Source organism: Chlamydotis macqueenii, chromosome 7 (assembly GCF_036417535.1).
Source record: "Chlamydotis macqueenii isolate bChlMac1 chromosome 7, bChlMac1.mat, whole genome shotgun sequence".
Classification (NCBI taxonomy): domain Eukaryota; kingdom Metazoa; phylum Chordata; class Aves; order Otidiformes; family Otididae; genus Chlamydotis; species Chlamydotis macqueenii.
The window spans coordinates 35983691-36227483 of NC_141562.1; the positions used below are offsets into that span (position 1 = coordinate 35983691).

Here is a 243793-nt window from a genome sequence, read left to right on the forward strand (position 1 = left end):
TGGATTTTATCTTTGATGGGCCCATGGGGCTCTCAAATGTCAGATCTGTAACCGTGTGGAAGAGATCCTCATCACTCTATTGTTTTCCACCAGATGAAGATCTTCCATAGAAGCTACATAAATAGCCCATTCATAAAAGTATAAAAACATATTGTACCAAGACAATAGCCCTGCAGCATCCCTGGTGAAGTTAGCAGAGTTAAACATGCAAAGAATTTGCCTGTCTCCTCAGGCTCCAGTGTAGAATCCCAGTAACTATCATCTCTGTCTCATCTCCATTTCTACCACCGTATCTCAAAGACTGGGAAATAAAAACGAAAAGCAAAGGCTTCAGCTACCTGGAGAGCTCTTGTCTTCATGGTGCAAAATGTACTATGATAATGTACAGTAAAATAGAGACTATTATCTAGTTCTTTTTAAGAGGACTTCTTAAGAGATTTCTTTAATGTTTCAGCTTTGGACAAGTTATTGATTTCACTATTCATGTTCCCATTTCATTTTTTTTCCTTAATCAAAGCTGGCTGCTTTCCCTCTATGCTGTGCATGTACAGAAGGGAAGCAAATGGAGCAGTGATATTAACAGGTGCTGAGACCTTGACGCATGATTTGCTGAGAGCGGTTCCTTGGTCTTGGTTTACGGCAGCATGATAGCACCAGGACAGTACTAAGGGATTAATGGATTTAAGCCAAGTTTCCTTATAGTATCGCATGCGTGGGAACTAACATTCATGTTTGCTTTGCCTTCCCTCTTCTGATGTCCTAGTTGTATTCTGCTCTGCTTAAAAATTGAGGAGACGTTGAATTGTTCATCACAAGATGTATTTTCAGCCAACAGGTGGTCACAACAGGAGTTGGCTTTGGTCCTTACTTGAAAAGAAAGGAAATATAATGAGGATGTGGACCTAATTAACACATATTTACATATCTCCTGGTCTTCTGCCTCTTTCTTGGAGATATACTGTAGCATTTATCATGGCACTGTGCATTTGTGTCACATCACTTAGAGCATCGTGATGGCCCACACGATGGGTTGACTTATTGACAGGCCACTTCTTAAGATCAACATCAACTTTTTTTACACGAAGCAAAAATGCTCCTTCTACCTGATTAGGCACCACTGCAAGTGAGCAGTGGGAGGCCAAGCGTTCTGTAGTAAAAAGGCTGATTAGCCTGTCTTAAAATAAACTTAAATTGAACCAAGGGTGAATGATCCAGAAAATACAAAGTGCATCTAATTAGAGTGGAGATGGAACAAACTGCGCTCTGCCTTTTTGGTTTCATTTTCTATGTTAATGAAAAGCGATAAGCACTATACCTGATATTGTTAAAGAACTTGAGTGGATGAGCCTCTTTTCTTTGGCCAGATGTTGTTTATGTTTACACCAACATAAACATGAAGAGTCTTCCTTGGTATGACTCCAATGAGCTGAAGCCTGTCTTACATCACATCAGCCCTAGTACAAACCTTGAAAAGCCTGGGATTTTTTCAATCCTTCACATTACAACCAGAACATTTTGACCTCTCTGCTTAACCTTAAATTAAATTTGCCTTTGGTTTTCCTGGGCTGTAGGGTCAATTTACAGAACATTTGGAGCTACTCAGTTCCCACCATTACAAATTTCAGAGAATGTCAGCTCACAGCAGTACCATAGATCCCAGCTTCGTACATCTGCCCGTCATTGTACGTGTACGCTGTACATCGGCTGTGTTAAGTGCGTTACTCGCATGGTTTAAGTTGTGGCAGCTTCTTATGCTCCAAGAATGCTGAGGCTGGAAGAGAACGCACAGAAAGTTTTACAGAAGTCTCTGGGGGAGACCTGGAGTGGAAAAGCACTGCCAGATGAAAAAAAGGAGGCATTGAAATGTGCTGCTGTAATAGGAATGTAATGAAAGCTGTAATATCAACACAGGGTGCTGGTGAAATTATCCAGTTATTCCAATATCATGCTGTAGATTTCTCTAGTGTCCTGTAACCCCATATTCTGGGTGGAATAGCTTAAAAGAAATAAAGGTGCTGCACCAGCGATGCTTGTGATTTGATAAACATCAGCCTCTCCTGCATCGATATCCCTTAACTGTGCAGCTGGGGACAATATATTAATTTCCAGGTCTAAACTGAAACAGAGTAGGAAGTTCTTTCATGGTTTTAATCCTAAAATTCTTTCCTATAGATGCTGTATATACTACTTACTGCCCTCGAGGGCTTGGTGTTTCAATAAGAACGTACTTGACCGTACCTCCGAGGCTCTCCGAGGGCTGGGCTGTCCCCTCACCAAGTACACAGCTGTGTAACATCCTAGACAGGGCAAGAACTAGGATCTGACTCCTGATTTGATTTCTTGGTCCAAAGAGGAGTTACTCTGAGCCAGCTCCCTTGCCTTGATGTATCTTATGAAGCTGACCAGTACTTTGGGGAACAAAGCCAAGACTTTGTCCCACTTAATCTGCCCACTTTAATCTGCAAAGTAGTAATGCCAGGTATGGGGTCTAGCAAAGGACTGGGCAATCCTTAGAAAGGTGCTATTTGTGTTCTTCAGCGCAGTAAGATTTTCAGGCTGAAGGTGCTGGGGATAGGCCTATTATTAGTTCTTAATTTTATTTTTTTCCTGAGGTGATTTGACCTCCTGACTGCAGAGGTTTGTGGGCTGTGCAGCTGTACATGGCTGGGATGTCAACACTGGCACACACCGCTGCCAACATTGCTCAGAGGTCAAGCTCCCGAAATTATGAGAGAGTCCAAGAGGAGAAGGAAAAAACCTAAAGCATGGAAACAGAAAGGGAAAAAAGAAAGTCTGAAACTTAAATATTTGTGGCAGATCCTAAATTATGGTGAGAGGTGCTAGTCTCTCCGTAGTTGAGATCAAAGTCAGAGTTTGACCACGAACCAGGCATCAATCCCAGCTCCACCCTCAGCTTCAGCCAGGCTAAACTGATTCTCCTAACACTTGACAAAGCAGACCTATCCCAGGGTAGAGATTTTCCAGCATGCTGGGGAAAAAATCTGGCAACTTCTCTGGACAGCTTCGGTGATCAAAACACTCAGAGACCTCTCATATATTTGTAAGATTTTCCTATGATTCCTTGTTTGGTTTTCTTTTTTTAGATTTTGTCTTGCCTTTCAAATGACAAACTCTAAATGTGTTTGCTTTATTTCTCTCTTTTTGAAACAGTTCTCAGCTGCGGTAGCAAAGAGATTCAAGAAGGATGGAAGAGGCTGTGTGGAGGTCAAGCTGAACAGCCATGCTGGGTATCCGATGGCCGTGTACCAGCCTACAGCTCACGTTTGGCTCCGTCATTCCTGACACGGGTGAAAAGTTTTTGGAGGCTAAGGGATATCAGCCTGTCCCCTTCCTGCTTCCTCCATCCCAGTTTATGTTATCCCAGCTCCAGTTAATAGCTTAAAGCAGGAATGGCCATCTCCTACAAGGTTAGGAGAGCCTCCCAGGACATCACTTAGCAATCCAGCTCCAGGGTGTGTAAAGGCTTTGAACAGTTTATGAGCTAGTGGTATTTTCATCTGTATGGAAATATTCAGACCTTGAAATACAGACTGTATTTCTGCACTAACTCAAAGTGAATGATATCATACCCTTGAATTAAATCACTGGGGACGACGATGGTAAATCTGGCTTTGTATTAATAGTGTCACCTTATTGTCCCTGCTCTATATCTCCTTCACCACAACAGCGTGGCAGTGAAACTCCAGCCACCAATGTTCCAGCATCCATGTCATTTAATGCAACCATCTCTGGTCTTATAGAATAGATGACTCAATCCTAAACAGATTAACTCCCTCTGAGAAGCTATACAAAGACGACTTATTTTCCCCCGGATACTCATGCAAATACACAGCCGCACAAAGAGCTGACTTGCATGCACATCAAGGAGAATATACATCCAAAGACCTGCAGAGAGGAACGGCGGGAGTCACAGTGGGAAACTGATCCCAGCCTGCAGGGATTTCATTAGGATAAATTTCTCTACGTTCATTTATCTAGAGCCCAGTTCCAGCTTGATGTGGAATGAGACACAGGTGACTTGCTCAATGGGATTTGCCTGTGTCTCAAACACTATTAAACTTCTGGAAAGTTTACAGAATTAAACTCTTACTAATGTTTCTTTTTTTATATGTACAAATTTACAACAGCAAACAGCAAAATTTTGAAGACAGAGGCCTGTCCCTAGAATATAGAATGTTATCACATGAATTTCTGTCTTTCAGCTCCATTTAATAACAACTTATTTTTCTAAGCCAATGTCAACATAGTCTTTCCAAACCGCTAGTAAGTTTATTCTCTCCTTGTAAAAACCAAGATGTCTTCATCAAGGGTTTGATGCAAAACTGAAGGAAACCTATCACAATATTTCCACTGCTCTCAATGAATTTGGATAGAGCCCCTGAAATAAAAGTTAATGTGTGTCAGGAGAAATAGTGGCCTGGAAGTGAAGCATCATAGATAAGTCTATTACCTAAAATTGCTGCAGGAATAGTAATTGTCTGGTGTTTCGGTATGGTTACATTTTAAAATACATTCTCTGCATGGTTAGAGCAACCATTTTCCTTAAATGAAAAAAAAAATGGAGCCGGTCAGACTTCTCTGTTTGAATGCTGATGGCATTTTTCATTTTTATGCCCTTCTCAAGAGCTTGTCCGGAAAAACATGAGATTTTGCTGAAGTGATAAGGGAATTTATACATTCAGAGCAGAGCTGTACCATTATGACTTCAACATGTAATGCTGAGGCAATAAAATTTATGACTCTTTTCTACAGTGCTTTAATGAGGCATTGCCAGGCTCGCTGTATATTTGCAAATGTCTTAACAGATAATGATTTTTAAAAGTACTGGAGTACAGCTGCCAGCTCAAATGGCCATAACACCAATTATCTTTGCAGGATTTAGTCATTATGTTGAATCAAAGGCAAAACTGAATCATCGGCCAGTTTTCTCTTCCAGTTTATGAGGGAAGTCAAGGGAACACATTTCTTCTGGACACATCTCCTGTTAGCTTTTCTCCCCTTACATTTCCATTGCTGGCACAATCCCAGCAATTAAACTGAGCCGCCTGATATGACTTATTATTTTTAATCCAGTCTGTTAAAGGGCATAAGTGTCTTCACTAATCCGTCTTTGGCATGCTTGCTTTTCCAAGCATAGTCCTTCTTCTGAAGGGAGCAAGGGTGCTTTGATAGTGCCTGGGACAGAGCTTCCCGATGGTTGCGTGGCTGACTGACACCTTGCTTGTTGAAGTGATCTGTAAATTGACTGATCAGTTTAGGGTCATGTGGGACCAGGTGGAGATGCTAAGGGTGAGTGGACTGACAAAATCAATAATGGAAATGTCAACTTGCACTCCATTTTCCTGCATATCCTCACAGAAGACTGTCCATACTCAATTATCTATGGGGCCAGAAAGTGCAAGAAGAATGGGTGGGATCTCCTGTGTTGCCTATCTCCCAGCTCCCCAAACTCTTCCAGGTTGTTCAGCCTTCATGGGGGGGGGGCGGGGGGCGGTGCGGGGAATAGATGGAAAACCATTGAAACCTTCTGTCCCTTCTGTCTCACTGCCAAGAGGCATGCCAAACCCAGTGGTTACCTTAAGGTTAGACCAGCTAAATGTATGGGGTTTTGAAGTATTCCAGAAAGGTGAAATGACTGATGCTAATTTTATTTCCCCTAAATTCTGAATCAAATAATAAGAAGTAGCAACTTCTCTGTTTCCCTTGAGAAGAAGGGCAGTTGTGCCCCATTGACCTCTTCAGCTTCCCCCATCTCCTGTCCGGAGCAAAGGGAGAACCAGCTGAGTTTAATTTTTCCCACAGAAACTCAACCAGTCGAGGGAGTGTTGGTTCCTGTGGAGAGGCAGGAGGAGGAAGGTAACACACAAGCACACAAGCTTCTCTGTGTGCTGTCTTAGCACCATGCATCTCCGGCCCTCATGGCCTCTAGGAGTGGCCTTTGGCAGACGATTGAATCAATAGATGAAGCTGCTTCTGGTTTTCAAAGCACAAGATCCTCGGCAGAGCCTGCTGGCTTCTAGGAGGTCTCTATTTCAGCAGCTATGCATTTGTAAGATATCAAGGACTGGTCTGCTAACCATTGATTCAGCTGCCCCAACAGGAAGGTCAGATGCTTATTCATAGGTCATGGTGAAGTCATTAGTTAAGAATTTCCCTCACGCTGGACTGCAGCTAACCCAGCTCCCATGACCCCGCTATTTATCTGAGCAATTCCTCTTGGCTCATCCTGAGCTGAAGCCACGGAGCGATGCCGGGGCACTGGTCTCCCGCGGCTCTGCACTCTCTGAAGGCATCCCTCAAGCGGTCACAGTTTGCTGACCAGGTCTCCAGAAGTAACTTTTAGCATGCTTTCTTGCCTGCTCCCACACCTGACCAGCCAGCTAAGGCAGAAAACTGTTTATTAATTTAGCTTCTTGGTCAAATATGAAAGGGTGTGATGAGCTCACTGGCTTAATATCCTTAGCTGCGTGGTCTGGTCGAAGGTACCTGTTTTGGTAAGGTCCAGAGACCAATTTTTCCTGTCTAGTAAAGCAGATAAGTGAAAGGGAAACATTTTCCTTAAAAACTTTTATGCATATATCCATGGTTTTTCCCTCTGAAATAAATTAGATTTTTATTTCAGTCTTATACACTTGGGTGCATATGATGTAAAGACTTTGTCAGCCGCACCTTCCTTTTGAGTGAACAAGTGCAATGTCCTTGGGTTGCTTGATTCCTTTTCTGTCAAGGGGTAGCAGCTACATGTGAGGCTCTAAACAGTAGGACTTTACTGATTTACTTTAGCTGGACGATCCTGAAGGGAAAAAATCAGTACTGTGGGTTACACTCAGTAGTTTCACTCCAGTCCCATACTTTACAATTTCTTTTTAATCTTAATACTTCATAAACACATTCACTTTAGTATGTGGTGTCACTGCAGGATGAAGGTTGTCTTGAAGCAGGTGCTGTAAAAAACATGGAAGGCAGAGAAATTCCCAATCCAACCATAAAACACAACATGAAATAGGGACAAAATAGCTAGGTAGCTGCCTGCCCAAGCCTGAGACCCAACAACACTTCTGGAAGAGAAGGTCTCTCAGAAACACACATTTTGGAGCAGCAACCCACTAACAGGTAGAATGTGAGCACTAATTTGTGGATTGCGACATCCACTGAGGTTAGAGTGAAGACTCAGCTCTTTTATGCACTCATGTTGCTAAGAGCAAGTGTTGCTTTCATTTGCAAAGCCACAAATCCCATGTGAAGTATTATTTCCCTGTTTTTCAGGGCTAAGAAATGTGTCTGTATAAAAGCTCTCAGAAATATAGCTCTAAGGATTCTATAATTCATTGTAAATCTCAGCCCTAATAACTACAAGGTGATTTTTCATAGATTTCTAAAAGTGGCAAGCTAATATTTCTTGAATCACTCAGAAAATAAATGCTACTCTATCCTTTGCTTATCCTTTCCTCATCAACAAGTACAATTACAAAAACATATTTCCCCAGCCCAGGATTTTAGGACTCCCTGTCAGAGTCATTTTCCAATCCTCCAGGAGTAAATCTGAATGCTATTACACCAGGGAGACGTTAACTGATTCATCTTCCACCGCTGATGGCCATAACTTCCGTATCTACCTATCAAATGTATGTCACAGCTGGAATGGATGAAAAACAAAGATATTCTTACAAGCCTAAAACTAGAAAGGCATTCATACCAAGGAGAAAAAATAGTGACACAGCGGGTTGCACTCTCCTGAGGGAACAGAGCATCAGCTCCAGAAACGATCACCCTTATCCTTATCAGGAGATCCATCTGGGTACCATTTACTGCTGTTGTTTAATCAACTCAGAGCTGGGAAACAGCCACGTGAGAGCGGAGGCCCTATGTATAGAAGTCATGAACGTGCTGTGGAAGAAAAATGGTATTCTTCAGCCGAAAAGAGTAAGCCCTTTCCACACAAAGGTTATGGATGCTTTTAATTCCAGAGCCCTATGTGCCAACGCAGCAATAATTGATGCTACAGCTTGACAAGCCAGATCAATAATTAATGGTGAGTTTGCTAGTTTTGAACCAAACAACCGCAGCGGAAGTTAAATCCATTTGTACCCTGTCGTAGGACCGGTGCACTTTTAAAAAGATGAGCAGAAATTGGCAGGATGCTTTACAAGTCTGGTAGAGAGCTGGATGTTTTGAAGCCTTTAATGACAGCTTAATTTCATTTCAGGCATACCACGTAATCAGGTTACTACAAATACAGTGTGGCTCATCTGACGAGCAGTGTGTGATGGATCTCCTGTATGTTAAACACACGCTCCACTCCATTTAGGGATGGCTGTATTTTAAAGCAATGACAGGGGCTGTCCCATCAAACAGGAGGCAACTGTCAGGCGTTTGCATTTTTACCATGTGAATCCAAGGCCAGGGCAATAAAAGCACAGTGCAGACTTTTTATGGTCTGCATGGGAATGTATGCCTGTTGCTAAAATGTTTTTCAACGTAGCCAAGGGTTAATGTATGCATTGCCATGCATGTAGTTAACACTTCTCTTGCAGCACTTCACCTTTTAATCTCAACATCATTCTTGTCCATTTGTTGCAGTAGCTGGCATTTCCCTTATTTTTTTACATCTTCCCAAACGTACAGCACTGCTTCTCCGTCCTCCACCTGCGTATCTGCAAACCTGTGCCCAAAGCTTGTTTCTGCAATGGAGCTGATTTCTCCCTTCAAGCTTCCTCCCAGTACATGCCTGCGATCTGAGACCCAGCAGCTCCTCTCGGCCAGTTCGGTAGCTTGCCAAAGGCCTTCTCCATTCTTAGTTGCTTTAACCCACCCTGTTTCTCCGTCCCAGCTACCATTTCTGTTCCTCACCAGAACCACTTTTGACATTTTGACATTTCTGGTCCATCTGCTGAGGCTTCTTCTGACCGTGGCCTATGTCCGTGCTCCCAAGGGATGTCGGTCAACAGCTTTGCTGCAGTTTCAGCTTCTGTGATGATCAGGGCTTTCCTAGTCCCTCACCAGGAACTGAATCAATTCAGAGTTTGATTGAAACATTCAGTCCATTTAATGTTTTAATGCTCAGTATTGGAAGGGATGCAATCACTAGACAGATGCTGACTGCAAGTGTCTAACTGTCCTGGATCACATTTCTTCTCAGTTTTCTTGAATTCACACACTCCATAAGAATTAAGGACAGGATCATGTTTTCTGTATTAGGTCTTTATCTTTTGAATGGATTTTTGAGCAGGATTTCAGATGTTTCCACGCCGAATGGCAGCAAGTTGTCCCTCCAGCATGGGCTCCAGGAGGGAGAGCTGCCATTTGCTCACCCACTTCCACTGCTCTTTAAAAAAAACGCTGAGAGCATGCTGTCACTGGCAAACAAAAAAGCTGGAGCATTGCTAAATATTACCTCAAACTACCTCAGAGTACATGCATACAATATGTGATTAGTAAGAGGGATTTCTTTAATGGATACTCATTTCTTGACCAGTTGTCAAAGTCCTCCTTTTCCCCTTCCACACTTTTCCGTAAAGCTAAGTTCAGTGTTTTTCATGAATCTACTGTGCCAAAAAGGCACTGCACTGTGATGTAGATCGGTCACCTTGCAAGGATCACATGTTTTGCCAGCAGGACCGGTTGCCGGTCAAAATTAATTGGCAGGGTGAATAATCTAAATTTCAGACACTTAAGCAAGGCGGGGGCTTGGCTGGTACAATCGCCCTACTTCTCCCATGCAAACACTCCAGGCCCAGGAGGTTTTAACTGCCTTCCTGTGGCATGGTGGTAGAGGTACAAATGAAACTTGAAACGCTGTTAGGACAAGAAGGACACCATAAAACCCTACATCCTCCTGCTATTCCTATTAAATCACCACCTTTCGTAAGAGGGGCGGTGAGGCCTGTGGAATGTGAGGGCCTTCACTGCAGCCCATCACATGCTGCGCTGCTCCCCTCCAAGGCGGAGAGGAGTTTCAAAGTCAAAATACTGGGAGAGCGAGAGAAAAAAGGGTCCTTTTCTGCTGCAGTTTTCTGAATTATTCTTTCACCATCATAAAAAAATACAAGGGAGGAGAAGGCTTTTAAAAGACTCAAAGGAAATAAACATCAACTGAACTCGCTTGACTCTGGTTCCCAGACTTGGAATTTTTAATAATTCTACCATATCAGAAATGCCTGTAATTCTCCGGAAACCCAAAGGCCTTGTTTTTGTCCTTCCTTTTAGCCTGATGAAAGATGAGCGAAAAGCCCGTATTTTTCTTTTTCCAGCCTGAGACAAAACTTCTCTAAACAAGGAGGAATATCCAGGTCAATAAAGCAGGGACAGGCTGCACCATGGAAAAAACACCATAAGCTCATTTTCCAGAGAGGTGAAGAATCAAAGGCCTTGTCCCTGCCAGGAATTCCCGTCTCCCAGAGAAACTCGAATTATTTGAAAAGATCAGCAGAAAACTCTCTAAAATGGGGGTTTTTTTCTCCCTATGGGAAAACAGGCTGTTACATTCTCTGCCTCTTACAAAAACCTTACATTTTCTTAACTGAAGGCCGGATATATTTTCAGCGTGTTTTCAGTGCCTTGCAAATCATTTTGCGTTTTACTCTCTCTTGCTGTTCCCTAGCCACTGGAAGGGCTGATTTTTTTGATTTATATTTCATAGGAGTAGGTGATGATACTTTACTCATCTTGGAAAGTCATTAGCAGAAGGAGTCCCGCTGGAACACAACTGTCTGCAAAACTGCCTGTTCATGAAAGGTATTTGCAGGCTGGCTCCCCTAGACATGGCTGGGCCAAATCATAGTCACTGGTAAAATATGATCCTTTGGTCTGTTGTTTCCCTAAACTGCCTATCTTAAAATAAAAATCCTTCAGCAGATATTTTAGCCAGGCATTAATGAGATTTTATCCCATTTTAGCAATCCCACTCCCAGTCATAAAAGTCCAAGTTATCTCAAAAGCAGCTCTCTGGATTTAACCGTGCCTAGTCAGCCAAGCCCAGACTATTTATTTTTGTTCTTCTCCTGAAATTATTCAATATAGTCAAACACGGTATGACAATTGCACCAAACTGAAAAAGTAAAATAAAATCATAATAACAAAGGGTATGTGAGGGGGTTCCAAGAATTCCTTAGGAAAATTGTTTCAAATTCATGGCATTAAAAATAGCACTTTTTGTTCTAGGCAAGACTGACAAAAAATGTTAGGAGCTAGAACTAGGAAAAATATTTTGGATTTTGTAAATGATGGCAGCTTTTTAATTATTTTTTTTTCTTGGACCAGCTCAGTAAAAACCAACTTGTAAAAATTGTTTTCATCAAATCCAGAAGAACTCTGACTGGATTACAGCAACAAACCAGGTAAAACAGAGCCTTCCTCAGGAACCTGCAGTGAAAATAATGTTAGGATAGTTCAACAAACACATTTATTTAAGCTCCAGATATTTTTCTAAATTTTATCAGTGGGCAAGGTGAGCATATTTATTTGAGGAGTTGATTCTGCCACCTTTCTTTGTCCAGCATCTAAAAATTGCACATAATTACTGGAAAAATACAAGGTGGCAATAGACTCTTTAACAACTGATTGAAAATTAGTTCATAACAATTTATTTTTATGCCGCATATTCTGGTTCCTACCCTCATGCTGCTTGCCACAAAAGGAGTTTATCACTTAGCTCATGGCATGTCCTTCTCCATGTGAAGTCAACCAGATTCATCTTGCATTTCGGCTCCTGAAGGATCAAGTATCCAGAAATTCTGGCAGGGCGAGTGTTGACAATTTGTGCTGGGGTAAATGGCCCCAGCACGAGGTTCAGCAAGAAGGGGTGCAGCCCCCTCACACCCACCGGCCCCTGGCACTGGCAGCCATTTCACAGGGAGGCAGATATGAACAGCATTGGGATGCAAGGAGCAAACTGAAACAACAAATAATTCTGCAGGGTTCAAACATTGATCACTGTGAAGGAGTCTATGTAAACAAGTGGCTCCAAAAAATGTGTTTTTTCCCTTTTTTGCTCCATTTCAGATGCCCATGTCCTTCAGCAGCTCTATGTCCTGCCGCATCTCTCTGTAGGAACCGCAGCCTTTGCCAGGCATCAGGCATGGAGAGTACCCACAGCCACGAGAGGTGTCCCAGCAGAAGAGCCTCCCAGACATGCCCTCTGTTGTTTTTTCTCCATTTTATTTTAGCTTTCCTATTGCGCAGGCAGCTGCAATAAAATATGTGAAGTCATGAAAGTCTCGGGGGGCCAACTGAGTTCAAGTGGCAAATCTCCTGTGGAAAATCCCACCAGGCATTACTGAGGACCAGAGGATGAGGACATCCCCACTTGTGGATAATGGACAGCTCAGAGCAGAAAGATTGTAAAGGATGGAAACACGCAGGAGATGGGAAAACTCCAGACTCTTTTAAGTGATCTTTAAAAATAAATTCATAAATAAAAAGTCAACTCAGGATTACCTCGGTGGCCATGCTTTTTCCCCCAGGCACTGCAAATTAGGAATAAGGAGACACTTCAGTAAATTGGTGTGTTCACTGAAATGGAAAGAAGAGTGAAAATGGGTTTAAGTGAAACATTGTTATTTTTGTCAAGTGTTTACCAAAATACAAGTCGGAAGATTATTTAGAAAATTCAGCCAACTCTAACATTACCCAAGGCTCAGTGAGAGCAAGTGGAATATGGAATAGTTTTGGTGTAGATGTGATTTACTCTATATTAGAAATGGATGTAGACTGTCTGACTTTATTGGGATAATTAACTAAATGCTAGCCCAAGTCAGATTAGGTAACTGCATTTTCAATTGTTTGACATTCTTACCAGAAGATGGACGTCAGCCAGATATTTTAGAATATCCCCACTAATCCATTTGCTTCCAAATAGAGGTTTTCACTTGGAATTTGAAGTAGGAGTAGCTCAAAACAAAGCAACAAACCAGCTTCTTAGCATGGTGATACCATATTTTATGTTAGCAGTCAAAGAGGCTCGTCACTCTAGGGTAATTATAGATATAAGCCCTGAACGTTAGGTACTTGCCATGACTGATTCACATTTGAGAGTGTTGGTTTTTTTTTTAACAACATGCCACTTGGAGCAACATCTCCCATTGCAGTATGGAAAGGAGCTGTCATGTAAGCATCTCCTTATGGTACCTTGAAGGATCTGCAGTGCCGTCAGAGCAGCTTGGTTAACGTCAGCATGTCCTGCTCATGTATATGTGTTCACCAACATTAAATTTGTTCTGCTCCTTTCTCTTATCTGCTCTCTGCTTTTGCTCTACCTAGAAGAGAATGACTCTAGGTTAGGATCTTCTACCTTACAGTTGTATGGGCTCAAAAACTGCCTGGCAGCCGATGTGGGAAGTTCAAGAAACCAGCTGTAGCGACACCACTTGCTAAATGCTGCAAGAAGATCACTGGAATTCATTGCTATTTTCATACCACTGTGACAGGAGGAATTAATTCAAGACACTTGGAGAATCTAGCTGATGTGTTGTGAAGGCTGAAACAATACGGGCTGAGAGCAAAGGCCAAGAGCAAATTCTTTCTGAGGAAGCTGAGCACGCTGAGCATGTGTTAGATAGGCAGGGCCTTTCTAAATCAGTGGGTAACATAACTGCTGCAGCAAATGCCCCTTGCACAAGCTCTTTTCTTTCTAGGTTTCAGAAATTATTGCAGCCGTCTTTTGCCAATCTTGCAGTTCTCCTCCACTCTGTCTCAGCTGCTCAGGCTGGCAAGAAAAATGAAAGAATTAAATCTTTTGAAAAAAAAAACACTGCCAGAAACCAAGGAGATTATCAACTCAGATAGAGAGCAGTCCCTTTTTAAAGTATTTCTCTTTGATATGTATCCTCCAAGGTATATTTAGGGCAGCTCCTATTGAAATTGGTGGCAATTAGGCACTTAGATACCTCTGTGGTGTCTAAGCCTTCCGACTGCACCAACAGCCCTAACAAAAGCTTTGGAGTGTGATCCCCCGCAGGAAGAATTAGTTTGGAGAAGAGGAAATGGGTTTACAAGTTGTGAACTCAGACAAGAACATTCAGACAACAAAAACCTGGCTGACTGCTTTGTTCGGCCACAAAAGCCAACCACCATTTGGCCAAAACTTGCGCTTTTCCACTACATCTGCTTCAATAAGCCTTTGGAAGCCCCTTGTAGGAAGCAGATAAAACCAGCTACCAGTGAGGAAATGACATCTCATACTGGATAAAGTAGGTGCTGGGAAGTGGGTGCAGATGCTGCGCTTTGCGGAGTCGAAAAACGTCGGCACCAGCAAGTGGGAGCCAAGGGCATGAAGCTCCTGCAGCAACAGTTCCGCAGGGAAACCTGCCCGAGCTGGGATGTCACAAGAGCACTACAAAACTGAGAAATTCTTTTCCAAGACCAGAAGCTTTTACTACGGAAATAGCACAGACTAGTTCTTGCTGGTTGCCTTCCTCTACTTCTCCTCCTTTCCCCAAACAGGCACACTGCCTGCGCTCTCTTTTTGTTGCACAGCTTCTCCCTCAGACTTTCCTCCTAAAGACCAAAGATGGGACTTGCAGAAGCTTTTGAAGGAAGTTTAAAAGAAACTTCTGAATAGCCCAGCTGGATGAATGCTGAGAGGAATGTGAATATCAGTCTGCCTGTGCCTGAAAATAGAAAGGATGGAAAAGAATTATTCAAGGTGTTTCAAGAGGTTATAAATAAAAATGATGATACGAGATTTCAGAGAGAAATGTAAAGGCTGGATATCAAGGGGAATTTCCTCACACTGAGTGCTTTAGGCCTTTCCTAGTGGTTTCTTAAGAGAAGTGATGGAAAAGTTACCACTGAAGGCACGAAGTGGAGAAGATGCTGGGAAACGCATCTCAGGCAACCCTACGTCACTAGGCAGAGGTGGGCAGACACTGGAGAGATGGATCCTCCCCAACAGCCTACTCCTGACCTAGCAGGAGACCTTAAATATTGCCAATCTGTGCATTAAAATGGATATAATAATTTGTTTTCCTTTTTAAAGTATTTAAGCATCTGTCCCTCAAAGCTGTGATGCAGAAGCTGGATGTTAAGAAAATAAATAAATAAAATTGGTAATAGATTTGATTAAGCATAAAACAAGTCCCATGTTAAATTTAAGCCCAGGTTCCTGGATCAGGCAGAGACCTGTCATGAATGTTCAGAACCTTTTTCCTATGAACCTGAAATCGTATTTTGACTCAGTAATACTCTTTGTATAATCTCCTGCCTTTCTTCCTGTTATCAGGAGGGAAGCCAGAGAGATGCAACTGTGCCCTCAGCCTCTGGTACCATAGCTGGGACCTCGTATTTGTCCCGCATTGTGCTATAGGATTAGAGAAGAAGGAAGGTAGTTAAGCTTTTCTCTCCTAGAAAGACACAGAGATGCCTAAAAGCATCTCCGATAGTTCTTTGAATGTTGAAATAGGTGACCAGGAAAAACATCAGTTTCCAAATCGATAACATTCAATTTGTACAGAGAAAAATGGGTGCAGAGACAGAGTTGTATGATAAAGATGTGTTATATTGGCTCTGAAAAAGCCAAAGTCTTTTTTTTCAAAGCCTGTTATAATTGTTCTGGGTGTCGGATCTAATCCTGAAAGATCCCAGTGATGAAACATACAAATATCAAAGCAGGCTTACATTTACTGTAGCTTCAGAGTCTTTTTCCTGCTCCCTTCAGGTGGATTTAGAAATGCTTGTTTAGTTTTCATTCACTGTAAGGTTTAATCGCACCATACAATAGGAACGCATTATTTAAAAATTACTGAAACAGTGAAAATATTTCTCCTCCACTCACCACCAGTGAAATTCCTGATATAAAAAAAAAAACCCAAAGATGTAACAGGGCACTTAAGTAACTTTTCAGAAAAAAAAAATACAACTCTAATTAACCATATATTATCCTTTTCTTCAACTACTTCTAAAAGACTGTATAAAAATTGCACTGCTGTACAAGGGACTGTTGGGTATTGTAATATGCTGGAATAGCTTAGCTGTACACAGAGAGTGTAAAGACTTGTCTGATGCCAAAGACCAAATCAAAATTACCCTCGGGAAAAGGATGTAGGTATTCAAAGGTGTAACTGTGTGCCCTTGCCCAGGAGAGTGGTAGGTGACGATGAAAAAGCAAATTCCTGTACACTGTACTACTTCTCTCTAAAAGTATCCTGAAGATGTAATGCATCACTAGTTAGCACTTGTTTTATTAGTAAATATGAATGTTAATGAAATGTTAATGTGACATTTTACCACAATCAGGACACTAATTTAATTATGTAAAGATCCTCATTAATTAGATTCTCTGATTGCTATGTTATTTGCTTCCTATGCTCTTTCTGCAATAGTTTCCACTCCAATATCTACGTAAAGCCCCCGGACCCACAGCGTTCTCCATGACCCACTTAATAAACTGCATTACTTTCACCGGCATTAGCGACAGAAGTGTTTAGTCTTTCTCGTTATTGTACCTCCTGCTTTTGCTAAAAAACCCACATCTTCAACAGGTAGCTTGAACAAAGGCTCTTCCTTGCTTTTGCAGAACATCTCCATAAAGAGGAAATAATCTGACAAGGGCATATGTGATTCAGTGATTTGGTTGTATTTTACGGTTCAGTTCAGGTTACGGCTCATGACCTCTGTCAAACACAACGTGGAAGTTCCTCCCAACATGACTGGAATCAAAACCAAAGACAAAGCAGTAAGCAGAATATGTGCAAGCATATATCAAAAATCGGCAGTGTCTCTGCTTCTAATTAGTCCTACTTTGCCACCCATTGCACTAAGTCTAGTTCCAGTGTTTCTTTGCAGATAGTCATGATAGTCTCTATTCCACCATCACCCTGGAAAGCTAGATATGTGTTCCTGAACTCAAACTGCTATTTTTCTTGTAAACACTTTCATTGATTCTTTTGAAGTCAACCAACAGGGAAAGTTGGAAGGAATGATCCAAAAACTGAAATTCTGCTCAGTTTTCAAGCTCACCCAGTGGCCACTGTGCGGGCTAATCACGCCTTCCCTGTGCTAACAGTTGTCTAATAGCACAGGATGCTTGATTTATATACTGACAACTAGCATTTCTGTCTCTGTCTTGCCCCAAAACTGCTTTGAAGATGGGGAAGAAGACTTTGCCAGCTTGTTTGTAGTAAACATGTTGAAAAGAAGTAGATGCTGAAAAGATTTTCAAGCTTGATAGAGCCTCATATATTTTTGCACTGGCCACAGCTTCAAATTCAGTAGCATAGGGATGTTTTTCTGTATATTAAACAGTAGTCTGGCATATATTCCACACCTGAAGTTTAGCATCAGAAGTTTAATAGAATCATAGAATGGTTTGGGTTGGACAAAAATCTTTCAAGGCCATCCAGCCCAACACCCCCCTGCAAGAAGCAGGGACATCTCCAACAAGAACAGGTTGCTCACAGCCCAGTCCAACCTGGCCTGGAATATTTCCAGGGATGGGGCATCAACCACACCTCTGGGCAACCTGGGCCAGTGTTCCACCACTGCCATCAGTAGCACACACTACTACAAGGCTGCCTGTTCTCATAAATTCCAGGTGTTCTTTACAATGGCCAAGCACTGAGCTCAAGAGCAGCATCCCAAGAATAAAATATATTTCTTTCCCTTTAGCAAACAGATATTCAGGAGGACGGAGGATTGGCTTCCTTGGTTGCCAGAACAACTTATTTCCAGCTGTTGATCACAGAAAACAGAGACTTATGTTGCAATGAACCACCAATTCTCCTTACTTAGGAGGAGCTCAGCACCATGATAATCTAAGGACAACTCAGCAGCAATTGAGGGTTTGAGTTGGGTGGAGGGTTGCATGCCCATAGGGTAATTAGCCACACCGGTCCTCTAATACACAGCTCGTTTTCAATTGTATGCTCCGACACGTAAATTAACACTCATAGAGGGAACCTCAGTCAGAAACAGCTGATTTTGTCCAATCTGTCCTCTGCAGATGCTGCATGGGGATGGCAGGGGGGCTGTCCACTCCAACCGCGGAGCTGCAGGAGGTGGGTCATGCCTGTCCTTTCCACATGGCTCGGAAGAGACCACACAGTCCCACAGGCAAGCGGCTCTGGGCCCACAACCTTGTTTTCATTTGTTTTCGCATTTTGTTTTTGCTCTTTCAAGTGGAAGTGACTAATTTGTTCCAAAGGACACTGGTGGAGAACAACTTATTTATGTCCCTTCCACAGCTGGCCAGAGCTTGCGCAGGAAATGCAGGTGATTTATCTGCGGCCGTGTACCAGCACAGAAGATGGGCTTCCTGCACAGCAGACGTTGCTTTTTCCTTCTTTTCTTTCCTCTTCTTTTCTGCTTTTTCCTTTTCAGGAGGGTTTCCAAATTCCTGTCAAAGGGCAATCGTGTTTCCGTAAAATCACTGATTCCTCTGATTCCTAAGAAAGCACTCTGCCCCTTTCAACGCAAAATATTTTCTGGATGTCTGTGTTTTCTTACAACATCTTTCCTGGTTAACAGTCTGCATACTTGATTAGTCACAACCGCAGCTTCTGAGCTAAATGTGGTAGAAAACCACATTAACGTAATCTCTGTTGTGATGAAATGGACTCAATACACACCATACACCTTAAAAATAGTCCTAAAAGCATGAACTCATTATGTATTGCATACATCCATTGTCATGAACTTAAAGGTTTTCTTCGTGCATGCGAAACTGGGCAAATATTTTCTCTCTGCTCATGCCGATGTATTTGCAGATCGGCACACGGGCAGCCCCAGCGCTTAGCAGAGGATGTCCCGGTTGGACCCGCGGCTGGTGTCTCACAGCCCTCACGCAGCAGCACAAACTGGGGCACAAATGGGACAGCTCATACCCAGTAGCTATGGCCCTCCTCGGCAAACCTCACCCTTTCCTTGCAACCAGCCTTTCTCCTCTCACTCCTTCCTCCTTCCATGCTTTTCCTCCTCAGCAGCGCCTTATACTTTCTGAAATGAGCTTACACCCACCTTCATTTTAGCATGCCCTTCACCTGCCAAGAGACGTCCTTCAAAAGTCTTATTTTTTGTGTCTCCAGAGATTGTCCTAGTACAGTTTAACATTTCCAAGTGCCAGGTGTTATCACAGAAAGGTTGGAAAAGGCCTTTATAGAATCATAGAATGGTTTGCGTTGGAAGGGACCTTCAAAGGTCACCTAGTCCAACCCCCCGGCAAGAAGCAGGGACATTAAGATCATCGAGTCCAATCATTAACCTACCACTGCCAAGTCCACCACTAAACCATGTCCCTAAGCACCGTGTCAATATATCTTTTAAATACCTCCAAGGATGGTGACTCCACCACCTCCCTGGGCAGCCCGTTCCAATGCTTGACAACCTTTTCGGTGAAGAAATTTTAATGTTTGTTTGGAAATAACTAACTTCTCTCTTGCAGCACAGATTTATACAACACAAGTAGTGCTACCTGCTATTAACATATTTTCTGGCATCCTAATACGAAGGATGTTCGGGTTTCAGTGAGACTACTGCTGTCAAAATAATTCCCACATGGTCTGTAGAGGCTACGGCTGTTCTGGAAGCATCAAAACACTGGTGGTCGAGAGGAAAGTGTCACGTAATTTCAGGAGAAGAGGGAGTGCAAGCACAATTGGAAATCTTTACCTTATTAATATTTGATGCATTGTTTTCTTTCATCTGCACTAGAGAAATCAGAGGAGTTAAAAGAAGCAAAATGATTTAAACCCTCACTTTCCTGTCCTGAGGGACTATAAACACCATTTTTCTTCCTTGATGCACCAAGTGAAGTCATTGACAGGTACTGCATTAGGGAGCAGAAACGCTCTGTGCTTTTCAGTCTGTTATAAAAAGAGGAAATGAGAGCTCGGTCGCAGCTTGCAGCTGGATCATCACTCCCCTGTCCGCTGGGCGACAGCTCGCGTGCGAGTGAGGAAACAGCTGCACAGGAACAGAGCGGTGACATTTGTCAGGGTGCTGGTGACGCTAACCGTTGGGTCCACCTGCCTTAGTATTCAGCTCTACTGTGATTGTCTTTTATATTCTTCCTTCTGGAGGCATTTGTTGTTTTTTTCCAGCCTATAGCTCAGTAAATCTCTATGGAACTCCACCGTGGACACAACCACCTTCTATCTCACTCCTCCGGGCCCCTGCAATTGTCCTGCTGCAATTTCATATTGGAAGGGATCCAGTGACAAACCTGGGGTCCCCCTGGCCCCTTCCATCCATCACACCAGGCATCTTGCTGCCGCTGAACTAATGGAGGGCATCACTAGAAATGCACGTCCTCTTTACACTGACATTTGTAGAAGTCATCTTTCTCTCCTTTGAAAACCTGCTCAGAAAACAGGCTACACACATGCCAAGCTGTTGCTTGTTTGAAATTCTGAGGAGCGAACCGAATTTTTAGTGGGCCTGTCACTGTACATTTTGAGTTTTAATTGCACTGGATAAGTCTTTCAGCTTGTCTTGGCACTAGCTTAGTCACAAAGAAGATATCTAAGTAACTCTGTCAGATAGTGCTGGCTTAAGTACTTTGAAATGATCATAAAAGTCTCCAATGACTGGCAATTTACAGAATATTATTTTATTCTTAGAAAAAAAAAAGGAAGCTTCAAGCAAAATCAACAGATAGTGCTTTGAATCTCAGATTAATACGTGTTTACTGCTAGAAGGTGGGAGAGAAACACTTCAGAGATATGTTCGTACTGCTTCTCTTCTTGCTTGATATCACCTTTGTAGCTCTCTTTCTGACAGGGAATTGCAGAGCAGGTGAAAATTCAGAGCTTGTGAGCTGCTCCTCGCTGGAGGCATCTCCTGGATAGAGACCCAGGATGGACCCGCAGGAGAGGTCGTGGAGCCCCGGGCTCGCTGACCTGCTGACCGCCTCCGCCGGACGGTGCTCCTCATAGGAAGCTTGCTCTGCAGCGCCAACCCTACACTAAATTAGGTGAAAAATTGATTAGTGCAGCTAATGAAATCACTGCGCAGGAAACTACCATGAAGGGCCATGAGGCTTTCTGGTTAACAGTGGCAATGGGATTGCTGGGACTGGCATCAGGGCTGACTGAGAAGCACAGAATACACGCTTCATTTCTAGCAGCAACTCTTTTAATCCAGGTAAATATTTCATAAAATGAAGGAGAGAGAATTTTCTTTCCCTGAATGCATCTATACAGATTCCCTTATACGGGAAAAAAAAAAAATTAGGGAGATTAAAAGGCCATGTACCTAATGCTAATTTTCCAGTACATGTTTCAGTTTATCTGTGCCAAAAACAGTCTTTCAGGGTGGGAAAGCACAGCAAAAGGCAGGAAATAGCCAGTGCAAACAAGACACCAAACGTCTCCAATTTACATCCTTAGCTGGTTTCCAGTCAGTTTTGTGGACATAGATCAACTGTGGAAAAATTATATCAATAAGAGAACTGTCTCACTCCTTACTTTTTCCTACCTGTGGGTGCCTTCATAATTCTGGGTTTCCAGCAAACGCTGTTGAATTTTACAGCTGAAGAAACCCAGGATCCCCGTTAAAGAATCAACCTTTCCTGGGCTCAGAGGAATTCTGCTGCGGTGGGCACCATGGTCCCGGACCATTTCCTGTCCCAGTGATTCCCATCCTCCTTCTCCCGCTCTCCAGCTGGAGGTGGAAACTCCAAGGATTCATCTCTCTTCTAGCCACAAAAAAAAAAAAAAAAACCAAAACACCAAAACAGTGTGCTTTGATCACCAAACCTGGCTAAAAGTCATCCAGGGACGAGGCCCCAGGCTGGGAAGATTCATAGGCTGTTTGATTACGTTGGACACGTCTTCTCATTCCTGCCTTTAGTTCGTATTTGTTCGTGGGAGAGAAGCCTATGATCTTTTTATAGATTTTAGATAGCCAGCCCCATGGTGCTGGTGTGCCGCAAAGCTGGATGCAGCCGGCAATCCACGCTGGATTCCATCCCAGGCCACGGCAGGTGCTTTGCACACATTGTCCTGCTACAGTTCTCCCAGTAGGAGCAGAGGACTTGCCAGTACGAAGTCTCCATGCCAGGCTTTTTGTCCCTTTGGGGACTGAAAGAACAGATTTAGCTGTTTTCGCATCAATGCAGGCTGGCAATTAAAAATGTGTGACCCACTTGTGACTATAAAAACAATGAGAACAGTGCTAAGGTTTTATAATTTATGACAGCAAAAATCCTCCACTGAAGCACAGGCGTACGTACGCTACTGCAAAGCTGTGATTTAACCGGGGAAGTCTTTAAATTCAGATGCGATGAGCTAGCAGGATTTTTTTTAGATGAGTCGTCTCCTGGCTGCCCAAAGTGATGCTGGCGGGGGTGGCTGTCTGTCCATGTTCAGAGCTCAAGTTCTGCTGCCAGACAGACGGACACAGCCTGTGTCCCCCTCTGGGCTCAGCTTGTCCATCCCAAGCCTCCCAGGCTCTCACCCGCAAAGGTAACAGAATCACTGCAAATCCTTGGGTTTTGCTTCAAACAAGTTTTCCTTTTGCATAGGAGAAGCCATCGAAGTTTTGGGTTGCATTGCTCTTTTATTTAAAAAATGCAAGCAGGCAGGAACATATATGATTGCGTAAAAAAGGCTCTCCAGCATCTTCAGAAAATAAGCTCTTTGAAACCTCAGACCTTCTTTGGGAATATATATATTTTTTAAAAGAGCTAATTATAGTCTTATCTCAGAAAATGGGGGATTCACACTTGACCTTCTCATGGCAGCTAGAGCACACATGTGAATCTCTCTGAAGATTTAAGATAAAGAGTTGGTTTGCTCAGGTGTAGCCCAATTTGCTGTTTAAACTCCGCTGAGCTTTGAATGGCAGAGCTTTCCTGCCTGGTATACCCGTCCTCCCCGTGGAAAAGCAAGCCTTGGGTGTCTGCATGCACCCAGACAAGAAAAGTGGGACTCTTCTAGGAAATGCTGTGTCTTCATACCTCAAAAAAAAAAAAAAATTGCTTTCAACTGGTCTTTGTTCCTCACATCATGCCTCCTGGGTGCCACCATACACAGGTGCCCACCAGTCATGGTGACCCATTACACACCACTGCAGCCCCATGAATGTCAAACCTTGCACTGGGGTTGCTACCCAAGCACCCAAACGCGTCAGTCTGGCTGGGAATTACATGAACAAGCATTTAAATGTGATTTCCCCTGCGCAAAAGCTGTTCTGCCTTTTTCCTTTGGCACGCTCCTTTCCATAAAAGAGCGCTCGTGCCTTTTTTTAAGCCCAACTCTCTTCGTACACAATTGCTTTCTGGATCCTGTGGTGCTACTTCCCACATGCGAATTTTTTCCATTGTCCTTGGCAATTACAGGAGTCAAATGCCAAGTGGTGGAAGATATTTCCTCTTGCCACGGCATCTGGCTTCCTGGCCGTCAGTTGTGCTGTTGACGGAGGAGCTACCTCTCTTCCTGTTATGTGTTTAAATTCACGGAGTTACTTCTTCCACATATGCTGTTTTCCTTTCTCACCTTTCATCTGCTTTGAACACTTTTCCAAGAATTAATACTTCTTGTGTAATTTCCATATGAGTTCAAGATAAAAAATTTCCCTGCAATGGCTTTTCTTCTCATGTTAGGAAGGTTCTGGATTAATTCTCCAAATTCATCCATGGACACATTTATGACACAGCTGAGTGTTTCCCCATGGCTTTATGAGAGACGGTATTTGCTCTAAAAGCAGCCTATCTTCTGTTAATTCTGTGCTGCTCTGTACCGCTGATTGCCTCCTTTGGAAAAAGACGTGCCTTAGACCCCAAATCACCTTTTTTTCTAAGACATTTGGAGTGTTATCTTGTAGGAAATGTATTAATTTGGTTTGTTTTGATTACCAGGGGATACAATAGACTGGTCCTCAGAGAAAGATAATTGAAAGGCAGAGCTGTTCACAAAATTGCAGGACACATTTTAGACAGGAGAGACGCATAAAGCTATAGGCAAAAAAAACCGCTGTCTTGGTTCACTGAAACAATTAAGGATTAGTAGGATCAGACTCAAAGGTTTTGAGGGGGTTTATGTTTTTAATAAATTTGATATAAAACCAGATTCTCAGCTGCTGCAAATCAACATATCTTTATTGACTCAACTGTGAAAGCTCAACCAGCTGAGAATCCAGCCCGTTGCTTTTGCATCTATTTGAGGAATACTTGCAGGCAGTGCTGAAAAGCAAGAAAAGAGGAAAAAAATCTTTCAGTAACATTAAAGTTCTGCTAGCTGCCAAGCCATTCAAAGGTTGGCATTTTTTACCCGTAAAGGAAAGCTGTCCTGCTGCTGCTGAGCTCAGCGCTGTGGAGTGCGCCCAGGGAAAGTCACTTCTCACTCATTCCTGATGCAAATGGGCATTTCTGTTCCTCTGCCACCACCAGCTAAAAAGCGGCTGTACTCATGACACCGGCAGCACGGGAGTCCAGTGTAGGGCTGCCAAGCCAAAACACTTGGTCAACAGGGGAAAAATCCCTTTGCTGGGTATTTCCATAAACACCAGCTGACCCGTTTCTCAGATGATGCATTCATTGATGGTCCTGCCGGCATTGCAGCGAGATGGAGAATTATAAAATGACTGAGGAGCTCCTGTTCCTTACTGGGAGGGTGCACAAATGGAGGACAAGTAATACACCCAATAAGTGCTGCCTGATTCATCTCAAACTGTCCTCATCGGGACTTGACATAAGCCTTGGGAGAGCATTAACCATGTCTTCCACAAGAGGGAAGGGGGCAATGAGGGGACATCGGTGTTCAGACCACCTCAGAAGGGGAAGGAGACTCATTCAAAAATTATGCACCAGTCTTGAGTTGTGTTGCTAAATACTCTCACTCCCACCTCCAGTTTAAAGCCCTACAGCTGTATAATTGGTTTTTCTAATGACAGCAACTGAAACGCTGATTCATACAGGAACTCATGCAGAATACACCTAATAAAGCAAACAAAGCTGAGCCAGGAAAGCCAGATTAGCCCCAGAGCAGGCAGACAATAGGCCTTGGATGGTCATATTCCTCCCCGGTCATATCACCCCTAAGTGCCACACCAGCCTAGAAGGGCCTTGCTCATGGTGGGGTGACTGCCGAGCCCCTTTCTGATGGCCATTGGGTGATGGGATGTGCCTACTCATCCCCTCTGAGTCTGCACAACCTGAAAGAAATGAATCGGTAGCCTTTAGACATCACAGTTCTTCGGCAGCCAGGATTAAGCCAGAGCATGTGTGAACTGAGGAGCTAGATTAATAAAAAGCTCAGCATCTTGTTAATTATACCCTAAGCCATGTATGCTCCATGAGTCAGTAGGTTTACAAACCCACACAACTGTTCAGCATTGCAATCTTTTCTGTACTACTACTATTACAGGAGGGAAACTGATTTTTTGTTGGTTTTTTTTTTTACATTATGCGGCTAAGTGTTACAATACCCTGGAAATTACGGTTTATGCTACAATGTCAATGTTACCTTAACTATATAGGAGAAGATTATACAATCTCAGAAGACCATCTGGCAAGAAATCGTTTTTGAAAGACATAAGAGCCAACAGATAGCACTGCTCATCAGCTTCGCACCATCAGAAACCATTGGTTTCCTCTTCGCACAGAGATCATCCGTGTCATCAGTCACATAATTTAGAGTAAGAAATAGATAAAGATTCTGTTCGGTGGCAATTACAGTTATAAAGACCAATAGAGAAATCATTTGCCGTGCTGCCAGCTCAGGGCTTACAGGTTTGATGTGTGGTTTCAGTGACCTCAGGGCATTAAAAGTGATATCCCCCTCAGCAGAGCAGATTGAAAAGTATTGATGAGAGAGTCAAGATCAGAGAGCAGCAGCTTGCTCAGACATTCCTCTGCCTCTGCCCATTTACTGTTACATTAATCTTTCCTTGATCTATTAAATTCCATTTTCTTGGACTTTTTTTTTTCCAGGAACGTGTAGGAAATGAGCTGAAACTATATCAGCACATCAGCCAGCACCCTAAAAGGATTCCGAAGCCATGAATCCGAACGGATAAGATAGGAAATATGTCACTTGACGATGCAAGATATGAGCTTTTCACAAAATGTGAGTGAGCCTGTCACTTCCTTTTCACCTCACGGTATTGATATCAAGGCTTTTTACTGAAACTGAAACTATTTCCATTTTGCCAAGTTACAGAACCACTCCATAGCCTCTGTTATCTTCCCAGTAAAAATGATCCTGCGTGGGCTGACCTCTTCAAAGTTGGTGGGTATACTGCTGTTGACTTCACTGGGGTCAGGAGTGCACCTGCTTGTAGCCATCCTGTATCACGTTTACCCATTGAATAATCTGATCAAGAAATTCAAAAAGCTGATCAAGACATTCAAAACCATCTTCGCCTAGGAATGCTTTTCCCATTAAGGACTCAAATAAGACTGGGCTTTCTAAACTCTGGCATTGTGTGCCCAGAACTATTGCCTACTCTCTACACCCCTCATAAAATGGGATTCTCTCCCTCAAAGACCTTCAGACAGATAGTAAAGGGAAAAAAAAAAGTCAGATAGACTATAATCAGTACTTTAAAAACACCAGACCAAAGGAGCAGTGCCAACACCGCTTGTCACATGCAGAGCAACAGACTTTCTGGAGAAGTCATCGCTCTAATGCAGATGGTAAGGTTTAAGCAGAAGTAGAGCGTAGTGTGGGTTTCCCTTGCACAGTATCTCTGATGCAAAATTAAGTTTTTTATAATTTTCAAATTGCAGCTTCAATATTAGTTCTTAGGAGCCTTGAAGGGCTTCAGCCTGCTTCAGTGCCCAGAAGCTTTAGCCCTTAATGTCCCCCAAAATATGCTCCACAAAGCAGTGAGTGAGCCTTGCTGAGATGATGAGCTGTGACTACATGTGGTCCCAGCAGGCCTCAGAGATGTTCCTTTCTGCACGGCCTTGGGGAAGGCTTTATCATATCCCAGTCTGGAGGAACAGAAACTCTTCTTCTGTTCCTCATTACAGCCCACAAACTCGTGTGTACGCTGCCCAGCCCGCACAGCTGCACTTCAGAGCACATTGCACCGTGAGAAGACAAACTAAGATTTGCCTGAATCACCAAAATATTCATGCTGAAGCATCGGCACACAGAGGAGCGAGCAGTCCCTGGCACACACATTTTCAGCCTTATTTCTGGTTGTGCACTGTGCTTGCAGAAGTACACAGCAGTACTGTTACCTGCCCCTGCATTCATGGGATGCAAAGGAGTTCCTGTAATCGCTGAAATTCAGTTGCTAATGGGAACAAGTCATCTACTGAAGTAAATGTTTTGAAAACAAAACAAACAGGTTTTCATCTGGTTAGATTCCCAGGAAGTTCATATTTACCAAAATGAAAACTTTATTTAATCTCTCCCTTAAGAGGTGGTCGACATGTAGAATCATTCATAACTTTGTTACTCACAATCTCAGAAAATTTCAGCATTTAGAGGGGTTTTCAGTGTAAAACTCAACTCAGAATGCTCCTGGAGAGTTACATCATGTAACCTTGTCCTGGTTCTGGCCAGGATGGAGTTAATTTTCACCTGAGCTGGGAGAGGAGCTGGAGCTGGTGGCCCCTGTGGCTGGGGACACAGCTGGGACAGGTTACTCATTACCCAATAGCTGGGGTGTTTCCCCCAAATTGGCCCAGGGGCTGTTCCATCCCATGGGGCTCCTGCTCAGGGTATAAAGTGGGGATGGGGCTGGGGGGCAGGTTTGGCTGCTGGGGAGGGAGCTGGGCCTCAGGATCCCCTGGGAGCTGTGGCACTGTAAGTTATGTGCTTGAGTATTTTCTGTTATTGGTTTTGTTTTCCACCTCTGTTTTCTTTTCTTCTGTTGTTCTGTTAAACTGTTTTTATCCCAACCCATGAGCTTTGCCTTCTTTTCTTCTCTGATTCTCCTCCCCATCCCACTGGGCAGTGAGGGGGTGAGTGAGTGACTGTGTGGTACTTTAGCTGCTAAGTGGGGCTAAACCATGACAAACCCACATCCCACTGACAGAAGATGGCTATTTCCAGCTTATTCAGGAGCCCCCTCTGCTATTTCTCTATCAGCACCTAGCAGTACGTATGCATCCTTCAGCTAAGCAATTGCATGTCTAATCAGTTTGGATAGGAATGAATGAAAGGTGAGAGGTACAAGTGTGTCCTCTAAAGGATGGTGTTCTGGAACAACCTTTTTTAAGATTAGTTGTTGCATGTCGTTCCATATACGTGCAATATCACTACAGATTTAAACACCCTGAGTGTTCTGAGTTACAGCCCCCACCTCGAACCACAGGTGTACATGGAATGGGGTGCAGAAACACAGCATTTTGGGAGCAACACATCTGTACAAGCAGCACTTGTACTTGGTTCAGCAGTAACCAAACTTATTTGGCTATGCATCTAACTTATTTTTCTTCCTCTGTGCTATCTAATTTGCATTCCCCAGAACTAGTCACAATTTAAGATTTAGAAAATAAACTACATGTTCTGGAAAAAAATCAAACTTTCATCTCATTGTCTTTCTTGCTGTCAAAATTTTATTTTATGCCTTTCCCTTGCAATCCATCTTAATGGTGGCAATGGCATGGGTAATATATCTCTGTGCTCAGTGAACTGAGGGAGATTTACTCGTGTTACTGAGAGACAATGCTTACATCTAAGTCTTCGTGAAGGACTTGAGAGCATAAGGTGAAAATACTGTATCCAAGCAGCATCGCACTCATTCTCACATAAAGAAACTAGCGCTCCAAACCAAAATGTCCTATCTACATTCAAAGTTAAAATAAAAATGAGTGAACGCCCCAACATATTGAGTCTGGCCAGCCCCGTTTACCTCATCCAAGGTCATCATCCCTCCAATTAATGTTGTACTAGATTTTCTTTATTCCAGTTAGGAAAGAAAAAAAATGGCTTCTCACCTGTGTGGTATTTCATTAATGGATGTCTAGAAGCCCCCGGCTGTGATTCCTCCTGATCTTTCACAGCATTTTTTGTGTAACGCTAGTTTCTGTGCCAGAAGTAATGGGTCTAGCTGGTAGAATACAATTCAAAAAGGAAATGTAGCTTTTCACAATATGACATATATTAAAAAATCATTAAACCAAGCAACAGAAACAGCACATGACCTCAATACATCTTCCATTATTTCCATACACAATTATGTTTATCCTAAGAAACCAGCTTGTACAATGTACCTAGCTGAAAGAAAAGCAGAGCAGTGTCTATGCTATGTCACAAATTGAGGGGTTTTTATATTGTTATAATTTTGACTTACAAGTCTTGACTGTAGGTATTTCAGCTCGTAACGGAGTGAGGTTTTCAGCAGATTTCAGCACTGGAACTAGCTGTGATGCAGAGAAAGTTCAAGGGAAAGGATACGCGTAACCAGCCTGCTTTTGTCACAATCCACTGCATTTTTGTAAGAGCCTGAGAAGGGGGAGAGATTTCAGGAATATTCTTGTGCACTGAAATTACAGGCTAGTCCTTATTAAGGGTAGTGATGGCAATGGTGAATAAGCATTGATTGTTGTTACCTCTAACAGTTACATTTTAAAAGTCATTGCAGGAGAATAATATATAAGACTGAAATAGCTTCTCAAGGTACTTGAAGCCCTTAGCTGAGATGCACAGCACAGGCATATTGCTTAGATTGCCTTTGGAGTGTTCTGCTTTATTGTTCTGAAACGCTGCATAACAATTTACCTTAAAACATCAGTTTGTATAAATCATACCTACCAAAAGTGTTGATTTGTATGAACGGAGCTCCTACAGTTCCTGTGCCTTGCAAATGCCTTATGCCCAGGTTGGCCATTGCCAACTGTCATCACCAGTAAAAAGAATTTGATATTTTTGGACAGAAATTATGTTCCTGCATCACCACAAAGGCTGCTACATGCCCTCTGCTCGTTTTCAAAAGTTAATGGTTTATTGATCATCGCTGATAAGGCAAACATGCCTTCTGAAAAATATGCAGACACAAAATCCTGAGTATCACAAACCTTCCTACACGGCTGGATGTTTCACTCCAATTTTCTATAAATAGCTCCCTTTGCAGTCTAAATTTAAATTCATTTAATACTCTGAGCAACATCCAACAAGTCACCTCAAAAGATGTCCCTTAAATGCCACGCCAGCCTTGAAGCTTTGCTTTGCGCTCTTCTTGCCAGATCCCTTCTCAAATGGAAACGTCACGGTGAGCCTGGATGATGCCTTATTGCAAGGGCTTGGGAAATTCAGCATCCCCCAGTCTTCCTGAATGCAAACCTTTGCAGAACAGAAAATACATAGTGAGTAGTTCTCAGAAATTTAACTTTTTGGCTCTGCTTCACTTTTATTCGGAAACTCTCTGCAGAAAAGTTAAAAATTAATTAAAGCTGCTGAATGAAATGCATAATCCTGAGTCCAAAAGAATCGAAGTTAACTTCACTCCACAGCACTCAGTGTCTCAGCATACTCATTAAATACAGTCTTTAATTACCCAGTTGCAGGGTAAACAGTTTATTGCTGTACAGTGAGTACGGCAGCAGAGTAGGGCTCAACACAAATACAGAACAACTCTGCTTGTGGGCAAGCGCCATCCATCATGCAAAAAGAGGAAAGGGCATGCAGTGGAAAACCTGGTAGGTTATTAGAGACTGTAGAAATCAGTGGCGATGTGCCAGCTTATGCCAGGAGAGGACCTAGCCCTGAATTATTCATACAAGGAGGAAAAATCAAGGGATCATCTTATTCTATTTTTAAGCTTCTGGTTGTGTAAATGCTTCTCTTGACAACTTCTACCACTTTTTCCCAGAGTTCCTTAATAAGGGCCAGCACTTTCACAGCTCACAGCAGTAGCACTGATGCCGTGGCTTAGTCCTGTGCACTCCTGGAACCACAGCAGCCCCAAAACTTCCCATCCAACTCAGTGTACAGACCCCAGCAAGGACCAGTTGGGAAACTCAGGCAGCCTTACGCTCAGTATTTTATATTAACAACCCTATAGTTTTTAATTGATTGCAGTCCTGTTAGCTAGGCATACAAAGTGAGTTTTGGTAACCTAAACATTAGAAAAAACCTTGAGCACACACATGTGTACTCCATATCCCACATAGCACAGGATTCTTCTCTCCTAGTGTTAGTTAATTAAATGCTGCAAACCTGCTCTAAGAGTTGACTGAGAAAACCAGGAGCACCCAGAGAGCAATCCACCCTGCCTCTCTAAAGACGAGATGACTCTTCCTCAAGGTGTGCAGAGCAAGAGATCACCAGGCAAAAAAGAAAAATCTCATAAATCATAGAATCATAGAATGGTTAGAGTTGCAAGGGACCTTCAAAGATCATCTAGTTCAACCCCCCTGCAAGGAGCAGGGACATCTCCAACCACAGCAGGTTGCTCAGAGCCTCATCCAACCTGGCCTGGAATGTTTCCAGGGATGGGGCATCCACCGCCTCTCTGGGCAACCTGGGCCAGTGTTCCACCACCCTCAGTGTAAAAAATTTTTTCCTTATATCCAATCTAAATCTACCTCCCTCTATTTTAAAACCATTACCCCTTGTCCTGTCACAACAGGCCCTGCTGAACGGCCTCTCCCCATCTTTCCTGTAGGCCCCCTTGAGGTACTGGAAGACCACCCTAAGGTCTCTCTGGAGCCTCCCCTTCTCCAGGCTGAACAACCCCAACTCTCTCAGCCTGTCCTCATAGGAGAGGTGCTCCAGCCCTCTGATCATCTTTGTGGGCTCCTTTGGACTGAAATGTGCTGAAAGGTGTAATCACTTTTGGAAAAGTTGAAAAACTCCAATTAAAATAATAAAATGCCAGCAAGGTTCAAGGAGAAACTTTCACTGCACTACTGTACTACTAAAATGTTACCCTCTAGCTTATTCAACACACAGGAAAATTTGGATAAAGAGGATTTCTGTTGGTGTCCCAGTTATGAAATGTAAAGCCAGGCAACGCTAAAAGCAGTTTCACAGCTGTTTCAGCCTAACAATTTCTTTGTAAATAAAGTGAATGTTATGTCAAAACAGCTGTGAAAGTGGTTTTATTTGAGTCACAGCTCAAATATCATGTAATGTATCCTTTAATTATTCAGTGATTTTGTAGATTTCACTCACAAATAACATGTGGCAGGAGGATATTTAGATTCCTACAGATTGCTGTGTAATTACACTTAGAGAGATTTGTGATGGATGTACTATGGAACTGCTATGTCTTTATTTTGGTACGTTGCACTCAAATCTTGAAGGCATCCCCTTGTTCACCACTGTGTTTGGCAGCCGCTTTGCATTCATTTCAATGGGGGCTGTCAGGGAGCAAACAAATCCTAATGCTAGTCTTCCTTAAAAAATTTGACTTCTGCTGTTTTTCTTGTTACTCTTTTCTCTGAAGAGTAATAGGAGTCTTTTAGATTGAAAATAACGTTGTTGTACCGTGTGTGGGAAAAGCAGAGCTGGCTTCAAAAGTGACTTTAATGCAACTTGTGCTTCTGTTCAGGTGACAACAGTAGAGCGATAGCCTCCTCATAAGCTCTGTACAGGGGGGGACTAGGAATAAGAGTCCTATTTTCACAGCAGTTAAATTTGCTTTGTGCCAATCTTGGTTCAAAACAAGTAGAAATTGAGGTTGCCAATAGTAGAGAGCTTTTGGTGGGAGGATTTAATGGCTTCAGGTTTCTCCAACTGGAAGATGCTCAAGGCTTCTCAGCAACATTGGTAAATGCAGTCTTGCTGCCCGCAGACCAAGGACAAATTCCCATGGTTTTGGCAATGGTATTTGGCAGGGCACCAGGGGCAAGTTGGGAAAGTCGTAGAATCATGGAATGGTTTGAGTTGGAAGGGACCTTAAAGACCATCCAGTTCCAACCCCCTTGTCATGGGCCGTCTTCCACTAGACTAGGTTGCTCAAAGCCCCATCTAATTTGGCCTTGAAGTCCAGGAGGTTTTGCTGGGAAGGTCCCAGGGAGAGTGGGTGACATGTAAAGACCTTGCTGTTTGGTGGGTACCTGGGCCCTGCTTTGGGGATGGGGCACATGCACATGTGGGGTATGTGTGCCACCTCCAGGTGCTTTCAGCTGAGGGAGGAGACCTCAGCTTCTCCGTCCCATGCACACACACCCTCCCCTCTCACCAGAATAGGTTAGGAGAGATCCATCTCATGATGAGCAAGTGGTACAAGGGGTCCCATGGACTGTGCAGGTCAGTAGCACTGCTCCTGTTTCTAAAGAATAGCTATGCAGCATTTTTGCCCCCTGATGTGAAGGGTGGTGAGATTTATGTCTCATTTGCATCTGTGTCATTTTGATGTTAAAGGTTTGGAAGTGGCTGCTATCAGCTATCCTGACAAAATGGAAAATACAAGGCCCTGGAGAAAATCTAGATGGGAAATTATAAATAAACTTGTGAGAAGATTGCACTGTGAAATATGTCACGTTGTTCTTGAATGACCTGGGAACTGAATTTGCTCATCAAGAACTTTCTGTGACTAATTCTTCAGTAGTATTTCAAAAATAAGCTCTTTTGTTCTTGTTTCTTGCTTAATATTAGTTTATAGTTCTTTTTTTTACTGCATATTTTCAAAGTGGCCTGGGTTCTGATTGGAATATCTTCCACTAGAAATTTAGTACTGGTTTAGTGTGGATATTCTTCAATGGTTCCTAATAAAATATCCATTCACTAAGCTTTCATGGAACCAAGCATCACGTATTCAGCTAAAAAGAGTTCTGTGAAGCCACACCAGTATTACTGGGGACAGTGGAGTGTTGGTAATTGCCCAGTTTCATTGAGTAAACCACACTGTGTAAACACAATGTCCAATAATAACAAAAACATTATTCAGTCAAGATAGAGAAATACAGCTCCGTGTATAGGACAGCTTTGCCAGTCTCACCTGTTTTTTGGCTGGCTTCATGTTTCCTAGAAGCCTTAAGGAAATTAGTTTTATGCTGTGTTAATTTTCCTGTTTATTCCCAAGAGCCTGGTAAAACCAGTGAGGTGAAAAGTGATTTCCAAAAGCAGAGGTCTGGGTAGGACAAGTGCTTCATTAATTCAGCAGTACTCAGCATCATCCCCTCAACCCACCCATAAAAGCATTAAGTGTAATCTTGACTCTTTAGAATTAAAGTCAAACACATCAGTGTTTCGAAGCGTTTTCTCATTAAAATAACCAGCTGAATGACTCTGCCTCCATAGGCAAGTTTGGGAAGGATCACGCACAAAAAAGGGTATTTTGAATTGTTATTCATCAGCAGTTGAAGGCTGTGTCATCATCTTAACCATGAACCTGTTATCTCACGCCTGGAGGTGACAGGAAAAAAAAATCCTGGGCCAGTCTTTTCAAGTAGATTGGTAAGTCAAGGTGATAAAACTTGTGGAAATAAGTGTGGGTTTTCTCAGAAAAAAAAAAACCATGATTTTCTGGTAATGTGTCTTCCACTCAGCTACGAAACGCTTAGCACTCACCACAGTGCCAAGGTCTTCATGGCCACCAAGCAACCTGGCTCTGCACCACAGATGAATCTGCTCTTACTGAAACTGCAAACCTCAGAATTTATCATTGATTTTCCTTTCAAGACTTTGAGAGATACAGGGGCCACGCAAGTAAGAGTTCGTATTGCCATTAGTTTAGGGCCAAACATTAAATAATTAGAATGAAAAGGAGTTGAGAAGCTATGTGACACTGTAAAGCTGTGGTGATTCACATAAAACATCTTGGACTGGGAATTCCAATCTCTTCTCTTCCAGCATCTGACTGGTCAACACTCTTCTCATTTTCATAGCTATTTTCATATGGGATTTCAAAAATTGTGTCACTGGTCTAAAACTGTTCCCATCATCTGTAAGGTCACTGGGAGCAAAGACCAAACAGCTTTTTTTTTTTTTTTTTTAAAGCCTATCTTCTCTTGACTGCTCATTTTCAACGGCCCTCTTTGCCCAAGAGCAGCGTTTCCATTTGCAACCTGATTATGTGCCAGCCCTGAGCAGAATGGGAGTGGTTTTTGACGAGATCAAGCAACAACTGATAGATCGAGGCTGGGAATAAGCCCTCTTTTATCTAGAAAAACTAAAATGAAGATGATTGGAACAATGTTTTTTTTATAACTTCCCCAGAGGAGACAGGGAATCTGAAAGCAAAGGCTCGTATATTGGATGAATTCTTTGAATTTTAACTGAAAATCCTGAGGCTCAAATGACAGACTGTTTTAGACAACAGGAGCATTTTGCCCATTTTTTTTAAACCATTTTTATTATTTGTAGTAAATACATTTGCATAACTCATACATCCAAAGTTTCCCAACTGGGACTCATTATCCACTGTGTTAGATAACATACAAACACACAGCAGAGCCAACCTCTGATCTGGAAGATTCACAATCCAGTGCTCAGTTTCAGCAAGTAACACTTGATAGGCCAAAGTGTTCATTCTTTTTTCTCTTCCCTCCCCCTTCCCCCCCTGTTTATTAAAAAGGGCTCTTATCCAAGCTGTCAGTGACCCTTTCAGAAGCGAGCAGAACAAGGCAATACTGTGCCCTGCTTAGTGTGGAGGGCTGGGCTTTGCAAATCAAAGCTGAGTCTCCTTACTCTGGAGTAGACTTTACGTCTGACATCAAGCAAGTCGGTTCCTCCGTGCCCTCGTTACCCGTTTGTACAATGGTATCGGCACTCCCATTCCTCTTAGGGACAGGCTGAGGGCATTAAGAAATGAGCTATGTAAAGAAAATCCTGTAAGTATTTAAGAGAAAAACAATATAGTTGTTTAGGTTGGAAGGGACCTTCAAAGCCCACCCAGTTCAACCCCCCTGCAAGGAGCAGGGACATCTCCAACCAGATCAGGTTGCTCAGAGCCTCATCCAACCTGGCCTGGAATGTTTCCAGGAATGGGGCATCCACCACCTCTCTGGGCAACCTGGACCAGTGTGCCACCACCCTCAGTGTAAAAATTTTTTTTCTAATATCCAATTTAAATCTACCTCCCTCTATTTTGAAACCGTTACCCTTTGTCCTGTCACAACAGGCCCTGCTGAAGAGTCTCTCCCCGTCTTTCCTGCAGCCCCCTTGAGGTACTGGAAGACCACTCTAAGGTCTCCCTGGAGCCTCCTCTTCTCCAGGCTGAACAGCCCCAACTCTCTCAGCCTGTCCTCCAGGAGAGGTGCTCCAGACCTATTTACAGTCTTTTATGACCACTCGGTAATAAAACTCAATCCCTGGGACTGGATGGACTGGTCATTTGGTGCAGTTGTGTTTCCTCATGGTTCATGGTTTCCAGCACTAAAACTCAGCACTTGCAAGGTCAAATGTGTTTCTCTGGCCGACTGCTGCTCCTGATAACATCGCTGTTTATAAACACGTGTTCCTGCCTCGCTGTCAGGTGCGCAGAGTAACTTCACTGCACTTAACCCGATGCACGCCCATAAAACCAGGGCTGATGTTCAAATCCAATTCTACATCATAAGCCGAACCATCAAGAGTAAAATGCCGGCTATAAAACTTGTTGAGATCCAGCTACTGGGAGGTTGTAATGTGCAATAATCCAACTGCTCGTGGCGGTCAGTAACAGAAAAATGAACAGATGAGGCTTTTTATCAGATGCACCACAAATCCTTTAGGCTGGGTTTGTCCTTTTTATTTGCAGAGGGCAAAGCCCTGCTGCAGGAGGGGAGTGATCAGTGATGAGAGCTGACTCTGAGATGGGAACCAGGGCAGAAAACCGGAAGGCGAAATTATTTTTTTGTTTTTCCCACTGCCCTTTTGTTCAGTAAAAGGCAGCCTCCTGAGTGGCTGCTGCCCCATGAGACGCAGATCAGGGCTGACTTTGGCAGGACATTGAGGGGTCCTGGATGCCTGGCAGCACCTATGGATTACATCATGGCAGCTTGTCACCAGCCCATCAATCTTTTGGCACCATGTGATGCTCTGGCAAGCTGATGTGAAATATGCAGGGACTAGGAATGAAGATTTGGTCTTTTTTCTGTTTCTTGCCTGTATGTGGCAGCGAGGGGGCGGGGGAAGTAGCTTCACTTGAAATACGTTATTCCAGTATCTTGATTGTTTTTTTCTCTCACCTTGTGCTCAGACTTGGTTATGCACATCTAAGTGCCATTAATCACAGAATCTTTAAGGTTGGAAGAGACCTCCAAGATCATCAAGTACAACTGTCAACCTAACACCACCATGTCCACTAAACCATGTCCTGAAGTGCCACGTCTACACGTTCTTTGAACACCTCCAGGGAGGGTGACTCCACCACTTCCCTGGGCAGCCTGTTCCGGTGCCTGACCACTCTTTGAGTAAAGAAATTTTTCCTAATACCCAACCTAAACCCCCCCTGCTGCGAACTTGTTGTCGGGTTAATAAGCCTAGCTGGCACTTGACTCTGTTTTGAGTCTTTATTCTGTTCCCGAGAATATCCAGCCTCTAGCTCTAGTCTGAAGGTGAATCCTTGGGCATTTGTGGAGACGCCCTTGCATCAGCCTGCGTCTCAAGTACCAAGCACTCATACCCCTGACACAGCCTCCTGTTTTCTCCCAAAGGAACTGAAAAGGAGTTATTTCCTCGCTGAAATGCACAGCCTAAGCCTCTCTGAAGCCCCTTGTGAATTTTATTCCCCCTGTGCTCAAGCAGAACTTTTCCTATCGTTGTTGTCAGGAAAATACTCCAGATTATCACATGGCAAAATGAACACTAACTTAAGACTTCTCATGAGTCTTGCTCCTGAATTCAAGTAGAAAAGGGTCGTTAATGTGGGGATATGACCCCCACAGTGAATCTACACAACCTGGCCCGTGCCACGTGAGCGGATCGTACAGCCGTGGTCAGGATTTTACAAGTACTGCTGTGTTAGGTGCTCACGTGGGCTAAGAGAGGGAGCACAGGGGAAATGAGACCGCATCGAGGAAGGGGTTTCTCCTTGCGGTGGCCAAGATAAATACCTAGGAAGAAAAATACATGAGAGGCAAGAGTAGCTACTGAGTCCAGGACAAAAGTGGCATTTCAAAAACGGTTCCTAAGCATGGAAAATACGACTTGTGGGTAACTGCCGAGAGCGCAGAAAGTGGTATGGGTCCTCTGGGTGTATCACGTACATTAACGTCGCCTGGATGCATCAGTGGTTCTGGTTACCTTGGGCCAGCTCGCTTGCGCTTTCCAAACTCTCCAGTCCGTCTCCTGGCTTTTGGATGGGCTCTGGGGTCCAAGTGTCTACTAACTTTGGTTTGATATGGATCTTCAAGCAGTTTCCTCCAGCTGAGGATCATAGACCACAAGAGTGGTAGAAAAAAAGAAGCAGCAGCATCTTTCTGCTGGGAGATTCAGAGCACACCACCACCTAAACACAAAATATTCGCAGTGAGATGTCCCGTTAGGCAACTTCCAGCTGGTTACACTCAAACTTCTACGGCTTCTCCAGAAACTTATTCTGAAGTCAGGTGGCTAATAAAGGCAACGCAGAAGGGAAACACTAAGCCGGAGGTAAGCTAGCATGGAGGAAATCTAGGCATGCAATAAGCATAAATAATTGCTGTAAACAACAAAAATATTCGGTGCCCATTTCGAACAGTACAGCAGAAGGCTATCTAGAGGAAAGACCTGTTATTTCCAGACCTAGCCAGACTCCTACACACAGTTTGGTTAGGACCTGTCTAATTACAGGAGCATGGAAAAGTACTGCCAGCAATACCAGATTGACGACTATTTGACCTTGTATTCGTTGTTGGTTGAACAGTAACGAGCTCCGGAATAGCGTATTTATATCTAGCAAGGTGCTAAATTGTGTAATGAGATGCAGAGATGATGTAAATGACCGAGGGTTGTTTGGGTAGTAACGGTGTGTGATCGCAGGATAAACAAGGAGCTGCATTTGCAGAGCACCTAGCAAAAGAAGCTCAATGCCAGCACTGGAGAGCTGCATGGTGAATCACCACCACCCAAGAATTTTTAAGTGTTCACCTCTTTAAAAGAGCAGCCTGGATGTCTGCTGACTGTAGGAATTCAGGTGGGGATTGACTCTCCAAGAAGGACATGGGTGAGTTTAAGCAAGTGCAGAGGAGGCCACAAAGATGCTCAGAGGGTTGGAGCACCTCTCCTGTGAGGACAGGCTGAGAGAGTTGGGGCTGTTCAGCCTGGAGAAGAGGAGGCTCTGGGGAGACCTTAGAGCGGCCTGCCAGTACCTAAACGGGGCCTGCAGGGAAAATGGGGAGAAACTCTTCAGCAGGGCCTGTTGTGACAGGACAAGGGCTAATGGTTTTACAATAGAGGAAGCAGATTCAAACTGGATATAAGGAAAATAATTTTTCACACTGAGGGTGGTGGCACACTGGTCCAGGTTGCCCACAGAGGTGGTGGATGCCCCATCTGTGGAAACATTCCAGGCCAGGTTGGATGAGGCTCTGAGCAACCTGATCTGGTTGGAGATGTCCCTGCTCCTTGCAGGGGGGTTGGACTGGATGGCCCTTAAAGGTCCTTTCCAACCCAAACCATTCTGTGGTTCTTTGGTGTCCAAGGCAGAAACCATGCTGAGCAGCGAGCAGGGAGGCTGTCACTGGGGCACCCAGCCCTGGAAGTGGAGGTGGCCATGGCATTATCCACCTCCAGCCTGTTCCCTGTGGCTCAGTGTCACCGTGGGGACTTGGAGCCAGCGAGGTTGTTCATTTGGAGGGACCCATTTGTGGGTGTCCCTTGCACCCACCTGGCAGGAGCCACCTTTGTCAGGACTGTAGCATCCACTGGGGATGGCAACAGGACAGTTTACCCTTCCAAAAACATGTGGTGGTCGCCCCACACAGTTGTACCCCGTAGCTGGTCAGTACCAATGACTCTGGAAGCAAAGCATCCCTTTGCCAGCCCACTGCAGCCCTCCAGCTCCTGTCCACCTCAACACCCTGAGAGCAGAAGGAGCTCCAGGGACTCAGACCAGGAGACGCCAAACAGTAACTGTGACCGTGAAATGCTAAGCTGGGGAAAGCCAGCCTGCTGGGCAAGCTCACTTCCTTTCTTTAAACCTTATTAAGCTTCTGAATCTGAGGGAAAACTTAATTAAAGTGAATAAAGGTAATAAAGGCTTAGGAGTGGGGGGAAATAGAGCAGCAAGCCTCAAACAGAGAGACGGAGACAAGAGGGGAAAAAAAAAGAGCAGGAAGGAGTAAAACACTTGGTTTTCAGACTCCGTTCAGCTAGCCTTATATAAAAAAAAAACTGTATCTTGGATTGCCTGATGGATAAAAAGGAGCTTTTCCTAATACCAGTGTTTTTGTGTCCCACCAAGAGAGTCTGAGCTTCTCAATGGGTGCGTGAGTGTGAGCAGTACCAACTGACCCCTTCGCTGGATGTGCAAGGGTCTGGGTTCTCCAGCTGGTGGCCTCAGGGTGACAGCTTGGCACAGTTACCTTCATCTTCCTGCCAGCTGTCGAGGCCATCATCAACAAGCCAGGGTTTTAATGGGGAAGGGAAAGGAAGAACTGGCCCTTGCTGTGACTGCATGTTTTTCAGTCTGGAGACTGCATCCCCATATCTTAAAAAGTGTTTGTAAGGCCACCCTGCTACTCCCATGATGGACTGCTGCACCACAGAGATGGTTTAATGGACAGCCATCTTCAGGGTGAAGATACAGTCCTGAAACCCTCCCAGCATTGGCCATCTCACCCTGCATGCCCCTCGTGCCCTGCAGCTGTGAAATCGAGCTGTTGAGGAGGATACTCAAATCTTCATGGCACAACTTCCTTCAGAGATGTTCTTCTGTGTTCATTTGACCCTTCTCATAGCAGAAAGAAGGCAGCTCTGCAGTGCAGATCTAGTAATGGTAACCCCATCCCCATCTGCTGTTATTTGGTAGTGGACTTTCCTAGACCATTCATGGTCTGAAAACTGCAACTGGGTTGAGTTACGCATAACTCTTAAAATGCCTGGGAGAAGCGTAGGTCCCTGGAGGCAAAGACACAGACATAACAGGCAATAAAAGGATGGCCAGTTTTTAATGACTGTCTCGGTATCCATCATTCGCCTCCACCCCGTAGCAGAGGTTTTCCTTCACACGGGTTTGAATCCCTGCAAGCTTTGTTCATCCCGTTTCCCTGCCTGACAAGATACCATCTGCTTTATGTAGTGCCTCTTGCTTTCTTTGGGATTTGTAAAGGAGAACCAGCTAACTTTAAATTGCAATTAATTTATCACTGGACACATCATCTTCAGCTTGCTTCACTGTTGCTTCACTATAATTTGCTCCCTGTCTTGGTGGAGGCAGGGTTGACGTGAACTCATCAATCTCCTCTTATTTGCCCTCTAGGTCTGTAAATACCCACCGCTCCCAGGCACCTCGTGAGAAAGTGGTTGCACGGCCGTGAAGCTGTGTTGAGTCAAAACCTGCAAGCCCGGGCGTTCATCAGGAATGTTATGAACGTGTGCCATCTATTGAGTTATGTATGCTAATTTAATGGTGGGGGGGGCACGGCTGGTTAGCTGGGGCTGGGGCTGCTGGGTTAGTCCAACTGGTCTCACTGGGAGGGAGGATGGAGCATGACTCTGGCCAAGGCAACTTCAGCAGGGAAGTTCTTTCTTAAGAGAAATTCACAGGTTAGACCGGATTGTGGGAGAGTGCCAAGGAGACTGTGGGGCACAGTAGGTCAATACCCATAACAGGTCCTTTTACAAAAGCTTCCTTCCAGATTATACAAGTGTAGGCAGGGAAAATAGGACATACCAAACCCTGACAACTCCACTGTGCCAGCCATTTGTAAGAGGTTGACTTGTGCCAGCTCGCTGAGCTGGTTGTCAGTAGTTTTCCAGGCTTCCTCTAGGATTTGTTGAAATATGTATGAAGCTCATCATCACCAGTACCTCTGCCAGGTGCTCAGTGCATGAGGAGGAATGCTACAGCTGGTGACATGCTTTAAAGATTGAAGTTTAAAAAGACAGTTTTATCATAGGATCATAGAATGGTTTGGGTTGGAAGGGACCTTTAAAGGCCACCCAGTCCAACCCCCCTGCAAGGAGCAGGGACATCTCCAACCACAGCAGGTTGCTCAGGGCCTCATCCAACCTGGCCTGGAATGTTTCCAGGGATGGGGCATCCACCACCTCTCTGGGCAACCTGGGACAGTGTTCCACCACCCTCAGTGTAAAAAGTTTTTTCCTAATGTCTAATCTGATCTACCTCCCTCTGTTTTGAAACCATTTCCCTTTGTCCTGTCACACCAGGCCCTGCTGAAGAGTCTCTCCCCACCTTTCCTGCAGCCCCCTTTAGGCACTGGAAGGCCGCTCTAAGGTCTCCCCAGAGCCTCCTCTTCTCCAGGCTGAACAGCCCCAGCTCTCTCAGCCTGTCCTCACAGGAGAGGTGCTCCAGCCCTCTCATCGTCTTCGTGGCCTCCTCTGGACCCCCTCCAACTGGTCCATGTCCTTATGTTTTACACCATGAGCAAGCCAGCAGTGAGGCCGCTCACTGTTGCTGTCACCGCAAAGGCTTGGGCTAGTTGGAGGCCGACGGTAGCAGTGGTCCCACGACTGCAGTGACCCCATGGATGTCACCCACATCTCAGTAGTCCCCTGCAAGCTGGGGATGGGGGAACCAACTGGGCAGCAAAACTCTCTCAATGGGAATGGGAAGCTGTCAAGCACTTGTGGGGAGAAGAATATGGAAAAAAAAAATGTCAGGATATCTAGGAAGAGCAGAATTCACCATCAGGTAGTCGTGGATTTTGCTGCTTATTTCGTTATTTTTGTAACACACACTGCTCAAGATAATTAATTTGGATCAGAAGGGCTCCCCCAGCAAGGGAAACCAGCACACAGGAGAGCTGGGACACGGGGGAAACCGTAACACAGGGTGCAGTCAGAGCTCATACTCGGCCTGAAAGGATGCTGGGCTGAGTAATCTGTATATATCCAGGAAAAGGTCCTTTTCAGGGGTGATTTGCTTGGGGAAAAATGTTTTACAAGAAGTAGAAATAAACAGTCTTTGCAAATCACTGGAGTTGATACAAACCAGCTGGGGCGAGATGAATCTGGGCAAAAAGCAGACTTTTCTATACAGCCCCAAAAACCATAAAAACCTCCTTGCCATCCTGTCCTGACACTGTGATTCACACACCTCCAGCTCAGAAAAAAAAAAAAAAGAAAATCTGTTGGTTTTTATCAGTCTACATTAAAGGCCACGTTTCTCCTACGCTCAAGAAAAAAATTTATTTCAAAACCTTTAGCCTTAAACTTTCCACAGGGTCAATAATTTTAATTATATTTGGAATAAATTTGATTTAAAAGAACAGAACCTTGAGTCTGGGAGAGTGTCAGGCACTAGGATAAGAGTCAGTTTAATGGACCGCTGCTTATTTCCTCTGTTTGGCTTAGCAAAACCGAGTACAGCAGTTTATTGCTTAATTAAATGTCATCAGGCAGCATCGAACAGATTAAGTTCCTAACTTAATGAACAAGCCTGGAATATTCCTTCACCCCATGCCTTCCATGAATTTGGAAGGAAAGTTGCCGAGTGGAATGGCATTCTGCGGAGAAAACCCAGCATTGCTGGGTCTGAAGGTAGGAAACGCAACACCGGGCACGTTGACTTGGTATTTTGGGGTTTCCCAGGCAGAACTGCACCAGCTCTGCCGCATCTGGACCAAAATCTGCCTTCAATTCATCTTTAAAAGCAAATCCCTGGAAGACACCTAGGGCATAGGAAACACACCCAAACCTCCCAGATGTCCTCAAGGATGGCTGAGATGTCCTGCAGGTAACATCATAAGTAAGGAGATGGGTGAAAAAGGATGGAGAAGCGGGCTGTCAGTGAGGACGGCTTATATTCCGACGCGGAAATGGAAACAGTGAGGGAAATAAAGGAGCTGGAAGCCCTGCGGACCACTTGTTCCCTAATCAAGGCAGCGTGTGCACTGATTTATGTGATCTAAACACAGTTGTTGAACATGAACGTTATCTGATGAAGCCAAGCTTGTACAAGTTAAAAAAAAAAATACTTCAGGTATCAAAAATGCGAGGCATGTGTTTTGGCGTGTGGAATGAAATGAGTCATTGTTTCGGAGAGCGGCTTTCAGTATCTGCGAGCGCTAAGTGAATGATGTTTGATTACAGTTCCTCTCCTGAGGTATTTATGGGTATAATTAGACAGACCTTTTAGAAATTAAAGGTGATGAAGTTATAATGAATGAAATTTTCATTCAAGTGAGGCTTAAAGAACATAATGAATAAGGCACAGGAAGAGTTGCAGGAAAAAAAAACCATCCTGAGAAAGTCCACTTGTCCTGGAGAAAGAATAAACATAAGTGAACAGCAGAATATCTACTCCAAATTTTCAAATCTCTTTACAAAATTTGCCGTTGCCGTTTGCTGCACAGCAAAATGTACATCGCTTTCATTTCTGATCTGCATTTTCTAAAGGAAAATATTGGGAATCGCACTGCATCTCGTTGGGAAGAATGATGTAATTGGACACAACGGGAAAGATCACTGTTCCCATTGCTTTTACATATGACTTAACTATTTAATCATGCCCATTACATCGTCTGTGCTGATGATGGGCTCTCTAAGGAACGCAGATTTTAAAACAATCCCTGCCAACTGCTTGTTAGCCCTCCGTATTTCTTTTTTCCAGTTGTGAAACTGTGTCAGACATACTCAAAACACATTTTTTTATAAGTTTGAGCTAGAAAAATGCTGGTTGCATCCAAACCCGGGTGCGCGCTGCCGGAGCTGTGAAGGCATGGTCACAAAGTGGGACATCAATCAACTTCTCCGCATGGGTAACCCCTTCTTTCAGCAGACCAGTAAATAGGTCAGCACCAGTAAACAGGTCACGGCCTCGGGCTTTGAGGAAAAAATGAGATTATACAGCAAAGAAAGGAGGCTTATCTTCATGGTATGGGTATTGCAAAAAAAAAAAACCAAGGTTTGAATCTTCCTAGTTCTACATGAAAGGGAGATTTCACAGTGGGGTAGGGAGGGGGAAAAATCATAGAATCACAGAATCTTAAGGTTGGAAGAGACCTCCAAGATCATCAAGTACAACCATCAACCCAACACCACCATGCCTGCTAAACCATGTCCTGGAGTGCCATGTCTACACGTTCTTTGAACACCTCCAGAGATGGTGACTCCACTACTTCACTGGGCAGCCTGTTCCCGTGCCTGACCACTCTTTCAGTCAAAAAGCGTTTCCTACTTGTGCCTCCCATGGCACAACTTGAGGCCATTTCCTCTTGTCCTGGGTTTTCATGTGTATTTCTCATGTGTCAGAGGTGCATTTAATAGTATTACCCCTTCGCATGGGTAAATCTCATGTTTTACTTAGAATAAAAACTTTGGCCAGGGCGTAGGTGCCATCCAGGGACGTGGCTGCAGCTTCCCCGGCACATCCCAGCTCCCCATCAAGGGAAGGCAGCTGCCGCCTTCAGTAGGTGGATGATCAAAGACGGATCTGGAAAAGTTTGATGAATGTCTGTGGATACACTGTCTCCTGCCACAAGCCAGAAACCCCCCCAGGAAGAGGGGTTGGTGGCAGCAGCACGTGTTTATTAGAGTGGTGTTTATGAACAAGCAACCTTCGTCCTGCCAGAGGTGGCGGTGGGGAACCCTTGGTTCCGTGCCCGGAGCAGCAGGAACATGCTGCGTTCAGGCGATGGGGTTGACCTCGAACTACTCAGGACAACACTGAGGAGTTCATGTTTTAGGCGCCTTTCCAGTAACACATCCCAAAAGACCTCCAGTGATGTCCATCCAGAGGAGGCTTTGGGAGGCTGGAGCAGTCAGACAAGCAGCAACGTCTTTCCGCGAACAGGGCTATGAACTCCAACCGGAGATTAAACGCTCATCGTGTGAGGAGAGACAAAGCTCCTGAAATAGCACCCTGCTAAGAAGGTGTGAAGTGGGGAGAGGTGGTCACGGAGCAGGGGGTGCTGCAAATAGCAGCTATAGTCAGCTGCTGAGTATGCTCCACCGATGACAGGGGCATTTCGGATGAGGGACAGGCCCAGGTCTCTGGTTTGTGAGGACAAGAGACTCCTTCAGAGTGGTTAAGTTATCATACCAAAAAAAATTACACATCACATACTCAGCCTCAAAGAACACGTAGGAAAGTGGTAAATCTAGCCCAGACTGTGGTTTATGTTGAATATTACATTTTCTTTTGAGCCTTCTCTCTAGCCTTGATAAATACACCTTCACTTGTGCTATGGAGCGTGGGGGACACAAGCCCACAGGCCGGGGGTTACCCACGTTGGTTTGATGTGTTCTTAATATTAAATATCTACTTGGAGCTTGGTAACGAGGGATCATCTTCTATTAATAGTCTTCATTCTTTCTCAGTGACTAATCTACATCCTGAATTTCAAAGCTTCCCAGCCACCAGATGGGCCGAACTTAATGGTCAAGTTTCTGGTTGCTTTGCTATTTTGTTTTTTTTTAATTGCCTATTCAAATCCACCAGGACACTTCGCATCCCACTGACAAAACTCACCCGCTCGCAGGAGGATATGATTAGCAGACATGATGGATTTATCAGGAAAATACCATGGAAATCAATTTTAGTCCTTTCTGTAACAGATCGAGAGTATTTGTGAACGAGGGAAAAGCAGCAGCCATCCTGTATCCTCACATTGGGAAGGTTCTTGATGCTTGCTTTTATTCTCTGGGAATGAGATCTGCACGAAACTGTGGTAGGATCGTGTGGAAATAAACGTCTTGGAGCTACCAAAGGCTCCCTGGGAAGCAGTTAGCAAAAGTCTGTCGTGGGCCTGGTTTGAGTCGGTGCCGTCACGGCCCCCCAGAGCAGGCTAGGCCGGGCAGAGCTGGGAAGGGCAGCAGGCACAAGGCTGTCAGGGATAAAATTCAGCAAGATCTTGAGAAACTGGAGAAAGGGGCAGCAGCAGGGACAAGTGCCGAGGGTGAGACCTGGGGAGGAATAACCAATGGCATTGACAGATGATGGGAAACCAGCCACGTGCGCTTGTCAGAGGTTACCAGCGAGAGGCGAGTCGTGCTGTTGTAAAAAAAAATGTTAAAAAAAAAAAAAAAAAAGAATGCAAATACCCTGCTTAGATGTCAAAATAAGGAGAACGGCCGTCTTGAAGGTATGCTGCTGCTCCATGTAAGCCCTGGAAAATCTTAATTTGAAGGCTGCAGCCGGTTTTGGGTGCACAGCAAGGGGAGCAAGCACCACAGCGAGCAACAGCAGCGCCGAGCGGGCCTGAAGACACAACATTGACGGGAACGGCCGAGCATCTGGATTGTTTGGCCTCAAGCAAAGAGTGAGGGGGCATGTGCTAAATCTTTAAGAGAACAAAGTGTTCTCCAAGGCCTGGGTGATAAGAGCAAGGAATCAAGGTGGGAGATGATGGCCCAGAGCTCCTTGGGCAAAGGAGGATAATTTTTTGGAGGCTTCCCAGATTTGGGGAGAGAGCACCAGCCTGAGAAGCGTGGCTGAAAGCAGCCCCGTGACCTGGTGCCACTGCCAGCACTCTGCTCTTACAAGCTGCTTCATCGCTCTTGTGCAACCTCAGCTAGCAGTGCTTCCTCCCACCAAACTATTTCACATTTCCACATCCACATGACTTTGTTTTTCTTTAGATAAACATTGATAACATTCTAAGTTTCTCTTAAATTGTGAAAGCACATTCTCCAGAGACAGAAAATTTCATCTCTGCCAAGAGAAGAGACCCTCAAGAGTCTCTCACGAGGCAAGGCAGGCACCAGTCCTTCCCTGAAAGTGCTGGTTTTCACCCCAGACCTCCTTCCCCCTCTGCTCAGTAGTTTTACCTTCATTTCTGGATTGAGATGTCGGTGGCTCTAGTCACAGAGAAACTCCAGCGCGGTCCTACGGGCACAGTCTGCCCAGCCATAATGAGACAGAAAAGCCATGCCGCGTGGGGAAGCAGGTTCCAGGCACCACCGTGGTTGCCAGCACTTCTTTCTGGGTTTAATTTACTTGTTACTGGTTTAGCATGTGACCACCCACTAGCCTGCAGAAGAATAGTGTGGGCAGATTAAACCAAAATGTTCCTGCTCGAACTCATGTCATGTGAATGGCAAACTGCTGACTTTCAGCTTGGATAAAGCCATCCTCATCCATCTCGGAGCACCCCATGCTCCCCAGCCCCACCACCGCCTCAGTGTCCCCCCCTCACCATGAGGGGTCTGGGCCGCAGTAAATGTCGCTTTGCAGGACCATCAGGAACGCTTTATGACTCTCCTGGAAAAATCCGACGACTGAATTCCTCGCCCACAAAATAAAAGCACCCACAAAGCCGAAAGCACCCATGCGTGCTCAGGGGACCCTCCCTCCCAAGGATGAAGTTCATCCAGGTTTCCTAACGACGAGCTGTGCATCCCTGCGCCCTCACGCCTGTGGACATAAGCAGGGGTACTGGAGCTTAGAAAGCCCAGTTATATGATCCCAGTTCATCCCCACAAAGAGCAGGGACTTTCAAAATTACATTCTTTCATTAGCTCCTCCATCAGCAGGAAGCAGCTCCGCTTGGAGAGGCCACTCGGCACCCACCTAATGTCTTTAACGATGCTGGTGTCGGCCGCTACAAGCGCAGAGGCTGCACAGGAATGCCTGCCTGATTTGGCTTTAATCTTGTTTTCATTTTTGTGCTCTTGAAGGTTAACTCCAGAGCTGGGAGCTCCAACCCGAGCTCTTTTGCTCAGAGCCCATACTGCGTGCAAACACCAGTCCCTTTCTCACGCCGCCTTTAACCTTGACGTGAAGGGACTGTTCCTGCAGATGAGAGACGCGGAGGTCAGGGAGTCTATCAGCAAGGCCACGGCTCCATGTTTGTACTCCAACCGCCTGACATTTAGGGCAGTCTAGACAACACAAAATGTCCTGATTACGTGGCTCTGGTCCACGTGTTCGCAAAGCCTTCCCCAGGGACAGTCAGCAGGGACACGAGGAGGCATGCCATACAACAGCATTGCTTTCCCTGTCCTTTCTTTTTTTTTTTTTTTTTTTTTTCCCCTTTATAATAGCCTGCTTTGTACAGTGCAAGTTTGCAACCCTGCACGTGTATCGGCATCCTTCACGTGGGGATTACTCACATGAAGGTTTTGCTTAGATGCCAGAGGACACATCCCCATCCTGCCACGCCAGGCACAGGGCACCTTCAGAGATGCCCACTGATGTCTCAGGAGCCTGTGGTCAGTCACATGTGGTGTCAGTATGGAGAGGTGGAGGTGTTTTCCCACATCCATACGGCACGTCACGGGAATACCTTCCTCCTGCTCCCACCTGTGATGGCAGAGCCCGCAGGACTCACCCTTTTTTGTTCAAAAGAGGAGCTTTTATCACCAGAGGAGGTAGGAGCTGCCACATAACTGGTGGCAGCAGGTGTGGTTTGCTGGAGGACAGGATAATAGCGGAAGCTTTCGTATGCTTTGGGATTTCCTCAGCTGTGCTGCCTCCATCGCAGTGGAAATGAATGAAGGTCCTTTTTGGAGAAGCTCCGCCACTCACACATTATTCAAAATCACTTCCAAAATACCAAATAATTCATATTTAATGATGTCTGATTGTTGTCAAGGCTAAAAGACGAAAAACTGTAGATGAATACTGGACAATAAATGCTCTTGCCACAACAGGGAGACCCGTAGGTGCAGTCGGAAGCACTCCTGGGCCTCTTCTCACCCAATGGTCTCAGGCCGATTTCGGAAGGTTGAGGAAACTCCCACAGCATCCTTGTTGAGGCTGTTTCATTTCTCACATAAAACTACACTCCAGCACGACTCACCTAAGACAGGGCAGCCCCAGTGCCTGCTGGAAACAACTAGGGCAGAGAGGGAATCAAGTGCCTCTTACGTACGGTTCCTTCTGTTATTTCAAGTTGAGGTGTATAATTGGGTCAGCTTTTCCCCTTTCTCATTTCGCAGCTACTCCAAATGACTGTGTTAGCTTGAGGATTAGGTCTCCCATGTGTCAGACCCCGGGGAAGGGCTGGGAGTTCATCCAAGGTCCAGGCTTTTGTTTGGTTTATGTGTTGTGCAAAGGGTCAATACTCTGGAGGGGCTTTCTACGCAGCCTAAATCACAGCTAATAGGATTTTGTACAGGAACGAGTAGGAGTTCTTTCTACCCTTATTTATTTGGACTAGCGCCGATAACAGCCTGGGGATTTTCCAGACAGCACGGCCTCTGCTCAGATTTCTCCAAACAAGCCTAAGGAGATGAACAGAGAGTGTCGAGGAGAGAAACAGCCACGGAACAGGATTCCTTGTAGTCACCTCTTATCTCTGCCACCTTCGCATTCAGCACGCTGGGCTGCGGGTGAAAACAAGCTGCCTCAAGGGTGAAAAACAAAAGCACATTAACTTTCATTGGAAAGAAAAAAAAAAACAAAACAACAAAGGAGCATTTTAACCAGTGGCCCAAGTCAGCTCTTCGCTGGCCCCGTGAGCAATCTGCACGGGGCTGAGAGCCCCCTCCAGCTTCCTCACTGTTTCACAGACGAAGCCGTATGAGAAGGGGCTGCTCTCGTTCTTGGTCCAGCTGCCAGGACCCCTTCCACGCGGTGGTCACACAGCCGCTCTGTGAGGTTTCTACCAGGGCTGTTCCTCAGTTTAAATATTTAAAACTTTATCTCAAACCTCCACCTTCTGATTTGCTCTACTTCAGTGCTGTGAGAAGGAAAGCCTCTTTTTTTTTCCTTCTCAGCTGTCCCTACATCCCTATCAGTCACACGCCGACAGCGAGGAATTACAGGGCGTTTGCCACGCTAGGGATACGGGAATGCTTTTGACAATCCCCTTCATACAAGATGAGCTACAAGGGTGCACACTGAGATAGCGCCCAGAGGTGACACTGAAGTTTGTGTCACGTTTTTGTATTCGTAAAGACCGAAAGCAAGCGCCCAGAAGTCACAAACTCCAAAAACTCCTACACCCAGCAGTAAGTTCTTAGCTTAAAGCTGAACTTCTGGCTCCATCTGCTGCCAGAAGGATGGAAAAGAGGAGATAGAAGAAGAAGCAGCCGCAGCTGGGGGGTGGGGGCGGAGAAAGGGAAAAAAAAAAAAAAAAAACAGACACACACAACTAAGGCCTGTTTTTTTCTACTTAACGAATCCACTGACATTGCTGCTAAAAGACAAATGAAGCAGAGGTTGCTTCATCATGGAAACTTCTAACAGGTTCAAGATGTGCAGGCAGCTCTTTACCAGGTCGTGACCGATAAGCATTTGGGTCCTATTAAGCAAGGAATCTATTTTGGTAGTTTTTAACTTCAGAAACTGTGCTTGATGACTTGAATTCATGGGTTTGCAGCTGAAAAGGAGCCCAGATAAAGAACAATGTCATAAGCAGAGTACCCAAGGTTGCCAGCAGGAAAAGAAAAAGGAAAAACCTACATCATATGTTTTCCTATCTCCCCAGTGTTCACCATGTTGTCTTTAAATTTTGATTTATGTTTATCCATAAACAGAGTAATATTTTTTTTTAATGCCAGCATATGTATTCCATGATTCCATGCCAAAAAAAATCACACGTACTTCTCTTACAAAGCCCAGGGCACTCAGCACAATTGGGCATTATTTCTGCAAACAAAGCCTCCAGTGAAGCCAAGGGCTGCCCTGGGTGCTGGGGGACGCCGGTTTGGCTCTCGGGCGTTTCGGTTACCTCCCTGTGTTTGCACAGCGCTGAACGCAGAGTCGCTATTCATTTAGAAAAGCATTTCATATACCTGCTGCAAAGAAACATCAGGAGCCACTTCACAAAAATCCGCGCAGGCAATATAACGGAGACAGATGAAGCCTTTTCAGCCAAATGCTAAAAGCAACGTTTTGTAGATACGTACGTCTACATTTAGAAAATTTTATTGCCTTATAGCTCTTGTTAAAGAAACCTAAACCCTCTGGGTGGGCAATACCGATCTCTTTCAAGCACCATTTTAAAAATAAATTTCAATTACACCAGCAAAGAGCATCACCAAAGAAAAGCCATTCCCACACTCTCATCTCTGACGAGTACAAAGTAAGAAAAGCACTTCAGAAACACGGGAAGGTACCGAAAGGGTTTGTCTCACTTCTTCAGTTTCAATAAAGCTATGATGCAAAAAACAAACTCCTAGTATTTTATGAAATATCTTAGATATTTTCTTTGCACGTTTCAGTGTATACATTACACTGTTTTGCAAGTTATTTTCAGTTTGGCCTCCTTCAAATTAAACTTTGCTCAGGACCAGCATTTGGCAGAGCTATGTAAGGTTTCTGAGCTACACTTGAGCAGTAAGTGGAACAAGTACAAACCCAAAAGCTCTGAATTTCTGGCACTAAGTTTAGTTGTCTAGATTTTTTGCTAATAAAAGCCCTGAATAAAATTTCTGAGGCTAATTAAAATCTCAGACAACAAAACCAGAGACAGATTTACCAGCACACTAGTTATACGAGCAGCTATATCTGAGTTTGAGAGGTTTAAGTGGTGTTACTGAAAAGAAAGAAAGAAGAGCTGAGAGCAACTCTGAGAATTTCCAAGTTAAAACAGAAGACTCATAAATTACTCTGTCATTAAACCATGGCAATTTAGGATGACAATTTTTGACTGGATTTTCATAAGCTTGTCAAGGGAACTGGGTTCATGGAGCAACCACAGGATGAATAAAAAGCCCAGAATTCAGTCAGCAATGCTCTGCTGTAGAAAGAGAAAAAATTCTCAAGTTCTGAGCAGTCTTCGCCTAGCAGAGCTGCGAGAGAATGGGTTGGACAAGATTAGAGCTCAACTTGACCACCAAAAGCCAGAGAAATATTCTCAGTAATAGAGGATGAAATGCAGTACACCAGAGCACAGAATTTTACAGGCATGTAATTCTTACTTAAATTAAAAATGGGGGGAAACAGCTTCAAAGCTGTTCCTCAAAAGTTTGCACAAAAGGGAGTCTGGGAGCACAGGCTGAGGGATAAAAATATCATAACTACCGCAGGGGAACCCAAACCACTTGGGCACAAACTACAGCACAGCAGGCACTTTAGAAAACGTTTCCTGTCAGGAAAGAAACAGAATTTTGGCTAGAGAAGGAGCAATGACTGAAAGAGGAGCTGCCAAGGATTTTGGGGGTTTACCTTTTGGTCTCTGAAAGGACTCCAGTAAACACAGTTTACATTATGGTTTCTTTCAGTGACTTCACTCCTTTCCAATTAGCTTACACAAGCACAGCTTTCAGAAATGCCCAACTTCCTGGGCAACACCTTTCTGCGTTTTTTTTTTCTTTTCTTATTCCTAAGACTAACAGTCGCAGTGACACATGACCCCTTGCAACAACGGAGCCTTTCCAAACTGAGATCAGTCTTACTTCATCCACAGCAGATGACTACTCACTTTGCCTCACCCAAAACGGGGTAAGAGAAACAGTTTTGTGACCCTACCCAGCGGACTGGTTCACTTCCATAAACTTAAGTTGCCTTTAAAATACCAGGGGATTATTTACCACTTCCAATTAGGAACATGTGACTGCATTTAACCCCTGTTTGGCAAAGGGAACATGCTGCATTAACAGCGATTAATCAGGGTTTAGTCTCCGCTAAAACCAGCTCAGTTAAGAAATATGAAAAAAAAAAACCAACCTGGTAGAATAGCAGCCAACTCTGCAACTTCATCCAGAATAGCAGATTGGCAGCATCCAAAGGCACGAAAATGCAGAAGCATTCACCCTGTAAAAAAGCACAGAAGCTTCCACAGAGATGGAGAGAAATACATAGATTGCAAAGGCAGCCCTTGCTGTGCCTCTGGACAGATGCAACTGCAAGTTTCTGTGGGGCTTGCTCTTTTTGAGTACATCATATATCTTAGTCACACACTATTTTTAATGCAAGGCATGTTTTAATATAAACATCCAGACTATAGAAAGCAGATCTATATGCTTAGATCTATTTTACAAGATTGCAAAGCCAAACACTGAGACCAGGCTTGAAAACAGCACCTCTTGTCATACAATCAAAATATTTTACGCACAGAACACAGCTCGATGCTTGTCAAGTTCACCAGCATAGCACCCAGTTTGTCAAACATTCAGCATTATAAGGTTTTCTTGAGCCACAAATGAGATACAGAAATTCATCCATAATGACAAGTGCTTCCACCCTACAGACATCTCACCAAGGGGCAAAAATCCTAAATGTGATGTTTTCGAGAGTCATATGAGAGTGCAAGACCACCTTTACTAAAATATATATAGATTACACTTGAAACTTTGGCCAAGACTTTTAACAATTAAATAGATTTCTACAGATAGCTTCCCTCAAACATTTCGCTTAATTGTTCAATAGGTACATGGTTAGATGAACAGAACCTCACAATTTTATTTCCAAGTATTCCAAGACTGGAAGCCCTTTAAAATCATTATTTATTTTCTTCAGAGCCATTATAATTTAAAGACATAGCTATGTTTTCAGAGTTAAGTCCTCTTTGGTAGAAGGGATGAGAGATGCTTGCTTCAAGAGGAGGCCTTCATCGCACATATTTCAACACACCGCCTTGGGTCAGTCAGCAGATAGACTTTAAAAGCTACGTGTTCAGAAAGACAAAATGGTCTTATGAATTATTTCGATGCACTCTCTGATTTCATCCTCCTTAATCACAAGCGGTGGTGCCAGCCGAATGATATCACCGTGCGTAGGTTTGGCAAGAAGTCCGTTATCACGAAGCCGCAAACACACCTTCCAGGCATCACAGTCTACAAGGAAAGGAAAAAGAAAAAGAAGACACTTAGACTACAGCAGAAAAAGTGGCACGATTGCAGCACACGGTATGTGGGGCCAGACTGTAAATTGTTTGCCATCTGGCAGTGAAAAGATGAAGTGTGTTCACAAATGAAGTGGTCATGAGTGGTCTGCTCTGGCTTCTAAGCAGTTTTCTGATATAATTCAAGGTGTCAATCCCTAGAAATTTTTCTCAGTCATTAGCTTTTTCCTTCCCTGTACCCTCCTGCATTCATTGTACTCTTCCAATTATCCTGGAACAACCAGCCTTGGCCAATCCTTCCATAATCTGACAGAAAGTAGCTTTGCAGATCTGGCCAGCTTTCTTCAGGTGAGGAGACAAAAAGGTATTTGTTGGGAGCTAGATTCACCATCAGGTTTGGACATTAGCAAATCATCAAATAATTCTAATAATAATAATTTAAAAATTGTTCAGACTTGCTTAGTAAAAAAAAAAAAAAAAGAAAAAAGGTGGTTTTACTAGCACACAGTCACTTGAATAAGTTTTCAGTAGGTACTACAGTACTACAGCCAAGATCAAAACTTAAACATGATGCCTATAAGCCTTCTCCCATAATCCATTAAGATACTGTCAATTTAAATTAAAAATGTTTTTTTTTCATGCTATGACTGTGCAGTTGATGATATTTCCTTACCTTTGGTTTCCCGAATGACAATTGCATTTAATAGTCCTTTTCCTCTTACACAAGTGACAATATCAGATGGTGTCTTCATGAGCTCATTTCTTAGTATGTTACCCATTATTTCTGCGTTTTTAGCCAAGTCTTCATCTTCAATTACCTAAAGGGAAGTCAGATCTACGGTCAACCGAAGGGCACTGCATTCGTTTTATGTACCATGCTGGACTCACGACACTACAGATAGAAAAGCATCCAAAAGTGCATCCGAAGTGTCACTGCAAGGGCTGCACAGCCAAACAGATTATTGTTTCTTGTAAACAGGAATGAATAAAGGCTTAATACTAATCTCTCTGAAATTTTATTCTAAACTAACTGCTTTTCATTTGCCGTTATTTACAAGTAAACAGTAAACCTCTGGAGACTCAATCTGTCCCGCTCTATGTATTGGGTAATGATGAGGCTTTCTGAGTGACTTGTATCAAATACGGCCAATTATGCAGTCACAGAATAATTAAAATACGGACTCTGGAGGACAAGACATTTGACTAGCTTCTGTTTGAGCTCCAGTAGCATATACACATTATCAAGCTCACAGAGCAGCAGCCTTTGCAATATGGTATAGTAACATAAGTAATATAAGTAAAATTTAAAAATGGCTTTGTGAAATTAGTGAAACTATTTTACTAAGTTTAAACAAGTGCCTTGAAACTTCTCCTACATAAATTTTATTTTGTCATTAAAGACAGTAAAACGATAAAATACACAGAAATTAGGACACATTTCCAGTAAAGACTTAGAAGTTGCTAACCACTATCAATTTTCCATTCTTACTTAAAGCCAGATTTCTGCTTGTAGCATAACAAATTGTATCATTTCTTTAAGCAAAGGTCACGTCAATGTAACATCCTTTTTTCTTTGGAATCCAAATCTCTATTGCACCACACAAACCTCCAGCGCTGCTATTGCGATGCGGCAAGCTAACGGATTTCCTCCGTATGTAGATCCGTGTTCGCCAGGCTTAATGGTCAGCATAACTTCATCATCACATAGTACCGCTGAGACCTAAAATGGGAAGGTCAACCAGTTCACTTACATATATATTTAGAACAGTAAACTTAAATATCTCTGAAGCAAACTTTTACTCGCAGCTCAGGAAAGGATAATTTTCCACGTATGGTGATAAATTACTTTTATATTCCCAGCTGTGTATAGAGGAGAGTGTATCTGAATCTCATAACAGCTTAATCCCTTAAATACACTTAGCTGTGCTGGTAACATGTAACATCTACTACAGTCGAGGGGCATTTCTCCAAACTGAATATTATTTCAAGACTTTAAGCTTCAACACTCTATCTAACAACTCAGAAATAGCTGAAATTGGCCAAAATAGTTCCACACAGGTTGTAACTTCCAGCCTAGTCAGCAGGAATTTTAAGTCACCCAAAGAGGATAAAATCAGTCACGTGGGCAGGCCAAACAAGTGAAATAACGCCAGCTGTTCAGAAAGAACTTTATAATGTATGTTTCAACACACATCGGTATTTTTTTCCCTTTACAAAAATCATCTGGAAATTCATCACAGCAAGACGGCGATAAACCTCTACCCAGCAATTCCAGAACGAAAGGCTGACCACTGGACACCTATTTTCCTGACAGGATATTATCAAACTGATGAAAACAGAGATATGGCAAATTTATGCAATTAGTTGACAAGAGCCAAAACACTTAGAAATCACCAGGTAAAGAGGACAGTATCTAAAAACCTGCCACCCTAACATGGAGCTATCAACACAGCAATTTCAGGATACCATTTCAGCCATAAATGTAACATTATATATTCTACTGGGTTTTTATGTATCCCTCACAGGTTGGACTATCTGTGTCAAAAATCATAGTTAATCTCGTAAACACCAATTTCCAAGGACTATAAGCCTCAGATTTGTTTGCCTTCCAACTAGTAGACTTTCAGTGTTAACTATTTAAAAAGCATTATTCAACAAACAGATATTTCTTTGTTACTCACAGGATATAATCCACCAGAAAGGGCCTTTCCAAGAAGAATTAGATCAGGTCTCACGTTTTCATGGTCAACAGCTAGCATCTTCCCTGTTCTGGCTAAACCAGTCTGTATCTCATCAGCAATAAACAGAACCTTTATAGAGAGAAAAAGAAGAAAAAACCCACATGTAACAGAGAATGACTTTCACTCCTACTCCTAACTCAATTCAAACAATACAGCAGAGTTGTACACAGTAAGTGAAAGACTTTCCAGCTGGAGTACGTGAAGTACACCTCCTCTAAATCTCCTGGAGACACACATATTCTATGAAATGTGAAACTACTAACAAGTGAACGTACTGCCCTTGCTGACATCTTTAGCATAGCCTTTTCTACCCAAGACATACTCCATGTGGGGTTGGACACTCTCCAACCAATATTTTTTTTTTGCAATATAACAATGAGCGAGACTTCCAAAAAATCTGTCTATTCCCAGTGCACTGTTTGTGCACTGGCCTTTGGAGGTTTCTGAAAGATGCCACTTTAGCAACTCTGCAGGTCTTGTAGTCTGATGTCTATGTGTCTCAGTAACTCTGAGAGCCCAAATCCAAGTTTTTGGTCTTGTTTTCCTAAGCTGCATTATTGCCATGTACTACTATTTGTAAAGTAGCTCTTATTTTTTCTGAGAGGTAAGTATTGCAGCAATAGTGAAGACAGCTGTGTTAATTGTATGTCAATACTTTCCTCTGAAGGTATAGAAGGATTTATGGGTAGCACTTGCAAATTAAGAATCAGAACTCTATTGGAACAGAGACCACAGATTTTTAAATCAGACAGGCAACAAACACCAAAGCAATAAAAAGCTGTAAATGAGCAGACCTTTTTTTTTGTCGTTTTCCTTACACTTACAAAGGACGTGGCCTGGGCCTTTGGGAGAGGCTGACCAAATTGGTCCCGGAATAGGAAGGCATAGCAGCCTGCTGGTGAGAAGTAGCACCACCCAACAAATACATCTTCCCACCCTTCCAGAGACACTGAAGGCAAGTGTAATTCAGTATGTTTTCACCAGCAGAAAACAGAAGTTATGTATCCAGCACTCTGTTTTCAAAACTAAACATTTCTTAGTAGAATTCAGACAGGACATAATACTCAGAGGAAGAGTCAGGAATGTGGCATTAAAGAGAATCCGAGAAAATGCCAAACAAAAGAACAAAATTATAAGACCTATGCTCTTCAGAGATCTTAAAAGAACATTCATAAGCACATAACCGTTTTCTTTAGTGTTTCATTCTGTGACTCGTTACTGTTACTAACTCTCGGTAGCACTTACATGCTCCAGAAACAAGGTCCCTTGATAGCCGTGGTAGAACCACCGCAGTAATTGGCTTTTGGCCCAAGAAACTTACAATGTGAAAAAGAAATTAAGAGTTAAATTAATTTAAAATAAATGCAGTTTCAAGAACATTCATTAGAAACTTAAAACAGTGACAGCAGTAAGAAACAGTGAAAAATGTGCACTGCTAAGAAGTACTTCCCGGTAAGGTACTGCCAGGAAATACAAGAAGAAGCCCTACTCTGTTCCACTGAGAGAAAAGGAAATCATTAAATAGTATATCAAGTCCTGTATCTTGCATACAAGGGTGACCCTAAAAGACACGTAAACACAGTGTGTAATGTTTAAGCCACCTGGTTACAGAGAATTCCTTACATTGTGTTTTGTGCAGAGGTCCCGCACTCCCGTGAGATAACCTTTGTCAGGAACAACCACACCTGCTTCACCTTGAATCGGTTCAACCATGAACGCTGCGACGTTGGGATCTTGAAGGGCCCGCTGTAAAAATGGACATATGGATTGGAAAGACAAGAAGAAAAAATCTTTTTACTCAGGTCAAATTTAGAAAATACGGAGATGAATATATGTAGTAGAACCTAGCTTTAACGCTGGTGTTCTACCTCAAATGATGACAACAGTATTCCTGTCAGGCTGTTGTCCCTGAGTGCCACTTCCGTTCCAACACAAAAGCCTGTGTCACTATTTGCCTTGACAAATCAGCTGGTGCACTTGCTTGGAAAATTACAAATCTTAAAAATTGCAAACAAAGACAAACAGATTATTGGATCAGTTCATAAATTACCTCAGATATACACTCAGTTTTGCATCACTGCATACAAGTCAAACAGTTGCTCAATGCTTCCCCAGTACACCTCAAACAAAAAAGCATGGAGCCTCTCCAGAACAATTTTGTCATCTTAAAGCAAAGTCCACAGCTACATTCTTGCACCATCAAGTTCTACAAGCTTTAGAAGTCCACGAGCCTCAAGAGATATAATGATTCCCAGAACAAACTTACTACAGCTTTTCTCAGTATTGCCCCACAAATAGGACAAAGTCAGTTATCAGTCTGATGGACGTGGATCTAAGTTTCAGGTCTCCAGGGAGCATTCAAAGCCCTAGGGAAGTGTCTCTATCCCATAAACCCTCCAACCTCCACAGACGATTCACTTGTACTAAGCAGACCCAAAAGGCACAGAGGACTAATCAGCTTGTCACTCAAGGAGACGATGCACTCAGATGATGGAGAAGTGGTGTGGCCAAGGTTCCTAGTGCTTCAGGACTTCTCTGCGTTTGGCTGGAACCCTCTTGCCACCCAGGTCCCAAGTCCAGCACCCTATGGCTGCCATCAAGCACCATCTACCCTTTAATACCTAAGCCCACATTATGAGGGTGGGAGATTTTAGACTGATCAAGGTCAGCCTTCCCCAACAGCTTCACAGGACGCATCTCAAAACCCAGGGAAATGCAGAATCACTAGCGTTTCAGTAGCTTAAGTGAAACGGCAGCCTAGCATGGTTTTAAGGGTGCTTGTGAAACTGGAAAGACTTCTTTGCGACTGCAGTAAACCCTAGTCATTTGGTTACTGAAGAACCCACAGCATTTCTGAGAAAAAGTGGGTAAAGATATTTTTTTCAGAATCCAAGCCCTGACTTTGCAATGTATGCTACTAATCTGAACTTATGGTTTATCTGCTGTTCTTCTTTTGTACCTTGAACATCTTAGTGACATGGGAGATGAAACTGATCATGTGGTTTGCCTTTTACATCCTAAAGCAAAACTGAAAATCAAAACCAAAGCAGAATTTACATGTATTTCCTACAGGTAATTATGAAATATATATTTCTTATATATGTCTATATACATATATCTTCACATCAAAGCACATATTTCAAAGGATAAAGTTCTGATTTTTCTGCTTTGCTATTTACCAAGGAGACACTGTAAAATGATTTCTTACGAGACAACAAAAATTGTCAAATACCTCAAGGGCTGGGAGGTCATTGTATGGGATCAGTTCGAAGCCTGGCATAAAGGGTCCGAATCCATCATAGCTGGATGGGTCGGTAGAACTAGAGATAGCAGACATGGTTCTGCCCCAGAAGTTGCCAGCTTAAAAAAAAATAAAAACAAAAAAAAAGAGAGAGAGATTGTTACAAAACTGACTAAGAGCCAGAACAGTTTATAGGACATCACACTTTCCATTTGATAATGCAGTTTAAGAGTTGTCTAACATTAGAATATTAGCATCCTTCTGCTAATTGTTAGCATGTTACACTGATGCCATAAATACAGTGTTGCTATAGCAAAAGCACATATCAAAAATAAAAGAAAACTATAAGACCTGGCAGTACACAAAATAATTTCCATGGATGTACAGCTTTTACATATATATTACTCATTAAATGCAGAGGAAAAAAGTAACCACCACACAGAATTTAGGTCCTAAAAATAAAGCTGCCAGTAAGCCTAAATGAAAAAATACATTTCTGTACATTTCAAAGTTCCAGGAGAATCCATTTATACTTGTAAAAATATTGTGACATGGCACAATTTCATATAGAAACACCAGTTAAAATGTCTGGGAACTATCACCAGAACTATGATATATTCATTTTAATATTTCAGTTAAATCAACACACTCTCAGCTAATCAGTAATAAGGCGCTTAATACGACAAAGAAAGATTAAGGGTTCAACGCCTTGACAGCATTACAAGTCTTTTCTTTCCCCCACCCATTTCTTTGTGTAACGGTGATCCTAGGGGCAGAGGATGCTCTCAGTCTGCAGGAAATCCTGAAGTCGATTATTGCTGACGTAGCCAGCTCTAGGCATCCCTTCTTTCTAATCGCCAACGCAAACAGCATGACGCTGTTCGCCACAGCGATGTCTCCCAGCAGAACAATCCCCGCCATGCTTTGCCAAGTCACACGCTTGTCACCTCAAGGTTACGTTGGTGCAATCCTCTGTATCCTGAAACAAAGCCCTGATGACAGAACTACACGAAGCAGAGCAGTTTATCTGCTGACGGTTTAAAGCCATTTTTTTGTTCTGACCCTAGCTCCCCAAGAGAGCATTTTTCTGCCAAAATGCTGGCTTCTGATAATTAGGATTATTATTTTGTTCCAACTACTTGGCACATAATTAAATATTGTTGTTAAGGAGATGGGATTATAATAATGGAAAGCATATCTCAAGAAGAGAAAGCACTTACTAAAAGTTAATTGAACAAAATAAAATATATACGGAAGAGAAGGAGGGATAAACACATTTGTTTAAAGAATCCCCAGAAAAAAAGCGGGGGGGGGAAATGCAATAGTTTCTCAAGGAGCAGGGAACTTCTCCCTGTACAGAGCCAAGCAGAGCAGGCAGATGTAGGGAGGAAGCATACCATGTGTATAATCAGGAAGTTGCAGGGCTCCATATTTACTTTAACAATATTGTTTTTGCCTTTGTTATATCATCAAGAGTACAGTATGGCTTTACTGGGTTAATGTCAACTTCTGGAAGACCTTAAGAATGCAGAAGAAAACCACTGGTAGGGAAAGCCTAAGAGGGAAGCTGGTTTAACCCAAACGTGGAATCTATGAGAGAGGTGTCAGTAATTTCAGGAACAAATTCAAGAGAAAAGTATATAAAAATCAGCCAATTTGGAATAAAAAGATGCTGCCCTTTGACACCCAAGCAGTGGTTAAAAGAGCATGGAGGACTGAATGCACCTTCCAGGTGACTTCAGGCAGCCACTCATCTATTTTTGACAATGAAAAAGGTTAAGTAGTACAAATTGTCTCCACTTTATAGATTCAATTTCTGTTTACAAAGCTTTATAAACCATCTTACTAACTACGGTTTCCTTCCTGGATTTAAGTCCATTGTTGCACTTCCCTTACAAAACCAGACATGACCAGCAGCTCCTGACAAAGCACAGGTATCCTCATTGCCTCCAGACGCATACACCTCCACAAGGGAGAGGATCTGAAATCGATTTGTCAGAGGAATTATATTGATATCTCTCGCTTTTACAATCACTTCTGTTAAGATCATGTGTGTTTCTTAAAGGATATTACATTTAAAAAAACATTTATAATTCATCACAGCTATTTAAGGTTAAAATTAAATCGCCAGAAGCATACACAGAGTGTTTTGTCAACAGAATATAGTTAAGAGTGAACTTCACAATTTAGAAGGAGGCATTTAAAGACCCTTAAGGTCCTGCAAAGACTGTTGTAGCCGCAACAGTAGGTTTTTTATCAGAACACCAACTACAGATATGCAAGTGCAACATAACCTGTTAATAGGTTGAGATCTTAGCTTACAGTATCAACATGTCAACGGTTACAGAGACCTTCAACAGACTTGCTTCAGTGAAAAAATGGAAGCATTAAGAATACTGCAAAGTAGTCACTACAGCTATAGGAGAAGAGAGTGCTACATCCAGGGACTAGAACTCCCTCCTCAGTACTTCAACTCCTAACATGTGCTTTACCTACCTGCAAAAATAATTTTTGCTTTGTACTTTGGAATTCCTTTCACAGTGTATGCCCACTTCCGAGCCAGTTTACAGGCAGTTTCTCCAGCTTCCACTCCTAAAACACAAAGCAGCACCTTGATCACACTTGTACATGAGACAGGCCATTGATGCAGTACCAAATGTTACAAAACTGTTGACTCTCACAGACAAGAAATAAAATGCAAATAATTTTTTTTTTTTACCTGTGTTCATTGGAAGAACTTTGTTGTAATTGAACATTCTGGTGACAAACTCCTCATATTCACCGAGTACATCATTGTAGAATGCTCTCGATGTAAGGGTCAGTTTTTCAGACTGAGCTTTCAGAGCACTGACAATCTTTGGGTGACAGTGGCCTTGATTAACAGCACTGTAAGCACTCAGGAAGTCAAAATACTTTCTGCCTTCAACATCCCACACATAAACACCTAGGAAAACAAAGGTATGGTAAATACACAACATAAAAGAAAACGTGAGATAATACCAAACGGTATAAGCTAAGAGCTACAAGACAACCCGGTCAAATATAAATGGCATTCTCACTGTTCCTTACAGCACACCTGAAAGGCCCCCTAATTAGAGAATAATCAGCTGAAAAGGAGAGCAGGAGCAACAAACCAGTATGGTACAAACACGTGCCCAATGAGGAATCAAGAAAAGAAGCATTTCCCATCTAAAGCTGCCATTCCACTAAGTTAGTAAGTAATATGAGAATATTACGTCCTCTCTAAGTCCCTGGTTTGGGTTCTAAAAAGTAGATAAGAGAATAATACTTTTGGAAGAGAATTAATAAGAATTGGAGGTCATGAAAGAAAGAATGAAACCAACAGAATCCAAATGGTCTCAAAACTTAAGAGACCAACAGCTCCGAGCTGTCAAAACACATACTGATAAAGAAAAACTGTTGGACCACTGTGCTGCTGGCCTTCAATATAAACTCATAGAATTTAACCTGCAGCGCACAAAAGCCCCTAAAACATCAAGACCAGAGTAAATTTAAATTAAGCTATAACACTGGACCAGTACACAAGAACTCAGATAGGGTTCCAATGCACCTTTTCATGTTCTCATTAAATCTCTCCACACAAGGTAAGAGAAGAAACAAAGTTACCTGAAACATTCTTGCTGAGTTATTCTGAATTATAATATTTAGATAAACCATTTTAGAGAGACTATAACGTTATCAGGCAGCCTTATATACAACGATCCAGTTCTCTAACCAGTAATTAGCTGGTTTTACTTCATCAATCATCTCAATCCCACCCGCCTCATCTCCCCAAAAAACCCCAAAGGTTCAGAAATTGATTAGGCCAAAATCACTGTGCCATGATCCCATCCTATCTACACACACGCATCCCATCTATAACACCCAGGGAAACATAGATAAAATACCTTTTCCTTTTTCCAGAGCAACAGGTAGTGGGTGATAATTGTGAGCACCATATTTAGCTTCACGCTCAAATATGTACTCAGAGGATGGAGGTCCCTGAATGGTTTTTTTAGTAGCAACTGAGGTAGCAGAACTCAGCGAAGCATGAACACCTCGGCAGAGAACAGCAACGCTCTGAGCACGAGTTAGCTTGGAAAACATTATTGACTTCAAGTATCTGGAGGGGGGAAAAAAAAAAAAAGAAAGTTAATAATTAGCAATAAGAGTACCTCAGAGAAATGTATGATGTGATTGAAGTGTTTTTACTGCCAGGACTACAGGTTTCTCAACACTTTTGCAATCAAGAAATCTCATAGGAAGTATAAATGAATGCAGTACTAACTTCAAATAAGTATTTTTTTTCTATTTTGACATACACTTACAGAAACAGAACAAAAACTAAAATGCATGACTCACAAAGTCTATGAATTAGTCACGTATTTTTTTCTGTAACAATGTTCCTTTTTCATTCTGCCTTAAATTGTGACTAGCTTTATTAATATAAACTACAGTAAGAAAGTTAAGTTTATCAAACTTCTTTGTGCTATAAAATGCCTTCCATCTGACAAAGATTTCTACAAGGCAAATCTTGTCACAAAACCAGAAAGTAAGCAATAAAATACTGGAAAGAAGCACCTGACCCAAATAATGTTTAGCTGATCATATTATCAAATTTGATGAAGGACTGGTTGGTTTTAACTGCAGTCAGCTTTAAGAAGCAAAATTTGTGAATTTATATATAAATTTTAAAATGTTGCTACCTACAGATAAAGCAGTCACTGTTAGCAGCATTTTAAGACCATCATAAAATAGGTGGAATGTAATAGCATGTCAGATCATTATAGCACTCTGTATTTTCTCAGTAAAACTCAGCAACTGCCCCTGAATACACAACCTTGTACTGTTAACAACCGAGGACAATCCGAGGGTAGCATTTCAGGAGGCAAAGGCACTTGCGTTTCCTCCCTGTGCCTTCGCCTCCATCAACGTAAAGATACACCCCAGAGAAGGGAAACCGAGCTGGCATTTCAAAGCTGTTCAAGCAAGCTCTCCTCACAGCACACAGCCACCAAACGCTGCCTCCTTTGTAACGTACTCCACAGCAAACCGAAGAGCTAAGTAACCTTGACGCTGCTGCGCTACCTAACAACAAAAGTACACTGCAAAACTTAACCAAAATATACTTATTAAATGTCAACAGGAGAATGCAGGGATGGTTTACAGAAGGGTGGTGTTGTTTCAGGCTGCTTGCAGAGACAGAAATGTTAAGTCACAGACTTATTCAAAATTTACTTTGGAAAAGGTCTGCGCACTGGATGTGTCACCTTAAACAGAGAGGCATTTCTTTCAGCAGACTCCTCAGACACTACGTGGCTGCTCCTCACTTCTAAGCAAAGCCAGACTATTTTCTGCCTCTACTGAAATCAGCTAGGCCATCCAAGTCTTTCGGAAGAGTCAACAGTCTCCATTCCAGGACGAGATGATCGGCAGCATCTCAGCTCTGGGCGTTTTACCAGCCATCCTCAACGCCGTTAAATATTAGCCGTTGGTGTTAATACTTTGCAAGACTGTTATTCAAAGATTTTGTAAATAAAAAAAAAAGCCAAAAACTTCTCCATGCAAAATTTTTTGACAGAAACTCAGCTCAGCTGCACCACTTGAAATTACAACTTGCTTAACTCCTAAAATTTAATTGGTCTATGGCATTCTGGCCCCTGGCACACCTCCATGGCAAAGCAGCTAATTCTGTCACAAGCTTTTGTATTTTTGCAAATTTCCCAGACATTCCTGAAATGAAAGCTGCAAAAAAATGAAACTCTCACCTGCCCTGTATCAGAGAGCTACCCTTCTGCATGGAGAACTACAGACCACCAATCTGAGGTTCTTCTTTTACTTCTTTCACATTGGAAAATCTTAATCAGAATTTTTTTTAAAAGGGCTTTCCCCTCCATGAAGGGAAATGCCCTGCAAACTAGGCTGGCAAGGCTACAACATTTTAGCCGAGGCGTGGGAGATTATACAGAGTAGGGCTGAGTGAAGCTGAGAATTATGGATGGATATGGAGTTTAAAAAGGCAAAGAAAAAATTGGTTTTGATGATCAGCAAGAAAAAATGGACAGAAAATTCAGGAAAGAGGAGAGGCATAATGGAAAAAAATGAAAAAAAATGGAAAAAACTCGCAGTTATTAGCAACTGTGGAGAAAAAAAGAAATATGATCATGCCCTGCAGCATGCAGTACCGAAACGAGAAGCCAGGGCATTTCACCAAGTGGAAAAGGTCTTGCATCAGAATAGAAGAGCTACTCAAAGCACAGCTGTAAAATATACTTGAACAGCTCTGCTCAATTGTTGAGCAAGAATTTCCAGGCAAGAACCTCGTAAATTCAGTGGCTGTGTGTTCCCAGTGCCTGACATAGCTTGGAAAACACCCCAAGCTCAGTGGCATTTATTACCAAATACACGAAAAACACTCAGACGCGTGATGATACGGCACAGAAGAATCCGTGCCACGCTGCAACCAACCGCATAGGAAGGGGGTGAACGCTCAAGAGGACGCGCTGCAGCGGGAGCGGTACCGGTCCGGACGTGCCAAACCACCGCTGATGGTTCTGCCGGAGGGGAACCGGGCCGCCAGCAGGCGCTGAGCGGAAAGGGGACACCCGGGGTGCGGCTGTCACGTCCCCCGCTCCCCGCACAGCCCGACAGCCTGGGGCGGTGCGGTGCGGGGGCCAAGCGCTCCCGGCCCCGCCGCCCTGCCCCGGGAGGACGGCCCGACCCCGCCCGTTCTCTTGGCGACCGGGCCCGCTGCGGCCTGGCCCGCGCAGCCGCTGTCCCCCCGCCGCCGCCGCCGCGGGCCGGAACCCCGGGCGAGGTGGCCCCGCGGGAGGCAGGAATCGATCCCGCGGGCCGGGATGAGCCGGGCCGGGCCGCCCCCGCCGCGCTGTACCTGCCGGCTGCCGCCCCGCTGCTGCTGCTTCTCGGCCCAGAGCCCGCGGCGAAGAGGCGGAGGCGGCCGGCGGCAACTGTCACCGCTCCTCGCCACGCCCCCGCCCGCCGGCGTCACGCCGCCATCTCCGCCGCCGATTGGCTATCGCCGCTGATTGACCGCCTCCACCCCCGCGCACCCCTCCACTCCCCCCCCAGCTGCCACCTCCCATTGGCCGAGCCTCTCCTGATTGGCGGGTGCGGCCCGCTCTCAGCCAATCACAATGGGCCACAGACACACCCGCGGGGAGAGGCCCCGCCCAGGCGGCCGGTGGCTGCCTGGCCTCCCGCCGGGTGTCAGTGCCCAGCCGGCCCCTCCGCGGTGCCGCTCCGGCCTTGGCCTCGCTTGCCCCCGTTCTGGGAAAATGCTGTAGAAAATGGGGGAAGAAGGGGAAAAATTGGGGAGAGACTGGGAAGGAATTGGTGGAAATTGAAGGTTTGTAGGATGATTTCATTGATGAGTATTGGTGAGTGTCGGTGCCTAAAGGGGGCTGATAGGAAAGATGGGGAGAGACTCTTCAGCAGGGCCTGGTGTGACAGGATGAGGGGAAATGGTTTTAAACTAAAAGAGGGGAGATTTAGACTGCAGATAAGGAAGAAATTCTTTACACTGAGGGTGGTGGCACACGGGCCCAGGTTGCCCAGAGAGGTGGTGGATGCCCCATCCCTGGAAACATTCCAGGCCAGGTTGGCCGGGGCTCTGAGCAACCTGATCTGGTTGGAGATGTCCCTGCTCCTTGCAGGGGGGTTGGACTGGGTGGGCTTTAACGGTCCCTTCCCACCCAAACCATCCCATGATTCTGGTAATTCCTGGTTGGTGCTGGCTGCTGCTAGCCGTTCTGTGGCCGGCCTGCATGGGTAGTGGTGTCTGCAGGTCTCACTTTATGAGGAGTGCTGCTGTGAGGATGGTTGAAGCCAGATCTGTTCTTCCTCTTTGCAAAAGCTGTGCATGAGCTTATTCCTTATCTTTTTATACTTCACAGTCTGCAGATTACAAAAAAATTACAGTCAAGGATTCACTAAGTTTGCTAATGGATTCCTTCTGTAGCTCCTGTGCCAACTGTTTGCTGCCTACATGTAGAACACACAAATTTCAGCCACAGCTCCTCCAGCGTGGTGCCGTGCCAGGAGCAGGCTGCTGCTCTCCACAGGTAGCATGGCATTGCCGGACCCCCGGTCTTCACACTCTGCTGCCTTTGGACAGAGGGAGGTGTGCAGGGCCTGGCATGTTCTTCTGCAGACCTTTCAGCTGGGAGCCAGCAGGTGAGCAGGGCAGGCTGTAACTGGCCAGCGCAACCCTGACCTTTCTCCAGGGCTAAACTACACCTACATTTTTTAACTAGCAAATCTGGACGTTCACAAGGTGAACTGTGAGGTAGTTTGACACATACATGCTAGTTTTAATGCAAAAGAAAAACAGATTATTTCGCTTTTTATCTTACCCCCTTCACTAGGCGGAAAAAAAAAAAAAACAACAAAAAACCCTCAGTCTTAGCAGCAATGACTTCTGGGTGCCTCTTGCTTTCTGTTCCTAAATTGTCCTGACAAGTTTATCAACACTGGAAAAGAGTTTATTTTTTTCTACAAAGAAAACATGGTATCCTAGGTTGACGGTACAGAGAATTTGCATATCTTCCCTGCACTGAAGCAGCCCTGCGTTTGAAAATATTCCTGAATCTTGTCGTATCTTCTAACCAAATTGCTCAAGCCTTGGATGTCAGGGAGCAGCATTGCTTATGCGTTTGGAGAACACTGCCCTCGGAGAAAATTTTCCCAGCGTGCAGTCAGCTTGATGCAGCGAGGGTTGGGAGTAGATCAGATGATACTGCGCTCTTTATAAATACACATACAGTTAGGCTCAATTTGCTAATGTATTTATGTCTCTTACTAGCCTAATTCTGGCAGCAGATAGTGCCTTACATCTGCTGCCAAAGCTGAATGTATAAAGCGCCAAAAGGTTGTGCCTTAGGTGCTAAATTGCAAAACACATTTCAGAGTCATGTCTGTTGTGGTTGTACTGTGCCAAGTTTCTTAAGCCCAGAAGCAGTTAGGAGTTATTGAAACCTTTTTGCTTCTAGTTAAAGGTATGATTTTTTTTGTGGAATGCCTCAAATTTTAAGGCTGAAAATAAGCAATGACCCACTTGTTTTGAGTATTATACTTGATCCCAGTTCATCTTTGTAAGGAAAAAACACATTATTTTGTTTGTCTTACACTTAAATGTATTAAATAGCCTAGTTAAACATGGGTCAGGATTTGCTGTCCATGAGATTGATGGGATTTTCCTGAGTATGAAATGCAAATTTAAGCGTCCTTTTTTTTTAAAAAAAAAAACTTTGGTATTTCATTTGCGTGGTAGATGGCTTATCAGTTCGCTGAAGTCATGCTAATGATACTTTCTGCCTCTTTAGCCACAAAAATAAGATACTGGGAGCTACTTTCTTTTCATCTTTCATAGACTGAATTCTTACTCAAGAGCAGCCTTTTTCCTGCCTCTAAATGCTGTTTTCTCAAGGACACTTCCAATTGTCTTAGATTCATCAAGCCATCATTTTTCAGAGGAAGCAGAAAAATGTATATTCTGCTTTTATGGCAATGTAGAAAGGACTGAAGTCATCCAAAGGATTAACTAGCACATATCATATACAGAAAATACACATTTGAAAAAGAATGCAAGCCAAAGGCAAGCAAGATCAATTGCTGAAGTGCTGAATCTTGGGTTGAGGCTCTGCCAGGCAGAGCTGGAGCCGTACTGCCCTGAGAAGCCATTTCAGAAGCCAGGCATCCAGCCTCGCTCCCAGGAAAAAAAAAAAACATTGTGTGCCCAAGTAAACACTGCAGATTCATGTCTGAAATGCAGAGTTTCAAAAACAAACAAAGAAACAGCCCTCAAGCAAGAAATGGCTTGCTTTCTTTTGGATTCCGCGAGGCCTGAAAAAAGAAAAAAAAAAAGGTGTATGTGCTCAAATACAGACACGACATGGAACGTATAGATACTACATGTAAATGTATTTTTTAAAGCAGATATGGACTGTTGCTGAGATTTACAAGTATGAAATAACTCTCAACTGAAATGCAGTTGTTTAACACTCGAGAGAGAGTGACTTCAAATCCCCGCTTAATGTAAGCTTGATCACAGTTTTATATAGGATCAGTGTAGTCCTGTTGTGGCTTAATTTCCTTCCTCCTTTGCTTTTGGCACTTATATTCAAGACACAGAAAATATCCACTTTTCTTCTTTAAATGTTCTCAAGCTGGAATTTTAAATTGTTCACGTTGTGCGCAGTGGCAGCTCTTACCGTAGATCTTGAGGCAGTTGCTGTCAGCGAGATGTAGTGTTTCCTGAGACTTAAAAAAGGAAAGCAGATGCTTAATGTGTATTATTTAGTTACCTGTAGCTACCTAGAAGACTCCACGTGACAGTAACCAAAACATGAAAGACAGAAGACATGAAATTTTCACATTTTACCATAATTTGCCCCGCAGAAAAGAAGAAAATTTTGACCTACTTGAGGAAAGAGGGTTATTACATTCATTCTACTTATCCAGAAAATACAGTGTGACATGTAAGTAAACCATGAAGTTATAAGAAGGAACAAGTTAAGTCATGCCAGTTGTTAGCAGTAATTCTGCAGCTCTGTCTCTGGCAGAAATGCTCATTGAAGTCGTTGGGAATTAGGCATGTGAAGAGACTGAGGAATTGCATCCTAGTTATTGTGGTTATTTAGAGGTAGGGCCAATACAAGGGAATTACAGTCCTGGCCTTATAAATCAGAACGGTTGCACAAGCTCCGTGTGTGCCAGGGATTAACGTGCTGCTCGTGGGAGCTGCTGAAGGCACAACTGGCAGGGTTGCAGTGCCTTTTTTGAGTTTAACACTGTCTTAGATCTGCTTCAGTAAGTGTCTAAAGTGCCTTGATAGCCGATGTTCAGGCAGATTTTAAGGAAAACCTAGCAGTAACCATATTGCCCTGGAGAACTCAACCCACAGTCCCAGCCTGACAGCCGCCCAGGTACTTCACACCAAACGGCTTTCTGAGAAGAGCGTGATGGTGTCACATACTCTACAGGCCAACCTTGCAGACGTTCGTGCCATCTGAACACGGGTTGGCAAGACAACAGCATGGAGTGATGGGACACGTGTACGTGGGGATGCAGGCCATTTAACACTGCTTATTTTGCCTGCTGTTAGAAAGCGTCTGGTGTAACACTAAACCTACACTGGGGTAAGACTTTTCTATGATAGATGTCTCCTATTTGAAAACATATGTCTGGAGAAGACCCGAGAAGAAGGTGAAAGTGCTTTATTGCTGTGGTGATAAGGTACTGATGGATAGGTGGGTGATTTCAAGAATTTTCTACTTGTAGGCTTCAATCTTTCATTTTCTTCAATAAGAGCTGAAGTTCATGCTGATTTTTTGTAGTGCCTCATGTAGAAAAATGGCTTTCCATGGCCCATGTTTGTGTTATTCTGGTTATTCACTGACAGCAGACTTCTACATTAGGACATTTCTTGCAGGACAAGAAACTTTATTTTTTTCTGCAGCACAGCTAGTATATTTTACAGTAGCGTGTGTCAGAACATAGGAGCAACAAATTGCAATGCATGCAAACATATCTACCTTTCAAGTTCAGTTAGAGATTTCTTTTTTAGTTCGTATCTTTCGAGATAGTTTTGCAAAGCATAGCATGAGCCTCTCAAAATAGTGCTGTGTTATTGGATAGATGCCAGTTAGCCCAGCGTAAAGCACCACGAACAACCCTTACAGCTGATATTCCCGTTGCAATATAAACCTTGAGCTATAGTTAATACTCATCCTCCCCGATTTGTATGTTGGCTTATTTTACAAAGATTTCAATGATTCCCTGTTTGCTAGACGACAGTGTGGATAACTGAATTACAGAATCAAAATAGTTTAAGGTATTGTCTTCTGTTAAGCATTGTTTTCAATGTTTGAACTTACCTTCAGTTATTTTCCTTTGCAGCTTATCGATGACTACGCTCAGAGCCTTCCACAAATGAGATCAGACGTTCTATTTGTATGTGAAACCTAGATTTAAAGGTAAATGATAAGCTCTTCTATTTCTTGAACTTGTAGTTAATTAAATGAAAGAGTCTTTCTATATACATTTCTGGTGACCATCACATTCCATGGGCATCACACTACCGAGAAGACACAAATTGGGAAGAGTTTGAGAAAAACAGCTTTCAGATTTACAGATGGAAAGAGCTGTGTATCTTCACCTCACTAGTGACTAGTTTTAGATTTTTACCTAGTTCTGACATGCAACTCTGACAGTAGCGTACCTGCAATTTCAGCAGCAGCACGATCCAGGTGTGAGATCCATGACAGCAGAACATGGGCAGGAGTCTGAAAATCCACAGGACTCAGATAAATGGCATTTTCTAGCATAAAAATCAGGAATAGTAAAATAAAATCCAAAGAAAGTTGGAGGGAGACCAAGTCAGTTTGAATTTCAGGCTTTCAAGTGCTTCATATGTGAGCTTGCTTCTCCCTTGTACAAATGTATTTTGATCCTGAAGACCTTCTGCTTCCTTACTTCCATCAGCTTCATTCTTGGAATTTATCAGGACAGCGATTTCTGAAAAAGACAACTGCTTTACCTGCTCTCCAGACTTTCAAAATCTGACCCAGATGGCAGCTATAACTGTCATGAGAGCACACAGAAAATGAACATAAATACATCTACCTGTGTAATCAGAATAAATATCTTGTCAATTTGGTTAATCTCAGGACTGAGCGCTGAACATCTGGATACACTTTATCTCAGGAGCTGGGAAACTCTTCTCAAAACTCTGCCACAGCACATCCCTGCCGACCCTACCGTTCAAGTGTTTGACATTGCTGCAACAAAGATTGCTAATCTCGTTTAATGGTGAGCACTCATCTGTTCAGGGCTACTGTAGTCTGAAACTGAAGAGCTTACGTAACGCCTCGACCAAGTCAGACTTTAACTTGGCACCATTGCAGTGAAAGATTAGTGAGGTAACCTATTGCATCAGCCGCCCCTTGCCATTACCTTGGGATGACATGCTGTCACTTCCTGAACTTCCCCACTCAGGACTTTAAACTAGCCTTAGATTTTCTAGAATACCAGATAATTGAGAAAATTACAGGCTTGCTTGATACATGTGGAAACAAAAGACTTTGCTTTAAAGTCCATTGTTTTAAAACAATTTCTTTCGTAATAATTGTTTTCAAAAGTCACACAACTTGAGATATCAGAAATACGGCAAGCATATTGCCAAAAGGAAGGAAGATCTTCAGAAAGCAAAAAGATCTTGATGGAAATGACCTACTCTTAAACTATCATACGGCTGTTCCTTAGAAGGCACAAATGAACTCATAAAACATTTAATCCGTTCTGTGCTCTCTGCAGTTCATCTCTCCAAACTAATGCTTTCCTGTAGCAATTTCTGTGAGATGCAGCATTTCTCAAATTCACTGGTACCTGTGACTTTCTGTGTAATCCAATGGAAAGGACTGAATGATAAGAAAAGCTGTCAGTCTAACGGCTCTCCACCAAACATCAAACAAGAGGTGTCAGCACAGGTATTGGATGTTGGGACATCATCATAGAACTGACCTAACCTACGAGGGCAAGGTTTCAACTCAGCTGACTCTCGGTTTGCTATGGAAGGTCCTTAACGATCCACAGATACAAAACCTGACATCTTTTAAGGTTCCCATTTTGTAAAGTCTATGTATCTCTGTATGTTCTCTCCTTTTAAAAAAAAAATAATGTTCAAGGCTTCTTTTTTTAAACAATAGCAGTCAAATAACTTCCTTGATTAAAGCTACTGTAACAAATCAGCATGTGTAGAAAGGAGTAAAGTATTTTATTTGTATTGATCTTGTACGTAGATCTGATGTCTTTGAAAGTATTTCAGTATGTCAGAGGCTACTTGGGGGAAAAGCCTGAATCTTGAATACTACTTGAAATCCCTCTGCCGTGCTACAGCGTGCCTAACCCCCACGGAATGCCACATTTTTAATTACATTTTTCATGTGGCATTACACAGAATATAGAAAACCAAGATGATCGACCTGAGGAAAAAAAGCTAGCTTGGGAACTCCTCAGTGTTTGAAGGGGAAAATCTAAGAGAAACTGAGTTTAATTTGTGCTACAGTAGTAAGCAAAGGGAGTGTTGCTACAGGCTACATGAATCACAGCAGCCACAAAACAGCTCCTGTGAATATAACGGCCAAGATGCCAACTAAGACTAAAGCAAACCTGTAACAGGCAGCTCATAAATTAGGTGCTGCATCATTATCTTCCCAGAAACTTTTATTGAATAGACTACAAGAAAGAGGGTCCAGAACATGAGTTTTCCATGTCAAGAAAGTGCCGTAAAGATCTGTTCAAGGTGACTTTCAGCTTATACGAGGTCATACTGGAAAACAAAAAATGTGTTCAGGTCTAGTGATGCAAGAACCCTACTATCAATTTTTCTGCAGGAGGATCTCACCCACCAAATATTTTGCTAGACGTCTAGTCTGCCTGTGAGTTGTAAAGCTGCTGAAAATCAGACTTTGATCTCATTCCTGACCGGGATCTGGGACCAAAGCCACGCTTTTCAATCATTTCTGAATCACCTGACCACTTAGCAGGCTGATGAGGCATTTAATAGATCAGCTGTTATATTTTGTGAGGCCTTTGATAAACACATGGGTTCCTTGACTTTCATTGCTTTTCTGAACATGGTACAGAGCTGGCAGATGGCCAAAGGTAGTATCTGGGGTGTTTTATGAAATGAGGTAAACAAGAAAAAGGGTCTAGCTGTATGGGCAAGACTGGGTTTGCACATACCTGTTGTTGTAATGTGACGTAGGATTAGATAATCCACAGCTTTGGAAGGGACTCAACCTGCTTCATGCATATTCTACAGAAAAAAAACCAAACCCTGGTTGGAATCCGGCCTGCAGTAACCAATTTTGAAACATCTGGTACGTTTCCTACTGCAGATCTTCCCAGTCAACACCCTCAGCAGTAAGAGCAAGGAGTTCGTTTAGTCCAGCGACGGCTTTCTGGAGCCTGCTGGGCAGCTGATAAAGGGAACGGCCACAGCACACCTCCGTGTTTGCACCTCCTGTGCACCCGCCATCCCACACAACACAGGTGTGTCTTTGGGGGTGTGAATGGCCAAGAGGAACTCTGCCGGAAGACGCTGCTCAACATAAATGCAACCTGTGCTGCCACCAGGAGGTGGGACTTACATGTTCCACAGGGACAAGAAAAATCAGTGGTCATGTTTCTCCTGAAGGAACTGTTCTGACAAGAAGCACGGAGCAGTAGGCGGCCTCTGAGCTCTCTGTCTGCCAGCTCTTTGCCTTGGGCCATCACTGCCTCTCTCTAAATGGTCCTACTTGAGCTCAGTAAGAAAAAAGTCCACAGGTGGAAAGCAGGGGATTCTGTCCTCTGCTCATGAACTTGTGTGTGGACAGCACATAGCTTATTATAGATGTTCTAGCAAATAGTAAGGGGGGGGAGTAGGGAGGGAGGGAGGGAGGAAATAGACTTTAGTTTAATTTTCCAGTCATGTATTACACAACAAATCATATTGGTTTTCTTCATGAAAAATGCTTGGTCACTGACATTTCAATAAATATATCTTATTTTTGTTCCTCGGTGTATTTAATTGTTCAGTGCAACCTTCAGACTTTGCAAACCCAGCTGTATAAAGTTTTGGGGTTTTTTTTTAAACACACATCTGAAAGTCTAGTTAAATTGGCATTTCTAACATTTCCCTAACTGTGATGTCCTGGCGTTCCCCCATGTACTTCTTTCATTGTCAGGTTAAATGATTTCCTAAGTGGTTTTGTGGTTCTTGGACCACTAATACTGCCTTTGCAGAGAGAAGGTACAAAACAAGGCTTCAGTTTTTAGTCCAGAGGTGAACACTACATGAGTCAAAAGTCATGTTGAGGGACAGCGTATGCTTTCTTGCTGTCCTCTGAAGCGCCAAGTACTTGCCATTGCTGGAGGTGAGATTTCAGGCCAGGTGCCCTAGCTGCCATGTTACCTTCTGGAATAGAAACGACAAGAGTATAAGCAAAGCTTTACCTGGGGTTGCGTGACCCAGAAGTTACCAGTAGTTTGGGCAGCCTGAAACCCAGCTGTCGATGCCTGCTCACTGCAGACACTTATTACAGACGATATGGTGGGAATGAGGGAGGCTACTAACTTTACTGTTCTCTCTGGAGCATTTGAATTCAAAGCTCTTTGAATTTAATATAGATGCCTTTTTTTCTTTTTACACAAGACTTACTTGTGATTCCCTTTAGCATCTATATTCAGCTGTGAGTAACGTCAATTTTTGTCTATGCTTGAAAATCTGAATACAAATCTGTATTCAGAATTGTTAGAGATAATGGATACTCAGTGGGACCTTTCCACAAGTGTTAGCAGTGCAAATAGCATAATCTGGGCGATGCGGAGTTTGACGGCAATTGCTATTTCCAGGACTGCTTTGAATTACAGCTGTAATCAGCGGCCAGTCGCCACATCCCTAAGTAGAAGCTTAAGAGATCGCTCACCCGAGCAGCCGCCCCCTCGACAAAGCAGGAGGGGAAGGGTCTGTCCGAAGGGCTTTTTGCCAGAAAAGCTTTGGTGGCCTGAGATCAGTGCTGCGAAATCTGCAGTCCCATTGCTATGGATCACCCTTCCAGTGCTGCACAGAGGTACAAGTCAGGCAGAGTGGGAACTGTGACCGGTACCTTCTCCGAAATAAACTGTAAAACATTTTTGTGAATCTGAGCCTATGGGAGTGAGTAAACAGATTAGTGGGAAAAACAGGGCTGGCATTTTTTTCACAGGAATCAAGTATTCAGATTTACTATAAAGCCAGGTAGGTTTGCCACCGGCGAAATTGCTGACAAACCACAAAGCCTGGAAAAGGTTTATGAAGAGCAAAACCACATCTCAAAGAGGAGACAATTTATACTATTTGCATTACTTTCATTTGTAACATTCCCCAGGCTTTGCTACGATTTACACTTACGGCAGAGAACTAATCATATGCCAACTGACAGGGCACCAATCTTCTTTTCCATCAGAGATTTCAGGACACTGCAGGTGACCAACCGTTTCCCATGCTCTGGGAACGTCTCAGAGTGCCAGCCAAATGAAATCAAGAACCAGTTTTCGCACGTGCAGTGATGACAATCACAAGTAGAAGGCCGCAAATAGGTCGAGAGGATTTAGGTCTGGTTAGTCCTAGCTTGAGGCAAGAAAAAGGGACCAGACGAGCCTGTTAGAACACCTTTCTGTTCTGCAGAGCCTGGGCTCTCCGTGCCTTCAGACAGCCAGAACGGGACAGCTGGTTTGTTAGCACTGCATCCCGACAGCTCACACACCCGGGACTGCTGATTCAGTGGCCAGCAAACACGGCAGCTCTGGATGTAATGACCCCTGTCTTTTGTAACTCTAACTCGAGTCAAATTAGAGTTAAAAAGTTACTTTAATTAACCTGCAAGTACATACATTCAGGCAGTAGTTATGACTTCCAAAGTCATGACCTGAGGCGAACCTCCTGTTTTGTTAATAGCTATGGAAGTAACTGAGGAGACACCGAATGCCGCCTCCCCGGTGTGGCAATTAAAAACAATTCAACATGGAATAATTTAAAAAACCTTTTTATTTAGACAAACACAAGAAGAGCTAGATCGGATTTATGAGCTAGGCTTTTGGGCTGGAGAGCCAATGTGTACTTTAAAGCATCGTAAGAGACTGAGGGGATACAGTCTTGAACAGCGCGTTGTAATAATTTGCGAAACTGCATGAGACAGATTTTTTTTTTAAACCAATTACTTCCCGTCCGTTCAGGGACGGAGAAGCCCCCAGCTAAAATTCCTTTTCATTCCGGTGCTTGTAACGATGAAGATGAAATGTGATTTTCCATTCTAACAAATGCTCCAAAAAACAAAAAACCAAAAAGCATGTGTTTCTCTGTTATGGAAAATAGGTCTCGGCATGCTGGAAATTCAGAGTTTTACTTATTTTCTACCACAAATGCCCCATTTTTAAAGAAATGAATAATGTAATCATTTTCTCAGATTTATGTTTTCTTCTCTGCCTCATTTGGCACTAATGCTGTGTTATTACGAGAACAACTGTTCTCTGCAAAAAGAATGATCTTTAGACATGTCATCCAAAACCTTTGAAGTCACTGGGAATGAACCGAAAAGGAAGGCAGCGAGGCCGTGTACATTAGCAGCAATGAATACTTTCCCACTGACCGGGCAGATTTTCTACTCGTCGCCTGATGAGACGGAGCTGCAGTTTTCTACACCTTCTCAGAGAAAAAGAGAAAAACTCTTTCAGGTAGGGTACCAAGTTCACGGCTTGCAGCTTTCAGAAGTCAGAAACGGTAACAAAAGGTGGGTCAGACAGGGAACAACCGAGTCCCACGAGCAAATTCAGAGCCTGGGGGTGTCTTCACTGGCGAGCATCCCTGGGATTTGAAACGGCCGCAAGCATCAGCACCAGGATAACGGCAGGAGTAAGGACTGCCACAGCTCCCGAGCTCTCGAGGTCTGAGACGTGTGCTGGCAAGCCAAACGGCGATGGGAAGCGCTTTAGAAGAGGAACTTGGAGAAGAATCTGGAGGGAATTAGTGTCAGGCATGTGTAAAGAGGGTTACTTTTCCCATCTCCCGACGCCTATAATTACATCTCAAACGTGCTAATGAAATCCAGTGGTTACTGTGAGGTTTTTTTTCCGCTTTGTCCAAGTAGGTACCTTAAACATGCTGCTGTGACGACTAGGGAAAAAAAAATCAACTTGCTTACACTTCATATCGCCATGCAACCACCTGAGGCGAAGAAGACGTTGCGCCCCGTTTGGGCTGGAGGGCCGGAGCCCGGCTCCCGGTGGGAGGGCTCGTGCCCTCCGCCCCCCTGCCCCGCTCCAGGCCGCTCTGCCCCTTCTCAGAGGTGCGGGGCGTAGAAAGGGCCGAGGTACGCGGGGCCGAGGAAGGGAGCGAAGGGGCCGCTGCCCAGCGGGAAGGGGGCGGCCGGCGGGAGCAGGACGTTGGCGGCCCCGTAGGAAGGAAAAGTCTGGAAGGGCAGAGCGCCGGGGCCGGGGGGGCTGGGGCTCCCACCGCCCCCCGCCGCCGAGGGGGACGAGGCCGGGGCCGCCCCGTCGGTTGTCGGGTGCTGTTTCTTCCACTTGGTGCGGCGGTTCTGGAACCAAATCTTCACCTGAGTCTCGGTGAGGCTGAGGGAAAGCGCCAGGCTGAGGCGCTCGCAGACCGACAGGTACCGGGTGGCCCGAAATTTGTTCTCCAGGGCCACCAGCTGCTCGTAGGTGAAAGCCGTCCGCGCCCGACGCGGTTTGCCGCACCCCGCCTCGGTCCTTCTCCTCCTGGGGCCCCGCGGTGAGGCCGGTTCCTCCGGGCGACCGGTGGGTTGGGTCCCGGGCCCGGTACCGGTCCCGGTCGCGGGGGACGGGCCCTCCTCGTCGCGCTCCTGCCCCGCTGCCTCGGCGCCGCTCTCCGGAGGGGAGCGCGGATCTGAGGGGAGATGGCGGGGGTCGTCAAGGGGATGGAGGGGGGTGGGGACACACACACACGCACCCTCCTGCCGCCCCTCACCCAGCACCGAGCCGCCTGCCACCCCCGAGAACCCGGCTCTGCTTCTCCATCGCCTTCTCCCCCGCAACGCGATAAAATAAAATAAAAGGGAGGAAAAAACCAAAAAATAAACAGAAAAAAAAAAGCGCTACCCTCCGCATCTGCGACGGGGAGGAGGGCAGGCGTCGATATGGATTTCTTACCAATTAAAAAAAAAAAAAAGAAGTTATTAAAGTCCCCTTTCTGAAGCGAAATAAATCCCCTCCCTCCTCCCCATCCCCGCGCTAATGGAGTTTCAGATTTGCGAGGGCCGGATCGATAGATGTCATCTATTAAAGGTAAGTTTTAATCGAACAATATTAGGATCAGGCCGGGGGAAGGAGGTTTGAAGTGGGCAACCCGCAAGCTGCGGGCGGGAGATAGGCGGGAGTCGGTAATGGGATATCGATCACGGGCAGCTCAGGCATCCTCCGGTGGGGAGGTCAGGTCCCGCTGCCGGTCGCGATTTGGGGGGGAAAACCCCCCGTGCGGTGCCCAGCCCCGTCCCTCGCGGGCGGCGGAGGATGCCCCGCACGCCGGGACCCCGCAGGTGCGTGGGGTACCACCACCCCGAGAACTTTTTCCCCTTTGCATCTTCGAGATTTAAAACAGTGCTCCAGCCCCTCTCTGCCCCCCCCCTCCATCCCCCGCCCCTCCCGCTGCATCTTCCTGCGGGAGCCCCGCACGGGCTCGGGGGGGCCGGGGGGGGGTCCCCGCACGCCGGCTCCTCCACCTGCTCGCCCCGCCAGCGCCGGCCGGAGAAACTCGAGCGCGTTCCTACCATGTGCCTCTAGTTTATTCCTCCCGCTGCCGGCAGCAGCGGCGTCCTTGCCTACTTCATCAACTCTTCCCAAACTTTTCTCCCGCTCCCCCGAGGGGGAGCCGCTGCCCCAGCTCCCCGCGGCCGGTTCTCGTCTCCTGCTGAATTTCTGGGGATCCAGGATGTCTAAGATGGAGAAGGAGATTTTATGATGGATGGGGGCCGCCTTGGCCCCTCGTTCCGGGCATTCCGGCATCCCCCTCCCTCCCAACCCTCCGCGCTTCCCGGAGACCTGGCGGGATCTCAGCGCGGAGCCGGGGGAGCGGAGCCGGGGCCGCCTCCCCAGCCGCCTCCCGAACCGCACCGCACCGCACGCCCGGGCGCTGGCAGCGCGGAGTGAAGCGGCGGGGGAGGAGGGGGCGGGCGGGGAGGGCGGAGGGGCCAGCGGCGGGGTGGGGGCAGAGGAGGGGGCAGCGCAGCCATTGGCACAGACACCCCCCCCCCGCGCCCCCTCTCCGCCGCGAGGGCTCTGCGGGCGCCTCCCTCCATCCCTCCATCCTTACATCCCTCCGTCCCTCCATCTCTCCATCCCCCTGTCCCTTCATCCCTCCCTCCCTGCATCCCTGTCCCTCCATCTCTCCATCCCTTCATCCCTCCATCCTTCCATCTCTCCATCCCCCTATCCCTCCATCCCTTCGTCCCTCCATCCCTTCGTCCCTGTCCCTCCATCTCTCCATTCCTCCATTCCTCCCTCCCTCTGTCCCTCCATCCCTACGTTCCCTCCGTCCCTTTTCTCCATCCTTCCCTCCCTCCATCCCTCCTTCCCTCCCTCCATCCCTTTTTCCCTCTATCCCTCCCTCCCTCTGTCCTCCCATCCCTCTGTCTCTCCATCCCTCCCTTTCTCTATCCCTCTCTCCCTCCCTCTATCCCTCCATCTCTCCATCCCTACATCCCTATATCCCTACATCCCTCCATCCCAACCTCCTTGCAGGGCTTCCCTGTTACCCTGCCTGGATTAGGGGAGGCAAGGGGATGCTCAGCAGGGAAGCCCGGAGCCCTGGCACCAGCCCCAGGTCCTCCACCAGTGCCGGGATGTGGCAGCACATGGCAGCCCAGCGGCCGCTGCTGCCCCCCGGGGTCCAGAGAGCCCCTGGCTGCCTCTGCCAACCCCCCCTGCAGCTCCCCAGGGCCAGTGGTGGTCCGGCCTCATGTCTCAGAGGGACCCAGAGAGGAAGGACGGCTCCTGCATCCCTCAACTACGCCGAGCGGGCTCCCGGCTTGAAGCACTCGGCCACTGTTTCAGGTGTTCAGTTCATAGGCAGGGAAACTGAGGCACGCCTGCGCTGAGGGAGTACCACCCCCACCGAGCAGCCCCCTGCCTCGCCCTCCTTGCCCAGAGTGGAAACACTCTGTGGTCTGTTCACACCTGGAACTGGGACGGGGCAGGCGACAGCATGTCAACCCTCCCCACCCTGCACCGGTCCCATGACCAGCCCTGCTTACTAAAAACTTGCCAGCAACGGGTTTCCGTACGCCTGTATCTGTTCATGGGGATGCTTTCCCCTCTTTTCGGTGTTTCTGCATTTTGTTGGCTACGCGGATCGGGCCGAGGCGCAGATGGAGGGGCACCCTAGGTGGGAATCTGCTACTCCATCTGCTTTTATTCCCAGGAAGAGGTGCAGACCCCAGCTCTCCTCGTCTTTACAGGTGTCGGCCTCAGCAGAGCTGGGCTTTCTCTTTGCCCTTGCAAAGGCGTAGGCCTTAAGATAACGTCAGCAAGAAGATGAGATGAAGATGCGCAGGGAGATGTGATTACAAGTAATTGTGATTGTTAATTACGTGGTGGTGGCACCCAATAGCCCGTTTGGCACTGGCCTCTTGTACGGGATGCCACACGCGTAGCAGAGAAGAGAGCTCTGTCCTAAGCTGTTCACACAGTAAAGCTACAGACTGATAAATCTCAGTTTTGGGAATGCACTCTGCGTGAAAATGAAGGTGGTGAGCTGGAAAACACTGCTGGGTGCTAGTTAAGTATTGCTTATGTATTTAAAGTTCCTTGAGGGGCAGAAGAAGGAGAGGGAAGGGGAGAGGAGGAGTTGCAGGTGCTGGACGGCACGCTTCAGAAGTGAGATCAAATAAAGAAAATGGATACGAAGTCTTAGTGCAGATCCTAATACTGATTTTGAAACAAGGTTGTTTTTGTGGCACAACATTAGTTCCAAACTACACAGAGAAATCACAGGTATTTTCCTATGGTAAATAAGTGTATGGCTCACTATTTTAAGAATGCTCACAAGCAGTGGAAGTGCCGGAGATTTTTTACATTTGGAAGAAAAAAAAAATCTTACCTGATACAAGTGAGAGCGCAAATACTTCAGTGTGAGTTGTTGTGTCTGCAGGAGCTGAGAAGGTGAATTGTAGCATTGAGATTAATTTGTGAGCTAGCAGACATCTTCAGGTATCACCGGTTTAACGCGCGCATGCACACCGACCTGCAAACATACATGCACGTAGAAAGGCACACGCGAGGAAGCACACCTTCACGGATTAGTTTTAGCAGTCTGTTTGAAGTTGGTCCGTTTCCCAGCTCGAGCATTAAAATTCAGCCCGAGTGCCGCCTTTAAATTGCTTTGATGCTAGGTGGGTTTCAACCCTGACCTGTCCTGACGGCAAGTGATGGCTGTAACAAGCTGCGGATCAATATTCATGGCGGGTGTCCTGGACTGATAACACTATCCAAGACAATGTTCACTATCGGTGGAGACAGCTGAGATATTGCACCATTAGTGATGTTGTTTTAAATAACCTGATCCGTTTCTGGGTCTATTTAATGAATTTCACAGTTTAGTTATTATCTTTAAGGAGAAGCCAGAGGCTATTCCAGAAATGGTGATGCAAATCAGAGCTGCCGAGGCTCCTCTGCTTTTCTTAAAACAAAGTGGACTATGATTCCGCCACAGCTCCTTATGCGTTCTGAGAGTTGTGGCACGCTATGGATAGTATTAGCAGTAAGAAAATATTTGGACTTTATCGAGGGAGACAACAATATTATCTGTAAAGCTGGAACACAGTTGATAAAATCTTATCCGTGGTTGTAAAACGAGGGGATTGGTTCAGTTCTTTACATGACAAGCCAGTGGTTTTTTTTTTGTTGTCTGTATGAAGCACTGAGCACGTATGAGAAGATACCATCGAGGCAGGGCACAGCCCTGTCAGCGTTCCGGCTGAGCTAATGCGGGTCTCGTCAGGCTTCCACTGATGTGTGGATCAGCGCGTTGTCCCCGAGGGCCGAATCCTGTCCTACCTCAGTTCCTACAGACCCGTCGAGGCATCCAGGGTGGTACAGGCTGCGATACGGGGTGGATGGCAAACCGGAGCCACGCAGCGGCTGGGGGAGCGGTGCTGGAATCCTCCCTCACCATCCCACCGCGCTCCTGCTCCTGAGGGAAACTGCAGGATAGAAACACGCCAAGCTTCTCATCGCTTCGGAAAAGTCTGGCCCAGATCAGGACTCAGGGTGATGATATCGCTGGGGGTCTGGAGTCCTACCAGGAATGACAAAAGCAGTATAAATTTTTAAGAAAACATGTATGTTGCCTTTACTTTCAACAGCATGTGACTCTTGTGACATGCGTATTTCAGAGGATGGAGGTGTTTTTTTCCCAGGGATGTGACGTCTGAGGGATTTTATTGGGAAACAGGGAAGGAGCCCTGGCACTTGCAGACTTGCTGGGCTGCTCTTTTATTGCCGGTGCTGTTTGCCGTCCCACTCGCTGGGCTGTTGGCAGCGGACAGCCCAGATGCAGATGCTGCTCGCCGTATCTCTGGAGAGGAATCAGGGAATGGTTTGGGTTGGAAGGGACCTTTAAAGCCCATCCAGTCCAACCCCCCCTGCAAGGAGCAGGGACATCTCCAACCAGATCAGGTTGCTCAGAGCCCCAGCCAACCTGGCCTGGAATGTTTCCAGGAATGCGGCATCCACAGCTTCTCTGGGCAACTTGTTCCATGTTATTACCTTGTATTTCCAGTCTACTAGGTAAGAAGAAACAAAAATATTTCCATCCTGGTGTGCTAGTTCCTGCTCAGCCACGGAGTGGACAGAAGAGACACCACACCACCTGCATGACGAGACTTCCAGTGCCCTGGTGTTAAAGCTTTTGCCGAGATGTCCAGATGCTGTTGTCGAAGATCTCCTGGGAAAATCAAACCTAGTCTGTCACCTGCCTCAGGTGTTTAAAAAAAAAAAAAATTAATAAATCAGGTGAGAGGCGGAAGGCCTCACGGGGTGGCCCCGCCCCCCTCCCCGGACTACATTTCCCAGCAGCCCCCGCGGCACGGCTCGGCCTGGCGGGGCGGGTGCGAAATGGCGGCCTGGGCTCGGGCGGTGCGGGGGCTGCTGCTGGATGTCAGCGGGGTGCTCTACGACAGCGGTGGCGAGGGCGGCGGGGTGCCCATCGCCGGCTCGGTGGAGGCGGTGCGCAGGTGGGTGACGGAGGGGCTCGGCCCGGGCCCACCCCGCCGGGGAGGAGGAGGAGGAGGAGGAGGAGGCCGAGGCGGGGTCTGCGGCCTGAGCGGCCTCCCGGGGTGGGGGCACCCCGGAACGTGGTAGTGCGGGCTTGGCACCCCAAAACATGCAATGTGGGCCTGACCCTGGGCTTTGGGGCAGCACCCAAAGGCGAGCGAGGGTTGGGGTTTAAAACCACCCCATCTGTGCAGTCCTCCAGGCTGGCTGTGTAAAGTTGAGTGGGACAGGACAGCAAACGTGGACATTTTGGTTCACCTTGGTATTTTTTAGGGTAATTTAAGGTGTGAGGGAGTCTGCTGAGTCTGCAGATCTGTTGTGCTTGGGCTGATGAGGAACGGAGCCCGGAGCAGCATGCACAGATCACATCCTGCTTGGTTTTGTATTTACTGTCGTTGCTGCACACGGAGCAGGAGTGGGCAATATATAAGAGGTCTGCCACATTCCTCCAGTAATAATTTTTAAAATATTGCCCTCACTGGCCTGGTAATTCTGTAAATTGATTAGCTTAGCTGTTAGACTAGCTGGGGCTTCTTGCAGAGAACTTGCAACCCAGCAGAAATGGAGAATTTCCGTGCTGCAGTTAATGATTGCCCAGCTTATAAGTGACACAAAAGCAAAGTATTGTGGCAAATTACTTGCCAGTGCCCACAGGTGGTGAACTCCCTCGCTTTTAGCTGAGTAATGTAATCTAGTTACCACAGGCTAAGTAAGTGCTGCTAAACAGACAGTGATTTCATTTATTTAACTCACTTTAATTACCTGGGTTGACTTGCCAGTGTGTCTGCGTTGGCCCTACTTGAGCTGGGGAGCAGGATGGGGCCAAAGCAGAGCAATGGCCGCAGGGCCATCTTTTTTTTAAAGATGGATATTGATTTGTAGGTCTGCCCCACTGGAGGAGGTGCTGGGTTTCCAGAGGAGCCTTCTGGCTCTGCGTGATGTTTCGCTAACCCATCGTAGAAGATCCAGATCCGTTTCACTTGTCAAGTGCTGCTCCATGTAACCCACTTGAAATGTTTTAAATGTTGAAATATTGAGCCAGTGTGAAGCGTTAACAGCCTACTTGGCGAGCAGCTCTGCGGCTTCTGTCCTCTGGGGCCACCCGGCATGGACACACTTGTGGCAGGTGCTTTATCGAGCAGGGAAATACAGAATCATAGAGTGCTTAGGGTTGGAAGGGACCTGTAAAGCCCATCCAGTCCAACCCCCCTGCAAGGAGCAGGGACATCTCCAACCAGATCAGGTTGCTCAGAGCCCCGTCCGTTGAAATCACTGAAATGATCATATGAGTTTAGTTAGAAACGTACCTAAATGTTGGTGGAACGGCCATGGAAAAGGCAGAGTTGAAGAAGATCCAAATGTACCAGTAATAAAAGAAGTCTTTGCTACTTTTTTCTTGGTTGTTTTTTTTTTTTTGTTTTTTTTTTAATTATTATCTCTTTGTTCATATTTCTTGAAATACGCGTAGTGGGCACATAAAACGTCACCAGATGAATCTTCTGTTTTAATCTACAGGATCAGAGTTTCCAGCACTGTCAGAAAGCGGCATCTGAGGCAAATTTAAGGCTTGTTGAGGCTCTTGGCTCCTTTCTGGTGCTCAGATGGCCGGAGGGAGCTGCAGGTGCCAGAATGGCCAACAGGAGAGCAGCGCTCCAAGGGAATTTGGTGAAATTAGGCAGAGGGGAAAGTCGCTGGTATAAAGACATCATACTGAAATCCCATGGCACGTGGCTTTTCCAAGGGATTGTTTATGATTTATGTTCCTGTCCCTCCGTGTCCCCTTTATTCTTCTGCCTTTCTGTAGCTGTGCTGCAGGCTCAGGGTTTGAGAGAGACCCTAAGAGAAAAGGCTCGTAGCAAAACCAACACGTTAGTTTTCCTGTGGGTGTGCAGACCAGCCTGTTTGCTGACTGCCGGGGCAGACACTGCTGGGACGGCCTCTGCCGGGATTAAACTTCCTTAACTTTCCTTCTTGTCTCGCTCAAACCCTCCTGCTACTATTGCTTCCCGCTGAGGCTGATGCCTGTGCCAGCTGATCTGTTGGCAAAGGAGAATCTTCTCCTGCTCTCCATCTTCCAGGAGAATGCGTCTTACCACCTCCTCTCATTTCTTGCCAACTGACACTTTCTGCTGGGACCACCGCATACGCCGAGTTTGTGTAGCGTGGGGCTGCCTGGATTGTAGCTGAGGCCTCCAGGCACGGCCCAAACAAACATAAATAGCAACAACTACATGATTACTGTCGGAGATCAGATAATTCTTTTAACAACCAGGACATATTCAGTAATATCTGCATTGCAGTTCGCTTTTGACATAGTGTTTTTTTTTTCTCCTAGGTTTTTAAATTTTGTTTTCTGTTTGATTGCAGGCTGCCGTTTAATAACTTTTGTCACTGCATTTACTGAAACCTCCTGCATGGAGGAAATGTAAACTGCAATTTAACTTATGGCAATGTCAGAAATATGCGATGAAATAACAGTAAAACTCTGGCCTTGGGCTAAATGGGCTTTCTCTTGAAATAGTGGAAATGTCCATACGGTTTCTCTGCAGCTCCATGCACAAGGCTTGATTCCTAGGAAGCGTACTGGGAACATGCTGGGTTTTTTTGGCATATGTGGGCTCTGAGGAGTTTCATATCAGTAAGCAATGGAGAAGCAGTGACCATAGCTATGGAAACTGGGAACAGCAGAAGTGAGTTTGGAGAAGGGCCAGGAAGGAAAAAATTCAAAACAAAACCTTTTGTTCAGGTCATTCAGTGTAAGTGCTTAAGAATAATCATTTTCCTTGGGTAAAGTCAAGTAGCTTTATTTATCTGCCTATTAGGTTGGTAATTGTTCTAGCTCACAGCATTTAAAATCTTTATTGACTCATTATCCTATTGCCAGTTGGTCATTAATATTTGTGTCTGCGTCATAGTACAGCTCAGTGGTTTCAAGCTGATGGATTAAAGCTAAAAGTGGCTCCTTTTTTAATTAATTCATTTTCGTATCAATTAAAAATTCATAATTGCAGATAGCTAGGAACTTTGTAACTAACTCAAATTGATATGGTCGTTTGCTAAAAGAGATGTCTAAAATCTTTCACGTCTGATTGGAGTCTTAAATACCAGTGTGGTAATTCCTACTGCAGATCCGAACTTGTAATACGACGGCTGACCCGTTCTCTTCAGCTTGTCTTGCGCCATCATCTCCCACGCCATTACAGCAATTAACTTCGTGTAACAACACATAGTACACACCAATAAAAATCAGAAGTAAACATTTTCATTTGCTGTTGGTTTCGTATGACTGAAGCCATTTCGACTCCTCTAAAACTACATTTACTGCATTGTTTTTCTTTTTTTTTTTTTTTTTCAGCCAAATTCTGCCATGCGGTTACTTCAGTTAGTATTTGAGAGAGTAGCAATGTAATTTCTGCCAGCAGAATTTGGCCCGTTGTACAGAGCAGACCTACTTCTGCGCTGAAGTAGTGCTAAGGTGGATTTGGATCCTTTCGGTTACTGGGCTGGACTACGGCAGCCGGGCACCCGTGTGCCGAAGGGCGTGGGCACCCCTGGTTTAACCCAGAAGCCAGGGTGCCAGGAATGTTGTTAAATCTCCTGGGGACTGTTATTGTTAACTCTAGGTGGGGATATTGGGGTGACTGGGTGGGATGACTAGAAAATCCAAAAGCATCTTGATCAGACAATTTGTCCCTTTAAAACTTTTAAGCCATAACGTTTCTTGATTGTTTAATTCGCTGTGGCATATGTCTGTTGTTGTTTTAAAAAAATCCTTATAACAGGGTTCAATGAAACACATCTCTTCCCAGCGTGTGCAGCTAACTGGCAGGCTGTGAGGGAGATCAGAAAGCCCACGGACAAGATCAGAAAGCCCATCGGTGACTTAAAGGCTTCTTCTGGAGCCAGTTTAACGGTGCCTCTGTACTGTGCTGCTGTTGTCTTAATTGATTTACACGGCATTGACACGAGGTGAGCTATTCACTTTTTATCTTACAAATAGCAGGGAGCTGGTCTCTTACAAGCCAGAAGGTGGTTAAACATCCATAGAAGATGCCCTGTTATTTGCATTTACAGCTGTGTGCTGATAGCGTGCCCATTAGCATATCCATATGAAAAGCACGCAGCGGTTGGACATTTACAACATCCTGTTGTTTGGCCGGTATAGTGCATCTGTTAGCACAACTTTCTACAGAGTCCTTTAAAAGAGCAACGGAAATCTGGGGAGCAGGGAGGCTGTGGAGCAGCTGGACAGTCGTGTGGAAATAAAATACCTGGAGAGTCTAACAAGGCGAAGATTGCAAGGAGAACAAGCGGAACTGGAACCGTAAAGCAATTCAGCGTGCAGGGGTTTGGGTGGGACAGTCGTGAGTTTACAAAGAGCCACCTGAAGGCATGTGTGCAACAAGGAGTGGAAAATCTTTGTTGTAGGAGAAGATAAGCATGGCTTAGCACAGTCTGTGCAGATGTTCAGAGTTTGAAGACTTGCTGTGCCTTCAGGACATGCGTTCGCAAAGGAGTTGCTCTTCCCAGAAAGAGAGACTTTCAAATAAACTGTACAAACTCTTATGTAAATATTCATTCATTTGTCTTTGCGCTTAACTCTCTTTGCACTTTCTGTCCATGGATCCTAAAGAAAGGTAGGTGTCACCTGCTCTTTCTGAAGTGACAGAGACACAAAAAGATGAAGCAGTTCTGTATACACCTGTATCTGTTCAGTGGCAGAGGCATAGATCCAGGAATCGATCCTCAGTGGGTGCAGAGTTGTCACAGCTCCACTCTAGTCTGTAACATTAGCTGCTGCCTCAGTTTTCTGAGAGCAGTGGACCTTCCTAACCCATGTTTGCTTTCCTAATCAGCAGTGTTCATTATTATTTTAAAGATCTATGTCCCTGAAGTTGTGGGTACTCCGAGTGCTGTCTACAGAAATTGCATGAGTGAGTGCTTACACTTCTGGAATTTAAACATCGTTAACCTTTGGGGTCTTGCGCTGCTTACTGTCCATCAGCACAATTACGTGCTGTACAAATATTTACTAATAAAGAATATCAGAGGATCCTACAGTGATACCTACTACCTGAGGGTACTTTTTGGTCCACTGCCTTGTATAAATGCTGATTAACCCCTAATCTGAATGAGCAGCACTCTATCTCATTCTGTACTTTAGAACTTAAAACTTGTCTCAGTTTTCCACTGTGGTAGTAATTTTTCCTTCCCCCCCACCCCGTCTTTCATGTTTGCTGAACTCAAACTGGAATCTTAGAATCGAGCCTGCGTGTCATCAGCGGTATCGGCGTTCGGATCGCACGCTGTCTCCGCAAGTGATGCGCTGGAATTAGTTGTTGATTGCTTCCAGATTAGAATCACACTGAGTTTGTTGGAACGCGGCTTGGTCTTTGAGCAATTGCAGTGAAATAGTATGGTACTTTCTAAAGTAAGTAAGCAAAGCAGGTGAGAGTGAATTCTTTCTCTATAAAATAGGCTAAATGAAACCTTTTGGTGATTTACTTTATTTTTCTGAGAAAGGGAATTTTATTATTTATTATTATCTTTGTATACAAAGAAAGAATTTGACAGTGACAAAGATAACAGCATGATTTTGACTGAATTCTAACAGAATAATTGGTAGCTTCAGAGGCAAAAATCTCCCAACTGGTTTTAGCACAGAATGAAAGCTATTGGAGTGTGATTTATTATATTGTCCCTAAAAGTTCTTTGCTTAATGCAAATAAATATATTCCAGACCCGTTCATGCGAACTGAATCCTCAAAATTCAAATTTTTTTTCTTGTCAGTATTTCTTGACAATACTTGTCAAGTATTTCAAGTCTACTAGAGTTTACTTTTGTTATAAAATGCACCCGTATGTTTGAATCGTACTTGGTATTGTGTCACTGCCATGTAACAATCAGCCAGCTGCTACAAGAGGCGGTGAGAAGCCCCGATTCGGTTCCTGGAGTGTGGTTAAGGTCTGGAACTACTGGGTGTCATACTTTAAGCTAATTTGGTCGTCTGCAGCGATTAAATGCATCTTGTTACTGAATGTCATGGACCAGAAAGATTTTTCTTATATTCTGCTTTGTGCTTCCTTTCTGCAGATTCACTTCAAAAGCATGTATTATTTTTCTTAAATACTTACCTCTAGATTTCACTGTTGTGGCATATTGTTGTCTACAAATCTGTAGACAAGTGTGTTGTCTACCCTTCTATTCAGGCAGGTGGAATATGATTTATGTTACCAGGTAATTTGTTCAGTATTTCTGGTATCCAGCTGTATTCAGTGCATTAGAGAGAGGCAGCCTTTGTAAAGCACTCAGGACAAGAAGGACTTTGTCTTTGTTTTGATGTACACCTTCTAGTATTTATTTCTACCTCAGAAAAATTCTGAATGATTGAAATACTGAAATAAAGGCATTGGTAGGTTTTTAAATTTTACTTTGAACTAAAATTTAGTATTTTTCCAGTTTTGCTGTCAAACAGTGTCTCAAAGTGGTGTTTCCAGCGTCTTTAGTTTTGTAACGGTACCATTTTTTGTTTCACCCTTGCCCACCCTTAAATAACACTGGACTCTTTTCTTGTGGCTTCTTCATACGTGTCTATTGATCTGCCTCCGTTCCTGTTCAAAGGTAGTGTCCTCCTATTTTTTTTTTTTTAATCCCCTTTGCAATCCCTCCTTTGGATTCACTCCAGATTACCCACTTCTATATATAGAGGCGAGCCACGTGGGTCTGGAGAGGAAATTGTGCTCGTGAGGTAGCAGATGTAGAGATGAGTTTCAGACACAAGAATGCAAGGGAGAGTGGGGGCCAAAAAGTGCCGTACGTAAGGATTTGTCAGGGCAGCCTTGCTATATGGAGCAGAAAGCTGGACCTCCAGAGACTGGGAGTTTTAGCGAGCTCGGCTGTGCTCGGCACCAGTGACAAGACATCAGTGAATGGAAACACCAGATCGGGGAAATTAAAGATGAAAAATAGGTGCTACTGAAATAGCCACCGAAATAACATGGTTCACAGAGAAACTAGAATACGTTATTGCCACAAGTAAGCTTTTTAAGCAGAGGACACATAAAGCAGAGCGAATGTACTCCCACCGCACAGGCGTTTCCACAGCTGGATCCCAGAAGGGGTCAGTGCTTTCAGCCAGCTGTTGTGCTGTTGTTCTCCATCAAGCAGACTAAAGAAGTGATAAAAAATTGTGCTCTATTCAAACTTTTTCTTCTGTACTGACCTTGAAACGAAGCCAGTCATTTCTACTTTTGACCATTATGCTCGGTATCATCTCCTCTTGACAGGAGATGTTTTACTGGCAGCACCAGCACCCCGGCCCTTGCAGAGGGCCATAAGCAAACATAAGCTCTGCCCACGTGGGAGGATGGCATTGCTGCACAAGTCCTGGTTTTACCTTATGGTTTGGTTGCAGGTAGATAACTCTCTGGTTATTCCCTGTGTTTCAGAGGTGATATTAGACTGCTGACAAGTCTACACTGAAGCACACTGGCATTTGTCCGCTGATGTGAAAGAATCAAATAGCGTAAGTGCTTAGCACGCTTTCTTTTATTTTGAATTTAAAAAAAACCAAACAAAACAATAACAGTCTGAAAAACCAAAATCAGGATAAAAAGCCAGTTCTGGAAATCTCATAACCAGTGCTCTTCCAAACCCCTTTGAAGTTGGCGTTGGACAGTCGCCAAACTCAGGCTTATTGCCTCTTTCAGGGTTTTGCCTTCTGCCCCCCCGCCTGTCTGCGCAGGACCTGCCAGCTGTGGGCAGGACTCTCCTGCTCCCGTGTTAGGAAAAACCTTCACTGCAAAAGAAGGTGGTCAGATACGGGGAGTCTGAGGTTTAGCCTTACACTTTGTCCTTAGTTGCTTCTGCCACGTGCAGGGTGATGTGAGTTTAAGAAGGAGCTTCCAGCCTAAATTCTGGGGCTTTTTCTTTTCCTATTGGTGTTGCAACCTTTATATCATCTGAAAGAACAGGGTTTTTTTGTGTTTTAGATGCCAAAGGCTGCCCATAAAGGTTGGCAAGGGCAGTTGGTTAAGTCTGCACAAGGTCAGTCAGGATGTCTAATAATTGTCCTAACACTTTACCTGTTATGGAACAATAATGAGAGTTTTTTCATTATTTTCGGGTGAGTGAACCTGGCAGATGCTGACAGCCAGCAGATGTGTAAAGTTCGAGGTGATTTGTAAGGGACCGGCTCATCTGACGCACGGTAATTGCATTGTGGGACATTGTCACTCAGCGTCGTGTCCCGCTCCGGCAGAACGAGGTAAAGGTCAGTTCAAAGAGCTGGCGTAGCATGAGGGGCAGCTCGGGGCTGAAATTAAAAACCTGATTTCCATCTCCCCTGTATGTGTGCCCATGGCGTGCCTGGAGGCGAGTGGGTGCCCCAGTTCTAGACTTAGGAATTGTTTGGGCGACGGTTGTTTTGGTCTGGAGTGGACTTAAATCCCTCCTCTGGTAAGGCTCAGAAAAAGTCTCCTCACCCACCTGTTGGTGTGTTAGTTCAGTGCTCATCTCTCCACTTACAATTTTGGGCTTGGAAGTTTTTGTGACTTGTTCCTTTACTTCAGCGCCTGTGTGCTGCGGCAGCTCCCCGGGGAAGCTGACGCCTGCTCTGCCAGCATGGCTGGTGCGGCGGCAGAGCCTGTGCGGCGCGAGCTTGAGGGCTGCAATTTGATTTTTCTTCTGCTCCCTGCTGCCCTGCACTCTCTGCCATCCCCTGCAAGAGCGATTCTGACAAATTTCTTTTGCCACAGCCGAGTTTGCCGTTTGTGACACCCCGAAAGGTTGAAGCTGTTCTCCCTTCACAGGTAGCTCGCCACACACAGGTGAAGTTCAAGTTTTCCCTTTCCTGCTCATGGGACATCAGGAGTGCTGCGAGCAGCCATGTTGGAAACGGAGCGGATTCATCTGACGGTGAGCCTGTTGACAGCCCTGAACCAGGAGTGAGAGGCGGCCTTGGCATGTCCGCAGCTACCTGGACCGTGCAGAGTCCCTGCAGCGTGGAGCACAGTGCTGCCTGTCCGTCTGCTCGGCTTGCGCTCTAATCAGGATTGATTTCTGGGGCTCCTGGATCTTTATCATGGCCGCGATGTATGGAGGTCAGCTGAAGCCCTGATTGACTAGGCTTCCTGGGTGCGCCTGCGCTTCTGTAACGCAGATGCTGATAAATCCGTAATACGCTGGAGATCTTGATAAAATGTGTGTTATATATTTCATCTGCTGTTGCCTCATTCTTCTGTCCTTGCAGGTATCTAATCCCTTGCTCTTTATCTTACAAGGCATCACATTGCAGATTTTGTTCTTTATTCTTCTCCTAACGTCTCTGCACTAGGAGTTGCAGTAACGTGCTCTGCGCCTACCTCTTAAAATATGAACGCTGGTGGCTCAGTCAGCTGGGTAGCTCAAGGTTTCCTGTGAAGCTGGCCAGTTTAGCAACACTGCCTCCACTGTTGATTCACTGTGCAAAGCATCTTGCCTCCATTAGACAGAGGCCTTCAAGGCGTCTCTTAGTTCCTCCTGGTGCAAAACCCGACTGTGAAAACTGAAGGAGAGCTTCGCTGTAAACACGAGCGGAGCCAGGGTTTCCCCGTGTAGAGCTGTTGTTAAAAGCTCTCCCTAATTATTTAAGCTCTGAGGTAATAGTTTGCTGATGCGTGCTGGCCTGCAGGCTCTGCTCACGGTCTGCGTGCTGAGCATTGAGGGATGGTCCTGGTGTGTGTATAATCGCGCTCATACCAGTGAGTGTGACTGTATCGTGCAAGGATTTGGCAGAGAGCTAGCAGGCTGTCTTTTTAGAGATGCTAACTTTGAAGGAAAAGGTGGCTTTTAATGGAAAAGGTGTTGTAGTAGAAATAAGTATTTTCTGGAGTTCTTGATGATTTTTCTTTGTTTAGTGTCCTAGAATTGTTTTGAGAGTTTCATGAGAACTCCCATTTTCTGACCGGCTTGGCCTAACTCTTTGTAGACCTCACCTGATCCTAAGCGTTCGCTGAGCTCGTTTGTCGAGGAGGTAATTGCTGGTGGCCATGAAGGCGTGAGGCAGTCCAGGATATGTTCTGCTTCCGCCTTGGTCAGGCCTTTCAGAAGTGTAATGCTGTTTTTAATCCAAAGTTCTGAGAAGGAAGTTGCATTTGTAGCGTAGGAAAACAGAGTTTTTCCTTTCACCAAGCTGACCAGTGAGGGTGCTTGTCTGTCTGTGCAAGCCGGTGGTTAGTGTTGTTCCTAGATTCATGCCATTGACCTTTAGAAAGAGAAAGAATAGATTTTTATTCAACAAATGTCTGCTTCCAGGCAGTCGTGAATCACGGGATTTTTTTCCCTAAGAATGTGTAGATAGGCTTTGCATTTAGAATAAGGTTTTTTTTGTTTTTTTTTCTAATCATGGCACACTCTGTTAAAGTTTGTTGTGCATCCAAATTAACACCGCCTTGCTTTTTAGCTACAGCTGAAGCCGTGTTTTGAATAACAGATGTGGAATACTGTCATCCCACTGTCACACCAATTGTTCATTGTTCTGAGAAGGTCACATCATAATTCATTAACAATAATTATTCCCTGGGTACACCCTGCACTTCTTCACTCAATTGCTTCATTAACTCGTGAGGGAATCTCACATTCGCTGCTCCAATCAATGAAGATATATTTATAATGTACAAGTGGATGCTATTAGTTACAATATATTAACTGTCTAATTTAAAATAGAAAAGCTACCTTTATGAAGGGCAATTAACCACTAAGTGTAATTGATAATTCACATACCTATGATTAGGAAAGACAAATAATGAAAAAGAAATGAATCACCGGCGTTATTGAAGAAGACACTGGCATGCAGTTTTAGCGAGCGGAAGGGGCTCTCTGGGTCATGACCGGATTTCTAAGAATCCTTTGATGGAAAGTTCGTCATCAGATGCGTTACCTTGAGGTGGTTTCGGTGTTTACACCAGCCAGTTGGGATCATCTTCCCTAGAAAAGGAACCCACCACGTTTTGTTTTTTTTTTGTCTTGGGAATCAACGCAAGGGCTTTTCTAATAGAAAAGTCCTTTTTCATTCTAGCACAAAGAAATGTAATAATATTTTAATATGAATTTATAAACCTAGCCACAAACTGACCTAGATATCTAAACCTATATTAGCTTAGGTCCTCAAAGGTAATGATGTACAAATTCACACTTAAACTGACAAAATTAGGCATTTTAATGTATTTAAGGAGCTGGGTGACAGTCCTTTTGGCAAATTTTTTTTTTTTTTTAAATTGCAATACCTTTTCCAGTGCTTCTGATTTGCCGTGTCCACTTTGAAATGCGTTGGTTCTGCAGATAGCGGACAGCTCATTCTTGGAGAAGAGGCCTTTTTGTGACATCCCCAGTAGGTCCCACAGCTTGGGTTGGGAAACAGCTGCTCAGGGGCAGAGGACTTGCATGAGACTGCAGAGTACCGATCCACAGGGACCGTGTCCTTGCTCTCGGCACCTGGGGCCATGTTTTCTTCCCTTGAGGAGCCGTTTACCTGTAAACGTTTATTGGTGAATTGGTTGAAGTGCCATGTTTTTCAGGATTACCTGCCAGGTAACAGCACAGGGGTTTTATGAGAGATTAAGTGATAAATGTAACTGAAGCCAGCCCAGTGTGGATATAAACATCGTTACAACTAGCTGGAATCCTGTTCCGGAATATCATCTTTGTGTTTTTATTGTAATTACCCAGCTTAAGTGTGGGACAGCAGAACTGATGCTCTTAGCTCGTTTTCTATATCTAATTAACACCTTCACTGCTTTTTACTCAACAGGATCAAAGCGTCTGGTCTGAAGCTGCGGTTCTGCACTAACGAAACCCAAGCGACCCGTGAGCAGTTCGTGAAGAAGCTCCAGGGCTTGGGCTTTGACATCTCCGTGGCCGAAGTCACTGCCCCAGCACCAGCAGCCTGCCGCGTTTTGAAGGAGCGCAACCTGAGGCCACACTTGCTCGTGCACAATGGTGGGACAACGCTGCAGCAGATGCTGGGACACGTAGAGGGACAGCCCAGAGAGATGTGGGTGTTTGCGACAGAGCAGTGAATTCCCATAGCTCATGTGGGGAAATACTGCCAGCTAGGGAAAAGCTTTTTCCTTAGTCGTGGGACTGTGGAATAAACCTTAATGGTCTGGTCTGAGTGAGATCTCCATGATGGCAGTGGAACAGTGAAGGCACGGAGTTGTGCTGCAGGTCAGCAAGTGCACAGAGGAGTCTGCTGCTTAACCAGAGAGACTAGGAGATAGGTGAGGTCTTGCACAGGACGTTACGTGTTACCGTGACAGAAGGTTTAAGTCTAAAGTGTTTTCTTCTGTAGAATGTGGGTGTGGAGAAAGGAGGTGGATCCTGCCCTCGCTGTTATACATTGGCATTCAGCTACCCAGGAGTTTGCCTTGGGTCTAGGTGCTTGGCTATAATGAGCCACTGAGATGCAAGTAGTTGGGAGCTAAGGCAAGGGTGGGAAATGGTTTATTTTGCCCTTTGTTGTAGGACAGATGAATAGCAGGATCCAGTCAGGAATAGAGGGGTCTGAAGAACACTTGATTCAGACTTGAACTGCTCTTTTAATTTTTTTTCATGTATTGTGTAATAAATCAAGGGAAACAAAAAAATGGGGGAAAATCATCAGATCCAATGGAATCTGAAACAGTAAGGGATTTGTGGACTTTTTTTTTTCCTCCTTCTGTAGATCTTGTCCCTGAGTTTGCTGAGATTGATAAAACAAACCCAAACTGTGTGGTTATTGGAGATGCAGCAGAAAACTTCAGCTATGCAAACCTTAATGAAGCTTTCCGACTTCTGATTGGGATGGAGAAGCCTGTTTTGATCTCCCTTGGAAGAGGGTGAGTTAAGCACTGTCTCTTTCTCAGGTAGTCCCTACATTTTTAAATTTACCCCGCTGTCTTTGTACTTAATGAAGGCCAGATATCGGTGTGGATATTCACAGTACCAACTTTTAAGCAGTTAATCTATGTGTCTGGACTAGGAGGCTGATCTGCTCAGGTCTCCATCAGCGAAGAGTCCTCAGTGGGTAATTCAGTCACCTCACTTGGCCTCCAGTCCTGAGTCACTTACTTGTAGTCTTTCCAGGGGTGTAAGGGAAAATGGAGGTGATTACACTGAAATAGGTCTCTAAAACAAGGTGGTATGGATGCTCCCCATGAGCCACAGTTCAGCCCAGTGCGGATGTGGGATTGCAAAGGACGCTGGAAGTCACTGGAGATGGGGGTAGATGTTTCTCTGGCTGTGAGTAAAGTGTGGTGGCCCAGAAGACCTTAGGGGAGAGCCCAAGGATATACTGAGAAGGGACTGGGTTCATGTGTATGGTGAAAACCTGCAAACACAGCTGTGCTTTTGAAGTGACAGATGAATTGTTTTGATGGTTTGAATATCAAAAGACATTTTTAATTATTCTCTGAACACTAACGGTAAATTTCGACCTGCTGCTTTCACATGCAGGAAAAATCCAGTCAGGGAATTTGAATACTTTCCTGAAAACAGTTGTTAGGTGTATTCTGAGATTTTTAAACAGGTTTTTAATACCAGTGCTGAATAATGACAAATCCCAAGGGCCTTGAAGGAGTTATTCTTATCTGTTGTGCCATGTGTAGGCTTAAAAAAGACTGTGCATGTTTAGCTTGAGGACACTGTAGTGACAACTTTGTTCAGTGATTCAATAGACTGTAACGGGCGTGAAAACCCTTCGTAGTTTGTCTATTATTGATCCAGCCGGGTAGGACTCAGCAGTGGGAAGGAGCGGTTAAATCCATTGTGTTGCCTTACCTCACGCTCACGCTCTGATCCTACAACATGGGCGAAAAATCTGTACTGTTTCTCATTTAGAAGGATAAGGAGGAGATGTTGAGCCAACAGTAGAATGGCTAATGTACATAAAATAAGAGTGATGTGTTATGTAATACCATCTTTCAAAATGAAATATAGAATCAACCTTTGTTTAGGATTTGCAATGTGATCGATGCAAAAATGCCTTTGTACCCTGTGCATATGGAAGTATTTATTTAGCCATTCACTGATGTAGACAGCTCTCAAACAGACCCCCTTATATTTTTTTAAATGTTATTTTTTAATTTAAAAAGACAGATTTTTTTTTTTTATTTTCTGAGCTTAGTTTTCACCATGAGCATGATTTTTTTTTTTTTTTTTTTTTTTTTTAAATGATTGATCATTTAGGTAATGTGAGTTCTGAGTGAGTTACCCTGGGAAGTAAATTCTCTGACTCGAAGAAGGGAGATTATAATTTGGATTACTTGCTCACCTAACTAGAGAAGCATCCTTGACACAAAGGGCCATATGCAAAAACCAGCCACGAGCCAGCTTCATTTTGAACATGGGGAATCAGTATAATTGGGTGGACCTGGAGAAGGTGCCTACCTTGGGCAAGCAGTTTGATTTTTGGCTGAAGTTTGAGATCATTCCATAGAAAACGAAAGTGTCAGAGTCACTGAAGCAGAATGCCCTCCTCCTGAAAATGGAGTGATTTACATTTAGCATCTGTTTTGGGCTGAGAGTGGGAATTGGCTTTGTAATTTCTTCTGTCATGCCACTGTCAGAAAATTAAGCTGTTTACGCTAGACTATAGAAGGTTAATGGCTGTTCTCGCAAAGGTCAAGTGGTCATTTTAAAGGGAGGCTGTGCTGAATAATCGAAAATGGCAGAAGGATAAGGCATAAAATCTTAACTGACTGCTCATCCTACTTTTTTTCCTGTCATATAGAAACCTGTCTTTGCTCTGGTCGGGAGAGCCTGGAAGACCTGCATTAATGTGAATTGCTATTCCAGAAAAACACCGTAAAGATATAAGTAATTTTATGAGCTTCATGGCTATAGGAACATTTTTAGGAGGAGCAAAACTTAGCTTGGAGGGCTTTTTTAGTCCCGATGAGTCCCCCTGGCTTTCCTCATGTGGGAGGCTGATGACAGGCACTGATGGTCAACTGTTTGGGTTCCCTTCCAGATATACCGCAGAAGGTGTTACCACAGCCGGTGGTGCCAACCCTCATCTTGTGTCTGCCGAGGGATCTCTGTCACTGATTAAAGGAAGAGCAACGTAACTGCTGTCCTTTGTGAGCAGCTGGTACTGTGTGCCGTAAAACACAGGCCGAGTTAATCCTTGATAGACGCTAGCTGAAATCCCTTTGAACCAGGGGAGTTGCGTCCCAGATGCCATATGGGCATCTGGTTGGAGATCTTTTCCCCAAGCGTTGCACGGTGCTGAGCCTGTCCTTTACTTAACTCCTGGTGTTAAATTAAGGCTCCAGAGTTTCTGATGACTTGACTTTTTGTTGCAGCCATATGGACATCTGTATAGGCACAGAAACAATAAAATGTGGTTTCTTTGTATTTAACTGCCAACATTTTCATTTCATTGGAACTTTATCACTTTCATTTCCAGACGCTACTATAAAGAAACCGATGGTCTGAAACTTGATGTTGGAGCTTATATGAAGGCATTAGAGGTATTTTATAGCTTGCATTATGCTTACTCGCTCCGTGCACCTTGTTAAAAGAGTAACTGATATAAATATGGGTCATCTTCTGTAATTGCTCACCTTGGTGGAGGAAGTTTCCACAGATTGAAACTCATTTGCTGCATTCTAAAGATGGGTGGATTCATTTGTTTTCTGACTTAGTTCATTTAAAAAAATTTATTTAAAATGTGAACTTTTGCCACTGTGGTACCTTTTTTAGAAGTGAGGCCCTTGGAAGATGGAGTCAGGAAAGAAAAACACGGACTATTGTCTGCAAAATACCCAAGAAAAAACGAAGGTCCATTTTATGTTTGGTGTAGCGTTGTTAACACAACCCTTGCCTTTAACAGTTTACAGCAAGAGGCCTTTATTCAGCAAGATACTTAAGTGCAATCCTGTTTTTAAGCCTGATTAAGTCTGTGCAGAACCAGAACCCAACAGATAACCCAACATAAGGATGAGAGAAGGAGAGAATCATTATTCCCCCTTTTATAGGCTTGCAGAAAGATTAAAAAAAACCATAGTGACTGCAGAGAATAAAGTAAAGCAGGGTAGTACACAAGCACAGAAGATGGTGGATATAATGTATGCTTGCAGCACGTTCATTTGTATCTGCATGAGCTTGGGGGAGATTTTTGGCCTCTCAAGTACATTCAAGCTTCTAGTTGTCTAGGAACAAGCTACAAACATAGTACTGATATTTAGTTGCAGGAAAAGAAAACTTTTAAAATCCGGCTGATCACTTGAATGACTAAAAGTGTGTCAAGTGGTTGAGGAAACCCTTTACATCTTTTTAAGGCCCTTTGGGACTTTTGTTCATTTCCTATGAAGGTTATTTGCTATTTCTTTAAGAGTGATGCTCTTACAAAAATGAGCGATACTGGAACTGAGTCTGAAGACTGCACTTGTGATGGAGAATGTAAAAGTCTATAACTCTAGATGTTTTGGGAGGACTTTCTCTACTTTCTCTCCTGCCACAGAACATTAAATGTTTCAGTTGTCCAAATTCTCCAATATTCACCTTCACCCACTAATCCATTGTGGTATTTAAGGGCAAAAATCAATGATAAGATACTTTTTATACAATTAACTTGACTTATGGGGTTGAACAAATCCTCCTCTGATCAGCATTTTCGTGTGTCTCCTTTTTTTCCAGTATGCTTGTGATATTCAAGCTGAGGTAGTGGGAAAACCAGCAAAAATGTTTTTTGAGTCAGCCTTAGCAGAAATGGGAGTTCCACCACAACAGGTAAGGTTTCTGGTGCCGTGACTACTGGCTGGGCCATGTAGTTATGCCCACTGATGCATCTTTTTTTTTCATTTGCTGTCTTTCATGGAAAGTTACAGAAGAGGTTGAAGGGAGTGTGGCCAGGATGACATGGTAAACTCTGGGTGGATGGGCAAATATTTTTTCCCAGACCTAGTGTGCAGATACATATTTATGTTCAAGATCTCCATATTGATTTAAAAAAAAAATGTTGAATAAATGTTGGAAAAAACCCTATATTTGCCCATTGCAAAGTAGACAAAAGAGGACTGACAGCCAAGAGGGTAAATGCTACCAAGTGGGGAGCTGTTGAATTTCTCCTGCCTTATGCATACTTGAAAGGCATGACATTATTTTCTCTGCATTTTGATGGTTCTTTTTGACCGCCTGCTATTTCTCTTTTCATTCCTGTCTCTCTTTGCTCTGACTTTTACCATCCATATACCTCTACGCAATTTAGAGTCTTCCTTCCATCCGTCCCTCTGTTCTCTACTGCATTTTCTCCTTGACTGTACTGCTGTTTTGTGCTTTCTTATTCACCTTCCTCTCAAACCATATAGTTCAAAAAAGCATGCACTTCTGTTGTGAAATTCCTTTATTTGTAGGCTAAATAAAGTAATATAAAATAATAAAAGTTAGTTTTCCCAAGGAACTGTGGAAGATGTTGTGTCTTGCAAGATGAGAGGTACCCCAATGCATGGCATTTTTTAATTTTTTTTTTTAGTAAAAGGGAAAGGCAGAAGTAAAATATTTTCTAATTTAGGTGAACAGGAAGCACTGACTGACTTAAAAACTCCTCTCGTGTTATTGGATTCGTCACGCTTTCCAGAAACTCGCTGAATGTGTGATGCTTACTTAGTACAGCCCGTTTTTTCCTCTCTCAGTAGTTGTGCCCGGATCACTTTTGTCGATTTGTTGTTCTGTCACACAGGACATAAGGATGAGTATGAGATGACTCACGGACAGCAGTGAATTACAACGTAATAATTCCATCAGGGGCTTTTGGTGACATTATAAACAACAGGAGTGAAGTTTGGGTGGCTTGTAGGTCCCTGGAGCCTGGAGATGAAATTACAGCCCTGTAATTCAGCATATGCTTGGGTTTTACTTTATTATAGAGTGGGGAGATGGAAAAGACCTAGTAGGCCATCTAATCCATCTCCTTCCCTGTGCAGGAGTGTTCCCTGCGTCACATTTATTAATGTTTTGTCCAGAGTAGTTTTCAGTGGGCCAAACAACTGGGCTTCTCTCAGTGCCCTAGGGACAGTGTTCATGGTCAAGTAGGTCTTGTGGGCAGGCAGCTTTTTTGGAAATTCATTGGGATGCTTCCCTTTTAAACTGCATCTCCTTATTTCTACTTTTACTCCAGGTAACAACCAAAATACCTGCTTGCCTTCCTGGATGTTTTCTCCCTCCAATTACTTCCGGATTTGTTACCATTACAGTAGTTTTCTCTTACTAAAAGTGTGTGTTTAGCTCTCAGAGCTTTTCTTGTGATTCAGTCCCTCTGCACCCTAACCCGCTGCGATGCTCTTTTCTGTACTCCCTTCAGTTTGTCGATGTCTTCCCAGTAACAAGATAGCTCAGCCTGAACACAATATCCCAGGTTCAGCCATGGCAATTATTCAATCCATTCATCCAACCAGCAAACCCAAAAATCCATTTGAAACACAGAATGGCATCTGAAGAAAAAATAGGTGGAAAAAAGAACAAAGAAAAAAAAAAACAACACAGAGCTCAGCCTTTGGATACTGTTTGTCTAAGTCAGATACATGAAGGTTTATGTTTCCTTTCTGCTTATATCAGAAATGATTGGTGCACAGGAGTAGGAAGGAAGAGGGGTTTGGGGGGTTTTTTGTCCTTGTGGCCCTACGTAGTGGCATTGCTTGCCCTTTTCTGTAGGCAGGATGATGTGGTTCTCCTCAGATGCTGTTTTGCCCAGCTCGTGGTGTGCTGAGACCGTGTCAGCCCCTGGCACCAAGGGAGGGTATCGTTACAGGGATGCCACAGAACACCAGAACTACTGTCTCGAAAACTTTGCTCCAGGGAACAAAATTTGATGTAATGCATCACCAAGCTGGCAAAAGTGGTCCCACAGGGTGATGAGCCTCGGTGAATGGTTCCCACCAACTTCAGAAGGATTTGTTTTGGGTACAGAAAAGCAGTAATAGTCGCCAGCAAAGACTGCTGTTTATTCACTTTGTGCTGTTTGCCAGATACTCACAATGCTACTAGTGACTAAATATATTTTGACACAGATTTTTTTTTTTTCATGTAGTTTTCAGCATTAGATGCCATCAATTTGTTGTAGTCATATGTCTAGTCTGTAGGTGTAATTTTGTGTATTTAGAGAGACTAGAGATGAAAGGAGTACGTGCCTAAGCAAGGAGGAGTGGAGTAGACACCACTGCGTAAAGGCACCAGTCACTCTGTGCTTTGGCTGTGGAGAAAATAGTCCGTGATGCTGGAGTTAAAACCTGTATCATAATGCACATGCATAGGAGGAACAAATTACAGCAGAGCAAACTACCTTAATTCTGACATATTTTCCTAACTTTTGAGTTCTTGACCTTGCACCTTTACTGTTCTTTTGAGAAGGATTTGTAGGCGGTTTTAGTTCATCATTCGTAATAATAAAAACTCAGTATATGCAGTTCAGCGAGTTCCTTAGTAATGCCCTGTATTACATTTTATTCTGTCTCCTGAATGAGCTATACCTCTCTGCATTTGTAATGACATGACAAGGGCTGGTTTTACTTGCCTTTACTTTTATAAAACGTTTGCCAATAATTTATTCCACCTGAGGAATGCATTTAATCCATACCATCATTAAACCATTTTCGATGAGCTGCGCTTTTGAAAACATATTGCAATTTTCGTTCACCTACCTTTTAATGAAAAATACCTTTTTAATAAAGCTGTCTCACCACAGTAATTCTAGACAGTGGCCAATCTTAAATTTCTCAAGCTGCTTTAATCAATAAAGTTATCACCAGTCATTTCCCTTGATAACAGCTTCTTACCGAGACCCTGACTTTGCCTTCTCCTGCTGAGATGTTTTCAACCTGCACTTGGAATAAGAGGAACTCCCCAAAGTCCAATTTTCATTTTAACCTTTCCTCAATGGCCTAGAAATAACAGATTGCTGGTATTACTTTAATAGATTGGAAATTTAAACCTCTTAGAAGTAACCAGACCTGTCTTATGATTCAGTAATATGACAAAGAATAACACATCTTAAAGGTTACTGAAATGCCTAATTCATGTGTTTTAAGGCAGCTGTAACAGAGGATGATTTTTACAGCTTTACAATAAAACCTAAGTAATGTTAAGGTTCCGGTAGTTTTATGTAATCGTAAAAAGTTCTCTCTGTAGCAAATTGTCCTGCTTTAATGGGAGTGATAGCAGGTCATCCTGGAGTGCATAAACTACTGGTAGTTAACCAGTTCCCATTTCTGCCACCTGCAAGTCTCAGGTGGGAGTTAGTGGTGCGTGAGAGCAGAGAGAGGTCACCCCGAGAGGGGCACGGAGGACCTGCCGCCGTGCCGCCATCCCTTCCTCGCTCACCGGCCACCACCGGGAAAGATTTTCCATCTCAGAGAGAAGAGTGAAGTGACTGAGTGACGTTTCAAGCTTCATGTTTTGCTGCAAGCTTCTTGAAACCTGGCTGGCCCTGCAGTTTGGAAATCTGCCCTGGGGGTTTAGTGTGTTTCTTTGGTTCACCTGGCTTGCTGTACAGTTTCGCCCAGGTCAGAGGCCACATGCGACGCCCTTTGCGTGTTTGATGTTTGCACAGCTCGTAGTTCCAAGATACAAACGTAATTAACAGTAATACGGGATGCTGAAGCCTAAGAGGTTATCGGTTGGGCCAAGGAAAATAGGGAGAAAAGGAAATGCGTTGTATTTCTTGTGTAAAGGGGTTAGAATCGTAGAACAGAATAGGGTTAATACATTCATCAAGATTCTGTGTGTAAGCTTTGTTTCCTTACGTCCCTGGCACATTTAGCTTAAGGTTATTAAGCCTACAGCAAAAATCTGCTTAGGCATAAATGTGTGACTCTAGAAACATTCACTGGGTTAAATATTCTGTTGAAGTTTGCACGCTTCCTTCTGTGCATCTCTGCATTTGCATCCTCCGTAGACTTCAGCCTCCAGAGTATCCCACAATCTTGTCCTGGTGAACACTGCATTGGAACGCGAGCACAACTGGGTAGTACAGAGTATTGTTGTCTTTCTGCCTCATTCATTTGCTTACTCCATAATTTATTTTCTGATCGAACATTTTTCTGTGCTTTTAGTGAATACCAAGACCTAAGGTTCCCATTCACCACCTTACCGACATCTCTGAAGGCTTTTTAGTCTTGGCTACTTTTGTGGGCAAGAGAAGTCAGTCACCACCTCCATTCAGCTCTGGGTCCGTGGCCCAGACACCACCAGTAAGATTGCTGACCGTGATGGTGGTCTCTGTGGCGCGTTTGTCCAGTGGGGATCATATTGTGCCTTCCCACCCCCAAAATTTTTGGAGGTTGTGTTTGTTTCCTCCGTTATCACTGCAGATCTGGGTTGAGTTTGATGGGGACTCTTCAAGAGCAGAGGCTTTGCTCAGCTTTGGCACACGTGTGCTTTATTGACTGCATGTCTACAACCACATGCACCGTCTCGCATCAGCTATATGGTTTAAGAAAATAAAAACTGCACCTGTCTTCGTTCTTTGATGATTTGTCTTAAAACCAGAGGGACTGTCTCACTACATTTTTGCCCTTCTTTTTAGTAAATTTTTAACCCATCTGAAAACATAACTTCCGCAGAATAATTGAACGGATTAATGGTGCGATCCCTGTGTAAAATGTGAACATGAATGGGGATCTTTTAATTCTTGCTTTCGGTGGCTATGTGACCTTTCAGTTTTATATCTTTCTCTCTGTTCTTACCATATTGCAGTCAGAGAGGAAGTTAAACCCAGGTTTGACAGGTGGGGTTTTTTTTTATTTCCCTTGACAGTGCGCCTTTTGACCTCTATCTTCTTGCCAATGATTTTTTAAATCCTAAATGATTTGGGAATAATTGCTCCTCCTTTAGTGATTATTGCCCTTCACTGATAGTAAATCTGTGAACTCCCCGGGGGCCGGAGTACATTTTTGTATGCGTATGCCACAAGCTGGCCTGGACAGGCATCGCTGCTCATCTGCAGCTGCACTTGCAGAGCTGCCGGGCGTCTTGTAGGAAAACTTCCCTGGATGGGGTAAAATACAGCCCTGGCAAGCCCTTCTCCATTTTCAGATGAAATTTATTTTTGGGGTTTTGAGAACCCAGGACTGAAATTGTCTTCACTTCAGAAACCTCATCCTGAATTTTTGGGGTCAGACTGAGCAGGGGCGTGCGGTGGCACAGGGCAGGTCCACTCATGGGGTCCCACTGCAGCCATTCCCTGTCCATCTTGGAGAGGTGTGGAAAGGAATTTTATAAGAAAAGGGGATTAGAAACTATTCAAGCCAGTGGTTGAGAATGATTAAATGTCTCAGAGCAGCTTGTGGGGAAATCAGTAGTGGTGGATGGCTGCGAGTGGTGTTGCCAGGTTCTTTGCAGTTCTGCATGTAACAGTGGGATTATTCTGATGCGTGCTTTATTTACATATTATTTAACAATAGCTTATCCTTTTCTCCCCATTTCACCTGGATTGTTTGTTTGGAGGAGTGGTAAGGAAAGATGAAACATCTACAGGGGAAGGCGTCTTATTAGGAATACACGTTTCCCTGAGGAGAGTGGATAAGGAAAATGGTCTAATAACGGAAGGATGAAAAAGACTGAGCCCTCCACCATCTGGTGGCTTTGAAGCAGTTTGCGAGCAGAGAGCTGGAAAGGCAGAGCTACCTGTCCCAAAGCCTGCCGCTCCTTCCCTATGGGTACGTTTTCCCCAGCTCTGATCCCTTGGCCACAAGTCCTCATGTCTCTCTGCTCCTTAAAGGAGCTCTCAAAGCCTGGCCGCAGTGGTGACTCTTCTGGGCAGAATGAAACGGAGTGGGTATGTATGAACAGTTTCAAAATAAACTACTTCAGCGTGGAGCCAGACAAATGAGCCTTGACTTGAGAGGGCATCCTGTTGCATCCCATCACCTGAGGGGTGATGATCATCCCTCATGTGAACAATATTTTGAAATAACATGGAAGATGGGCTGAGCTGGTAACTACTATATGTAACCTTGCACACCGCACTTGGTACATTTCTCAAAAGAGGATTTAGTTTTTATCAGCTGAAGCTGTTCCACGTACATGTGTTCGTAGCTCAGTTTGGCTCAGTTCGTGGCTCAGTTTGGTCTGAGTGCTCTCAGAAAGTCTGTTCAGCTGGGGCTTTAGGTGTATCCTGAGATTTCCTTTACATGCTGTGTAATAAGTGGGAGAAGATTCTGTTGTAATTAGGTGATTAATAAAAGCAGTTCTGGGGCTTTAGTATTTTTAGACTTCTTCGATATGTATGATTTAGTCCTGCTCAGCAGACTGCTTACAGAGCGGGTGACACAGAAGATGAACTGACTCTGGGATGGTTGCATGCTAATGTTAAGAAGAGGTGCTTCCATGAGAAGGCAAAAGAAAAAGAGGATTTTCTATGGGGCAGAACTGGTAACCGGAATGGCGCCCGCAACACGGCCTTTCTGTATGTTTTTCTCCTTAATGCTTGAAAATGAAAATAATTTGAAGTACGCGGTAGGGATGGGGGTTCAGGCAGGAAGGATACAGAAGATGCGAAAGCACACTTTAAAATCAGATAGATAAACTCTCTGTTCTTTTCAGAGTAATCCAGAATGCCTTTGGGAGGTTGAAAGCTGATTTTTTTTGTTTATTAATTGAAGATTATTGTTTTGTGTATATGCTGTTTTTTATTGAAACTATAGAATGACCCCCTCCCAACCAAATTTAAATTTGAAGAGTAAGACAAATGTAATTATTCTTAATGCAGGATGATAATAAGCGCTTGAAATTTTGTAGACGTGATTGTCAATGAAAAAGACCCTTTGGCTGATACACTTCACTTTAACAAAGATCTTTTAAAAAGGCAGGAAGGCAGCATGCGCGCTGCATGTTTTTGTCAGACATTTCGATAAATCTTACCACCACCAGAAGGTCTTTTCTCAGTTACACTTTTTTATAATCTACTCAATTGAGTTTATTAGTATTTGCATAGATTTAAGCTGACCGTAAGCTGACCAGTGCTAGAGCCTGTACATCTTGTGTCACATTATGCAAAAACAAATAAATTAGATTTTCTTTTGTAGTGATTTCCCAAATTTCTGTATCAACCTGAGAATGAATTGGGATCAAGCTCTGCGAAGTTACACATGTCAGTGATCACAAGCTTAAGCTTGACTAGCTTTTAGAATACCAATTTGAAGAAAGTATGTTAAAAGTTAAGCTTAATTTAAACTGCTTGGAGCATAACATAAATGCATGGTTAGGAACAGAATAGGACCAACTTAATGAAAGTCAATGTTTTCTTTGAACTGTGTGCCAAATCACTTTGATTTTTGTGATTGATTACAAATTGTACTGATGTGTATTGCACTAGTACATCGCTCGAGGAGAGATAGCATGAATTATATTCAAGGTAGGATGACTTTTAATCAATACGATGACAATATTATCTTGTTTAATTTGTCTGATGTCAGTATTAAACATCAAATCAAGCTGTTTGTTATGTCAGAGGAGCGTGACGTATGGCAGAAATAAAATTCGCTTGATGCCGGTTTTCCTGTATTTCATTGCTTTGACAGGCCATCATGATTGGAGATGATATTGTGAATGATGTAGGAGGTGCCCAGTGCTGCGGTATGAGAGCTCTGCAGGTGCGGACAGGGAAATACAGGTCAGTGCACACCCTACACTCTGTGCTCCATGGGGGCAATCGTGGAAAAGGGGGAAATAAATGTAAGTAATGACTTTTTGTGTTTACCGTTCTGCCAAATGACACTGTGCTCTCATTTCCTCGTAACACATTAATTTCTGAAAGAAAAGGAATTGTGGTTTGAACCTGGCACACATTCAAAGCAAATGTGCAAGAGCAGATTTTTTCCACGCCTTTTCCAGACTTTTTTTCCCGTTGGTGGCACAAGTTTGCCATCAAGGTACGCTTCCACTTGTTGTCTGAACAAACACCTCCTTGTGCAGCAGTCAGGCTTGAGTGGGTGATGACACTTTCATTCGCAAAATGCATTTTGGGAAAACACTGTGTGTGTGAAAGCGGCAGGAAGGGGAAGGCATACTGTCTTTGATCTTTTAAAGAAATATTTTCTGTTAAATTACTGCGATATTTTTTTTTTGTCACAGTGCATAGAACTGGTGTGTTTCTTGGGTTGTGCGTATTTTATTTTTTTTGCTGCTATGTGAAAGTATTGTACACTTGATGTAAGACACGTCTGAAACTTCTAGCAGGGTTAAGATTACAAAATTAGGCTGTCGACTCGGTGATCTCTGTGGGTCATATCTCACAGCTTTATGAAGGACTCCATATGTCTGTTATTTCCTCCAGACATGTATTCAGCACCGAGATGTCTGGAATGCAAGAGCTGTTTCTCCACTTCCCATCTTACCAGAGTGCAGGCTTCCGCGGGCTCACTCACCTCTTTCAAATGACCCTTCAAGCCCTTCTCCATGCAGGTGTCTCCATGATCTTGTGCTTTCATTCCCCCAGGGGCTGCCTCCCTGCAGCTGCTGGTAGGAGACCTGAGTGCAGGGCATGGTCCAGGGCTGCCTGGTCGAAAATGAAGCCGTTGTCTGATGCTCAGGCCAGGTTAGGTTTGAAGTCAGCTCAAGGTGACTCTCCAAATGCAGCGCAGGCAGTGGTCCCTACATGTAATATTTGGATTCCATAACACTCAAAATCTCCTCTTAACCATGTCCTCTTAACCATAACCATGCCTTTTTATAGCAGGCATGGTTCAGCAACACCATCTGTTGGTTGACATAATTTATATTTTTACAATTTTTCATGAGTTTCAAATAAAAGAAGGATACTCGTTTTGGGAGGGATGCGGCAAGTGAGAATGGTGCTTGCCATAGGCTATCTGAAAAATTATTTTGTTAGTTTTCAAGTCAATCTGTTTCTCAGTTTTCCTTTTCATTTGTGTCAGGTGATAAAATAATACCCAGTGCCTTCTTTCTAGTGGACAAGTAAGTGATGATTTCTGAGGAAAAAAAAAAAAAAGACAGATACAGGTGTATTGTATTTTGTGTATTTTTGCATCTTTAAGAGTCCATCTCAAAATCAGCTATCTGAATAAAGCTCAAAAAATCCCCAGGATTAAAAAAGTAAGTATATGCTTTGTGCTGTTGGGATTATTTGTCTGTAATCTGTGTAATCCCATTCATTTCCTAAAGGAGAAAATAAGGATTCAACAGTTGGTTTTACTCTGGTATTAACAGGATGACTTTGTGAATCCATATCGTGACGTCACCCAGATGTGGGTGTCGGAGAGGGAGGTGTCTCTGCACCTTTGCTGCTGAGCAGGTATCTCCTCTGACTTTCCCCATCGTAAAATCCGCCACAGGTGATGCTGCATCCAAACCGTTCAGACAACTGACATAACCTCTATCTACACACATAAATAAATATGTATAATCGTATGCTGGAAAAACTTTTTCTTGTATCAAGTTTGAGTCCTGATTTCACAAGTGAAAGGGAGTCTTCAGCTGTTGTAGATGGGGGAAAAAAGATTGTTTTCCACTGTTAGCTTCCTGTTTCGGCGTGTGGTTGCTGTTATCTGCAATCATATCCTTTTGTATGGCGCTAAAATACAGATGAGTGTCTCTCTAAATTGAGCACGTGGTGCCAGTCCGGTTGTTGGCAATTGTGAGTAGAATGAAATAGCTCTGGTTTGCCAAGAGGGGTCAGAGATGTCTGTGTTTTTAAGAACGACTGGTTTAGTATACATGGAAAATGAAAACACACAATAAGTATTGAGAGAGATGGAAAAAAACCAAGTGAATGAAAGCTGATGGGCAAAAGAAATGAAAAATCACTGAAAATATAATTATTTCCTAGCTGGTTTAAAGTCTGATATATATAAGATGATGCATAGGTCCTCTCTTTCACTTGTGTGATAGTTCTTATTGGCACGGAGCTGTGTGCTTCACCCGAGCACCTCTGGATGGCACCCTCAATACGTTCACTGCAGCATTAGCCACAGCGTCGGGCTCTCCCTAGAAAACTATGCCTGTTGTTGCCAAAGAAGTGCAAAGCGCAAAGGCGTCAGGGTTTTGTTGTCGACGCTGAGTGACGGTGCAGTGGGATTTCCAGCGATTCCAGTTACAAGAGTCTTGCACCTTGGGAGATGGGTTATCACCTTGAGTTGTCTCTGTGTTTCTGCAGCCATGAGTAGTTTTTTCCGTTTCCACCACAGCGATGTTGCCTCGCTTCAGCAGAGCGGATGCAGAGCTAATTTGAGAATAAAATAAAAAATAACAGAGGAACTATCCTGAGGAATTGTCGCAGGTGCATTTCACAGCGTACTGCTGGATACGTGAAGTGATGTTATTTGCACAAATTATCCCAGTGAGGGCATTTTACATGTTGTTCTGTAGGTCCAAGGGCTCCTTTTGTACCCCTCCAGTCTCACCTAAATGCTGTCCTCAGCTGGCAGACATTGTCCCCTGCGGTGCATCGGGACAGCTCTCCTTGTTTCAGAGGTCAGCGCAGTTTACACGAACATCTTTAAGGCTGCTGCCCACCGAGTGCCACCAAGGGTTACGCATTGTAGCACGAAAGATGACACAAGCCAGGTTTTACTGTCTGTCTGTTGTGTTTCAAAGGGACTTCAGCGATCACCTGCAGCTCGCAGGCTGCGGAGCAACTCGATGCATCTTTCTTGCTTTAATAAGCTGGAAGAAAAAGTCCCCTTTGGCCCTGAAAGCCTTTTATGGAAAGAATCTGCTGATGCAGAGGTTTCGGCAGTAGATAGGGATGGACGGGTCTTCCGCGGGGTGGGGAGCCTCCAGCCGGGTACAGGAAGCTGACTTCAGCCTGCAGCGTCGCAGGAGCCTTTCGCCGTGGGGGTTGTTTGTGCAGGGTTGCTCAGTGACGGCGGTGGCGGGTGCCAGCTTCCCACTGAACTGAGGAACTGGTTTTGTGAATGTGAAGTGGTTGGCTTGGCAGGCGCGTCGAGGTCCAGCGGAGAAGCAGAAGGGGTGTGCGTGGAGAGGCGGCGTAGCCCTGGGGCTGCCTCCCTTCCGCCCTCCCGGCCTCTGCAAGGTCTTCTTCAGTGTGAGATTCAAAGTGTGGATTAAGCTGCTGCAGAAACATTCAGTTTCACACCACTTTGCATGGAGATCCTGAAAGTCAGCTCCTTTGTCGTGCTGCTTTTGGATCTTTAATAAAAAATTGTGCAGCTGATTTCCTTTAACGTGACAAGTTTTCCATATTCTGCATGCCTGCATCTATGCTTATCTTTTCCTCTAAAGCACTTAATCCTCCAGCAGGACTTAATCTCAAGTGTTGAGCTCTTTCATAGCATAGATGAGTCTGTGAAATGTAATAAATCCTAGCTGCAACATGGAATAAAATTTCTGTTGGGTCAAGCCAAGGCAATAGTGGGAAGGTGTAGGGATGAGGTGGCATTTTGAGTTGATCTCAGCCAGCGTGGTTCTCTGACATGGGGTGAGTTTAGGTTTAGCCAAATCCAGCCTTTCTTAGGTGTAAAATCCAAATGTCTGCAGGTTTGGCCGCTCTCAGTTTGTCCTCTCTGCAAGAGAGATCAGGTCATTGCTGCAGACTCTTGTGTGCTAAGAGAAGAAGCTGGTGCTGGGATTTTCAGCTCTGGGAAATCTGATGCTAATTATGAAGTTTTTGTGCGCACCTGCATGGAGCCCTTCATAGCCAACATCTTTCTCATCTAGGGAGGAACACGTACTTGTCTTTCCGCACAGCGTATGTGCTAATTCCACTTGCAGCTAATTGGCCTTGACATCAAGCTGAGGATTTCCACAATAGCTATTGATTCCGCAATGCCACGTAATATCCTCGTTCCTCTTTGTAGCGTGCAAGTTAGAGCAGAGAAAAATTACTTTGAGGCTTTTCCAACTTGCCTCACCGTGAAATCGGAAACAGCTTTCGGGTGCGTCGGTGTGTCAAATTGCAGGTGATTCTTGGCAGGGTAGAACTACCCACCCCTTTCTCCCTGTTGTTATTTACAGGTCCTGATTTGTAAGTAAAGGACTTTCCATTGCTGATGAGCGGCGGTAGCCAGGAACTTTTGGGGCGGTGGTACCTGCTGCCCCTGCTCGCCTGTGGGCTCTGAAACAGTTTCAGAGTCTGGCAGTATGGGTTCATCCCCTCTCCGTGCCCATGTGAGGTTTTCTTCGTTTGATGAGGGATTTATCTCACGGCCGTCACTCGTTGATGAGCTCCCTCGTTATGGACATAAAGGATACCCCAAGGATGGAGGATAAGAGGATGGGGACTCGCAAGCGCTGGCGTCTCTCTCCAGCTCTGCCACTGTTCTCTGGGAGAACTGGGTCAAGCTACTTCATGTTACCATTCTTCAGTTTCCCTACTTTATAATTATCTTCTGAGAATAATTATCCTAACTTTATGAAGAAAGTGGCTTGTGATCTGTTCCTCTTATCTGATGGAAGAAAACACAGAATTTTTACAGATACAGAAGAAATCAGCTTGCTGGGAGAAAAATCCAGACGTGAGCAAGACAAAAATGGTGACAGAGGAAAGGTCTTTTAGGCTGCCATCGTGAACTGATTAAGGACTGAGAAAACCAGGGTGGGTCTTTTTAATAACCTCCTAAACTAAGTTATAAAATTATTCTTAAAAAAATTTTCCACCCCTAGATAAATTCACAGCTGTCGCTGTAATAGTAAATGAAAGTTCATGACGCCTTTGCAAAGAAGGGGTCCCATCTTACTGCTCTGCAGAGAAGCAGCATCACTCCACCCTCTCTTTCTTGCTCCCTGCGTTGCTAACCGCAGCCAAGATGAACAATTTTATTAGTTTGTTCATATCTCCTGGGTCTTGCCGGAGCATACCAGAAGTGCGTAATGAGAACGAGCAGGCAGAGGCACTCCCTCTGTGCTGAAACAGAACCAGAGGCATTTTGATGGCTTCACAGTCCTGATAATTAAGCCTGTTTCAAGTATTCAATGGAATGACTTCCAACACTTATTTACACTGTAAAAAGTTTTATTGTAATTCATGGTAGTTAATGTCTTGAGCAATGTTTATTAAAACCCAGTGTCAGCAGGTCAGTTTTCATTTTAGCGCGATAGCTGGTTGCTGTCAACCCTAAGGCACAGGCCTATTTGCCGTTTATTGCACATTCAAGTCACAGTTTGCTTTGTCCATGTGAGGATCTCCACATGTGTTTATCGATTTCTTGACCACAATTTGGTAACTGTAATCGTTAAATCAGCTTTGTAGAGGAAGTTCAGAGTAAATACTGCAGTGCCTCAGCATTTGCATACTCATCTGACGACAGCCTTAAATTTTCCCGGTACATTCAAATGTCCAGACACAGAAATTATAGTTTTCTTTTCTATTCTTTTCTATTCTTTTCTTTTCTATTCTATTTCATTCTCTTCTGTTCTTTTTTTTTTTTTCCTGCCTTTTTTTTTCTTTTAATTAGCAGGTTGATTTATTCCTTGGTACAATAATAAGCCTTGAAGAAGCAGAGCGTGCTCCAGACATAGCCATGGTGGGTGCTGTTCTGAAAAAAAGTAGTCTGAATGTCAGAAAAAGAGATCAGTCTCTGATAGAATAGGGGCAAGGATAAATAAAGGAGGAATGTATCAGGTCAGTGAGGAAACGCAGTACTACATGGCAGTCTCACCAGTTCTGCTCTCTACCTGTCTAACGACCAACTTTTTCTCTGCAGTCCTCCTCTGATCAGCTGTCACATCTCAAACACTTATGAAAGGAAGCAATTTGCATTTTGCAAATCAAGGTGGTAGTGACCGCATCAGCCTGCGCTGCAGTTTTGCTTCCCCTCTTGCTTCGCATCCACACAATGCACGTGGTAGCAGAGACGGCTGCCTTAAAGGTTTCCATTTCTCCGCTTCTGAAGGTGATAAATAAAGGGCGGAAAGAGGAGGAGATGCTGCCAGCGTTAGCTACTAGAACAAGGGGCACGTGGCTCAGATGGGCTAAAGCACTTCCAGACCCTTCTCTGGAAAGCATCCAAAGTTTATGGCCATTTTGTTTTTCTTCTCTTTTGCTCTGATGCGTCGGTGTCTTGGTAGCACATGCCAGCCTGGGCTGGCAGCCTTCCTCCTCCTGACACGGCCGTGTACGCTCGTGCGTCTGCATGAGTAACACCAGAGCCCTTAGCATCTGCTTGTCCAATATGTTTGTGTTTCTTTCCTCCCCACAGATACGTAATTGATGAGCTGAGGTGGTGGTGGCTGGACTGCCTGAAAAGTGGCAGCTCGGGGGCTTTCCAGGCTTTCCCTGGAGCATGTTCGTCTCCTGCACAGCACCCGCTGCCGCTGCAGATACCTGTGGCCTCCCCAGGAGCTGCCTGGCTGAGGGGACCCACAGAATCCTGGTAGGAAAAGCCCACCTCTAGCTCCTGCAGACCCCCACAGTCTACAGGGTGGCAGAGGGAGCAGTTCCTTGCTTATTTTTCTCTTTAGGGGCCTTTTCTCAGCGCTAGTGTAAGGCTGGAGTAGAAAAATTCCACAGCGAAGCAGTCCTGGGAGCCGACCGAGCACAGCAGTGTTTCTCAACACTTGTCACTTGCAGAACGCTGAGCGATATTAGCTTGTTCAACATTTGACAGCGATGGTGAATACCATACCAATCACTAACTATTTCTGTAAAAATGCTAATGAGCCTGTTGAAATGTGCTACAGAAATGGCAGAGCTGGGACAGCTGCATGATTATGGTTGCACTAGAGATTTCCTTTTTTTAAAATGCAGGTTCCTCTTCTCTGGGTATTTTTTTCCTGTGGTTAAATGTCATCCCAGCTCACTTGGTGCATGGAGTCCTCTCAGCAAGCCGCACAGGGAGCGTGGCCGAAGGGGAGGCTGCTCTGATTGAAAAAACCAAAGCAGAGCTTTGTTTTCAGAGAGAGAGAGAAGCAAATAAGAGAGAGGCAGGCCAAGTCAGCTGCTGATGTAACTCCCTCAGAGCAAGTGGTTCAGTATCTGAAATTTAATCTTCTGGCTCGGGCTCTTGCTCACACTGTAAACAGGCTTGGGAGCTGCGACGCTGGAGCAGTCCCTCATGCTGGCACCTTGCAAGCACAAAACAACCAAGTGTTCCGGCTTTACTGCTGTGCTGTGTGGCCCACGGATGCTGGAGGATCACCTGCAGGCTGGTCTGTGACCTTTGGTTTATCCTCTAAGAGTGGATTTAACCACCAAACCCAGAGTGGCTGCCTAGTCGCCGGCATGTTTTCTGCTCATGAGATCCAGGGGCACACAGCCGTGCAGTTGTAGGGCGAGCCGGGTGCTCGGAGGACCACCAGCCATCGTGACTGGTCCCAGAGCTGTGCTGGGGGCTCTGCTGCAGGCAGGTGGCTTTTCCAGCAGCCACAGAGGCGATGGAGATGGGCAGTTGTTGAGGTGTGTGGGATGCAGGGACTGCTGCATCATCTGAAGCACAGACTGCTTCAGCTGGGCTTGGGCTGGTGGCTGGTTCTCATCCCCTTCAGAAGGCGTGATGTGACTCACCACAAAAAAATAAAGCACCTGGCAGTGCCAGCTTTAGATCTTCTGCAGGTGCTGGGAAACTGATGGCTCCACACAAGTGCTCTTTTTCTGTACTGTGGCATGAGTGAGAGCGTAATGGGAGGAAAGGGGTTTGCTGAGCAGTGCTCTTGGCTGGGGATGAAGATAGCTTGCAGCTGGTGCTGGGACGTGACTCATGTTCACACTTTGCCCTGAAACGATGATGATTCTTACTTGTCTGTGGTTTTCAGTCATTGTCAACAGCATATATGGCTACACCTCAGCCCTGCACGCTCAGAGGTTGCCGGAAGAGGAGCTCATTCAGCACACGAGGCCGGTGCTGTTGCATAGGGTCTGTGTCCCGTGTTGAGTCTTTAAACTTGAGCCTCGGCCTCCCTAAAAACAGTGATGGGTCTCGGGGCCATGGGGAGCAGAGCTGGGGAGCCCTGGCTGCAGCCGTTGCATATGCTGTCACTTTTTGTATGGACCTGCAGCTTGTCTCAAGCTTTTTTATTTTCTTAACTCTACTCTGACCCAGTCTAAAATGGACACACATGATCGGCTGGGTCTAATGCTCTGCTAAACGCTGCTCCTGGTCCTTAGGACTGTTCCTGGGTGGATATAATTTCTGTGGTGCCTTCAGTGACTTACTCCAATAATTTTGGAGGGTGATCTTGGCGATGTTTCTTGCATGTTATTTATTCCAGTGTATGCTTTTATTTCACAGCTCCAGTTGCTTTTCCATTCCCAGTTGTGCTCTGAGTGCTGTGTGAGGTGTACAGGGAGGAGGGGGTGTCAGGTTCGCCCTTCCAGCTTCCCCTCACTCCCAGCCTGTTGTAACCGCAGACAGTCTACACATAAGCGGAGTTGCACAGTCTGTCCTGAGGTGGGAGCTTGGCCGTGCGATGCAAGTCGCTGTGTCGCTGCAGACGGTGACCGCGTTCCTGCAGAAAGAAGGGCTGTGAGTCATCCTGCCCCGTTGCCAACAGCGGCAGAGCAAACACCCGAGCTGGTTATCCCGGGCTGCTTCTGCAGAGAGAGCTGGGCATCTGTAGCTGTAAGTCCTCTCATCCTAAAGCAGGTCAGCAGATCATGCACCAGAAGCACCTGTCGCTCTGCGTTGCCTGTGAGGGCGCAGGTGGCTGGACGTGCTCTGGGGAAGCTTCCTCTGCCCCCTGCCCAGGCTGGGCATGGGGAGTCCGGCTCCACCCGCAGCAACGCGTCGCTTGCTGAAATGCCCGAAGCACAACATAGGTGTTGGCTGATCAGCGTGTTGCGAGTAGGGAAATTAATGCAAAGAGTTGTTTTACCACGAACTATAATTTGGGGAGGAGTAGGGGGGCATGGATGGGTGATGGAGTTAGCAGAGCCGGGCAGGTGTGTCAGCTCAGGGCTGCACAGTACCCTGTGCTTTGCACGCTACGGCCGCAGGGCCCTTCTTTCCCGTCCCCTTCTCCGTTTCCTGGGATGCTGCCAGTTCCCAGTTTGTACTGGAAAGGATGTGTTTCTCAGTGCAAATTTCTCAAGGGCTGTGTGGGGCAGGACGTGGCCGGCGGTGCTCTGCAGAGCCTGATCAAATTCCAACCTTTGGTTTTGGATTTGCAGTTTCACTTTGTGCAGGGTGGGAGCTTGAAGTGGTTTTCATCTTGGCGCGAGCTGCCGGAGCACCGTGCTGAGCAAAGCAGCTGCTGCCTGCCTTTAAAAGGAGCTTCTGTGCTGCGGAGACCCTTCACCTGCCACAAAGCCCAGCTTTGTTTGAACCCCGGCAGGCGTTTGCGGTTGAATAACGTGAGCTGTTCAGCTCGACTGTTGGCTGCGTGACACTGAAATCAGGCCTAAAAATAGGAGGATGTCTGACCCCGAAGTGAAGGGTTTTCACTTGTAACCCAGCCTGGCGCCCGTCCAGGGTTACATCATCTGGAAGGGAAGTTGGAAAAGCTTCCAGATTTGTTGCTTTCCGTGCAGGAGGGCTGAACATGTGTGTGCACAGATAACTAGGTGGCACATTCGCTGGGGCGTGAATCAGGGCACAGAGGGAATGGGGAGGAAAAGACATGAAGATGGAGGAGGAGGATCAGAGCTGAGTGTCAGAAAAGGGTTTTGGGGGCATTGTCTGTGTATAATTTGAGGGGAGATGATAGGAGCAAAGAAGGTCCCATTCAGGCAGAGCCTGTTCCATAAATACAACAGTTTTGTTTCCTTTCAGGTGTTCTAAAGCAGTTGAGCTACAGTCGAGGTTCTGACCCTCAGCCCACCCAGTGATATCTGGTGATACCGGTCACAGTTGTGGTTTGAGTCTGCGTGATTTAGACTTGCAGGTGCGTGGATACTGCTCGCGGTGGCCATGGGAGTGTCCGCGATGTCCAGGTACTGAATGACCTCCCTTGGTGTCAGCTCTCTGATATTTGAAAGCAGCTTTGCCCAGGCTAACCTTCAGGGATTTGATAAAAATCTGTGCTCAACTAGCATGGATGACCTTGCTATTGTTGTTCTAAGTCCAAATTGCTTGAACCTAGTTCCTCATATTTCTGCGCTAAGCTTCTTTGACTTCTTTAAAAATGATAGTGTGTAAAAAATATGGTAGGCACTCTGAAATTCGACATCTTTTTCCCTCTGGGTGCTGCCAGGTGACTCCTGTGCTCATCCTCTATCAAGGACACCTTTACCTCGGTGTTGGTGGGTGCACTTAGCTCTCATCATCTGAAAAGAGCTACGAATTTCAGCGTGGCATCCACTGAGCCCAGGGAAGGCAGGTGATCACCCAGGTAGGGTCAGGAATTGACTTCCCATGCTAGGGTTAAGTATACGCCGTACCTCCAGAGAGGGGGTTGAACAGTTTTTCCATGTTTTACCCATTTTTTTTTTGTGAAAGCTTGAAGCCTCTTTGAGTAAGAGACAAATCTCTATTTTCAACTAGACTGTAGAACTTCTTAGCTCTTGATCCCTGATGATTTTTGTTAAGAACAGCCTATAACTGGAGTGAAAGGCAGAGACCTAAACCTAAGCAGCTGGAATAAATCTCGTGTACGCCAGCGGTGGATGCCAGTGCTGTAGGTCAGCTGCTCCAGTACAGACCCGTCGTTTCACGGGGCATTAATGGAGCTGACATAAATGAAAGCGGGGCACACACGAGAAGAGCTGGCTTTTATTCTTGCAGACGGAGTTCTTTATTTTTCCTTGCTGGCTGAAATGTTCTAGCAAACACGCAACTTCCTTGTCATCTTTAAACTATGTAGAGAAGTGGGGAGTTGGCTTTTACCAAAGCAAATGGACTTTTGCTTTGAAAAGTCCCTTCCTGCAGTTTTTGGCATGACTGATCACCCTGCTTTCAAGAGTCCCTGAGCTTCACGATACAGTAGTTTTGTACAAAGCTGTATTTTTATGCACACAAGCTTTTAAAGCTGAATCTCTTCAAAAACGTATCCCTAGATAGTTATCCTGTAGTTTCACACACAGAACTGGAGATCTGCAAAGGACTTAGCTGGGAAGAGGCTCAGGGGCTGTGAGACGATGGCCAGAGGCACTGGCAGACACACGGCGATGACCGGCACTGCTGCACGTAGCACAAGTTGTTAAATATTATTTGGAGGATAATACTACGTGTTAGAAGACTGTTAGAGCATGAATTAACCGTATTGTGCGTTTGCTTTGAGGAGCAGTCCTTAATGAAACACTCATGTCCCCTTTCCCACGCCAAATCCTCATCTCCCCATCACACAGAGCAGGCACAGCCTCAAATGTGCCGGGACTTACAGAGCAACTTTTGCCCCTCACTAGTCACCGATTTCCACGGGGGTTTTTCTACCTTGCCTTTCTGGCCGTTAAATACAAGCATTAATGCATTTATTTCTGGAGCGGAGCTTTGAGATCCTGCATGCAGGGATGCAAGGTGCAGAGGTTAAAACTAACCCTGCCCCACGGGGTCAGTTGCTGGCATGCTTAGTTTGCAAGTGCTTGGGCATTACGTGTAATGTAAGCATCCGTATTTACCTTCCTCAGGTGTCGGAGGTGCCCGTCTCCTTTGGGCTGGCTCACACGGGCTCTGCTGAGGTTGCTCTCCCCTCTGTCCGGGCTCCCGTTACTGGAGCAAAGGGACGGGTTTTGGCTGAGGACTCTGAGGCCAGCTCCTGTTCGTACAAAGCGGGTACAAAGACCTCCGTTGAAAGAAAAAAAAAAACCAAACCTGTCTGCATTTAAATCAGTCTAATTAAAGTGGCTTTTTCCAGGAGCTGGCAGGCACGCTGCATTGGCTGCCCAAAGTGATTTGTGCGATTATTTTCTTTTGTGTTTGTCTAGTGGGATTTTTTCCTTACAGCACTCATTTATGGGACGTTACTCCGGGAAGATCACCTATGTACATTATTTCACGTTTAGACGCAAGGGGCTGGATTCTCAGCTGCTATAAGGAGCGGAGTAAATTGGCAGCGCTCTACTCATTTACACCTGCTGGTGCTCTGGTCCACTGAGTGCCTGGAAATAGCTTAGCAAGTGTAAGAGGAAAAAATGGTTTCTCCATCCATCTGGAACAGATTGTGTACATCAGGGGAAGGGGGTGCATTTGTGAGAGCGAACACTTCATTTATCTGTGTACGAGCTATTGAAAAGACTGGATGTAGCTGCGATAATTATAACCAAGATGAATCTTCTTGGAATGGAAAAGTAATGACAATCCTAATTTTACCAAATCCTCTGAAATTTGCTGTCTATTTATTTAACACCCCGGATCCGTTCCTGCAGCAGCGGATCGGTCAGATTTATGGAGCTGCAGTTTAGTAATCTAAATACTTTAGGAGTTCATCTGCGTGGCCCGTGGGCTGCTCTGGTTATTTTCACTGTCACCTCTCGGAGGCCGTGGGAACTGGGAATGCAGACGGGAGTGCAGGGAGGCACGGGCCAAAAAAATCAGCCGGAGTCAGTCGAAGCACTCTTCTTCGTTTGCTTTGCAGGCAAGAGGTACCTGACCCTTGTGGGCAGCTTTAGCTGTTGGTGCTGTTGGGAAGGGAACAAATCTCCTTCCATCCCCTCTTCAGGAGCTACGTATTTTTTTTTTTTTTCTCTTTCCAGCATATCTGTGGTTTTTTTCCTGCATGTAAGGAGAAGCAGTATGTATTCAGAAATTCCCCGTGGCCAGTGCATATTTGAATCGGAGAGCTGACTGCATTTTCCCTGTGAGGAGCCGTGGGTATCACCTGTCCATCCTAGAGCCTTGTCAAAACACAAAACCTCTGCTAGAAGCTGAAATAGCAGCACAAGAAGGAAAATCCCTTTGGGACAATACAGGGTTTGTTAAAAAATAGAAGAGGTTATCCAGAATCCGTGAAAATGAAGGCAGGCGAAGGAGCAGAGCTGTGGGCCTGGAAGCCCTTTCACTACCATGATTTAATATTAAAGGAAAATGCCTGGGCTGGGGTTTAATAATTATTGCTGGTCTTTTTTTGTAGCAAGTTTGTAATTGCTAGACCTGTCTGCATTTGTAGGTTTATGAGCTGTGCAGCCTTTTGGCTGAATATTTACTCTTTTCCTACCACGGCAGTAACTGTCTTTTCCAGTCCAGCGTGCTTTGCAGGACTGGAACGCATAGCCTTGATTTCCCATTCAACTCTAAAGCACTGTGGGATTTCAGAGCACACACAAAACCCAAACAACAAACCATGAAAGATGAAAATGTTGGTCCAAAGAAGACAGAAGGAAAATTTCCTTTGACTCCTTCTGAGTCCGCGGGGTTTGGTAGCACTGTAAGCCTTTGTGCTTCAAGACACAAGCCAAACTCTCGCTAATAAAATGTAAAAGGCAATTTTCCTTCAGGGCACAAATTCCAATATAAAATCTCCTCCATTTTCCTAAACCACTGTCAGAAACTGGCCACTGTTGAAAGCAGAATACACAATTGGGTCAGGCTGCCTGTCTGAACTGGTGTGGCGGCTCTCGCGTGCTACGCCTTCCGAGATGAACACGCAGGAGGGGTGCGTTGTTACCGGTACTGCTGCGTTGTCACTGGGAAGGCCAGAAGTTCCAGATAGGTCAGGTATTAAGGAGGCAGGAGGGAAAGAGGGGTTTGAACCTGTGTTTGGGGGTATATCAGGAAGCCTTGGTGCTCTGGTTGCTGAAGCGGTGTCTGTACGGTTGGCCTGAGCAAAGCAAAGGAAGAAATCTTTGTGTGTTCTTAGGAAAACGGTGGGACAGCAACACAAAATGTACCCCCCGCCACGTGTCCTGTGGGGAGCTAGCACCCTTAGTGCCAACTTTGCTCCACGTTCAACCCTTTTGTAGGCAGCTCGTTGAACCTGAGGGCCGATAGCCACTCCAGGTGTTAGGAAATCAAAGCGACTTCCTGAGGTCTTTGTGTCTCACCAGTTTCCTGCGGCAGCACGGGCAAAAATTACAGAAGCTGGGTATCTGGCAGGTTTAGGAGTGGCTTCTGGCTGATGTGCAGCAGCTTCGGTGTGACCGTGGATGAGGGAGCGTGCCATCCGTACCTGGCAGCCTTGCTGGGCTGGAGAGCCACGTGTGGGTCTGGTCCCTCTCTGGCTGAAGCCACGGGAGCCTTGCCCATCACTCCTGAAGAGCTGAAAAAGGTCTTGTGAATCCCACGTGTATCACTGTTTTCCTGGGTTTTTTATTACTTTTAAAACATTGCACGCCCCAGTCACAAGAGGCAGAGGCATTCTTGAAATCCTGACCTGGGATTGCTTTCAGCTACAAGAAACACTGGCAATATTCTCAGTGCCGTGTCTCGGGAGAGTATTTTCATGTCTTGTAAATACAGATTTTCTCAGAAGTTGCTCTAGGAGGCTCTTGGAAAGTTTTGGGAAGTATGTTACAGGAGATGTTAAATAGGATGGTCACAGAGGGGGGGCGGGGTGGAGTAACCTCCGTACCTTCTGTCACTTTGACCTTCCATTCCAGCTGTAGTGTACGTTATTTAGCTCAAAATTGCTGCTTCTCGCACCCTCCTCCCACACACTTGTGTACTAATATGGCCATCCTCAAGGGCTTTGTCCCTGCCAAAGCACAGCCTGTTACCAAAAGGAAAAGACAATTAAGAGGAAGCGGTGGAGTTTACCATATAAACCTTTAAGACTTACCCACGCTGAATAATAATGCAGAGCGTCGTTTCATCCAGACAGATGCTTCCTGGATCGAAAGGGGCGACTGGATCTGATGGGAATGGATAAACAGCTTTGCAGCTCCCAGTTCCTGCAGCTCAGCTCCCCCGTATTGTCTCAGCGACCATCCCTGCCTGGCCTGGTTGTTGAGGAGAGGGAGGTTGTTGAGATGGAGACTTCTGTCCTAGCTCCAGTGTGGTTGCTGCTCCTGCCAGGTTCAGTAAGAGTGCACGCAAACGCTTTACCAGTGCCAGCAGCTCCAGCTGCCTCCTGATGCCGTCGTTCTGCTGGCTGCTTGCTCTTAGGCAGTGCCCAGCATCATACGCCCTTGTCCTGGGGGCAGGAATCATCTCGGGGCCATGGAAAACTTCCCTCCGTCCCCTCTCTGATGCTGGCATCTCTCCCACACGTGCACCTCTGCCCTCCTTCCCAGATCATCTGCTACAAAGGTTGAAGTTGCTGAGCAGGGACCTCCTTGCAGCTGATGGCTGAGCCCTTCCTGCGCCGTCCCGTTCAGGTGGTGTGGGGACATCTCACAGCTGTCCTTTCCCAGGGAAAGCCAGGGACTTCGGAGCAGGGTGCTGTAACCCCCAGGGCCTTGGTGATGGGCTGTATTGGCCAGCCTGAGTTCGTCTGAGGAATGAGGCTGTGTTGCAAGCCTGAGGGAAAGGTGCTGGGAGAGGTTTGGGGGAAAAGCAAAGCAAAGCATCACTGTTCTCTGTGGGTAGAGAAGGATGTGGGGCTCAAAGCAGAGTGCCAGACCAGCCCTGCCTGTGCTCCAGAGCCTCGCTACGCTCCCAGCAAAAGCCACGCGCACAGCCAGGTGGGTTTTATCCAAGAGAGCAGCGCTCAAGGAAGAATGTGTAGAAAAGCCACGGTGCTTGTTCCAGCTCACGTACGCCTGCGTTTTCTGGATGGAAAAGTCCACGGTCCTGTGAGGGTGTCTGGAGAGAACCCCACCTCACAGCCCTCTGTGAGGGCACCGCAGTGGAGACACGAAACAACCTGTATATGACAGGAATCGGCAGCGTCCTGCTCGCTTCTGCCTGACCTTGCCAGTGCCCTCTGACTCCATTACTGGCCCATCCTCTTCTCCTCCATGGCAGCCTGACAGGCGGTGTTGATGGGACCAGCCACTCAGCTGGCAGGAGGCAGCAAGAAACAGACAGCAAGAGAGAATGTTGCTGTCATGCCCAAATATTTCGGTGTTGCATGCGAGGGCTGCGCAAACTGCATCCGTATTCAGTGCTGTCTCGACCGGTTAGCACACTAACTTGATCCCAGGTGGCCGTCATCTGGAAAGTGGCTGATTGCCAAGTAAATCCAGGAGCTGCTATCTTTATAGGAAACTCCTAGAAAATTGACTGGGCAGTAAAACAACAGTGCTCTGTAGCAATTACTCCGTGGGGAATTTGACCAGATCTCTGCCTTGCAAATGTACAGGACGTACGCCTATAGAAATCCTTGGGAGTGCCACAGAATTTAATCAATCCCATTTGTTTGTGTGGAGAGCCAGCCCAGACCTCCGTGGCAGACGCCCAGGGAATGCTGGAGGCAGCATAACCTGTTAAACCAAGATACCTGTGGCCCCGTGAACAGAACACACCAAATTTGCCCTTTTTTTAACTCAACCAACCCCTCCCTTTGCTATCTCTCAAGACTCATGCAGTCTTTGCTCATCCTTTCATCTTCCTCATTTTTTTTTCCTTCTCTGTCTCTTTGCCCCAGATTCCTCTCTGTATTTATTTGTTTCTTTATTTATGTGACCACTTTGCTTTCTTCTTATGCTTCGTTCTGTGCTGGGAGGCAAGAAGAGGCGATTGCAGGTGACGGGGCTGTTCTGCAGCCCCGCTCGCTGCTGGTCCCTGCCAAAGCCTGGGACTGGGCAGGAGCAGGAACGTGCTGGAGGTCCTGGTGGGCTCCTGCCCCGGGAACACTGTGCCCTGCGACGTCCCTTTGGGAGCACGCGGCGGAGAGCTGCCCACGAGCCGTGGGTGCCCTTCGTGGAGGTGGGTCCTGGCTCTGGGGTTACACCAGTCACACCAATCCCGAGTGAGTCCCTAATGATCTGTGTTGTTTTAAGGGGTTTTATTTCCAAATAAGTGACTTTCTCAGGCATGTTTGTTATTTCCTTTGGAAACTCTGGGTTCTGCTCTATGTCCGTGCTGTGCAAAAGCAACAACTAGCGATAAAGAGCAACCTTTTGGCACGGTAGCGCGCGGACCAGCTGGTGGGACTGCGTGTTTGTTGGACTGGAGATACAGGCAACATGGAAATACGAAGATCTGCTGTCAGCTTAGGCTTCTCGGTCTTGTTCGGCCTGCTGTTCTTATAAATAACAGGGAAGTTTTGTATAATTGCAGGAGATTTGAGAAAAGTTTATTCTCTCGATTTATCTGGTCTGAGTTTGCAGTTTGCATACCAACGGCACCTTGTTTGCCATCGCTTTCACTGCTTCCTCTGGGTAGCTAATCCTTTTCCTCTCTATTTTCTGGATCTTTTGCATGGCAAGAAGAAAGGGGACTCTTCCAAAGGCACAGCACTATGTGACTGTAAAACCCCAGGAGGGCTCGGGGCAGAGTACGTACTCCGGGGAGCGGCCAGACTCTTACGGAGAAGACAGGCCGCTGTCTCCAGAAAGCCACGTGGCTGTTGCTGTGTCGTCAAGCTCGTTTCAGAAGACAGTGTGGGAGAATTGTCCTTTATACTGAGATTGCTGTGCCTGCTTTCCAAGTCAATGCTGGCTTCACATCCAGAGCCAGCACATGCCGTGTCGTTGGGACACTTGGCAGGGATTTCATAGCTGCAAATCGTAATTACTGGGACAGGAAAAAAACAGCCCTGGGCCAGTCTTGGTCTTATCTTCTGGAATTCTTAAAGAAAAGGCACAAAAACCCCAAATACCTCCACCCCCAGGAGATTAAATGTGATATTTCATGCCTTCCTAAAAGAGCTGGGACTTAAAAAAGCATCCCGGTGGTGTTTCTCTGCCTTGCAGAGTGTTTGCATAAGGCATCCTCCGGTAAGTTGGGTACTGCAGACAGTGCTGGTGTGGGGTCTCTGACCAGCGCGTTAGGGTGGAAAACAGCATCAGCATCAGAAAAATTGAGATGTGAAATACGCAGATAGATCAGCCGTGCTTTTCCTATGATAAGCTTGTCTGATGCACTGAAGAGCCCGCGGGTGGGGAGGAAAACCTAGTTGGTGTCGTGGAGTGATTTGATGAAGTTTGGTCCATCCTCATGGGAAAAACCCAGGGATTTCAGACAGGCCATCCAAATCTCGCTGCTCTTGTCATTCACAAGCAACAGCTCGGCTTTGTCTGATTTCAGAGAAGCCCTTCCTCCCTTCAACGGCTGCTCTGTCCCTCCTCTCCCCTCCTAGGCCATAATCTCCCGTGGATTGAACCTTACAGCCAGGGGCTCCCTCTTCCTTGCTCTCCTTTCCCATAGCAGCGCTCATTCCTGGGGTTCTGCCTTCCTGCCTGGTTTTTCTGGACATCTGGACCATGTTCCTGAAAACCTGGACTGAGCTGTTGGAAGTCCCCGCTGCATCCGTGGATCCTGCCGAGCATCGCTTCGGCGGTGCAGCCTTTCCAAGCCTGCGTCCCTCTTGCAGCATCCAACTCCCCCTTGAAGAAAGCCGTGATTTTTTGGTCTCCAGCAGAGCAGCAGGTCCCAGGTCGTGGGGCCACCTTTCCAGTAGGTGGCATCAAAGACAGCCAGTTCCTCTGCCCGACCAGGCTCTTCATCTCCTGCGGGGGAGGGCTGTTTCCCCACAGACCCATTTCCCAGCAGCGCTGGAGCAGCTATTCCTTAAAAAAAAAGCAATCTCTTAAAAGCAGTTGAACTTTGAAAAAAGCAAGCTGCACGTTGCTTTTCTTTTTCTTCAGCGTTAAGTGACGTGACCCCTGTCATGTGCCAACGTGGGACTTGATTTTCCTGTAGAAGTTCCTGCTCTCAGCAGGTTTAGCACGCTGGGAGACTCCGCTACCCCAGAGCTGACATGTTGCATTTGAAAATCTCATCACTGACACATCACATTTGAAAATTTGATCGCTGACTCACCGTTATTTCTGGGTTTTTTGGGAGCATTTCCAAAATTAGTTCCGTACATGAGCAGAGGGAGGTCAGGAGGAGCGGGTGGCTATGCTGTGAAGTTTGGGAGGAGGGAACATACGTGTAGTTTTTATTTTTGAACTTAGACCCCCATGACTTTTAAATGTAATGATCATAACATACCTTGCCCTTGGGAAGCGTGTTTAAGCTGCCTCCTCGTGCTGGCATTAGCCAGTAGACTTAGCAGGATTTTATGGATCCGTTTTCAATTAAAAGGAAAGCTGGAATTTCTTCATGCTGGGTTCATCTTCCGCTCTATTTATAAGTTGAAAGGAAAAAAAAAAAGCCTTCCCTTTTTTGCTGGGCATCGATATTGTATATACCTTGGGCCTAACTTCAGTCCTCACCTCCTGAAGGTACCCTTGCCTTCAGCTGCAGCGGGCAGGCTTTGGCTGGCTGTGTGACGCTGGAGGAAGGCAGCCCCTGGCCAGCCGGCAGCTCGGCTGTCCCAGCAGCGTGGCAGCTTTTGGGGCTTCTGTCCTTGAACTGGACCCCAACCTTCTGTATTATGACAACTGGTTTGAACCTGGGCCGAGGTGAAGGCAAAGAAATAATGGGTTACTGGGTGGGAATAGTGGTTTGGCTAAAGCAGGGAAGGGTGCAGAGGTTTGGTTGACTCAAACAACGCGAGGAGAGCAGGGAGTTACAGCACAGCGGCTCAGGACCCAGAAAAGGCAGTGAGCAGGGGGCTTGCTGCCCTGCCTGCACCTCCTGTGCCCCAGGCACGGCCCTGGTGCCCCAGCATCCCAAGTGGGGCCGAACCCCTCAGCCCTGTGGGACCAGCATCACGCCATGACATGACCTGCTCCAGCATTAACAGGTGTGAAGCTGAAGACGCCCTTGCCTGTTGCCAAACTGTTCCTGGCTTACCTGGACGTTTGTAGGTAGGGCTGAACCTGAGCTGGAAGTACAGTGGAGAAGGGACTGGGGTGACTCCTTAGTTTGCTATGGTCCTGGAGACTTCTGCTTTGAGAAAATAGAAAAAGACTTTCTGCAGACTCTCTTCCCTTTTTCATTTTGATCGGACGATGGGTAAGGAGTAGGCTGTTGCACAGCCACGAGTGCTGTTGGAGTTTTCTCACCCTGGGGAGATACCAAGGCGCTGCAGGACAGAAGAAGCTTGTAGTGCCTCCTGCACTGTTAGAGCTTGGAGAACACGGTCATGCAGTTCAGGAGGAGCACAAAATGTCATTTTTTTTTTTTCATGTATTTCCTGGGGTGAGTTGCCAAGCCTATATGCAGACATGCTGGAGGACAGAGGGTTTGTCTGTCCCAGGCAGTTTTTTTGCCAGGATCTGTGCTCAGAGCAAGGCCACCAGAAAAATCTTGTCTAACAGAGAGATTTGACACAGAGCTTTGCTGGAGCTCAGAAAAAAAAAAAGCAAATCTGCATAGGGATAATGCATTTGTTTAATGGATTAGATCTGAAAACAGGATTAAGCTTTCCTGAGGGCTTTGAGATGGTGAACAGAAAGCTCAGCCAGGCCAGTGGGTGCTCCCATGGTGTGGTCACATTGCACGGCTAGAAACGGTCTTGGCGCTGGCAGCACCTTTCAGTGGGTGCTGGTGCCTTGCAGGACCTTCGAGGCTGCGAGGGGCTGCCAGGCTGATGCCCACCAGGGCTAGGACCACCTGGGAACCTCCAGATGTGCCCCTGGCCTCCATCTTGGGTGGGAAGCAAGCAGCATCCTCCAGGATGAGCAGTCCAGCGATGCTCCTCTGAAAATATCCATGCTGCAGAAGAGTGAGGGAATCAGTAAAAATTTAGGACGTGACTTTTAAGGCACAAACTTTTAAGTGAGTGCAAATCTGCCAACACCAGTGGCATTCCCTTTCACAAGGATGAAGCTGGACCGTGTTCTCCAGGTGTGACAGTACCGCAGTGCTGCCCAGTGTCACCCAGTGCTGCAGTGTCAGGGAGGAGTTTCTTTCCCAGGGAAGAATGATGAAAGGTACCGGTCTCTCTGTTACTGGTTATCCTGTTCCCTGGGAATGAGGTTAGCAGAGCTTGAGGAACAAACATTATGGGAAGAAGGGGGAACAGAGGAATGAAGTTGAAAGAAAACCAACCTGATGCTTTCCAAGAACAGATCGGAGTGCTTGGGACCATTCAGGGGTTGTGCTTGGTTACAAGAGCTGAAAAGCTGAGGAGAGAGCTTGAAATGGGAGATAAGAGGGACCTCTCCAGATGCCACCTTATAACACGATGCATAAAGATTTGGCAGGCACCTGAAGTGTTTTTTGTTGAGAAGGGACAGGTAGGCATGCTTTTAGAATGCTGCTGCGCAATGGTGAACGCTGTATCCCAAATGTATTCCTCATTTGTAGCTTCAGGAAGGTTTATTTGCACAATCAAACAACCCACTCGACAATACCTGGGGACTTCACCCCCGTGACCGGTCCCCAGCCCTTAGCTCTCTCACGCAGTCCCAGGAGACAGGCAGAATTTGGCTTTGCATGTGCTGAGGAATGAACGAATAAATAAATAATCCTTCCTGGCCTGTGCAATTCACCATTTATAGTCATGCGACAAAATCCTGCATTCTGGTTTTTCAGAGAGCTGGGGGCAGGGAGAGGGGGAGCCTCTCCATCGCTGGAGGGGAAGCCTCATCCCAGGCACGGGGCAAAGTCCGTCTGATGGGAAAAGCTAAAAGGAGCCCGTGCTCCGCAAAAGCCACGGGGAAGCCATCCAACAACAGCTCCGTTTTGAGTTATCCTTGTCTATTTTCCACAGTGTTCGTATAAATGTGAACAGAAAGGCCGTGAGGGCTTGGGTTTGTGCTGAGGCTACGTGAGGGCAGCAAGGGAGTCTGCTGTTTGGCTCACAAAAGATTCGTCTGCTGTCCCGCAGACTGACGGGGCTCACCGTTCATGTTTCGTGGCTTTGGCCACTGGTTTCGGTTAAGTCTGGAAAATTCACCTACTTGTTTCAGTGAAGGCAGTACCTTACCTGGCTGGAGCACTGGACCCTGAGAGGATGCTGGTTTACAACCTAATTCGAGCAACTTGACTTGTGTTTTGGAATTTTGCAGAGATTTACACAAGAGTGTCCTCTGTAGTTGTGGTAGGGCAGTGCCGTGAGAACAGAGCTGTGCTCAGAGAGGGTACACCTCCCTTCTTGCCTGCGTTATAAAACGTCAGAGGTTTGTTGTCACGGGCTGGGATTATCCTGCTCACTTAGCTTCATATAAACTTTTCAAAAATAGCATTTAATTTCATCATTTTAGTAAAAGAAACGTCAGCTCACGTTCCTGTTTCGCAGATGATCACACCTGACACTCTTGGGAAAGAGGAGCTCGTTTTAGTTTGTGAGATGCCTCTGGCTGCTTTTTTGGGTAGGTACCTGTGCCCACGTTCAGTTTATCTCAGCTAAAGTGGATTTCCTTTTCTTGGTTTTGTTTTTATTTTCCTTTTTTTTTTTCCATATGTAGTTTATGGGGCTGTGAAACCAGCCATCCATGGGTGGTGCAGTTCTGTTAAACGCTTTAAGCTCATCTGTTTTCGGTGAAGCTCTTAAGCATTTGCTCAACTTTAACGAAGCCTTAATCTTGTCCCTTAATAAATCTGTGCGGAGCTCAGTGTTCACCGTAACTCCCTGAAATAATAATACAGAATAAATTTGTCTGCTCCCGCCCGGTTCTCAGCATCATCCGTGTATGCTACCAAATGCAATTAGCAAGTAGAGGCTTCACTCCAAATAATTTTGTCCTGTTTTCTGCCCCAAAGCCGGAGCGAGGAAGGTCTCGGGGAAGAGACTGAGTCTGGCAGCAGAGTTGTTGAATGCCCGTCCCCGGTCCCTGCCGTGCTCCTTGAGGATGCTTGTTTGGAAAGCGGGCGGCTTTAGCACGAGGGGGGTGCGTATTTAGCTCCAGCGGGCTTCTGCGTGTGCTAACTTTCCTAGCTCTCCCCACAGCTATTTGGCAATATTATATACACAGAAAAACGGACTCGGCGTGCGTTCGGGGCTTCTCCTTTTACGTCCCAGAAGGAAATGAGCCCAGCAAAGGGAGGTGTTGAAGGCAGCTGCGTTCTTAACCCAGCGTTTCCTTTCTTTTTGCCTGTGCCCCGGCACACATATGCGTGTAGAGCCTCTCGACGCGGCCGCCGGCTGTGGTCGCTGCTTTGTACCCTCACTCACAGTCTTCCTCCCATCCCTGTGGCGATGGTGTTCCCATCCTTACGGACCTGTGCCTCTCTGCTGGAGCAGCTGGATTTTTTGTGTATTCTTTCTAACAGGTGCTGGGCACTCCTATTTAGAATCATAGAATCATGGAATCATAGAATGGTTTGGGTTGGAAGGGACCTTCAAAGGTCATCTAGTCCAACCCCCCTGCAAGGAGCAGGGACATCCCTGACTAGATCAGGTTGCTCAGAGCCTCATCCATCCTGGCCTTGAATGTTTCCAGAGATGGGGCCTCCACCACCTTTCTGGGCAACCTGTTCCAGTGTTCTATAACTCGCATCGTAAAAAATTTTTTCCTAATTTCTAATCTAAATCTACCCCCCTCTATTTTAAAACCATTACCTCTCATCCTATCGCAACAGGCCCTACTAAACAGCCTTTCCCCATCTTTCTTGTAGGTCCCCTTGAGGTACTGGAAGACCGCTCTAAGGTCTCCCTGGAGCCTCCTCTTCTCCAGGCTGAACAGCCCCAACTCTCTCAGCCTGTCCTCATAAGAGAGGTGCTCCAGCCCTTTTATCATCTTCTAACCATTGCTGTCCTCAAGTCCTGTCTTTGTCCTTGAATTAGATGGAATCGTCTTCTCCTTAAACCCATCCTTACTTTTGATGAATCTGCAGGGTTTAGCATCCTTGTTTTTCATTAATTTGCTACTTCTGGCTGCAGGCTCGCTCCTTTCTGAGGCTGCCAGTATGAGTGACGTTATCTTATGCTAATGTCTTCACCTTACAGCATCTTCTGTCCCTCCAGTTCTTGGCAACCTAATGGGCATGTAATTAGGTTTACTCCCTGCAGTATTCCCGTCGCTGCCATCTCCTCTGTGCTCAGTCGGTTGGGTATGTCTCTTCGCAGAGGCAATGGTTGCAACCCGGCCCTCACTGGGCTCAAACCCTCTCTGCCTTGCTTGTGGACTCGTAATGTGGACTTGCACATCAGGCAAGCAGGATTTTTAAATCAATTTCCAAATTCTAGAGGAAACTCTCCTCCCTCTATTAGTGCAGGCACACCCAGGTGTGTGCAATCGAGGACTCGACATACTGGGTACACCTCGGTTACTAACTGGGTTAACATGGCCAGTTAAATTATCTAAAATGAGATTATCCTGGAACTGAAAACCTCACAGATGTCGTGACGCCGCCGTGGTGGCAGGGCGGGTGGAGAAAGGCTCTGCTGATCCCAAACTTCCCAGTGATTTGGGTTGAGAGAGGTGACCAGTGCGATCGTAAAAATACGAATAAACCGCTGGACGTATGGGTAGGGTTGTGGGTGTGTTGTAGGTGCTGTGGCACCAAGACCAGAAGGGCTTGCAGCATCAGACTTGTTGTGACAAGTCGCGCATCTGCGGTGTGTGCTGGAGGCGAGGTGTTGCTGCGTGGCTGTGCTGAGCACCATTTGCTTCACGTGTCACCCAAGAGAGGTATTTTGATGGCAGGAAGCCTTTAGTTCAGACCAGTCTAAGTGTCACCTCGCACGCTGCTTTGTGACACCGTGCCTCGTAACCACAAGCTCTTCCTGAACTCACACATTTCCCTCCTCAGCCCTGTTTTTGAGCGACTGCTGCTTTTACAGAGCGGTCCTTTTGGGACCTTGCTCCCCTTTGGAGCTGCATTTCCCCCGTGCCCTTCCGAGCATCTCTGGGTGGTTTTGAAGCAAAGCTCTTGTAGGAGGGGTTACTGAAGACAGGCAAAGGCCACGACTGAGAGAAAAGGGACCACAGGTATTTTAAAATAGTTTTTTGGTGGTTGGAGAGGCCTCAGGAGCGGTGACTTTTTGCCTTTGCAAATGTGTTGCTTTTGGTAGGAACTGGGTGGAGACATCACAAACAGCAAGCAGCTTTCCTCCTGCCTCAGGCAGCATCCAGAAAAAAGGAAAGGGCTGTGTGTTTTTTCTTAAAGAAGTGCAGAAACAGGTGCTGCCAAAGGAGTGGAAGAAATTAAGTCCAGCGCTTTCTAGGAAGAATGTCCTGTTTCCAATCCCCTCTTCATTTGGCATTAAAAAGTTGGATTTAAGTAGGTCAGTTCCTCCTAGGGCTGCCAAGGCGAGACCGGAGCTGTAGCACGGCGCAGACAAGAGATGTAAACCCGTCGCCTCTCAGTCCTGACCTCCAGGACCTGGCATTTCAACTCTTTGGTCTCTTGAGCTCTGCTTTACTTTTCTGATCAGAGCTTTGCATGGCCGCTGCTGATGTACAGACGCTAAAAACCTTTTCCCCGTGGCTGCTGGTGGCGATACGCGTTGTTTGCTCTCTGTCAGTCTGTGGCAAGATAATGATGACCTCCTCGCTCTGCACCTCGTGCCCAGGAGCAGGGTAGGAGCCGCTGGATCGGAGGGGGCTGAGGAAGCCAGGATTTGTAGCTGGAGGGTAGAGGAGGGGTATTACCAGTCCAGATCTATATTCCAGCTATTTCTGAGTGCACAAGAAAATCTTATCTGGATGCATCGTTTGAAGTAACATGAATTCCACTCGGATGAAGAATCTAATTAAGTGCTGCAGGCTTTAGACAACACACGAATACTTTCAGCAATTTGACCCCAAACGGCCGTTAAAGCTCTCTCTGATGGCTAATATATGTTACATGTTTTTGTTTTAATTACAGCAAGATTGTAATCCATACTTCAGTTAAGTTCATTACACTTATAAACTTAATGCAATCAGAAGATCAATTGGTCATTAGCTAAGTGAGTCCACTCTAATTAACACTTACGGAAAACTTTTAATTGCGTGCCCGTCCTTCACAGCAGGTGAGGAGGGCAGTGAGGCCTTTCTCCCTTACGCTGCTGATGTTTACGTCAGGTTACAAGCTCAATATTGTGTGTCCCTAAGTCAGGACCAGCTAAACTCCATTTGCAGAGGTTGGTTAGGAAGGACAGCAGCTGGCCCAAAGCCACCAAGTCCCAGAGGGCTTCACGATGTGGCCCGTCCTCTTTCCAAACAGCTGTCTGGGCTGGATGGGAAGGGCTGGATGTACGAGCATCGTGGTGCTGAGCTGGTCCAGCCCGTGACCAGCTCTGGCCAGATGTGCACATCTGCTGAGACCTTGCTTTGGCCTTCTGTTGTGCTTGGGCTGCTGTGGCTTTCTTTGCCCTTGTCATTACCCTGACTTGGGTGGGATTTCTGTGCTTCACTTCGGTGCAGCGTCCTGGCAGGGTCAGCCACGGCTGGTCGCGACGGAAGGTGTCGAAGCCAGCAAGCGGCACTGGCTGTTGGCCGAGCCGTGACAACAGGCTGTGCCTTTTTGCACTGGCAACCCCTAAATCTCCTCCGAAACCGCTCGTCTGCAGGTAATAATGAATAGTCCCTTTATAATTAGCAACTGGCTAGTGCTGGTTTCGCCTCCCTGAGAAAAATCAGCGTCCCTCCTCGAAGCGACAGAATTACGCTCCTTTTTCCGTGTGCGAGCTGCATAATGCACTGTAATTTTATTATCTCTGTGCACTCAGAAATACACCGCATGGCTTTTCTGTAAGTGGCAAAGATAAGAAGCTACACCAGCATGAATTTTCTTTAATAAGATTACACTATGATAATAGGCTACTAGAATAATTTAGCTCTTAATGATTTTGTTCTTTCTTGCTTCCACATGATCAAGGGCAATATACATTAAAGTTGGAGAGAGTTTTTTAGTTATGCAGTAGTAAGTATATATTTCATATAATGGCTTTAATATTCAAAGGGAATTTTTGTTTTTGTGGGAAATACTTATCTGCTGTTGCCATTTCCGAATTTCTGCGATATACTGGTGGTGTTTTTTGTGGGAAAAATCCAAGTGTTGAAACATAATGCAGCCAACCAAGCTGTCTGGAAGGGGATCAACTTTGTAATACTTTAATCTGATTTTAAAAAAAAGTAAAAATTTTAAATTAGTTCTTCGTGAGGATGAGTTGTTTAACATCAGGGATTAAAATTAGGAAGCATTGGCTCGACTCCCTTGGGGCCTCAGTTTCCTTTTCAGTAAAGCAAATGAAGGGGTTGTTGGTACTTTTAACGCCGCCTCGGTGGGTATCCAGCTGGTTTATATTGCGCCCTGGCAGTGCCGAGAGATTCGGTTCCCTGACGTTTGTAAAACTCTCTAAGATCTTTAAAGAAAGAGCGCAAAGTCTTATTTTAACATTCCCAGAGGCGGCACTGGGTAACGGCTGTCACCTGGATTATATCCAGTCTTGGGAGAGCGTAATTTCATCCGCCGTCCTACCTGGCACCCAAACCTCTTCTCCCTTCACGGTGGAGTTGGCTTGGCCTTCAGCACTGTCTGAACCTGCTCTGCTACGCTCAAATCACCGCTCTCCTGGCCTAAATACGGCTTGATTTGGCCCGATTTGAATAATAGCTCTTTAGTTTAATGTATGTCAATACAGTTCCTGACAGAAGTGGGGAGGGTGGAGGCCCGGTGCCACACGTCTGTTAATCAGAGCCAAATGTCACTTTGCAGTTCATAGATGGTTTCTGCAGACTGGAGTGGAAGGACGCGGGGCTCTGCAATAAAAGACCTTTGAGGTTTGCTCTGAAAAGACTTGTCACCAGAGTATGACATGCTCCCTCACCCTGTGGCCGTATCTTTGTGGCTTACGGAGCATAACCAAGAGGAGAGAATTCACACCAGCTGGCGAGTCACGGTCACATTTTTTTCTTCTTCAAGGACCTCTTTGGGTCCACATGGAGAAGGGAGAGAGAGAGATGTCCGTGCATCTCATGAAGCTTTGGAGATGTGTAAAGGATGAGGTGCTTGCAGCAGGGTCATTTGGTCTGAGGCTGCTCACCATTGCCTCTGGAGCGTGGTGGTGGGCACGATGGCTTTCTCTTGGGTGTGGTGGTGGGCATGGTGGTTTTAACTTGGTGGTGGGCAACTTAATCCAGGTGGGATTTCAGGTTCAGGGACGGATGGAGGGCACCAATGTTTCAAACATTGCCTCGCTTTGCTGGCTGGAGGAAGAATTGTATAACCCAGTGCTGGGAAACTCATCAGCCGCCTGAGCTCTGCCTGCGCTGGGTCGCTCTCTCCTTTTCCAGCAGATAGGAAATAGTAGCAGAAATTTTCCAGCTAGATGAGGCAGTGGAGTCGGGAGGGTCTAGGGAACAGGAAAGGATGGAGTGAGTTTTCCTTTGTGGTGGCAAAGGCCGTTCCCCGCTGCCATTAATCGGGAGGATTTAATGAGTGCATTCTTCAGCTGCTCCTCTGCCATCAACCCCAAGGTGAACCCTTGGTTTAGGAGTGGACTTTTCGTTTGAGACTTTATGGGGCTGTATTCTGCAAGCTGAATCAGAGCCCAGATGGCTTAGAAAAACCAAGAGGGCTCCAACCTGAGAGCAGCTCTTGCCACGCACGTTCCCATGCTCTTTCAGCGGGCTGGGGCTGCTCTGCCAAGTGTGATTTCAGAGGAAGCTTGGAAAGAAAGTCCAGCCCCCGTCTGTTGTCCTTTCTTCAGAGAACTTGTGGTGCCTGTGCCATGGAGAGAATAGCCAAGATAAAGGGTTTTTACAAAGCTCGGAGCTGGGCTTCTGTGCGTCCTGGTTCCCTTCCTCCTCCTCTTCCTCCATGAGTCACCCCACGGATGAGAATAAGAAACTTTTTAGGGCAAAGAGGACGAAACGGCAGAAGCTGGCTCTTCAGAGCTGTTGTGCTGTGGTCGTTTGTTCGTGGATCTGCGAGCATCTGTCATCTCTGGCCCGGGGAGTTTAATCCCAAAGAGTTCTGGCGTTGTCCAGACTGAATTACTTCAGCGCGTTTGTATGCGTAGCTGCACGCCGTGCCGGCTGGCTGCCTGCCACCCCTCGCCAAAGGTAGATGCCTTTCAGAAGTGAAGCGGTTTGCACGTATACAAATATTCGGCGCTTGTGGGTGAGCGGCAAAGCGCGCCAGTCGGCATGTTAAAATATTTCCTGACATTTTCTGGGAGGGGGGGACGCTCTCGCGGGCAGTAAAACAGCGTGCTCGAGGAGACAGAGGTCTCCTGCCGTGGTGATACCTCTGCATCTGGCCGCATCCCTGCTGACCGGGGAGGTGTCTCCGCTCTCCGGCACCGCTCTGACATCGTCCTTGGAGCCCCTGTGGGCTGGGAAGGGGCGCTGGGGACCTGGCTGTTGCTCCCCTCTCCCGCACGGCGCTGTGTTTGCACGCCTGAAGACTTCAGAGGTGGCTTTGCAGGTGTCCCTCCAGTCTTAGTCTTGAAACTCAGCTCCGTGCGCTGGGCAAGCGCGCCTTGGCTCTGAGAAAACACCCCCGCCGCTGCTTCGTCCTTCTCCTGCGAGCCGCTCGCTGGAAAACCTCTAATAAAAGTCAGATTATTGGTCTTGGCCCTTCTTGTTAGTGTTTTGGTTTGGAGTTGTCTTTTTTTAAGTCCCTTTAAAATGTCTGGATAGGTGATATTGAGGTTTATTTGTTTGTGGTAGAGGAAACGTTTTCACACGGTGGCTAAATGTTGTTGGAAAAGAGCAGAATTAATAGTTGCTCGCTTCATCCTGATTCAACTGGCAGCTGGGAGATATTGATCAGCGTGTTCACAGCAAACTGTCCCTCTCTCATTTGCAGGGTAAACAAGCCTACGCTGCGGGTGCCTTAACCCTTCCCACGTCCGCAGCCTCACACGCCTGAACCGGAGCATCGCTTCTCCTGCTCCCCAGCAGAAGGGCTTTGCGTGGGGTTAGCTCCCCAGGCAGGGGCAGGAGAGGGGTATAGCTTTACCCCAAAATCTGGGATTACGGAGCAGTCACCCAGGTCTGGCTGTCCCCGAGCGGAGCACCGGGAGCCCTCTCCGCTGGGGACCCTCCCAGCCGCCGCTGCAGCCATCCCATGGGATGCTTGAAGTGGATCAGTGTTTCAAATCCTGCTGCTTCTATCACTGTCAGTCCTTTTCCTACCCATCCTTTTTATTTTCGCTGTGTGCTTTCTGGGGACAGATAAAACCCCTGCACCCCCAAGCCCACCTGTTTAATCACGCTTTCGCCTTCAAAGTCATAAACCAGAAGGCAACTTGGAGGCTGTCGGGAGGGGGAAGGAAGCTCAGCGAGCCCGACGTTCCTGCTCAGGTGCTTTATTGTTCTCACCAAACACATGCTCCACATTAGAGGCCATGCATTCTTCATGAAGCCACTGCCAGGGTGTCTCCAAGTGAAACAAATTGCTCTGGGTTGGGCCTGCAAGGTCAAGGTCACCACATTTTTGGACCTCTGGCTGCTGTACTATGGTCAGGTTTCTTTTTTCCTCCCCTGCTCACGTTAACACAGACCAGGTCTGAAAATACCTAGAACTGTCTTCAGCCTCCCAGGAAAGGAGTGGGACCACTGGAGTGGATGAGCAGTAATACAAGGAGACAAAGGAGCAGCTTTCTGGAGGGCACCCAAAAGTATGCTTTCCCTGAGGAGATAGTGCAGGGGCTTAGTTTTATCCTTGGCCAAAAAAAAAAAAAAATCATTTAAAAGAGCACAACTCCTGCTGCTGGAGGTGTTAGAACCGTAACCAGTACGAGCTCCTGCACAGAATTAATTCTTCATGGTAGATCTGGGTACTGATCCACCACTCAGTACTTCTGGAAGAGATCAGGGTTTATTTCTTGAATGTCAGATAACAAACTATTTTTCCACAGGGTGAGTGGGAGGCACGGAAGGGAAGTGACCTCCCCGATACCTCGGGCAGCACCACTGCCAAAACCGGCAGCTGGCTCTCTCCACTCCCTCTCGTCCTCACCCGTGCTCTGCTTCTCCATTCTGGTGCTCCGCTCACCTCACGCTTGACGGGATGAGGGTTCCTCACCCTCCCAGGAATCCGAAGAAAGATATTTCTCCAGATGTTCCTCCTCGTGGCACGCGACAGTCTTGCAGGAACATCCATTGTATGCTGTAAAGATAGGCACTATTATAATCACTGTCCTTGGACAGACAGGCTCGGGCTTCCTGTTTTCCTCGTTACCCTTATTTCACCAAATGTTTCCCTGTAGGTGCATCCACACAATGGCTGACTTTCAGCCTTCACTTGCATCCTCTGCGCTCCAGCCCGGATGATCGATTGCTGTTGGACGGTGGCTCTCCAGGATGCTGGTTGTCTTTTACGAAGTGCGCTGTCGCTGACCGCGGGGCCAGCTCATCCTCCTTCCATCCAAGTTTATGAGATAAAAAGCTGTGGCAGATGACACCTGTCTGCCATAGGTGAGTGGAGTTAAGCTATTTTCCAGCTGAGGAAGCAGGCATAAATCAAAATGGAAAAAGTGATGGAGTTCTGGCTTTGTTGCAAGGTGCTGCTATTCTCTTTTTTACATGGTAGAGAGCGTTGTCGTCTCTGAGCTTGTCGTTCAGTTGTACATTCAGGCTTTGGTGCCCGTACTGTGCCCCCTGGGGCTGGTGACGTCGCTTGGTTCTCCTCTGGGCACGTGCTTAACTCCCAGAAATCACCGTGTCGGCAAACATTCATTCTGCCGCTCCCCAGGGGACTTGACTTCTGCAAGCGATACTTTAGCGTATTTGCGTTTGAATTTTCTTCATTCCAGCCTGGGTATGTTCGGGTTTTCTTTGCTAGCTATTCAGTCTCTGAGCCCACTCGTAACCGACCGCAGCATTTTTTTGTTTTGCAGCATTCTTTCGAGTCCCAAGGAGATGCTGGGGTGAATAGTGGGAGTGTTTGTGGGCATCCAGAGCGCTTTCACGCCTCGTGCTCGGCTGTACCTCTGACCGATGAACACGACTCTGCGTTTTTTCCATAACCCCTGCCAAATCTTGGCCCGTTCTTCCATCCTCCATGTGCTGCCTTATTGTCCTGAACAACCATCTCTTACTTTGTCTTAGGAGAACCACCAGTTAGCAAAACACCCTCGATTAACCAAGTTATGCCCAAGAGCAAAACAGACCTACTGAGCTGTGCTACCCTTGTGTCGGCAGCTGTTCCCATCCGTGAGATGAGAGAAGACACAGGTGGTGTTTGCTCCTCAGAAGTTGGGTTTTGATGTTCTAAGTCTGACACCGATGCTGCTGGAGAAGGCTGAGGATCTCCCATATCCACATCCCTTTTCTGTCCTTTGATTTGCAAGAAGCTTGCAGTTACTCAGTGTGTCTCCTTCTCTCTCGGTTCAAACCTGAACCAGGTGAAGCTGCAGGCAGAAAACACTTGAGGCAAAATTGTTTTCCTACTCAGAAGCAAAAAGTGTGGAAATCTGGGGTCACTCCACAAGAGCCGGTCTGCCCTAACTGGTAGGACAAGAGGCCCTTGTCTCAGGGTTACCTTGCTGCAGATAGCTTTCCTGTGGGAACCCTGGTCCACTTCTCTACTCCTCACTCTGGGACAGAAACAAAGACAGGAGAGTTTGGGCTATGTACGTGACTGGGATGTGTAGGAGTTTGTTATGGAGTAAGACAAAAGATCAGGAGTTATCTCCATCAGGGATCCTTCACTGTTGTTCCCAACCCACCCTGGGAGGGGAGAGAGTTTCGACCGTGAAAGACAATTTGAGTCGTGAGGATGGAGTAGTCTCACCTCTGGTACTGCGTGCCAGGTGGTTATTTTAACATCTGGAGCAAAGAGAAATGCTCCCTTCTTTTATTATTATTCCTAGAGATATTGAGCAGAAGACTCTTCATTGCGTAGTTATATATCTGTGCAGCCTTGAGGGTAGATCCTGATTCCAGGTTATGCCTGAAAAAATCTGGTAGAGTTGCAGTGTGGATTCATTCCCAGTAGATCCGACCTAAGACAGGGGAGGGTTGTGGGTGAATTATCCGTCAAGAGGATAGTGGTTCTGAGGGAAAATAAAGAGGATCCTGTGATGCCTGAAGTCGGGGCGTTATTTCTGTTTGGTTTACTCCTCGGCAACGTAACCGACACCACTGATCTCTCCTCTGCCTCGGGCGGCACGAGCTTCATGGCCATTAAGAGAAAGCAGCTCCGTCTTTCATGTTTCCCACTGTGTTTGCGTTTCCTCCTGCTTCGTCTCGCAGCCTTGGTATCACTGATGTTATGACAGAACGCGTTCAGCGCGCAGAACTATTAAAAATGTAGCTCAGATGGTGCTGATGGGAGGATGACATCTCCTGAATAATGTATTTTCGCTGAAAAGATTTGTAACGCTTAAGCGTGAGCAGAACTCTTCATTTTAACTCTTTATGAGGCGGCTGCTTGTCATGATTCACTTGTTTGGGCAAGAAGTGGCTTGGCCTGTTCGGGCGTGGGTTGTCAGCCAAAGCCACCACTTGCCCTAGGGACTCAAACTGTTGGTCATGGTCCTTTGGAGGCTGGAGGAAGGAGATCTCCAGAAGGATTCCACAGGGAAGCTGTTGGAAGAAGCAGTCAGTAACAGTTTGATTGCCCCTGCTTTAGAAACAGCGAGCTTTTTCCAGGGTGGAGGAGTGAAACAGGCTGTAATTACTGGCTGCAGAATATTTACGGTAAGCAGGGAACGGCTGGCTACCTTTAATTCCTGTCAGCAGCTCAGTTCCTTGGGGACCATGACTGTAAGTACTTGCTCTCAGGAGGAGCTGCTTCCATGCACCTGTCCAAGGGGAACTAACCATTTTGTTGCTGGTCCAGGGCTTTGCACAGCAGTAGGTGAACCAGAAGGAAGGAGAGCAGCTTGTTTCCAAATTTCCAGATTTCTGCTGGCAGAGATCAACTCTAGGATTTTTTTATCACTTACATTCTTGGCATCGGTCTTAGAAAGGCCAAGATCATTTTTGTGATGATTATCTAAGAGGTCTCTTCCTCCCTCTTTTCCTTCACTACAAGGTATTACACATAGAGGACAAATCCTGCTCTGAGCTGTGTGGGACCAATTCCCTCTGAAGTCAAAGGAAGCTGCTCACAGGTGGTAGAGAGCAGAATTTGGCCCGTACTTTCTGGACACGTTTGTCACTGAAGTTGCTGTGCCCGCACTGTGTGCCCCACAGACGGCCCAAAAGGGCTCGGTGCTGATTTGAAACAAGTTCTCCCTCCTGCTCTCTCATTCTTCTTCCTCTCATTGCTGGTCTCATCGCTTGTAGGATTATTTCCTTGCCTTTCAGTAATTCCTCCCGGTTCCTACCAAAACCGAGTTTAGATAAGACACAGTCTGTGCTTGAAGAACACGAAATCTGTATTGGGAAGAGGGAATGGAAAGACAGAAATCTCATTATTTCCAGTTTACAGATGAGGCTCCATGCCATAGAAGGTGAAGCTCTGATGTTCTTGAGGTTGATGCCAAAACCTATTCATGACTCCCAGCTGGTCAGGGCATCGTCCCAAACAGTTTGTGACTGATCCATCCTCTGATCCCTGCTTTAGGGCTTGGACACAGATTCATCCATCACTGAATCTTATCCGCGCTTAATCTTGAAGGGACCAGAGACACCTCACTCTTCTTTATCTGGCTTTTTTTGTAATGAAGTTTCAAAGTGCTTACATAAAGGAGCTAAGTGTTGTTATTCTCATATTTGAGGTGAGGAAATCAATATATGGAGAGGCAAAGTGACGTACCTGAGGTCACGCAGCGGGCCAGTCCGTTCTCTGTTCCTTCCCAGCCTTATAAACCTAAATAGCAATACAACGAAGCACTGGTTCATACCAGGAAAAATGAAATTTGGAGCTGCATCAACTCAAGATCAACCTTGGAGTCAGTGTGGCTTGGTGGAAACCCTGGAGTTAATAACCTCTGCAAAATTGATTTATTTTTGCATAACTAAATTCCACAAAATAATTAAATCCCTCTTAATTATCAAGACAGGAACTGGTATGAAAGAAGAGCCAGAGTCGTTAGGTCAGATTCATCTTAATCCATCACCAGGCCTAGCAAAGATTTGTCTTATGAATAAATGTACCCTATAAATTAGTCCAATGATTTTTTTCCTGTTGGAATTAGTTGTCTTCTTGCTTTATGTATCATTTTAAAGGAGGATAATTGAATATGAATTTTCTTCGTGTGCAGAGAATGGACATTCAAAATGAGTAACGTGAATGCGAATACATGCACGTCCCTGTGTGCATGTGCTGTGGTTGGAGGTGATTTCCACGTCGTTTTGTTCTGCGCTGTCCCAGCGCTTCGTCTCCTCACGCCGGAGAATCAATCCTTGCGGTGATTTTACAGCCTCGTGCATTACATACACATGGAAAATGGTTGGTTGAGTGAGAAGTTTCTTGGTTTCAACCAGAAAAGAAATCTATAAAGTCACTACAAAGTGACTTTTATAACGAGAGGCTCCTATAGACCATAAAAGCAACCAGAAGGGTCTCTGAATGAGATGTAAAGGGACATGCTCTGAGCAGAAGTAAAATGAAACTAGGTCCTCCTCTTTGATTTTAAGACTTCATGTTTAACACGCGTGAAATACCAGTGCCCGTACGCACCTGGGTGGCTCTGCCGGCTTCCCACTGCCTTTTTCACAGCATGGTGTGCAGTCTCGGAGTCGCGTAAAGCTGTCAGACGTGTGAGGATGTTTCTTGCTTAGGCTGGAAAGTGAGGGCGAATATTGCGTTGCTTCAAAACCGTTAGGGGAGGGTTATAAAATTATCGTGCCTGTAAATTCCAGATGTGAACCATATGATTGCAAAGCCCTTCTCTCTGTCCTTGTTTCAATCAGCTCTCTCCTAAGCCTCCTCAACATCTGTCTGCCCCGAAAGTGCGATTTTCCCTGCGCCTGGTCACAGGGTACACCTTGTGCTGGGACTGAAAGGTCTTTTGAAAAAAACCCAAAACATTATGCAACTGATAAAGTGTTTGCTTAGGATGAAGTGCCGTGGTTAATATAAGCATTAAAAAGTGTCCTGTGTCGCGATGGCCTCGGATTTCCTCTCTTCTGAAGGCGGACGTTCATCTGGTTTGAGCGGCTTTCGTCCTATTCCCTGGGCGCAAAGGAAAAAATGAATCCTGGGCTTTTAAAGATGGAAAGTTACGCAGCAGTGCTAAATATATCAGTGTTTCGAGGACCTGAACTTGCCGGGATAACGCTGTTCCAGCAACGCTTCCAGTGCAGATGCAACAGAGGCAAGTCTGCTGGGAAGCACTTTGGGGTTGTGTTTTGGAAGAAGGAGGTACGTCCACGGGTAAGGGCGGCGGCTTTGGGAAAGCTGGAGTGGGGAGAGGCTGGGTTTGGGCAGCCCGCCTCTCCGCTGCTGGGTTGAGCCCGTGCGAGGCGCTGGGAGATGTGTCATCTTCCCCAGAACGATCAAGTTACACGCCTTGAGCTTCGCCGTAGTAGCAGAGGAAGGGAGAGTACAAAGGTTGTGGAAAACAAAACATTAATTTTCTTGACCAGCTGTGTTACAAGCAAAGTGCGGCTTATTTATACCCGCGGCATACCATTCATAAATCAGGCCTGCGCTCCAGCAATGCGTTTAATGAGAACTATTAAATGATTTCATGATGTACTCATCGTTACCATCTGATAAAAACCAGCGCTCCCTCCAAGGACCAGGAATTCTCAATTTTTGTGCTCAGGGAAGGAGGTGTGGGGGAAACGAAGCCCTCAGCGGCGTCAGATGTGTTCTGCAAACCTCTCTGCGGGCACGTTGGGTCGGGAGGATTGATCGCTCGCTTGGACCGAGCTCGGGGTCTTGCAGCTTTTAATGAGGGAGATGGGCCAGTGACGTGAACAGCCCTTTGGTTTTATGTAATACCTTTAATGGAGAAAACACCCGATTCTCATCTCGCCTCCACCCGCCGGCATAAATCACAGCATCGCCGCCTGAGATGGGTGCGAGTTCAAGCCCAAGGGACGGAACCTGGTGCAGCGTGGCATCCGGGAGCCTCCCCGGAACGTTGGGAAGCCACGCGTGCGGCGACGGGGCCGCGGATCTATCGCCAGCCCTCTGGACCCCTGCCAGATTTCCGAGCAGGCGAGGCCGGAGCCGAAGGCTTGCGCAGAGCCCTGTGAGGACTCCTTTGTCGAGGGCATAGCCGAGCATTAAAATCCTGGGGATGGCTAATTTATGTGAGAAGGTTTTCTCTGAATCGGTGGGGAGGGCATTGCTGCCCAGAGGCTCGCCCCCCGATTAGTTTAATTGCTAATGGGAGGCTGGATTCAGCAGCTCTCATTCTCTGACACTTTCTGTCAATAAAACTGGAGAGGCTCGTGCTTTGTAACGAAGATGTTTATCTTGCCCGAATTTCTGGGAAGCCCTAGGAGGCTGTCCTTTCCTACCGCGTAGCTTTAATGGGGTAAACAGTTGCTGTTACTTAGTTTCCAGCCAGATTTTCTGAATGGGGGTGGGAGGAGGATGCCTTAATTAATCCTTTGGGAAAGTGGTTGGGATTCTGGCTTGTTGTTCTGTGTTTGTATCTAAACAGTATCTCCAGGGTAGTGAAACTCAGCTCCAAATGTTGCCTTGCCTTCCTGCGTCTCTCCGACCGGTAATTTTTCTTTCTCCTTCAAGCGACCTGGCCAGTTATCCCAAGTGAAGTTGTGGTTGCCAGCCTTTGAAGCCTGCCTCTGCCTGAATGCCGGGGCATCAGCAGCCTACGAGTATCTGCGGGCCAGCTTCAGGAGTGTTTTGTTCCTCCTGTGAAGTAACGAAGGTAAAGGCTCCTGGGTAGATGGTATAAATGTCTCAACAAACTACAGGCGACTGAAAAGAGAAGATCTCTGAACATATATTGTCTTCTTTTGACAGGGGCTATTGAATTTAGCTTAGGAAGGTACCAAATGTTCATTTTTCCACCTGTTTTTCAGCCACGCTGGCAGTCTGGATACAGCACGCGTATGGAGGACAGCCTCAGGAAGGCGAGATGCTCCCTGCCCAGCGCAGTCCCCGAGGGCTGGGGGTGCAGGTGGTCTGCCGGGGGCTGGGTGCCTGCGTGCCGGCAGCCGTGGGGTGCTCAGCCCTCCCGCCGCCCCGCTCTGGAGGGACCCCGACGGCGGCACTGCCAGAGGTTGGGCTCGGGGCTGGCTCACCGCCGGTTCCAGCTCGCAGCTGTGCGTGCGTTTTACAGACTCGTTAGAGCTTATCACGTGCGTGGGTTTCCCTTGCCTTGTCTTGTGGAAGCCTACCAGGCTCAGAGAGCAAAGGAGCTGGGTTGCTTTAGCTTCACAGCAATGGAAAGATCACTCTGTTGATTTTTTTTTCCCCTCAAAGAAGGCAATGCCCTTTCTTGGGGAGGAAACAGCTGTTACTGAAACTCTGTATGAGAATGGCAGCATGGTTTACCATTAACTTAAGGCTTGTCTTCATTGGCAAATAATTTTCAGCAGAGCATGATTTCACCGTAGTATTCACTGTGATCTTCTGATAATTACCCGAGGACTTCAGTTTACTCTGCGTAAATGTTAATTAAACATTTTTCAGGCTTTTTTTCATCTTATCTGGTTTCTTGGAATTTCCAGAGCTTCGGTATTCTCTGAGAGATATTTGCTGGGTTGGCTGCAAAAGCACAGAAAGGCTTTGTCTGGAGTCAGTGTGCTGACGTGTAAAAAAGCCTACCGTAGGATGCAAGCTACCATTAGCCGTAGAGGCTAGTGAGTTAAAATCAGATTACAGTGATGTCGGCAGAGTTAGCTTTAGAAACTATAAGTGGTCACAGGCTGGATGGAAAGCTTTCCCAAAGTGCTTCGTCCTTGGCAGAAGATAAAAGCCTTGCAGCGAACCTGGCTGGAGCATCACTAACGCATCATTTTACTTCCAAAGGCTGGGCAAGTGACTTCCAGAGTTAGGAAATCATACTGAAGTCCCCGGAGCCTGGAGTGGCAAACGCCATTCACAGTCAGAGTTTGTGAATTTCCTCAAGCAATTACCCTTTTGTTTGGTAGCCAAAGAATGAAGGCAGGTGCGGAGCACAGGAAAATACTCCTCCGCCACAATACCCAGAGTAACCGAGAGACCTTGGAGAAAACTCAGCGTATCCTCCTGGTGACTTCAGAGGGCTATTTTAAGATATAGATGGTTTTACTTTGATTTTACTTCTGCGGAGTATTGCATATGTAGTCAGCTGCTTGAACAGCTTATACCGAACGCATGCGATATTCTTAAATATTCATTGTTTTCTCAAGACATGCCCATTTGTGTGGACTTTGGACAACTCCAGGCTGCCCTGCTGTTTCCATCCAGTGTGAATGCATGAAATGGGAGTGAGGTGCATAAACAGGAGGAAGGTTTTCCATTAGCTGCAGGTAGTAATTTATGGTGGGAAAGCAACAGGCAATTAAACCTCCTGCATTGCTGCGCATGAATGTATAGTGCTGTAAGTTAGAACATTTCCTTTAATGTTTTACTTAATGAAGATGAAGTCTCTCTCTTTATGGTCTACTTCAATATCCACATAGCAGACACACACCAAGCCTACATATCAAGCTACTGCTCCATTGTAGGCTGAGAAAAAGCAGCAGAAAGGATGGATTCGCCCTCCACAGATTGCTCTGTTCTGCCTTGAGTGCAGTTTGAAAGGGATTGGGTTTGTTGGGTTTGTTTATAGCTTCATAGACAAATATTTCCACCCTAAGATGCCTTGCAAGAATTTAGCAATATGTGCAAAGATACAGTCTTCTTGGCTGTTCCACCTCCAGTACAAAGTGATCCTTTGAAGTATTTTAAGTAGTAGATTTTCTCAAAGGTAACAAGCATGCTGTGTAAATAAACTTCATTTCAAGCCAGGTGGGGTTACAGGAGCAGCTGGTCCCCGGCTAAAACCAGTATTATGGGCCGTTCATTCTCTGAAGGATCACTCTTCACTGGAAGCTGGGGCGAAGGGAAGAAGCCAGTCTCAACAGAAATGCTCAGATAAAAGCAAAACCTGCAGATGCTGAAGTGAAGCGATCTCAGAGACACCGTTCTTGATGATTTGGGTTTTTTCCTCCTCTGTTTTAAAACTGTAAGTCTTTTTTATTGATGTAATATTTAAGAAATGTACCGAGTTCCGTCTGATCCTAAGAAATACTGAGTACCGTCCCTGGGCAGGTGGTACAGCAGTGGAAACTGGGCTGCTGCAATAGCCTTACTGGTGCTTTGAGGCCATCATTAGAAATGCAGTTCTGTGCTCTCCCATGAGTTGCAGACTCCTTCAATTTTCCCTTGGGAGATGCCTGCAATGGCAAAATCTTACATTGTGCTTTGCACTGGAGGTGTCATTCCCCGTGGGCCCTCCTTTCATTCACAGCTCTTCTGGGCACCTTGCGCAGTCTGATCGTTGGCTTCTAGGTCTTGGTGCTCATGAAGAACTGACTCAGAAACCATCTCAGCCTTATGAGGATGAATGTGGCAGGGTCTGAAAACGAAGTGACGGCGGCGGTGGTGCCTGCTGCCGTTGCTCTGAGTGTGCTAGGTGTGATACGAAACCAGTAACGTTGGAGTCCTGATGATTTTGTGGTTTTGGGCTGTGGTCTACACGTGTGAATAACAGCCAGCAATAAACTGCCAGAGGAAGCATCTAGGCAGTCCCACACAACCTAGTTTAAAGAAGCTATCTGGAGGTGGCCGCAGTATTTATTAGGCATTATATTTATGAAAGTGGTGGCTGGGGACCAATGGAGAAGACGATGCTGGAGGCAGGACACAGACCTTACCTGTGCAGAGCTTATGGGCTGCAACACCCTGAGCTGAAACCAAGCGTCCCGAATGCTTTACTGCTCAAACACGAGTGTTCATCAGTCAGTTGTTTCGAATTTTGGATTTGACAATGTAGAGCAAAATCCCCATTGACTTGACTGGGACTGGGTATTTAGCAAAACTCTTGGAAGACTTTAGCGAGGTTCATGCTGAGTCTGCGCTAAGTGTGTGCTGTACACACAAGTCAGACACACCAGCAACCTTCATCTGAGGAGCTGTAACTCGAAGCTGGAAGGAAGTGGGTATAAACCTTGGACTATTCTCTTGGTCCAAGCAGAGGGCTGAGCGCCAGGAGCGCTGGGGATTTAATCCTTACGCTGACAATGTTAGCTCAGCATAACTTTCCGTAATCCATTCTTAAGCACAAACGTAGATGTGGTTTGACACCTTGAAAAATGTGCTAGCTGGCTTTCCTCAGCCTGGCGCTCCTTCCCGTCTCCTGCCCGATGCGGGGACCGGGTGGAAGAGAGCCAGGAGGAGAAGGAAGACGCTGCCGCTGTCCCTGCTGGCTCCGTGTGCGGATGCAGTAAGCGTGTTTCCAGGTCCGAAGAGCCTGAGATACTTGGATGAAGCACAGTCCCTAAATGCAGCATGTCGTTATTCTTTGAACGGCTTCCCATCTTTGTGAGCGTAATCAACAGAGGACATCCTGCGTTTCTCTGGAGGGAGGTAGCCTAGCCTGAGACCTTCATTGCTAATTCAAAAAGAAAAGTGATCCAATGTGGGCTTCCTATTGCTGCTCTGTGCGGGATCGTATTGTTTTCTGTTGGATTTAGGAGCTCACTCCGCAACAGCCCCATACAGTAGCCCAGAGGCTGCAGGCACATAGCACGGGGCTTATTTCATTAGGCCTGGCTTTCTCATCGCTGAAACAAAGCAAAAAGCAAAGCTGCTGATCAGCTCCATCACTCTGGGCAACAGACACAAACTGAAAAATACAGAGCTCCGTGGCCTGCCACCTTTGGGGAGTCGGATGCCGGAGGACCAGAAGGAGCTGCTGTCTGGATGATGTGCATGGAGGCTGGAAAGAGTTGAGAATAATCCGTGGAAATTCGTGTTGTGGTAGGAGTTCAGCATCACCAAGTGAAGGCTGCATTGCTGTAGATGCTGTGGTGATAGAACAGACTCCCTCGTCCGAAAGCTCATTGCCTTACTGCAAATGGTGCTGTGTGGATACATCTATAGGTGTGCAGATACTGGTAAAAATATTTCCTAGGCAAATTAAGTCTCATCCTGGCACTGTGGTCGTGGAAGCAAAGGTAGGCAGACATTCACAGTACACAAACTTTCAAAGAGAAGATTATGAAGATCTCGTTTACAGAGTGGCTTAAGCAAATGAGCCATAATTTGGAGTAACTCTGGCAAAGTTTCTGCTTTAGAAGGGACAGAAGTTTCTGAGGAGCACACCCGTTTGGGTGGGCTCTGCGTGCTCAGGTGGCTCTGAGCCCTTTCAGAAGGTGTAAATAATGCACTGACTCCAAGCTTAGGCTGGACTTTTGCTGGTTAGGCCAAATATGTATTCCCTTTTGTTATATCCATTAATAGCATGAGCACGTTTGGAAATACTTGGGTTCCTGACATCCTTGAGGATGGAGGTTGGATGTAATATTCCTGTCTGGTGTGGGAGGAGGAGTCAGACAGAGGCCCCGTGAATGTCATTGCCTTGTCCAGGCTGAGCAACTTTGCAGGCAAAGGTGTAGAGCGTGTCTTAATTTTCCACCGTAGGTGCTTTTTTGGCTTCTCACATGGGAAGGGTTTTGGAACCGGGAGGTACTGGTTCCCAACACGTGTGTGAATTGGCCGTTCCTGCCCTTTGGAAGGAGAGCTGGCTGCATGCGTGTCCGTCTGCTTGGGTTTCCTGGGAGTGGCACAAATATCTCATGGTTTCGTTCTCGTTTAAAATTGAGACTGATTCAGTGAGCACCATCTGAAGACAAACACGATTCTCCTCAGGGTAGCTGAAATTCTTGTTTGGTGAGGAACAGCCTTCTAATGCTGTATCTTTTAGTGTCTCATTTAGAGGGTTACATTAGCAGTGCAGTGCAGTGCAACTTTGGCACTTTTTAAATTGAACATCTCCAAAGAGCATTTGAAATCTGAAATGAAGACTTCTTTCTTTTATAATCTGCAAAGCTCCTTTCTTGCTAGCATCTGGATCTACCAGATATCTGCAACTTACATCTCCATGCGATGCTTTGCAAATGCAGAAGCCAGCATTCCTCTTACTGTTCCCTATGGATTTTGTAACCAATGTATTAAAGGAAAACAGTGAATATTCTCTTAGATTAAGGTCTTTAAAAGCACCTAACAGAATAAGATGGTTGAGCACCACTGAGCTTCAAATTCAGCCCTTGAAATTAATCTTTCCCACTCCCCTGTAATTTTAAGACCCATCAATAGCTAATGCATCGGTTTCATTTAAGATGCACATCTGTTTGTGTATGCACACAAAGAAAATATTTATGTTCAAATTCTTTCTCAGGGGCATTTAAAATTATTTTCTACTGAATTGAGTAAGGTCATTTGGCAAAGCCGTGCAGGTCATCAATAATTAATCCAAGCAGGCAGAGCTGAGTCTCACGGCGTTTGCAAACACCCCGTTAGACTGGATAGCTTGGCAGAGCAGGGGCAGTTCTCAGATTTTCTCAGCAAACGGCACATGTGCATTTAAGTTTTGAGAGGGAGACTTGGTTTTATTGGAAACAGCTGTGCCGTACTTGCGTTGCAGTGGTGGGTGCATCCGTATGTACAGTGCAGAGCTCCTGATCCCCCAGTCCACCTCCATCCAGCCCAGGGGTCATTGCATATGTGGTTCGTTTCCACCACGCGCTCACAGACTGCAGTAACACAAGAGGTCGGATTTATCTCAATTAACTTCATCTAAACTTCACCTAAAAGTTAGACCAGATTATTTACACCTAACCCTGGCTGTCGAAGAACTGGTTCTGGGATATGAGCTCATCATCTGTTTGAAAAACAGTCAGTAGGAACAAAAATCATCTCTTCCAGAGGATATTTCCTATCCAGACCTTTTATCTAAGAAGGTGGGATGGATACTCTGCCCTTTCCCTTCGGAGGGACGTGTCTGTCCTGAGGAGAAGGCTCCTGAAGATGACCAGCCTGGGCACTGCATCTGGCTTTTGGACAGACGACGCTGAGTGAAATGAGTCCAGCGTGATGGGGGAAACCCAGGTGACCAGGAGGTGAATGTGCACCTCTTTGGAGGCAGAAGCATTTTGTGTTTATCTGTTTCCTCTAGCTGTATCGGTTGGCCTAACAGAGTGTGTTGCACAGATATTACCAGTACACGCGCTCGCTGCATGAGGTGAGTTAAAATGGTTGCCACGAGGCTGAGGATGGCAGTCACGAATGCAGTAACCCTCTTCTGCCTGGGCCTTCTCTGAGGAGTCTGGTCAAGTATCTCTCATCCCAAGCACAGAGCAAAACTGGCTTTTGAGCCACGATGGCCTAACCTTGGGATTCAGGATTGGGTGGGACCACAGCAGGTCCCAGCTCAAGAGCCCACACGATGCCTTCAGCCTGGGCAGAGAAGAAGGGACCAGAGCCCCGTGGGCGTCCCACCGTCCTGATGGCCACCAGGTTCCAGCTCTCCCTACAACACCAGCTGGCCATGTGTGTTCAGGGACAAGAAGGCTGGGAACCAGTCCAAAACCAGAAGAGTGCTGCTCCCTCTCCCCTGCCCCAACGCTGGTACGCATGCTTTTAACGCCTGGCCCCCGCTGAACTGCTTTTGCTTTAAAAGCTGAGAGAGCTCTGCAGTTTTGACAAGGAAAATTGCTGCCCAAATGCCTGAACACCAGTGCTCTGCTTGTTTAAATATTTGTTCAAACCAGCTTGACTTCCCAGTGCATTTTTGCATGAGGGGTTTTGGAGGTGGTGGAAAGAAGTCAGTTCTAATAAAATCTCCTGCTCTGGTTTCATCACATGAGAGCGTTTCGCCAACAGTACCCTCTGTCCCGACGGCAGCGCTCGCATCACGTCTCCCCTTCGCCGTCCTACCTTTCTTCATGGCTGTTTCTTACTGAAGTATGTGGATGAATCTGTGTATCTCCTACCCGCAGCCTGCGTAAAGAGTTCCAGGAGTTTTCCTCTCCAAAGCTCTTAATCTCACGTGTTCACATGTGCTGTGTTTCCTGAGAGAGAAAATAAATAGGGATGGGTGGAGGAAAACAGCTGCCTGTGTCATCCGCTTCCTCAGCGTCGTACGTTCAAGGGCCGGTTGGTGTGGTGCATCCTGCAGAAATGGCAGGAATTGGGATTATTCAAGGGAGAATTTACAACCAGTGTGAATAAAGGTTGTGCCTGTGAAGAGAAGCATTGGAAATATTTGTGTTGACCCTCTCCCAAGCTTTACAGGTAATATCCATGGAATTTTGCCACTGCCAGCCTCCTGCTTGTGATCTGTCCTGGTCACCGCTGTTCCTTGTAATTATTTATTTAGACAAAGCCTCACCTGCTCTGAACCACTCCATACCTGCAGTTACGGTCACCTGCAGTTACGATCATCTCCTCCTTGCTTGCCCTGTGTTGGATCTTGGCGCTACGAGTGTTTTCTAGAAGATCTGAGGGAAGATCTGGTAGAGCAAACTGCATCAGGGACACCACACGCTCCGCCGTGCACCTATTTCAGCCTGGCTGATGCTCTCAGCATCCTCTTTTAAGCAGTTATTTCTGGAATTGTGTGTCTGAGCTTGTTCGTTGGAGCATCACTGTGCAGCCAACTGATTGGAATCATAGAATCGTAGAACGGTTTGGGTGGGAAGGGACCTTCAAAGCCCATCCAGTCCAAGCCCCCTGCAAGGAGCAGGGACATCTCCAACCAGATCAGGTTGCTCAAACCATTCTATGATTCTGTGTTTGCTAGGATTTGCCAAGCTTCTTTTTTTTTTTTTTTTTTTAAGGTAATTTATGCAGGAAGATCACTCCCTAACCCCTCAATCCCGGTATTTTCCTGTGTGTTGGGGTGTGTTGCCTGGGGAAGTGTTGTACCTCAGCCGGTTTGTTCTGCTCAGTTAAAACTGCAGCAGTTTAACATAAACAGGAACAATTGGGAGGCAAGAAGCCTGCAGACTTCCTTCAGGTGTCAGCAAACAATTTAGCTGTTAATGTCTACCCGTTTGTGGAAGCTTGGATTTAAATAAGTCTCAATTAAACACAATTAGCTGTGTGCGCAGTTCTGGGAGGCGAGAGAGGAGCAGTGGGGGACGCTGGCTTGCTCTGGGTTTGCTTTCCTGGAGCTCTTGCAGCCGTGTTGGCCAGGAGGAGATGGCACGGCAGGGTCGTTCCTAGAGGCCACCGACATCTGCAGCGACGCAGGAGGCATCCTCGGCTGCATGGCTTGTGGTCAGAAGTTTCTGTTGATGGTGCACACCTCTCCGAGCAAAAGCATCTTCCCAGATGATGCCAGCAACACAAAGGAAGGTGCTAGCTGCTAGCAAGGACAAACCTTCTGCCCTGGGTTGCACACAGCAGCTCTCCAAAATCTAGTGTTTTAACCACAGAAGTCTCTTATTTCTGTTCTGGGGGAGATCTGAGCATGACATGAGAGATGAGGTTCAGGTACGGGGGTCCCTGCAGTTCTGGAACCTGCTTCAACACCGGGTGCGTTTAGTGGCTCCGGTGCAGGTTTGTCTCTCATCGTGACGTCAGGCAAAGCGCTCTACAGCCATTCATCAACTGCCCGTCAGTGTGCTGCCAGTCACTGTGATTTATTTGGGTTTTCCCTGCCAAACTGATTAAATTGCACATTTCACGAAAGCGAGAGTTTCACTCGTGGCACCGAGAAAAATTATTGCATCTGTCCAGAGAAACTAGCAAAGGTTACAGCGTTTGTTTACATTCCTCGTAAAGAAAATCTCGTTAAAACTCTGTCTCACATATTTTACAGCCGTGGTAAGAGCCCCTGAAGAACACGCTGTCAGGAGAAATGGTTTCAAGCTATTTTATCTAATTTTATGCAGCAGGAGTATGTGCTGCTTAACTGGGGAGCTGGTGGGAAGGCAGTGTGGTGACACCGAGAGATCCCTTGTACAAACAGAGGGAGAGGCGGCGGGATGGGTTTCGCTCTCTCACGGAAAGCCGTGCTGCTGGAAAGGTCAGCGGCAGTGGGACACGCAGCCCTACAGATCAGGTTTGCCAAATGACGGCGGCTCTGCCGGCTGGAATGCGAGGTCGTTTGTCTTTTTCAAATTAACTCCTGCCCCTTGCTTTGGCCCTGTGTGATGCTTTTCCTACCTACTCCGCTTTTTAAAGAATTGTACGAAAGCTAATTTTAGCCTGTGATACTAATCATGTGTTGATCAGTCCCCATCTGCCCCTCTTCTCTGAAGTCAGGTTTCGGCAGGTCCCGGGTTGAGCTGAGTCCTGGGGCTGTTCCCATCCCTGTGGCCGGGACTCTCCATGGTGGCCACCTCCACTTAGACTTTCATCTGCTAAATATTTCGTCCACACAGTAATCGGAGTGTTTCCTTTTTGTTCTCCCTATGTTTTGTTGGAAATGAGTGCAAGCGAGGCACTGAGAAAGTCATTCCAACTGGCACGTGAAGTTTCTAGGACATATGTTTGCTGTTGCCTATGTTTCCTTCATCCACTTCAAATTCTCAAAGTAGTTCCTGCAAAGGACCACGCGAACCAGCGTAGATCCCTTCACCCCTCACAGGTATTCAGCTGCGTCTGGGTGAACCGTTGAGAAAATTACACAGCAGGTCGGGGCAATTCGTGACCATTCCTGATAGCTGAGTCTAGGTGGGGAATTTACCTTGTCAGACAAGACCTATCCAAGTGGACATCTTACCCAGACAGTGAGTGAACCTTCTTATTCTTGCAGAAGCTGATCTTTTGCTGCTCCTTGCAGGGGAGTTGGACTAGATGACCTTTGAAGGTCCCTTCCAACTCTAACCATTCTGTGATTCTATGATCTGGAATTTGGTTTTATGCTTCACCAGGAGGAAACCATCGCTTTCTGCTAGTCAGTAGCCCTGATCCCATGCTGGAGCTTCTCTTACCAGGTGACCAAGTGAAGAGTTAAAATCACAGAGCCAGTTTTCTGCAGCACCCTGCTGCTTCCTTGATGTCTCTTGCTGAAGCATTGATCTGAACTAACCAGTTTAGTACTGGCAGAGGATCTAGCTCGGAGCACGTGGGGTTGTGGATAGCCGCTCAGCTTCTGCAGCGCTGACAGTGATGAATGGTCCCTGGGAGAGGAGAACGTTTAGTCATCTCCTGAGGGTGATTTGATGGATGTGAGTAACTACCGAGCCTCAAGACCTCTGTCCACGTTGCATCATGCTGAAGACACTTCATATCTTTAATGTGTTGTAACGCACTGATCGTTTGGGAAGGCTTTTTCTTTTGAAGAACGTATTCTCCTAACATTGCCCTGTGCACAGAGGGGCAGGCACGGATCACGTGTCCCCAGGCCCTTGCCACCAAGAAGGACCACCCTGTATTTCAGAAGGTCCCTGTGCTAAGCCACTTCTTTCCCTGACCGCTTCGCATACCAGCGAGGTGGCCATGAAAAGGCGATGTAGGAATGAAGTTCTGCGCTTCACAGCTGTCGTGGCCAACTTGGGCTGGAAAATGTTCCTTCTGTACACATCCAGGCTGTGGTGCTCACCACTCCAAGGAGTCCTGAGTCTTTCCCAAGGCTGTAGTTGATTTTTCACAAGCGAGTTTGTGCACCGGCCAAGACTGCTGACAGCTCAATATTCAGCTACAGAATATAATTTTCTGTCGTTTTGATTTATGTTCTTCTCTGCAACCAGAGTCCTACGTGAAAAATATATCAGAAGTTTATCTCAAAGTTAGCTCAGTGCAAGTTTATTCTTCAACTGACCTAGCAAATTAAACATATTTTTAGATTTTTTTTTTTAATTATTTCTGGAATATGAAAGAGAAAAGTGCTAAAAATAACCTCCACTGTCAGTTGTCTGACCTGCTGGTTTGATGTCTGCCATTGCGCAATGCAAAAAGGGTCGTTGTTGCTGGAAGAGAAGCCAAGCTGAAGCCCTCAGAGCAAGATCTGCTCTTGGCTCAGGTTTCCACCTGCACCCGGTGGCCCTGTCCAGGGAGGCTCTGTCGCACCGCAGCGACGCCCAGGACATCGGGGCTGAGCTCCAGAACACAGTGCTCCACTGCAGGGTGTCTTAAAACTTTTGGTCACTGGGGAAAAGGTGTGAATCCCCCAAGGGAGAGGCTGGCGTAGAGCCACCACGGACTCCGCTCCCTTTGGAGAGCAGCAGAAGGGCTCATCCTCCAGCATCTTGGCTTTGCCCAGAGGTTTTATGGCACAGCTCTCTCTTCAGCCTCACTTCTGGCACCCGGACTTGGGTGCGGGGAAGTTTGGTTTATCCCGGTGCTCTGCAGTGATGGGCATATAAACCCTTGCGTGGTGAGCGAGGCCGTGTGCTTTGTGTGTACGTGTCTACGCACACCCACCCCTCCCACCGCACACGGGGAGGCCGTACAGGGCATCTCCTTGCTGACTGGTGTTTAGCAGCTGAGTTAGAGGTGATTTCTGTATGATCAGCACAGATACCCATCACAAAATCCTTTCAATAGATCAAAGAGTGCTGTGTAATTGAGAATTTCTTGGAGAAGTGTTCGTTTCAAGCATTTCCACCTAATGTGTAAGCTAAGAAACATTTTTCAGGGCGTACAATGGAAAGGTGTTTTGTGCTTTTTGTAGATCTCCGCTTAAATTAAGGATTATTGCCAAGAAATTATTATTTTACCACCCTCCAAAGGTATTTCTGTATTCAGAAAAGCCTTTTGGTTAAATCACGGGGAGAGCAATAATCACCACCTAAGGGATGGGTACATACTGGATTTTCACTTGCTTTATATTTGAAGGGTTTTCTCCGGTGTATATTATAACTTGCTTTACCTTCAGGAATCTCAGTTCTTCTTCAGTTGAGGAAAACCTAAAAACCATCATAATTACTGTTCTTATTGCACCCTAGCCCTGTAACAAGATAGAACATGGATAATTAAATAAAGACTTGTGGAATAACGTTCTACCTTTTAAATAAGATGCTTTAATGACAGCCAGCACCGATGCAGAGTTTGTTTCATGGAGCCATCGTCCTTGTGCCAGACGTGGCTTTGCAGGAGACGCAAGGAAAGCTTCTTTATTGTTCCTAGTTGCATGCTGTAACTTCGCAGCAGGTAAAACGTCCAGCAGCGTGGGCTCCTGAGAGAGGCCGTGCCTTTGCGAGGAGCTCGTGAGGAGCACCGCTGAAAAATGAGCAGAAAGGAAACAGCCCTGGGGAGCTTCGGGGCTGGAACTGAAGAAATAACGTGGTACTTGTACAAACAAGTGCTCACCAAGTTCTGCCTGTCGTAAATAACACTGATAATCTCTCTGCCTCCCATGGATCCATTGGGAAAGGCATCTTCCCCTCCGAGAAAACGGCCCGTGCTCTATAAGGGTTTGCCCTGTACAGGCAGCGACAGAGGTGGGAGGTGGACATGAGGGCTCGCATCTCCTTCCCAAAGGAAAGCCGCTGAGCGTATCAAATACGTGTTTTCTCTTCAGCAGCCGTTGGGTTTCTCAGCCCAAGAGCCGTAACAGGACCAGGAGGTTTGGAAAATTTCCGCCTCCCGCATCTGCCCCCCCCGCCCCCAGCAACGCTGCTGAGTCAGTAAAAGAGGATTGTGCATCTGCGCCTCGTTAGGCCAGTACCTCTAATTAAATCATTGGCAAAAAAATGGCTTCGAGCCGCTCTGCTTTGGGGCGCTGGAGGATGAGTCTGACCTGTTTCACGGCAGCTTACGAAACCACCGCTGCTAGATATACAAGAAGGTGGTCCTGCAAAATTAAAGCCTGGCAGAGCCTTCCTCTTCACTGAGGCTGCGTACAGGCCTCTCCTGTCTCTGCGTTGGAAGTGACTTCTTCTTTTCTGTACGTATTTCTAGAGAAAAACCATGGGAGAATAATTATTAGCACAGTTTCGTAGGACCCTAGGCTTGCAGCGAAGTGTCCCCCCTGTCTGATACTGCTGTTTGCCTGGATGAAGAAGTGCCGTGTAAAATGTGGTGCGTTCGTTTGGATTAGTTAGTTAACGATGTAGATTGTCTTCCATACAAGACTTTGCAAAGTTTTGCTCAGCCCAGTTGCACAAGGACTGGGTATGGGGGAGGTAGGGAGAGAAAGGGGAAAAAAAGAACAGAAGAGAGGAATGTGAAAGCCAGGCTCACCCCTGGGAACGCAGCAGCAGGACGGCCAGGGAGATGGGACTTGGTTGGGAGCCTGTCCTCGCTCAGCCATGCCTTGCTGTCTCCTTCACAGGCCTTGCGATGAAAACCACCCCCACGTGAAGCCTGACGCCTACGTGAACAACCTTGCCGAAGCGGTTGACATTATCCTGCAGCAGCTCTAAAACCGACGGCGCTGCGGGAGGTGGGAAGGAGCCAGGAGGAGACCTCGCATGCAGCCCCTCCGCGACGCCACTTCGTCCTCTCCCACTTCCACCTGACGTTAACAGACCCAGCCCCAGCCTTGCCCGAGGTGGTGAACGCCCGAGTTCTACGTGTTTCCTGTAACGGTACTAAAATGATCTACTGACCTCGTCAGGGGAACTTGCTGTCCTCTGGCACGTCTTGAGCGTCTTCCCCTCAGCTCTCCCAAAAATGCCGGGCTCGTCCCCGGCTGGGGCTGGGGCTGGGCCTTTCTGCCCACGGGGAGCCCTGAGGGTGGTGAGGGGCCTCTGCCTCCTCTGGGTGACCCTCGGAGGGGCTGTACCCCCTTTAACTTTTTGCTCACACCAAGGACCCAGCCCGGAGGTGCCCAGGTGGCAACAGAGGATCAGCACTGCTTGATGGACAGGCTTTGCTGTTTCACTCACCCTTTTGGGGTGCCTGAGATGGGTTGGGGGGATGTCCTTGAGGGGTGATGGAGCTCACCAAGCCCTGGGCTGGGGTGCACCGGCCCAGCCCCGCTCTGCGGGGTCCCGTGCGCGCCTCTGGCTGTGGGCAGCACGAAAACCCTGGGGAGGGGGACAGCCCCTGCGCCCTTGGCCTGCCGGTAACCGCGTTTCTGCCACAGTTAGCCCCTGACCAGCACCGCCCCGGATTAGGGCTCAGGAATCCGGTAACGCTGCGACACATTAGGGAATAACTGTGCCGTCCTGTCGAGAATAAACCTCGTCCTGCAGATCTGGCCCGTTTGTTGTTGTGTTCACGTCAGGGATGCTCAGAGGGTCTGAAATGCCTGGGTGCTGTCGGCGCTGAGCCCCGCGCAGCTCCAGCTCGCCTGCCTGCGGGTGCTCCAGCGTGGAGCGGCGCGGCAGGGATGCTGGGCTCTGCTGTGAAGGCCAGCGCTGGCAGCTCGGCTCTGGCCGGTGCTGGCACTTGTGGCTTTAGGTTTCCGGTCCCAGCTGGGAGCCGGTCTCTGTAAAGCACCGGCTCCATCAGTCATCCCGCCACGACTGTAAATTCTGCCACCAGTGTGGCCCCAGCTCAGCCCCGTCCTGCTGCCGGGGAGCGCTCAGCGTGTGCAGGGCGGCCCAGGGATGCTCCCTTGAGCAGGGACGGGCATGAGGTTTGTCTTTTTTTTTTTCTCTAATCAGAATAAACGTTGTTAAAATGAGCTGCCCCCTGCATTGCAGTTCTCCAGCAGATCCCTGGAGTTTTTAGTTTCTCTCACCCGACAGTTTTGCAGCGCAGCTGTCGCGGCGTGCGTGGCCAACACCTGCCCGTGCTCCGTGTGGCAAGAGCCTGGCAGGAACAGGAGCTCAAACCAAGGAGCAGAACTAGAAATTGGGGTTTGCTCCATCCCATCCTCTGCCCCAGGGAAGCAGGGGGTGCCCACCTTCACCGACGCGTTGCCAGCGTTTGCGGATGTCGCCCTTTCATAGGCAAAAGCCCACTCTTCACCAGCGTGCCAGCAGCTCTGCACCCCCCGTGGGTTTTAGGCAAGGCTTGGTACTTTAGACTGGAATGGAACGAGACCGTTGGGACTTCAACCTGCTTCAGACCTCCCGCGGGACCACGGGAAGGTACGGAATTATGTACGTGGTCCATATATTTGTATATACGTACGCTCAGGCTGCGTGCTCTGGCCACTGTCTGCGCTCAGCTCCCGCTTCCCGCATTTGCAAGCGGGAGGTAAATGATCCTTCCAGCCACGTTTCCCGCCGTCCCAACCGCTGAAGATGACCCCAGTCGCTGAAGGACACCCAAGTGTTGCTCCATGTTCCTGGAGGAGCGTTGGAAACCCTTGTTTTTCAGAGCTACCAGCTGGCCACCGAGCTGCACGGCACCCCTTGGGGAGAGTGGGGGGAAGCAGGCTAGGAATGAAATGATAATAAAATAAACCACATCTGGGAAAATGACCTTAGTGCAATTTTTTTTTGGTCTGTTTTTGTAGCTTTTTATCCTCTGGGTAGCAGTTCAGCCAAAGTGTACGGCACTGTCTGCACCCGCGCACAGGCGAAGGACGCTGCAGACCCCGGTCGAACGTTCGGGCCGTGACGGCTCACTGAGAATTTCTTTTTTATCCTATAATTCTTCCTTTTTGTTCTCGTACACTAAGCCTATCACCTCCATCTGATTAAGTTTAGGCAGATAAACATCCTGCCATCTGTCATGAAACTTTTTAAACTGGTTTGCTCACTCGAGGAAACGCAGCCGTTTTCCTTTCTGGTTGACAAAGGCTGCAGGGAGCTATCGCCCCCGTTTCCCCATGGATTTATTTAACACCCTTCGTGTGCCCTCGCCCTGCTGTGGTGATGTTCCCTTGCTCGACTTTGGATTTTAAGGGGTGGGACGTTATCTCTGTCCTTAAGCACAAAGCATAAGGTGCTACGTGGCATTTAGGTGTTGATTTGTATTTCGCTGTTACCTCTTTGGCTGCATTACGGCTGAATAACAGCCAGCGTCACGCCGGGGGGGGGCACGGGAGATGTCCCCCCATCGCAGGAGGATGGATGGCATCTGCCTGCACATGAACATCCCAAAAAGCTCGTATTTATCTGCTGCAACCCAGGGCTGAGACAGCGTTACTCTTTCTAAAACAGACAGCCCAATGTAGGGTCCCAGCTGGGGGCTTTCCCAACCCACACCCATTTTCTGGGACACCCCCCTGCTACCAGCACCCACGGAGATGCCAAGGAGGTGCTGCCAGACCCTCCACGGGAGAGGAGAGGCACGCGGGGCTCCTGCACCCACACCCACCTCTGCCCCATCAAACCCCAACCGAAGCCACGACCCCACCATTACGTCCCCGAGGGGCAGCGGCGTCCCCAACGCCCCCGACCCCGCAGGCGGCCGCGGGGGACAGCATAGAGAGGCGAGGCCGGCCGGGGAGGTTGTTGAACCGGGAAGCTTTATTTACACAGTAAAAGTAACAAGCGATTTCCTGAGACTGAGCTGCTCTAGTGCAATCGGAGTCACGGAGGGGGTACGCGTGGGCAGCCCCTCCCCGGGGACACGCACGTCCCGCTGCGCTTGTGCAGTTGCCAGCGAGACTTGGCTACTACAGGGCATAGCTTCAGAAGGCTTTTTTTTTTTTTTCTTCTTCTTCTTTTTTTCTTTTTTTTTTTTGGCCATCTTCTTCCTTTGATTTCTTGACCACCGCACCCATCGCACCGTGAAGCACTGCTACAATCCTACGACGCCCGACGTCAGCCCCTCCGCCCCTTCAGCCAGGAGCTTTTCAACAAAGCACTTGAAACACAACTGGACCGCCCAAGTAGGCTACACTAGAACGTGGAAAAATTACAATATCTATTTTACAAATGCTTCTTTTTATCTCTTTTTAAGACGTGATCTTTCATAAAACAGGCTCAGAGAGCTGCATCTGCAAACACACAGCAAACTCCCCATCCGCATGGTAAGACTTTTCCTATTAAAATCCTTTTTTTTTTTTTTTTGGACAAGCCACCGAGCCTTTTTTCACAACAATGAGCCTGTTTTAGCTACCTAGCAAGGAATAACATCCCTTGTCTGCATATGACTTTAATATCACATTCCGGCAGCCGGCAGGGATTTGCCAGGAAGGGGATGCCCCGCTGTCCCGCCGCGGTCCCTGCGGGCACACGGATCTCGTGACGCCGGGGAGCGACGCCACTTCTGACTTTACAATCAATCAACAGGTTGTCCCCTGAATCTGAGGCACATACTATATTATATTCAATATTTTTAATTATTTTATTTTATATATATATATTTATATATATATAAATCCACAAATGTTTTACCTCTACAGAGAGAGAGAAAAAAAATTTTAAAAGTAAGGCTTTCTTAAACGCAGAGTAAGTACATGAACTCATACAAACCCAACAACGAAATACCCAACCAAACGCCACCGTGGCCTCAAAACCGCAGCCTGCGCCTACGCTACCGTGCCCGGTGTAAGGCCACGACTCGTTGGAGAAGCGTCTTTAGTAAGGCAAGCGGGTTGCGCTGTGTGTAAACGGGACGCTACGGCTACGTCGGGTACGGCTGGGCGGCGGGCGGTGGGTCACCGTCCGACCCGGGGCGGGGGGGGTGAGCACGGCACCGGTAGCAGCCCTTGGAAAAGAAAACAGGAGCCCTTAGGAATGACAGCCCCGGTGATCCCCGTGTGAGAGCCCCCCCCAGGGCTCTGCGTCAGCAGCCGGACACGGATTTGGGGTGAATTTGCCCTTTTTCGGTCAGCCGGGAGCTGGCAGCTGAGGAGGTGGCTGTGGCCAGCGGGAGCTGTGCGCCCCGACACTGGGGACGCGGCAGTGGTGGGGGTACGGAGCACGAGGAAGACTCAAAGGTGAGGTTCTGGGGCACGGACCGGGGAAACGCTGGCGTGGCTGGACCCTCCCGAAACATCTGAGACGGGCAGCGCCTTCCGCTACAGGAGAGCTAAAAACGAAGCCAGGATGTATTTTCTTTTAAACGATGCGTTGAGCAACACTTTAAAAAGAGCTGGAGGGTTCCCAAAATGAAAAGACATCCTTGTCGTCCCCTCCCCAAATATTTGGGGCTGGCCCTGCCTGGAGGGAGCGGACGTGGCCACGGCCGCGAGCAAAACCTCTGCGGCACCAGGACAGGGATAAAGCTATATAACAGCTGATGGGTCCCACAGTGCCGGGAGACGCCACGCGCATCCCGAACCGCCGCAGAAAAAAGTGCACTAACGTAACCAGAAATGAGGAACAAATCCTGTACCAGTGGCTCTCAGCCTTTCCTGAATGATGGACTCCCAAAGCTTTGCCAAGCAGGGCTGCCAACCCCGTTAAAAACGTCACGTCTTCAATCGCTGTTGGTATCGACGACTTTTTTTTTTTTTTTTCCTTTCTTGCTTTTGCAGAGCTTGGGAAGTAAACCCCAAGCTCCAGGGAACCTGCAAAAGATGCTGGAAGCCACTTGTACAGCTTTCCTAGAGCTTTAAACAAATAATCAAGAAAAAAAAAATAAAACGAGGGAGAAAAAAAATAATACATGTGTCCTAAACCTGTTAGCAAGCGGACAGCTTCTTTTCTTCTTTTTACTAAAGAGAATTCCTGTTGTACAAACGTAACGGTCACCACTTGATCTGCGCTTGCGGAAGGCACAGGAAAAGCTTTCAGTGCTGCTACCCGGGTTTCCAGCCTCTCGCCAGCTGATTTTGTCAAGTAACCCCGCGGCGAGCCTCGGGCGCGCAGCCCTTTCACAGTTACAGAGCCAAAAAAAAGGGGGAGGCAGCCGTGCCGTGGGGAGCAAGGAGGGCACGGCCACCGGTACGTGGGTAACCGGCCCGGCCCCGCTCCAAACTGGGTGCTGGGAACCCGAGAGAGAGTGGCACCGAGCCTGATCGGGGCTTTTTCCCGATGGATTTGAGAGAAGGGATTGGAAAGGAAAAAAATAGGGAAGGTCTGAGCATCCTTGGGCAGCGCCCAATGAGCGCTGCTGCGGATGCCGCCCCACACTGGGGCTGGGCGGGCTGGCGGTCCCTTTAATCAGGAAAAAGAAAATTTTTAATTAAAAAAAGTAAAAATCCAGCTCTTTTACCATTATTAAATTTCAGCAAAACCTTTCACTTGTGAATTCCTCCTCACAGCACTGCCAGGGACGCCGGGAGCGAGGTTGGTGCTGGGGCCATGGCGGATGAGGCGCCGCGGGCGCCCGCCAGCGCTCGGTTTGCAAATCCCAATATTCTGGTTTTCCCACATTTTTTTCCAGTCCCACGGGTGGTGGTTTCTCCTTGCGCATCAAGCGCAGGCGGGACGCGGGGGAGCACGGCCGGCCCCATCAGCTCCAACCCTACATTTGCAAACGCCGTTTGCTTGCTAAATGTGAGTTTTTGGGCGATCCCCGCGCCCAGTTCCCCCAGTTGGCCAGGCAGTTTCCTCCCGCTAGCGGAGCTCTGGCTACAGTAGTCACAAAAAATGCCGAGGCTTACACGTGCGCGCACACAAATTGCTCTAAATACCTGATGAAATTTTGGCAAAGCTGCTCTGTCCCCTCCGGTTGGCAGGAGGGGAGCAGTGGCAGGGCCCCGCAAACCCCCAGGCCGGCAGCGGGGCGCCCTCCACGGCTCGGCCAGCCGCCCCCCCGGTCCCGGGGCGAGAGGACCCGCTCCCTCCTCAGTTGTTCTCTATCTGCTCGATATCTATCTCGCCGTCCAGCTGGAAGAGGCTCTCTGCGCCCGGCCCACCGCTCCGCCACGCCGCCCTGTCCTCCTCCTTCCCACTGTTCTCCTCTTCCTCCTCGCAGGAGAGGTCATCCCGACCGGCTTGGCGCTCGTCGGCCCTCGCTCGCGTCGGCTCCGGCACCGGGGTGCAGGCGGGGGTCCTGCCCGGCATCACCTCCGGGGAGCGGGGGGCCGCGGTCCATGGCCGGGGGGCGGGGAGCCGCTGGGAGCCGTCCTCGGCCGCGACACTAAGGCAGGTAAGGCTGTTGAAAGTCTGGCGGTTCTGCAAAGGCAAGGGGAAAGACGCGGCTGAGAGAGGCGTGGGGAGGGAATCCTGAAGCCGTGATGGCCTAGAAGTGACACCAGGTGAGCTGAGAGCCCCCCCGACCCCCAAACACGTCAGCCCCACCCCATCCCAGCAGAAAGCAAGCAGATGAGCAGAAACGCTCAGCTCGCAGCCGCTGCAAACCCCAACCTCCCCACCCGTGGCAGCTCCTGCGCTTCCCCTGCCCCTGCAATGGGCGTCAAAAACACCCCCACCTCGGATCGGCCCCGTCACCACCTCCACCATTGCACACGTAGGGCCGAACGGAGCTGTTCCACCAAAAATAAATTAATTTTTCCAACAATTCCATTTATTAAACTGGTGAAGAGGAACTTCAGCCCCTTCTTTAAGCTGATGGAGCTCGTTTGCTGCTTAACCCTCTACTGTGACGGCTCATGGCTGTCCTCCCTTAGCAAAGACCACGTGAGGTCAGTTCTCTGTCCCTCATCTCTCTAACGAAGAGGTTCTGTGCCTGGTTGCCTTGGCCAGAAACTTGATTCAGTTTATGCACCATCATGTCTTCAAAGCGGTTCCAAACTCCACCAACAACGAGGAGCTTGCAGACATTCGAGGCCAGGTCGGACGGGGCTATGAGCAACCTGATCTGGTTGGAGATGGCAGACAACTGGCCCAGCCACATCCCACCTGAGTGTGCACCCCACAAATACCCGGGGGGAAGGCAGCCCCCGCGTGCTGAAGATGCTCACCTGATCTACGGCCCCCATAGATTCCTCGCTTGCAAGACCCCTATCTCTGGGGAGGCTTTTTCTGGCGTCAACCGAAGCCTCCGTGATGAGGAGACCGCAGCATGGCTTTTACTTTGTCTACAGGCCGTAGGAGATGGGCACGTGAAGGAAAACAGCTCTAAAGGAGTCACCAGGAGAGCGTCAGTACCCGGCAGAATCCACCATGGCACCGTTCATGACCAAACGCATGGCCTGAAGACGCAGCCTTCCTCCAAACATTGAGGTTGTTTTTTTTTTCCTTTCAAATCCAGTAAGCTGGGAGTAAGTCCACCACAATAACTTACCCCAGGCTCTAAATGAAGCAAACCCAGGCATTTGTCCTTTAAAAACCCAACTGCACCCAGTCACCCCTCATATTTTTTTCCACACAAGCCGTGCCTCTCCATGCGGGCTGTCTTCTAGGTACTGAACGCGTAACGGCTTCGAGCAGAGATCTGCACGCTGTGGTTAATGGACAACCTGTAATTACCGCTGCGCTCGGAGAAGGCCTGAGGACACAGGAGAACTATTTTCTAAGTACTCAGAAAAAATTTGCAAGCATATTTCCAGAAGAGATTTAGGTACTTGAAAGCCTACGTCTCCTGAAAGTCAACAGCCCTCTCAGAAGTGCAAATCCCTTCTCCAAACAAAACTCTGGCACTTATGAGAACGTTAATTTTTCTCCTTTTGCTAATCGAGCTCATCTCCTGGCCCCAGCACTTCCCTGGGCTCGGTACCCAGGCGCAGGCGTGCCGGGCTGCTGTGGGTGGGCTGGAGCATCCCGCGTGGATGGGAGATGCTCTACAGATCTTTAGAGAAGGAGACAGGCAAGGCTTATAATGATGAATGAAGGAGGACGCAACCTGGAGAGCGACTAAAGAGGTCCATGGCACACTCTTCCCACCCAAATGAAAAGCCTTCCCAAGCTTGGACACATCTTGGAGAACAGCCATGGATGTACTTGACTTTCAGGGAAATTTTGGAGTCTATTGGACTTTGGCAAGATAATAAAGTCAACAGCCTCGTTTTTCCTGCTCAAATCCACACATGCTGCAACTCAACATTTTCCATGTACAGCCATGAATTGTTCCAAGTAATATTTGTACCTTCCCTGTAAGAGGATGGAAAAACCCTTCCAACGATCCCGCTCGTGGAGGAAGGCCACGTGCGGGCGCAGGGCGGAGGCACTCCCTGTGACGCAGGTTTGACGGCACTTAGGTCGGAAAGCAAGTCTTCACAGGCACCAGCTGCCACAAAATCCCACGCTTCAACTTCCCAGAATGGGGGATGGCTGCCGCACGGCCGGGATCGGCGCCGCAAGGGTGTGGAGATGAACGTTTTGGGGAAGGGTCCTCCCAAGATGGCAATAACCAAGCCGGTAACACCTGCGCTGGCCATGGAGCCGCAGTGGATCAGCCACCGCCGTCAATGCAGCGTCTGTTCTCAACCCCTCGGGAGTTTTTTGCTCATTTTTTATTTATTGGGTTAATTTAGTGCATGCTGAAGTGCTGAGCTGGCAAAACCGGGCAGTCAAGTCCTCTATTGATACCGGCCAAAGAAGAGTTTTGGTGGCACAATGTGGCGCCTGTTCCCCATGGCCGGGCAGCCCTGGGCCCCTCCGAGCCTCTCCGCAACCTTGTCCTTCAGCGCCAGACCAAAAAGGGTAGCAGGCATCCCAACTGCTGTTGGTCTCAAGGAAACCATGGGAATCCAGACATCCTCCCAAATATGCGACAGGCGGCTTTTGGGAGATGCTTGTGGCCATCCTGGCTTCAGCCAGTGAGCACCAGTAACGTACCTTCCACCCAAAACACTTTTTGCTCACAACTGCAATGACCATTCGAGGTGTTGGTTTACCTTCCCTCAACTCTCCCCAGAGGGGCTGGACTGGATGGCCTTTGAAGGTCCCTTCCAACCCAAACCATTCTATGATTCCCTCCTGCAGGGCTCTCATAAGCCAGGAAGACCTCAGGAGCTGATTCACCCCCACATCCATCCTTTTCCGCAGGTTCTTCCTCCCCTTGAGCACCGCAGGGGACAGGGGCTGGAGGCTGGCAGCCCCGACAGCACACAAGCTGGACAAATCCTCCGGCAACGTTTCTCCGTACAACTCTTCCCCTCATAAAATCCCCAGCTGGGAGCCTTTCCCTGAAACACGTCTCTGCAAACACCGTGGATCTCCTAGAATAAATATCAGCAGGACCGCAATCCCGGCGGTGATCACAGCTTTTGCGCAAACACTTTTTTTTTTTTTTCTTTTTTTTTCCCCACCCCATCAGGTGATTGCCATGATTTTCCTGGGGAAGGTGTAACCAACAAGCTGTCAGCACCACCGGCCCTACCTACCAAGCTGTCATCACCTCCCATTACAGCGTTGGGCTACAGTTGCTTCGTAAAACTGAAAATAACCCGGTGCCAGAAGAAAAGCAGGAAGCAGGCGGCGAGGACGACACGGCTCTGCCTGTCCTCCCCATCCAGCAAAGTCACCTCTGCTGGCGGCTTTGCCCGGCTCGGCTTTAAATCACTCTCTGAGGCAAACACCTCCTGTGAAACACCTCCAACCTGGTTGTTCTCTGCCGCTGCGGTCGTTTGCATCACGGGCGACGTCCTCCTCGGCATTCGTGTCACGCAAAGCGCTCAGCCGTGCTGCTGAGGAGGACGGCCCGGCGCTCGCAACTAGAAAATGGGTTTCCTTCAGCTTTAAAGTTCTACAGAACTTCACTGTGACAGTGCTGCTCTCCAGGCCGGGCACACACACACACATACATTGCTCTCCCCTACTTTTAAGGCACCCAAGACCTTCTCCAGCTCTGTCCCCAGGCTGGTGCTCCTGGGATTGGTTTCCCAGTGAGCGGGATGGGGAGGAAGGGAGATGAGGAGGGAGGTGGACCAAGATCTGCCTCGGTGAATGCTCAGTCCTGAGGCTGGAATAGCCAAATTCTCCTCTTTATAACCACGAGGAGCATCTCAGGAGCTTTGCCACCACAACGTGGCCGCCTCGCCCCAAGCAGCGCTGGCGACCGCTGCCGCACGCGGCTGGGCAGCACCAGCTTCCAAGATCAACACGGCCATCGGGGCGAGGGACGTGGGTCTGACACCAAGCCTGCCCTCCTGCAGAAAGAGCCTCTGAGCGCCGAATGAAGTGTCAGGAACGCGACTGAAATACCTGAGGGAGGAAAACAGAGGAGGCAGTGATGGGGTGGATGAAACTCCAACGGAGCTCGCGTGCCTGGTGCGGAGCCGGAGCTGGGTCGTACGCAGCGCTGGCACGTCAGCATCTCCTGAGTGCTGCAGTTTGGGTGGTTTTTTTATAAAAACAGCATGAACAACCAGTTTTGAGCACGTCGATTCATTCGAGGATGAATCTGAGCTGCACAAAAGCTGCTCTTCGGGATCACGTAGGGCACGAGCCCAGGCACCGGAGGGTTAAACAGCACGCAGTGAATCAGACGCCATTCTTGGGGACACAATCGGATTTTGTGCATGTTTGGGACAGACGCTGCCAAGCTTTGTTCCTGTTTCCAGCCCTGTCCTCCCACGTGAGCGCGAACAAGGGCGCAACACCCGATCTTGCATTCCCGGACCCCGCGATGGGATGGAGCTGGGAGCAGGGATCCCCGGGTACCACGGCGCTCGGAAACCCCTCGACCCGGCACGGGATGCTGCTGGAGGAGCCCATCCACAAGCACAAGTCCCAGCCCACGCCGGAGAAGTTATTTTTTTGGCAGAAAGGCCCACATCCCCGATCCCCAGCCCGTTTCTGCTTCCACGGCTGAATTTATTTCCAGCCCATTGTGTTTGGTGAGTCACCAGTTTATAACTGGGGCAGATGGGACCGTTTCGGCTGTAAAATCAAAACAATGGATGTCACTGCATTACACGTTATTGCTATTAAAAGCTCTGTTGGGTAACTAAAACAGAGCCTACCACAATAAATCACCTCCTACAAGCCTCCTCGGAGTACACCACGGTACCTTGCCTGAAATGGTCACTCCGGAGCCGCACCAATAAATCAGCCTTTTCATGGGAGATGGATCCGTTCTGCACGCTGCTTCTGGCAGCGCTAGGAGACAGCACCTAAGAGCAAGGTTTTGTTGCTGTGGGAAGCACCCAGATTACACCCCGCCCGAGCAGGCACGGCTTCAGGAGCTTACGGACAGGGGTAGATGAAAAAAATGCATTGCCTTCATTTTTCCATTTGGGAAACCGAGGCGGGGAAACTGCTCCAAGGACATGTGCAGAGGAGGCGGGGATGGAGCTGATGCATACGAGGTCCAGTTCAGTGCTGTACCTTCAAAAGACTCCATTCTTGGACCTTATGGTGGCCTTCCAGTACCTAGAGGGAGTCTAGAAGAAAGCTTTTGACAGGGGCAGGTAGTGGTAGGACAAGGGGTAATGGCTTTAACCTGGAAGAGAGTAGGTTTAGACTGGACATGAGGGAGAAATTCTTCACTGTGAGGGTTGTAGAGCACTGTCCCAGGTTGCCCAGAGAGGTGGTGGATGCCCCATCCCTGGAAACATTCCAGGCCAGGTTGGACGGGGCTCTGAGCAACCTGATCTGGTTGGAGATGTCCCTGCTCCTTGCAGGGGCATTGGACTGGATGGGCTTCAAAGGTCTCTTCCAACCCAAACCATTCTGTGATTCTGTTCTATTATTCTGTGATTCATTCCTCTTAACATACACATTAAAACGTGTATGCACTTGGCCCTGACAAAACTTTTAGACCAGGCCAATCTACGATGCCTACCAAAAGCTTTTGCTTTTAGCGCAGCACAGGGGAAAACTGACACAAAACATCTCGGAAAGTAACGTGGATATTTCAGGGGCGAAGTTCCTCGCAGTGCACAAGCATCCTCCCCGGCGTCGCGGGCAGAAGCATGTCAGCAACATGCGCTCATGCCAGCGGGCCACCTCAACGAGTGCCGCTAGGTCTACCCTGCGTTGGTGGACACCGGCCGAACGAGGTTTGCTGTTCTTCAACTAACAGGAAGACTTGTTTGTCAAAGGAAAAAGGAGGGGGGAAAAAAACCCAACCTCATTAACAGTTCATGCCAGGAGTAAACATCACTATGAACCCAATTTCCAATATTGACTTGAATGTTTTTCAACTACTTGTGTTTTTAAAGGAAAAAAAAAACCAGCAGGGTAATGAATAATGGTGGTGGCACGTGTAACAGTCTGACCGAAGTTAAATCCTCTGCGCCCTCCGAACTGAGCCGTTTTCTTTTGATCCTGAACCCGCAGCTTTTTCCCACCAAGCCACAAATTGACCTTTGCAGGCTGTTATTTGTGTTTATTTAAAAAACACTGGGGCTTGGAAGCTGGGATCTGTCTCAGAAGTTACATCAATAGCAAACTATTTCCTGGGATACGACTGGAATTTCAAACCTCCGGGTTTTCGCCTGTCACTACCTTTTGGCAATATTTGACACCGGCTCAAGTGGGCGCAAACACCGACCGAGACCAGTGCCGCCCCTCCGCCCTCACCAGCAAGCCTGAAAGTTGCCAAAATTTATACAGAAAATCTTCTCCGGTGGAAATTTAGAGAATTTTACCTCTCGAGAAAAGAGCTGGGTGGTCAGGGAGGAGAAGCCACTTCTCCCAATCTGCAGTTTAAAACTTCTCCCCACTCAGAGTTCAAGGACAGCCTGAAACACTTCCAAGATGGTGGGCTGTTTACTTCAGCTTTGGGAGCGTACGAGCTCCTGCATCCATCAATCCCCACGGAAACTGCCATTATTCCTTAGTTGGGAGGGGACAACAAGGCAAGGGACAGCCTGGATCCCAAACATCAAGAGCATTACAAACTCCGCTTCTCTGGATCTCCAGCCGGGGCTGCAGCTGATTTTAATCTTGAGAAACACAAGAACTACCCATCCACTTTTCAGGGTCTCTCTCAGTGTTCATGGGTACAACTCTTGCAGCAAAGTAAAGGGGTACAAGAGAAAACTCAGGAGGAGAAGACATCGGTAGAACAATACTTGTCATGAGAGATGCAGCTCTCCAAACTTCAAATGCTCTGAAGGCTCGTAGAGAAGCCAAAACCTTGTGGAGCCATTGGAAATGGGGCACAGGTGACAAGCCTTCATAGAATCACAGAATCACAGAATGGTTTGGGTGGGAAGGGACCTTCAAAGGTCATCCAGTCCAACCCCCCTGCAAGGAGCAGGGACATCTCCAACCAGATCAGGTTGCTCAGAGCCCAGTCCAACCTGGCCTGGAATGTTTCCAGGGATGGAGCATCCACCACCTCTCTGGGCAACCTGTTCCAGCACACAGACCCTATCAGTGCACTTACAACTGCCAGGAACCACCATCTCCCATCACATCTGGCAACTAAGGCCAGCGGTGCTACGGCTCGCACGCCGCGAAGACCTCTGTGCCTTTCTTTCCACGGCAAGTGGTGTTTCTGAGAGCTGCGAGACCATCCTCCACTTCCAGCCAGGGCTTTCCCTGCTTGGGGTGGCATGCTGCGGGGAACATGGCTGGGGTTGGAAAAAAATAGATCTATGTATGTATAAAATTGATATAAAAATGATTTACTTACTTAAAAAAAAATCTGTCAGAAGGATAGCTGTATTTGGAGATGAGTTAACACAAATTAAAATCTCTCAGTAGCAGCTGTATCAAAATTTTACAAGGCAGGAAACAGAACGGGCACGAGATAGCGAGGGCTCGTTTGCCACTGCCGAGGATGATTGTGAACTCTCACTCGAGGCGGCCGTCGCCGGCGTGACAGACACGTCACGTCCCCAAGGAAAGCAATCTGCTCAGCCAGCACACCAGGGCTGGCCCGCGGCTCGGCTTCCCGGAGATGACTCCGAGAAGCCACCCAACCCAGCACTCACGCTGCCGGCCAGACGTTTCGGCACGCCCCAAATCCCGCAGGAAACGTCGACGCAGAGATGTCGGAAGCGGCGGAGGTGGGAGATGGCGAGGCCCTGGGATACCGGCACAGCGAGGAAGAACGGCACCAGACCACGGGAGAGGAAAACCGAGCAGGTGTCTCTCCACCACACAGCATCTCCAGCAAGAACCCGTCTGTTTTTTTCTAGAAAATCCATTTTTCTCACCTAATACACCCAGCCAGCTTCTTCCAGTGCCTTGCAAAGGGTGAAACCACCCGGTCCTGCTGAAAGCAGCTACGGGAATTGCAGAGAGAAGAGACAAACCCAGGATTTTGAGGAACTAAGGCAACGCTTTCCGGAGTATTTTCCCTCCCAGAACTTTAACATTTCGGTCTCCTTCTTAATTAGCCCAGTTATGTAGCCATGTAATTACTTCCAGGAGCGGCTCCCTCTCCTCCCGCCTGGCCTAAATTTCCCTCTTGGTATGAAGAAAACATTTCTTTCAGGTCAAATTATTTTTATTTTGATTACGGTACTGGGTTTCAGGCCTATAAACACACATGGTTACCAGCACATGCGAAAAATTAACCAATCCCCTGCCAGAGCCAGACGCCGATGCGGTGCCCGGCACCCCGGGCTCGGTCCCCAGCTCTGCTGTCAGCGCCCAGGGACTCGTGGCGTGCCCCGTGCCTCAGTTTCCCCATCGGTGAAGTGAATGCTTTGAGGTCTACTGGAAAGCCCAGTCTGGACATTTTGGCTTTGAATCATGAAGACCACTGCACGCAAGCCCTGTAAAACCAGACTAGAGGACACACGGACATCTTGCTGGTATTTCAGCTCTTCATTTGAAATCTTTCCAGTCTTGTTCCTGGAGAGGAATTAAAAGCAGCTTGAGGGAATGTCCAAACCTGCGGGGTTTTCTCCAGCACGCTTATCCCCCATCTCCTACTGCCCACGAGGAATCAGTTGGGTTTTCGTGGCGTTCCTGTCCCGGGGAGGGCTCTGACCATGCCCCACGCCCCGAAAGCCCGCCCCACCAAAGGCAAGAACGCTCACCAGGACTTGCCTAATCCTGCTCGGCCCTCCGTGCCAGTCCTCCCACGCCGAGAGCAGCCTGCCAGCGCTGCTTTTCGTAATCGAACAGCTACGAAAACCCTGTCCCTCACACGCCTCCCGGCTTTGCTTTTCTTCCCACTCTGCGACAGCCTTGCTGCCCCAAACCCAGCGGCAAATCCCCGCCTCGGGTTTCCTCCCTGGAAACTGGGGATGCTCCACGGGAGGTGCCTTGGGCCGGATCCCGGTTGCCGAGTTCCTTGGTTGGTTGTGCTGGTAACCACCAACCTTGCCCCTCCGTCCAACACGATGCAGAATCTGGCTTTGCCCCGCGGCGTCCTTGGAGGGCAAGGAAGGTCGGTGCCGTGCCGGGATCACCCGTGCCGCTGCCAAGCTTCAGCATCGTGCAGGCAGGGCCAGCAGCTCACAGCTGCCCCGAGGATCCCAGCTGCCGGAATATTTTTGGTCAGATTTGCTATCTGATACAGTCAGGCTTTGCAAAGCTTATTGGATAGGCTTAGCCTAACTGCTAAAGCGCTCAGTTGGTCCCGCTGGGATAATTAAATTCGTTAACTCCGCAGCTGTAAGACAGCGGATCTACCGCAAGGGAAACACATGCGTGGTCTCACGTCTCCAGATGAAGGTGTCCGTCCACGTCCTCCAAGAGCTTCACCAGAGCCTTCAGGGAGCAGCTGAAGGATAACAATGCTGGAAAACACTGATCCAGCCCAGCAGCGAGCTCTGAGCCTCAAAGCTTTGAGGCTTTGAGCCTCAAGGCCCCGCTGTCCCCTCCTCGTGTCCCCTGCCCTGCGCGGCTCCTCGCCCACCACCACGGCTCTGCGCCACCCACCAGCCATTTCCCTCCTGAAAGCAGAGCCCAAACGCTCTCCTCCTTCCCAGTCCATCGTGTGAGCCCTCTACATCAACTCAAAAAGCAACTGCAGGTGCTTCCTGGGGCCGGTGACCCGCTGAGGCCTGCGCAGAGAGGAGGGTCCGCACCGCCCTCCTGCTGAACCGCCACAGCCCCCAGCCCTTCTCCCAAAATTCGATTAGCGAAGGCATCTGCTCTGGTGACACGCTGCTGCTTTTAGCATCCTGGCTTTTTCATAACCGCGAGCATTCGTTCATGCCAGCTTCTCAGCCCGTTTCCATTTACCACTTCTCTTCCACGCTTCCACGGACGGCTGGAAATCGTGACGCTCACTTCGGATTAACCTGCCGAGCAGGATTTAAGATTTGGGGAAAAGATGAGACCCTGAGGCTGCTGAGGGGTGGGTCCAGCCCTCGCAGGGATGGAAAAGCAAGATCTCCGTCTGAGTGCGTGGCCTCTGGGAGCCAGGGATCTCCTTGGAGAAAGGACTGAGCCAAGTGCATGGCCGTGCCGTGCCTGCAAAGCCTCACGCAGACCTCGGCAGGAACCTGGAAGGGCTAAACTCCCATGGGCACCGAGGGAGCCAGGAAGAACCATCTGTGGGCTCACAAGGTCGGAAGAACAGCTCCAATAAGAGGCTTTCCACGCCCTGGCACAAGCCTTTTATTCCCCTAAGCCTGCAGAGTAGGGCACTGGCAGCAAAATCAGCTGGATGTGATGACCCATTTGGAAAAATTGGCAAAAAAGAAGGCTTCATTGGTGTTTGCAAAGATAACCTCATTAACTCTTTTAATGAGGGATCGGAGCCCGCCACGGCCACGGCCATGGGAAGATCGCTCCCCACTCCTTCGTGCGCCCCCGTAAGCTGGCTGAGCACAAAGCGATGAGGAGAGAAGAGCAGATGACTTCTGCCCTGACCTCCCAGAGCCTCCCCAATGCTCCCCTTACCACGGCGCGAGCACCGCTCGGACACGGTAGCCATCACGCAAGGTCTCAGGACAGCCAGGCGAATAAAAACATTCACATCCCTTTGATTGCTTCCCTTTGTTGAGCACACGCGCGTCGTATGGAGGCTTTGCAACTCATTCACTCTTTTGGTCTCACCCCAAAAGGTCTTGATCAGCACCTCCTCCTCCTCCTGAGGGACACGAAGGGCATGTCCAGCTTTTGCAAGACCAAACCCCCGGTCACAGCACGCAGACGCTCCAGTGGGCAAGCCTGTCCAGCTTCTTAGCTAATAAAATAAGCTGAGCTTATTAAATGTTGCTGGCTTGGTTTATCAAAAGACAAGAGCAACGCCTCATGTTTTTCCCCTGCAATCACCCAAATATGTGATTTCCTCACCCTTTCTATCCTCTAAGCTCCTCTGGAGGAGGAAACTAATCCCTTCTTCCAACATCACTGCGCTCCTGCAAACCCCCACTGCGCTGCCAAGCATGAAACGCCATAAAATATCGCATTCTTGTAAGAGAGGGAAAAAACACGTATGTCACCCTGACAGGGAACAGCAAGGGGAGAAACCCCACAGCTGGTTTCTCCATCCCACCCCATGAGCTGCTGCCCGCAGTTCCCCTCAGCGCGTGCAGGGACACCTTGCACCGGGTGGGCTTTGCCGGTCGCGGCTGCACGAAGCAAATCGGGGCGGATGCTCCCGACACGGTCACCTCCGGGATGAAGTGCAGCAGCATCGAACCGAAACCATGGGGGAAGCTTTCTGGCTGGCAGAAGGTGACAGCCCACCCTGGGAGGTGGTCTTCAGAGACCCCCGTTATCTCCATCCCACACAGAGCTGGCGGTGTCGCTGACTTTACAACTGTAAATTATTGATGTGGGAAATGTTGAACCATAAAACTGCAGAAAAAGATATTTTATGAGCATGAAATGGAAACGCTCCTCACTCTGCCCTTCGATGCAGCCTCTCGCTTAAGTCCAGTCACTTGGTCTTGCAGGGAGAAGACCCAGGAGCAAAATCCTCCCCGATTCACATTTCAGATCTGTTATCTAGCTTTCTGCGGCAGATTGAAGAGAGAGCTTGTGCTCTGTGTTTGCAACCGAAAATGAAAGGTGATAACATCTCCAGAGTGGAAAACTACAGAGGCTAAGAGCAAGTAAAGCCCGTAGTGGTACGAATTCAGTTCCTGACGGAGCCAGGGCAAGGTGCCTCGGGGTGCTGCCGTCACCTCGCCACGGAAGGCTCGGGGCTCCTCTCTCCTGAACTGAAAAACGTGGGGTTTAAGGTATTGCTGCTCGAAAAGTGTGCCAGGAGGAAACAACACCACGGTGGACTTGGCGTGCAAAAAAGTGCAGAATAGAAATGTGGGAATTTATTAAAGAAATCCATTGGGAGGGGAATGGACAGAAGGATGCCCTTCCCCGTAACACCCGCATTACTCTGCACACCGCAGACCCACCTCCGCAGGATGCTAAAGGGTTTTGAGCAAAGCAGAGACCAGCATCACCTCACTGCTGATGTCCCCAGCAGGGTTGGCACCGCCGCCTCTTACCTGGGTCATCTTGGCGAGGTCCAGCGAGGGCCGTTGCTCCTGAACCTCCTCTGGTCTCCGTCGCTTGACCCCAACTTTTTTGTCGTTCAGGACACAGGGCTGGGAGCGGCTTCGGGAGAGCCCGCCGGCCCGTCGCCCCAGCTCCGGCGTGGAGGCGGGCGTGCTGCTTGCCGAAGGTGGGCAGTACTCCGAAGAGGAGAAGCGGTCGTGCGAGCAGGAGAGAGACCTCTGCATGTCCACCCGGTCTCCTCTGTGCCCGCCGGCGGCCGATTTCCTCGGCTGGCATCCCAGCCGGCTGCCGAGGGCGGGATGCTCGCAGGAGAGCGGGTTGGACCGCGACGGCAGGCTGAAGCTCGAGCTCCTCTGCATGGTGGCAAAGCCGTTGGAGTAGCGTTGCACGCTCCCCCCGCTGTAACACCGCCGTTTCTCAACCGGGGTCCAAACCTTCGAGCCCAAGGGTCTCCATGAGGTCCCGCAGCTGGACATCTCATCCGAAAATGAGAGCGAGCGGCACTGGCGCTTGCTGGGGGGGGCAGAGGGGTTGCCGTGGGGGTCGCTGAGGCTGAGGTCTTTGATGAGGTTGGTGACGGAGCAGGTGCTGGCCGTCTCCCTCGGCCAGCGCGAGCCCTCCTCGCCCTTGTCCGACAAGCAGTCCCAGATGCTGGTGCCCGGCTGCTCGAGCTGAAGTGGACATTTCCTGCTGAGATCTCTCCATCTGTCATTTTCTGGTTCAGAGAGGAGAGAAAAAAAAAACCAACAAAAACAACACACATGCACAGGCATTAGCGTTAATTAATTCTGTGATTCGCTTTCTACGTCCATAAACAAAAAGAGTAGCATATGGGACGTTCTCCAGCACAAATTAATTAACTCTTGGAATATGGTTTTCCGAACTGTCAGCAGAGCGGTTGCTGCAGCGTAGATGGAGAGAGACAAAACGATAATCGCAGCGGGAGCAAAACTGCCAGAAGAAGATAAAAACATGCCTTTGACTATCCAGACTGCACTAGCTCAGGGGCATTCAGCAATATAAAACGGCACGGCCATCGCCCCGTCTCTGTGCTAAATTGTGTCTCAGATGTGCGTGGTTTGTCCTGGGCTCCACAATCAGGAATTGTGTGAGAGGCTGGAAAAAACTGGAAGTGAAGAGCACAAAGCTATGGTACCGCTGGGGTGAGATGGACCTCAGGGCACAAAACACCAGCAAGGAGATGAGATAGGAGCTGTGACGGACCTAATGGAAAGGGGAGAGCCCCCCGGGGAACCGAGCTGCCTGTCCTGGCACAGAAATCCCAACAAGGCCATCAGAGCCTACAGGAAACCAAAACCCATGTCGACACCCGTTGGGCTGTCCTGCTCTCAGCTGCTGCTGAAACAGCATTGCTCCAGTGAAACCAACTTATCCCCACTGAGGCTCTGAGCACTGCTCCCAAACTGACCCAAAAATACCGTGTCTACCAAAAGCCAGTGCATACAATACGCTCTAAGATGGCCGATGCTGTAACAGATGCACGATAAACCTCCAGCAGCTCTTTTTGCAAGACATTGTTCTCAGGTCCCTGCTGTGGGGCTCATTGTCCAGTTCCCCTCCGTCCCCCAAATCTGGGGCCACCTGGGTGCCCCCCAGCCCGGTTACCCACAGACAGCGGGAAGGTGCTGGGGAAACTGGGCCCCCGCACCCGCCTGCTCTTCTGCGGCAACCTGGGCTTAGCATCTCTTTGGGGTTGCTTTGAGAATCCCAGTTGTACCTAGTGCAGCCAATTATTCACATTTCTCTAAGAAACATAACACTGAAGTGTTTATTTAAATGAACAAATAGCTTAATAGATTCACTTTTAAAAAAAATACGCATTTTTAACATTTTCTCTTTCTCTCTCTCATTCAGCCTGTTTACAGGGGAATTTGTTCCTCCTCCAAACTTGGCTTGCGTCAACAGCAAACGATGGCGGTGACCCGCCGCACAGTTTTGGGGTTGGCATGAAGATATTCCTCTTATCAGAGGTGCTTTGTGGTGCCTGGGTAAAGCTCTGAGAAACCTGAGCCTCCAAAGTCAGGAATGTACACGGCTACGGGCCACCCTGCGGAGGAAGGCCGCAAACCTAGCTATGACCAACAACCGTGTCGAAAGAGAGGATTAAGGGCGGTGATCTCACTCCTGCACGCGGTCCCGATGATAAAAGAAGAAAGCAAAGTATCATCAAGGTCTGGCTCCCCGATGTGGGCGAACGTGGCTCTCTGCCGTTGACGCTTAACAGGAAAACCATGGTAGGGCAACCCCATCAACTGCTGCAATGGAAAAAAGTAATCACCCAACAGACCTTCTCCGGTGACTTGTTTTTGTCGTCGGCTGCTACAAAAAGAGGCAAACCGTGCTAGGTAACCGTCACTGCAAAGTTTCACATGATCGTATCTAAATCGTGCACTATTTTTTAGGGGTTTCGGGTTTTTTCCACTCAGGCAACTGAAGGATGAATTAAAAGCCGCACCCAGCCCGCCGCTGTAGGTACCAGCCTGGTAGGGAAGATGTACCGGTGCAGAACGCTTCTGACCAGGGCTCGGTTTCAAGTCAGGAGGTCAGGTTTGGGGCTCTTTCTAGCACTTTTGGCCAAGTTTTCCCATTTCTCCCTGCATCCAGCTGCCGCCGTAACAGCTCCAGCCACAAACAGCCCGGCTCTGAACTTAATAACGGCGCGACAGTCGCTGTCCTCATTTTAATAAACACAATGAAAAGTGAGAAACCTGCACTAAACAATTACATCTACGCTTAGATCTTTATTATTTTCCCCTCCTTATTATGTTGTCAGCAGAGAGATTTCTTGGGTCATGTCAGCAGACAAAAGAAACAGAAATAGAAGCTGATTTTTCATGGCAAGCTGCCACCATCCTCTGGCCGGAGACGTGACGTTGTACAAAAGGCCTTGGTGAGGAGGATACGGGACACCTTCCTCTTTCACCCTTCCTTCAGCATAAACAGCTATAAATCTTCCAAACCTCGCAAAGCAAACGGTAATCGCACCGTTATCCCCAGCGCCAGCTTGGGGTTATTTGCTTTTCCCCTTGCACCGTGGGAGCTGGTTTTTTGGCATGGAGGAGACCCCCGCACAACCAGCCCCCGCCCTGCACCACCGACCGGTCCCAAACTACCGGATAGCTCAGAAAATGTTTGGGTTTTTTTTTTTTTGAAACTGAAAATGGGCCAGTGGAAGGGCTGAGGGTGCAATTAAAGGATTATTAAAGCCTTCTCGAGGAAAAGCAGCTGGTTTGCTGTTCCATTTTTTAAGACTAAGATTCACATCCTGAGCACGCTGATAACGATAATTGCGGTGGAGCCATTAATTCTGCTGCAGCTAAACCTAGATTAATTTCCCTACGTTACAAACCTCGGCTCGGTTTACCCCGAGGCAGTAATTTGTTCCGGGATGAAACCCACCGTGAGAACCCCTTGGTTTGTAAACGAGCTGCTTTGCTGGAAAACTCTCCTTTGCCTATTGGAAAAATGTTGGGAGAACATTTACAACCTGAGCATGATGTCAGTGCGGCGCGAGGGGCTCTGCCCTGGTTAAACGGGTCCCTTGGATGAAACAACACCTTACTTTTGGATTTTAACTTAAAGCTGCAAAAATAAATACTTCGAAAGTCACTTAATGAGCACGTCCGGCAAATTTCTTTCGAGGTGTTTTGATCTGCAGATCTGTATTTCCAGGGTAAGGCAACACAAAGTGAATTTCCTGGCATCTCTTGGGTTGTGAAACAGCTTTCCACCTCCCGAGACACGCAGGGTTGTTATCGGCAGCCTGGGGACGACTGAATTTCTCATCCTGCCCTCCCTGGCTGCGGCAGCAGGAGCTTGAGCCCTCCTGCAAACCATGCACAAAGCCGCAAGAAATTCAGGTTACAGCCACAAGCTCCCAGGCTGCCCAGCCTCAGGGGGACCCAAACCCAAACTCTTTCTGCTTCGCAAAGCAAGGCTGCGAGCGTTAGCTCCGATTCAGCCCTGGAAAGAGCAATCTGCGTCGCTCTTCCAGCTCCTACGGCTTTCCCCCGCCCTGCTCGGCCTCAGGGACGGGTCGGTGGTGGAGCCGTTGGCCCCGGGGTGGCGGGGATCCTGCTTGGGATGCTCCAGGAGGGAGACGTTGGGTGTCAAACAGCGGGAGAAGAGCAGCCGTCACCGCAAGCCGCAGTGTTTGCTCTCCAGGCACAGCCAGCACCTCACTAGCACGCACTGGCAGGACTCGCTGGGCTGGGCAAGCGGCGACAAGCCCTGGCAAGAGCCGGCATGTCCTGGGCCAGCCTCACCTGGTTTATTTTCCCCGCTCTCCTATTTTCAGAGACAAACCAGAAGTGAACACGGCCCAGCCTGCCCTAGGACCATCGGTAGCATGCTCAGATGCCATCAGCACTGCTATCTCTTCCTAAATTTCCTTTCAGGCAAAAAAACAAGACCTTCACTTTCAAGAGTGAACATGAACCCTCAACAACATCCATCTAGACGACCTTTGAAGGTCCGTTCCAACCCAAGCCATTCTATGATTCTATCTGTTCTCCTGTGCAACCTTCACTGCATCCAACAAACCCAATGGTCCAGGGTACGAGGCACGCGCGGGCTGAAGTCATACCCCAAAACCAAGGAGAAGGGTGTTGTCCTCCAAACACGCACAGCCCGGCGGAGAACGGGATCCATCCTCAGAGCATCAGAGCCAGGTTTCCGAACGCTGAGCTCCAGGTTTTGCAGGAGCGGTGCAGGGATGCGCCAGGGATGGTCGCAGGCTTTTTAAACGACTGCCATGACCACAGAGAAGGGTGTAAAATCAAAATGCTGACACAACTTTAACTACAGCGACACAAATGTGCTGCTGTAATACTTTTACAGTTCCTTTTTATACATAATGCATGATCCTTCTGCTCAAGTTTCCTTTACGTTCTTTCCCCATGAAATAATTTACATTAATGCATAATTTATTACAGCAACTTGTAAAGCAATTACGGGTTTCAATCAATTTTTCTTCTCCTTTTTGGCAGATAAATTCTGTTTGGATTCTAACCCAAACATTTCTCTTCACAGGGGTGCACATCCAATTCCTTTTTTTCTGACGTTGCTCAAAGCGAATTTCGGTCTCCCGGTCTCTGTGCACGGTGCAAAAGGCAGCCTGCATTTTCCACTGCCCCCTGTTTATATTCAAGAGATGATTTTTAAATGTGGAGCAAATTTAATGGTCGTAACGAGCTGATGGCAGTGCCACAGAGCCTTCCCATTGCAGAAGTAAGATGAAAATACGATGCGGGGAGCTGTGCTTCAATGGGAAATGAAAACAACAGCCCTCAAACCTATCGCCAGAGAATCAACTCACCAGCGGGCCGCGGGCTCCTCGTGCCAACAGCCTGCACGGGGGAGGGAAGTTCCCCACCTCAACAGCGAAACGTGCCCCGCTCTTCACTGTGATCGTACTCCAGCTACGCCTTGCCAGCTTTCCTCGCGCGGCTTTTTCTCTTCGCGGGTTGACTGTGCTTGAATACCCAACCAAGATGCTGCTCCATGCTGACGGCCTTTCCAAAAAAACCCTGACATCCCAGGAAATCCCGGTTCAGAAACAGGAGGCGTGCGAGCCCCGCGGGTGCTTTCAGGATGCGATCGAGGGGCAGCACCCCTCGTGGGCTGGCTCTTCTTCTGACAAATTCTGGATGTGCTTTCCAAGGGGAAAAGCAAACAACGGTTACTTTTAAAAGAGCGTTTCACAGAGGATGGACACAAAGTCCGTCCCTGACGGGCCCAAACCCATCCTTTCCCTCCCTTTCCCAAGCAGGGCTGTGCCTGCAATGCTGTTCCAGGACTCTGATCCTGCAGCCAGGGCGGCTGCGCTCACAAGCACCTCGTCACGGCCTCAAGAAAACCCTGCCTGCAGCTTGCCTCAAAGATAACTTCTCACTTAGGCAGAAAACACGAGGCCACGGCCGTCGGCATGTGCTCGCTGCGTTTCTCTTAGAAGGCTGGACCAGCGCAGCCTCTGCTGCTACCGATTTAGAAGTTGAGTGCTGCTTATACCCCTGCTAGGGAAAGGTTAGGGGATGGTGCCAACGCCGCGTTAAAATATTGTAAATTTGCTACTGCCACCCACCCAAAGACAGAAAAAATTCAATACAGGACATCAAAAGTAATGCCCCAACTTTCTAATATGCTGCCTTCTTTCTCGAGGACAGTCACTGGCATTTTTACTGGGGCATGTGATGGAGACTGCAGGGGAAGGAAAGGGAAAAAAGGAGAAAAATTCCCTGTCCAACAGCAGGACAATTTTTATACTCCCTGGTGTTTCAAAGACCCACCAAGGAGAAGGGGAAAAAGAAATGGTTCCATTTATACTTTCAGGCATTTCATCTTTAATCTTCCTCCCAGCAAAGGGCTACATAGAGATTAAAAACTATCTTTTTAGTAATATTATCATCATCAAACCGGTAGGTAATTCCCTATATTATGCATAGGTAAGCAGGACCCCGCCTTGCCATCTTGGGCCACCTAGGTTTCTTAGTCATGGTGCACTACGCACCCCTTGGGGCTTTGACCCAACTTCTACCTTCGCCTTCCTGGAGTTCAATGCTCCTGAGTCGATGTCTGTGGGAAGCTCCAGGGTTTGGATGACGCTCTCCCTGGCAGCCTGGCCGAGGCTGGGCTTCCCTCTGCCCACCGGGACTGACCACAATCTGCCTTCTTGCCAAAAGCCACTCTCGCCTCCAACGGCAACCAGGAAGACCCTGTACTAAGACCCTCAGCCTCTTCTGGCTAAAAAACCCCAGAAAATTCAGCCAACTTCCCTCCATCCTTCCAGCATCATACATGGGAGTACAACTTTCTGTCTGCCATTGGCTGTGCTGCTGGTCCAAACTTTACTGTGTTTATTTATCTCAGAACTTTCCACTGACAAGGACTTGGCCATTTGACCTGAAATATTCCCCCCAGTTTCACACGCAGTGCCATTACAACCACGGGACTTCTTTAAAATGTCAAGCAAGATGCCTAAAATTAAACCCAAGCCAACCAATGTCTTTGCACACCGGAAAGCCTGGCTGCTCTTGACTGGGCATGATGAAGACCATTACGTGGCAAGCTGTGGTCAAGGAGGTGAGATTTGGTTCCCTCAGAAAGTCGATAATTTGGCAGCCAAGGAAGACCAGCACAGCACTATGAAGATGCAGAAGGCTTTGTAAAAGCTCTTAATGACAAGCTGCTTGTCAATTTGGCATAGGCTCGTCATATCGGCTGAAGAGCTTGTCAGCACCACAGCGCAAGACAAAACCACCTGATTGGATTTCTCTGTTCCTCACTGATGTTTGACAGGCAGGAGAAAGGGAATGGTCTTTCCCTACCCCTTCTTGACTTCAAAGCTTGTGACTTTCTTCTGAAAAAAATCCAAATGTGTTCCATCTTCCCTCGCTGCTCCACACGACTGGAGTTATCAGAGAGCTTGGGAAATACCTCCTCTCGTTGCGTGTGCTCGGCTCCCATTAACGCTAATGAGAGTTGTGTCCACGGAGAAAAGGGGCAGCCTCTTTGTCTGTAAAGTCCTGGCTTTCACAGCAAGTAGCTTGGCTCAAACTTGACCTACAATTTTAATTGGGTGGTGAAACCGCCTAGCGTCTGGCTCCCCGCTACAAAACCCAAAGAGCACACAACATACCGGCACATCCTCCAGTTTTTCAGGATCACCAACCAAGCCACCAATTCCCCATCAATTCTGGTGGCTGTTCAGCATAAAAACTGGTAGCAAGCTCTGACATGAAAGGTATTAAACATCCTACACCGTGGTTATTCTCAAAGGCAAAAATAAGACATTTTCCTTACTGTTTGAGGTCTGTCCAAAGACTTTGTGCCAAGTGGTGGAACATTTTACTGGTAATACTGTTATTGCATCATGCAAACAGTCAAGAGCCACAGTCATGGGCTGGATACTCAATCTCAGACCCCAAATGCTCATGATCCTAAGTGTATAATCACTCTATCAAAGGTCTATCAAAGTAGGGGGCAAAGGAGATAAGCAATTCGCTCAGCAACGGCAACAGGGCAGGACAACCACCTCTGGAAAGAAAGGTGGCATGGGCATGATGGCCACTGCTAGTGGGTGGTGGGGTGGGTGCCGCTCTGCCCTTGCCATGCAGGGTGGGTGGGTGGATGTCCACCTTGGGGTCTTCAGGGGAGTGTTTTTTAGAGAGATCCAGCCAGTCAGGACATCCTCCCGCCCATTGCTGTAAGGATGCGGGAGCAGAGGTGGAGTAAATACGGAGAGAAGTTTCTATTACTTACCCATCACGCCACAAGAGAAGAGGGTAGGTCCTTGACTCATCTTTGGAGTATGCTGCAAACAACCAGAAAAACTATTCACTTCTCGCAGACTCGACCGGGGCACCAGAAACCACCCTGCCTCCAGCCTTGGCAAAGCTGCGCGGCACCCAGTGGGGAGGAGAGCTTCAGGCACCCAAGACGGCCCCATTTCGGCAGGGACCGGGGGACAGACTCAAGTCATATTTCCTCAATGAAATCAAATTTAATTAAATGCTGCGGAGAGCCAGTGTTGAGGCCCGAGCTTGCTGATCATTGCTCCTGCACCTAAGCCTTACCCATGGGAATAGCTGCACTGAGGTCCTCATCTCCAGGACCTAAAATACCAGAAAAACTAAACCAAATTCAGCCGTAATTCTGGACTGGACAAGAAAGCAGCAGCAGTGGTGTCTGAGCCCCACCCAAGCCCATTAAGGCCTCCTGTCCAGGCACAAAGCAGCTATTTGGGTTTTTTAAAACACACAGTGTGTTTCTAAGGCAAGCCTTCCTCACCTCGGCACTTCTCCTGAAGAGTCTGTGTTTGGGTTGTGCTGATTTGCACTAAAAATAAGGAAAACCACTACTATATGGGGACAAAATATACCTGGTTGCTTTTTACACTCTTTTTTTTTCCCAAGAATTTTCCCCTTGACAGCGTAAGAGACATCATCAGACTTCTAAAAATGGGCATGGACAGTTTTATATACAATAAATCTGTGTCATCTACAGCTACACGCCATTTCAGCTATGTCTGCAAAACCACACTTTCCTACTAATTGTTCTTTTCTTATCCCCCAAAAATGTCCACAGTCTGCTTCTGAAGCATCTCTCCTGGCAACACCATCCTGTCTGACTGAAGCTTTACACCATTTGAGGAAAGCACCAGCATGTTCTCCCCCTTCGTCTGGGCTGCATTAGGCCACCGCATTCGCACCTTCCTTCCTGATCCATGTTTTTTACACGTTGCCTGCTCACATAATGATGATTACGATGGGGTAGATGCCCCATCCCTGGAAACATTCAAGGCCAGGTTGGACGGGGCTCTGAGCAACCTGATCTGGTTGGAGATGTCCCTGCTCCTTGCAGAGGGGTTGGACTGGATGGGCTTTAGAGGTCCCTTCCAACCCAAACCGTTTGATGATTCTATGATGATGATAACAACAACAATAATAATTCACGAAATGCTGGCACCGGCTTGTACAGAGCAATCCAACAAAAAGATCTCACTTCATATACAGAATATTGTAAATATTGAATGTAGAGAGGTGTGGAGGCAGAAAACAACGATGGGGTGCAGATGGGGAGAAGGTAAATAAGGGCTGGTCACCTTCTTTGGAGCAGGTGCCACTTTTCGAGGTGAAGTCAGGCTATTTCTATGTGTCAGGGCCCATCTGATGAGGCAGCAGGTAGAGTTAATCAGGAGAGAGCAAAGATAGGCACAGCCATCTCCAAAGAGTGGGAGGCAGAGGAACGCCTTGAGGTGACATATGTCCCATATCAAGTACAATTACCATTTTGTAAGAGTTTCATCTAACACCAAACTGGGAACTGAACCAAACGAGCCCACTGGGCGCTGGTGGGTGACACTGCCCCGCTGCTCATTTACTTCCGTTAAGTGCTGCTTCTTGGCCTTTCCCGTGAAGTCAACGGAAAAACTCTTGCTTTCTTTGGTGGCTCAGACTTCTTGTGAACATCTGCCCCAACCGAACAGCCCAGACAACCCAGCAATTCCGCTTGTGTAAGCAGGACTATCACCGCGCTATCGACCCAGCCCCGCAGCTGCGGGAGCTACTTGGCAAACACGCGAGGGCAAAGTTTGGCGTTACGGCTCCGCACCTCCGCTGCCTGCCGTTGGACAACCCAAGCACCCATCCCTTCCCGTACTAGTAGAAGAAATTACTTCTCATCTGCCTCTCTGCAGCAAGCAAGCTCCCCTCCACCTGCCCTGCACACCTCCTGGGGCACAGCCGATGTCAGACGCTCAGGGTCCTCCCTCGCCGCCCCGAGCAGCAGCTGCGGGAGATGCTGTCTTCCAGGTGGGAACCAACACTAAGCCAAGGATGTTTTTCTAATATATCAATATCCTTCTTTCCCAAACGTCACCCTTTTAAGGCAGGATTTAATGCTGCCTCTGACTTGCTCGCCTTCTCCTCCGCCGCACACTGCCAGGGCAGCCTGCCTTTGCCCCGGCACGCTGTGCTATCTGCCCGGGGAGCCCGACCGGACAGTTCATCATCCTCAGTAAACTTAGGCATTTCTATTTCTTTTATGCTCAAAATGCCCATGTATGGCTAGCCCTGCCAGATGCTTCCTGCCATGTTCCTGCACGCCCTTATCTGAGGCTCTCAGTGCACCCCGCGAGGAATTAGCGCGTTGGTCCAATTTCTTCTCAGACTACAACCATCTCTGCTTGAGAACAGAGGAGCAAACGTCCAAAACGAGCCTTGCGCTTCCTCAGATGATTTCTCCATCATCCCGCACCTCCTCCTCCTGCCCCTGCTCCCCTCGCTTCCTCTGACGCTGCCCGCAGGCAACACCTCACCCCTCATTTCCCACTGCCACCGGTACGCCCAGCCCCATGCCACTGCTCGCTCCTTACAGCACCATTTAGGCTGTTTGCTGCCCCTAATTTTTTGTTGTTTTTCTTGTTGCCCGCTGATTTGGCACGGTTGGATTTGCATCCCTCCAGGCTGCCAGTGAGGCTGTTAAGTACCACAGCACTGCCCTTCGCCATCTCCCACTTAATCCCGCTTCCCACTTGCTCATCCTCCTATTAATGATGAGCATCTGTTGGTGAAGCAACTTCTCGCCTGTGTTACTCACAGCACTGATTATATTTTTTTTCTACTGTTTATTCCATTGCATGCTTACTGAAATCCACAGCGCTCCAATCGTTCGCCTGCCCCTTGGATATTAACGCAGCTCGGTAGAAAACAGTGCTATAAACCATCTGAAGACTCAGCCCCGCATCCCCAAAATCCCGAAATCTTATAAAGCTACAGCAAAGCTCTCGGCAGCAAAAGTTTTGAATGGAGATTTCCAAAGCTTACCAGCTCAGTCCTGCATGTTACGGAGTCAGCACCTTTGCTTTCCCGAGTTTTGGTTAAGATCGTCACCATGGTAATGCAGTCTTGCCTCGGAGTCCATCAGGGTCCAGGCGAAGGGTGCTGGCAGCCGTGCTCCGGCGAAGCTCCTCTTTCAGTGCATGTTCCCTCGGGAAAGTCTCGGCCCCGCCGGCTCCTCCAGGGATGCGCGGGAACACGGAAAAATCCCTGTGCGCAGAGAGAGAGAGGAACAGCTTTAACGGACCTGGCCGGGGAGATGGCAGGATGAGGGTGGGTGTGCTGGGCAAGGGCCGAGAGCTGCCCAAAACCCACCCCAACAGCGGTTGCTCCAGGGGAATTTTTATTTCAGAGTCTTAAATATCATCGGTGTTCCTCCGCACCCCACCAGCGCAGAGGCGTTTCGCGGGATGGGTGAGCTGTTGGAAGCACGTAAGGTACATAAGGCGATCCGGAGAGACAGGAGTATTTCAGGCAAAGAACTAAATAAATAAGAGTTCCCTCTGAATTCTCCCTTTGAAAAGGGGAACTCGCAGCCCCTGTATCAAAGACCCCGAGGCTTTGAAAGAAAGGCTTGTTAAAGCCCCAGGGTTGATCTCACAGAAGCCCTTGCCCCCAGACCAACCGGCAGCAGATGTCCAGCAGAAAAAGCCTCTCCAGCATCACTAAGGCTGTGAAATCCCCTGGATGCCCCCAGTTATTCCCAGATTCCCAATCCACGAAGAGCCCTGCGGGGGAAAAACAAGGCAAAATGTTGCTGGTAAGGAAGCAGGGAGCTCCCTGCCATGAAATCCTACGGGCCACGCTACGCCTCTTGATCCTTACCTGGTTCTCTGGCAGTTTTAAGTAGGAAAAGCCAAAGGCTGGGCAATGAGAAGCACGTATTGAAAACCAAGCTGCCGACCGGGCTCATACAGCGCCGCACGGACCCGACGGCGAGCGGTCGCTCAGCTCTGCCCCACCTCGTGGCACCCTCTCTGATAAACTTACTCCCACGTAAGAGCGGACAGATTGCCACTCAAATCTGATTACCGAAATCAGTGTTTTCCCCAAATCACCCCTCTAATCCTGTTTCGCTATTTCGCTGCCTTGCAGTCAATGCAAACAAACAAAACCACCGTTTGCACGACCCCAGGAACATATAACACTGATTTTGTAACACGCAGTCAAAACCCAACTGCAATATTTAAGGACAATATTTGAGAGTACGCTGCTAAGTACTAAACCTCGTTACAAACCGATACGGCTTCTCTTCCCAGCTCGTAAATCATCTTTTCCATGTTTACTCGGATTAGAGCTCGCGATGGTGTTATGAGTAGCTCATTTGAAGGCCAGCTGGCTGGTAAAGAAAAATCACCTTCTATTATTTTGTGAGGGCAAAGTTCATTCAGAGTGCAAAGCCAGGATTGGGAATCAATACATTTCCCAAAGATTTACTCTTCCCAAGGGCACGCAGTACAGTCTCCAGCTTCTTAAGGGATATTGGTGGGCTTAAAATACATAATTTACTGGGCAGCCCAGTGATCAAATGGAAACTGTTAAATAGAAAAGCAAAGCATTTCAGACCATCACAATGACACGTAATTTGCCGAGCCCCGATCACACGGTGGTGGTACGCTCGCTGTCGAAGCCTCCAGCGTTTCGCAGCAAGACCCCCAACGCCAGTTCGGGGCCCGGCAGTGCCGGCGGCTGCGCAGCACCCCATCCTTGCTGGCTCCCCTCCTTTTCCTTCTTGTGAGTACTCTCCCCGCAATTTTAGCCACAGATCGGGGATGGGGAACGGGGCAGCGCCTGCCCTCACCGACGTCCAAGTCGGATCTGCCAGAACAGAGCTCCCGTTCCCCAAGGGAAAAATCCCCTCCTGCCAAACTTGCGGGGCCCACAGCCTCTCACAGACCAGCACGAGAGGCACTTAGACCTCAGGGTGTGCCTCTGAGTCAGGACAGCTAAGCCAGGCTTAAAGGTTTAAAGACCCCCCTAAGGATGAGGAGCAGGAGATGCCTTGGAAAAACCCCCAGAGCAGAGCTGGCTGTGCCCTCCTGCTCCTCTGCGCCATGCCATCGCTGGCTAAAGCACAGGACAGGGACTAAGCGTATCCAAGGCTGATATTTTTATCTGCACACGGGCCCGGTTGTGCCCGATCCCGACGCAGAGACAGCAATGCTTGCCATGGGGCCAGACTCACTGTGTTTTGGAAGACGCCGGGCCATCGCTGGCATGGCGACGGCATGGGCAGCCAAGATCAAATGAGCGTTTAGAGCGGCATGAAAGCAGCTAAGCACAGTTTCTCGTTAACAGGGAATGATTTCTTCACGAATAATTATCTTTCCCTAAGGTAATGATTAATGTTGCTGCAGCAGACTCCTCTACACACCCAGGCGCGCGGCCGCCAGCGGGCAGGACGAGCGGCAAGCACAGACAGACGCTCCCCGCCCGAGCCGGACGGGCAGCAGCGCATGCCGCCTCCTGCCTCCCCTCTCCTTGCTCCCGCTGCATCTCCCACAATTAACGCAACCCTAACGAGAACGCAGCAAACCGCCAGCCATGCCGCAAGCCGGCAGCTAACATCACCCCGTGTCGGGTCCGAGGCGCGCTTTCTGGTCTGAGCTCTTTCAACTACTCCTTGGGTTTGGTTTTGAACTCATCCCCAAGGAAAAACTGCAAGGAAAAGGAAAACTTGCCAGTGAAACGTGATCTTTGGCTCCCCATCCTGCTTCACCGGGCTCTGTGACCCAGCGCGGTCCTGCCCCGTCACGTCCTACCAATGCAAACAAATGCAGTGGGACCGAAATGCTTCTGCAGACCTGGGATGTTCTCCCTGTCGACTCTGAGGAGGAAACTACTGTGTATTTATAGACTGGAGGCTTTCACACATGCACATGCTAACAAAAATATACTCTTTGGGGACCACTCATTATTTTAAGACACATATTTCCTCATTTGCAATCAGATAAAGAAACTATCTCTGTCCCTCCGTCAAGGTTAAGTTTAGACGTTGGCCATGGCCACCACGATGGACATGATCTCCTGAGCTGCATGGAGCACCCGTGAGCAGCATTAGCGCGTGGAAACCCTCAACTTTTAGCAAACGATGTTTTTTCCGTGGTATTGCTTCAAAATCCAAACTGAGCAGAAGCCTCTGTGATATTTGCAGTCGCAGAGGTGGAAGGAGGCTTCTCTTAGAGCTGTTTTCTGGACCGTATCGCAACAACTGAGTGTTGGGCTTGGGAAAAAAAAAATCACACTGCAAAAATAATAAGTCAGGTGATGTCCAACTTCCATCCCTAGGCTTGAAAGGTAATGCTTGTGAACAAATTTACTCCTTCCAAGGTAGCAGCAAGGAGCACAGCCCTGGAACTGCTCACCGCGGGCACAAAACCTGTTCACAGGCAGAAAGGGCACGCAGGAACGAGGAGCCGGAGCCATATTTCGTGTACTGGTACACCTTGCAGGCAGCACAGCGGGATCGCTCTTGGAACACAAATCACTCGATTCTGATGGATTTTTAATGCTGCTCAAAGCCTTCAGTGGAAAAGTCACCCCTCATGCCGGACCTCGCTTCCTACCCCATGTCCCAACACTGCTCCCTGAAGAAATACTCAGGCACCCTTTTGACTTTCTGAAATTTTTCTTAAAGCCCTGCAAGAAGAAAAGGGTAGTGCTCCTAACCTTTACTTTCTGAATGAAACCGAGAGCTGCCTGTCCCTCTCCAGGCAGAGAACTTCCAGCCGCTTCCAAATCCCTCCCAAGCTGCATGAAAGCAGAGGAAGGACCAACACCCAAGCCCAGCCTTCACCCTCGGCGTAGCTGGGGATTTGGCTCCAGCGTCATTCCAAAACGCTATGGCGCAACCGAGAGCACGCTTTGGCTCAGCGGAAAATATTCCCGTTGCCACGTGGCAAACTCTGGCCGCGTGGCTCCGGGGAGCCAACGCTGATGCTAATAAAGACCCAAGCCACTTCGGGAGGCGAGGCTGGAGCATCGTCCAGCAGCCACTGCCCCGAGGTTTCTCCCAGGGCAGGAAGGTTCAGAAGATGCAAATTGCCACCGACGGAGCAACAAAGACGAGCGAGGAGGCAGCAGTTTGGTATGAGCTGCTCTCCAAGAGGAAAGCAATATAATAAATAAATAAATGCAGCTTGGTGGTGGAAAATGCCAACCTCGCCTCCTCCGAGCCGAAAACCAAGACCTGAACAAAAAGCCACCTTGATCATGGAGTGATCCCCTCTCCAAACGCTACAGGTGACTTACAAGGAATTTGGGGAAAAGAGCCAAAACTGGTTACCGCAATTGAAAATCCTGGGGTTTAAGGCTTTCTGCAGAGCATCACATTTCAGTATTTATCCAAACTAAAAATTATGTCTCCCTCATCCCTCAGCTTCTTAGGAGGGATATGGGGCTACACTGACTCTCCTCATTGCACCGCCAGCGCTTTAGAAAATACCAAGAGGTACATCTTCAATTTGTCAATTTATTAGAAAAATCCTTGAAGCCTTTCATTTGCACATAGCTCAGGGTGGGCTGATTTCTTCGCTCGGGCAATAATTTGCCTTCTGCAGCAGGGCTACGAGGTGCTCAGCTCTGGGCAGCTTGCTCTCCTTGCTCGAGAACTGTTCCACGTCATTAGCGAAGAGTGATTCTATTTATGGGGTAAAAAACTCCAGTAAATGTGGAAGATGCCATGCGGGGCCTGAGAAGAAGCCTTCAGGCTCTGAAAACACCCTGTGGACTGGTCCTGAGTAAACAGGATCATGAGTCAGCGCACGTGACTTCAAAGGACAAAATTTCCACGGATGCGGCCGCCTCGGGATCGTCCCCCAGGACTCTGTCAAGAGGAAAGAGCTGCCGCAGGCCGCCCGGCCTTCGGAGCAGAAAGGTCGCGGAACCACTCTGTCTCGCCCCGAGCCTGCAGTCACCTCCGCCTGCTCCACGGTCTCTTTCCCAGCTCCTGGAAGGACAGGCATGGTCCTGACAAGAGGTAGGAGAAGGGCTCCAGAGAAGGAGACCATGCAACCTGCACGGTGTTCCCCTTCTGCCCAACAAGGGTTTGCCACATGCTCCAGGTACTCCGAAACTACCAGCCAAACAAAAATAAGAATAAAGAAATGTCCTCCTCTGCCTGCTGCTTGCAGCTAGATGAGACTTTTCCAGGGCTAACGAGATGAAGACACACTTTAACCATTAATTAATAAGTAAAAGACTTGCCCACACTTAATATTGTTAATGGCCGGCATAGCAAGGGGGAAGCAGAAAGGGGTTGTGTTTAAGACGAGCATCGCTCTGTAGGTCTGCACGGCTTCGAGAGCCACACCACCCCCTCGCCTACGACCAACAGCTTCACACAGGAACGGAGGTGCTCACCGACGCAGCCCAGCGCTCACACGTGCCGCAGGGCTGCTGGCGCAGGACGGCCCGGACGGAGCCAACCTCTCCAGCCACGCTAATAAAATCCACGGCCAGAAGGAGCACGAGGTTTACCACAACTGCGCCCATCTCCAGGGGCCGCGTCAGGAAGAGAAAATACGACGTAGCCTGGCTTACAGAGGTTTGAGGTTAACTCTCGCTACCCGGAACAACGGACGTAGCGGGGTCCTGCCCACAACCATAAATTAATTACTCAGCAAATACAAATCTATTATTTCAATCCGATCCCTGGCTCCACGTGCCCGAGCATCGCCTCAACCCGGCACCGCAATCACACAAGGCGGTGGGACCCAGCATCCTGAACCCCAAACCGCATCTCCAAGCTCTCACCGAAGAGAAAGAGGAGGAATTAAGGAAAATTACACACCATCTGGTCAAGTAAAACACATCAGGTTTATTGCCCCCGTGCTCTTAGGGAACAGGAGTGGCAGGGGAAAGACTCCCTTACACACGAGCAGCAGAAAGGGACGGAAAGGACAGGGTAGGGGCAGAGGTGCTCTGTCTCAACATCTTAGCTCGAAGAAAATGGTGCTGGCAGTGACTTTGCCTTTTCCTCCCTGGCAACTGAAAAGGAAAAGAAGAGAGCAAAATTAGTCATTGCAAAACAGCAACCAGCAAGCGAGAGGTGCGAAGGAGGAGACCGCCGGTGCCCAGCAGAGAGGTGCCAATTAGATGGGCGAAGGGACTACGCAGGACACAGCGTCATACACAGCAGTTAAAGACAAGAGCACAGGCATTTGGAGCACTAACACGGAGTTTTCAATATCTCTTGACTCCACATTCTGCCTACACATAAATTTTCATGGAGGACCAGCACCAGACCTTCAAAGGGATCCCTCGTTAACCGGCCACGTGCCAATAATTCCGCACTGTGCCATCTGGGCCATACAGATGTATCCTACAGGATGCCTTGAGTCCCAACACCTGTAGAAATGGCACGTTCTCTTTGAGCAAACCTGCAACCACTGCCTAATCTGCTCACTAGGGCACTGCTTCTAATTTTGAGTAATATTTCCAAGAAATATTGGACCAAGGGTTGTCTCTGGAGAAGAGCAGCTGAAGCAGCAGCAGCAGTCCAGCCTGCCGGTCCAATGAACCATCTCACCTTTCTGCCTTTTTTTTTTTTTCTCTCCCCCCAATTGTGAGATTTATTACAAGAATTTGCAATGGTCTGTGAGACACTGTGAGTGTTGGCCACGCTCCCACAAGCTGAGGAATTGCTGAATTGAGAATTGCTTTGGCTGCTTAATCTCAACAACCTGGGATGCTGAACAAGCCAGCGGAGTCCAGGTTTACTTTTAATTACCGCTCAGAGCACACTGCTCTAGTAAACAGACACAAAAAAAAAAAAGAAATCTTGTTTCTTCCTTATACTCTTTTCCCATATACAACGTGAAGTGTCTGAGACGGAGACAATAAACACAGCCCCATCGTGCCATTTTTACAGACTCGCTTCTCAAGCATAAACAATTTCAAATGGTAGGTAAACCCGTCTCAATACCTACCTCTGACACGGCATCCACCTACTTAGAGCAGATAATGATGCTCTGAGAATTAGAGAGGGGTTCTTAAGCTGGCCCAGGCCCCCTTGCTTGCTCCAGAACTCTTGGGGTCCCTGCGAGACGCAGGGCTCGGAGCTGCAAAGCGAGCTCAGCGCTGCCACGCTGGCTGCAATGCTTCCTACTCATCGGTGCCCACCAAAAAACCACCGCACGGACCAAGCACGAGCAAGACCTGGGGGATCTCCCAGCGTAACAGAAGAAAGCTTGCCAAGTGCCAGAACACCATCATTGCTCTCAAAAGGGATTTGGATACTGCTTGCAAATCAGATTTCTCCCTTTTTCAAGGTTGAGCTGGAGAACTGGTAGAGGCTGACAGCCCCTAAAGAAATACCTGAATTTAAAGGAGGAAAATGTTGGATGTATGCTTCGATTGCCAGACTTCACATCATCTCCTACCGCTTCCCCTTTATGGACAGATACCCTCAGACTGCAGAATTCTCACATGAAGCCCAACAAGATCACCTTCCAAAATCTGAAACTATCTACCTGAACCAAGCAGGCAACATTTTAAGAGCTTCAAATGCTTTCAGTGGATGGCCTCTGTGCCCACACAGGGTACCATATGTGCCCACCGTCGCCTGCAATCCCTGAGACCGCTGTTTGCATTAGACCAAAGTACTTCTGGCCTTGGGCAGTCCCTTGGGTTTCATTCCTCAGCTGAGAAATAGCTTTCAAAGAGCTCCTCGGCTCCTGAAAGACGAACCTAGAGCCTTTATTAATCCTCCTAGCAACCAAAAGGCACATTTCCTTTCTGTTTCTCCATTCGTTGCCATCAACATTGGCAAGAGGAAGGTAGGGCAGCGGCACGGCCGTGGAGGGAGGGAAGGAGCCCTTCAGGGCCGGGAAACCTTTGCCCACGCTGCCCCTCCGTCTCTCTGGCACATCGGGAATAAATTTCCGAGCCCTGCATCTTACATAAATCTCTTCAACAAATGAGGAGCCAAACATCTGTGAGTTGTCTGAATTAGCGTGAATTTGGCAGACTGAACAGCAAACTTGTATCGCCCTGCAGCCTTCACATTTCTTGTTTTCCTCGGGTTCATTAAATACATAACAATCTGTTACCAGAAGACGGTTCCTACGTGCAGGGGCTGCCAAGGAGTTGGTTTTGATAGCTCTGGTGGAGATGGGGGAATGTACGAGGAGGAGAGGGGGCTCTTCCTAACGTAGCAGGGCAAGGAGAGGATGAGCTGCAACCACCCTCCAGTCACAACCCGCTGCACAGCAAGGCTATTTCCAACACATAAACCTGGTGTAGCCAAAGCCGGAGGTGATTTTTAGGAAGATTCAAGGAGAAAAGAGCAGAGGACAAGCAGAGGAAGATGCCTTCAAAAGCCAAGGATATCCTGCAGCATCATCCCAACTGGGATGACCATGCCACATCCAGATGGAGAAGCCAGGCTCTGCGAGGTTTATTCATACCCTGGGCACAAGGCATCCCCAATACCTGGGGAAATGGGGAAACGGGGGCTTTCCCACCGCTGCTGGGCAAGCCTGGCAGCACGGGGCCTGGGCACGCGGCGACGGCATCGCCAACGCCAAGCCGCAGGCAGAACGGCCTAATGCTGTGATGGGGAACAGTACCGGAGGCTTCCCCTTCTCTCAAAGGAAGCCTTTCGCTATGAGGAAGAAGTCAAAGCAAACACCCACTCGCCGTGTTTACCCGTTTAAATCCAAGCCAAGCAGCACCGAAACGCGCCCGACAGCATTTCCACGGAGTCATTCATTGAGAGCTTGGGCTTGGGTTTCAGCTGGTGTTTGTAATATCGCGGGGAGACGCTTGCGAGGCTGGAATAATACAGAATCAGTTGCTGTAACACACTCTCCACTCCTGCAAGGTGTCAGCAGCACGTAAAGCACAAACCTCGTGCAGGCTTGGCTCCTTCGAGGGCTCCCCGAGGGCTGGGCAGCGAAACATTTCCCCCCGAGCCGCCGCAAGCCCAGGGTACAGCTCCAGCGAGCTGGGTCTGGCTGCCCCAAAGCGTGGTACCCCACCACGCAATCACCCAGCTGGAGAAGTAATGCCCTCAGAGAATAATTTTCCCAGCTTTGGGATTCTTCATCCCCTGGAGACGCTCAATTCCCAAGTAGCTGGAGCAGGGCGGGATGAGCCCCACTTCGGCTTGGCACCGCTAAAAGTCTGGATTTTGCAGCCCATCTCAGAGACGAGAGAAAAAAAAACCCTATCCAGTAGTAAGTGGAAATGAAAACAGTCCCTGCTTTTATTTGGGCTGGCAGACACACCATCCTGCCCAGCCTTCCTCGAGCTCATTTATGACAGTGTGAACATGCAGTAAATGGAAAAAAAAAATTTTAAAATTTGCATTTTCCACCCCAAGAGTCTCCAGTGTCTGGATACACTCCGTACATCCCTCTTCCTCCAATCCCATAGGTGAAAATCAGGAGGAGAAACCAATTCCTCAGTCCTGTGGAAATGGGAACCCAAAGGACAGAGGGGTCAGCACGGTGTGAACGGCCAAGTCCCCTCCCGAAATGGCATCCCGAGGAGAACTGACCTAAATGCCGCATCCCATCCCAGCTCCGAAGCTGCCAGCAGGCTACGAGGAAGGGTATCGTGCCAGGTATTTTGTCACTGCACAAACACGAATGATTTCCCAGTACAAACAGGGCAGCAAAAATGTCCACATTCATCACATGGAAAAATACGTAGCAACTTGCTACACTAATGAGTGAAGGAATTAATGAGTCCTAGAATTGGTAAATCATTATGAAGCCCCTAAAATAACGACATCACCTTAAAATGCATGAGACTGCAAGTTAAACATCAGGCTCTGCTAGAAAACAAGACACAGGAATTTTTTTATAGATATTAAGAAGTCCCACGGACAACACTATCCGCAGTCAGAAAGAATGGCAGGAACATCAGTCGTGAAGCAGAAAAGGAAGAAACGGTCAATATACACCTCAATGTCATCCCAAGGAGAAAATAAAACCATACGGTCACGTTTGTGAAGGGTGACCTGGGATGATACTAAACAGCAGGCACTAAATATAGATCTTTCTTAAACAACAGCTCCAAATAATTTACACCTTCAACTTTTACAAGATCGTGCCAAGAAGTTGTCGGCGTTGTCATCGCTGATGGTCCCAGAGGACAGGCAACAAACGTGACGGCCCCAACAAAACCGGCCCTGCAAGGCTCCGGTTTTGGCCCAAGGACGGAGAGTCAGAAAGCATTGTTAACAGCAAGGAACGAGCTCTCGTCTCACTTGATGTCTTCTCCTACTGAAGAAGACCCCAGGAGTAACCAAGGGACTGGGAGACAGGGGCACAGGGCAGGACTATGGGGACGTGGAGGGGTAAAAGTTGAGGAATGGCCTGGGTTCGGGGAGCGCAGGCCACGCTGAGCAGGCCGGCGCTGCAGGAAGCCCGAACGCTGCCGGTTCAGAGCACGGGCAAAGTGCAATTTTTTTCCTCACATGGACAATTATCATTGCGATAAATTAACGGTATAATAAACGAACTGCAGTGGGTTCTCAATCCTCGCTATGTTTTTATCTCTGCACTGGATGGCTTCTCTAAAAGACACAGTCCAGCAAGAATTAATTTGGAAAATGACTAAAACTTGTAATAGACAGGGCATGTGGCTCTGCTGGTTCGCTGCCAGGCCCAGCAGCCCCCACGTCCCAGCGCGGTCCCCAGGATGGTTTGGGCAAGGACCAGGAGGGAGGGTTGACAAACCAGCAGCTCCAGGCTGCCCAGGCTCTCCTTTCAGCTCTAACATGGCTCCTTTGTAACTCCCCGCCTTCGCGGTGTCTGGGGGGGAACGCAAGGGACAGGCACAGGGAGGGCATCAACAGCGCTGTCCGTCACACTGGAGAGATGGATTTTTTTCAAATGAATCACAGAATCAGGGACCTTCAAAGGCCATCCAGCCCAACCCCCCTGCAAGATGCAGGGACATCTCCAACCAGATCAGGTTGCTCAGAGCCCCGGCCAACCTGGCCTGGAATGTTTCCAGGGATGGGGCATCCACCACCTCTCTGGGCAACCTGTTAAGTATTTTCAACTTCATTCAACAATTCACCCGAAACCTCCATGGGAAACGAAATCTTCTACCAACAACATAAACCGCACGCAACCGAAAATGCGGGTGATAGTTTCTAAATGAAGCTATCGGTAACTGAATCTTCATTAATCGCAATGCTTCTGCTCCGAGAAGCACCATCCATCGCATTGTGTTTCAATTATAACACAACTGATAGTCCAATAAAGAGATAATCTTTTTGTGAATGAACAGAGAGGCTACAAAACCCAAATGTGGATATTTTTCATGCTTCCTGTATCTTCATAATTGTAACGCATCTTCAGCTTTTGCACGCAATTTTAGCTTTTGGCATCTATCTAATAGTACTAAAATGTGTCCTTTCAAAAATATTATATTCATTCATAACAGCTGGGACAAAAAAGCATGTGATAATAGGGTTAACAATATATATACCTGAAGTAATTTCATAGCATTGACAACTACTACCCAGCGCACCAGGAGCTGAGGAGACGTCGGATTTAGGAGCAGGATGAGGGGTGCATCTCCCTAACCGGCCCCAGTCCACACCAGCTGCGGAGACCAGACCTCGACAGCAGCATCATTCTGCACCACCACCCTCAATCTCCATTTCTCCTCTGCCATCCAAAGGAGTTTGGGTCCTTCCTTTTGAGGGTTGGTTTCGAGCAAAGAGAGGGAGGCCAGGTTTTCCAGCGGCCGCATCGAAGTTTGCCAGATTTCTTTTTTTTTACAAACCCTAGGAGACGCAACGATATATAAGCACAAAACGGCCCCAAAGTAAAATTCTTTCACTATGGTCCCATACATACCACACAGCGCAACCCTGAACTTTGGTTGCTGAAAGCGAAAGCTACGGCCAGGATCCACAAATACAGGGAACGATACAGCCCAAGGGAAGCTTCAAACGGACGACAGAGGAGTGACACCAGTGATGCTGCTCTATTTAATCCCCTAAAAGCAAAAACCATGACCAAGTCTCCCTTGGGTGTTTTCTTAGGGGGAGCACAGAAACTTAATGCACTGGAACAGATTTTTTTTGCACCCACTCAGCCAGTCCTTAAGCTTTTACTCAAATATAGCAATTATGGACCCAAACTCACATAGGCACCTTCCACCTGCTTCTGCGGGGACCCACAGCCTGCGGTGCCAGGAGCAGCCATGCTTCGTGCAGGCATCGGTGCTCCTCCAGGTCAATCTTACACAGTTTCAACAGAAAATTCTAACGTATCGAATCTTATTTATCTTCCACAGAATACATCAGATGTGTAAGATGCGGTACCTTACGTATCTAACATATCAAACGTCACAGGCTTCGTAACTCATGGATCAACCACCTGCAGCCAGGAGAAACTCCAGGTGTAAATTAATTTACTCTTTTTATGATGATTGTTTATGATGACTCTTTAATTTTCAATACCCACTTCACCTGTCGATGACTAAAGGCTCACGCATCCACCGCCTGCGCCATCAGAGCTCGCACCAGCTTGGCGGGGCTTCAGAAGAAAAAAACCCTTGCCTGGGAATTTTTGTCTCTCTCAAGGCAGCCAACTCGTACAAGTTTGGAAAAACAAAACAGCCCAAGGATCCGCTCTGCAGTTCACTGTACCAGAGCCACGTTCTGCATTGCTGCTCTAAGCAAACAGCCGGGTTGCGGGCAGCCGGGCCACGACTGTGGACGCGGAGTGTGACCTTGGAAAAGTCTTTTTTCATAATTATAAGACGGCCACCGCTCACAGGGATACACTCGAGCGCAGAACCAAAGCTCCTGGGCTCAGTTCTGCTGCTGCCCTGAGTGCTTTTCAGGGATTTATGGAAGGTCTCATCGCCAAGGAGAGTGGTGGCACTCGTGCCGCGCCGGGGTCGGCGGGGAGCAGGCTCGGGCAGGGAGGACAGCCCAGGCTCGCAGGCGTGGATGAGCAGCACGATGGAAAATTCCCTTCCCTTCGCCCGATGAGTTTATATTTAGCTCTCCGGGGAGCAGACGCGCTGGAGGAGCTGTTGTTTTGGTGATATTTTTTGCACAGCCCTGCGGGGACCCCTGCGACACGAACCACAGCATGCCAGGGAAAGGCTGCCAAGAAATGGCTATCGCTGCCTCGCTCCACCACCGCATCGGACCGGGCTTGTGAACCGCTGATAGTCACAGCCCTGTGCCACTCGTCAGACCTCTTTTTTTTTTTTTTTTTTGGGTTCTGTTTCCCCAAGTCAGCAGGCTTGCTTCCTCTTCCTCCTCCTCCCCGTTTTGGGAGAGAAAGGAGCACAAAAAAAGCCAACCACAAAAAGAGCTTGCTTGAGGAACTACAGATGAGCAACCTTTCCAGCTCCTCTGCTGGCCTGGTCCCCCATGGCCACGGGAATAAAATGCGGGCTTGTCTTTCTGGAGGTATTTTTTTGGTGAAGGCAGACCTGATGCAAAGGCTCCGCTTCCCCTCTCCCTTGCCTGGGACGTGGGAAGGAGACCCAACTGCACCGAGCTGAGCTCTGAGAGCTATGAACATCTCTGGCACCTCGCCCTGCCCCAGCCCGTTGGTCCAAAGTCTGCTCTGCCACCGATGAGCGTTCGCGAGGGCTATTTCCCCGCAAAATCATTCTATGAGCCATGTGATACGGGGCGGGGAAGGGAACTAAACCCAAACCAGCCCTTTTGACCTGGGGTGTCCCCATATTTACCTGAGGTTTTGCAAGGGAAGCACAAACTACCTCCACCCCGATGAAGATCAAGAAAAGAAACTCTATGCAACATCACAAGAAAGACAGAAAAAGAAGAACAGCTTCAAACCACGCAGCTGTCATTCAAGAAATCAGAATTTGACCAGTAACAATAAAATGGACAATTTGGGGAAACCTTGTTCTCCTCCAACCCCCTTCAGGACCTGGTCCACCGTGCCTGTTCTGCACAGAAATACAGGTGTTTCAGCAAAAAGCTCTACGTCTCGTTCCACCTATGCCTTTGCTGAAAGTGAAGCAAGCCTTTGATACTAAAAAAAATTAATTACATATAATTAACCGAAGCAGATTTGGGGATTTATGTTGGGATATGTTTATCTATTTGCATGTGTGCATATTTATTTATTTATGCAGGTATCCATACCTGAAAATTAGCCTACATCGGCGCCAGCTCTGTCCCACAGTCTGATCTCCTTAAGTAAAACTTTGGATCTCACTCACAGAAATCAATTATCTACTGAATCGATTTGCCCTGATTTTACATGCAAAGTTTTGCAATCGACTGCCCGAGTTCTTCCTGATCTTCCTCCCGAAGGCCATCTGCTTTCTATAACCGAAGCGGTTCATGGAGACCTTGGCCCTGCGCGGAGCTGGAAGGCACAAAAGTTTCCCTCCCTCCTCTGGGTTTAACCTGGAAGCGAGAAAGCCTGGAATCCAGGGATTCAGCTGCAAAACCACCGGCACGCGTGGCCGTGCTCGGCACGGAGTCCTTCTCTCCTTTGAAGAAGGGAGAAGGAAACGATTCCCCGGAAGGTTGTTTTGGTTGGGTTTTTCTGGTCAAGTTTTTCGCCACGCATTGGAAAGCGAGGAGGCTGTGTCCTCCTCTAACAGAAATGCCTCCAGCACGGGGTGAACAGCCCTAATCCTGCACCCCCTCTTAGACCCAGAGACGGGTCTAACACACCCACCACCACAAGCATCCTCAAGCTCCGGAGGATTTTTTAAAATTAAGAAATCAGAAGCTCTCTTCAAACCTACACTGAGCCATGACAGAGCAAACCGTTCTGAAATTCAGGTTATTTTACTATCACTTTAACTCATCTGCTTCGTGAACCACCTCAAATATTTTCTCTAGAAACATCATCTACACTGTTTTGGGGTTTCTTTATTTCTTTTTCCAGCCCCGGTAAACATTTCTGCCCACGTCAGAGGAGGGCCGAGGGAATTTGTGCTTCGCGATCGTAGGGAACGCGGTAGCAGCCCCCTGCGCTCGGAGATTACCGATATCGGTGAGAGACAGGCAGAGACGCTCACAGCCCTCCGTGCTTTTACAGCGTTATTGCAAGAACGCTGCTACCTCTGCAATTTGCAAGTAGTTTTTAATCTGTCAAAATCGACTTTTATTATCGTTTAAGGATTCAAAAGGAAAATACGCACATCTGGTTTCAATCGCCAGCTGAAGTTGGGTTTATCAGCCTATTTCATAACAAATTACGCTTACTTTTTACTCCGGAGGATTTGCGAAGGAGGGGGTGCGCTGCCAAGGTACACCAGCGTCCGCGGAGACCGCACGGCACGGAGAGAGACGGCGGCACTACCCGGGGACAGGCACCGCGCCGCTGCAAACTCGCTCTCCCCGTCAAGCGGATTAAATCTTAAAATGACTGAGGAGAAAACCCTCATTCAGGAAATCTCCGCGTACAGCGATACGTGAGATCTTCACGTAGCGTGTAATTCCAACAACCTGGCATCGCTGAATGGAGAAGCAGGACTCACGGATTTTTTTTTTTTTTTTTTTTTTTAGGATAACGCTGCTGCCAGGGCGCTTGGCACTGCAAGAAGCTGCCGTCCCTGGGTGCTGGAGACCCCCGGGGTGGGCGCAGACCCTCACCCCTCCATCGCCGCCCTCACACCTGCCAGGCGTGAAAACCGCGGCGGGAAGCGTGCGTGACGGCCCCGGCCGGGGATGGTGAAGGTCTCTGCGGTGATGCTCAACCGCGTCCATTGCTCCCCTTGGCTGCCGGTCTCCCCCGAGCCCCCAGCCAGACCCCAAACCCGGAGAGTTTTGCCCCCGAGCCCACCGACAGCCAAGTTTTCAGCCTCGCGAAACACCGCTCTCGGCCCGCAGAGAGCAAAGCACGTGTTGATCCATCCGGAGGACGAAATTCCGGAGGCAGGTAAAGCCGGAGGGGAGAGGAAGGCGTGCTCCCTGCCTGCCGAACTTCGCGGGGGTGACCCTTCACCCCCCCCATCCCCGGCTCGCCCCGCAGCGCTTCTCTCCCGCGGGCATCGCCGCCCGCAGCCCCCGCACGCCCGGCGACACCCCCGCTCCGCCGCCGTCCCTCCCCAAAACCGGGCTGCCCCAGCACCGCTCCCCACGCGGGGCCGAAACCCGGGCTTTGGGTGGGTGGGGGGGGGTGCCACCCTCGCCCTCCGCCCCCTCAAGCCCCCGCAGGGCACCACCGCCCTTTGTCCGTGTGTGTGTGTGTGTGTGTGCGTGTCCCCCGCCCCGGGACACCCCCACGCACACGCCGCGAGTGACAGCCCGGGCGCTTACCGTGCTGCGGGGTTGGGGTTGTGAGGGGGGGGGGGTGGCGGCTGCGGGCACCGCTCCCAGCCCCGCTGCCGCTGCCGTGCTGCGGGCGGAGGGAGGGAGGGAGGGAAGGAGGGAGGGAAGGGAAGGGAGGAGGAAATGCGCTTGTCACTTCCTGAGCGGGGCCGGCGGAGGCAGGGCCCGGCCCGGCCCGCACCTGCGGAGACCGGCGCAGCTCCCCCCCCAACCTCCGCGCCCTGCTGCTCGGCAGCGTTCAGGTGTTGCGGGATTGGGGGGGGGGGGGGGGGTGTATGCAGAGACCCGCTCTCCTAGGTGCCTTCACAGCCCCCCGGCGGGCACGCACTCGCGTGGGGCTGCGCGGCCCCGTTCGGAGGCCGAGAGTGACTCCTGGTGGCACGGCCGGGCTGGGCGGGGGGGGGGGGGGGGGGGGTGTGTGCTCCGTGGGAAGATCCCCCCGATAAAATATCCCTAAAGTTTCAGTACATCGCAGTTACACGCCATCCACCTCTGTACCCACCCGTGAGATTCGGGGAAAAAAAAAAAAATCCCACTTCTTAATTTTCCTCCATTTTTCCAGCACTTACTTCGGGAAGAGGCGTTTGGCAGAACGCAAGCTGGGCAGCATTCTGCCAGACCGAAGGTGGCCGTGGGTCCTCTGCAGCGTCCGAAGCCACGTCTGCGTGGTTTCGCTCGGGAGACAGGCTTGAGACGCAATCTGCTCCAACAATAACAGGTTTCCATCCATCCCAGCCGAACCGCGCGCAGCACGTAGGCTTCTTCCCACGAGCGAGCGTAATTAGTGAACAAGGAAACCACACGACAGCTAAAAGGAAGATTTAGAACTCATTACTAAACATTAATCTTGAACACATGCAAGCAGACAACACAGATGTCATCAGGAATGGATCCGGGCCTTCAGCATCTAAATTTCATCCATGCGGCTGGAAGACCGGGCACGCTGCCGGGAACGAGTGAGGGCACGCGTGCACCGAACGGCACAGGAGGCTTTCGCTTCGGATGTCCTGCCCTGCTGCTGCACGGCCCAAGATACCAAATCAATGTTGAGGAAGACTGTCAGTCAGTATTTAACGTGATAAAGGAGAAGGGAGGTAAGTAAGCAGAAGTAGCAGGAGAAAATTTCACAAGGGAGCAGCTCCCGCCAACGTAGCGAGGACTGATCTCAACGGGAGCGGCTCCGTAGTCAGTACATATAAAATTAGGCAGGAGTGGCCGGTGCGAGCGGGCTACAAACAGGAAAAAAGGCTTGATGATGTGAAGGGGCTTTTGCATCAAGCTCCTCCATCGCACCCAGTATTTGCTCTTATCGTGTATTGAGACTGGTAGCAATAAAACATTGCAAACTCCTTTTCCAAGTCTTCGGGAATCAAGTCTGAAAATGTTTTCTTATGGTTTCCCAGCTGAATATTTCGGTAATAAAGCTTGCAGTGTAATTGAATCCATTCCCGTGGCAGCCTTGCGCAGCGCAGGCTTGGTCTCCAAGATCCAAGCGGAAGGTTGCTTTCTGTCTGCTTCTGCAGCTTGCTCCAAACGCAGCATTTTTTACCTCATCCTCCGTGCATTCCAACAGATGAGTTGGCTGTGCAGCGTTACCAGTGTGTGTGAAAGCCTGTGCCGAAGCATAAACCTGTTTTCCACAGATAGTATTTGCAGTAACGTTGTTTACAGGTAAAGCCTGGCCACGGGTCCCTGCTGTGGTGAAAGTGCAGAAGAGCTTTGCCAGAAGAGGAAAATACAGAAATCATTTTCAAGCTTTAAAGAACCGGGCCTGAGAGTTTAGTCACTGTGGACAGAAAATTCATTCAGTTAAATTCTGAGCTGATATAATTAGCGTTTTTGTCTCGGATGTCAGCGCCTTTGCTACTCACTGACTAGGAGCCTTCCTTACAGAGATGGAAGCTCTGTGGGCAGGCAAAAAGCTAACGATCCCCATGATCCTTCTGAAATTGTACTGGGGTCCAAGTCATTGAAACTTTTAGCTAAGCCTTGGGGATGGACACAATTTCCTTCACTGGCAGTGCACAGGATTTGGCTGCACAGTTACAGTCTGCTTTCTGTGTCACCTTTCTAACGCTTCACTATTTACTCCAGTTTGTTGTTCTTCGAGTCATATGCACCATGGTTGCTAACAATTTCAGAAGCATCCTCTTCGTGATGACCTACAACTCCGCGCTGTTCTGAGCACCTAAGCAATCCCAGTTGTTTACATTTTTATCCTTCTGCTTCTCCTGCCAGGCAAGGAACACAGGTAACGGACTCGCCCAAGGCCAAGCCGAGGGTCAGAGCGTCCCAGTCGCAAGCTGATGTCCCAGCCACCCGGCTGTGCTGGGTACCGCGTACTCACAGGAACATCTTGGCTCCACTGAAGGTCTCCAACAGCACAAAATGGAGACAGGTTTCAGAAACCACGCTCCAGTTTCAGGGGAAATCCTGAAACGTACAGAATCAAATTAAGAGTGAGCCAAAGTACTTTTTAACAAATATTTCCTACCGAGGGAACAAAAGCATGACTCTGTAATACGATCAATGTGTTCTAGGTCAGAGCGTTTCTGAAACGAGGAGACCCGATACCCTAAACAAGTGAAGCGTCGCCGTGCAGAGAGGGTTGTAATGAGGAGTGTAGTTCTTATTACATTTGGCGTACGATGGGATTTGCAGCAAACCTAAAAATCCTTCTTTTATTTCACAGGTTATTTGCTGCACACATGCAACAGCTTCATGATTCGGCTCCCCGCTTCGCTTGCTGCCTTCCTCCCTGCCTTGGGAGAGGGGATGACTGCTGAGCTATGGACTGCCCTGGACTAGGTGCAATGAAACAGTTGACGAATAAAATAAATAGACCATGAAATATGTCAGCCATGTTTGCGTCTGAATCGGCTTATGATAAGCTAAGAGTTAGGTGTCCATCCTTCACAAAAACCGAGGCAGCTGTGGACATGCCCAAAAGCAACACGCCACGTTGGATAAGCAGAAATGCAGTATCCGTGGAGTTCAGGTGCCCTAGGGTAGGGCAGCAGTCAGCAAGGCTAATTACTACTGCAAATTGGGGTGAAAGAGCCTAGATCCTTCTGCCTGAAACACCAACTCAATTTTTAGGGGGAAGCATCAGAAAAAATCTAGCCGGTGAACTTTCAACCCGCCTTTTCTTCGTCGGTGTTTCAGGCTGAGCGCAGATTTATCACACTATGCATGCACATCTCCATGCTGCTAATGAGACGTTTCAGTTCACAACCCCATCAACATTTCCAATTACTCAATAAATGCACATTCCTCCCATCTCTGCCTGACGTGCGACACTGTCCATGAATACCGGGCCACTGCAGTGACCGTGCTGAGCTTGGTTTCTCTTCCCTCACGGGTGTTTATTAGCTCTGGCTCTCCAGCATGGCTTAGCACTCACCATTATCCAGAATTTATATGCTACCTTGCGGCTACATCATTTGTTTACCTGACAGCGCTCAGTTTAATTTCCAGTTACCTAGAAATGGGCTTATTTCAAGCTATACTGTTACCTAACAAATGGAAATTAAGCCACAGGTTGGCTTTTCCCCTTATTTGTGTCAAATAAAACACGCCAGCGTTCCTTTTCCTCCTTTGTCTTGAGGCTATAACACCTCATCTCCTTTCACTGAAAGCCCTGGGTATCCATTAATTGCTCCTCAACTTGGGTTAGGTCACACCTAAGGTACCTCCAGCCAAGGCACAGGATAGAGCCGTCCCCTCCAGAGGCATCTGCACCAGCCATCCCGCCAAGGGGTGGGTAACGCTGGGCGGTGCAGCCTCCCTCTCCTCGCACCCCAGAACATGCAGCGAGCAACGGGAATGCCAAGGCAGGTCTCCTTACGGCAATGCAAAGCCCTGGCCCGTTTATTTCCTATGTGCTCCCCACATATTTTACAGGAGACGATTCAATATGTTAAAAAGCTTAGAGGGCCTATAAAATAAAGCAGTTATTGTTGTAGCAAGTTGTGTTCTTTACCTTTCAGCATGCCAAGATTAGGAAAGCAATCCGAGTGCCAAAACGCTGAAAATTCTGCTGTATGTTGCTAAATACCATACTTGAAGATTTTGTCTGGTATGAAATAACAGAAATTTTGGCAGTCTTTTACCAGGCACCCTGGAACGCAGTAGAACGGACATAGCAGAGTATATATTATATATGCAGATTTTCCTTACAATGGCTACAGCGCTGCCAGTGCATTCCTGGAACGTGGAAATACATGGAAGCCAGCGTCAGCGACGAAGAACAGCTTGCTGTGCCTAATGTACCAGAAAACCTATTCAAGAACTCATCCTCACATAGAAATAACTCCAGAGAAGCTTCCAAGATCAGTGTCAGCCCAGTTTCGTAGCTTCACAGTGAACGATCGAGCTTGCGCACGTGGCTCCACCTTGCACGCCTGGACACAAAGTTGTTCTAAGTGAGCAGCTCCAGCTCATCGCCTCATTTGCCCGTTCCAGCCTTTGAGCCTTCGGCCTCGAAGACGTCACGGCCTGCACCAGAAGCCTGTGCAGAACGGAAATAATCCAGATGCAAATTATACGAAAGAACATCTCAATTCCTAGCCACGGACACGCTCCATCAGACAAGAACTTTTTTAATTGCTTAAAGACAAGGATAACACAAACCCAGCGAAGACGTCAGCCCAGCCTCTGGGAGCACATCCTGTACCGCAGGCACAGTTTCCACATCGGTATCCTCTGGTCAGTCTTTGAAACACCTTATTATTGTGTTGAAGGCGTGGGGCAGTCTGCTCACAGCACTGTTTATTGCACATCTTATTTGCTCTCCTGAGATTCACACCTGAGACCTTCACACTCGCTTCTTAACTCGGGTATAACCAGCCGGCCTGTAGCTAGCAACGGCAGGATTAAAAACCCAAACATCTGAAAGCTCCTTTTTAAAACTGTTTTGGAAAATGAAAAGTAAAAAAAAGCCGAGAGGCTCCTGTCGCTATAGGCGTCAAATATCCCAAATCCGATGAGACAATCGAGGCAGCTGGCCATTCCTAGTTTTCAGATAAGGTGCTGCAACATTGGTTTTGAAATTGAGAGGGTGAGCCCATAATGCAAACAGTTATTTCAGCCTGATGGTCTCGATAATGGGTTTCTCTCCTCTCTCCTGATAGGACAGAAAGCCTGTAATTACACGCTTCGTCATTGCTGGCCCCGTCTGGAAGAGCAGCTGCCATAATTCTGTTGGTGCTTCTGATGTAAACCAACAGCTCTTAAAAAAAAAAAAACTGTAGCTCCCAGAAATTCTTCATTTTAGACCACAGAATTACACTGAAGTTCAAGAATATTAGTTCCCTATCTTCTAAGCCTTCCAAAAAACTGAACACTTAAAGAACAGCCTACAGACAGCACTGCAGTTGACCATTCCTGCTCCTTAAAGATTGTTAAATGAAGGTGCTTTCTTAGAAGTAACAAGTTGGACACCAAAAGGGAGGTGAAGGAGTAAGGGAACATTATCCTTCCCTCTGAATTTTCTGTGTTCTTTCAGTTGTGTAATGATTTTCATGTCTGGCATTTCTCACTTTTTAATTTATATAAACAGAATTATAGAAGTATTTACTCCAAGAAAACACTGTCATGCTGGAAGGGCAAAGACTTTTTGTCTTGAGAACCTACTTACTCCACACTCTAGCAGAGTCCCCTGTGTAGAAACTCCCCTAGATCTGACATCTCAAATCAATACTTATTTCTTTAATGTCACCTGGTCACCTCTCAGGTATTTCATCCTGACAATTCTCTTCCCTGCTACAGCCCATAAAAATCCAGGGTAAAACGCTTGGAGCTCTTTCAGTAGTGCAAACCTCACAATGAATCCAATGGCCTCTCCCAGTAAATGCCTCCAAGGAGAATCCCTAAAGGCACTTTGCTTGGCAATAGCAGGTACCAGGGGTCAGGTATCAGATGTCTAAGCTGCAGACGGTGCTGGAGGTGCTGTTTGTTAGGGCTTATGTGTACTACAAACCATCCTCCATCTTCCTGGAAGAAAAGGTCACTACAGAGAGAGAGCCTACCACAGTCCACAGCCCAGCTCCCAGTTCCAAGCAGATGGTGTATCAGTGGAGTTGCAGGTACTACCACTGAAAACACCTGGCTCACAACACGATGCAAAGCCCACTGCCACTGAGAGAGAATTTCATCCTTCGCATGTCACGGATCAACCAGAGAACATAAACCCTTTCTGTTCTGCCTACATTTTTTGCAAAACTACACCCAGATCCAGAAAGGTAGGCCAGCTCTGCAGCATCGTCCAACCTCAACTGGGTCCTGCAGGAAAAGTCTGTGGGCTCAGCTGCTGTTGAGATCCATGGAGTATGTTTGTTTTACTACCCACGAACCTCATATTTGACAGTGAAATCACATACACAGTCCTCGGGTAGCAAATAACAGGAGTAGGACGTATTCCAAACGCTGCATTTATTCTCCTGTAGTCTGGCGTTGCAGCTGAAACCCAAGAGTCACTCAACTGTGTAGTCACGAAGATACCAGCCTTCATGAACTACCATGAAGCACTCCCCAGGCTACAAGCAAAGACTCACTCCTCCTAACTCACTGCTTGTTCCTCTGCCTCTTTTTTTTTTTTAAGAGGTTTTTCACTGAAAAGCATCAACATTTAGAGATCATACCTTGATGAAGAACCATCTAACAAGATGAACTGCCCCGAATCAAGGACATTCCTTGACATGTCATTTCCAAATCCTACTAGTCAGTAAAAAGCCATTGCTTAAGGCAGTATTAGAGCTCCGTTATTCAAAAAATACCAGGTTTCCAACAGAGCAGATTTTAAATGATAAGCCTTCTGTTATTATTGCCATAAAATACATGTTTTATGTATTTTATGTCTCCTAAAACATGTTTTACAAGCATTTTTCTACTCTCCAGTGATACTTGAAAGTGCTGGGGCCTGTGAAAGAACATGCAAACTACAGATCAGATGCAGAAATCCTTAGTTTCAAGCAATAGCTTGTGTGCTCACTTGAGACTAAAGAGGGGTCACGACAAATTTAGGAATCAAAACCTTTCCACATGCAAGGGCCATTCCATTTTTCCTCTCCCTACCCATCCTCCCTGTAAAGGCAACCGCCTGCAGGCTTGCTCTTTTCAGCTTTATTGAACATGTTACTAGAAAACTTTTACATGGACCTGAGAAGCAGAGAGGCGTGCGAATTCTGCCCCAGGAGAACCCAGAGACGTGAAGAGAACTGCCTATGGACAAAGCCCAGACTCTTGTCGATGGGAAAAATACACCCCCATCCCAAAGTCCTTCAGACAACCAGCGTCTGAGGCTCCTAACAACAAGGCCGTGACACCTTCGGGCAGCAGGATGACATTTTAGTGGTGACGTTAGCGCGTACATCTCCACCTTATGACTGGAGCCCGTAATGCCAAAGGTAAAGCAGAGGATCTGCATCTCTGAGGGCCGGCTGCCTGTGGAGCTATAGACAGCCTAGAAGTGGAAGCCCTCAATAATCCATGACCTTGGGCAAATAACGAGGTTGGCTGGAAGACGAGGTCGGTTCTCAGCCCTTCCCTGCCACTAAGAAGCCTGCCTGATAGAAAATGTTTTCATGTAGGAGGAAACAATTACAAACAGAAATACAATAGTTGTCCAGAACATTTGAAAAACAGTAACAAGACAGCAAGAAAAAATAGTGAATTACAATCATTGCTTACAAATGCTGTGCTAAAAATACTTACTGAAAGTGGTTGATCATACAACTTGCATGACACACATGATTTCTGATGCTAAAATTTCTGTGTAACCATTTTAGGAAGCTTACTTTTAGCTTTACAAATGATATCAAAATATTACCTAGAGAACAAAATCTAATAATAATCAATCCTGTGAAGAGGAGAAAACAATACTTGCCCTGTATCTTATGGAGTGTGAATCTATAAATTCCTCCTCATTGATTAAAAGAAAATCCATGACAGACATGACTTTATTTTCATTCCATGATATCATGCCTTCATTAGAAAAAATTACAGATGGGAGTAAAATAGATGCCCTAAACACATCCTGCTAGAGCACTTGCCAATTAAAATCTGCTTATATTAACTCTACCTGATGCCAAATCGGCTACAAACATGTCATAGTCTTTTTACTGAGCTCGTTATCAGCAGTGTACTTTGAATCCTTTGTACTACTCCATCAAAAAAATCCTCTGTCTGAATTACCACCCACATTTCACAGCACTCCTGTTGGCTGCTGGAAGCCTGCTGGGCAGATGCCGTACCTCGGACTACAATAGTTACCCAAATGATAACAAGATCCTGGTTTTGGCACTCCAGTTAGGAAGCCAAGCCTCACCAAATATGCAGAGCTATTCACTAGAACTAAACTTTCTCACCACAGCTGACAGATCTTCCATTATGGAACCGGTATATCCCATTTGGGGGGGGGGGGGGGGCGCGAGAGGAGGGGGGAGTAAGAATGGATAGTTATGCTTTGAATTCTTTTAGATTTATGCAGCTAAAATCTGTCCTGAAAAACTCACTGGAAAGCCTACCGTCATTGTTGGCTCTTAAGACATTACTGTATAGCAAATTAATAATGAAAGAGGCATATATCACATGGTGGTGAGATTGTAACATCACACCTTTCTGTACTGATGGGATCAGTGAAAATAACTGACGAAGCACGCACACATTCAAGCAAGATTTTCCAAAACACTCAACAGCCTCCCTCTGTAGGAAAAGAGTTGAGCTACTGCAGCGGAGAAAGAACTACGCTAGGTCTGACAGCCTCTGAAAGCTTGAATTTAAAGCACTAACTGGTCCTTTTTTTTGCAAATGCTACAGCTTTTACATTCATTTCCCTCCTTAACAGTTACATTCATTTACCTAAGAAAAAAATAAAAGATTCAGCACTTACATTGCAAAAGCTTGTTCCTTTTTCTACTGCACAACAGAGAAATGGGATTTTTGCTTTACAGAATACCTTTACCTCTATCAGTCACTGACTCCCAACACAGAAATTAAATACCAGATAACCTTTATATTCCAAACACAAATATCATTCAGTTATATCAGTCTCTGTATTTACAATGCCTTATTTCTCTCTCACTTACAAACTTGCAGCTTCCCTAAAGCAAGTGAGGTTATAGCAAGGACAAAATTTACAGGCAAGTTATGCAAAGCTGTAATGTTTCCAGGGCAATGTTTTATAGTCCCTTAGAGTTCCATAGAGAGTATTTTACTGTGTACTAAAAAAGCATTTATTTGCACACGTGTCCGAGCTTTTCTGTCAGGTTTAAAGTTCAGACTTTTCTCAACTAATCTAATTTGTCCAAGATGGATGGCCCCACTTTTTTCCTTTGGAAAACCAATGCTGTTACACTGTTTCCAATTCTTCCTCCAAAGCAAAACTTGGGTGTTGGCAGCTCCTCCAGAATTTCAAATCCTGCCAGACAGAAATCAAAATGCTTTTATTAGAAGGAAGTAATTTTATTCTCCTCTTGGATAACCCTTTGCAAACCATTCTTATTTTGTCTGGAAAACTTGCAAGTCAGTTACTCTGTAAGTTTATAGGACTGTATCGTTACACGGCACCGCTGCTTTATACGGCTGAAACTCCTCCATGGATAATAAAAATCTTAGCTGGCTGACTCACACAAATTAATGGCAGAAAAGATGATAACTTGCCAGTAATTTTAGTTCCCCAGAAGGGACGGTTGTTTTAGATCCACACCGAGTTTCAAGGGCTAACCGGCATGTAAAAAACACCCTTTCTAGTGGATCAGAAAGGTTGCTCAGGATGTGACATAAAAGGTCACAGTCACAGAGTTGCCAGTTCCCCTAAATATGGGTGACAATGCTACCCCAGTTTCAAAGCAATCAGATGGGTGAATTATTGTCTGGTGATAAAGGATCAGAAGATAAAAAGTATCAACCAGGTACAGAACCCTCTCCTCAGTGTAACAAGACTGAAATCCTCATCCTGCGAAGTATAACAAAACCTGTCCTCTTTTGGCACACTGGCAAACGCAGCAGCCGTAATTCCAGAGGAAAACAGAGGGAAGACACGATGAAGCATTTACTAGTTGCTTTACCTTGACTAATCCTGATCGGAGAAAGTCAATACGCTAACAGACATTAAAATCTGCTCATTGCATCCTTGCACAACTGTAAGTTGGCAGATGGCTCTGTTCAACTGCTTACCTTCTCTGAACTCGTTCAGCAGCTCCTCCTTGGTCCAGTTGCAAGATGTTATGAGGAAAAAGCCCTCTGGTTTCAACACACTGCAGAGAGATCTCACGTACTGCTTCCTCTTTGCCACTGCGTTATCAGGGTTAAGGCTTATGGCATCGAAAGTCCCCTTGTCAATACAAATGTCAAATCCTGACAGCTCGGCTGATGGAGTCAGGAAGTCTTCTACCTAAACCAGAAGTCTACAACTGTGAAAAAAATCTACTCAGAAGCTCCTGAATTGTTAATGCAAACCAATACTTGAAAATAAAAAGCCTCAAATCTGACAATAGGTGTGCTTAGGAAAGGGTAACCCACAGGCTTTCCACACTTATAAAGCCATATCAGCTTCCTTCTTCTCTCTGTACTATGTGATAATTTATTTTCTGTAAAGCCTATGTATATATCTATCCATCTAAAGCTCAAACTACCATACTTGAAGTTCATTCTTTAAATCATTATTTGTACTCTGATCCCTCGTTTCCTCGATGCTGCGTGCTAGGCACTGTACAAATACAGAACAGACAGTGCCTGTCACAAAGGGATTACAATCGACACACAAGAACAGAGACATCACACAGGTAGAGAGCTGGAGGATAAAACAGCACAGCAGGGAGGGAGTTCAGAATGAAAGGCAGGCACAGAATCACAGGATGGCTGAGGCTGGAAGGGACCTCTGGAGGTCATCTGGTCCTACTCCCTGGTCTAGCAGGGCCTCCCAAACTTCCCTCTGTAGAGATTCTATCACTTAAGGATTTCATCCTCTGTCTCAAATCTGAAATTCTGAATGTAGCAGCAAAAACATAGAACTTGCCAAATGGCAAACCACTGTTCTGCTCCCCGATAGAACCAGGGAAATCTTTTTAGCCCTAATGACTGTTACCAACAGAAGAAAAAAAAAATAGACCAAAAATCTTCTTGTAAATACAGATTTATTTAGAGTTCTCTCACAAATTAATGTCAAAAGATAATCATTAATATAGTACACTGAGCACATCTGAATATCAATTAGGTCATTTAATCTTGGGTTCAATTGATTTCTATTTCCTCAGGAAACTCTCTCTCAAAACTTACCTTTAATTTAATGTCAGACATCCCTTCTTTCTCTCTTACTTTTTCTGAAAGTTGTATTGCAGAAGGAGAGTAATCAATCCCAGTGAGATTAGTGTAGCCAGACTTTGCCTAGACAGAAGCAGAGAATCTTAAATCAGTGTGCTAGCATTTTTTTTTATCCAACAAGTGTATTCCCTATCTATAATCCATCTCATCTCTCTTCCTCTTGAGAGGGAAAAAAAAAAAAATCCAAAACCCTTTTACTAATTTTTATTCCGGTTACCATTACAAAAGCTAAATAGCTGGGGGAATGAGCTGAAATAACTCCATTCTGCCTAGTATCTCATCAGAAGAACTGTTGGCTGAAAGCTGGTTTATGTCAACAAGTGGAAAACTGAGCAGAATTGTGAAAAGTAATACCCTGGAGGGGAACAGGCTCTCTTATCTGCACCAAAAGTAACCTAGAAAGCAGGAATTTTCAGTAATGAGAACACGTGCCAATGCCAGATGCTTCAGAGTAAGAAGAAAACCTCTCTGACACTTACATAACATTTGAGATTGAGCAATTGTTTGGTTTATAACCCAAACTGTAAGAGCCAAAATATGTAATATATTTTATTAGTACAGAAAACCACTGCAAAATTTTAATTTTTTTTTCCAATTATTCATGCTAATGTCTATTTGAATGAAATTATTTTCAAGCTACAAGGTCTTTTTGTCAGCAATTTTCAGGCAGGTCATGCACCACATAAAAGAACATACAGAGCCTTTCTGTTAAGTTTTGAGTAGATAATAATAACCCAGTTCAGCGAACTCAGGCAGTGAGATGCCAGCAACCCTTCTGCAAAGCAAGTGGGCACCCTGCATGATCTAGAGCTGGGCACATGGGAGGGAGGCAGTGACACATTTTCGCTCCGAGATAGAAGCTGAAGCGACCAGATCTGGGTATCATGTGTGTCAGTTGGTCTGGCTAAATCCAAACTGAACAGGAAGCGCTACAATCTTGCAGGCAGCAACAGCAGAGAGAGGGAGGAGGCTTGGCTTTGTTTTAGGTTTGAACAATACATGCCCTTTAACTAGCATTAAGCAATCAGTTGCATATCTACTTGTTCCAAAGGCCGATACTTCAACAGCAAGGAAAATGAAGAGATTTTTTTAAAACACTCCTTCCTCCTTCCAGCAGCCCTTCAGCCCACATGAGCTCAGTGCTAGCCAGCTGTTCTTAATTGAGGACTAATTTCATCCAAAGACAAAGACCGTGTTGTTTGTATTTATGAAGAACAGCATATTGCTCAGGCTTCTGCCCACGTTCCTCCCCAGAGCAAACCAAGCTTCCCGAGATAGCTATGCTGAAGGCTTGGGGGTGGAAGAGTAGTTCCCACAACAGCTCCTCTGTTTGGAAAGGAAGAGCTTGAGTCACTTCAGGGAGTTCCCATTCACTCTTACAGTCTCCAGGGCAGAGAAGGAAAGTTTAGGGATAAACATTAAACGCTGCTAAACCTGTACAGCCTGACTACGTACGGACAGGAAGGGGTCACTCACTCAAGTGCCAAATGTGACCACGCCGCATCCTGCAATTGGACTCCTGTCCTGAAGGTGGTATTTATAAACACTCTGCTGCTGCTTCTTGAAAAAGCAGAAGGTAGCCTGCGATGTTATCAGCGCTGCCCCACATCTGGGCCTCTGCTGCTCCCAGGCAGACAACCTCACCTGAGTGGTGAATACCCTTCACTTCAGATAAGTTTTTCAGTACTGTTGTCTCCCACAATAATTAGGGAAAAAAAAAAAAGAGAAGGTGAGAGCTCTATGCGGCAGCAACATTTCCTTGGAAAAGTGGGAAGTTTTGGAAGGCAGAAGAACTAGGTCATCAATCCAGCCTACCAGATTCCTGAAGTTAACAGGGCCATGGTTTACTGCACATGTAGAAACAGCACGGGCTCCGGCTTAAGCATCTGAGTTTCTCAAAGCAAGTGGAAAGAAGAACGGAAGCCTCCAGCGGCACTTCTCTTAGAGCTTACAGGTGGGCAGATGCCTGCAGTGCACGTGTAGAAGATATTTAGCAGCATGCTGGATGCTTTGCCTTCTAGCTGGGTAGTGGGATTAGTTTACACAGGATAAAGTGAGAAAAAGAAAGACTGCTGTATTTATTACCTGCTTTTCAGACGGCTATTCTCCCTCCTTTTTGTGCAATATTCCTTGGTGGAATGGACAATGTCTCACCTAGACCCAGCTGCATTTAAGAGTAATTTTCTTACTAAATTGCCATTTACTCTTCTTTACTGCTAACGCCACGCCAGAGCCCAGTATTTCCCAGCAAACTGTACTCTACGGCACCTCTTCCTGCTCTGATACACCCCCTCAAGTAGCTATACCTTTTACTGAGGTGCTGCTAATGTGCTGTAAGACTGAAGTCTGCCTGCCTTTTTCAGGATTGCCATTTCTATCACATTATTGAGTCCAACCCCAGTGGCAAAATTGTTCAATGGTAGCTGATGTGCTTGCCAAAAGAATCTCAACTTGTTTTTCAAAGCCTAACAGCGAACACGCACATAAATTTCTTCTACCTCAACTAAGCAAGTGAGATCCTGAATTATTTAGAAACAATAAACAATGTAATTCTTAAAGTCACTTTTCAAATGGGAACTGGACTGAAAATTTCCTATTAAAGCAACCACACTACTGTGAGATGCTTAATGTTAGGAGGAAGGTTGCTTTTACGGCAGTTTAATACTTTTTAAAAGCTAACAGGCTGTCATTTTCCCATTACAGAATGAAAACCAATTTCAGATTTGTAAGTGGGGCCAGTATAAAATTGAAATCTTATTTATAAGATTTTTTGTTGGTTGTTTCAGTGAGATGAGAGAGCTCGCATTGCACTGCACTTAACAATCATTATTAGTAGGCTAATTTCTCATAATGAGCAGTTTCTGCTTTTGATGATATAACTTCTCTTGTGCTGCAGCATGGCAGCCAGCCCCCATAAAAGCTTTAAACTCTTCTAAAACCAAGGTACATGTTAAAAAAATTCTGTTATAAACCTGACTTTGACTTCCACCCCTTTCCATTCCTACAGTAACTAATGGAGCCAATTGAGAACCTAGAGAAACAGAAACATGAGTGTTATTATCAGAGCTGAGTACAGAGAACGGGTCTGGTTTTGCACATGAGAGTGCTTTGTGTATTACTCAACTTAATTTCCCTGCCTGTGGGTGTTTTGCACAATAGTAAGAAAGGCATTTTTAAATGTAGGAAAACAGAAAGGTAAAGTTAAAATCTAGGATAGTCAGGTTGACTGATTTAAAGAAATACTATAAATTCTGAAATCTGAAGTACTGACAACCTGGGCACTACCAACAAACTAGAAGAATCTTAGAAGATTGTCACTTGTGAGAACTGTATTGAAACTACTCCGTTCGGAGCATTGATTCTGCACCAAAAGCACAAACTTTACAATATACCAACCAATTCAATGAGTAAAACACCGTTTCCAGTTCCAATGTCAAGCACAGAGCTGTCAAGGGGCACCTTCTGTTTTTCCAACCATCTGATTATGCGAACCATGCTTTCTTCTCCAAACCTATTAAAAAACAAGGGAGCAGCTAATGAAGATAGCAAAGATGCACAAAAGGCACAGCAAATTTATTTCATCACTCCCTCTCTCCAGCACCTCTTACTGAAGGACTTGGGCAACAACTGCAATAACTCATATTCCAAGTTTCCTTTGTTGAAGGTAAAATGAATCACATGGCCTTAAAACTCAGAGAAAGACCAACTCTGGGAGATGAAGCCCTCCATATATTAAAAAAGAAGACAGCACTGTCAACTTGCTTAGTTAACCCTGAGCTCAGGGATAAAATTAACACTTATTAGTAACACACCACATCTACCAGCTCACTTTCAGTGCAACGCCAGTTGTCCAACGCAACTGAGAAACGTGCATTGCAAAACGGCATAAGAGAAAAACTTCAAGATTAAAATTTCCCATCATTTTGCCTACATCAACAACCATTCAGTAACTCACCAAGCTGTTGGCTGTGTTTTTGCAATCTCTTTTTTTTTTTTTTATAAAGAAATAATAGAAACACTCCAGCGGAGTTATGTTATTTACCAAATTTCCCCAGCATCTCCAATGTCTTGGAAAGTTTGCAGTTCTCTTTCATACGCAGCATCCCAGCTAGAGTTGGAGGAGGAAAGGACAGGACATTGCAATTAATACTGGAAAAGATTCAGATTAAAGAGCGAGGGGAAGAAAGGGTGGGAAGGCTGTAGCAGAGCCAATTTACGTCCACGGTATCGCGTAGATAGATAAATTGCTGGGAAACACGTTGTCCGCCAGGCACGGAGCCGGGGATGCCCGCAGAGGGGAGGCTGAGGGTTTTACCGGGCCGGGGGCCCGGGCCTCCTGCTCCCCGGCATGAACCCCGCCTGGGGGGCCGCCACCGCCCCGGGCCCGCCGCCCCCGCCACTCACTGCTCTCTGGTGCCCAGCACCGAGGGGCTGAAGGGCTCCTGCCCGTCCCCCAGGGTCGGCCCGGGCCGCTCCCCCGCCACCGCCATGCCCGGCCCGGAAGCGGCTCTGCTACCACAGAGCGCAGCTGCGAGAGGGCCCGCGGCCGCCGCTCTGCCGCTCGGAGGACTCTTACTCGCTGGCCGGGAGGAGGGTTCTGCGAAAGCAGGAGGTGAAATCTCTCCCAAAAATCTACAGAAAAGACCCAAATATCTCATTTTTTTAAACGCGTTTTGCAAAGGACCCGTCGCTCGGAGATGCTCACTCTCCCGGTAGCGCCTGCAGGCTCACCGGCACCGGGTGCACGTCCCACCGCAAGCCCCGAGTGAACGGCGCAGCGCCCGGCCCCAAACCGCCCGGCTCGCTCCCTGCCGGGCCTCGGCCCCCAACACCGGCCCGGGACAGCGCCCGTTGGGGGAGGAACCGCGGGCCCGGTCCCGCTGTGGGACCGGACTACACTTCCCAGCAGCCCTCGCGCCGCTTGCCGGAAGTGGGCGGCCCGCGAGCGCGCGCGCGGTGCGTTGTGGGCGCGGCGGCGGCGGTGGTCTCCATCATGGCGGCTTCCATCTCGGGCTACACGTTCAGTTCCGTCTGCTACTACAGCGCCAACAGCAGCGCCGACCACGTAGGTGCCTGGGGCCGCCGCCTCCCGGCGCGGCGAGGCGGGGCGTCTCTCGGGCTCCGGGGCTCGTCTTCTTCCCCGAGCAGCGGCCGGGCAGGGCAGGGCAGGGCAGGGCCGGGCCGAGCCGCCCCCGGTCAGGCCCTGGCTGGGGGTAGCGGCCCCGCTCGGCTTTTACCGGCGACATGGAGGTGCCCCTGCGCGGTGGAGGTGGCTGCGGGGTGCCGCCCAGCCTCCCCTCGGGAGGGGGTGGCGGGGTGACGTGCAAACTCGCCGGGCTGGGCGTGGGGCGCCGGGGTTTGCCCCCCGTGGGTGCGGGGGTCTCGCGTGACACGCAGGAAATCGGCTGTAGGCAGAAAACGCGTGGTTTGCGTGGACGTTGCGGTAGCGGTGGCTTTCCGGCAGCGGTAACTAACTGCGGTCGCAGTGCAGAACCGGGGTGTTTGTAAATCCCTCTGCTCTGTTGACAAACGTCTGGTCTGAGCCTGCTCCCCTGTCCTCGCACCGGGCGATGGTGCGCCGACGTTCCGGTGCTTATGCCAAAAGCACCTGATTCTCGCTTACTCTTCTTCCCCATTTTGGGCAGGATAGAGCATAAAGGATGACTTAAAGTTAGCTCCTGAATCTTCAGATCTCTGGTCCAGCCAAATACCCATGTGTAAATTGGAGTAAGCCTCTGCAGGTGTAAACTTCACTTCCCCTGGGTTTTGAAGGAACTTGCTCAGGTCTCCTCCTCATCCACCCTGTGCCTGCGTACCTGGGGCTGCTTCTTTACGTAATCTGTGTTTGCCTCGTGTAAGTTCTGTGTTACCTGCGGAAGCTTTTGGTAGAATATCATTTTTGGATAGCCTGTTCTACAGTGTTGTGAAAGGATGTTGGTAAATCAGAAGATCAGTCAGGACAGGTTATACCTACTGCAGCTCAGGTATGTATTTCAAACCAAATCTCTGTTTTAATTCTTCCATGTAATGCTAAGAAAGTTACAGTAAATGCCTGTATATAGTGAGTTGTTTCTATTTTTAGTCTTTTTTTTTTTTCCCATTTAAAATTGTAGGAAGGATTTCTACTAGGAGAGGTGAGACAAGAAGAGACCTTTAGCATTAGCGATTCACAGATCAGCAACACTGAATTTCTACAAGTGATTGGTAAGTAATAGAACTTTGAGAAATTCTGGAGGAAGTGCTGTTCAAGTTTTCAATTTTCAGTACAGCAATTCAGTAAGAATTACTTCACCTGTGAGACCAGCACAAGATGTTCCAGTCTTTCAGAACTGCATTTGTTCCAGGATTTGTGTGTTTGTGGCTGATATGTGAGGAAAGGAAGCAGTCTTTTGCTAGATATGGGATTTCTGTGCACCTTCTTTTGTGGAAAAAAGGTCATTCATTGAAGACATTTAGCTGCATTTCATGATGGATAAATTATTTGTTTAACTTTTGGTCCTGCGGGGAGTTTGCTGCTTGATATGGTTGCCTAAATACAAGCATGCGCTCAAAATAAAATAAATGCATTTCTTGATATACTAATACTGAAAGAAGGCAAATTTCCAGTAGAGGATTTAAATGGATGGCTGGTAGTTGATGACATCATAAACTGTCGCTGCAAGATTTGCAACAGAGTATTTGTCAAACAGTTTATTGATAAGCACAAAGACTTCACAGCTGATTTGCTGCTGTTGTGGAAAGTGAAAGAAGATCTAAGATCTTGCTATTAAGTGTTGTTGGTTGAAGTAGATATTTTTATACATGAGTGAGAAGCTGTTGCATGTTTTCAGCCTCTGAAAGAAAACACCTTTTTATTTATGTATATATAACCTGGTGTAAAAGTGCGTCTAAACCTTATTAAAAAACTCGAATGTGTGCATACCTGGCTTTGTGCATCTGGTTCCAGGTAATGCAGCAGGGTCTGCGTAAAGCTTAGCTAACATACAAACATCTTGTGGTTGACTCTCAAATGTTGTTCTGATACAGAACTAACGGGCTGTGAAAGTCTGTACGATATTATGTTACATCTCAAGACGCTCGCCACCTTAAAGTAGTGGTGGTTGTGTGTACAAGAATCCAGAAGGTTAAGTGGTTTCCTGTTCCAGTTATTCCTAAGGAAGCATGGGTGATAAATTGACTGTGTAAAGTGTCAGTTAATTACAATTAATTAATTGAGCTAAATTACAAAATGTAAAGGCATGGGATTTTTTATGTGCGTTTATAATCACTATCAAAGTATTGTATAAAGAGAGCCAGCTGATAGCTGTGTCAGACTAAACTGGACGTGACTATTCAGAGATAACTGATTGTGGTTATTGTTGACAGTGTAACACAGTAATGTCACCAACTGCAACCTCAGTGCGGCTTCACAAACCAAGTGTTTGTGGTGTTAAAAATTATTCCCATTTTAGATAACTTTTGTCACAAGCTTGGTCACAGTTATTTTCTGAAAAGGGAAATTACCTGCCCCTGGAGATCTTCTGGATATTTTTTTTGTTTACCAAATTTTTACTTCAGTATTTATTCATCAGCATTAACTCTTGAACTCCTGGTTCAACTCATGAACTGCGATTGACAGTTTTGTGGCACATTGTCACAGGTAATGTTGAGTTTTAACATCCGTGTATGTCTGCTATCTCAAAGCTTAGTGGTGGTGTTTGAGTATATACGTGTGTATATACAGTACATGTACTGTAGCTATAGATGCCGTAAGCCAATGGGTAAAACTTAAATTTAGAATGATGACTGCTTCATGCATCTGAGCAGAAGGCTTGTTCCTTCCTCTTTTTCAAAAGACAAGGCCTGTGTAGCAATGTAGCAAGGCGAGAATGAAGTATGTATTCTCAGTTGTGATCAACATATTTGCTGCAAGGAATTGGTTTAAGCTGGAATAATTAGACTTACTGGCTTTGTTTAGCAAAGTGTTTCCACAAATTCCTGTGTTACAGCGTAAATATATGGTGTTGATACACTTTAAACAACTCCAAATAAAGAAAGTCTAAATATATTCCAAATAAAGTGACTGCAGCTGCAGCGTCATGAGGAGTTCTTGCTGGTGAAAATGTAGCGTTCCTCAGGCAGTACGCCTGCCGTGGATTTTCAGGGCCGTGTTTCGATAGCGGCTAAATATGCCGAGATGCTAACGTGTGTAGTCTGTTGTTCGTCCGAATTGTGATCTGATTCTGACTCTGCTGAGATTGCAATCGTGAACAGCCTGTGACTTGCAGAACAGCAGGTGGTGAGTCACTCTCCAGGAAGGAAAAGTCTGAACAAAGTTGTTGCTAAACTCTGCAGCGGGATTCTAAATAGGAGCTTGAAATATTATTGCTACGTAAGCGCTATTCTGTCTGAGCAAAGACAATTTCAGACAAAATTGATGTGATCAAGGTATAGTAATATAAATAAATGATAAACTGTATTTGGTAAAAAGTAGTAGAGGAGAACTTCAAAGAAGTTCTGAACGCTGCAAAAAAGTGAGTCGTACTTGGTGTTAGAGAGATAATGTGGATTGGGTTTTTGCTCTTTTCTCACTCTTCACTGAGATTACTGACACAGCACAACCTTTGCTGCTTATATAAGAACTTAGCGTTTATTATATCCTCTTTCATGAAAAAGAAAATACTACTGTGAGTTTTTAATCCTTTATGTAACAGAATTGTAAATTGCAGCTAACCGTTTTGCAGTAGCATCTAACCCCTTTTTCTCATCATAGGTTCCATTTACCTTGCCTGGTTGATACCCCAATGTATAACACTTCACTGATTACCTTCCCCATCCCTTTTTTATTCGTTGCTGCCGTGAGAAACAGTGTATATGAATGCAAGTAAACTGTTGGGGAAAGGTGTATCAAAAAGAAAAAGAAAATCGTAAATGCCTTAGGGAGGAGATTACAGCCTTAAAATAGTATCAAAAGTGTGTATCTGAGGCTGAGGTATATCTGTGCGTATCCAAGCGAGTGGATGTCTTGCTTATTGTTAAAATATTTTCCTCTGTAAAATGGCAGATTGGAAGGAGAAGCTAGTTTTCCGGGTATGGTGCTGTGTCATCAAGTCTTGCTGAGACATTAAAGGAGTGTGCAGTCCGACACAAATGTTTGTTTGCTCAGTAGCTGTGATGTGGAAAGCTCATGCAAGATATGTCACTGTAATTTCTCTTTGCTTTGAGCAGTTGGACACATGTCTCTCTTCTTTGTTGTTGCAGAAATCCATAACCATGAGCCTTGTTCAAAACTCTTTAGGTAAGCGTTTTCTGTTGTCTTCCTGTCTTGGCTGCAGAATAGAAAAATAGGTAGCTCGCTGAAATATATTAGCATTTCAAATGTTTGCATTGTTTGGTCATCTGATGCTTTCAAAGGAATATGTGTAAATGGCACCAGCTGTGACAATGCAAGTGTGAGTTCACAGTTGTAATAGCACTTACTATAAAATGTTAGGCTAGAAGGTGTGCTGAGGTAGCTAGTACCGTCCATCTCACGTAGTTAGTGGAGGCAGGATAGCAGTCAGATCAAATCATATCACTCTGATAATTAGGATGAATGTCAAAACTGATTTAAATTATTGTAGTCTGAGGTTAGCTCTGCTTGGGTTTCAGGACACCTTGTGCCCTAACTTTCGTAAGTTGCTGGGTTATCAAGTTGTTTTGTAGTTAGTAACACTAACTTGCACCAACGGATTATTCTGAAACTTTCAGCTTACGAGGTTTTTTTTTGCCTTCCGATCTCTTATACTCCAGAATTTAAATGAAATGTAAGTCTATTATATTCTGTTTAGCAGCTTCCATCTATTCACATGTAGCATTTCTCTATAGTCTTCACTTGTTATACAGTGATGGCTTCTAAATTGCTGTCTAGAAGTTCTTTTTAGAAGGAATTCCCAATTAGTCTCCTCTTTATTTAGAGATTTCCAGTCAATTAAGAAGACACAGTACCTTAGATATTATGATTGACATTAGTTACATTAGAGAGAAAAGGTGCAGTCTGTCATTTGCTATCTGATAATTACAAAGAGAGTACTCTTAACGCAGCGATTTAAATGCTAGAGACTCTACGCGCCAAGATAACATCCCAGTGTCTAGTAGACTCTTTCTCATTCCTAGTGACGCTTTGCGCAGCGCATATCAAAACTGATCACGTCTACAGCTTCTCCCCAGTCAAGAAATTGGTTGTTAGTAACTGAGCTGATGGAGGAAGGGGAAGAAGTCTGTGTTTCACAGCATGCTTTCTGCACAAGAAAACTGATGAATTTATTTACTTCTGAGCACAGGGGGAACTCTGGCAGCTCATACAGCCTTTATCATTACCGGAGCGTGCTGTTGGTTTCCTGTTCCATTTGTTGTAGCAGACGCTGATTTGGGGGATGTTACCTTATCCTCAGACTTCAGTGCTGCCAGTCTGACGGGGCCTGTCGCTCATCTGCTCTGTGTTCTTGTAAGCTGGCGCTGCTGATGTTGAGTATAACAGGCTTTGTTCCAAATTAGTAGTTAGTTGTAGTCCTAATATTCAAAATAAAATTTGTTTTAAGCTGCAAGTTATTTCCATCCTTATTTACCGGCCAAGTACTGAGCTCAGGACTTTCTGTTGTGTTTTTTTTACCCCACGTACAAGAGTTGAGATCATAGACCTCTAAAACAGAGTGTTTTCCTGCACTGCTTTAGGTGTTAGTGATATCAGCTCTTGAAAGAGAATAAGGACTTGGCAGGTAAGTCAAGGAGGAATCTATCTTCAAATGTTTTTCCTTTTATCATGAAGTGTGATCACTTGAATTTATAAACCTGTCTATGCAGACAGGTTTATAAATTCTTAAATCTGTCGTGTCCTCAAAATAACGACTTGTCAGGGCTTGGGCCTCAGTTCTCTAAGCAGAGCCATATGAAAATACCGTGATACTCTGGATTGTCGCTGACCTCAGTAGAACTGTTTTGGCTTCAACGGTCCCGTCATGTGAGTCTGATTGCAGGACTGGAGCTCAAAAAATTGATTTGTAGTTGTACATAAAATGGCCCTGCTTTCCTTTCTTCTTTGGCAGGTAGGCCTCTTATTATCAAAGCAGGGTTTTACAGAATGCTGGTCAAAATAAAATTACACAGTGCGTTTATGTACATACCCCTTGTTGCAAGGGCTCCCAGTGAAATACTAGGCAGCACACCAACACGTGTAGTGAAAGCATTTTCAAACTTATAATTACAGGCATCTTGTATTTCATTACTAGTGGTTTAAAAGGGGTTAGAGTTTTCGCACCAGCTAGTCTTATGCATCTAATTTAAATGCTCTGCATCTTCCTCTGGGAGCGGCTGCCTCTATTTATTAGCTGTGCAGTCCGCCCAGGCTTCTGACAGTGTCTACGTAACACCCGAGCTGGATATCTTAAGTAGGTGGTGTGAACACTGAGCTATGTTGATAAAGGTAAAACTGCAGAAGTTGCTTTGTAATGTATAGAATGCCATCCATTCGCAGAACACTCCCAAGTATAAATTATTTACTTTATGTGTAATGTGTGTGTAAACTGTGTACTCACCTTTCTCTCTTCCTTGTTTTGGTTCAAGCTTTTATGACTATGCAGGCAAGGTTAATGAGGAGAGCTTGGACAGGATTCTTAAAGACCGAAGAAAAGTAAGTTTTCTGTCTTTTTCTCCTGTTCTAATCATCAGAGCCTATAAGTAGAGTGATTTTGGAAAACAAATAAACAAAGTAGTTAACCAGAATAAATATTTTCTTTGACAGATCTGATGGTTTGTTTTGACCCAAGGCTTATCCTGTACAGATGTTGGTGGATTTGTGGTACTTAGGTTAAATTGGGGGAATGTCTGAATTCCCTGAAGAAATGCAAAGGATCTAAATTCAGATCTCCAAAAGTGAAGGGCTGGTATTAACTCACTCAAATTGCTGAGCTCAACATGTAGCATGATGATTGTGTCCTTCCAACCCAAACCATTCTGTGATCATATTTGGGGAAGAAGCAAACCTTTTTTCATTGTTTCACCTCATTCCATTCTTCTAGTGCACTGTCTTTTTCATTATCAAATAATTGCTTCAGAAGGTCTCATGAACTGATTCGTCAAAAAGCAGAGCTGAAAGTGGGGTTCCTCATGTACTGCAGCGAGTCCACCAGTCGCCTTGCTCTGGCAGAAGGGACGGATGACTGACTTGACTGGTTCAATTTGTGGCACACGTGGATCTTCTTAGACCTAGGAGAAATAAATGTGACTCATAAGTTCTGGTTAGTGCCAGAGCTAGTGCAAAGTAGAGGTGGTTAAAACAAGAACTTTTTTCTTGCTTTATTTCTTTTACAAAACAGCAGCAAACCAATGTCATTCCAGCTGCTTGTAGAGCTGCCGATTGCATTTCACGAGAAGCAGAGCTAACTGACCTGTTGGGCTTTTGGGATTTTGGGATTTCTGTCCTCTACCGGTGACTCAAGTGTAACTTTCGCTACTCTGGTCTGAGTAGGAATGCCTACTGTGTGAACTGATCATCATTATGCAAAGGGTGTGATGACAGTTGCTCAATTGCTAATCGAATTTGCAGTCTTGCCTTTCTGTTCACTTTACCCACCTGAATTGCGGACTTTTGCTTACAGACAAGGCTTAAGTTAAGGAGGGATCCTTAGGAAAGCAAGTCCTAAATCTGTGCAACTTCTGTGACACTGTTCATTGCAATATTTTTTATTTTCCCATCTGTTTCTTCCAGCGAATGTTCTCAGAATAAAATCCTCTGTGTATTATAAATACTAATGCATTTATGCTTAGTGCTTAGGTGCTTTGTGTGTATGTTTATACATAGAGACATGTACATCTTTATGCAGATGATGGAGTGAGTTTCCAGTCTCAGATCCTGAATTCTGTAACCCTGTAACTCTACTCTAGAACACTACAGAGCGTATTAAATTCCCCTTCAGGAGACAAAGCAAAAACTATAATTTAAAAATGCTTGTCTCCTGCTAGTTTTCAGCTGAATTTTATTTTATTAGGACCTACCTTGCAGGGAGACTCTGGTGAAACGCATTATCTGTGGTGAGAAAGCAGGCAAAACTAGAGAAATTAAAATTTGCGAGTGTCATGTGATTAAAGCACTACAGGTTTATTAACATTAATTGTCAGAATGACAAAAATGAAAGAAATACTGTTGTCTGGGCACCAGGACAGTCTTATGTTCTCTTTTGTTAGCCAATAAGCATATTTTATTACATTCAGCCTAAGTAATTGTAGAGATTTACCATAAAAAGTTAAAAACAGTGCTTCCAATCTCTTTTATTTAACACGGGAGTCCTCTTGTTTAGTATGTAGAATCTGCTCTACTCGCTGGATATATACATGCAGTCTCAATGCCTCACTGCCTTACAGTGCCTATTCCTGGGACTCTTCCTACACCAAATTGTTGATGATGTGTCCTTTTTCATTAACCTCTCAAATTAAATGTTAGTTTAGGAGTAAAGGAGTTCAGTGCATGTTGTATATTCAAAATACTAATTGAATTAGAATGGGTCTTATCTGATGTGCATACGATTCTTTCACAGTTAAATACATGATGAGATAATTTTATCACTGTACACAGCAGATTAGTCCCATATGTCTTGTGAACAGACATGAATTTGCAAATATGTTTGTGAAGCACTGGAAACATCTCACTAATCAATACAAGTGAACAGGAAGTTGAAATATTTCGGCTGAAGAAAACCCACATCCGCTGTGTTTGAAAACAGCTCAAGTCTAATAATTTCAAGATGCTCCAAGGTTTGGCACTAAAATTAAACAACTGAAGTATATTGGAAGTGGGATCCTGAATGCCACCGAGGACACAGGTGTTTGTAGCACAATAAGGTTGAGAATTAATAGTTGTGTTTTAACAGGATGTAGCTTGTTTTGGGTTACTTAATAGGTGCAAGTCTCTAGTAATTCAGTCTGATTTTGTTGTAATAAATCTATTGTCTAATTCACAATACCACAGTGTTAGCAACTTTATTATCAGAAATATTTCTCTCAGTTAATACTTTTGTTTTTTTCTGATGTACTTTGATTACAGAACGTTATTGGATGGTACAGATTTAGGAGAAACACTCAACAGCAAATGTCATACAGAGAGCACATCATTCACAAACAGCTGACACACATCCTCGGAGTGCCTGATCTTGTCTTCCTTCTCTTCAGCTTCATTTCCACTGCAAATAACTCAACACATGCTTTAGAATACGTGCTTTTTAGACCAAACCGAAGGTAAACAATCTCTGTATATGAACCAGTCCTTTTTAAAAAATTATTATTCTTGTAATAGTTAGCAGCTTTTATAATAAACCTAACCCAGAAGCTTTAAAACTACATGAGTTGTGATCATCAGAGGGATGAGATAATATCAAGGCTGTTGCAAATGATCTTTTGACTATGAATTAAGAAATCTTTCTGAACTTTCTCTACAGGTATAATCAAAGAGTGTCACTTACTATTCCTAATCTAGGCAACACTAGTCAACAGGAATACAAAGTTTCTTCAGTGCCAAATACTTCTCAGAATTATGCCAAAGTTATTAAGGAACATGGGTAAGGATTTTTCCTTTGGAAATGAAATCGTCAAGCTCTACATTCTTTACCTTCCAAAGAATAGTACAAATATGCATTTCAAGAAGGAGATACCTAGTTCTGGAGGAGAATGGTTGGTTTCTAGTGCTGTGGGCCTTCTTGCTGGAGGATTCTTACTTTTTTTTTTTTTTTTTTTTTTCCTCCCCAGAGAAGTGCAAGCTTACTTTACAACTTGAACTCTGATTTGGAAGTGTTGAAGTCTTGTTGTTTTTTTAAGTCATTTTAATTAAATGCTGTAAATGCAAAATTGCTCTTTTGACTGTTAACAATTAAATTATACAAGCTTAAAGATTTCTGCACAAGCTTAATCTCATTCAAGTGGGACTTTTTTGTTCCAGAAGGAATTTTGGTATTGAATATGCTGCTGTCCGAATGTTGATTCTTGAGTACGTTATAGAAAGATAGTGATTAGCTGCTTAACAGCAACTTGAAGACAGCATGAGCTAGAAACCTGGCTTGTCTTTCTAACTAATTATTTCTGCTTTTTTAGTACTGACTTCTTTGACAAAGATGGAGTGATGAAGGACATCAGGGCTATATATCAGGTTTATAATGCACTTCAGGAAAAAGTCCAGGTAACTTCCTTTACTTATTGGTCAGTATGTATATCGCATCTTTTGTTTGTCCTTTGCTTAAACCAGGAGTGCAGGAGATGATGATATTTAGAGCTCTTAAATAATTTATTACAAACTGTAGGAAAAAAAAAGTCTGACTTTAATAATGTGTCAGTTTCTGGGTAGCATGTGCATTTGCAGTGGCTGCTGTAAAAGTGGTTGTTATGAGTATCATCAATTCTTTTTCTTTTTTTGAGTAAGAATGATTTAATGCTTAGTGATTTCTGGGAGACATTAGCTATTTTTAAGAGTATGCGTTGAAGAAAAGCCTTGCTGTAGGGATTTGCACAGGTTTAAAGGCTTGCCTGTGTGAGTTTAAAAACGACTCCTGGCTCTTGGTATGTAGCATGCAGCAAAGAGCTCCATCTGTTAGTGAAAACTTGTGAATGTTTTGTGTAGAGCATGAGTGAATTCTGCTCCAAATGTGGCAAAGTGTCTGAAAGTGCCCTGAGTGTCAGATCTACTAAATGTAAGCTTGTCAGTTCACAGCTTGTCCTGTGTGAAGAGCAGCGTAGCCGTGCTGCCTGGGGAGCATGCACATCTGCTAATTGTGCTGTAGTCACAGCTTATTTCCAGGCTTGCCCCTTACATCTGCCCTGGAGGGATTTGTGTCTCTGCTTCAGCTTAGCTTTGCTCATTGGCACGCAGAGCAGAGAACAAGGCAGTAATTGCTCCAGCCGTCCCCTGACCCTGCTTGCACAAGAGAGCTGCAGTTATTCTGTGGAAGTTGCTGCTGTCTAACCTGCCTTGCAAGGTGGGTAAATTGCAATGAGAAGGCAGACAGCTTTCATGCCAGCTTCAGGAGACATGAAAATTTATTTTCGGAGGTCTGTCCCATTAGCTAATGGTATTATTGCGCAATGCTGATTTTGCCAAGAGTGCATAATTCCTTTTGTGCTCTTGCTGTTGTTTGAATTAGTGTCTGGAAAAATGGAAAATGTAACATCATCAGGGAATTGTCTTCCTACCTGTTAAAACTATGACTTTGTTGTATTTCACCCTGTAAATCATGCTGCTGTACATTGTTTACAGAGCTTAAAAGTAACTTAAGTGTTAGCTAAATTGGGAAACTTCTATCTTTAAAGTGACTTTGACAGAGAATATCATGGGACTGGAAACGTTTTCTGGTAAAGCAGCTGAGACACATGTGTTTGCATTATTCACCAATTAGTTGGGAGAGGAGGGTTTACAATTTATAAACTTCTAAAAAATATAAATAGAACTGAAAGCATAGTTAATGTTTTTCAGCTCTGTAGGTAAGATCACCAATAGTAACCTTTGGGAGAGGAAACAAACGGCTAGTGACTTCCTGTTTAAGACTCATCAGTGCTTTTAGAGTTGTGTATCTTCAAAACTGATCACCTTTAGTGATAATGACCAATGCTTAATTTCTGAAGAAGTAAACAATATCCAGTATAACACGTTTAGATTAAAAAAGAAATATTATCCAGAACTGTTTTTAAACTTAGATCCTTCTATGAAAATTTCACATTAATTTCCTAACCAGTATAGGGAAATCTTGGAAAAATCCATGGATTGGTCTAGGACAAGAAGTATGCACCTTTTATGCTACGTTTTAAAGTCATGCTACTGTAGTATCATTATTGTGATCTTCAGGTTGACTGTTATGCTCTGATATAGCTAACTCCTGCTCTTAGTTTTGTGCTTTTAATGGCTTCTTGGTCTGGTAGCTTTATTAAAGTTGTCATGAAAGTCTTGCATGTATTTTTGCAAAGTCTTAGCATATCTTCTGTTTTTCTCCTAGGCAGTATGTATAGATGTAGAAAAAAGTGAACGTGTTGTTGAATCTTTTCAAGCGGATGTAAACAAGTTAAAAAGGCAAATCGCGCAAAAGAAAAATGAAAAGGAACAAGAAATAAGTAAGTTGCCTTTTAATTTTTTGTTTGAGATGCTGTGAGGGGAAAACACTCTGTGGAATTATTGAGTTGTATTCCTGATAGCTATAGCAAAAGAAAAAAAAATCACCTTGGGAAAAAGGTGTGTGATGGATTTGCACTGAATGATACCTGAACTGTGAAAGTATGTGTACTGCAGATGTTGCTGTAGGAGTCATCCAGCGTTGGCAAACTTAAAATATGGGAGAGACGCAAAGCTGTAGAGAAAGAATGAGAAAGTCAAATCTGGAAATAACACAGGAAAAGCTCGGTTGTAGGAAGGGAAAAGTGGAGCAAAGCCAGGAATGGAAAATGCAAATCTAAGCACTGGTGAGATTCCTTTTGAAGTATTGTACAGAAACAGGGTACTGTGTTTACAGGCCAGTAGCTAGCTATGCTTCTTTTAAATCTGTATTCCCTTTCCCACTCCCCAACTTTGTCCCCAGATACAAGCCCAGCACCAGTTAAGTTGGAGTTCAGTTATACTACTGCACACCAGACAAACTGGGTGAAGGAAAGCGAGTGCTTAAGTGATGAATATTGATGTAGATCATCTGAAGTGATTTTTTGACCTTGCAGCTTTTAGTGGATGTATCAAGTTTTTCATTACTAATTTAGAGGAAACTGTCTACATTTTTATCCTCGTCTCCCACTTCATAGTTACTGAATCCGAATTTAGTCAGCATTTTTTCATTATTTGCCGACTTACTGGTGAACACAATTAGCACTGAAATATCACTTTTCAATTTTGAACTAGATCTTCCCAACAGTCCATTCTGAAGTCATTCCTTTCTTCAGGAGTACCTGCTAGGAAGTGGAGGAAGCTATTTAAATGTGGAATAGTGTTGGAGTTTGCCTACATATCAATGATGATATGGTACTTGAAATACGAATTGCAATTTGTATTTGTTTTAATTCCATGAAGCTACTGAAGTATTGTACTCCTTGCAGTGTGTTGGGGGGATTAATTCTGGGGGAAGTACAAGCATGATGATCTTTTCTTTCTAGTGAAGCTCTGAATGCAGAAATTATACTTCTGCTGTGTTTTAAGACCTATATTAGTATTGAGTTGACTGGATTTAAGTCTCCATGCAAATTTAAGTTTCTGTCCCAATAAGTCCTATTAAAAATTCACATTTTTAGTAGTTGGTTCTGCGTTCTTTATTAATAGTGCAAGTTCTTGTAGTATGCATTTAGGACTGGTAGGGAAAGCCAGTAATACACGTGTGTTCATCCTTTTTTGGTGCTCCATAATTTTCTGAATCAGTGAAACCTATTGTGTGGCTGGTTGCCACACTGGCCCTCCTTCCTAAAAATTGAATGTGGCTTCAGGAGACTTTTGCTTAGCAGTAGATAGATTTTTATGAAGAGCCTGGACCTTTCTAAGGAGACACTGCTGATCTAATTTAATTTGTGAATGTAAGGGAAGATTGAAGGTAGAGAGAAAGAGCAGAGAACAGGGAAATGGGAAGTAATAGTAAAAAATAATAATAATAATTCATAAGCAAATTAGATATTTTAGCAAACACTACCTCTTTTTTTCCATGTTTTGAAATAAGAAAATAACCATATTTTGTAATTTTAGCTACAACCTGTTTTTTTTATTGTTTGTGTATCTTATCTAAAGTTGTGTCTGAGACTGAAAGATCACTTGGATGGGTTGACACCCTAAACTCTGCACTAGACCCCCTCTGCTGCCGTGGTTGAATATTTATTTTTTTCTCCAGGCAGCAAGGTACTGTTACTACATGGGCATTTTAGAGCAAAGTTTGATGTCACTCCACTTCTCTAAGGTTCTTCCTTCTCTGAACCTCAAAGATAAGGTAAAGAGCCAGCGTCAGCCACAAACCATTTGAAAGATGGAAGTGCCGTGAGTCAGTGCTGTTTCCTACTTCGCTGTAGATGAAACAGCCAGGAAACTGCTACTACATGAGCTAACGAGGAGTAGAGTGGGGTATTTAGTGTGACTGATTCCAGCCCATATGGCAAAAGCTGGGGGAGGAGGAGGAGGAGCAGTCAGTGCTAGCCTCCAGATCCTACCAGTGAGATGCAAATGCCGGACTGAAAATTTATGCCAGAGCAGATAATCATGTGAGAGGGCTGAAACAAGAAAACATGCAGCTTGTATCTCTGTAATATTTTTAGATGTGAGTAGCTAAATACTGAAGCTGGCCTTCTGTTCTCTCATTTTCTCAGTATTGGGAGAATTTCCATGTTTTTAGTGAGTTGAATGTTCCAGTTAATCATTCTCTGAGCTAGAGGAAAAGGGAGCATTTGATTCGAGTTCCTGTGGTAGTGTTGTGTGAAAGCTTATTAATCTTACAAATTTTTGGTTAACAGGTTATGACTTTTAACACTATAGAATACAAGTCAGTTTCGACTTTACTTGCTGGATTGATAGGGAAATAATTTTGTACATTTTGTAGTGGGTTCTAGGGTATAGTGAGTGCTGTGCACTTCCCAGATGCTAGAGAATCTCCCACCATAGTTCTTATATTATAGACCAAAAACTGAGTTCTGTTGTGTAGCAACTTGAGGGAATATGCTCTTTTTATTACTGAAGAAATACCTGTTTGACTTGATTAAATGAATTATCCGGCTCTGATTTTGCTTTTTCCTGAAGTATGGTGTTACAGTTAATAGAGCTGACAACATTTTTTTCTATCCTGTAGCTGCCAGGTAGCTTTACATATACCAGTGTCAATTCTGACAGATATTTGGAGGTTAATAACCAGTTAGAAACCAGTCAAAAACTTGTCTATCCCAGTGTTTAACAAACTTTCCTGCAAGGAAGCTTTTCCTCGTGTCTAAAGTATCATACTCTAATTTAAGCTGCCGCCTACTTAACTTTCCACAGCAGCCTCTTGTGTACATTTGAAGACTGAAACTATTTCCTCAGCCTTCTCTAATTGTCCTTTTATTTCAGTCTTTCCTCTTAGGTCATGATATCTAGACCTCTACTGAGTCCTTTTCTTTTGTACAGTTTCGCCAGTTTTTCCCTATTTCTTAAACCGTTCTGTTCAAAGTCAGATGTATTGCAATTGTAGTCTTAACCATTATAGTACCTACTGAAATAACTTCCCTGTTTCTCAACAGCTGAGCATACTTAATGCATGCTGATATTTAGAGTTTACAGAAATTGACAGTAAACCTACGTTTCTTTTCGGCAGAAGGATGTTCCTCAATTTGCAGTTTGGGCAGTTTGTTATTCCCGTGCGTGTCTTCCTTAAATTATTTTCCAAATAATCTAATTTAAGATCACTTTGAAATTCCTGGTCTGATACTCTGCTATACTTGCAACTATTACTAGCATAGTACCATCTGTAATTTTAAAAAGCATGTGCTGATTAAATTCCATCGTTGGGGTTGTTAGTGCAAGTATAGTTCTGGTGCAGAGCTGTGGGAGCTTCATCTTGACGCGTCTTTCCAATGTGACTGTTAAGCATTGTCATTGTTCTTTAAACAGTTTTCCAGCTGTTCTTTTTAATCCTCGTAGTACTTATGTTCACTATGAAACGTGGAGACATTGTGAAATCCTTAAAGGCTAGACATATCTGTGGCTTTTGGTCTTGTTTTGATTGTTAAAACCACATGGATTGGAAAGAGACCCTATCTTTAGTGGACAAATTTATTTATAGCATCTGTCTAACTGTGCAATTACTTAAATAAAAGTCAAAACATGGAAGTGGTGGTTTTACCCAGTATGTAGGGCTTTTCATAGGGACCAGGTTTCAGTGATTGTGTCTGACTTGTCCAGGTACGGTGAACAACAAACTTTGAGAACCCTGGTTGTGGATCACTGTACTAGGCATGTAGAAACACAGGTTCAAAAGACGATTCTAGCTCAGCCAGCTAGCTAGCAATCTAAATCTGAGATACCATGCAAGTACAGATGTTTCGGCTGGCATGATAAACAGCGATCTCAGCGGCCAGCTAGGCTAATCACAGACATTGGGAGTGAAAGTTTTTATAATAATAATTTGAGGGAAGAAGACAAGATAACTTCTTTGCTGGTGTTCATAAGATTGTCTCCTAGCATTGTAAGAGAAAGCACGGAAGTGTGATTTTAAGATGTAGTATCAACAGTAGAAGCTGATTATGGTCTGATCAAAAGTGAGTCAAGCTTTCAGTACTGAGACAGAGATGGAGAGGAGAAGGCATGATGAGTCTTAGCATAGCTACTTTTTGATGTGAGAAGGAACAGAGAAATACAGACGAGGTGGAAAGAGCAACAGGTTATGGAAACTTCCTGTAGCTGTGTTTTTAGGGGAATTAAACTGGAGGAAATGAACTGTGTGGGATGACTGTGCACATAAAATTGTAGCATACTTTCACTTAGTTTATTTGCCTCCTGAATACATTTTGGATTTGAAATGGGATCATTAGGATAATTAAGTTGTGCTAATACTGATGAGTTTCATGGACATACTGCTAAATTTAGGGAAGCTATTCCTTGTCAGGCTCAAAGAGTAGGATGTAGTAATAAGCCAGGTTTGACGTGATGATGAGGGATAGTGTGTGTCACGTAGTCGTCAATACAAAAGTCAGGATTGACAGGGATGAGTAGTGGAGACTGAGAGGAGAAGACCCAGTGCCGGAGTTTGAGAGACAAACGTGTAACAGTAACAACCAGAAAGAAGAGAGAACAGTTAAGGGCTGGGTGAGTGTGATAGGTTACAGCTGGGTTCTGTACAGCATGCCACCAAGAAAGCATTAAGTACACCAATGTTCTTTTGCTTTTGTAGGAATGCAGCAAGCAATTTTAAGCAGGCAAATGCCAACAGATAACCTGGAACCCATGTTTGTTCCTCGAATGTCCTACACTGGATTCGCTGTGGAAGGCTGCACGCTTGGAGATTCAGATGTCTCTGATCCTCCCCCTCCATATTCTGATTTCAATGCAAGCAATCAAGAAAGTACTGTTGGTCACGGTCTCCTAGAAAGCAATGTTTTTATGCCTCGACCTCAAGCAGTAGGTTCTTCCAGTTATGTTTCCACAAATGCAGGATTGAAATATTCTGGTAATGGAGCATCCGTGCCATCTTCCCAAAGAGCGGTCGGTGACAATGTTGACGAATCAGAAGACAGTGATTATGAAAATTTGCTCGAACCTACGGAGTCATCTGACAGTGAATACTCACAGACAAGGGATTCACGACCTGCAACACATCCTGATGGTGATTCCAGGAACACTCAAACTTCTCAGATTTGATAGGGGGGAAAAAAAAAAAAATCTACATGACACTGTTCTTTTTCGTAATTGTTACAGAGATTTTGGGGATTTAACCTGGAGGAAATGAACTACACAGGATTACTGTGCACACAAAACGTAGAAGACTTGCACTAGATGGTTAATTCACCTTGTGATACATTTTGCAAGTTTTATAATGGAATCATTAGGATAATCAAGTTGTACTAATACTGATGAGGTTCGTGGATGTACTGGTAAATTTAGGCAAAATGAAATTTATAGCGATCTTGTAGCTTTTGTTGCCGTATTTTCTTTAAGACAATAAATTGGGATGTAGTAACTAAGCACAGTTAGTCTACAAATAATGTTCTCAAATCAAAACTTACCTCTTGCACTATCATGCCTTGAATTTTAATTTTTGAAAGGGAAAAATGTATCAGCCGCCTTCAAAATAGCTTTCTCTGGTAAGCCAAATTGGCCTTTGCAAGCAAAGAAATTTTGATAATTCTGAGAAGCCTGATTGGAACAGATGAGGTCTACCTTCTATCGGCATGCTCTTTTAACAGAGAAGGGGTTTGTTTCAACTTTTTTTACTAGCAGAATGTGTGTTTCACTTAAAATGATGGTTGCCTTTTTTTCTGTAAAGGGTGTGGGGGGGTGGGATGACTGGCAAATCATCCAAATGAATGTCATAAATATAATTATTCTGGTTTTGCTGGGTTTACAATGATTTTATGCCACACTAGCCTCATTTATTGTCTCATTTGTTATTTTAGCATAAATACAAAGTGCACATACAGGAGTAAATGACGGACAGAAGTAGTAAATTCCATCAAGAATTGGACTTTGGAGTCTGCAAATTACAAACATCAGAGACTGCTTCTTGCATTTTATTTGCATCTGAATATTGGATTTACACTTCTAGATGAGTTATTTTATGTAATAAATAGGGGATAGGGTAGGAGAAGATTGTTTGGAGAGTCCCCTGGGTTTATTACCTCTTTTCCTCTGACTGAAATGTAAATGATTATTTTAATTTGAATTACAGCTCTTGTCAGAAAATTGCCATTTGGGATAAATGAAGTGTGGTATGCTTAGAGAATTTCATGTTTGGATGCACTTACTTTTATTTAAATACTGCTTGTACGCTAACGTTGCCCAAAATACGTGAAATTGTGCCACTAAGAAGTTTGTATTATTGGACTTTATCCCTGATCTGTAAATGAGAAAATACACATTTTACTATGAGGTTATCTTAAGCATTTGTCATTTGGAGGTGTGAATAACCGCTTCTTTGGTTTACACCCAGAAGAACAAAGCAGTTGCTTAAAAATTTAAATATATTGGATTTACAAAAGACTAAAATTTCAGTATGTATTGTATATGTAGGCAAAAGTCTGTTCATTAGCCTCTCCTTACCTGTACTAAATTCAGCAAAATGACTCTGGAAAAAATGAGATGTTAAAATCACCACTCTTCTACCGAGCGTTTCCACCTTTAAACATCTAGCGGTCTGTTTTTAACTGTATTTTTACGTTATTCTCATTAGCCTTAACTTGATGCATTTTGTCTTCGAGTGTTGCAATCCGTTTAGCAGAGAACCTGCTCTGGTGTTCGCGCTGGCTGTCTGCAAGCGCCTGTGGTTCAGGTGGCGTAGACGCGTGTGTGTCGAAAGCAGAATTGACAAGATGGCAACTGCCGTTTTAATTTTTATTCCGCACAGAAACCTGCAAAATGTACATCTCTGACAAAGCAGTTAAATGTGACAATAAAATCTTATTTAATCCTGTAACTTATATTTTAACATTTGTCAGGTTCCGTGTCAGCGAAATAACTCGCCAGAAATACAGAAATGCTGCTCAAAATTGAGGATTTGTTAAAGCCAGTCTGTTTGTAGGACTGAGAGAAGAAGAATGTTCCCTCACTAACAGGTAGGCAGCATTGAAGAAAAGCTACTAAAACCTGACGTCTGTGCCTTTTAGTTCAAAATCCTGTAGTTCCTCTGGTACAATGAAGTATTTTCTGCTTGATTGTTGTGAGAAGCCTAGAATTGCTGGTTCCTTTATTTCTGAACTTACTTTTTTTTTCCCCCTCTCCCTGACTGTTTATATCTAGAAGAACAGGAATGTACCATATGGAAAGACTCAATAAGTTAGAACTATCACATATGCTTACAAAAGAAAGCATCGCCAAATATTTCTGAAACCAACTAGGATTGACACTACGGGAGCCTCCAGATCCCCAGTTTGCTCATGGAATGGCACATGTTGGCAGGAAGAACTGTGCGCGTCTTTGATTTTGGCATATTCATGACTGGGCAGGTTTGAGTTCTTGTCTAGCCTCTCCTAACTCCTCAGGGGAATTTTGGTGGCTCTGACCTGTCCTGAGTTAAAGGGAAGCCGTTACTGCTGCATGTAGCAGCAAAATAACATGAACAAGCAAAGACAGCTGAGGTTTCCTGTTAGGTGGAAAGATGCTTCAGGCCATACTTAGGGTGACCAGTATCAGATCAGTACATTTTATGTTCTGTTGTTTAGCTCCTTCTAGTTAGACTTAATACCTTTGATTATAGCAGGAGAGAGCATTTAAAGAAATCAATATTACTTCAAATCCAATTGACAGCAGCATCTTCTGCCATTTCCAGTGCCCCTTCCTTATAATTGCTGTGGGAGAGAAATCCTCTAGGCGTAGAGGGTACACGGTCGTGGAATTTTTATTACCTGCAAATGGATGCCTGTGCTGGGCCAGTGGCTGGTGCTTTCCTTGCTGTTCCTGTGGGTTTTCTGACAGGAAAGGGTACGCCTTTGTGCCTTGTCAGTCTAACTTGGCTTTTTTCGGCGCTGCAGACACCTGCGAGGTTTATTTTAAGCCTTTTGCTAGTAGACTTGCTTTGCTTGGTTCTTCCATGGC

At 46.4% G+C, this 243793-nt stretch overlaps 6 protein-coding genes and 2 long non-coding RNA genes across 13 annotated transcripts; 3 read left to right on the forward strand and 5 right to left on the reverse strand.

Moving 5' to 3' along the window:
- Positions 1-53730: 53730 nt before the first annotated feature.
- OAT (ornithine aminotransferase) lies at positions 53731-67544 on the reverse strand. Its single transcript, XM_086752130.1, has 10 exons — positions 67434-67544; positions 64450-64664; positions 63261-63485; positions 63038-63133; positions 60533-60660; positions 58924-59046; positions 57241-57369; positions 56166-56279; positions 55233-55377; positions 53731-54551 (listed from the first exon to the last, which is right to left on the reverse strand). The coding sequence occupies exons 2-10, from the start codon at positions 64646-64648 to the stop codon at positions 54391-54393; spliced, it is 1320 nt and encodes a 439-aa protein (XP_086608256.1). The 5' UTR covers positions 64649-64664; positions 67434-67544; the 3' UTR covers positions 53731-54390.
- A 2921-nt stretch (positions 67545-70465) lies between these two features.
- On the reverse strand, positions 70466-73743 carry LOC147600136 (uncharacterized). The gene is made up of 3 exons (XR_015259081.1): positions 72780-73743; positions 72436-72522; positions 70466-70819 (listed from the first exon to the last, which is right to left on the reverse strand). It is a non-coding gene; the product is annotated as an uncharacterized LOC147600136 (long non-coding RNA).
- Positions 73744-79422: 5679 nt separating this feature from the next.
- NKX1-2 (NK1 homeobox 2) lies at positions 79423-81121 on the reverse strand. The gene is made up of 2 exons (XM_086752560.1): positions 80887-81121; positions 79423-80006 (listed from the first exon to the last, which is right to left on the reverse strand). The coding sequence occupies exons 1-2, from the start codon at positions 81119-81121 to the stop codon at positions 79423-79425; spliced, it is 819 nt and encodes a 272-aa protein (XP_086608686.1).
- A 4095-nt stretch (positions 81122-85216) lies between these two features.
- LHPP (phospholysine phosphohistidine inorganic pyrophosphate phosphatase) lies at positions 85217-161879 on the forward strand. 4 transcript variants are annotated; one of them, XR_015259120.1, is made up of 9 exons: positions 85217-85347; positions 89197-89356; positions 97177-97364; positions 98089-98242; positions 100813-100876; positions 102045-102137; positions 109922-110013; positions 147545-147686; positions 161016-161879. XR_015259120.1 is itself a non-coding variant. In XM_086752777.1 (8 exons), exons 1-8 carry the CDS (start codon positions 85269-85271, stop codon positions 161104-161106), a joined length of 921 nt encoding a protein of 306 aa, XP_086608903.1. In that variant the 5' UTR covers positions 85217-85268; the 3' UTR covers positions 161107-161879. The 4 variants fall into 4 exon arrangements, 2 of the variants coding, with proteins under 2 accessions (XP_086608903.1, XP_086608905.1); XR_015259121.1 differs by lacking the exon at positions 161016-161879 and adding an exon at positions 147841-148014; XM_086752777.1 differs by lacking the exon at positions 147545-147686.
- Positions 161880-164030: 2151 nt separating this feature from the next.
- Positions 164031-210592, reverse strand: FAM53B (family with sequence similarity 53 member B). Of its 3 annotated transcripts, XR_015259011.1 has the most exons (6): positions 207825-210592; positions 190995-191216; positions 187930-187981; positions 179640-180364; positions 167112-167595; positions 164361-164427 (listed from the first exon to the last, which is right to left on the reverse strand). XR_015259011.1 is itself a non-coding variant. In XM_086751663.1 (5 exons), exons 2-5 carry the CDS (start codon positions 191061-191063, stop codon positions 167266-167268), a joined length of 1176 nt encoding a protein of 391 aa, XP_086607789.1. In that variant the 5' UTR covers positions 191064-191216; positions 207825-210592; the 3' UTR covers positions 164031-167265. The 3 variants fall into 3 exon arrangements, 2 of the variants coding, with proteins under 2 accessions (XP_086607789.1, XP_086607791.1); XM_086751663.1 differs by having other exon boundaries at positions 164031-167595; XM_086751665.1 differs by lacking the exon at positions 207825-210592 and adding an exon at positions 207244-207319 and having other exon boundaries at positions 164031-167595.
- Positions 206068-210113, forward strand: LOC147600138 (uncharacterized). Its single transcript, XR_015259012.1, has 2 exons — positions 206068-206863; positions 207818-210113. It is a non-coding gene; the product is annotated as an uncharacterized LOC147600138 (long non-coding RNA).
- Positions 210593-216248: 5656 nt separating the features above from the next.
- On the reverse strand, positions 216249-223079 carry EEF1AKMT2 (EEF1A lysine methyltransferase 2). The gene is made up of 6 exons (XM_086751666.1): positions 222982-223079; positions 222620-222685; positions 221974-222088; positions 218533-218640; positions 217432-217648; positions 216249-216673 (listed from the first exon to the last, which is right to left on the reverse strand). The coding sequence occupies exons 1-6, from the start codon at positions 223065-223067 to the stop codon at positions 216546-216548; spliced, it is 720 nt and encodes a 239-aa protein (XP_086607792.1). The 5' UTR covers positions 223068-223079; the 3' UTR covers positions 216249-216545.
- Positions 223080-223531: 452 nt separating this feature from the next.
- ABRAXAS2 (abraxas 2, BRISC complex subunit) lies at positions 223532-242675 on the forward strand. Its single transcript, XM_086751662.1, has 9 exons — positions 223532-223642; positions 224691-224781; positions 227818-227854; positions 230158-230224; positions 232634-232824; positions 233025-233144; positions 233674-233758; positions 235563-235677; positions 240438-242675. The coding sequence occupies exons 1-9, from the start codon at positions 223571-223573 to the stop codon at positions 240902-240904; spliced, it is 1245 nt and encodes a 414-aa protein (XP_086607788.1). The 5' UTR covers positions 223532-223570; the 3' UTR covers positions 240905-242675.
- The last annotated feature ends 1118 nt before the right edge of the window (positions 242676-243793 follow it).

Excerpts from the sequence above, each read along its gene's own strand:
- ABRAXAS2 (XM_086751662.1), top strand. The coding sequence starts at position 223,571 with ATGGCGGCTTCCATCTCGGGCTACACGTTCAGTTCCGTCTGCTACTAC. Across the intron at positions 233,145-233,673 it reads AAAGTTATTAAGGAACATGG|TACTGACTTCTTTGACAAAG; the intron begins GTAAGGATTTTT and ends CTGCTTTTTTAG. Across the intron at positions 235,678-240,437 it reads TGAAAAGGAACAAGAAATAA|GAATGCAGCAAGCAATTTTA; the intron begins GTAAGTTGCCTT and ends TTGCTTTTGTAG.
- LHPP (XM_086752777.1), top strand. The coding sequence starts at position 85,269 with ATGTCAGCGGGGTGCTCTACGACAGCGGTGGCGAGGGCGGCGGGGTGC. Across the intron at positions 85,348-89,196 it reads TCGGTGGAGGCGGTGCGCAG|CGTGTGCAGCTAACTGGCAG; the intron begins GTGGGTGACGGA and ends ATCTCTTCCCAG. Across the intron at positions 102,138-109,921 it reads TGGGAGTTCCACCACAACAG|GCCATCATGATTGGAGATGA; the intron begins GTAAGGTTTCTG and ends TTGCTTTGACAG.
- FAM53B (XM_086751663.1), bottom strand. The coding sequence starts at position 191,063 with ATGGTGACGATCTTAACCAAAACTCGGGAAAGCAAAGGTGCTGACTCC. Across the intron at positions 180,365-187,929 it reads CTTCTCTTGTGGCGTGATGG|AAAATGACAGATGGAGAGAT; the intron begins GTAAGTAATAGA and ends TCTCTGAACCAG. Across the intron at positions 167,596-179,639 it reads ACCTCGCCAAGATGACCCAG|AACCGCCAGACTTTCAACAG; the intron begins GTAAGAGGCGGC and ends TTGCCTTTGCAG.
- OAT (XM_086752130.1), bottom strand. The coding sequence starts at position 64,648 with ATGTTTTCCAAGCTAACTCGTGCTCAGAGCGTTGCTGTTCTCTGCCGA. Across the intron at positions 60,661-63,037 it reads AGCAAAAATTATTTTTGCAG|CTGGCAACTTCTGGGGCAGA; the intron begins GTAGGTAAAGCA and ends TTTTTTTTTAAG. Across the intron at positions 59,047-60,532 it reads ATGACCTCCCAGCCCTTGAG|CGGGCCCTTCAAGATCCCAA; the intron begins GTATTTGACAAT and ends CCATTTTTACAG.
- NKX1-2 (XM_086752560.1), bottom strand. The coding sequence starts at position 81,121 with ATGCCGGAATGCCCGGAACGAGGGGCCAAGGCGGCCCCCATCCATCAT. Across the intron at positions 80,007-80,886 it reads GAATAAACTAGAGGCACATG|ATCCGCGCTCCCCTCCGGAG; the intron begins GTAGGAACGCGC and ends ATCTCCCCTCAG.
- EEF1AKMT2 (XM_086751666.1), bottom strand. The coding sequence starts at position 223,067 with ATGGCGGTGGCGGGGGAGCGGCCCGGGCCGACCCTGGGGGACGGGCAG. Across the intron at positions 222,089-222,619 it reads GGAGATGCTGGGGAAATTTG|GTTTGGAGAAGAAAGCATGG; the intron begins GTAAATAACATA and ends GTTTTTTAATAG. Across the intron at positions 216,674-217,431 it reads GCTGAACGAGTTCAGAGAAG|GATTTGAAATTCTGGAGGAG; the intron begins GTAAGCAGTTGA and ends TCTGTCTGGCAG.